Source organism: Stegodyphus dumicola, chromosome X2 (assembly GCF_044657685.1).
Source record: "Stegodyphus dumicola isolate Sdum_Otavi_A_Nest chromosome X2, ASM4465768v1".
NCBI classification, from domain to species: domain Eukaryota; kingdom Metazoa; phylum Arthropoda; class Arachnida; order Araneae; family Eresidae; genus Stegodyphus; species Stegodyphus dumicola.
Genome location: NC_140781.1, coordinates 111,680,806 through 111,969,163, shown reverse-complemented (window position 1 = coordinate 111,969,163; position 288,358 = coordinate 111,680,806). Strand labels below are relative to the sequence as shown.

The following is a 288,358-nucleotide window of genomic DNA, read 5'->3' as shown; positions in this document are numbered from 1 at the left end:
CAAGAAGAAAGCCTTGTCTGTCCCTGAAAATAGAAGTCATGAATTTGTGTTCAAATTGAAATTTTCAATTTCTTGGCTTTGGGGGAATTAGTATGATGCCATCACATTAACTGTCGCTTGGATTCTGATGTGTGATGGTAAACCCAAATTTCATTACCAGTAACAGCAGTGTCTTAATCTGAAAGCCTACTCATTTGATTAAAATCAGCTGTAGAGTACAAAGACCATAATCCGAACATCCATTATCCCAAATGATCTATAATCTGAACCTCAAAGCCACAAACTTTTTTTGTATGCTTTACGCATGCGCATAGGGAGGCTGTGTCTCCAGATATGTTAAAAAATGCTTGGCATAATTTATGACCAGCTACCATGTTTCATGGTGAGGACAATGAAGATGACAGCCACGAATTTGAAAGTTTTCGGACATCGCAAACTAAAGGTGAAATTTTCCAGTTATTTGATTTTGTAAAGAAATGTGGAGAAGTGGTAATAAATGAAGATGACATAACAGAAGTTTTTCATTGTGACGACAATGCCCCAATCGTCAATCAATTAACGGACGATAAATTCTGTAGTATGATTCTAGATCCAGAAAATACTGCTTCCGATATTGAAGAAAGTGACAGAGAGGTTATTGAAAACAAAAAAATTTCAATTCACTAGTCGGTATTCTCCACACAACAATTACAGGACTTGAACAGTGGAACTTTGTAACTGAACAAGAAATTATATCTGTTTATAGAATTAAAAAGGAAGCAAATTAAACAACTTACAATTGAAAGAAATGTTTAATAAAGTAAACAAATAAATATTAAGCTTTTTTTTGTAAATTTTGATACCCTTTAGATCATAATTCCTCTTTATTTCATAAATTATGGTTTCATATTTTTAATTGTATAATTTCTGCATGCCATCTTACCAGATTTAAATTGATGATCTATAATTCGGAAAAACCCTTAATCTGGAATCGCCAAAGTCCAGACGAGTTCGGATTACGAATATATAATAAATGGCCAATCAATTTTTATTCTGTGGCCCAACGGGACTGTAAGTCAGCTTTATTGTGTGACCTCTCATGATCTCAGTAAAAGTTAATGTGGTAAGAAATATTGAATATTTCTGATTATCTGCACCTCTTTAAAAGGTACTAATGAGGCAACATGTCATCAAAATAGGCAAGCCATGATATCACAAAATGCAGTGCTGCTCATTAGTGTTTGTTTTTGTTGCACTAATGAAGGTCATTAGTGTTTGTTTTTGCTGCACTGATGATAGTCATTAGTGTCTGTTCTTGTTGCATTAGATGTATTTTTTTCCCTTAGCAATGAATATCATGAGACAGTGGAATTTGCCAGTTGATGACAAAGAAAGTGCTGGGTTTCTTTGAAATACGGCATTTTGCTTAACAGCAGTGGAGAATGCATGAAGTTGTTCTTCGTAAACAATTAAATATATCAGCACTAATGACTATATATATATATACAATTAACACTACAGACACCTCTTGTATTTTTAATTTTGTTAAATGGCTGCTGTTTTATGTAATTCTTAGTGTGCTGCCATTTTTTAATGTGGCTGTTATCTTCTGCATCTTGATGGAAAATTAGTCTCGCAACTTTTCCGGAAGGGATACAGAGATAATCAGATAATATCAAATACTATAGTTTAGCCCAAATGTATTTTAATGTTAGTTGCCAAAACAACTTTTCCAAGTAATCACAAAAAGGCACAAAAAGAAATTTATTATTTTTTGTAAGTATATAAAGTCTAGCAGATGCCTCTACATTACTATTTATTTGCTTTCTGTAAAGTAGAACAATCACAGCTAGCTCACCCTTACTAAAAGTTCATGACTTTTCTCATACCCTTCTCTAAATTAAATCATATCGCATGATAGTCAATGAGCATTTCAAAATAAATTAATCACAATTTGGCTTCAAAGTTCAATACCACCAGAAAAATAAACACAGCAATAGATTTCATTTACACACTTTCACAACTATAACATGTGAGTGACTATTTGTTTGAAAGTACGATACTGACAGATAATCATGATTTTAATTCTTAATACACATGCATTAAGTGTTATTCACCAAATGGGCATATCTGCTTCCTAAATACTTTCAGTTTGGTTATTAAAACTGAATTGCAATATTTAATTCAGCAAATTATAAAATTATTATATGAATAATATATATATTATTATGAATCATATATATATTATTGAATGATATTATGAATCATATATATATTATTATGAATAAATATTAATTCAGCAATTTATTGTCACTTAGTAACTAATATGCTACTGCTTTCAGCAGTGAACCAGTTCTTATTTAACCCTACATGCACTGAATATTACAGAGATCATGTAAACTGCTTTGTATTACAAAACTTATAAACATAATATTCATAAAATATAATAATATATGACAACATGGTCAAACAAACAAAATTTATGACTTCATCATAAAACACACTATTCTAGGCAAGTACCTGTCTAAAACAATAAACAGGAATGCGAGAAAATTTATAAAAATAAATACGGCTTAAATGTATAAAACTTAATTCAAAGTAAACTTGCACAACATCACCAGAATCCTAAAGTTTTATTCAGATTCAAGATAAAAAATTTTTTAATTTAAAAAATATTTCTAAATTTTGGGTAAACTGTTGAGTTAAAAGGAAAGATTACAATGGAAATGAAAGTATAAAATCATTGAACTTGACAGATGATAATTATACAAGTTTGTAAAATCAATAAGTTTTCGTTCCGGGAATTTCAAATTTTATTAACAGCCCGACATATATGTAGCAAAACATACTATTCAGATACACAACTAGAGGAATTTTTATAAATATAATGTTCATAAAAACACTTGTTACCTTGAGTATGATTCAGAGTCAGAACTTATGTCAACATCTGAAATTGCCATTTTTCTTTCAATTTCTGTGATCTTCTCTTCTATTTTGGCACGCATTGTAGAGGCTCGCATAACATATTCTGATGAATTAAGAACCTTCATTTCATTTGAATAATCTTGTAAATCTGGTTTAATATTTGTTGAGGACTGTGAATTTAGCACATATTTCATTTTATCATCCAAAACTTTTGTTTTATCCTCAGAAAATTCAACATTTTTAGTTTCATAAATGTTAACATCTTGATCTTGAACATCTGCAGCAGAATGTAATTCATTATTCAAAATTTTAATTCCATCAGAATGTAACTGGATATTACTGCCTTCATCTAATTCTACAGTAGTATTTGAATGAAAATTGTTAATTCTTCCTTCAGCATAATTCAGGTTATTTTCAACAGCAGCATTCTGCATGTTTTGCATATTCAGCTACCAAATAAAAATGAAACATTATGAATTTTAAGCAATTTATAATACAGATTAAATCATATTTCTAAACTTATTTTATACAATAAACAATAACAGTAAGCTTCTAATGCAATTAATATGTATAATAGTGCATATTAAAATAAATCATAGCCCAGAATGGAAATGAAGTGAAAAAACATAATATCTGGTTGTAATGAAAGTTTTCCACCAAAAAACGTTCTTAATAAAGTTAGGGAAAAAACATGAAAGCAGTAGCATTAGTATGCACAGTAATCACCACCCAAGGCTATTATTTTCTGCCAATGTTTTGGAAATTTTCAAAGCCTTCGGGTCCAGAAACTTGGTGATCGCGAGTTGAGAAACAGATCAGTCTCATTTCAGACATCCTGTGCAGAATGCAAGATATAGATGCAGGTGTGAAAAAAGAAATCCGAAGGAGTGATCTCAGGGCTATATGGTGTGTATGGCAAAAGATCCCATTCGAGTCCATATAGAGTTCAGCCAGTGGATGCAGACACACGTGGGCTTGCATCATCCTGATGGAATAATGGCTTTTTGCACCGGATCTCAATTTGACACTTTTATTTGATGCTAGTCTGTAGTCAACACAGACTAGCATCTCGCTGCACACCTTACTGTCAAGGGTTTTTTTACCTTTTCCCAGCTAATCTTTGTGGATAATACCATAGCAATCCCACCAGATATAAAGCATGATCTTTTTGGTAGTCAAATTGCGCTTTATGACACTGCCGACGGGCTCACCGGTGCAGACCAACCCCCTCTCCAGCATGTGTTGTTGAAGTAAATCCACTTTTCATCAGAAGTGATGATCTGGAATTTTGTTCTTTGATATTCAAGCAGATTAATACAGGCCCAAACACATATGTCCTTATCTGCCTGAGTCAGCTCATGCGGCACCTAGACACTGAAATTCTATATCAAGTTTATGCGATGCATAGCGCAGTTAACGGACATGGCACTAACGTCTAACTCCTTAGCAAACTCTCGAGTGGTTGCATACTGATCTTCTTCCACAAGTTCTCGCAGGCAGGCCTCATCAACATCAGTAGAACGGCCAAAGTGCTCTTGAATTCACAGTCTCTGTTTTTTAACTTTCGGTACCATACCTTCACAGTGTCATATGATACAACATTAGTACCTAAAGTTGTACACCTGATTTGGCGACATTCTATAGCTGAATTTTTGCAGCAGAACTGGAAGGAAATGATGGTTCTAATCCGGTAGTATGATACTTCCATTTCAGATACCTATTATTTAATGATAACGATAATTTTTTACAAATTTTACATAACTGTGTTCTAAAGCAAGTCTCTTTCTTTCAATGCCAAAATTCCTTTTGACAAAATATGATTAAAGATGTCAACGCAAACTGTTTGTGCAGACGATATTTATGGTGGTGGGAAACTTTCATTTAAAAGACTCTTTCAGAACAATGGTTTACAAGGACATTCATACAGACTCATGAAAATTAGGACAATATACACCCATCTAAGCGAGAGAGAAACACAGCAGTGTTAAGTTTAAAATTAGGGGCAGGAAAAACTTAATATTGGCATAGATTTTAAACAAAGCTCCCAGTTTCAAGGACAATTAGCCATATAACCCTCTTTTTTGGGGAGCAAACTAGCATACATTTTTTGCTTAAGGAGAGGGGGCTTATGCCCAACTGCTCTGGAAAAAGATAGTTTTATTCAAAATATATACCAATCCAAAACTGCCGTTTTTGCTTAATTTTAACAGAAAACTACTAAAAAAACACAAAGGTTAAGTAGATTTATAAATTCCTGCATATAAACACTAGTATCAAAAAACATATTAAATACAGTAATAACATAGAACTGCAAATAAAGATATTTTTACGAAATGTTCAGCCAGGGTAGGATAGCTTCCCCAAAGCAGGTTTAGGGTTACCAAAAAATGGTAAGGGAAGGCAGGGTTGCCATATCTGGCCAGAATCTTGGCGACGAAATTGGCAATATGCCATAGACTGATGGAGGACCTTCTGGAATGAATTCTTACCAGTTAGGCCCAGAATGTTCTTGAACGCAAGCCAAAAGCTAGATAAACCTTGCTGGTACACAGTCAGTGCCTAGTCAATTCATTTAAAGGTCAGTGAGCGAGTGTCTCGTAATTTAGTGCCAAGTTGGTCACTGAGTGCATCAGGAGAGTCTCTTAGTGTATCATGAGTTAGTGCATTGTTGAGTTTTATCTTTGAGCGAGTTGAGCTCCGAGAATAACAGAACCGAGTCAGGAGCTGTACTCTAATGTATTGTGGAGTACATCGCGAGTTGTAATGTAAAGAGTACATAGAATTTTGAGAACGACTGAGCAGAGTTGGGAGCTGTACTCTGGTGCTTTGACGTGAAGCTGTCTTCACCCTTATAGCCTGAAGGCTGTATTGCTGATTGTTTCAGCGTGTTTATGCAATTCTTCGATGACTGCAAATATGATTTTGGAGCTGTCCTGAGTAATACTGGCAAATAAGTTGTGTTCCGATACTTCACAAAGTGTTGTTATTCACTCCAAATCCACAAACGCATACATAAAGACAAACGTAACAATATAACGCTTTCATAGGTAACAGAATGAATAAATAAAGCAACATTCCTTAGTTTATAACAGAGAAGATAAATAAAACATGAAAGAATGTGTTTTTCTGCTAATAATTAATTATTTTTAATACTTTTTAAGCTTCATGACTATTTTCTAATGTTTTGTCTTTTAAAACAAATATCTGAAAAAATTTCTGAGCATTAAGTTTACTTCACTTAGTTGTAATTTCACTTACATGTATATAACAGGATATTTAATACTAACTAAAGATATATTTTAGTATATGTGTACTGATTGATAAATTTTCTTCAAAGATTTAAAATGCACATCTTTATTCTTTTTAAAAGACGCTTTTCATTAAATTTAGGGTTCTAATTCAAAGTATAATAACATAAATGAATTTATATGCATATAAAATCTTTCAACAAATACTAAATGATCTTAATAAATAACATGAATACAAATTTCAAATCATAGAATTTTTCAATCATAGAATTCATTTTCAATCATAGAATAATTATTTGTTACGAGACATATACGTTTACCTAACATAGTGGCTGTTGGATGTATATTTAATATTTGCATTTCTTTTTTTCTTAGCCTTTGTCTTATTTATTTTCTCACTGTTTAATTTTATGTTGTGATTTACAATCATCTTGTTACTGGCAATATGCTTTATTTTACTATTGAGTTTGTGTGAATGGCAAAAGTTGTTCATGTTTATGTTTCACTAGAATATCATTGTTAGCCACACTGTGCTGCAGGCAAATTTTCTCTTAAATATTTCATGTTTAAGAACATCAATAAAGTTACAATTTAATATTTGCCTTGAACTAAAAAACATCAGCTATCAATAAAGCTGATGCTTTTTAGTTCAAGGCAAATATTTGGTTCCCCAGGTGAGTCATTTAATGATATCCAATATGTTGTAATTATATGCTTTAGAACTGTATTTCAGGAACTTTTAAGTACTAGTACTGCAAATCATCTGCAAGACATTAGAAAGATAAGCGGAAATATATTTTGCTGTTTAAGTATCTTGTTGAAGTTATTCGTGCTTATTAATGGTAATGACAGAATTAAGTGAAGCTGATCTTAAAAGATTAAGAGGACGAACGAAATCTAACGCGGCTTCACAATAGTTTCAGTAATCAATTAAGTTTAACAGAATTAAAAGCACAATTAGAATGAATTAAACAAATAGTTAAGGAATTTGATCAATATGACATCTTATTGAAGTTATTTGTGCTTATTAATCATTATTCATGGTAATAATGACAGAATTAAATGAAGCTGATCTTAAAAGATTAAGAGGACGAATGAAATCTACCCTAACAAGGCTTCACAATAGTTTCAGTAATCAGTTAAGTTTAACGGAATTAAAAGCGTGATTAGAAAGAATTGAACAAATATTTAAGGAATTTGATCAATATGATACCACTTTACCCGAAGAAGCTTCTGAAATTGCTGAATTCAAAGCTAAATATTTTGAAACGAAAGTAATATATCAATCCGCCATTGAATCGTTAACGGTCAGAAATGTTTTGATTTCAAATCCCACTGCAGTTGAGGCTAGCTTTAAACTTCCTCATTTGAACATTTCGAGTTTCAATGGTAACTATACTGATTGGCTTAATTTTAAAGATCTGTACATGACGACAGTTCATACCAGTCAGTCATTAGCAAAAATTCAGAAATTCCAATATTTGATAGGACTTTTAACAAACGAACCAGCTGCTATTATTAAGCACATTCCCATTTCCGAAACTACATATGATGAGGCTTGGGACAAACTGATGAATCGTTATGATAGAAAAAAATCAAATTGTCATGTCGCTAGTCAGAACATTTCTTGAGCAACCCAAAATTACTAGCGCTGATTCTGTTAATCTAAGAAAACTATCTGATGAAGTTATCTGTGGATTAAAATCTCTTTGCAAAAAGGCTTCGTCTAGAAATGTTTGACTAATTTATTTTTTGTTAGAAAAGGTCGATCCGGAAATGCCCCATTTATGGTCACTAAAAAATGGTGAAGAAGAATTTCCCATCTTAGCATGTTTTTTGGAATTCTTAAACTCAAGATGCGTTTCACTCTAAATGTTAAACACTCATAATACTGAAAAACGAGTATTGCATAAAAATCAGTGCTCTGTTTCTAAGAATGTTTCACATAATAATAAACATTCCGTTCTAAAAATGTCAGTACTGCAATGGTTCTCATACTTTATCAAAGTGTTATAAATTTAAAGGTGCAGATATTACGACTAGGAAAAATATCATCTGGAAGAATTTATTATGCTTCAATTGTTTTTGAAATCATCAAGTAAAATTTTGTTTATTGCAAACTTTATGTTCTATTTGTAAAGCAAAAAAGTAATAACGTAGTGGTGTCAAATTCATCTCCATCTGATGAACAAATTTCTAATTCAGATGAACAAAATAATATTTTGAGTTTTTCTATTCAGGGTCAGAACACTTCATTTTTACCAACAGTGGCAGTAATAATTTACGATTCTACTGGTCAAGGTCACAAATGTTTCATTATTTTTGACAGTGGAAGTGAAGCTTCTTTCATCAGTGGATCATTTATTCAACTATTATTAAATATACGCAGACAAAATGCCCATATTTGCATAAAGGGACTTGGTGATTCTGAAGCAGCTTTGACTCGTGGTTATGTAAATTGTTTCCAAAATCCGAGTTTAAAACAAATGGTGTTTTAATACAAGCATATATTCTTAAAAAATTAACTTCACATTTGCCCTCAGTAAAGATTGACAGCAAAGACCTTGATTATTTAAATTAAATTAATCTTGCAGATCCGAATTTCAGTATGCCCAAACAAATAAACATGATAATTGGAGCTGACTATTTCTTTTTTCTGCTTCAGCCAGGGCAGATTGTTGGCTATAAAAATGTAATTGTGCAAAATACTATTTTTTATTGGGTTGTATCGGGCAGAATAAAAACAGAAGGCAATAAATAGTCCACATCCGATTAGTATTAATCGCATTACTTTACATATTGAGGATAACGTTGATGCAACACTTAAGCTTTTTAGGGAGTTGGAAGAATTAACGTTCCAAAATCAGAAATCAACAGTTGAAGAAGAGTTTTGTGAGAATCATTTTAAAGAAAATTATCGAGTAAACGAAAACGGCAGATTTGTTGTCTGACTGCCCATTTTCAGTAAAACTGAAGAGTTAGGCGACTCCCAACCTTTGGCTGTTTCTCGTCTTCTATTCATGGAAAGAAAATTTGATTTAGATAAAGAACTTGGTAGGCAATACAAGGAGTTCATGCAAGAATACAAAACTTTAAATCATATGGGTCCAGTTGTTCAGACTGAAGAAAATAATCAAATATATTATCTACTGCATCATGCTATTGTTAAAACAAGTAGCTCTACTACTAAACTTCGTGTAGTACTTGACGGATCATGTAAACCTAAAAATTCAGTTTCTTTGAACTCTGTTTTAAGAGTAGGTGCAACACTACAACGAAATATATTTTCAATATTGCTCAACTTTCGTATACATAAAATAGCTTTTTCTGCTGACATAGAAAAAATGTACCACCAGATTTTAGTAGATAATGAGGATCAACATTTACAAAGAATTGTTTGGAGAGAATCTGTTAATTTAAAAATGCAGACATATAAATTATGTACAGTTACTTATGGCACTACACCTGCACCATTTTTAGCGACACACTGTTTGTGGCAAGTTGCTTTGGATGCAGAACAGAATCATCCTCATGTATCTTCCGTTCTTAAAAAACGATTTCTATGTAGATGAATGTTTATCTGGATCAAAAAGTTTACAGGAAGCAGTTGACCTATGTTCTAAGCTTTCACAGCTATTAGAGAAACGTGGATTCAATTTAAGGAAATGGAGATCAAACTGCTCTAAGCTTCTCTAAAATTTATCCATTGATAACCATGAAAAAGGTGACCTGGAAGTTCACTCAGATGAATGTGCCAAAACTTTAGGGCTATTTTGGAAATCTACAGAAGACGTATTTTTATTTAACATTTCTATGGATTTCGGGATTGTAATTACTAAAAGAAGGTTCATTTCTCAATCCTCTAAAATCTTTGATCCTCTTGGCTTGCTATCACCTTGTACAGTCAAGTTGAAAATGTTTTATCAGCCATTGTGGTTTTTAAAACTTGACTGGGATGTCCCACTGCCTGAAGAATGGGAAGAGAAATTGCAGTGACTTCAAGAAGATCTTAAGGTCCTCAGAAATGTTAAAATTTCGAGGTGGCTTCAAACTACGTCTAACTACATCTATCTGCATGTTTTTGTGATGTGTCAGAATCTACTTATGCCGCTGTCATCTATTGTGTTCAACCAACATCTCACAACAGAAATGAAGTCAATTTGGTGGTTGCTAAAACCAATGTTGCTCCCATTAAACAAGTGTCCACACCTAGACTGGAACTTCTAGGTGCATTGCTCCTAGAATTGCATTTATTTTTGAGTTGCATTTATTGTTGAGTTATGGTTTCATTTCATGCATTTTTCTTAACTGATATGTCATATATCAGGACATAGGTTGAGATTTTGCATCTATACGGCCCACGACGATGTCACGCGCAATTTAATCTACTGTGGCGTTTCTGTTTTTCTCCCGCCATTTTTCTCGAGTGCGGCGTTTACGCTGATGCGGCCTTTCTTCCGGAAATTACGGTAATAATACAATTAATAATATAATCAATTTATATATGTAATAATAATTTAACGCATATAATAAGTTATTGCAATAATGTATATAATAATTTAATTAAATGTATCTAATACGCCTTATTTATTTTGCACTTTTAGTCTGAATATTATGATTTATCTTTTCTGTCCTGAAATCCGCACAACCTCTGGTCCCAAGCTCTGCGGATTTCTGGACTTCTACTGTATAACATTTCCAGTCACTAAATTTGAATACATAAAAGGTACTTTTCCATTTTCCCGACACAAGCGATAAAGTCGCCAAAAATGGTACGACTGATACCAAACGAAATATCCTCGCTGGTAATCTTTTACGCCTCATTTTCAAAACAAGTCCCAGCCATTTCTTATCAGATTGATTGTTTCTTTCAATACTGGCATATAATTACATAGAATTTTTACCCAGATAGTTCAATTTTATATCGTAAGGGCATTTGCGGTAATTAAGTCAATTACGATGCAATCACACCAGTCACCCGAAGGGGAAAATATACAAAAGGTGAAGCCAAGGGTTCATCAATTCTAATGAGAATGCGGCTGATCTTTGGAATATGGTAAATGGTAGTTTGGCAACATTTTGGAGGCGATAAAGGTTACTACCTAGGACTTTGGTAATAATGTGAGAAGTACTCAGTTCTGATTACGCATTATGTTGTGCGAGGTAAATGAGAGATCATGAGATATGTCATGTGATATTAATGGACGAATTACAGTTCTTTAATCGGAAAAGGGGGGGAATTTGGAAAAATATCTGTAGCAGTCTATTATTTTGTATTAAGCTTCATTGTGTGTTGTGTGAAGTAGTGTTGATTAATTTTCAGATTGCATGGCGCTGTCTAAAGTGAATTCTAAATTTTTAATGCGTTTATCTGATAATTCAAAAGAATTGGTTGAATGGTAAGCTGATTTTTATTAATTTAATGCATGTGCTTATTTATATTTTAAGTAGTGTTTTTGAATTAAATGATAGTTATTTTATGAATTATATGTTTGTAGGAATTTAGTATACGTTTGAGTGGAAGTAAACGTGCATGGAAATAATTTAAATATTTGACACTAAGTATTTGTAACCATTTGTAATGTTTGCGGTATAAATTCGTTGGTGACGTTTATAATATAATAGATAATTTACAGGTAAAAGTTTTTGGATATTTATTTTATATGTGGAAAAGTTCATCTTTGGAAAGGATATATACTTTTTCGCGATCAGGTAATTTCATATATGTTCTTTTTACCGGATTTAAAGATTCAGAAAATTTTCATGCATTTTCGTGAAATTTTTCTAATTTATGAGAAAAAATCAGTGTACATGGATATAGCGAAGAGTGTGCGCAATGCCATTTTTGTGCAATTCTGGGATTTTGTTTAAGTAAAAATAAGTCGACATGTACATGGTTTAGTGATATTTTAATTAAATGATAGTTATTTTGTGAATTTTATGTTTGTAGAATTTGGTATACGTTTCAGTTGAAGTAAACGTGCATGGAAATAATTTAAATATTTGACACTAAGTATTTGTAACCATTTGTAATGTTTGCGGTATGAATTCGTTGGTGACGTTTATAATATAATAATTTAGAGGTAAAAGTTTTTGGATATTTTATTTATTTTATACGTGGAAATGTTAATCTTTGGAAAGGGTATATACTTTTTCGCGATCAGGTAATTTCATATATGTTCTTTTTACCGGATTTAAAGATTCACAAAATTTTCATGCATTTTCGTGAAATTTTTCTAATTCATGAGAAAAAAGCAGTGTACATGGATATAGCGAAGAGTGTGCGCAATGCCATTTTTGTGCAATTCTGGGATGTTTTTTTAAGTAAAAATAAGTCGACGTGTACATGGTTTAGTGATATTTTAATTAAATGATAGTTATTTTGTGAATTTTATGTTTGTAAGAATTTGGTATACGTTTCAGTTGAAGTAAACGTGTATGGAAATAATTTAAATATTTGACACTAAGTATTTGTAATTATTTTTAATGTTTGCGGTATGATTTCGTTGGTGACGTTTATAATATAATAGATAATTTAGAGGTAAAAGTTTTTGGATATTTTATTTATTTTATACGTGGAAATGTTCATCCTCGGAAAGGGTATATACTTTTTCGCGATCAGGTAATTTCATATATGTGATTTTTATCGAGTTTAAAGATTCACTGAATTTTTTTGCATTTTCGTGCAAATTTTTGTAATTTATGAGAAAATAGCAGTGTAGATGGATAAAGTTAAGAGTGTGTGCAATGCCATTTTTGTGCAATTCTAGGATGTTTTTTTAAGTAAAAATAAGTCGACGTGTAAATAGTTTATGTGTATGTGCTATTCTGAAAAACGTGCAAGGAGTTTGCGATTCTGCACTTTTTCCCAATTTTGCAGTTAATATTTGTCATGATTAAGCAGTTTTGTTACATAAAATTTCTAGCATAAGTTTAATTCGGCTAGTAGATTGTTGGAAAAAGTGTTCAGTAAATAAAAAGAAACATGTCTTTGTTGCTGTAGCAGAGTTGGTCGCCAAATTTTCGTCAAAAAATCACCAAGTTACCATAATCCAAAGATCAACCGAGAATGCACTAGTGAAGTAAAGCACTGTGATTTTACATAATTTCTGAGTTAGGTATTTGTACGAATTGAAATAATTCTTGCATTCAAACTTGTATTCCAAATTAAGATTTAACTTGAAATTAATGTAGATAATTACTGAGAGAATTAGATTTTTGTAGCATAGTTTATGTAAGATGAGATCAATTCGGGTCATGTGATAAGAAACTGCGAATCAGGATGTTGTACCATGAAAGCATAGTAAATTCTTAAATTAACGTCTTTACAAATTTATTGTCTTTTTACAAAATTTTAAACGATATTAAAATGTTCATGCCTTTGAAATAAAAATTTCTTAAAATAACATTTGTTAACATTTTTTTATGTGTATACTGTGTGTTGTCACCAATAAAGTCTGCTTGGCGAGATTTGCGCCAGCGAAACGGAAAAGTACCACAGAAAATGCACACATGACAGAATTTAAAGTCATTGCACTAACTCGCATTTCTTTTCTTAGCTGAGTTTACAATTTACATGCATTACAATAAATAAGAGTGTTAAGGCATATTCCTGTGTTCAGTTCACAAGAAAGTCACGTCACCTGCACAAAATTTGCAATACTAGAATTTCATCTCCAGGCAGAATTACCATATTTAGTACTTTGATTATTCTCAACCCCACTGAAATTGCATAAACTTTTAGCCAACTATGGATAGAAACATTTATTTGAATATCATTACATCTATTTTAATATGATGCATCCACAGCTGCTCATGTTTTTTTCATTCGTCTTTTTCCATGCAAGATATGTAGTACAAAATCCAAACATCCGTTATCCGGAATAATCTAAAATCTGGACTTCAAATCCACAAACATTTTTCTTTTTTTTGTATGCTTTACGCATAAGCATAATAAAACATGTGGAGATTTTCACCTAAAAATTTCAATTCTTAATTTCACTTATTCACTAAATAAAATACCTCGTTATGGAAAAACAATCACGTAAGCATAAATTTGTGAGATTAGTCCGAGTGACCTTATTTACAAATTTTCCATGTCTTCAGTCAAACAAAATTCCTTAACAGCATCCAAAAACTTTCTAAAATTATCTGAACTAGAATCTGTATACTGGTATCGCGACATAAATTCGCAAAAATAAGAGTAAAAAATATTCTCTGTAGAGCAGGTATCCTCCGACATATGACCATATGCATTTTCTTTCTACAAACAGGACACTTATAACAAAGATACTACGAAGTAAATTTTTCATTTACACACCAGCCAATTAATGCTTTTTTCCCCATTTTGTTCCAAATTGCAAAGAAACTTCAAATTAAACTAACAACATTCCTTCATTTTACCATGTAAACCACAAAACATCGTTCTTGTCCAAAATCCAACACAAACAAGCCTTTCCAAATCTTTACCTATCATTCAAATTCACCGCAATCATGCAACATAATAGGGTTTCCATAGCATTCAACTACTCAGGTTACTATAAATGAAACAACCTGCCTTCATGGAGGACATTCTAAGGAATAGTGACTTGTATACACGTCACACACACGGAAAACCAAGAAAAGAGCCGAGCTTCAAACCCAGACTGAACTACCAGTGTTCAGTGACTTTATCACTTGGCTGTTTGTCGGCTAGCCTTTTGAAAAGAAGGTGGGATCATTTCTTCATTTTATTCTTCATCCCTGCTACTTAAATGTTCATCTAATAAATAATTTCAATCAGTTCTTCAATTGCACGTGCTGATGTCATTACACTTGTATCACAATTTATATATTCCTTGATTGTAATGTGTAAGCCCAGTAGTTTCCGATCTTTTCATCCATAATCATTTTTACTTTCACCACTTTCACCTGACTCTGGATTCGAAAATCCCTCTTTAATGAAGCAATTTTTAACGCTTTTTGGTTTTATATGAATCCAAGTGAAATCATATTCACAGCCTCAAGAATGCTTCAATCTTTCCGTATATTTCCTGCAGTGATATTTTTAAGAACTATTTGAATTCTTACAGATATGTATACCTACTGTCATATACTTACTGACATATTCTTACTGATCTAAAGGTTTTACCACACCAGTACAATTTGCCAGAAAGATAACAACTTTTGCATTTTGCAAGAAATCTATCATTTGATGATGGGTGGTATACTGGTCCATAAAAAATAAAATTCTGCAGTTTTGTCTACTTTCTTGAGCCCTTCTGTAAAAATGTCCATAGTCATATACGCTTTTGTATTTGCTTTATATTTTCAGAGCCGATCCTAGATCGGTGGCCTCCACAAGTGCAAATTAAAATTGGCCACCCACAAATTGCTGCCAGAAATATAATATGTTTGATAATCACTTTACTACCCTTAAATTTAGCTGCCCAGAGGCTGTGCACCATCTTGCCCTTGCTAGGATCAGCCCTGTGTATTCTAATGGCAGAATTTTAACATGTTTAAGACACCTTGGTTTTTGTTAATTTTCTATAACTAAAGCAGTCATTTTGGTACTTCTGTATTATCACAATCACCTCAGTAGAAGTCGCCAAACTATAGCAGACATGTGCAACAATTCTTTAGGTAACCATATCCAATGCAAGTTCTAATCTGAAAATTCACTGAATCACATTTATTTTTGAAATATATTGCCAAACTGCCCCAAAGTGACTGCACTAAGTGACTTTTCCATACCATTAGCTTTGCACAAACTAAAACAGTCAGACAGTCTTTACTTTGCTTAGCTCTATAATACTGGTCACCTTTGTAATCTAGGATTCCTACAGTTTTCCCCATTAATGAAGAGTAGGTTTCAAAAATCCCCTGCACAGCAGCAGTTTCAAACACATTAAAAATGTCTTTTAATTCACACCTATTTAGTTTGATGGATAAATTCTCAAACCGCTTTTCAACAACTCAGCAGTAACACTTTTTGATTCTCACTTTCTAATATGTCATGAGATTTCATGTCACAGTTGAAATTTATACAGCCGTCCAGTTGAAAAGCAAGTTTCCTTCACATTCAATAAGAGCTTTCTTACTTCTAGATTAACATGGGGCCATTCACTGGAATACTCGATGCATGAAACTATATGAAAAATTTAGGAAAATGGCTTTGACCTCGGGACACTTTCAATTTTTAACACACAATTTTTTTGAAGCAGACCGTCCATAAATTTCTACTCTTTCTTCAACTTTTTTTCTATCATAAACAACAAATTTTAGTGTTGTCACAAGAATATCCAGTTTCTTCATCAAGTCAACTTTCATAAAACTAGTAATCTCATCAAATTCTTTTAAGATCTGAATTTTATCTTTTAATGAGAATGCCATTAGCTTTTGTGACATTTTGTATCATTTAATTCTATAAGTTATTTTCTCCCTCCTTTCTTCACACCTTCCAGGTGTAACTAGAAGCATACTCAATGCGTACTCGAAAACTCCAGGGTTCAAGTTCCAGTGAGGGCATTGGACATTTTTCACATCTACAGCTTAAAAAAAAAGAAACTAACCACTCTACAAGCGGCACCTAAATAAAAGCGACATTTAACCAAAGTTATACGATGCATAAAAGAAATATTGGCTAATTCTTTGGAATAATTTGGTAACAGGTAGTTTGGCGACATTTTGGTAAGGTGATAAAGGTTACTAGCTAGGACTTTAGCAGTGTACATGAATAAAGTCAAGAGTGTGCGCAATGCCATTTTTGTGCAATTCTGGGATGTTTTTTTAAGTGAAAACAGGTCAACGTGTACATGGATGATACCGTGTATGTGCAATTCTTAAAAACGCGGCAAGCAGTGGGCGATTCTGCACTTTCTCCCAATTTCGCACCTAATCTTCATCACGATTAAGCACTTTTGTTCCATAAAAGTTCTAGCATAAGCGTAATTCGGCTAGCAGATTGTTGGAAAAAAATGTTGAGCTAAAAAAAAAAATGTTTTTACTTCGTGAAAATAATATGGCGCCCACAAAAAAACCTAGCAGGTTGCTGTAGCAGGGTTGGTCGCCAAAAAACTGCCAAGTTACCATAATCCAAAGATTAATGGAAATATTTTATTATTAAAATAGACAGAACTGAATCAGAACCAACACAAAACAACATATGAACAAGAAATGCATAAACAGTGCTCGGTTAATCTTTGGATTATGGTAACTTGGTGATTTTTTGACGAAAATTTGGCAACCAACCCTGCTACAGCAACCTGCTAGTTTTGTTTTGGACGCCATTTTGTTTTCACGAAGTAAAGGCATTTTTTTTTTTTTTTTTTACTCAACATTTTTTCCAACAATCTGCTAGCCGAATTACGCTTATACTAGAACTTTTATGGAACAAAAATGCTTAATAATGACAAAGATTAGGTGCGAAATTGGGAGAAAGTGCAGAATCGCAAACTGCTTGCCGCGTTTTCAAGAATTGCACATACACGGTATCATCCATGTACACCTTGACCTATTTTCACTTAAAAAAACATCCCAGAATTGCACAAAAATGGCATTGTGCACACTCTTGACTTTATCCATGTACACTACTAAAGTCCTAGCTAGTAACTTTTATCGCCTTACCAAAATGTCGCCAAACTACCTGTTACCATATTCCAAAGATTAGCCCAGTGCTCAACTATATACATAAATGTCAGATTTTATAGAAACAATACTGAAACTATAAGACATCACCATAAGAAGTTTAATTATCCAACCTGCCTTAGGAACTAAAGGGTGATAGAATAAAACAATAAATTGAATTAATTCCAGAAAAAGACAGGAAACTGAAAGCTTTAAAACCGTTCATATACATGTAATCAGTACGTGTACACAAATTTTAATCAGTACGTGTGCATAAAATCGGGGAGGGAGGAAGTGAAAAATTAAACAATTGTATAAAAGTATGTCCATAAATATTTACCTTAGCTCAAGAAAAATTAACAATCTGACCGAGGATATTAGACGAAATGGTTTAAAAATAAAAATATCACTTCCATATGCAGAAAAATTATAGACACACATCGCTAGTAATTTTAATTTGAAATATTTTTAAATTAAACCACTTTAATTTAATATTACAAAGGTTTAGACATAAGCGTAAATTTATAAGGAAATTAATTTCTTCAGAAAAATGTTGATTATCACATTTTATTCGGCTCCCATCGCATTAATGAAATATTCCAGTCCTCTGTAAGTGCAAATACGTCACTTAACGCGGAATGTCAACAACCGTTTAAACCACTAATACACAACGCAAAAGAATCATTCACTTCGAACTCTCTGATAGTGTCAACAAATACACATGATTTTTTGTTTTTATATGACCGATATTTGTTTTTATAAACCGGAAAAGAAACGAAATATTTCGTAAACTTACATACAAGAAAGCCTCTTTTAGAATATAACAAGATTAAGACGATTCAAAACACCCACACGTCTCCATTGCCATTCACATTTTAAGAATGAGACTTACAATTTACGGCCTGCGTTAAGTAATGGATGCTTAACTCCGTTTTATGGCAACTTTGTCGTGCCATATTTGGCGGCGGTGTTTCTTGGTTGACGCCAACGACTTCATATAACAGTATATATCTCGTTGGTTGACGCCAAGATAACCAGGATGTTCAAAGCTTCGTGTAGCGTTATCGGTATGAGAAGAGTATGAAATAGTAATTTAAGAGAAATCATTAATTTTGTGAGGTAATGAAAATTATTTTGGTACCGATAATCTGTTTTTCGTTGTTTAACATCAGAAAACAAATAAGACTGCGAACTGCAATTAGAACTATAGCATATTAAAATGGAGCTTTCGTAATCGTATATCATGAAACTTGTGTTATTCAAATAATGCGATTTGTTTAAAACATTTAAATTGTTTAATAGCTTCAGAAAACATTAATGAAATAAAAATAATCAATGCCACTTTATCTGTCTCTAAAGCCTCATAGAGAAATTACACAACAATAATTTGTCCCATCTTTTCTTCCTGGCCTTCCGAACTCGTAATCTGAAATACAGACCTTTTTTTTTTTTTTTTTTTTTTTTTTTTTTTACATCTATTACATTTGGGATATTTATTTTAATTTTATTTTGTCCTATCTTTTTCTACTGTCCTTTCGGAACTCGTATTCTGAAATACGAAATTGCGCCCTATCTCAAGGATCAAGGAAGCGTTCAATTACGAGGCTCATAAGGCTTAAGGCCTTTATCCCTACATCATCAAAGATTAAATAATTATCATTAAAAAGAGGGTTCGGCAAAAAGGTAAAATTTAGTGTCGAATTCTCAGAATAACAAGAGGTAAACTGCCTTCCACAATGTAAAAAGTTAAAAACACTGAAGGACTTAATTAATAATTTTGATATCGAAAAAGGGACGGAATCAATTTTGAAGGGTTACGTCATGAATTTTGAAAAGATTCTATGGGGTCTAGTCTGGACACCGGTCGAGATCGTTATCGGAAAACCAGTCGGGATTCCCTTTCCACTCGACAGCAGAAGGGAGAGCGAGTCTGGCCCCTTCGGCGGCGGAAAGTGAAGTGGAAATTCCGTGCGGAAGTGACGTTTATTGCATAGCAACCAGTCTATCTCACCTCTACATTGCTCCAGGCTCAGGAGAAGGGGTAGTTTGTTGTCAAAGGGGCTGCTTCGCACGTGCTTATTACTGAGGATGGCGGTAGAAAAAAAAATCGAGTTCAAGTAAGTGGTGAAATTTTTCGAAAAATTACGCTGCTGGATTTAGTAAAGATTATGGAAAAAAGAAACGGGGAACGTTAATGGATATTTTAAACACAGAAAGAAATGACCTTTTCAAAACTTCAGGTATGTGGAGAAACGTAAACATAATTTTACGTATGATGTTTTGCAAAATGGAAATTTTCTAAAAGGTTACATGTTTGTAAACTATTTGTTAACAGGAAATTATGATTAAAATACATTATTTTGTCTGAAAAGGTTATGCAACAACGTCATAAGTCAAATCACTGAAATATAGTACCGCGTATGCGTGTTTAATATTCCTAATGAATTTGAATCAAAAAGAATTTTAATTTTTACCAATCCATGATTATATCAATAATTTTATTTATTCAGGAATTATACCTATCACGTAGCTACAAATATACTATGTATCGTAGATACCAATAAGCAGTGAGTAAAAATATAACAAACTTTTAACAAAAGCCATAGGAAGAAAAATATAAAAAAATTAAATAACTATAGATTAAATCATAAAACATATTATCTTGCACACACACACACACACATATATATATATATATATATATTAACATATGCAGTGAAAGGAAATTGCAATACATTTTCCTATTTATACCCTTTTTAAATCGATTCCACCAGTGACCGTGTGGTAAAATTGCTGAACACTGGTAGTTCCGTCCGAGGTCCAAATACTGCGAACGGGTTTGTTTCATTACCAACATATCTCTATCCAATATATCTGTTATTACCAGCATATTTCTCGTAATTTCCAAAAGTATAAAAAAATAAGGCATACAAAACCTCTTTTAAATAAATAACTATATGTATATATATGTATGTATTATAAATATATTAATATATGCAGTGAAAGGAAATTGCAGTACATATTCCTATTTATACCCTTTTTAAGTCGATCCCACTAGTGGCCGAGTGGTAAAAATCTCCGAACACTGGTAGTGCGGTCCGAGGTTCGAATCCCGCGAACGGGCTGGACGCATGGGCGTCATTACCAATATATAAATGTTGAATTTAGGACGTGCATAGTTGTGCATAGTGCATAGTTTGAATGTACTGCATATTCTTTAATGCACGTCTAATGTATTAAATTTTTATACACTACAAATTCAAATAAAAGTAGAGGGAAATACATTATAATTTAAAACATAAAATTTCAAAATTTATAAATTACTCATCAAAACATGAAATTAAGTACATTGTATATACATTAGTTTAAAAAATTACAATTTTAAATTAAAAGTATGCACTCCTTCTTTATATGTGAAATAGGAAAACACCAAATATATTATTTTCACTAAAATTTAATTAAGGAATTGCTACTGTAGAATACATAAGTAATCTGGAATCGTCAGCATCAAACGCGTTATTTCTATAGCGAAACATTCGAATTTTTCACAAATCTTAAGAAATTAAAATATCTATTACGTACACTTTCAAAAACAATCCGTACCCTCCGCCGTCCTCAGTTTAGCTCTAAAACGACAGTCAGAAACTTAAACGGCAGCTGTCCAGCTGACGGAAAAATCTCCGATGCGTCGACCTCTGTAATGATTGAGACGATGACACCAGACTCGCTCTCTGTCGAGTAGATCGCAAAAAGCGACCACTACTTCTATCTCGACGGTGTCCAGTAAGGCTCCTATATACCAGGCTGAATCATCAGGCATTCGCGCTCCCAAGTGGGAGATTTAATGGCGGCTGAGTGGTTAAGGTGCAACAATTTTTTGTGTTTTTTTTGTGTAAAATGGGCGGATGTACAGCTATTAATTGTTCAAATCATTCACGGAAAGGTCATACATTGGTAAAATTTCCTTAAAATGAAGAAAGAAGAAAAATATGGGTAAATAATTGCCGAAGAGACAATTGGAAACCTGGTCCAGGCGCTGAACTTTGCTTAGTAAGTATAATGTTAATTACGCTTTCATTTAGAGTTTATATCTTCTCTGATGTTTATAATGTGCAAGTAAAGTGAAATTCTTGTTTACAATAACCTGAGTATCTGCTAATTTCTGTAATAATAGCTATAATTAAATTAGTCTAGGGTTAATGTACCCGTCGCCAAACATCGCCAATGTAGATGTTTTGAATATGGAAAAGAAATTTCTCTTCTAATATAAAGCGCGAATTTTGTTTTCCTGTGCTAATTGTGGAATTTATACTAATGTAACATGAAAATCATTAGCATATTGAAATTTATTAAAAAATAAATAATAATTTGGAAAGTCAAGATAAAATCTGAATGTTTGCTGAAGATATATGTAACATTATACTATACTTGCAACATCGTTGGAATGATATATAATTTTTTCTTTATTTTATAATCACTATTGTTAAAAAGTTAGATGAGTTGTTTATGCACGGTGCCCACTATTGTTTCTTGGTTAAAATAACTTCCAGAATTTTGACATTGACATCTGAAGTCAATAGAATAAATTGAATAGTGTGAGACAAAATATATATAATCTGACTTCAATAATTGCAAGGATTGTGCAAGTTTATTTATAATCACAGTATTATACAATTTGGCAATGGAGTAAAGATTTAGAAATGAATGCAGAACATTCAAATTAGTATTTTCTTGTTTCTAATATATAGAAATATAGTATATTTTCCAGTATAAAAGTTTTACTTAAAAGTATGGGAAAGCAGATTTGTTTCATGCATGATCTTTATAATACTGGTATGAAATGAATGAATTTTAATCTGTAAACAATTTTTTGTTAATATTGAAATGCGTTTCTTTGGGTACATTTTTAGGCACTTGTGGATCATGTCAGACAACATGCAATAGAAAAAAGATGTCCGTGTGCATAAATTTTCCCATTGTGTTACTTCATTTTATCTAAATTTCAAGGATAATTCTTTTCATTTTTATATGGCATGTTATCAGTATAAAGGCTAGTGAAAATAAATTGGTATGTGTATCTGTTTTTGAAGTGTAATGCTTAAATAAAAAGATGGTGTGTGTTTCTTCATTTAAACAAAATTTCAAGGATAGTATTTTTCAGTGTTGTACGGTTTGTTATTTCTCAAAGTGTAACAAGGGAAAAAAAAACTGGTATGGTATATCTGTTTTTTAAGCATGATAATTTTATTTATTTCTTTAGTGATGCATATATATAGAGAGAAGGTGTTTGGTCCAACTGAAGTTATAATAAATCTAATTTTACTAGATCTCTCCCTTCCCTCAGGTGTAGAAAATTTTCAAGTGCAGAAAGTTTATTTGCAGAATTAATTCATTTCTGATAAACTTATTATCTTTAATTTTTTATATAACATGTTATTAAGTTACACATTTGACTACTGTGTAATAAAATTGTATTTAGGGCAAAAAATTAACTATAATTTTGCATCTGGTGACTAATATCATATGCTTCTAAGAATATTACTTTAACTTTTTCCATAATTTTTGTATTTCAGGAACATGAAACTGTTATTTTGATATACTTAAATAATAAAAGTGTGTATCTGAATCAATTAATGGATACAAATATTTTACAGTTATTTTTAGAAGATATTTGCCATATCGCTTTTAATAATTCATAAAGTATGTTAAAATATAGGTAAATAATTTGGTGCAGAATTCAAATTTAGGGTTTAAAATATAGTCAATCATAAGACTAAATGATTTTTATTGTCATGATTTGCCTGGGCTTAAGAATGTACTTTTCGCCCGGTAGAAATTGTCATCAAACTGTCCTGAACAGGCTTTTTGTTGATAATAACTTCCAGGCTTATCAGTACCTCCTTTTGAGTGGAGGGTATGCAAGTATAGTACCCAATTTAAATTACATTGTGATTGTAATAATATTGTGGTATGAAATAAGTGATTATAATTACAATTTAGGTAATTGCATTGTAATTATATTACATTGTATCTGTGAACTCTTAATTTCATTACTTTATGCAATTATGTTGTAAGTGCATAATCTAATTGCAATAATATAATCTATTCGCAATTACAAAATAATTATAAATGCAGTTACATCTTAAATAGAGGCCATTTTAATACTTTTAAATTTTCGCAAGATAACTTCCCATTAAGGTTCATTTGGAGGAAACTATGCAAATATTAAAAAAGAAGTTATGCTAAATTTACATATTTTGTACAGTACTTTCTTGTTATAATGCTGTTCAATATATCTTCAATACTTTTGTAAATTTAACGACATTCTTTGCAATCACTGTGGTGCTTTAAAAAGAAGTTTCTTAGTTATGCTTTCTAATAAGAATGGGTTTAAAATTAAGTATTATGTATAATAACTAGCAGTTAAAAAAACTTGACTGCATGAAAATGCTGTTGCTGTGTAAAATAAAAAATAAGCTTTCTTTTATCCTTTGAAATGAATTACATGTGGTTAAGTCGTCCTTTTACAATTTAAGAATGTGGTTAACACACATTCTTAAATTGGGCAGGTTTTATCTAAATTATTAGTATAAAATATATAAACTATGAATTATTTTGTAACATAACTCAAATTACAAAATTCATTCTATATACGTTCAAAGTTATTATCTTTTATGGAATAACTGTTTTTTTAATTTAGGTAAAAACTGGATTTTTAGAAGTATTACAAATACAATGCAACACAAAGGTGATCTGATTGAAGAGGAAGGACTTTTTATTACGGTTTCTAGTTCGTATTTATATTACATTTGATGAAAAGCATCCAAAACACAGAATGCTGTACTTTCTTCTTCCATATTATGTTATGAAATATTTCACACATTTAAAAGAAAGTGTTTCTTCAGAATCTTGCACAATTATTTCCATGTACCTCAGACTTAAATGACAACATATTCTTAAGTTATTTTTTTAGTATGAATTTACAGTGTTTTTATGGAAATTTTTGTTAAAATGTCATTAAGATAAATTTATTTGCACACTCTACGCTTTAACTATTTCCCCATTTGACACTATTGAAAGTTTTTATTCATATCTTATTTATTATAGTCTGCTAACGAAACTGAAACATCTAAAGAATAAGTTATTTTGAATATGTTTACAAAATATACGCGAAATTTTTATTTAAGTGAAAACGTCTATATACTATTCGAGAATTAATAAATTATCCGAAAAGTTTATATGCGCTGAATACCGCGCGTCTATAAAATAAATCTTTAAAAAAACAGCAGACATTCAGCCAGCGTGTGCGATAAACGCGCCAAAATTGGCAGCGCGTTCACTCCCTCGCCAAGAGAGAAACGTTGGTGATTCAGCCTGGTTTAGAGGAGCCTTAGTGTCCAGACTAAGGCCCTATGTTAACTTGATCAGTAGTTATATGGTATAATAACACGAGAAAGGAACCTCTTGTGAAAGATCATTCACGTCGCAAGTGATTCGGGTCTGGGGAGGGAAGGGAGCCGGGAAGCGTATTTTTACTTCCTCCCTAGTAAACGCAACCGGCGACTAAATTTGGCAATTTACGAGGTCTTGGCGAAATTGTGACACCAAGGGCATGCGCAGAGATGGACGAACTATCGTGATAATATGTCGTATTTTGTAGCTTAATACTTGATCGCCCATATTTCGTTATGGCGGGTTACATGTAATTGTGCATGTGTCAAACATAATTACTGAAGCAGCAAACTTCATGTGTGATTCGTGGGGGGGGGGGTTAAATAAAGAAAAATGGCGGCTCATTTTTCAACAGAGTGTACTTAATGTGCTTTTTTCTTATGGCTTGAGCTATTGGCAGTTACTAGCACTGCATATGGTTAGCGTGGCCGCATTACAGTAAAGATAAATATTAGGTATACACGGGGGAGGGAAGGGAAAAAAAGTCTTCAGCTGAGCATAAGCTCATATGATATGATAGCAATGCAGGTAGAAGTTTTTTTTTTTTTTTTTTTTTTTTTTTGGCTTATGGAATGCTGGTTATACGTAACATGTCTCAGCACCTGTGTTATTACATCTTTCCTATAAATTTGTGGGATTTAGTAAACCATGATATTTAAAAATGATTATATTTGGTTGAAAGGGAACAATAAAATAATAATAATTCTTTCTAATTTAATAATGACGATTCTTAGTTTAGCCTATATACTAGTTCAGTATTAATAACTCTGTAAATATAATATGTGTATATTTACCTATAAAATAATTCTGTTAAGATATGTATTGTTTCTTATAAAATATCAAGTGGATGTATAAAAGTTAATAATTTATTCATTTTAACAGTTTTTATTTAACTCATTTCATCTTCCTTTGCTTTCCCTGTCTAGTTTGTAACATATACAAACACTTACCAAGTGTGATATATTTTCCTTTATATATGTGGAGACATATCATGAGTGGCATTATATTCAAAATATGTATTTAAGTTTTAAAGGAAAATTCAATGTGAGAAATATTTTATCATGTAAGAAATGTTAATCAGAAGTAACATAGTTAGGTAATATATTTAGAAAGATAATTTTAAGTAATTATTACATTTATAAGAGTTAGGTTTATTTTAGATTTTAACATATACTTGAGTAATTGACTGTTACTATCCCTTTAATAATAAACTTATATAAATTATAAATATATCTTTTCTTACTTAGACATACGTTATTATCATTTCTGTAACTTTTTCTTCATTAAAAGACTGTTAGTTTTCACAAATTAACCTTTTCCCGGGGGCTGGGACATATATGTCCCGAGCAACGTGTACGGCAACTCAGGGCCCGAGACAGTTTTTCCTTGGTAGCAGGGGTAGGAATTTTAACGCTTGAGGCTTGACGACTATTTTACGGCACCTAACGAGTGCGTTCTTTTGAGAGATTCCGCTAATGGGTAGGGGTAATTGTCCGTAGTTTGAACCCACATGGCTAGTTTGCGAATTCGGTGTCTTCCGGGAAATATTTTCTCAAGAGGAGAAAATAAAAAGACTAATTTGTTACTTCGATTCTCGCGCGTTTGCGTTTTAAGATCTTTCTTCAATTTTTTTTTCTTTTTTAAATATCGTTATAAATTCTTTGACTTGATATTTATCATTTCTTCGAGTTCGGTATTAAATAAAGGCTAAATGTAAAGGAAATTTTCTTTGCTTCATTGTTTTCGTAATTGTTTATTTCAATTTATTCCAGTTTTTAATGTGCATGTAAAGGCAGTGTAATGAATATAAACGTTTCAGGTGATGAAAATTAATTTTAATGTTATTTCTAAATGACATACATTCCACGACTACTGTTTACTTGAGTGAAATTTTGGTTTGTTATGTTCTAAATTATAACTAGCGGTTGAGCAAATAAATTTTCTTTAACACTAATAATTCAACCCGGGTTCAAATTTCGAAGACCGGATTGACTGCATGAACCTTTCGTATTCGTTCATGTATATGAGCCAATTTCCTTCGAACGTCCTCCACGAAAGCCCCCTTCAATTAGGCGAATAATCTTTTCTTTAATCAGACGAATGAAAATAAAATTATATTCGAAATAAGAAAGCATGCATGAACCTTTCGTATTCGTTCATGTATATAAGCCAATTTCCTTCAAACGTCCTCCACGAAAGCCCCCTTCGATTAGGCGAATAATCTTTTCTTTAATCAGACGAATGAAAATAAAATTATATTTGAAATAAGAAAGCTATATTTATGACCGTCTCCTAACTACATTTAGAAACCCTTTATGAATAATTTTGGTGACAAAATGAATTTAGACTGTGCGTTAAATGAAACACGAATTTTTATTAAAGCAGTTCGTAAAGAACATTTTATAATTAAAAATTTTATAACTCATAATGATAGTGTTCCATTTAAAACCTGTTATTAGAAATGTAGGTACTATTTTTTCTGTTATATGGGGGTTGCAAAAAACAGTGTTAAAATATGTGATAACTTGCTGAAGATAGCAACAATGTGATCAGCTAAGTCATCTTGGTTTTATGAGTGAACAGAGCCAAATATTCATGTGTTATTATTTGCTTATTACATGTTCTTATTCTCATTAAATAAATATAATTTACATGCCGTACAGCTTGGGTTGTGCATTTTTCCAATACTAACCGTAGTCTTTGTGCATTGGACTGCAATATATAAAGCATTTGTAATGAAATGTAGAAAATGATCCTTTTGATGTCATTTCAAAACAAAAGATGTATTTTATTTCCCAGTTCTCTATGAAAGCATGCAGAACCTATTTATTGGGCCCTGTGTGACATTCTCATTCTGAGCATATGCCACATAAATTAAAAAAATTATGCACGATGTTCCATCGATTTAATTTAATGTCTGCTGGACTTGTTTTTAGCTGTGCTGAGCAGCATTTCCTAAACAACAAAATGTTGTTCAGGTCATGAACATTCTTGAAAAAGAAACTGTCACTGCAATTTTTTATATCCTGTATAGCTTGGCTTTATACTGACTGCTGTTAGAGAGATAGTACAAAGTCAAAGACCTAGAATATTCGTGACATTCGCAATTCCAGATTTGGGATTTTGCTGAATATTAGATCTTAAGTTTAAATCCAGTAAGATGTCAATTATAAAATTAAAAATATGAAACGGTGATTTATGAAATAACAAAGTATGTATGACCTAAAGGGAATCAAAATGTACAAAAAAGAAAAATTCAATATTTATTTGTTTGCTTTATTAAGTATTTATTTCAATGTAACTTGTTTAATTTTTTTTGCTAACACTTTCTCTTTAATTCTATATATAGAAATTCTTGTTCAATAGCAAAGTTGTCTGGGATTTACAAAAAAAAAATGAGGAGGGAGCAGTGAAATTATTGCAGAATAAAGGGATTCCTCATAGCTGAAAATTTTGTAAAAATAATCCTGAAATGACGCGTTTTACCAATTATGATACACCAAAATAACGTGTCAGTCTTAATCTTTCCCAGAAAAAAGTCTCAGATCTCGCACTTGGTTTGAAGGATCGCATCTAAATTTCCTAGAACTGTAAAATTTATGTATCATTGGTACCATGGACTGATCTCAGTTGAGTTTTGTAATATGCAATACAGTTGTTGATTGGGACAATTATATGCGGATATTGTTTTAACCAGTTTATATCTAGGTATCTCATGCTTGTTTCTGAAGTCTGCTAATAAATGTTATTTTATCAAATCTTAGTTGATTTCTCATTTAAACTTACAACAGTGCACAATCCTAAATGTTGGAAATTATTTCTTACAAATTTTAATTTTTATGAAAATTGTTAAAAAATATATAGAAGCATTTATCACGCCAGCAAATTGGAGTTAATGGCAATCGTATGGACATTGAACAGGTTAAGAGAATTCTTAATCGACATAAGATTTACAATATAGAAGTATTTACTGCAAGAGAAAAATTATTTCTAATGTGTTAGCTAAGTAATTTGACAATTATAGTGTTTAAATATTAATTACATTGGCAAAATGACAATTGTATGTGCTACCTCTCTTGCAAGAAACATATCTCATTTTAAAAGCATGAAAATATTTTGACTTGTTTTTAATATTTTTTTTCTTTATTTCAATGTAACTTGTTTAATTTTATATAAATGGGAAAAGGTTATCGGATTACAAAACAAATCTTTCAAATGATATTAAAAAGATTAAAACTACTGAAATATAAAATGATGCAATAAATATATAGTCTAATTAGTAATATCTTTATTATAAATTAGCCCTTAAAAATTTAAAAGGGCAGCAAGTGCATTATAATTACAGTTGTTTGAGTAAAGACTGTGTTTGGTATCCTGAGTTGTAAAAGATCCGATCTAAGAAAGAACAAGGATCATTTAGCAGTATTTTGAGTGTGTACTATTCCTATGATTTCTATGCCCGTTTGCTCATAGTACTGGCAATTCAAGTTTGTATTGTGTCAAGGTTTGCACAAAATATTAAAAATAACACATTCGATATACAAAAATTCGTTTTCATATATGATCAAAGCATTTAGAAAAAACTGCCTTAGATCAGTATGTTTCCTTGAAATTACGTCTTTCATTTTTGAAGTCATTACATTAAATAAAAATATTAAATAATAACTTCACTTTTTCATTCTAGAAAAATGAAAATCCATGCTTTCTTTTACAACCCTTAGTTCTTTCTGAGAGTAAATTTAAGACCTTTGTAAAAGAGAAGTGGCATAAAGGATTTAGTTATTATAGTCATATAATTTGGGAATAATAAATTTCCAAATATTAAAAATATTTATTAATCCTGAATATTTATTTTTGATATTTAGGGATTGAGTGGGCTTTCTACTAAAAATACAGAACTTGCAATTGTTCAGATATAATTTCATTTTTTCTTTCAAATTATTGAGGTCACATAAGAGATTTCTGAAGAATGGACAAAAAAAAATTGAGTACCACATATATTTTTCTTTTGATGCACTGTATTCATATGATAAATCTGTATTTATTTTGAGAAGTTTAGAATGAGAATTAAAGGGATGCAGGTTGGTGGTATTTTAATTTCTCTTCAATTTGTGTATATAGCAGAGCTTAAATTGCGACGGAGCCCGGCTCTGGTACTTTCCAGTTTTCGAGATAAATTATAATTTCAGCCGGAGCCCTAAATGAAACGGTTCAGGCACTTTTTTTATGCAAGTGAACCACAATTTTAACCCAGAAATTTTGTTTTAATAGTAAACATGTCTTAAAAATCCGATTCTAACTTCTGAATGCAAGCCTGTCTTTACATCGCATTCAAGCGTTGCACAGAGGTTGAGACTTTTGAGGAAAGAAAAGCCCCCAATTATGTGTCAAAGGCTTATTCTCCAGGATATGCAATGAATTTATGAGACCGGGTAAATTTTGAATTCCTCAAAGAACTAAAAGTGACACCCTGGTCGTGAACGTTCCATGCTAGTAACTTCCTTCTGCAGAGGCCCACCAGCGGCCGAGCGGTAAAGTCGCTGAACACCTGGTAGTTCGGGCCGAGGTTCGAATCCCGCAAACGGGCTGGCTGCATGGTCATTTTCGTGGTTTTCCCCATGCGTAACGTATATACGAGTCAGTTTCCCTTAGAAAGTCCTCCACGAAGGCATCCTCCCCTTAGGCAGATAGCCCTCGAGGCTTTGCCAGAATTACACAAACTAAAAACCTTCTGCAGAGCTGCAGACTTTCTGAATGATGTAACCCCGGGATTCCCAAAGTGGTCGATATCGACCCCTCGGTTTCCTAGGGGTCGACATAAACGAAAACTGATTTTGGGGGTCGACGAGGTCTAAAAATCGACTCCTATTAAATTAACACAAGTTCTTATTTAAAACTTTCAAGATAGGTAGGTACTGTATTGTTTATGTTGTGTTACGTGTACTAAGAATAATTAATATTTTTGTAGGAAACAGCATTGTTGTAGTAATGTAAAGACTCAAGTTCGTACAAGATGAAGAACTCGGCAAGTCTGTGTGGACAAGTTTGTGTAAGATAATGAATTCGAGCGTACGTCTTTTAGGCGCGTTTTGACTTGCTCTCTATTTGACGCTTACGCGATTTAACACGAACGAATTCATGATCAAGTCCAAACATGTTTCTGATATTTTACTATTTAACGAGCTTGCACTTAGGTTGAAAGTTCATTTGCGTTTTGAAATTCGTTGGAGCTTGAACGATAATAACTCATATAAGTACTCATTTATTTCAAGAGATTACAAAGTTATTACATAGCTAATTAAGTGAAGTAAAGTGGATGATTACTGAGAGTTTTATGATGGCGGACACGAAAAAAAAAAAATGCAGACAATACAGTTTGGACTACTTGAAGTTCGGATTTATTGCATCTCCATCAAATCAACACTTGCCGATGTGTTTCATATGTGAAAACGTATTCAGTAACGATGCCATGAAGCCTTCAAAAATGAAAAAAAATAGATCACCACTTATCAAGAGTACATGCTGACAAAAAAAGTAAGCCCTTGTCATTTTTTCAAGCACTTAAAGAAAAACTAGACAAAATGCCATCCATAAGATCGATGTTTGCGTCATCATCTATTAAAGACGATGATGGTTTACGAGCGTCCTATAATATATCTTTACTAATAGCGAAGTCGGGGAAACCCCACACAATTGGAGAGCAGCTTATCTTACCAGCCATTGCGGAGGTCCTTAACAATGTATTGCACAAACTCGCACATGATATTTTAAAGAGAATACCTTTGAGCAATAACACCATTCAGAGACGCATAGACGAGATGGGACGCGATGTGGAACACATTTTATGCAAGTTCTTACAGACCAACAGATTCTCTCTCCAGTTGGACGAGTCTACATTACCCGGCAATGAAACTCTGTTGTTAGGATATGTTCGATTTATCAAAGCTGAAAATATGTGCCAAGAACTGCTTTTTGCTACATATTTAGAGACTGATACCAGAGGAGAATCGATTTTTCAGGTCGTGGAACATTTTTTTACTGACAAAGCTATTCCATGGAAGATCATTGTTTCTGTTGCGACTGATGGTGCACCGTCTATGATTGGTCGTTATCGTGGTTTTTTAGCTCACTTAAAGCGACAACTGCCTGATGTACTGGTCATTCACTGCGTGATTCACAGGTAGCATTTAGTAGCAAAAATGCTGAGTCCTAGATTGCATAAGTCTTTACAATATGTAATAAATGCTATCAACAAGATTCGAAGCAATTCTTTGAACTCTCGGTTATTTGCTCAGCTATGTGAGGAAAACGACGAAGTCTTTACTCGATTATTTCTGCACACTGAAGTTCGCTGGCTATCAAGAGGCTCTTGCTTAGAAAGATTTGCAGCCATTTTTGAATCTGTGTTGGAGTTTTTACAAGAAAAAGATCCGCATTTGAAAGAAAATCTGAACAATTGTAAAACAAATATTTATTACTTGACTGATATCTTTGGAATGTTCAACAAAGTTAATTTGCAACTGCAGGGTGACGATCTTAACTTGATTAAAACAAAATCAATAATATTGGCCTTCGTGGTTAAACTAATCCTTTATAAACAAAATTTAGGCAGAAAAGAATATTCGCAGTTTCCGCATTTGTCAAAATTACCAGAAATGCTTCAAGATGATGACATTTTATTATATGTCACTCACTTGGATGCATTACACAAGGATTTTACGGAGAGGTTTGAGAATCTTTTAAATTTACAAATTCCTCAATGGATAATAAATCCGCACTATACCACAGCCATAGAAGAAGCCAATGTGATAATGCAAGAAGAGTTGATTACCATCAACACAGACGAAGAGCTTAAGCAGAAGTTCAACCAAGGCTATCAGAAGTTCTGGTTGCAACGCATCATTGAAACACAGTATCCTACATTGTGGAACATTGCTGAAAAATACCTTATCGCTTTTCCATCATCATACCTAGTTGAAAAAAGCTTCAGTGTGGTAACAAACATTTTGACGAAACAAAGAAACCGTTTTAAAATCAACCAAAGTGGAGATTTAAGGCTGCAACTCACCAATATTGAACCGGATGTAGCTAGATTGGTAGATAGTTACCAGGTTCATCCATCACACTGAATGTTTTATTTTCTCTTTGCGAATTAATACTTTTTTAAATATAATTTCCTACCTACTTAAGATTCTTTAAGTACTTAATTTGTAATAATCATTATAAATTAAACTTGATATTTACTGAATTGTATGTCTTTTTATTTTGTTAAATTTTGATGAGAAAATGAAGTCAACTTTACTCACTTAACCAAGTGCAAAGTTTTCCAATTGGTACCTTAGTACCTAGGTATTTTGTATCAATAGGAAAAAACTAAAGATAGGCCCCCTTATTCATAATTAGTCTGCTAACTTAAAGCATTGCTAATTCTCACTCTGTCTTCTTCTACTGACCTAAGTCAGAATGAAAAATAACACTCTGTAGCAGCTGTTTTAAGTTAGCGGACCATTATGAATAAGGGGGTTGATCTTAAAAGTAGGTAATTTGTCCATGGGGATCAGAGGTAACAGTTCATTTTGGAAAAGGGGTCACTTGTCCAAAATAGTTTGGGGATCCCTGATGTAACCAAACGGGGGGAACTACTGGTGCCACTTGTACCGAGAAGTCTTATATTTATTCTCACGTTGTATTCAGGAAAAAGTTCTGCTTGACGACTAGAGTTATATCGACAGGGCATCGTGATCAAGTAGTCTTGAACTCTCCCCTTTTTATTTTCAAAGCTGCACTTTTCAGTTAAATTTCTTTCCATACCCTCATACCGTTTCTAGAATTCTCACTATTCTCCTTAGTGGAGCTTTGATCATTTTATCTTTTCTTAGCATCTAAGTGGAATTGTAATTCCGGACGATGGCTCAAATAAGACGAGGTCCGATACTTTTTTTTTTTCCTATTTAACTATTCAAAATTAATTTAATAATTTATCAAATTTATCTTTATCTTTACATTTTTCTTAATTTAATTAATTAAATTAGTTAATTTAATCAAATTAATTAATATTAATTTAAATTTATTATTTAATTATTAGCTATTTTAATTATTTATTTATTTTTCCTTTCCTTCCTCACAGTCTTCCATAGGGCTCCAGCATAATATTATATTTAAAGAAACTAAATAATGAAGATTCTGCATGAATGTTTCTCGCATTTTCAAAAAACAACGGTACCTAGGGCCATCCAATTCTGAATAACGTAGTCCTCCAACCAAACATGAGCACTTGGAATCCCGAATTTGGAATTTGTTTTATTAGCTTTTTCCAATTTTGTAAAACTTTAACGAATTTTTTATTAACAAACTCATCGATTTAAAAGCATACAATGGGAACACTGTACGGAAAAAAAAATGTATCTCCAGCGACCGAAACTATGTATCGGAAATTCTTAAATTATGCTCTTTTTAAATATTTTGTGATATTGCTGTTGAACTGAATTTTATGGTTAAACGCGAAGAACATTATATTTAATAAATAAAGGTACCGCACAAAACGTTAAAAAACATCCTTTTGGGCGTAATATAAAATATGAAAAAGCTTTCAGATTTTCTTTATTCTCTCTCTTTTTTCCATCCAAATGTAAACTGTAATATAAACAAAACTGACGTGGGTTCCTTCTTACGAAAGGCGTTGAAAATTCATTGATTAAGGGGTAGAGGCTTTCTGCTTTGGAAAGAATGCTTTTAAGTAGCATTTTATAAAGGAATTCTCGTAATTACTTTGCGCACTTGAAAAGCACGTAAACTCTATGCACTTATATCTGTAACTTTGGATTACAGTGTCTAATCAACACCTTGAAAGAACGGTAGTGGTATTTACTGGATAAAATTGTATCTCCCATTAAGGCTTTTATTTATGGGATCGACATTCCACATCTATACTGCATATGATCTACAAGGCATAACGTCGACACACGTAGAATCGACACTGACATACGAACGATAGTTATCAGCATAAACGACATGGTAAAAAAGAAATTTTAATAATGGTATAATAATAAGTAAAAGAATTATTGCACATTTTTTGCGTGCACGGTATCCACAGGCATACAGTCGACACCACATATAGTTTGCCTATATAATCAGGGGTGGCCAAGCTCCTTGATAGTTCGAGTCATTTTTCAAAATTTGAAATTTTTTGCGTGCCGCAATTAAATACGTAAGGTATGCAAAAAAAAAGGTATAAAAATTTTTTTTACAGAAATTATATTTATTGAAAACATAATATAAAAGTACAAAATATGTGTATTGAATTTAAATATTAAAAATTAAACACATTTATTTTACTTCTCTTGATAATTCTTTAAAATTTGGTGAATAATTGGTGACAGCACTTCTCAGTAATTCTTTGAGATGCTGGTTAGTTAATACTGATCGGTGTTTGGATTTCACGAATTTTTAAAGTGAAATAAAATGATTCACATAAGTACGTTGTTCCGAATATTGAAATAATTCGACAAGCAACCTTTTTTAATTCAGGATACTTCGATTCTGGCACATATTTCCAAAATTCAGTAATCGGCGTCGATTTATATTTTAATTGTAGAGCTTGATCTTCTTGCATCTCTATTAATTATAATTCTCCAGATGCTTTTTGGGTAGTAATTATATTGGAAATGGCAAACTCATCTTGAATTATGTTAATTTCAAATGGACTGAGAAAAAAATCAAGAGACAATGGACGGAAATGAAATTTGTTACAACGTTGCACTTAGTCTTTCATATTTGGTGTCTGTAATTTAAAAGACATTTTGAAATACATATGGAACGATAATAATTTTTTAAAATATAATATCACAAAATTAAAAAGGGAACTGGGATACATTTATCGAGAGCCACAAGTAATCGTTCAAAGAGCCGCAGGTTGGCCACCCCTGCTATACATAATCGGCATTTTCATAATAGCCAACCGCGTGTAACCAAGTAAATAAGAATTTGATAAAATTAGCAATTTCCAGGGTAACTGCATAAGATCGACAACGATGCAAATCGAAACCTGTTATTGAGCTCTTGTTTCGATCGTACACATTACCGATCGTGGGTGTCATTTTCGTCCTTACGAAAGAAAGATTTGAAATATTAGAGGGAACTATTATGTGTCCACAAGAAATAACATTTTTCGTTTATTTACCAGTTGTAAATGTGGGCCACCTGTAACCGAGAGCTGAACTCTGGTAGTTCAGTCTGAATCAATCCCTGCGAATGAACTGGTTGTATAGATATTTTCAAGGTTTTGTCTTATGTGTAATGTGAATACAAGCCAGCTTCACTCAGAAAATCCCCCATGATGCAACCCTTTCCTAAAGCAGATCTCTCGCAATTTTCTAACAAACATACTAGTATAAAAGTTTTTTTTTAGTCCAAAGAGGTATTGTCCCTGAAGGACTTTTGTTTTCGTTTTGCGATTTTGCTTTGAATCACTATAAATGTCCATTTCACTTTTCAAACTGTTGCCACCAAATGTTAGAGTCCTGCATTGTATTTGAAGAAATTAAATAATGAAAAATCTGCATAAATGTATGTATATTTCTCGCATTGTGATAAAACAACGGTACATAGAGCCATCGAATTTTGAACGACGTAATCCTCCTGCGAATATGGGCATGTCGAAGACCAAATTTAAAATTTGGAATTTGTTTTATTATCGATTTCATATTTTGTAAAACTTTAACGAATTTTTGAGTAACAAACTCAACGATTTAAAAGGGAGCAATGGCAGCTCTCTACGGGGGGAAAAAAACACCTTTTTGTCTCCAGCGCGCGGAACTGTGTATCGGAAATTCTAAAGATATGCTGCGACATTGCTTTTGAACTGAATTTTATGGTTTAGTGCAAAGAAGATGATATTTAATAAAGGTAACACACAAAACGTTAAAAAATCGCCTCTTTGGCGTAATTTAAAATCTGAAGACTTTCAGATTTTTTCCCCCCCAATGGCGTGGTAAAATTAATCATTAAAAACGAAGCTGAGCTCCTTAATAACATTTTGCAGCTTTAGAATGATACCACTAATTTGATTATCCAAAACTCGAAATATTGAATAAATTTGAGTTAAATAAAATTCAAAATTAATGCGAAAGAATTTGTTTTAGTAAATTTCATATGTGTTTTCAGTTATAAACTATATATTTTCTTTCTGCGTTTGTTACGAGTGAAACAGTTTATGTTCTGCTGTAATTTTTAATTAGGATCGTAACAGAAATGTTTCTTGACGAAGAGGTGAAAACTGTTGAAAACAGTCAATTTTCTATTTATGAGAAAACTTTATTATGACTTTAGAGATTAAAAAGTACATATAAATATTATATTTCTCATTTTTCATGTTTTAAATAATTAGTAAGAAATATGGATTCGAATGCAGCAATTGTAGTTGTAATTCTAAATGACCTATTTATAATATTGTTATCAATGAAGCAACAATCGTATAATTAAAAAAGTGAATGCAAAATTCTATTCTTATTGTTTTGAGCTCAAGTTCTTTGTTTCAAGAGCTTTCAAGTCTGAATTAATTTATTTTCAAACTTAAAATTGCAGTATAACTTTTGTATTTAAAATTTCGTTAGCAGTTTCTTAGCACTTCTAAAACAAATATAATGCAGAATTTTAGCACTATTAGAAAAAGTCTAAAAAAAAAGCTGATAAGGAAACTTCCGCCTATCTCTTGGCTTTTTTAATTGTTGAAGTGTACGGAGTCAAAATTAAAGCTACTAACAACCAGTTTTTAAGGTTGTCACTAATTAATATATTCGTAATTTTTAATAAGCACCATGTTTATGAGGAAATGACAATTCAGATAATAACAGGGCCGGTGCCATAGCATACACGCTACAGTAACATATCATTGATAAAAGTATATCCCAGGAGAATATTCATATTATTATGTAATGTTCCCTTAAAAAGAATGTAATATTTAGCAATCATACTTAGTACTGCCGATTTTTCAAGAAACACAAAATTCACAAGGTTTTGCAGGCGAGTACACCATTCAATACTTTGAGTCACACTTGATCAAACAAACCATAAGCTTATACACAACCGTCCAGGAGTAATTTAGTCAAATATTTTTTTTTTAAATGTTAATATGCAAAATATAGAATTAGTACTAAATATGCATAAATTTTAGAATTGATGTTATTTTAATTATGTTATAAGTCAAGGACACTTATAACATAATATTCACGAGCCTTCTTGATGTGCTTTCGTGGTGTAGTGGTCTGCACGCTGGGCGCGTATTCCAGAGGTCCGAGGTTCCCTTCCCCGCGAGAGCGTTGCTCATTTTTCAATCCTGCTTCCATAATATATCGAATGTCCCTACAATGTAAGTAAATATTCGACATAACAGACATTTAACTTTTTCTTATAATATAAATTTTGAGAGGGAACAGTTTTACATTGAGCTGGAAATAAGTTTATGTATTCTGCAGTAAAAATTTACATTCATTCAATTAATTATTTCTGTGTACTGAAAATTGTTTTTTCATTTTATGTAAAGTTTATCTGCCGAAATTGAATTTAGAAATTTTCTGCATTCGCTATAGAAGTAGGAAAAGGAGAGTTCAGAGACAGGATCTCAAACTAGCAGGCGGATTGCGGATGAGGCGGATTGGGCGTCGGAGTACGCGGAGGCGCAGCGGATAAGAAGAAGGGTTTCAGGATTCTTCATTGAACTGATAATCTCTTATCAATGTGTGGCATTATCTTATCAGTTCAATGAAGAATCCTGAAACCGTCCTTCTTATCTGCTGCGCCTCCGCGTACTCAGACTTCCCAATCCGCCTCATCCGCAATCCGCCTGCGAGTTTGAGATCCTGTCGCTGAACTCTCCTTTTCTTACTACTGGCTGCAGAGATTGGTATATAAACGAGACATATTTTGTCGAATGCAGTTACAGCACTGCCGTAGCACAGTTTTCGTTTATTTATACGATGTTCCCATCATCGCATTTTTTGCGATCCTTTTGTGTTAATATATTAAAAAATTTAAAGGGCTATTACGTAAATTACAGCATTACATGTTACATGAAGGGGATTAAATTGAATCCAAATTCAAAATATTTACGTGTCTTTTCACTCATATTTCTAGCAATTTTATTTTCATAGGGAAAGTTACCAAACACTGATCATATAAAAAGATTGACAGTCATTTGTGTTCTATATTCTTAAGCAGAATACATATAATGCAGCTCATCAGCGCTCCAGCGGTCGCTTAACACTGATAGTTAGACAGGGGCTCAAATCCCAGCAAACAAGCTGGTTGCAAGGTAATTTAGTTATTTCTTCATGTGTAAGGTAAATACAATCAAGTTTCCCTTTCTGATACTTCGTGAAGTCCTCCACGAAGATATTCCTTCTCTTAGACAGACAGTTCACGTGCTTTGCCATGATTCAAATAACCAAAGAAGAAATGAGGTGAAAATGCAGTAGATACTAGCCATTCAAGGGATAGAACAATTAATAATAGATGTAGAAGAGCATTTTTGAAATCATTTCTTGAGTACCAATTCCGGGGAGTTCTAAATCACCGACAGTTCTTAAATGTTTAATAACTACAGTGCCTTTAATTGAGTCTGAAAATTGGATTGATGGAGTTGAATTTTTTGAATTTTAAAATTTGCAATTTGCTAGGAAAGACGAATCTTCTGCTCAAGTGCTTGCAACAATTTTGAAAATTCAAAATTTGCGAATCTATGGGCGACGTGCATGATTAATTACATCAAACGCTTCTACTAATTAACATAAAAACTCTAAAATTGCGGGGATTGTAAATAATCTAAAGATATTTAGAAATACAAGATTTGACAATTGCGAAAAATTTAAAACTACACTAATTATCATAAAGGATGAACAGAAAATAATTATAATGTAAGAAAGAAAATTTTGTCCTTTTTGTTTATTTTCATAATTAAAAAAAAATGATATAAATCTAAAATTTGGTTACTTAGGGAAACTGCTATAAATTAAGCATAAAAGAAATCAGTGCGAGAATGGTTTTGCATACGAAACTGAGACTGCAACACACTTCAACCAGTTTTAACGAGCTTCAGATGTAAAAAGTTCTTTAATAAAGATCTTCTAATTGTATATGCACAAAGTTTAAATCTTGGCATAAAATTAAATAACTTGGGCATTTAAAGCCCGAATATTGGAAATTATCATAATTAAGAATTTTTAAATTTTTGCAATAGCATACGTACAAAATAATGATCAACAATTGATTCAAGGCTTTCATACGAATACAATAATCCGAATGGAAAAGATTATTACAATTTTAATTTATATTGAAAGTTGTTACACGACCTTGAAAAATCAATATTATAATTTATAAGGCAGACATGTAGCTGAAATTATTAAATGCCACAAAAATGCAAATATAATGAAACTTTTCTAATGCGACCACTAACGGCGGCTTCAAGCGATTTAGGCCACTTATGTAGATGGTTGCATTAGAGGGGCAAATGTATAAAAACCTGTTTATTTATGTTATAGGAAACACTTTTAGAGTTCGCCCTCATGAGATTCTCTGTACTTATATGTAAAAAAAAAGTTACAAATAATGCGTCTTACTAAAACGATCTGACATATTTAAGCTTCTAAAATGATGTCAAAAATTTAAAAAGGGAAATCTAACCGAAAAAATCCTGATTTGGTTAATTTAAAGCAGTTAACAGAGTTTATGATAAGTAGAACATTAATTAAAGCATCACAGACTTAAGTATGAGAGTAGATTAGCATGATCATCAAATCAGATTACTTAGGTTATGGCAAAGTACCATAAGTTTATCTGCCGAAGGGGATATGGATGTCTTCATGGAGGACTGTTTATAGCGGGGAGTTGATACAAAAATTATTTCATACGTCTGATAGAAACTGACTCGTATTTATGTTACACATGGAGAAAACCACGAAAATTTCCTGGTAAGCAGCACATCCGCCGTGGTTTGAACGCAAGCAGAACTACCAATATTCAACGATTTTTACCTCTCGGCTGCTAGTGGTCGAAGGTCATCCAAGTTATTCTCTGAATTTCAAAGTCATCGGTCTATGCTTTATTACTCGATTATTCATGCTAAGATTTTTGGAAACTAGGGATAATTTAAAAATTGGAATTCTGGATAACCAAGTTAAATAATTAAATTTATTTAATTTTCCGTTTTGATACGTTTTAGGTTATGAATACGAAAAGCTCCCACGTATGATTTATTTGGAGCGCAATTTAGAGACTAGAATGAATAAGTTTCTTTAATTTGGTTTGGCTTACTTGATTATAACAAAGCGCAAGAAAGTTATCTGCCTAAGAGAAGGGTTGCCATCGGGGAGGGCTTCCGAAGGAAAACTAGCTGGTAACCACATTATATAGGGAAAAAACCACGAAAAGCTGCTTTGCTAGGAATCGAACCCAGATCTAACAACCAGTATTCAGCGGCCGCTCTTAAGTTTCCGTAAGCTTTACACGTAATTGTAATTAATATAACTACTAGTATGAGTAAAAATCCTTTCTAAGATAGGCCCACCAGCGGCCGAGCGGTAAAGACGCTGAACACTGGTAGGTCGGTCCGAGGTTCGAATCCCGCAAACGGACTGGCTGCATGGGCGTTTTTGTGTTTTTCCCCATGTGTAACATGTATACGAGCCAGTTTCCCTATTAGAAAGTCCACGAAGGTATCCCTCCCTTTAGGCAGATAGCCCTCGTGTGCTTTGCCATGATTGAATAATCCAATTCAATCCTTTCTAAGATATCCATTCATGTTTCAGCCCATCAGCGACCGAGCGGTAAAGACGCTGAACACCGGTAATTCGGTCCGAGGTTCGAATCTCGCCAACGGACTGGCCGCATTGGCATTTTCGTGGTTTTCCCCATGTGTAATGTGTATACGAGCCAGTTTCCCTTAGAAAGTTCTCCACGAAGGCATTCCTCCCTTTAGGTAGATAGCCCTCGTGCGCTTTGCCATAATTGAATAATCCTAATCCATCCATGTTTCTAGTTGATTTTTTGGTATTCTGTGGAGGTGATTACCCTAGAAAGATGATGTTCAGTGCAGGTGTTTGTTTATACCTATAGAAATGCTGGTCACTTTTGGAAGTGATCGTCTTAGGGAGATGTCGCCAATCGTTTATGGGCTACTAGATGGTCCAGCTCTGAGTGGATCCCGCATTCGTGCATTGTAAAATACATTAAATCCTCTCTAAGACGATCATCCACGTTTCTAATTATTTTGGTCTTTGGTGGAAGCGGTAGTCTTAAAGAGATAATGCTCGGCACAAGTGTTATTTCTACTCCGGGAAATTCTTTTGGAAGAGGTCGCCATAAGAGGGTTCATTGCATATTAAATGTTTAAATCCAGATCACGTGGTTACAGGATCCATTTTAATTAGATTTTAAAATTTTAGTAAAATAAAAAATTTGAAAGGTATCAGATTTTAAATTACATTCAAAGGTGCCTTTTTTAAACATTTTGTGCGTTACCTTTATTTATTAAATATCATGTTCTTCGCACTTAAATTATAAAATTCAGTTCAAGAGCAGTATTGCAAAATAATTTTTAATTGAGCATATTTTTAGAATTTCCGATTCACAGTCTCACGCGTTGGAGATAAAAATGTTTTTTTTTTTTCGTACAACGTTGCAATGTCTTACTTTGAAATTCTTGGGTTTGTTAATCAAAAATTCGTTAATGTTTTACAAAATATGAAATCGATAATAAAACTAATTCCAAATTTCAAATTTGGGCCCATATTCGCAGTAGGATTACGTCATTCGAAACTCGATGGTTCTAGGTACCGTTGTTTTATCACAATATTTGGTGGCAATAGTTTGAAAAGTGAAACGGACATTCAGAGTGATTCGACGCAAAATCGCAAAATGAAAACAATAGTTCCTCAGGGACAAAGCCCCTTTGGACTACAATTTTGAAATAAACCTCTTAATTTTAATAACTGTGATATTCTTGTTTTCAAATTTAAGTGCAAAATTAAACAATTGCAGATACGTTACTTTTAATTAAAATCAAATGAGAACAAAATTATGCGAAAATTAATTAGCTAAAAAATTTAGTACTATTCTTATCGCAAACCGTAACTTGAAATTGCATTTACAACTGTTTCAGATGAATTCGTTTTCTGTTATGCGTCAATCAATGTTTCACTAAACCGTAGCTTAAGGCTATAACTACATGCGGTGCGAGGAGAGTAATTTCTAAAGAGCTGACTATGACAGACGCTGGACAACCCACCTCTCCCCGCTGGCTCCCATCGCAAAAGCTTCCTCCTCTAAATACCCCTCTATTTTTAACCTTAACTCTTTGACGCGCGCGATATTATTTTTATAATTTTTTTAACTAAAAACTCTAGAAATTGAATATTATAATCCTAGAGACAAATAATATATGAATTAAAATAAATCTACTCCTGCCCATTGGTCTGTGGGTGGTGGTCGTACTGTGAAACCATCGCGCGTCTAGGACTTTGAAACTTGCTGATGTAGTAGGAAAAAAAAACTTACCATTTTCCGCGCGCGTTTCCAATAAACGACGAAATTTATGGATTTAAGAAAAAATGTATGTAAGAATTGCATTATATATAATTTTTTTACATTATTTTACAAAGTAAATCGTCAGAAAAAACTAAAAAATAAACATTTATGTAATTTTTCTATAGCAGTGAAAATATAAGTACCTACATATTAAGGACAATTGGATAAATGGATTAAAAAACTCAATAAAATAAAGATAAAAAAGAACTCAGTGTTTTTTTTAATTTCAAAGAAAAAAAAATTTTTGTGACACTGTTCAAAGCATGTTTTGTCTTTTTGGCACATGCATAGACCCACACTGCACGTTTCGCACATACATCTTGTTCTATGATGTTTCTTCCTTGTGCTACAAAATGTACACTGCCTGGATTTAAATTTCACTGGTATATGTCCAGCGTTATTTAGTTTCTTTTCATCTGGCACATGAAATTTGTGGTTTTTTATGTTAATGGGGGGGGGGTCTTTTTGGCTTTCTACGGATCGTTCATTTCCCATTCATACTTATTTTATTCGTATTTCGTCCCAAAATATTCAGAAAATATTTTTAATTTAAATAAAACTTTTACGCAATTTCTATTTTTAATTACAGCAAAGTATATTTACATTAAATTCAAACCACAGGAAATAATTTATAAAATCACAATACTAGCTTGGGAAGCAAGTGTGTTGATGTCAGAGAAAGGTATTTGGAAAAGAAAGACCTTTTTTTTACTGGGCAGGTGCATGCATTGTTTAGTAATAAAATAACTCTGTGGTTTCAAAGTCCTTTATCTATATCCGGGTAAAAATAAACATTCTTATTTGAAAAGCAAGCGAACGCCATTGAGAAGCAAACGCCAGTGGTTTCAAGACGCGACCACCGAGCCTCTAGAGGATTGTAAGCATTGTGACACAATGCTCTAGTGACGCAGTGGTCGCGCCCTGAAACCACATAGCAAATGCCATACATATAGAGGGTTTTTTATATATGCAGTTTAATTACTGCAATTTTTTATTGCTTATGATAGAAATCATGATGTGCGATGACTAACTTTTGAAATTTAAAGTTGTTTATATTAATAAAAGGAAGTTATTTTGTCTCATCGAAAACGAATTTTAAAAGGCATACGATCTGAAGTATTAATACCTAAAACATATACGATTCTACAGTCATTTTGTGTTATTTAGATGTAAAAGATCAGTAATCTATTCATTTTCATTCAAAAATTTCGGAAAAAAAAGGAGAAAAAAAATTCGGAAAATGGTGGTTTCAGGGCGCGTCAAAGGGTTAACGGAGAAACCAGCAGCTAACAAATCTTCTTTCTTCTACTCGCACACGTTTCCGGTAAGATAAAACTTTTATCACCCAGTTTGGCGATCTTTCTTAGAAAGATGCCTTATATTTCCCATTGCAAACGAAGAATGACATTTTTTCCGTTCCTTATTTTCCGGGGACATTCTTTCCGTTTCCCTTTTTCCGGGTGACATTTTTTCCTACAACCGTAATTACACCTCTGGGGGACTGCTTTACATACGGAACGGAAAAACAAGTTTTAAACATACGCATACAAAAGACGTACCTTTTCTCACAACATAAATAGCAGATGTGATAATTTGAACACATGCTTTCAATCAGTTGATTCCTCCTAACAAAGGTTCCTAGCAAAGTCTTATACTGTTTTAAATATGCTGTGTTCCAGCATTGCGAATGCTTCCATTCATTATTTTTAATTTGAAACAATATTAAGTTGTAATTACTGGTTAAAATGGCTTAAAATAAATTGATACATTATACGAAAGTTTGTAAAAATGAAAACTGGATTCACTTCCTTTCACATAATTTCTGTCTAGCTCTTCCAAAATATTTTAAAGCTTATTTACAACATACAAGACGCGAACGGGCTAGCTGCATGAGTGTTTTCGTGGTTTTCCTCATGTGTAACGTGTATACGAGCCAGTTTACCTTAGAAAGTCCTCCACGAATGCATCCCTCCCTTTAGGCAGATAGCCCTCGTGTGCTTTGCCATAACTGAATAATCCAATCCAACATACTAGAAAAGTCTACATTTTGGGAAATGCAATTGCTGTTTTTAGTTAGTAGTTTTAATTGTGGTTGTTATGTAAGAAGGCATTTAATCGTTGTTGCTGTGTTACAGTGCTTTTTTTATTATATAATATAAGTACTGTAAGGCAGTAATAACGCAAATACTGCTTTTCTTATTAATATTATAATGCATAGAGAAACTTTAAAAAAGAACAAAAATAATTTTCACCGTTATATAAGGGTTTCCAATGAAAGCATAGATAACTAAGTAGTTACATTAATAACTTTAAATCAATTAATTTACTAAAAAAATTTGATAAAAATTTTGAACTCGAAATCTGTCTTTAACTGAGTACTTTTCCCAGAAAGAAAAATATCCTAAAAAAATCTGTACTGTCAATACATTTTTTGATAACTTCCTGAGAGGAATTCATTGATAATAATAATAAATAGAATCCATTAGGTGCTTAAAGCCATGAAAGAGATAAACTTAACAACGCACTCGGCAGGATCATAGTCATGTTCGGTTCGGTTTTTTAAATATGGAAAAGCTATGAAGATCTACCTAAGAGGAGGAATGCCTTCGTGGAGGATATTCTGAAGAAAAGGTGGCGTATTACACATGAGGAAAACCACGAAAACCAACCATGCAGTCAGCCCGTTCGCCTGAGATCGAACTCAAACCAGGCCAAACTGTCAGTATTCAGAGGTCTTAATTATTCGACCATTGATGAGGCCTTGAACACAATCATGAATCTTCAAACTTATTCAGCTGGACATGCTGTTAATTCCATATATTCTCCTCTCTTGAAGACTGGAATTCGAATCATAGATCTTTCAGTCTATTAGTTGGATCTGCTACTACTTGCACCACCAGAGGGACGGAAGGCAAAAACGGGTAAGTCTTTATAAATGCACCCGCATTATATGATTTGTTGGACATCTTAACTTCGAAAATTATATGGAATGTATTTCCAAATGAATATTATGTTGTATTATTTTTTAACTTGTTGATTTTAAACTGATCGTCGCCTTTTCAATCTAAAAAATTTCGTATTATATCTAGATGCTATATAAATAATTTTATCTACATACACTAAGTTACGAAATTTAACTTCTGCATTAGTCTTACAGCAAGAAATTTCAAAATAGAAAGTGTTCTTCGACTGCAAAACAGTTGTATGAATATAATAAGTTTCAGAAACTGTATTTACTATGATTTAGGGTTTTAAAATTTCAATATTTATGACAAAGATTTCAGGAGGTGTCTTGGCATTGAAATAATGGAATACTAATCCTGAATTCCTAAAAAATCCTCCAACGAAGGCATCCCTCCTTTTAGGCAGATAGCCCTAGTATGCTTTACACTAGTCAAATAAGCCAAAGCATACTGTTGCTGTAAAAAAAAAACATTGTATTTTATTTTAAATAATTTCGACTGCAAACGTTATATTTGTTACTACGGAAAAAAATTATTTTTGTGTAAAATTCTGAATGCTTGAATTTTTATAATACACAGAAACAGAGACAACAAGAAACTAAACAAACATTCATAATTTACTAGGATATATAAACAATATAATCATTGTTAAATAGATTTTTAATAAGAATATTTTGGAAAAATAAATGATTAATGTATATTTCTGCGTCGTAATTCCTAAGCTTGTTTGATTTATTTGAAAACGATGAAACATTCTTGAATCATCTGACTAAGAAGTGGAATGCTTTCGTGGAAGATTCTGAAAGGTAACTTGGCTCGTAATTGTATTTTACACAGAGAAATCCTAAAAAGTTCCTATGTAGTTAAGCTGCACGCCATGATTCGAATCCGTATCGAAGGACCAGATTTTGTGGTTTTATCCAGTCGACCATCAGAAAACCCAGTTTCGTAGAAACCATTATCGAAGCAATTACTTAAAGAAACTGGAAATTTAAAGCATTTTACGTAGTTTCTCTTACTGATGTATATTGACTAACTTTCTGAACTAATTCAGAAGTCAAACAACAAAAATCAGCGTTAATTTACAAAATTTTCACAGGACTAGTTTCGATGGTTTTACCGAACCATCATCTTCAGCTGCAAAACCGCAAATGAACAAGATAGGAAATAATGTTTAGATAAGATAAAGCCTGGACAAGAATAAGCAAGTGGCGCCATCTGTTGGCGAAACCAGAACTAAAACATAATTTCTCTAAAAGCCGAAGGCAAATTTGGATTGGAATTAGGATCGTTAACTAGAACAGAAAGATTTTTATGAATGTGAAATGCCTCTAGAAAATCCAGTTCTCCAATGGAAGATGTTTTTTGAATAATTTTGGCAGCAGAAAAATTGAAAGTGTGATTTTCGGACCAACAATGTTGAGCAACAGAAGACTTCTGTGTTTCCTTTTTTCTAACATATACCTCATGTTCTTTGACGCGAAATTTTAAGGCTCTCTTAGTTTGGCCAATGTAAATTAAACCGCACTGGCAAGGAATCCTATAAATACCCCAGGAATTCATATCCGAAATGGGGTCCTTGAGTACAGAAGTTGGAATTTTATTGATGGGAGAGTAAACAACCCGAAAGTTAAATTTCTGCAAAATATGTGCAACTTTATAGCTAATTGATGGAAAGAAGGGAATGACAACAGAATTTTTATAATCTCCTAAAATAAGAGTGTGGCTTTTAGTGTGTTGAGATGAGAATTTTTTAACTGCTTGATTAATAATGTTGGGTGAAAAGCCCCTGTCAATAGCTATTGCTTTTAAATAATTTAGTTCTTCATCAAGGGCTAGTTTGGAGGAGCAAACTTGAAGAGCACGGAAAACATAGGAATAAAATGAAGCTAACTTTTGTTTAGTCGGATGACATGATTTAAAGTGTGGTGGAAGGCAAACCGATGAAGGTTTACGGTAAACTGTAGTACTGAAGTTGGATGTGTTACGTGTGACCAGAATGTCGAGAAACGGAAGAGAATTGCAAGTCTCAAGTTCAAAAATGAACTGAATAGCAGGATCAATAGAATTCATTGTTGAAAGAACTCTATATAAATCACCTTTATTACCTTCAAACAGGGTAAAAGTATCGTATATTGTCATTTCAAAGGCCGACAAAGGTGGCCAGATAGTCGTCATGGATAAGAACACTTACATCGATGGTGTCACTAAACTCTTAAACGAAGGACCATATAATCCGATCCCTAAAGATCCTTCACCTTCGGACTTATCCAAAATAAAAACTGCGATCAAATCTTCGCAAATCATTTCAAGCAACTTAAAACATTCGCTTATCCCATCTGTTGCGAATTGTGCCAGATTATATGCTCTTCCCAAAATTCATAAAATTGTATTCCTTTCCGCCCTATTGTATCAAATTTAGGTACTGCCTCGTATCCATTAGCTAAATATTTAGTTTCTAGATTTTCCACTCTATTAGACAATAACATTTACACCATAAAAAATTCAATAGAGTTTGTAAAAAAGGTTAAAAACATTTCTCCTCGTAATTTACTCATGGTTTCTTTTGATGTAAAATCATTATTCACCAATGTCCCAGTGGAGGGTGCATTAAGATGTCTAGAAACCAGACTTCGCGAATTTCATTTCTCTTGCATCGAAATTGATGAGCTAATTTCTCTCACTCAACTCTGTTTGAAACAAACACATTTTGTTTTCCAAAATAAATATTACAAGCAAACTGAGGGATTAGCCATGGGAAGCCCCCTCAGTCCCATCCTGGCTGATATCTACATGCATTATTATGAATCAAAATTATTTGAAACTTTAAACTTCCCGGCATGGTTCCGCTACGTAGACGATACTTTTACCCTGTTTGAAGGTAATAAAGATGATTTAAATAGAGTTCTTTCAACAATGAATTCTATTGATCCTGCTATTCAGTTCATTTTTGAACTTGAGACTTGCAATTCTCTTCCGTTTCTCGACATTCTGGTCACACGTAACACATCCAACTTCAGTACTACAGTTTACCGTAAACCTTCATCGGTTTGCCTTCCACCACACTTTAAATCATGTCATCCGACTAAACAAAAGTTAGCTTCATTTTACTCCTATGTTTTCCGTGCTCTTCAAGTTTGCTCCTCCAAACTAGCCCTTGATGAAGAACTAAATTATTTAAAAGCAATAGCTATTGACAGGGGCTTTTCACCCAACATTATTAATCAAGCAGTTAAAAAATTCTCATCTCAACACACTAAAAGCCACACTCTTATTTTAGGAGATTATAAAAATTCTGTTGTCATTCCCTTCTTTCCATCAATTAGCTATAAAGTTGCACATATTTTGCAGAAATTTAACTTTCGGGTTGTTTACTCTCCCATCAATAAAATTCCAACTTCTGTACTCAAGGACCCCATTTCGGATATGAATTCCTGGGGTATTTATAGGATTCCTTGCCAGTGCGGTTTAATTTACATTGGCCAAACTAAGAGAGCCTTAAAATTTCGCGTCAAAGAACATGAGGCATATGTTAGAAAAAAGGAAACACAGAAGTCTTCTGTTGCTCAACATTGTTGGTCCGAAAATCACACTTTCAATTTTTCTACTGCCAAAATTATTCAAAAAACATCTTCCATTGGAGAACTGGATTTTCTAGAGGCATTTCACATTCATAAAAATCTTTCTGTTCTAGTTAACGATCCTAATTCCAATCCAAATTTGCCTTCGGCTTTTAGAGAAATTATGTTTTAGTTCTGGTTTCGCCAACAGATGGCGCCACTTGCTTATTCTTGTCCAGGCTTTCTTATCTTATCTAAACATTATTTCCTATCTTGTTCATTTGCGGTTTTGCAGCTGAAGATGATGGTTCGGTAAAACCATCGAAACTAGTCCTGTGAAAATTTTGTAAATTAACGCTGATTTTTGTTGTTTGACTTCTGAATTAGTATTTATTCGGCGTGTTATTGTGTCTTAATTAACTTTCTGTATTCGTCACTTATCTTGATTAAAGTACGAGTAATATACAGCACATGTGTTAGTATGCAAATTATAAAGTAGCCAAATAGGAGATAAAATACCATTTTAGCAACCAGTCCTGCGATGAAGATACCATAGAGACTAAAACTAATTTCACTCGCTAAATTCAAATTTATTTACTAAATTAGCTTAATTATATCGACATCGTAAGGGAGGCCCGCTTTTGAAGTAGTTAGAGTAAAAACACTTGCCGTTTTTGCGACAGACGTGGTAAGTACACACGATTATTTTTTATGCCGTTTCCTGAAAAAGCTCTAACTCTCGGGGGGGGGTTAATACAAGTACATAAGAAGAAAGTTTAAACCAATTAATCATGAAATCAAAACTCTGAGTGAGTTAGATACTCAGATGTTTCAGCGTGACTTGAAATCAGAAGCGGAAGAATTTGAAACAGAAATTCTATCTTCTATCGAAAACGAAAAGAAAATTCAGTTATGGCAATTCAGAGCAAATAAAAAATTGAAAGAATTAAATAAAGTAAGAAATTCGAATAATGAAAACATTAATGAAACTAATTGAAAAAACAAAAGCAATAAATGTATGCGTCTTCCAAAATTAACCATCGCTAAATTCTATGGAGATTATACCCAGTGGACAAGTTTTTGGAACTCTTTCAAAGTAGATATCCACGATAATGAATCTTTAACAAAAAAAGAAAAAATTAATTATTTAAAAACCGTACTTATGCGGCAATGCTGCAAACACGATAGAAGGTTTTTGTATTTCGGAACCAAATTACGATGAAGCTATTAAAATACTTAAAAACAGGTTTGGAAGGAAAGATTTCATTATAAACTCACACATGGAAAAATTCCTGAATATCACCCCAGTAACCAAATCCAGTGACACTTTAAAACTTTGTGACACTATAGAAACTCAAATACGTAGCCTGAGATCACGTAGCCTTAGAAATCACACCGGATAAATACAGTTATATGTTGATCCCGGCAATAATGAAATCACTGCCATCTGATATAACCTTAGAGTTCAACCTTAAAACAGATTCGTCAGATTCGTTTTTTTAATGTTGACAAAATATTGCAATTTGTCCGCTCAGAACTGGAAAGTCGCGAGAGAAGCTATCTTTTGCTCTCCACTCATAAATCAGAAAACACTTCCTATGTTTATAAAGAGAAGGGAGGAAAGGGAAATATCACCTCCTTCACGTACCAGCTTTTGGCGCCAGTTAAAGAAAATAAAACTACTAGTTGGTCTCTGTTATGTAACACATCCAAACATGTTACTGAAGACTGTGAATCATTGACAGATGATGAGAAGAGAAATTTATTGTGTAAGCAAGCAAGATGTTTCTTATGCCTGAAATCTAATCACCGTATAAAGGAATGCAAAAGCGATGTCGTCTGCTCCAAGTGCAAAGGTTGACATAACCGTTTAATATACTTGGAAGTTGAGAAAGAACTAAAAGAAAAAAATAAAATTATACAAGATTAGAATGTTCTTTCTGCATTCTCATGGAGCGAAATTAAAACTATTTCGCTTCACACGTGTTGCGTAACACTTCGAACAAATACGCAGTCGGTTTTAATTAGCGCTCTACTGGATTCAGGTAGTATGCGTTCTTTCAGGTAGTATGAATTCAGGTAGTATGCGAAAAAAGAAATTGTGGATAAATTGAAGCTTCATATTTCTCGAAGAGAGTCTCATTCCTTATTTAAGCTTGGAAATAAAACACCCATTAGAAAAACATTTGACGTTGTTAAGATAAAATTATAGAACAAGGAAACATCGAATTCAAAAATCGAAATTGAAGCCCTCGTGACTGAACAGATTTCAAGTTCTTATTTACATCCTCCTAATCTGGACAGACACATTTTAGGCAAACATTTAGAAGGTTTATAATTAGCAGACTCTTGCGATTGTAAAGAAAAAATAACTCTTTTGATAGGAGCTGATTATTATTATGATATAATATCTGGGAAACTTAAGCTTTTAGACAAAAATTTAGTAGCTACCGAAACGTTATTCGCTTGGTTTCTGCTAGGTTACACTAAAGGTACAACACACACTTCCACAGCCTTTAATATCGTAGTTAAGGAAGATATAACATCTGATCAGATAAAGAAATTTTGGAAGCTTGAAATTTTAGGTATAAAAGCTGAAAATGAATCATCTGACCCATTACACGACACTATAATGGAAAAACTTGAATCGGAAATTTTATACGAAAATTCTCGTTACAAGGTTAGGCTGCCATGGAAGTCTGATAGAAAATATGAGTTACATGATAATAAAGTGATTGCGCTGAAACGATTTGAGAAACTTATAAAGCGATTTCAGAATAACCCCGAACTTTTTTATTCGTACCAAACAGTTCTACAGAATTATTTACAACAAAACATAATTGGACTAGTTCCAGACACTGTTGGTAGTGAAACTCAAATGACATTTTATTTGCCTCACAGAGAAATCGTTAGCAATGATCGAACTACTAGTAAACTACGTATCGTATTCGACATGTCTTCACATGGACCTGGTGAAATTTCGTTGAACGACTGCTTACATATTAGTCCAAAATTGTATCCTGACATTTTTGAACTTCTATTGGCCTTCATCCTGTAGCATTCACAAGTGACATAAAGCAGGCTTTTCTTCAGATAGAAGTAGATGAGAAAGACAGAGATGTAACGCGCTTTCTGTTTACTAAAAACCCATTCGATGATCCACAAAATTTCATAACTATCGATTCACTCGTGTGTTATTTTGCGTAAATAGCAGTCCGTTTTTATTGGCTGAAACTATTAAACACCACTTGAAACAATATGATAAAACCTACCCTGCCACTTGCGAAATGTTCACATTTATGTAGATGACATCATTAAAGGAGACCAAAACGTTGAGTTTGCTGTCAATAACAGTTTAGAATGCGTCAGCATTTTTAGAGATACTAGTATGATTCTACATAAATGGCACACCAATTCTCAGGAACTGTGCGAATTGTGGATTGAAGATAGTTTTGAATCCAAAGAATCTCCTCATGTTTCGGAAGCTAGAAATCCTCCATTGAAAGTGTTGGGAGTCGCTTGATGACTTAATTAACCATGATTACTTAATTTACTTTGATGTCAAAAATTTAAAAACATTTCTATTAAAACAAGTTTATACTAAACGTTTTCTCTTACAATCAATAGGACGAATTTTTTATCTTGTAGGTCTATTCTCACCGTTTGTACTTAGAGTCAAAATCATATTGCAACAAATTTGGACACTTGCTTTAGATTGGGATGATAAACTACCAGAAAATTTATGTTCTGTATGGAAAAAATGGCGCAAAGAAGTTTCCAATTTGGATGAAATCGGTATTCCTCGCTATTATTTTTCTGCAATTGGTAATAGTGATGTGGAAAGGATTGAGCTGCACTGTTTTTCTGACGCTAGCAAAGAGGCGTATTGTACAATAGCGTATCTGCGTATAATTTCTAGCAATGAACAAATATTTACAGTTTCTGTTGCTTCCAAGACTAGAGTAGCGCCTTTAAAAACGCTCACCTTACCTAGGTTGGAATCACTAAAGTTTTGAAGTTACAACATTCTTGTTTTTTCTGGACTGATTCGAAAATCACACTTTTCTGGATATCAAGACTGTGCAAAGAAATTTAAGCTTTTCGCTTAGAATCGTATTCAAGAAATACAAAATTTAACATCCCCAGAAGATTGGCATTGTTGCCGCGGTAAATGTAATCTCGCTGATTTGGCTTCGAGAGGAGCTAATTTTCATGAGTTGAAAAACAATCCTATCTGGCTTCAAGGACCATAATGGCTTAAAATCTCGTCTGATCTCTTTTTACACCGTGCTGATAAGGCTACCTTCGTGTATGGCCTCTAGTTACAGTTTTTTTCCCAACCTTTTTCACTTCACATGACCAATCAATATGACACAACAAACACAAATTTAACTAATAATAACAGAAACATGGAGAATTCACCTCCAAATTCAGAAAATCCTCACACGAGACATCTCAATGATGAACCCAACGTTCTCCAAATATTAAACACAAAATTACTTTATCTAATGGCGTTGAAACTACCAGATCCTTGGTGGGAGATATCCGTAACAACCTAAATGTGATTATGTCCGCTAGTGATAAAAAAAAAAAAGAACTAAACTTTCTCCTTGTAAAAGCAATTAATCAACTGCGTATGAAGGAAAACGAGATAGCCAATGCAAAAACAAACGAATTACAAGCCTCTAACGATAAACTCGCTAAACAGTTTGAAGAGATTAAAAAATTCTGAGACATACTTCAATCCACCAGCGGTTTCAAAAAACAGAGAAAAAGGAAAAGAATATTGCGTCATAGACAAACGGATTCAGACTCCTATGAAGAGCCTTCCCTCAAAACCAGCAAGCGATATAAATAATTAGAAAATCAAATAGACGACATGCATTTGGACAACGAAGATGAATCAGCCACCCAGTTCATTACCACCCCAAAAGACAAACCAAACAAGAGTGACACCATTCCCGCAAATGGAAAGCCAAACTCCAACCCCAAAAAACGAACAGAATTCATAAAGTGCTTATTATTGTCGTAGATGACGTCCCCAAAGCGGATGAGTTCTTAAAAAACTTAAACAAGCAAACAGAAAAAGAGATAACTGGCCCCTTAAAAGGACGCCGCTTCGAAACACAGCTTGCAGATTCTGACTCACATTGATTCATTCGTAAAATAGTAGAAGAAACAAAGCTTAAGGCCCACACCTACTTATTGCCCTAAGAGAAGGTTTTAAAAGTGATAATAAAAGGCTTACCAATCACCATAGTTCCCCAACCCTTAATAATTACTTGACAAAGAATTCAATGTTAACTTTATTATATTATTAAGAAACAGAAGAGAAAATAAGCCAATGCTACTATTCTTAGTACATATACCAAAATCAGAAGAAAGTAAGGAAGTATTCAAAATGAAAACGCATAAGTTATATGAACATATCAATAGAATCATTACGCAAAAAACCCGGCTTTCCACAATGTTATAGATGCCAGGGTTTTTTTCACAGTTCCTTGCTCTTTATAGGTTCCTTGCTATATATAGTATAGGAGTTACAAACTGGATCAAATACCCATAACTTCTGAATAACTCCATACAAAGAAACCCATGCATCAACAACAAAGAAGAATTAGAACAAGAAGTCTCGAAATTTACCAACTGCATCAATTCTGCTTAAAGGGAAGCTACCAATACGTTTTACGTGAACAAGCCTTTCCTCTCCCTGCCCGCCAATATAAGAAATACACTGACTACCAATAAGTATTCGGACACCTCTGATAGAAAAGAAAAACTAACTTTATTCAAAATCAATAGTTGGTAGAACCTCCACGAGAGGTAATTACAGCGTGGACCCTCCATACTTTCCACAAGTCTTTGTATGACAGCTAGTGGTATTTTCTTCCACTCGGCTTGGAGAAGATACAGAAGTTCCTTCCCCGATTTTGCACGGGTAGTGCACCCCTGAATTCGGCGATGCAACTCGTCCCAGAGGTTCTCGATAGGATTCAGGTCTGGACTCTGGGCAGGCCAGTCCATTCGATGAACTCCATTGGCACCATACCAAGCCTTGGTTAACATCGAAACATGACAACTGACATTGTCGTCTTGAAAGTAACAGGGGTCCAACCCGTAAAACTGCCACAACGTAGGAAGCACATTGTCATCCAATATAGTGCAGTAGGCATCGGAGTTGAGCTTACCATGAATGGGGACCAAGGGTCCCAGCCCATACCAGGAGAAACACCCCCAGATCATAATTCCACCTCCGCCGAACTTGACTGTTGGCACAATGCATTCTGGCAGGAGACGTTCTCCAGGTAGACGCCAGACCCAGACCCTGCCATCAGAACAGTAAATGTTGAACCTTGATTCATCACTCCAAAGAATCCATTTCCACTGATCTACGGTCCAATTTCGATGTGCTTTGCACCACATTAACCGAGCAGCGCGGTTGGACTTTGTGATCAAAGGCTTATGGGCAGCAGCACGACCATAAAAACCAAGCAGATGTGCTTCCTTACGGATGGAATTCATTTAAACAATACTCCCGGATGCCTGTTGAAACTCCTTGCGGATGAGGGCCATCGGTTGGGTGCTGTTCTTCCGAATTTCTCTGGACAGTACTCGTCGGTCTCTATCTCCCAGTTTCGTTGGTCTGCCGACTAGGGGCAGATTACGAAAATCACCGCTCACCTTCCACTTCTTAATCACATAGGCCACTGTCGATTTTGGGTACTTCAGTTCGCTAGATATGTCCCTTAAGGATCGGCCACATTTGTGATACCCGATAATTATACCTTAGATAATTAGAGCTCCGAACTGCGAGGCATCTTGCATGCGACTAAAGCCGATGCTGTTTCCTACACGATATATACCGGCGGAGTCCGTGACGTACCTTAGGACCGCAGATATCGTCATTTGCATATGTGTCCAAATACTTATTGGTAGTCAGTGTAGTATTAAAGAGAAAAACCGGAACCGTAAAAGATGGCAAACCACCAGGGATCCACAACTCAAACGCGAACTAAACTCTATGCAAAAAGAAAGCAACAGAAGAATCAAGAACTTCAAAAACCAAAAATAGACCAATTTCCTAAATAACCTAGCTATAGAGGATAATTTCCTATTTGACATTTCCCGCAAATTCAATAAACCTTATAAACCTGTCTCACCTATCCATGGACTTAGTGGAATTTCATATACAGAAGAAGATAAAGCTAAACCTTTTGCGGACTATATGGAAGATACATTCACTCTTAATCCCCCTCCGTACGACAATAACCATATTCAACGGGTCAGCCTGGTGGTCAATAACTTCCTTAATACCCCTGCCCCGTACAAGTTCACTTTCCTGACAACCCCAACAATCGTAGCCAACACCATCAGCTCCTCACAGACGAAGAAAGCCCCAGGGCACGACAGCATCTCGACCAAAGCACTAAAAGATCTTCCGATCAACGCTCTTACCTGGCTAACTAAGATAATTAACAACATTATCAAATTCGCTCATTTTCCTAGTCCATGGAAGCAAGCTATAATAATTGTTTTTGCTAACTCGCAACAAAATCGCACTTTCCCACAGAACTATGGCCCTAACAGTTTACTAAGCCATCTTTCTAAAGTTAATGAGAAAATTGTACTTTTCCACATCCAAAGAATTCATCCTTCCATGAATTTTCTCCCAGAAATACAATTCGGTTTTCGCAATCATCATAGCACTTGCCACCAACTTCTTAGAGTTAAAACATTATCACTGAAGGCTGCAACTGCAAGCTTCCGACCGGTGCCATATTCCTCGATATCGTGAAAGCTTTTTATAGGGTATGGAATCGAGGCCTTATTTACAAACTAATCACTCTCAATTTTCCAGATCATTTTATTCGCTTAATAGCCTCTTTTCTCAGCAACAGAACATTCAGAATCAAAATTGGTACTGCTTACTCAACCACCAGAGTAATGAAAGCTAGTGTCCCACAAGGGTCGGCACTTTCGCGGTATCTTTTTAATATATATATGCAAGACATCCCTAAAGACCCTTCTGTTCATCTTGCACTCTTTGCTGATGACATCGCCATACTTACTAAAGCCTGCAGAGCAATCGCCGTAAGAAACCAACTCCAAAACTATCTCATAAAACTGGAAAAATGGCTCACACTTTGGAATATTAAAATTAACACTGATAAAACCAAGGCAATAATTTTCCGTAAGGGAAACATAAACTACTATCCTGCACCTCTTGAAATATTTTACGAAGAAATAGACTGGATTAATAAAACCAAATACCTTGGAGTCACCCTAGATCAAAAACTTACCTTCAGAACCCACTTCCGCCTCGTAGCACAAAAATTTAAAATCACCTCAGCTACTATGCGACCTCTTCTTGGTAGAAGAAGCAACTTATCTACTACAAACAAATTAATTTTATATCGCTCCATACTTCGTCTAGCCCTCCTTTATGCATCTCCTATCTGGGGACATGCAGCTAAAACCATATTAAACGATTACCTATTCTGCAAAATAAAATTTTACGAGAAATTATCAATGCTCTTTGGTATATTCCGAACACCTACATTCACAGAGACCTTCAAATCAAACCTATTCAAGAGTATATTAAACGATTAGCGGTCAACTTCTTTCATTTAGTACAAACCCACAGTAATAGCCTTATTAGCACTCTCAGACACTCCCCGCATCCCGGTGAAAAACATCGGTACCCTTTGACATCCTACTCACATAAGAATTACAACCTTAATTGACTCATTCACGCTAAATTGATTCTGCGGTCTGTCACCCGCTGCTACATCTTGTTACGACACTGACCTCACCCCCCATTCGCCGCCGCTAGCGCGGACCTGACTCTCTTACCCCCTCCCACACTATTCTCTCTTTTCTTTCCAGATTATCAGAAGCCGAGTAAAAAGGTGTTTCTACATCTTGACACTCGAGAATGAAATACGATCTGTGTGTGTGCATGTCATCTGAGTTGTGGCATCGACAGAATGATGAAAAACCTATCGTTGAAGATCTAGAATACTTCAAGAACATAAATAATATTTATGAATTTGTATGCACGGCAGTTGAAGAACGGGTAATAGACATCTCAAAATATAGTAATTTAAGAAAATTGTTCAGAATAACTGGTTGGATGTAGCGATTCATTGGCAAAATTAGGAAAACAAACCATTTCACAGGCCCATTAATAACTGAAGAATTAGTAGATGCCGGAAATTATTGGATTCGATCTGAACAAGAACGCGTTTATTCCAAAGAAATCGAGTCTCTGAAGAAAGCGAATAAAGTCGAAAAGAAGTTATCTTTATATCTTTTCAACCCATTTTTAGACCAGAACGGGATACTGAGAGCAGGTAGAAGATTAGAACATTCTAGTTTGTCACATGATGAAAAACATCCGGCAGCTGTTCCAAGAGACTCCTGGCTAACGATAGTAGCAAGTGCACATGTTAAAATGATGCATGGAGGAGTAGTAACGACCAAAGATATTCACTGAAATCTGCTGACCAGACCACTTCTCAGCTTCCAGAAGATAAAATCAATGAGACAAAACCATTCTACGTGTCTGGCATCGATTTCGCTGGACCGATTTACGTACAAAACTTCGAAGGAAGTCAAAAAGCTTATGTAACATTATTTACTTGTGCCGTCACTAGAGCCATACATCTGGAACTTGCACCAAATCTCTCTACGGATTCTTTCTTGTTGGCATTCAAAAGATTCACATCTAGGAGAGGCAACTGTCGAGTAATTTATTCGGACAACGCAAAAACTTTTGGAAAAAGAAAAAGGGAACTCGAAAATTTCTCTAAACTATTGTCAAATGAGAAATGCCAAGATTTTATGTCGAATGAGAGAATCGATTGGAAATTTATAACAGAACAAGGGGCTTGGTGGAGAAGCTTCTATGAGAGATTAGTAATATCAGTAAAAGGATGCTTAAAAAAATTCTCGGTAAAGCTTTACTAACGTTTGAAGAATTGTCAACTGTTTTAGCACAAGTGGAAGATGTTTTCAATTCTCGCCCTTTGACTTAAGTATACAATGACCATAGGGAACTGCTGCCACTGAAGACAGTCAATTTTTTGATTTTCGGAAAAAAAGATTCTACACTACCTATCAACATTAACTCCATTGTTAAAGATGGCTCTACCAATTCTTCTCTGACCAAAAGAAAGATTTATCAAGATTTATTGGTTAGATAATTGTGGACCAAATGGAAAAAAAAAAAAAAATATTTAATGGATTTTCGAACAGCTCATCAATTAAAAATCCTAACTTTTATGATGATCTAAAAGTTGACGATCTTGTCTTAATAGAAGGCAACAACAAGTGCAAACTTTTGTGGAAGTGTGGCAGAATGATAAACGTTTTTCGTGGTCGTGACAACAAAGTTCGTTCTTGTGAATTAAAAACTGTTGATGGAACACTAATAAGACGACCATTTCAATTATTATATCCTTGAGAATTTTAAAAACAATTTTTTTACTGTTTAAGTACACGAATAACATTGAATATGTTTTATGCAATTGTTTATTTCTGCTAGTTTAGTTTCATATGATTATGAATAGTTTAGATTTGCTGAAGTAATGTCAAAATTACATTTTATGTTAACATATATTTTTTTAGAATTTAGTATAATGATTATAGCATGAATTTTCTATGCATTTAATATACTTATTAATTGTTTTATAATTATATGTTAAAACACTTAAATTTGATTGTTGTTACATTAATGTGAACTCTTCACAGGGTTTAGGTGAGGAGTGTGTGGAAATTATTTCGATAGTAGATAGCGCTAGCGTTGCGTGTGAAACGCTACGCGACGTGCCTTTTCACTCCATAGACTCTCCACCGGCAGCTCGGTAGATAGATGGACAGATGCTTCGCACACTAGCTGATTAGGAACACTTCTGTTCCTAATTAAAAGATTTCGATTTTCGATTGTGAAAGTATATAGATCTTGATTAATCAATGTTATACTTAACCACCGAATGCTGTAATTAATGATCTATACGTATATATTAAAAGTTACATTTTAAAAGCTATCTGATGTCGAATACTCTCAACCTTAGAATATTTTGAAACAGGCCTTATCATTTATTTATAGAGCAAGATTTCATTTTTGGTGGACAGGTCGCTTTTCCTAGCTAAAAAAGGCAGTAATTGGGATTTGACGCGTTCCCATTAGAAATTGCTTTGGTTACCAAGTTAATTTTGAATTAAGTATTACTCCTAGACACTTATAAGCTCAGCGAATTGGTTCTCCGAAGAATTGCAAGTTAGGTAAATTGGGGTTAGTTTTTCGGATAAATAAAGAGACAGCAGATTTTGCGACATTAATTTTGATCTTGTACAGTACGAACCAGAGCTCTAGGCTTGAAAGATAATTCTGCAGTGCAGAGATTACCGTGGTGGCGTTGGAATTTTGAGAGATGATGGCTGTATCATGTGCATATAAAGCTGGATTGACATTAGCTGGTTTAAGAATATCAATTACAAATATGTTGAACATTTGAGGTGAAAGTAAACTTTCCTGAGGGACGCCGGCATAGACTGGATGGAGAGTTGAGTATTCGTGGGTAACCTTGCACTCGAAAGGATCTACCTGTCAAGTACGAGTTAAGAAATTTAATGAGTTGTGCCGAGAAACCAAGCCACATGAACTAGTAAATAAGCCCGTCGGGCCAAGTCCGGTCAAAGGACATGGCAGTGTCAAGATAGACAATGCCAGTTTTTTCTCGTTTCCAAAAGCCCTCGTGAACGAGTTCTACTACACGGAGTAACCGGTGTACAGTGGGGTGTTCAGGCCGGAAGCCAAATTTTTCCGGGATTATTAAATTTCGATCACGGCAGAATTCATTCAAGCGTTTAAGTAAAACAAATTCATGAATTTTTGAGAGAGATGATAATAGGCTAATCGGCCTGTAATTGACGGGGAGATTTAAATTTTGATCCCGTTTTGGAATAAGAATGACTGCGGCAATTTTCAATAGTCAGGAAAGTAACATTTTTTAAGCATTAGATTAATCAGGACCGTAATTCAAACTATATATATACATCACGGGGAAGTTTTTGATCATACGATTCGAAATTGAATCTTCACTTGGTGCCTTCTTAGGTTTCATTTTATCAATGAATTCTAGAACCTCAATTGGGTCAGTAGGCCTGAGACCACGCCTGATAGATTGTATTAGAAAATCTTCAATATGTGAGTGTATGCGCCACAGTGTAACCGGGGGTTACAGTAGGCGTCGTTACTTGGAAGGAATTCTGTAGCAAGGCTATCAGCGATAGCTTCGGCCTTTCCAGTGTTAATAAAAGCCATCTGATTAGCACTAGCCGTTTCAAGGGGCGGAACGTGTTTAAATTGTTTGCGTAATCGGGAGGCAGCCTGCCAAACAGATTCGTCGTCAGTCGTTAAAGACCCAATTTAATGTTTCCACTCCACTTGTTTTTGCAAGCGGGTTTCAGACCTAATCTCGTTCTGTAGTCTGCGAAATTGAACACGGATACTGGGATCACGTGTTCTTTGCGAAAGTTTTCGTAGGTAGTTTCGCTGCTTAATTTTGGATTAAGTCTCAGGTGGGAGCCTAGCGTCTGGATGAGATCAATGCAAAAAGCTGTGTAATTTGCAGTACAGCAATAAAGAACAAATGAGCGATCATCTAATGAAAATGGAAACTATGGTGGATCAACTAGTAGCGCTAGATGAGCAAATTTCAGAACCTTTATTCGTTGCATCTATTTTAAGTAGCTTACCTGAAAATTATGCTACGTTAATAACAGCTTTAGAAACACGACCAGAAGCAGATTTAACTGTTGAATTAGATAAAAAAATTGTTAGAAGAGTATAGTCTGCTTTCTTCACTCTCCAAAGTATATGAATTTGCCTTACTTAATCGCCTGAATGAATTATGTCGAGATCAAAATTAAATCATCCCGGTATAATTCGGCTTCAGACCTAAACACTCCACTGTACACCAGTTATTACGTGTAGTGGAATTCATTCACGACGGCTTTCGTAAGATAAAGAAAACTGGAATAGTCTACATCGACATGGCCAAATCCTTTAACAGGGTTTGACACGATGGACTTATATACGAGCTCATGCGGCTTGGTGTTTCGGCTCACTTCATTAAAATTATTAATTCGTACTCGACCGGACGAAGTTTCCGCGTACGAATTAACCACGAATTCTTCTCTCCCCGCCCGATCTATGCTGGATGTGCCCCCAAGGCAGTCTTGTCTCACCTCTGCTCTTCAATATCTACATAAAAGACGTGACTAAGGCACCTAGTATCGATCTAGCTTTATATGAAGACGATACGGCCATCTTAACTCAACATACCAACACCACCACGGTAATCTCTACATTACAAAGTTACCTTTCAATTTTAGAATTCTGGCTCGGACTGTATAAAATCAAAATTAATGTCGCTAAATGTGCTGCCACTTAATTCAACCAAAGAAATATCCCACGTTTAGATTTTTAACCTCATATTCTTCGGTGAGCCTATTCTCTGGGTTAACTTCATACAAATACCTTGGTGTTTTACTAGACTCAAAATTAACACGGCAACTTCACATCCAAAAAAATCATTGCGAATGCGAAAGCTGCCAAAGTCAACCTGCACCCTTTTTTTCGCTAAAAATACCGACCTGTCACTTGACAACAAGATCTTGCTTTATAAATCAATAAAAAGGCCTAGTCTTACTTACGCGAATCCCATCTGGGGCTCAGCTGCTCTGGCTAACTGTAAACACGTCCAAATTTTTCAATCTAAAATTTATGGCAGATATTAAACGCTCCATGGATCGTAAGGAACAATGATATTCATAACAATTTCAAAATTATGCCCATTAATCGCTTTATACAGCGACTTTCGGAAAGATTTTTCAAAAACATCCATCTTGTTGGAAACACAGTATTACATACCTTGCCGGTATATGATCTTGCGGTTGCCTCTTCAAAAAAGCCACACAGAGCTATTTCACTACCTGATTATGCTCAATAGCCATTTAAACGGCGCCGGTAAGTACACACGGACACCCAAGTGGATGCCTATCTCACGTTTTTGAACCCCAACCGCCTCCGTGTTAACAATGCGTAAGGGCACTAACCGGAGGAACCCTGCTCTTTAACTCTTTAAAAACTCTTAACGTCTCTTTAACAAGGGACAACTTTATCTCTGCACTTTATTCTTAATTGCTTCTTAACTCTCTCGCTGCGCATCCCCGCGATTTCCCGCGGGGATGAATTTTTGCAGTCTATTTAACCGTGAAACCATCTCTTTCCCCGTTCAAGGTTTATTTAGATGTGGGCTAATAGATGGCGTTAGTCGTCCACATTTCTGCCAAATATACAAGACCACGTAATATAGCGCTTTTCAGAGCTCAAAGATGTCTGGCAGAAAGCGTTTCGCGAGTAATATGACCTATATTCCTGACGATGTTTCCGACACTGACAGTAGTTCTAACTCTGATTTCAAGTATATTGAAGATAGTTATAGCGAAACTGATGAGAATTTCTCGGATTCCTCTGCAGATAGTGATAAATCTGAAAATTTAGTTTCTACTGAAATCATTCGACAGTGGTGGAAAATATTACATTGCGCAAATATTTTCAATAGTATATATGTTTTACCTTTGTATTTTATAAAATAAATCATAATTTAATCAATACTAATTTTTAAAATTTTCCTTTTATATCATTATTCTTCAATTTCAGTATTCTGACAACCTTTTTCTATGATCTAATTCTATACTTGGGAAGGAGAAAAAAAAAAAAAAACTTTTACGAAAACAAAGAATTTTTCCATTACAACTTTCATGCAATTAATTTAATGATCTAAAAAATGATAGAAATGAACAAGTTGGAGACATTTAAAAATTTTTTAACAAATAACCAGGAAAAAATTACAATATACCCAAGATATCATTAGGACCCTGTTTTCTGACCAGGACAATCCCAATCAAACTGGGACATCTGGTAAGCCCATTTAAAATGATAAACATATAATTATAAAAAATATGTTTTTAAACTCACTTGTAGTTCTTTAACATTTTCACGTGGGCTCGAAAAATAGTTGTGCTCCTTCACTGAGGCTCTTTGCTCAGTGGTTAGGGAAAGGGGGGAAAATTTTCAGATCGAGTCTTAACGACGAGGTGATTAGTGCTCTTTTGTTGGCAGGCAGAGAAACAGTCAGCAGTTCTTTTTGGTCCAGTTCCAAAGCTCTAGGTGATAGAATGAAGGAAGTATTCTAATCACTTTCACACTGCAGATAGATGTATGCAATTTTCCCACGAAACGTAATTTATTGTTTTATTTTCAGACGAAATGTTTTATGCTACAACTAGACAATTTTGTTCATTTTTTGGTTAAAATAACTTTTAAACTTGCACATACGTTATGTACTGAAAAATAAGCAAAGTAATCAGAGTTACCTATATTCACTTGTCACAATATAGAGAATTTAGTGATTTAAAATATTCAAATATATCCTTCAAACAATATATAGATTTTCATTTTAAGTATTATATTTATCCTGATATTGAAGTGCAAATTAAATACAGTTTAATTATTACAAGTGTCATTTAGAAAGCATTTTCGAGTTCCCAAATGAGCGTTATTGGATTTACACTTCTGTAAAATTCCTTTCTGGAGAAAAAGAAATTGGTAACTGCATTTGTGCTGCATTGAATCATTATTGAACAATACTAACAAACGTGCACTAACAAAAATTTACCATTGCACGAGGTAAGAATTTTTTTAAATAAATTTTTCTTCCATGTGACGTTGCAAATAGCGTTCCCAGGCTTGATCTGCCTTCATATCAGGGATATAAGATCTTTAAGTATTTTAACCGCTTCACAGTTTTGGGTTTGGTAAAGAAATGCAGGAGAAAACGCTGGAGGTTGAGAAAACAATATTGAATTATTATTGAATAATTATTGAATACATTGAAACTTGTTGAGTTTCAATGTATTCAATAACAAAAATTTAGGTTTACCATTTAGAGATATTATATATTGCTTTCACCTTAGAATAGAAGGGAAATAGTTGTTCGTCGATTTATACTGTTGCTGCATATTTTCTTTAAAAGCAAAATTGCATATTCAGGAACCCATTAAATTAAAAAAAATAAAGATTTTTGTCGAATGGGGAAATATTCCTTCAGTTTTTATGATCTACATTTTCAGAATGCTAAAATCGCCTTTGAGGTATCAGATTGTTATGCGAAATTTTCAGATCTCAAGCTTTTTATTGTTGCTTTCTTTCGGAGTAATGAAGCTCGGAATGAAGATTCGTAGTGAGTTGATGAATATTAATAAAGAATCGTACTGAGTATTAAATTCAGGAACTAAAAAATAGTGCACATCTCAATTACTCTATACATCCTTAGTATCCTAATATATCGTTTGATTCCCTCCAAAATACAATTCTCATGTAAATATTAATTACTTTCTGAACACTATCTGTGACTGAGTAGTGAAGACTGCTGAATACTGGTGGTTCGACTTGGGTTCGAGGCCAGGCGATTGGGTTGGTTGCATGGTTGGTTTTCGTTGTTTGCCCCATAGAAAATGTGAATACGAGATAGTTTCCCTTAAAAGTTCTCCTCGAGGGCATCCTTTTCCTTAGAAAGGCAGTCTTCGTGTGTTTTCCCATGTTTAATTAATCTAAACTAACGTATCTACTTTCTGAAAGAATTGATACAGATATCATCTTATAGACGCAAACATATCACAACGGATCAATTAATAAGTTTTGAAACATTTTTGAATTATAAAATGTTCTTCACTATATGCTTTAATAAAAATTCGTGTTTCATTTGTCGCACGGTCGAAATTCCTTTTGTCATCAAAATTATTCATAAAAGGAAGGGTTTCTAAATATAGTTATGAGATACTCATGAATATAGCTTTCTTATTTCGAATATAATTTTATTTTCATTCGTCTGATAAAAGAAAAGATTATTTGCCTAATTGAAGGGGGCTTTCGTGGAGGACGTTAAAAGGAAATTGGCTCATATACATGAACGAATACGAAAGGTTCATGCAGTCAATCTGTTCTTCGAAATTTGAACATGGGTGGAATTATTAGTGTTAAAAAAATTTTATCCGCTCAGCCGCTAGTTATAATTTAGAACATAAAAAACCAAAATTTCACTCAAGTAAACAGCACTCGTGGAATGTATGTCATTTAGAAATAACATTAAAATTAATTTTCATCACCTGAAACATTTATATTCATAACACTGCCTTTACATGCACATTAAAAAAAGGAATAAATTGAAATAAACAATTATAAAAAGAATGAAACAAAGAAAATTTCCTGTACGTTTAGCCTTTATTTAATACCGAACTCGAAAAAACGATAAATATCAACTCAAAGAATTTATAACGGTATTTGCAAAAGAAAAAAAATTGAAGTAATATCTTAAAATGCAAACGCGCCAGAATCAAAGTAACAAATTAGTCTTTTTACTTTCTCCTCGAGAAAATATTTCTCGGAAGACAACGAATTCGCAAACAAGCCATGTGGGTTCAAATTATAGACAATTACCCCTACCATTAGCGGAATCCCGCAAAAGAACACACTCGTTAGGGTGTCGTAAAATAGTCGTAAAGCCTCAAACGTTAGAATTCCTACCTCTGCGACCAAAGAAAAACTGCCCCCAGTTGCCGTACACTTTGCTCGGGACATATATGTCACAGCCCCTAGGAAAAGGTTAAATGTAAGGAGAAAAATTAAACAACTTCCAAAACTGAAATCTTCTTTTTAATTGTGGTCAGACAGCAGTTGGTGCAGTGGCATAAGTATCAGGATCGCCACATTAGATTTTTTAGAAGAGAAAAAAATCCTGTCTTTCTAGTTTTAATACACAATATTCAAAACATGAAAATATAATTTAATGAGCAGAATATTTTCTTTTATCATGAATGACAAATTGTTCTTATATACACTTTAAGTCCATAATAATTGTTCAAGCTGTTTCAAATAAAACTTGATATTTCATTTTGGTTCCAGAGTGCACTAAGAACCTAATTTTGTAAAATTACGAGCAATTGAATGGCAATGAAACTTTCAACATATAGTATAACAATTCACGGCGCACAGTCCTAGTCCATACAGTCTCGAATTTGCACATACTACGCGTGTTCAAGTCTGGACTACAGTAACAAGGACACTGCAGAACTACAGCTGCGTAGTAAAAATAAAAGACTATGTTAAGCTTCATTGGCCAAATATATATGTAACCACAAAATTTTTAAAAATGCTTTCTGTAAAGCCCTTGATTTTACCACACAGAATCATATGATTCCATTAAACATCATTTGAAAAGCACTGTTTATGTAAAATCAAAGATAATTGAATAATTTATTCACATATAAGTAAAAATAAATTTTATTTTCTTAGTTTTAAAAGAAAACATTTAAAATTTTACAAAACAAAGTTCAAAAATTACATTAATTTATGCAAATCAGCAACTATGCAAAATAAAACCTCACATAAATATAATAAAGATTTATCATTCATCATCACAGATAAAACTAAACTCAGAATATTTTTCTTGCTTTCTGTTTCTTACAGTACCTTCCACTAATTCTAGCTCCCTGAAATTCAAAAATATTTATAATTCAAATAAGTCATATGTAAAATGTCCAAGACCTATACATTCATAAATAAGGAGCATGTAGCAAAAAAATAAACATATGCTTTTGAGGTAATAATTTGAAATTTATATAAATCAGAAACTGATATCTTTAATTTCTATTTTGATTCAACCTGTTATGGAAGTCAAGGCATAAATTTTAGAATTAGAAGTTTAGAGTTCTCTGGAAGGGCAAAATTAATGGTGAGCAAAAACTAAAAATTACAAATTACTCAAAATCAAACAAGTAAACATAAATAGAAATATTAATAAATAGTAAATATGTTAACGAAAAAATAATGTATGATAAAACCAAATATTAAACTGAAAGGTCAGTAAATTAATGGTAAAAATACATGGTACTGAGGATAAAAGAAATTCAAATACTTTTAGCAGCATTCACACATGCATAAAAATGTTTGCCTAATTCTGTAATCTACTTAAAAGATTTCTTGATCCCATGCATATGACCCTTAAATATTCCTGTTATTAAACAATTCATGCTTGATTCTCTTTATACTCTTTACTTTAAAAATCTTAAATTTGTATTTACTAATCAGGCATGCATCTAGTAGTTAATGTAGGCATACTATTATTGAAAGAAATGTAGCAGTAAAGCCAGTTTTCTACTAATAATGTTATTCAATTACAAAATAAATTACAAGAACTCAGTTTGTTTGGGGCTCCAGGTCACTCTAGTTGTAATTAAAGTTGTTCTCTAAAACTGAGAAGTACTGGAGCTAAACACTGTTATCAGTGTACCTCGTTGATGCAGCAAATGTAGATTTGATTATAATAAATGACAACAAGGTAATTTACAGTAATAAAGTACTTAGGGGCTACCTTAGAAGTTCTAGCTTTTTAATGAACTTTCTAAACTAGCTTGTGTTCAATTCACATATAAAGATCACAGAAATGCTTACAGAGCCAGTCTGCATAACCATTGAAAACTGAATTTAGATGAACTGTCAGCATTCAGCAGGTATTATCCAACTGGCCACTGTTGGTCTATAATAGACAATATGTATTAACATGCTTTTTTTCAGATATTTTTGATTCACATTATTATCAGAAAAGCAATGAATTTTTTTTTTAATTCATTAATTAATGATGTCAGTTTAAAAAAGTTTGAAGTCGAGTCAAATTTTTATGTTAGTGAAGGATGCGTGTCGTATAAAATGAAATTTATGCTAAGAAATAGCAATAACACTGTCATGTCATGACTGACTCACAGCTTTCCTCTCACTGTCGGTAGTAAAGAGGAAGAGCAAAAGGCACTAGCATGTGAATTGAGTGAACATGGGCTCAGCTTTGGTAGTTTTCAGAGGGTATTAACTGAATGCTTAAGTAGAAGAGTTTAAATCCTATGTACTTTTTAAATTGTATTAATTAAGTTACAAACACTGCTGTATGCAGAACATGTAAATATTGAATAAATATCTAAAACAGATTTCTCAAGTACCATTTAAATATCTCCCAGTACAAATTACTGCAGAAACAAAGTGAGAGCTTTCAAATAAAATTAACACAAAAATGAGGCTAGCTTAATTACAACTACATTGCAATTCGGTAACCCCTTTAGTAACAAACACAGACATTTTGTGAGCATCCAAATCACAATGAGAAATTTTTTTTTTACTTCAGAAAAGTATCGGAAAGTTTAAAGTATCTCACCACTGCAAAAACTCCTAAAAATTGGTTAGAAAAAGTTTTTCAAAACCATTAACAATGAGATTTGAAGAACATTTCCAGAATTTTAAAAATGTTTTTAATACACATTTATAAATTTTTGCATGTGTTACAAATAAAAAATTCTGCAATATTTCATTCAAAGAAAAGCATTTACTCCCAATTTAAAGTATACATGGAAGTATTTACCTGTACTTTCTCTGCAAATATATTACTTACTTCTAGCTTTCAAGCACCAGAAACTCTCTACAAATACTCTAGAATTTCAGAAACTCTAGTTTCTTAATACTACATCTTGAAATGTGGCCATCTTTCCTATACACAACCTGTTTTTAATTTGCTCATTTATGTCACCTATTACACAATGTAACATGTTTACATAAATGCATCAACTTTTTAACTTTCATGTTTTGCAGATGCAGATGGTGAAACATCTTACATTTCGAGGAATGTATTACATACTGATAGATCTAATGATCTTATGGACCACAGAATATCGCATTTTAATATAATGTGATTAAGACATACGTTTTACTGATATTTGTTTATAAAGTATAATTTTAAATTTTAATATTTTGGCAACATTGTTATTTTCTTAAATTGTAAAAGGATGAGTTAAAAATGTATTTGGCAATCTAGAGAGTTTACTATGGTTTTGTAGAATGCGGTAAGATTTGTTACAATTAATCTTATTTAATAAAGTTTTCTTTTTATATACTGTAAAGGCCCTTATTTTCGCGGGCCGTAATTTTCGTGAAAATGAATATATTAGTGATTTCGTGAGCTGAAAATTTCGTGAATTTTATATGAACAGAACTGAAAAAAGTTTTCTTTTTATATACTGTAAAGGCCCTTATTTTCGCGGGCCATAATTTTCGTGAAAATGAATATATCGGTGATTTCGCGAGCTGAAAATTTCGTGAATTTTATATGAACAGAACTGAAAGTTGAAAAATTCCAAAAGTATATCTTTTGCATAAAGCATTTTTAAGAAACTTCCTTTTGTCCGAAAAGTCTGTCCCCCCTCCCCCATCACTCTTAAAACAACCTACGGTGCTGATCAATTTTGACCTTGGCTCAACATGCACATTCTCCTCCCGCTTTTGCACTGAAAGTGTAATCACCCCACCACCTTCGCTTTTCTCGGAATCGGATCGTCCATGCCCAACACCTGCTGGAACAAGTTGTTTCTAGCAGGAGCTCCGCGACAGAGGAATACGTTGCCATGTTGGCTTTTGCCAAATGTTCTGACAAGATGAAAGATAGAAAATTGAGAAGAGAATGTGTTATTAGAGCCGTAAAAAAATGTGTAAATACTTGTACAAGTTGATGGACAAGGGAGAGAAAATTCTTATAGGAGCTCCAGCGCCATCAGGCCTTCTGGATGCAAGAATTGTTAAGTCGTTTGTTGAATCAAAAGAAATAACATCCGCTAATACTGAGTTTTCTACTGCTTTGAAAGCAAAACGTGGAATGAAATTTGGCAGTATGCAGTATATGACAAAGTGCTGAGGTCCAAAATGGGCCGATATGCTACTATGAACGGAAAATTCTGCAGCAGTGGTGCTGAGGTCCAAAATGGGCCGATATGCTACTGGAACTGAAAATTCTGTAGCAGTGAAACATTTCACCTCTGAACTGGGAAGGCTGGCGAGTGAATCAACCATTCGCAGCATAAACAAACAGTACATTCAAGCATCTAAACAAGCTAAAGTTGATGTAACAACTTTACCACACGGTAATCGCGGTCGCCCCTTAAAACATTCTGATTTCAATGCAAGCATTCAAACATATATACATAAATTGCGGATTGCTGGTGGAATAGTTAACTGCACTATTGTTAGTGCAGCTGCAAAAGGAATTGTGAAATCACATGATCCATCTCTACTAAATGCTTTCGATTTGAACCCAAGATGGGCCAGAAGCCTGCTGGAAAGAATGAACTTTGTCCGTAGAAAGGGAACAAAGGCTGCATGAAAACTGCCCCCAGACTTCCCAGTTATTTGCGACGAATTTGTTAAGCGTGTACCTACAGTGATTGACAAAAATGTTGTTCCACCCCGAGATATTCGTTAACTTTGATTAGACAAATGCAAAGTTTGTGCCTACATCTAATTACACATTGGAAGAATGTGGTTCAAAACAAGTGTTTGTAATCGGCATGGAAGATAAAAGACAGATAACTGTTTTGTTAGCAGTTCCCTTGCTGGAAACCTACTTCCACAATTGTTGTTCGCTGGAAAAACAACAAATTGTCATGCAAAGTTTACATTTCCCACGGAATGGGACGTGTGGCACACCAATTCGCACTGGAGTAATACTGACACAATGATTCGATACATCGACAATATTCTTGTACCTTATTACAACAAGCAGAGAGAGAGCTTGGGCTAGTTCCAGAAAAACCTGGTGTAGCATTGTTCGACGTTTTTAAGGCACACCAAGATCCTCTTTTTTGACTGAACCAGAGATGAGGAATATTATTCCAGTTTTTGTGCTCGCTTCCTGCACAGGAGAGCTCCAACCTTTGGACTTAACTGTAAATGGAGAGTTCAAGCGTTTGCTCAAGAATGAGTTTATTGAGTGGTATTCCAATGAGCTTCAATTTCTAGAGGAAAAAGAATCTGTAGACTTGTGACTATCATGACTAAAACTGATTCACGCTTCTTGGCTTGTGCGCGCATTTAACAGTATTGAAGCAAAACATGAGATAATTTTGAATGTCTTCAAAGAAGCTGGTATAAATAGTATTCTAAGTGAATGAGCAGCCTTCTATTAATTTTATTGTTTTATATTCAAGAAACATAGTTGTATATTATTAAAAAATAGTTATAAGAAAGAAAGTTGTCAAGAAAAAGCTTGTAACTGTGCAATAAATCATTCAATTTTGGGTAAGTGAAAAATTCGATTTTTTATTATTATTTGAGGTGGAAAGAAAAAGTATTTCGCGAGGCTTGAATTTTTGCAATTACGACAGGCTTGCAAAAATCGCGAAAATAAGGGTCTTTACAGTATTACTATAATGTGTTTTTTATTAGAAGTAGATAATTCTTAGAGAATATAATTTATATGCCAACTCCACACCAACATTTACAGCAACCCTGGGATTGGTTATCTAAGTCCAGTTATAATGAGGAGCTAAGTAACCTCACAATACTGCAAAAACTGAAGAAACCACTTTACACATCTTCCTAGGTACCTAGCCCTGTTTTGGAAATTGGATGCATATTTGTTACAATATAACTCCCTTCAGTGTCTGACTGCCATTCGATGTAGAATGGTTTGACTTATCCCTTTAAGATTACCTTCCAGATATTTGAACATGAATATATGCAATCCCCATGCCATTTTAATTCATTATTTTTAAACTCTGCTTTAGTTCAAAAAGAACAAAAAAAAAATCACAGATGACTGCTAACAGAACTTATCAATAAAAAGTGTTTTTGTTGTGACTTATCTCACTTGTCTGATAGTAACATCAGAACAAGCCCATGAAATTTATCATGGCAAGCAGAGTAAGATTGCATCTGTGATTGGCTAGAGCCTTGGGCGCTATACAGGTGACAGTATGATTTCGCTCGTTTCAGTCACAATTTTGATGGAGAGCACCGCAGGGGGGACAGGTCGGAGGATCTCTCACCCCTCTTCCCCTATGACTAACCTCTCGCAAGGACTTTCAGCTCGCCATATATTTAGAGTGCCTGTGTGCCGCAACGACACTACATATTTACAAACGTCCATGCCTTCTCCGAGATTCAAACCTGCTTCCTCCAATATCACAATAGGCTTCCCTAAACACTGTACCGTCTGGGCAGCTCAATGAAAAGTTCGAATACTAAATCATTTGAGTTGATATTAAATAAGAAACACAATTTATAGGTTTGCTGGAATGAATTAACTGCAAATTACATTAAAGTTCTTTCTGCTGACATCAAAACAAGAATTAATAAAGAAACTGTGTAAAACTAAACCACTAGATTTTCTCAATTAGTTAGATTTCACTTATTAGTGTTTTAAAGGATTTTCAATACTGAGCTTTCTTTTGCTAAAGTACATTGAGAGAATGTATTATTTGGCAAATCTATAATGCTTCTTCTGCCTCTCCATGCTAACAAAGTTAGGCTTGTTCTGGTTACAGATTGATTAGATTTCTTCGTAATTTGAGGTACGAAAAGCATAAAAAGTCACAAATGTGGGCATCAACATATTGGCTCCATTCAAGATATAGCATTTAAAACCTAAATATCTATAATAATGTTACAAGCTTTTCAATCGGGTTTAATATTCTTTTCTAAAGGAATAATAAAACATTGCTAAATTTAAAAAAAAATTATCTATTTAATTGCTCAACTTACTGTCCAATCACAGATTTATCACAATTTATTATTTTTTAAAGTGATTTGATTTAGGCTTATTTTAATTATGGCAAAAGACATACAGCTTATCAGCCTTAGGAAAAGTGGTGGTGTTTCAGGGCATATAACTTATTTGGTCATACACATGGTTAGAGCAGATGAAACTATAAAAGGTATGTCATGATAAGAGGAAGAACAAGTTGGAATTGAAAAATTCTAAAAAGTGCCATGAAGTCTAAAAGAATAATGCAGAGAAGAAAAATATCCTAGCAAAGTGATTAAAAATAAAACTTTCCCTTTACATTCAAAGCCTGTATCTTTTAAAAAGTGGAACATTAAAGTGAGGATCAATTCCAATTGATTAAAATAGAGATGGATTGAATGAGCCAAAATGTTCCCACCTAGGAGATTTAAAATTTGGACAATCAATTAAAATATGAATTACAGATAATGTAGTATTACAGTTTGCACAGATTGGAGTATTCTCTCCTTTCAACAGGTGCTAATGAATTATCTGGATGTGACCAATTTGTAAGCATGTCGGAAAGACTTTCAGTTTTTGCTCATGGCCTTATACTTGATTTAAGGTTTCTCACATTCTAGCTAGATACTTATTTGTAACTCTCAGTTTTCCTGTCATTTTTGAAAAATTTGCCTGCTTCACATGTTATGATGTCTGTATAAGGGGTACCGGGTACATAGACTGCATCAACACATTTGGCAGCAATTTTTGCTAGTTCATTACCTTTTATATCAACAAGGCCAAGAATGCAACAATATTGAATACAGTATTCCCATGTCTTAAAAGATCTAAATGTAGATTTATAGCCTTGATCAGTAGAGGACTATGACTGACTGACCTCCAGATCCTAACAATTTGAGAGTGCACTCAAATGAGTCAGAGTTAAGGATGAATTTCCTATTCCGTTATTTTGAAATAAATAGAACTGCTGGACCAACAATTTTTGGAAGGAAAAAAAAAAAAGCAAGCTTTGTGCAATCAGGTACCCTCAGTAACACTGCTACAAACATTTCCTGATCCAATATGATCATTTGACTTTGATCTGTCTGTAATTAAAAGAGTAACTGTAGTAAATATTTCTATACTCACAGATTTGTCTGCATACAATTTCACAAGTGTCACTCTTGTTGGAAGGTGGGAAAATAATAAGAATTTTTGCAGTTTTCCATGGAGGAATAATGAAACTCTTACTGATTTTAGGTTTCAAATCATTCAGTAAATATTTTTCAAGACATGAGCAAATTTGCAGACCGAGAGGTAAAATTTAAGACGGCTTTGCGTGGTATAAAGGAGGATAAAACTGTAGAGGGATGCGAGCAGGATGATATGGGCAAGACATGACTTTAAAATAATAGTTAACAGATAAATGATCATGGCCTAATTTCAATGGCAGCTCAACATATTCTGCATACAAGTTTTGCACTGGGAAAGTCCAGAAAGAACCTAAGCAGATCTGCAAAACTTAGTAGTGTACAGGGTCAAATCTTGCCAACAGACAGCCATGATGGATCACAGATGAGGGAGCCATAATCCACTTTAGATGTAATTACTTCCCTGTAAATATGGAGCATTCAACAGTGATCAGCATCTCAAGAATTGCTGGAATGAATTTTAAGTAGGACATGAAGTTTTAAACATTTCTTCTTTATAATGTGAGGTACGAAAGTTGGCTTCACATATGAGGCCAAGAAATTTTACTTTTGATAGTGCTGGGATCAAGCACCTCTCCAGACAAAGCTCTGAATCAGGATATAAGTACCTTTATTGATGAAAATGAGTGCAAACAGTCTTTTGGTTAGAAAATTTAAATCTTTCTCCATTTATGTATCTAAAAACTTGCTCAAGGCGATTTGGAATTGTCTTTCTATGTAATGTATATCAGCGCCTGGGCAGTTTATTTGGAGAACATCAATGCATAATGCTCTACTTACTGTTGAGGGGAGTTAATTTGAAATAGAATTAATTTTGAGGCTAAAAAGTGTAGCATTCAGCCCACATCCTCACTGCACAAACTGCTCTTAAATGAAATTATGAGACTTTGGAGTATCTAACTTTGAAAGGTCTGTTGCTCAGGAGTTCTGTATAAGAAGTGGTAGGGTGTCATGCAGATGATTATAAGTCTCACAGTATGCCGTACCTCCAGGTCTCATCATAAGCTCTTTTCACATAAAAAGTGGAAATTATGCAGTCCCATTTCATAAAAGCATTCCGAACAGTTATCTTCAAAAGCAAGATGTTAGCAATAGGTGATCAACTTCTTTGGAGGGATTCTTGGATCTTTACCTTGCTCTAGTATATGACTGACAAAAGCTTTTTTCCAGGCCATTGGGAAAATACCATGCATACTGGGCAAATGCTTAATCATTAGACAGTTAACATCACCAGGACAAGGACTAGTGTGCCTAAGGGAAGAAATACCTTCAAAGAGAAATTTTTGAAGGAAAATTTTTCATTTAATTTGATTCTGTTAAAATTTTCATTAACTACTTATGTCAAATAACAATGGTTACTTGGTTACTTTTTGTTAGTGGTGGCTACTTTTTTTCCACTAAATCTTAGCGTATTTCTTACTAAAACTTCAAACTATTTTAGCCTCTTTTTAACACATTCAGGACAGTCTCGTATATACACTGCAATAATTCCAGTCTTACCAGCCCAGCATCACTCATATGCGAAGAGCTTCGATGAATCTCTTCAGCCCAGCATCATGTATACATAACTTGAAAACGAAACGGTTTCCACATCAGTTAAGTCATGTAGCTTTTGACCTTCATGTATGAGCATCAGTTTTTATCCTGTGTTTCTGGTTTTGACAGATTTATTGGTGTAAACAAACTGGGTATTGCAGCTCTTTAAGTTAAAGGAACATCAGCGTGTTTATTTTGTTAGGATTTTTTTTTTTTTGTTGTCTTCATTTTTATTTTTTGCGTTTTTCGTTATTAGAGTATGGGGAAATGTATCAATGTTTCCTTTTTTTTCCTTTTTTTTGGTCAGGAGAATGTGGGAAAATGTATCCAGCTGACTATAATGGGTGTAAAATCACCAAACTTCCGTGATGGAAAAACTCCAACCAGTTGTCCTTTTTTATATTTATTTAAAACTAAACATACTTTCTTGGTTAATTAAAAAGTAACTTTACAGCATTATAACAGAAGGGGAAAGATATCAGCTTTTAAGATGAATGATGCGTCTTACTTGCTTGGTATATGCTTGGCGAAGAAAGCCACAATTTTCCTGTGATTTGATTCTCGTTTTGAATTATTCCACATACAGCAGAATTATTCAATTGGAATTCCGATAATTATTGCTTAATTTTTCTTTACATTTCACATTTGTAATTCTGTTTTCATGTGCATAGTATCTGTTTTCATGCTTATAGTTATAATTTTAGTATTTCGCATGTTTCATTTATTTCTACTAATGTGATATTCTTTATATTAATACACATTACTAATTAGTATATTAAGTATGTAACTTTAAAAATTGAGGTTATTATATTAAAATGATTTTATATGAATTTTTTGTAAAAGTAGGCTTAACTGCTGAAAATCCATAGTTTGGTGGCGATGTTCCATTTCCAGGGGTTCAGTCCTACGGCTACACTTCGTTCTCCGCACACTGGTCCTCAAGGGGTTTTAAGCTCTTGACTTCCTGTATTTCTTCAAAAAGTAGTAATTTATCTTTACTCAATGGATATAAAATGTACTGGTATAATATTAGTGTAAATATTTCTATTTTGCAACAATTTATTTGCTGTAATTTTAAACCAGCATATATTATTTTACATTTAATATAAATTTGTGCATACTTCCTTTATATTACTTTATTTAAATTTTTGTAAATTGCTGTACATTGGTGTGTATAATTGCTTTATGTTATAATTTCTGAATTATGTATAAATAACCTTGAAAGTGCATAAATAGCTACAGAAAAACAGAACAAATGATTTGAACATCAAATTTAAAAATTTGCCGGATTAGGTAACATTAGGTGAGTTTTGAAAGAGCAGAAGATTTTTCACGTGCATACAATCCAGTTGGGTTATCCTGAGCTCAATATTCAGTAAAAATTTTTTTGCAGAAAATTGAACTTGATTTGTTGCAAGGAAAATTAAAACTTTTCATAAAATGAGAAAATTGTTTATAGTCACTAAGGGAAAGAAATTGCCAGTCCAATGTATTTGAATTTCTAGCTAAGGTGAGGTAAGATTTACTTGTATAATGCTAAAAATGACATAATATTGAATGAACAATTGAAAATTCTCTTCTCAGATACTGAAATTTGACACATATAACTAATCATTATTACCCATAAGAAAATTGCATGTAAGAGACTTAAAATGTGGCTTTATAAGAAAAATATAGTTTAAAGAAAAATAAATCTTACTTGCACAACACATTAACTCCCTTATGAAAGTTGATGGTTTAAAATTTAAAATTGCCTTCCATAAAGCCATAATTTTATGTCACCACTGTTATGCCTATTTATGCCTTAATCTATGCTAGTCAATATTCAAAAAGCAGCTGGCACTGTTGTGATAGAGCCTATTAGCAAAAAAAATCTCAAAATAGTTTGCATGACTTCGTGAACTCAATTCAACATTGACTTTTTACTTAACTTGCAACTTTTATAAAATGCTAATGTGCAATTTTACAGCAGATATTAGGATCAAGTTATTTAGGCAAACATACATCCAAATGCGAAAACACAAACATGTGTTCTTTGATGCAGCTCTATTAACAAATTACACAGGGTTCTACTAAGTTAGTGTGCAGGTCATGGAAGAAGAGAGTCATCTTGAACAGCATGTCCAATCCATTGAGAATTGAGTTAGCTTTTCTTACTAAATAAACCAACCTTGATTAGAAGTTCAAACTCAGCTAAGCATTACAAATTCTCATGAAGATGTAGAGAGCCCCAGCTTGTTAAAAAGGAAGTCCTTACTGTCTTGTCATTGTGGCATTAGCAACTCTTTCAGCATGTCAAAATACACACCTATAATAGCTGATTATGAAAAGAATGTCTTCCTACAGTGGCTCAATCTACAATTACATGATAAAAATATCACCCATGCAAATTTCTGCATGTACTGATAAATGCATTTTAGTTACACTTGTTATAATTATTGTACAGTAAGACCCCGCTTAACGCTGTTTCGTTTAGCACTGTTTCGGTTTAGCGCTCTTTTATTTCAACCCCTGGATTCCACGAAATCGCTCGCAGCATACGGGGATTCCCCGAAATATTATGCAGCGGTAGGTTTCAAATACATATCCGAAAGAGTGTACTTGTATTTCTTGTTTGGTGTGGTATTGTACAGACATATTTTGAAGGGGTAAATGTGGAAGATGTCGAAGAAATAATTCAAGAAGCAGCGACTAGTCTTTCTAATGATGAGCTCAAGGAATTAACCGAACAAGAAGAAAAAAATGTTGACAGCAGTGATTCAGAAGAAGAGCAAAAAGAACTTTCGATGGCGTTTGTAAAAAAGAGTTTGTCTACCATAACTGAAATAATGGATCAATTCATTGAAAATGATCCGAATTTTGACAGGAGCTCAAAAGTAAGGCGTGGTGTTAGAGATGCTCTATCCGTTTATGAAGAACTTTTAAGAGAACAACGCAAAAGAAAAAGGCAAACAACATTAGATGCTTTTGTCACAAAAAGGCAGAATACTGAAAAAAAACGCAAAAGGCTAACTAAATATGACTGACTTAGAATTTTATTTGTTTTTTTAAGAATATTCGTTTTGTTATTTATATTTTGTTTTTATTTTTGCAAGAAATAATAATGTGGTATTAATTTGGGCTTTAAGAAATAAATGTTTGGTTTTATTTTTATTAAAAAAACATACTTTTTAAATTTAATATCTAACCAATTTCCTAGCCATCTTGCCCTAACCCTAATATTTACATGTAAAGATAGCCTCGTTTAGTGCTGTTTCGCATTACGCTCTACTTTGATGGAACGTATCCCCCGCGTTTAGCGGGGTCTTACTGTACAATAAAATTTTGAAATGCTAGAGGGAATTATAAACCACCACTTATTCTGATATCAGTACTAAGATGAAAGCGTTAAATCAGGTCAATAGAAATAAGCAGTAGTATATGAGAAGTTAACATGATTACACTGTTAATGTTGAAAAATCTACTTTGAATTAAACTCAAAGGAACTTCTTTTATCTCAAGATAATAAATGCTTTAATATCTTGCATTATTTATGCATTTGGGATAATTTCAAAATTAATGTTCTTTAGCTTAAGATATTAATCTAATGGTAATAATTCATGCAGAATTTAAATGCAATTAGAGTCAAAATCCTTACCTCAATTTCTGTCCTAAGTAGGGAAAGAGACACTAAAGATGAACTGGAACTACAGTCACTATCAAAATGTAAAATATTTTCTTCTTCAGACATTAATAAAGTTGCCACCTTCAATATTAAATATAAATTAATAAATAAGAACATACTGTGCCCTTAAAAGAGAACATCTTAGCATATGAATGACATGAAAATATTTTATGTAACAACACAGTTACATAAGATTAATTCCATATTGAGTAATCAGTTGAATAAAAAACAAGTTGTTTACATATACAAGAACACAGCTATTTAATATTCAATAATAATAATGTTTGTTATAAAGAAAAACATTAAGGACACACAAAATTGTAACAGTTCATTATTTTAGTATTAAAAAAAATCCTCTTAGAAGAAATGTCTATTTATAAGTCAAAATACCTTTATCAATATGTTTCAGACTTTTAAATTAGATAAAATTCCATTCCAGATAGGATACAATTTTTTTTTTCTTTAAAAATCTCAATGTGTTTTAATCTTTTCTGCTCCCAGCATTGAGAAAAAGATTTAGGACCCTTAACCCAGAGAAATGAACATACTCTTTGCCCAAGCTCTTTTATAAACACAGAAAATAAAAATCCTGTAACATCTGCTTTTTATGAGCTTATTTATACAGATAATATTCATTTTTAATATATATATACAGGGGATGCAAAAGTACGTATATAGTTATAGCATTTCTTCTTTTCTTTATTAGTAGTTATGTGTTATATAATGAGTGTATTATATCTAGACTGGTAGAGGAATTACAACTAAGTACAATCTTTGAGGTCCTCAAATTGCCAGTATGTTCCTGCAGTCAAGATTCTACACTCATTCACACTTTGGGCTAGAGGTTTTTATAGTTAATTCTTTCGCATATTTCTTGTACGATGTTACTTTGCAAAACAGTAATCGGCGATCTGAATTATGCTTTAATAATCCATGAAGTAATCTTGGCTGATACAGTTTCAAACTAAATGTTGAATCAGAGGCCCCCAAAGATCTATGGAACTACCATGAAGCTGTCTCCTCTTCCAGTTATAATACATATTATGCAAAAGTAGGGATGCAAAAGTAGGTATCCAGTTATAATATCCCCCTGTGAATTGCTTTACACAAATAAAAATATAGCAAAAAGGAAGTATTATTAATAATGTTTCTAACTCTCATTTCAAAATTATTTCTACACGTTAATGAAGCAAAAATTTTAGGAATCAAAAGGTCAGTGCAAAATTATACACAACTATCACATTTGTACACAAAAACGTGCTTTCAGGGTGAGAAACATTTCTAAGCCCTCAAGAATACATTGAACAACACTGGACATTTTACATTCATGGAGTAAAATAATAAATAATACTTCTAACTTGAGACATTCCATTAAATAAAGCTCTTCATGGCATTCTATCATCATTTGTTCACTTTTGAAATTTTAAATAAAGCATTTCATTATAGCATATCAAAGAACGATAATGTAGGCCACCAGAAACACCTCACTCCCATATCATATTTGATACAGTAAACCACACAAGGATTATCTGCCTAAATGAAGAAAGACCCTTATGGATAATTTTTTAAAGGAAAAACGTTTGTATTGCATTACGCCTTTGGACAGAAATGAAAATGCATTCATATATGATACGCTGGAAACAAAGACATTAACATGCGATTTGATATAAATCTCTATTAAAACATCATATTTTGCCAAAAACCATAAGTTATATTGGGTGATCTGGAAAAATCTGCAGTTTTTCAAAACAATGGGAGTTTTCTTCTAGTCATTTTGGTACTTCTGATAAAGAACGATACTGACTGAAGCAGATTTTTAAATATAATCTTTCCTGACCATGCTGCAAATCCTAGCATGGGCGCTGGCATAATTTTTGCTTCAGTGAACCAAGTAGAAGAGAGAACCTGAAAGTTCACTTTTGTCATGTTATGCCTTTTTATTTTACACAAGAAAGAAATGCAAGTAAGACTATTCGTAAAATTTCTGCTGTATATGGACAAAGAGCTGTTTCTGATTGCAGAGTTTAAATGTGGAAATTTCAGCCTTGAAGATGATATTTGGTTTGGTTTATTTAAGTATAGCAAAGCATGTTAGGGCTTTCTGCCTAAGGGTAGGGATGCCTTCGTGGAGGACTTCCTAAGGGAAACTGGCTCATATACACGTTACACATAGGGAAAACCATGAAAACATCCATGCAGGAAGCTCGTTCGCGGGATTCGAACCTCGGACCGAACTACCAGTGTTCAGCGACTTTACCGCTCGGCCGCTGGTAGGCTGAAGATGATATTTGTTCTGGATGACAAACATCTGCAAAGGCCTATTAAAAGAAGCTATCGCTGAAAATTCATGTTAGAGGGGTGAAGAAATATCAGACACTTTAAATATTCTAAAAAGCATGGGTCATTTGTCAATGATCATTTGGAGAAGACTGGATGACGGCATGGAGTTAACTTCTTTGCAGATTGTCAAAAAGATATTGCTTTAGCAAGTGGTACTGCAACCATGCAAGAGATGTGGAGTTGTGCATGGATGTAAAAGTTGGAGAGATTGCTTATTGATTCCACTTGACTACTATCTAAGCTTGGAATTATCTATGCCCTAGTCATCACTAGCTTTATCTCTGTCTGTAACATTCATTTCAGAAGGGGTGGAAACAATTGGTTGACCAGTCACAAGTGGCTAGATAGCTCTTTGAATTGCTTGGAATTGTTTCTGAATTCCAGAAATTACTGAATGATGAATGCCAAAGAACAGTGTAACATCTTTGACAGCTTACTTCAATGTGTCCATAATCCTCTAAGATGTATTACTTTAATAAGACTTATGAAACTCATAAAAATTTCTGTCAGAAGTAGATTCATAATCAAAATCATACATAATTTTGAGTATTATGCTTTTGATATTCAAGCTGATAAGAAAAGATGATTGGTTTTATAACTTTAGAACAGAAATTTTTTACATTAATTTGGCTTTTGTACTGTTTTAATTGCATTTTTTTATATGCTCAGCTACCCAGAATTTCTATGTGGCATTTGGTATTTCACAAGCTTTTCAGTTAGTCAGGCTTTTACATTCTACTTGTGCCTCTTCAATATTCCAGAATTCTTATACAGTACAAAGTCCGAAATCCAGGCATCCATTATCCAGAATAATCCAAAATCCCGACCTCAAAGCCACAAACTTTTTTTTTTGTATGCTTTACGCATTTGATGTTTCCTTCCATAATAAAAACGTGTGGAGATTTTCACTTAAATATTCCGATTCTTAATTTCACTTAGGCACTAAATAAAATACCTCGTTATGAAAAAACAATCATGTAAGCATAAATTTGTGAGATTAATAATTTGGCTTTGTAGCTCAGTATCTGCTTGGCAAACATCTCAAACCGAAACATTCACCTATTTTATATCCCTGACGCCAACCTGGCAAGTCCTTATTTATTATATTTCGCTTTCATCACTGCATGTTTATCAATACATGACAGCTTCAGTAATAACTCATGCAGTGATGTCGAAACTTTTTTTTAATTAGTAATTTAATAACAAGAGTAAGGCAGCCTTTTATATGCTAATATTACACTTGGTGATGATTATATATTTTTAAATGCTTAAAGTCAGGGTTTCTTAAACTGTGGGTCGGGACCTGAAACAAGGGGTCGCCAAAAATTTTAGCAGTTTTTATACTTTTTGAACTCATTATAATAATTCTACATAAATATTTTTACACAAATGTTTTTGAAAATAGATAAAGACAATGCAGACAAAGAAAAAACGAAAATGTTTCTGACACATTCCTTTTATAACATATGTTCATTTTCCTTGCTTTGCATCTGATGCTGTCATTTCATCTCTTATTTAAAATTTTCACATTGTTCTATGTCTTAACGTTATAAATTAAACTTAATGACCTAAAACCGTAATAGTATATTACAGTACAAGTGAAAAAAATTGACAATTTCACTCATGCGTGTGTCGGATTTGCACAATATTTATGGGGTCCCACAAAATTTTTGTAAGTATTATGGGGTCTGGTGGGTCGCGAAAAAATTTCAGTGATAAAAAGGGATCACGACTGAAAAAGGTTTAAGAAACCCTGCTCTAAGAAATATTCACAAAGAAAAATTCAACAAAAACTTCTTTTCATATGCTAAAAATAGATTTTGTTATTTACCATAAACCCAGCAGCAGCGGCAGAATGTGGCTGCACTGGACGGAAGAATTTAGAGAAGACAAAATTTTTGGAATATGGAGAAGCACCGAGCGGCAAAATTAAGAGATGAGAATTTTTTTTTATAATTAGGAGAAAGCACTGGGACCCAAAGTTTAGGTGCAGTGGAAATTTAGAACTTAGGAAGGCACTTTGTAGCAGAATTTAGGACCCGCAGAGATTGCACTGGGCCGTATCTAGTGCCGACCCTAGATAAAGCCTTAAGTATATGTTGGAGTTTATTAATTCAGGAATCAGATTAGTTTCAAGCATGTGCAAGAAAAAAACATAGGTACAGTAAGTAACTAATACGATTCAGGCTTAATTCAGTACACAATACGATTCAGGCTTAATTCAGTAAGCAATAGGAGCAAGAGAAAATTTAGCAGAACAACTTGGCTTTCGCCAATCTTGTGATACACAGACAATAATATATAACGGACGCTTAAGCTAGGCTAAAATTATGTTTACTGATTCTAAAGCATTTCAGTTAATGCAGCAGACTGCGCTGTTCCTTAATCTTCTAATCTGACCCAGCTTATTATTTTTTGCAGACTGTTATTATTACAGCAATTCTATAAAATTAAGCTTGAACTTTCGATTATGTCGAAAAGAGTTTCCAATTCTAAAGCTGCCAAAGGATGTACAAAGCAAAAGCATGTTTCAATGTCCATTAAACAAAAACTGGAATTGCTGCAAAAAAAAAAAAAAAAAAAAAAAAAGGATAAAGGCATATCCATCTCAAAATTATGCAAGGAGTATGGCATTGGAAAGTCAACTGTAGATGACATAAGAGAAAGGAACTTTTTGAATTTTTTTATGGAATCAGACACCCCACTTGCAACGAATAACAGAAAAAGTGTTTGTTATGCTAAAAGTGACGATCATGACAAAGTCATGATTGAATGGGTTGGACAGCGAGGACGTGCCATTGATGGGTCCGATGCTAATGGCTCAAGCCCAAATATTTCATGAAGAAATGAATTTAAATACCGAGTGCACATAATCGACAGGTTGGTTAACCAAAATTTAAAATTCGCCATGGTATAAGACAAAAATTTCAGATGAAAAAGCTTCAGCTGATACTGAAGTTGCTGAACAATTTGGAGATGAATTCATTGAACTCATTACTAGTGAACAATTATCACCAGAACAAATTTACAATGCTGATAAAACTGGTCTTTTCTGGCAATATGTACCGCGAAATACCTTGGCCACCTCTACAGAAAAGGCTCCAACTGGTGCCAAAGATTCCAAAGCGAGACTAACAATTTTAGCATGCGCAAATGCTGGAGGAACGCACCAATACAAACTTTTCGTAATCGGAAAACATGCACGACCTCGAGCATTTAAACGAGTATTAATTTTCCCTATTACATGTCATGCAAATAAAAGAACATGGATGACACAAGCATTTATGAATGATTGGTTGAAAATCATTTTATACCCGAGACTTGGCAACATTTGAATTCGGTTGGTTACCTGATGACTAAAAAATAGTCCTGATTGTAGACTAATACTTCACTTAAAGTTTTGGTGAAAAATAATGTATCCATATTATTCTTCCCTCCAAATCGTATGTCTGTCATTCAGCCTACGGATATTGGAATGTGCGTGTGCTGAAATGCAAATGTAAAGTAGCATTTTAAAAATCTATGTTAAACTTCTTGAACAATGGCAAGACTATTCAAGACTTTTTGAAATATTTTAGCATAAAATCTGCTGTGTAGAGCATCGCAAGATCGTGCGAGGAGGTGTTTCCAGATATGTTAAAAAATGCTTAGCATAATTTATGGCCAGCTACCATATTTCATGGTGAGGATGATAAAGATGATAGCCGTGAATTTGAAGGTTTTCGGATATCGTAAACTAAAGGTGAAATTTTCCAGCTAATGGATTTTGTGAAGAAATGTGGAAAAGCGGTAATAAATGAAGATGATATAACACAAATTTTTCATTGCGGTGACAATGCTCCAATCATCAATCAATTAACGGATGACAAAATCTGTTGTATGGTTCTAAATCCAGGAAATACCACTACCGATAGTGAAGAAAGTTACACAGAGGTTATTGAAAACTAAAAAATTTCGATTGACAAGTTAGTTGGTATTCTCGACACAGCAATTACAGGACTTGAGCAGTGGAACTTTGTAACTGAACAAGAAATTATGTCTGCTTATAGAATTAAAGAGAAAGTATCAGCACAAAAAATGAAGCAACTTAAACAACTTAAATTGAAAGAAATGTTTAACAAAATAAACAACTAAATATTAAGCTTTTTTTTTTGGTAAAATTTGATACCCTTTAGATTATAATTGCTGTTTATTTCATAAACTACAGTTTCATATTTTTAATTGTATAATTTCTGCATTCCATCTTACCAGATTTAAACTGATGGTCTATAATCTGGAAAAATAACAAATCGGGAAATCACCGAAGTCCCGATGAGTCCAGATTTTGGACGTTGTACTGTATTACAGTTCCTACTGCCACCCCTTATATATGTTTGTTTACGTCTGCATTTATATTTAAAGAGCATATTGGATCATATTGGATATGTTAGGCTTTATTTTCATTTAAAAAAGAAATTATATTGCTGCAAAATTTTTTTTTTCAATCAGATTCGAAAACCAAACGTTCCAAGTTCAAAACCCATCAAAGGCAAGTAGCCTAATTTTTTTTTTATTATTTTCTTTTGTACTAATTTGTTTCCTTTATTTTCAATGTAATAGAGAATTTTCTCCGTTTTTTCTCCAAATCCCAATTTTAGAATATTCCATCTCATTCATCAGGTGTATATAAGTGGTTACTCATTCAGTTTGAACAATAAAGTCTTGAGTTCAGGTTTGAGTACTTGCTTCTTCATTTGGTAGATCACTTCAGCTATGTGATCGTTTGGTGAAAGCACCAGGTTAATTAATTATTACAGCAGAGTTACGCTACAGCCTACATATTTTAGGACTCTGCCCCCGAGTTTGATGGGAAGGAAGCTGAGCAGTACCCCCTCAGTTCCAAGTAACATCGCACTAATACCGATCCTGCCTTACCAACTATCCAAAAGCCTGTGTCTTTCACTGGTGACAACGAACAAGATACCAACAGATGGCTCAAGGACATCCAATCGACATCTTTAATCACTAAGATGGTCAAATGTGTCTGGCTAACATTTTTCACCTCACCGGAAATGCTCAATAGTGGTTCGATAATAATGAAGACACATTTACTAGTTGGACTGTTTTCAGAAATGCTCTCAAAAACACATTTTGTCATGCAGGTGATGTAAAGTGCCAAGCGGAAAGACCATTACTCACTTGTGTGTAGCAAATCTATGAGATGTCTGAAGCTTACATTCAAGATATTCTTGCTCTGTGCCAAAGAGGAAAGCCCTCCATGCTTGAAGACGAAAAAGTGGCCCACCTAAAGGAAGGCATTGCTGAGGACCTAAAATAGGTCTCATCATCTCAGGACTATGACACCCTGGTTGCCTTTGTGAAACATGGTCATCATATAGACAGCCTTCAACAATGACATATTACCTGGCCATGATTCCAGAGGTTAGCTAATGTTGTGGTGGTGTCTGCCGATGCAGACATTGGTGACTTAAGGTCTATAGTGCGCACCGTTGTCACGGAAGAGCTTCAGAAGGTCATGGAAGAGCTTAAGGGCTACACGGAGGTACCTAAGTCGCCGAATGACATAGCATCTATGGTGCATGAGGAGGTTATGGAGACTAGCCCCACTCACAGGAGCACGAAGAAGCACTATAATGGGTCTAAAGTCAGGCTACTGGCCAATAGAGGTTGACAAAGACAGCCTTCATGATGCCAGATGGTCACTATGAATGCCCTTCAAATTATGCAATGCTCCAGCCACATTTGAATGGATGATGGACACGATGCTTAAAGACCTCAAATGGAATTCTGCCTCTGCTACCTCAATCACATAATTATGTGTTCACCTAATTAAGAACACCGAAAAAGCTCAAGGGAAGTTCTGAAATGTAACCAAAGAGCAGGACTGATGCTAAATTCCAAGAAATGTTCATTTGGCAGAAAGAAGCTGACTATACTGAGACAATCAGTCAATCAATATGGGATCTATCTTGATGCACAAAAAGTAGAGGCTGTAACAAGGTTCCCTGTACCAGGAAATGTTGCCCATATGCAAAGTTTTCATAGCTTGTGCTCCTGTTACTGATGATTTATCAAAAACTTTACAAATATTGCTAAACTCCTGCATGACATGGTGAAGAAATATGCAAAATTTTCTTGGAACACGTTGCAGAGGGAATCTTTTGCAATGGCCAAATGGTTACTGACCAGTGGTGTTGTTTTGGGACAGACACAGAAACAAGAATACATTCTGATGTTAATGGCTATGCCATCAGTGAAGTACCGATTCAGATCCAGGATAGCAAAGAAAGACCAACAGCCTATGTATCCAGGTACCTCACTGAAGCTGGCAAGAACTATTCTACAAATGAAAAGAAATGCCTTGCTGTCATTTGGCAATCAGTAAAATCAGACCATATCTCTATCAAAAACCCTTCATAGTAGTCAGGGATCACTTCTGTATGTTGGCTGGGCAATGTTAAGGATCCATCTAAAAGAATTGCATGGTGGGCTCTCAGGTTACAGAAGTACAACATAAATATCGTCTACAAGGGCAGTCATGAGCACTCTGCAGGAAGCCCTTGTCGAACCAATAATTGACAGCAATGACAACATCCCTTTCATCACAGCAATTGCAGATTATGGAAAAGAGAAGCAGAAGGATAAATAATTGAAGTCCATCACTACAACTCTCAAGAAAGGAGGTACATAACAAAATTATAAAATAAGAAATTGTATACTGTACAAAAGAAGCTATAATCCTATGAGAGAGCAACAGCTCTTGCTTAGTACCAAAGCAACTTTGTACTGATGTTCTAAGACGTTTTCATGATGTTCCAATCACTGGTCATCTTGGATTTGCCAAAATGTATTATTGAATAATGGCACATGATGGTACATATCACACTGTCCAGAATGCCAAAGATGGAGATCACCACCACAACTTCCACCAGGACAGCTTCATCCAATAAATCCCACTGACATACAATTTACTAAAATTGGAATAGATCTACTTGAAGGCTTTGCTATTACTTGAAATGGGAACAGATGAATTATAGTTTGCACAGATTACCTAACCAGATCTACAGTAAAAAAGGCAGTACCAACTGCTGAGGGCACCAAATTTGCCAAATTTATAGTTGAAAAAACTGCATTCAAGCACGGTGCCCCCAAAAAGATGATAATTAACTGAAGACACAACTTCTTATCCACTATTGTTAAAGAAATCCTTCAATTATGCCAGACATCTCATCTTCTGACTACTGCATACCATGCACAGACCAATAGTTTTACTGAAAGATTCAACAAGACACTGGCAGACATGTTGTCCATGTACGTAGATGTTGAACAAAGAAACTAGAATACTACCCTACCATTTGTGAATTTTGTCTACCATTCAGTAAAACAGCATAATGGGATTCAGCCCATTCTTTCTTCTAGTAATAGCAGATATATCCAGACTCCTCTCAATGTTATTTTTCAATCCAATACCGGAGATCTTGATGAGAGTTATGTGTAACATCTCTTCACTAGAGCTGAAGAAACTAGACAGCTTGCAAAACTCTATATCTTTAAAGTGCAGGCCACAGACAAGTGCTGAATATGATGAGAGACATCACCCTGTCAGCTACAATATCGAAGACTTTGTCTGGGTCTTCACTCCAGTACAAAAGGTTGGATTATCCGAAGCTCCCAAGACATTACTTTTTAGAGTACTATTATTTTTAGAGAATTTTCTCCAATTTCTAGAACATTCCAAGTCTAGAATGTTCCAGCTTGTTTATCAGCTGTATATAACTGGTTATTCATTCAGTTCGAAGAATAAAATCTTGAGTTCAGACTTGAGTACCTGCCTCTTTGTTTCTACAATTGTTTTATCTGCATTACAATATGATTTCCTGCAGATTAGATTTTTTTCATGGTATGTAATGTTTCATGTTAACCCAGTTATCTTAGTATTCTGGTTTTATATTTACATCTGCTTTCAGCAAATGCAAATAAGTTTAAGTCTAAATCACTGGTCAAACTTTTGGGGTGTCACAGAAACTCAAATCAGCTGTTGTGCTGCAAGAAGGATCAAGGGAGTTGAGCTGTATGCGAGAAAAACCAATGTTTTGTGTCCCACTCACTCTACCTTCCAAAGGGTTTAAACTGGTACCATCATCATGTCCAATGGAGCCAAGACAACTAGGCCCAATTATTGTTTACTGATGAGCCCAAATACAGTCTGAACAATAATTCTAGACATGTTTTGACCTGGCAAGAGGAAGGGACATGCAATTTGCTTTCTCTTGTCTATGAAATATCCCATTTCCACAATCATGGTTTAGTGGTTTAGTGGTCAATACAAATGTCTGCATCTAGCTGCAAATCTTTCAAGGAGCTTCTGTAACCACTGAGATATGTGGATGAGGTACTGCAACCCCAAGTTAGACTGTTTAGGAGTGCTGTTGGCCTAGAATTTTTGTCAATGGATGTCAATGCTCAGCCTCATCAAGCATATGTGGTGTCAGAATACTTGTAAACAGACAATATCACTCAAATGAATTGGTCACCTCACTCACCAGACATGAACCTGATTGAGAATATGTGGGATGCCTTAAAGTGCCGAATTTCAGTATGTCAAATTCCTCCCTGGATCCCCCAGTAGCTGAAAAGTGCACTTTTAGGAGAGCAACATGCAGTTCTACTAGACTTGATCAACACTTTGGTAAAGTCTATAAAATCAAGATGTAAGGTATGCATATCTGTCCAAGGTGAGCATACACCACATGAAAGAAAAATTTTTTTCCCCAAGGGGTGACTTAATTTTCCCATCATTTTCCAATTTTCATAAATTTGATTTTAATTTCAATATTTTGCAAATAATGAACTGCAAACATTGCAATTTATGTTAACTAATGCTTGTGTACAAATTTCTATTAATAATTTTTCATTAAGTATCAGTTACATTCTATTTGTCATTATTCTTTAATTTTGATGGCCAGAGTAAATGTACAATTTCTGAGTTTAAGTAGCTTAGAAACACTGGTTGATCATTATTCTGCTTACCTTCCTTACTCGTTGAATTTAATTGATTGGCTTATGCTTTGGCTAGCCATGTTTGCTTTGTGAACACTTAGGGATGACCCAAAGTCTAGCAGAGCATGTTAATTATGTATTTAGCATTTGACTGAATTGAATATGTGTTTTGAAATACATGTAATGGCGCTCCGTTTCTGGTAAACCTTACAATTTGTATAACTCCTGGGTTGATGCATTAATAAATAGCCCTTAAAGCTGTACTTTGGACTGTGATACCTTTTGTTAGAAAGGCAGATGAGAGGATAAATTTTCTGAGTGTTATTTGGTGCTTTAAAGTAATTGAAAAATTTAGTTTAAGAGAATTCAGAAACTTGACATATTTTATTTACTTTGAGTTGGTATTTTTATTAGAAAACTCGAATTGCTCCCTTTTTTCTACAATTTCTATATTTTTAGCACAAGTGATTAAATATTTCTACACTAGAATGAAAATTTGTTCACAAATTTATGAAATTTCCATAATTTATAGCATTATGCAAGATGAGAGTTCATAACACTTTTCAAATTACAATTCATTATTTTATATTCTTCTTTAATTAATTGAATCAAATTTCAAAGCTATAGGCTTCTCTGGCTTTGTTAACCTGAAAATATATTTCAATCTAATTTATTACCCACACATAATCAAGATAAGACATTTGTGTCAAATTATTTTCAAACAGTAGAGGAACCGTATGTTATTACCAAACATATGAAGGAAATGGAATATCAACTACTCTGTTATATTATGTGAGTAAACTATGGACCAATACACATATAATTTAAATACAAATTAATACATTCTTAAGTATATTATACTTCAGCTACAAGTATAACAGAACTCCAGTTAGCCAAACTGACAGTCTAACCAGCTATTCAAATATGCAAATATGTGGAATATCTTTTTATTTTTCCTGTAAGCCAAAAGTATATCTGAGTAAGTAAAGAAAATTATAATTTTATATTTTCATACATTGAATTGCTGCTCAAAAGAAAGACTCTACAGTTAAAATAATAATAATAATAACCAACCAAAGAAAACTACATTTTACGATGAAGGGAGTATGACTAAAAAGACAGCAACATGCACAAACAGGCTAACAAAGAGTAATTGAATCACAGTTATGCTACATAAACCTAAGGGGAAAAAGTCTTGAACGGAGAGGTACCTGACATAACATCACCACATTTGTTCAATCAGCCTTCAGAAAAACACTGCTAGCAGTGACTGGAAAATGAACAATGGATTTATATATAGTATGTAATTTCCTTTCTATCAATGCTTCTATTCTTTCTATTAAGCTGCATATTTGTTGAACACTGCAAGCCAGCCTACAAGCTACAGACAAGGTTGTTCAATAAGTTCGTGGAGCGCCATCTATTTGTCAATATTAGACCTAAAACTTCGACGCCATTTTCATATTTGTTCTTTCTTAGGAACACGTCAAACGTTTCATTTCGATCTGTTAATTTATTCATTGTTTAACTGCCCTTTATATTGAACGTGTTGTGCCTTTTTTCACGTATGGATAAAACTGAGCAACGTGCAGTTATCAAATTCTTTGTAAAGAAAGGTTTAAAGGCAATTGAAATTCATACCGAAATGGTGAATGTGTTGGGTGAATCTGCTCCTTCAAAAACAATGGTTTGTAAGTGGGCTAGTTTATTCAAAAGTGGTCGTACCAGCCTTGAAGACGATCCGCGAGAGGGACGTCCAAAAACTGCATCACCACCGGAAATCATCGGAAAAATACAAGATATGTTATTGGAAGACTGTTGATTGACTGAAAGAGATTTAACAGAGGCTCTAGGCATTTCATTGGGCACAGTGAGCAAAATTTTGAGTGTTAATTTGGGTTTCAAAAAACTCTGTGCAAAATGGGTGCTGCATTCTCTAACGATGGAGCAAAAACACATTCGAATGAGACTTTGCCAGCAACATTTGGAGCGTTTTAAGAAGAATAAAAGTGACTTTATCCGTCGATTTATCACAATGGATGAGACTTGGGTCTACCATCATGATCCTGAATCAAAACAGGAGGCTAAGGAGTGGTGTGAACCCGGCTCTTCGGCGCCGAAGCGAGTTCGTGTGCGAAAATCAGCCAAGAAGGTGTTAGCATCAGTTTTTTCGGATGCAAAAGGAATTTTGTTTACAGATTACCTTCAAACTGGCAAAACAAATAATTCGGATTATTATTGTAACCTTTTGAATCAATTAGACGAAAAAATTCGTGGAAGAAGACCCAGATTACAGAAGAAGAAAATCATTTTCCACCAAGATAACGCACCTGCGCACACAGCTCAAAAAACCATTGCTAAAATAACTGAATTAAAGTACGAATTGTACATCCAGCCTATTCGCCAGATTTAGCTCCCTCCAACTTCTGGCTCTTCCCACACCTCAAACAATATCTCCGTGGAAAACGATTTTCTTCAAATGAAGAGGTAATAGCTGCCGTAGAGGGATATTTTACAGAGCTGCCGAAAAACCACTACAGTCAAGGGATCCATAAATTAGAAGACCGTTGGAATAAGTGTACTGAAGTTGAGGGAAGCTACGTTGAAAAATAAAGTAATTTTTACAAACAAAAATTGGTTTCTTCATTTCCGTTCCGCGAACTTACTGAACAACCTGGTATATTCATCTAAATTAATAGCTGCTTAAAAATACGTATTGCATCATATTCTCCATATTATGTAAATGAATGAAAATATACAGTGTGTTTCAAAACTGCTGTTCAGAAATGCATGGTGGTCTAAAACACGATAACAGGCAATAATCACACAGGAATATAGGGTTGCACGTGCAAACCCAACACACACCCAAGAAGACAGATGCAGGAAAGGTTACAAATAATGAAGATTTACTAGATAACTGAGAGAACACTACAATATTGTGTAAATGACACTGTTAAAGCAAATGTTCAATGCTGAAGCCTACAATTGCAATATATACAACGATGGCACATGTTTGCAAGAATGCTGGGTTTATCAGAAAAAACATCATTTGCAGCAACAATGCATGCCACTAGATTCCCGTTCACTTTCAGAAGGGTTTCATACACTAAGCTTTTCATGTAGCCCTGGAAAAAGAAATCAGTATGGGACAGGTCTAGGGATCAAATTAACACTTTCTATAGCTTCATCCTATCCTAGCCAGACCTTCTCTCAAAGTTCAGCACCCTCTTGCACGTTGAGGTAATACATACCATTATGTTCTTACATGATTATTGCTTGTTATTATGTTTCAGATCTCCATGCACATTTCTGAACAATAGTTCTGAGACACCCTGTACATGAATTAAACTTAAAAACTTGAGTTAACTTGGCCTAGAAAGAAGTGATTCAAGTAACTGAAGTTCCACCATATTAAATTACAGTAGTACTTGCCACTCTGATCAAGACAGTGGTTAATGTTGCCGACTGCCATATCGCTGGGCTTGGGTTGAAATCCCAGATAAGACTTGGATGTTTGTAAGTGTACAGTGTTCTTGCAACATCTGGGAACTTAAAATACATGGTAAGCCCCTCCTCAGCAGTTGCTTGGTGGTAGGCAAGTAGGTAGGAGAACCTTGGGCCCATTCCCTGAGAGACACTTGCATGGCACTTCGCAAAGTTGCATTACAATACCCAAGGGCAATGAAAATATCAGATGCACTCTTAGCCATGATAAAATTCGTTAACATCAGATGAACTGAGATAAATCATAACAACAATACCTAGAGTATACCTAGAGTTACATTACCAAATGTAAGAGATTGACAGTAGAAAACAATATCTTACCAATTCCACCTTTTTCACCAATTTATATACATCATTTTCGTCAACAGATATATCTGTAGTTGGAGTAGATGATATTAATTCCCTTTCCTGAAATTGTGCACATTCACTACTGCTTGCACTATCTGATTAAAAAGAAAAAGCTAAGGTTAAAGAAGTGAAGCTTATAATAAAATTAAATTAAATTTCAAACAAAATGTTTATATTCTACATATATGTACAAATATATGAAAAACTTTATCAAAACAAGTTACATTCATCAATAGTGATATAAAATGACATAGTTAATACAGCATATAAAAATATGCCATAATCCATTTTCTCTGAAAGCAAATATCAGTTGTCCTGGCAAAAATAATACCCTAGATATGACATCACACAGGACAATACACACTAACCTAAATATAAAAAATTTGGAACATTGCCAAGCAAATCAATTCACACAGTGAAAATATAAAATTATAAATGATGAGATAAAAAGCAATATATATATATATATATTTCAGCTCTCAAAACATAAAAACATACAAAGATGATGAAAATTACTCAAACATAATGCTTGAAAAATTAGGCAAGAATGCAAGAAATTATGGAGATCAAGTATTTTACTACAGAAAGATGTATCATACTGTAGCAATTTTAGTGCCTTACAAATAGCACATACTTTATATGGTAATAAACATGGTGAGTACAAGTTAAATGTATAGTACCGATAGGGTACAAAAAAAAATTATCAAAGCAGGTACATTTTATAGCAAATGCTATCGGCCAAATGAATGAAATTAAAGCTTCAGGAACGCATTCCATTTATGGAATGTTGGCAATTCTATATACCCTGATGAACAGACCCACTCCATGGAAGTTTTGGGGTTCCCCCCTCATGTATAATATGAATACTACAAAGTTTCTTAAAACGAACCATATTTCTTTTCAGTTCTTTAGCAAATAGCAGAATTTTGGAGCTCATTCTCACAATAATAAAAATGCTCCAAACCTCCTGCCTAAGTTTACAAAAAAAATATTAATATATATATATACACACATAGGGTGTTTGTTTTCAAACTGACACTATTCAGCCATCTGTAGCTCAATCTGACAGCTGGAATGCCACCAAATTTGGTAGAGATGGGGAAAATAATTCTGTTAAACAAAATAGTTCTGAAAGTTGCCCATAAGAGGAAAATGTGGCACTGTTCTAGTCTACACACCTGAGAACTAGGCAAATCAATAACACAGAAGAAACATCATTGCAACATCACTTTAATTCAACAAATGAACTGCCCAAAAGGATTACAGAGATGATATTTATTATACCATGAGCACTTTCTTCAATAACAGTGCTTCCTCAATGAAGGAATAGACCTCTTAGAGTGTGACCACCTTCTCATGGATCACACACTACATCTTGTACACACACTTTTCTGACGGCCAAGTGTAAAATGTCACCAGGAACTGTGAGCATCGCTCATGATATATTGTCTTTTAAGGACTTCAAGGTTGGAACCCCATCAAGATACACCTTGAACTTCAAATAATCCCACATAAAAAGTCACATGATGTTAGATACGGGAACCAGAAACAAAGACCCTTTCTTCCACTTGCATGACCCTTTCTTCTGTAAAGTGATGGTGCAATAGCCATTGTACCAATAGACCAATACTGTGGTGTTCAATCCTGTGTAAAATTTATCAACTGACTCTGCATAAGTTGTGAAACAACAAAACTAGTCAGCATATAACCTTTGCATGGTAACAGTATAGGTCTGCGGTCCTGTTAGAATTATTATCCCAAAAAACTTGGAAGCTATTAACTGAAGCAGAATTAGGTGACAAAAAAATCTTCGCAGCTATTTTGTGAAATGAAGTATTTGGATACTTATAAAGAGAGTGAACGTTTCCTTGAAACTCTTTAGCTTCAAAGATTATCATTAGAAATGATGAGCATTTTATCAGCAAGTTGTGATGATTTATCAAAACTGGTGACAATAGCTGATAAAATGTGAGAAGTAAAATCAACATATCAGAATGCTGCTGTTGCATGCTTCAGTGATGACAATACTTTTGTTAAATTACAAGAGCAGATTTCAGAGTTATCATTGCATCTTAATAAGTTGAATAAAAGACAGTTCTCTGTCCTTCAACCTTGCTCTAGAAGCAATTCTATCAATAGGTGTGGTAATAGACAACACGGTACATTATCCTTTAAAGTTCGGCGACAGAACATTACTTTACAAATTCATTACAACTTTTTTTACAATTACAACTTTCAAATTCATTAAACCTTGCAATTGGCCTAATAAGACCAACCTTCAGCTGCAGAAAAACTAAATCCCCCCGCTCTCCCAGACAGCCGAGTGGAGGAGTTGTGTCATTATTTTATTCATGACAAAGAGACTACCACCCAACTTTTAACCGATACCAATACAGAAATTTCGTCGATTCCACTGTTATCTGAAGAAAAAAGATCTGTTGCCAAGCTGGAACTCTTTGCTGAAAATGGAACCAAAATTAAAACTTATAAAAAGTTTCTAAAATTAGATTTGGCACTGAGAAGAGCATTTGATTGTCCTTCTGTGATTGCAGATGACAATAAACCAATAACACGTATTGACCTTTTGTCTCATTTTTACCTTTAAAAAGAGTAAAAATCACAAATTAATTGATGGCATCACTTCCCTATTGGTATTCCCTGCTATTGTGTTGATACACCAACATTAAATTTAGTACAAAATAAGTATGGAGCTATTCTTAAATAATTTCCTGATATATTATGACCAACACAACACTTGTAAATAATAAAAGCAAGAATCACAATATTTAATATTATATAGAAACCAAAGAAGCTCCTGTTACTGCTAGGGCTAGGAAACTCTCATCTAAAAAGTTAAAAGCGGCAAAAGCAGAATTCGATTTTCTGTTACAACAAAGTCTTTGTATACCTTCAAAAAGTTGATGGTCCAGTCCCCTGCATCTTACCTTAAAGAAATCAGGTGACTGGAGACCATGTGGAGACTGCAGGTTCCTTAACGATATTAGCATCTCAGATCACAATCCTGTACCATTTCTAATTGACTGTGGTTCTTTTCTTCATGGAAAGAAAATTTTTTCATCCACATACAGCTTATCAACAAATTTCAGTGAATGAAGACGGCATTCCAAAAATGGCCATTATTTTAACTCCATTTGGCCTGTTTGAATTTCCTTTCATGATGCTTGGTTTATGCAATGTGGCACAGACATTTCAACAGTTCATAAATATGGTGCTTATCAGAATTAGATTTTGTTGTCCACTATTTAGACGACATACTGGTTGCTTCTGATGAAACGTCAGATAATGAGCACTTATATATAGTTTTTAAAATGTTAAATGACTGCAATTTATGTACCGATATTGCAGAAAGAGTTTTTAGTACTTCTAAAATTAAATATTTGGGTAATGAAATTTCAGCTGAAGGAATTGGACATCTTCCGACAAAAGTTGACAGCATACAAAGTGTACCTGAACCTACGTCAGCCAACAACTTACGCAAGTTCTTAGGAATCATGAGCTTTTATCACCATTTCATTCCAAACTGCAACAGCCTCTAATCTTATTACTTAACCAAAATAACAAAAAACAGCAAAATACCTCTAATATGGGCCGAAGATGCTCATAATGCATTCAGAAACGTTAAAAACACTTGCACTCATGCTAGTACGCTTTTCCATCCCTAAAATAAAATACTATATCTCTCACATGTGATGCTTCTGATACTGCCATAGGGGCTGTCATATATCAAAATGAACATGGAAAGATGTGTCCATTAAATTTCTTCTCATGTTCCTTAACTGATATGCAGAGAAGATACAGTGTGTATGACCGGGAACTTTTGACCATCTAATACTGCAATAAAGAATTTTAGGTACAGGTTAGAAAGAACTACTTTCATCATTTATAAGGACCATAAACCTATCCCATTTGCCTTTTCAATAAAATTTAGACAAAGCTTTCCTCAGATAAGCAAGACAACTGAGTTATATTGCTAATTTTTCAACAAATATTTGATACATCACGAGAGGGGGGGAAAATGGCTGTGGCTGATGTTGTTTCCAGAATTAATACCATTTCTATACCATCTCCAATTGATTATGGAAATACAGCTAAATTTCAAGGTAACGAAAATTTAACAATGTTAAAAAATAACCCAAGACTGATAATGGTTCAAATTCTTACTCCTGGCAATGAGAAATCAATCTATTATGATGTTTCCACCAATAACAACCACCCATACATTCCTTCAAATTTTTGTTGACAAATATTTTCATCTATTAATACCCTATTATATCAAGGAATTAGAAGCACCAAAAAACTAATGATGCAAAGATTTATTTGACCAAATATTAATAAAGATTGTCAATTATGGCATCTGGAATGCCAAGTATCTAATTCAGATATTTGCTAACAATGATTGATCATTTTCAAAAATGGGTTGAAGCACATCCTGTAACAGATCAGTTGTCATAAACAGTTGCAGAAGGTATGACTTCAACTTCTGGATACGTGGTTTCAAAACACTCTAAGTACTCTGTATTACTTCTAAGGACGACAATTTAAAAGTCAACTTTTCTCATCTTTGAGTAAATACTTTGGTTTTTACACCACTAAGACTGCAGCATACTATCCACAATTGAATGGATTAAATGAGCAGCAGCACAGAACTATGCAAGCTAGCCTGAAGTGCCATTCACAGCGAAATAAATCTTGAGTAGACGCTATACCATATATTCTTTGATTATGCACTGCTGTGAAAGAAGACAGAAGATACTAGTCAGCTGAGCTCCTTTATGGAAGTCTCCTCTGCTTATCTCGAAAATTTGTTACCAAGACTTTTAATGTTACGCATTCAGATTTTGTTCAGAGGCTAACAAGTATCATAAGTGGCATGAAACCTTTTGCAATGATTACTCATGGCAATAAAATCGTCTTCATTTCAAAGCAACTTTTGAACTGCTTGTACGATTTTGTGTTCAATAATGCAGCCAATTTACAACCAGTTTCTCTTGGTCCTTGTTATCAAACACCAAGCACCAAAATGCTTCCATGTAGAAATTAATGGAACTATCAAAAGAAAGACTAAAACCACATTTTATTCTAAATGACAACATACATCAGTTATTGGAAACTTCCATGTTCGAGGATGATGCAGGCTCACTTCCCCAGTGCAAACCCCCAGAGAGAATCTCGCCTATGAACAATCCCTATGTTACTACACGCAAAAAGATCATGTCTTCTAATTCACTGGGAGGGAAGTGTGTAGCACCTCCTATATTGTTTCTAAAAACTATCTTTTGTGAAGTGGCAACTCCATAATTTTTCAAATATTAAAAATCATAAAAACGAAAATGTTGTTTTTTCCTTTCTGTTATCAAGTTCTCTAATTTATTTAAATGGATGAAAGGTAGTTAGAAGTTTAAAAAAAGATTAACATTCCCTTCTGATCGAGCTACAGATGGGTGGGTCTAAGTAATGTCAGTTTTAAAAAAATTCGTCTTATGCTAAGCCAGAATTTTACCACCTTTTCCTTATAATCCCAACATACAGTATATAACTGATGCTTTTTTATTCATTATTCGTAGAAACATTGGAACTCACTTTTAAATACGTTACGTGATTTACTTTTAGAGTTAGTTTCGTTAACTAATTAGGTGAGGATCTCTTTGACAACTATAACTTTCCCTGAACTTTAATATTCTTTTAAACTCTCAGAAATAAGACTTGCTGACCAGAAGCTACGTAATAAAACTAGCGAAAATTGGTAGTTTGACCTAGGTTCAAATTCCAGCAATATGAGCAGATTTCATCGGAACTTTTGTGGTTTACTCATGTGTTATACTATAAATACAAGCCAATCTACCTTAAAAAAACCCTCTATAAAAACATTTCTCTATGCAGGAAGACAGCCTTTGTGCTTTATAATCTAAATCCAAATTCAGAAATTAGTTTAAAGTGCTCTAGCTTAAAGTTAGTCACTTTCATGCCTAGCTACAGAAACCTGAAATGGAATTCAAACCACATATGTATATACACTATCAAATAAAACAGTTTGAATTAAAGATCTAATAAAAGGTCTCAACATTTTTTTTTTTTTTTTTTTACTTTAGCAAGTAACGTGATTGCAAATTAAAATTAAGTTACTCGCAGTTTAAAAAAATAGAAATATTTAATAAAAAAGTGACAACAGTTGACTGATAACATAAATAAAATGCAAAAAATTTGGTTATAATTAACTACAAAGGACAGGCTGCAATATTTTTCAAGAAGAAATTTTACATGAGTATTTTTTAGTTCAAACATGTTTATTGAAATAAGCAAATTCTTAAATTGTAGCAAATTTTGAGACAAAATTTGTTTTAAGTGACTAAAAATAATTTTTAGTTTCTTTATTATTGTTTCATCTTTTTGAGTATGTAGACTCTACTGCAGACCCTCTCACTCTGAATCAGTTTAAAATGAAGTGCTGATTGCAATTTTTAAAAAAAAAAAAAAAAAAAAAAATCGGGAATTTATTTTTTAATTTTTTTTTTTTAAAAATAAAACACAGAAATTATTGGAATTATTAAAGCGATATAAAGAGAACTGCAAATACTTTGGTGATTTAGCAGTACATGATATTGAAAAACTTATTCGTCATGTATTATCATATTGTCATGTGCCCACTAGGCTTTGTTTCATGAGCCAGACACGTTGTGCCATGCACAATATCCTAGCCATACTGGTACGGATATGGATATCCCAAAATGGGTGATTTGGATGCTCTCTAGGTCTTGAAGTAAACACAGATTTGAACAAATCGATGAATTTTGCTTCCTGTTGTCTAGTGATGATATAAGAAATATAAGTATTGGTGCATCAAAGTATGCACTATTAGAATTATATAAGTACAGTACAAAGTCTGTAATCCGGACTCGTCGAGACTTCCGCGATTCTGGATTAGGGTTTTTTCCGAATTATAGATTAATCAATTTAAATTTGGTAAGATGGTATGCAGAAATTATATAATTGAAAATATGAAACCACAATTCATGAAATAAAGAGCAATTATGATCTAAAGGGTATCAAATTTTACAAAAAGAAAAAAGCTTAATATTTATTTGTTTATTTTATTAAAAACTTTACATTGTTTACTTTATTAGTTGCTTCATTTTATGTGCTCATACTTTCTCTTTAATTCTATACACAGATATAATTTCTTGTTCAGTTACAAAGTTCCGCTGTTCAAGTCCTGTAATTGCTGTGCCGAGAATACCGACTAACTTGTCATTCGAAATCTTTTCATTTTCACTAACCTCTCTGCCACTTTCTTCATGCCTTTATCCACTTTTTGCAGCAATTCCACTTTTTATTTGATGGACATCGAAAAATGCTTTCGCTTTATAGATCCTTTGCCAGCTCCAGAATCGGAAACTCTTTTTGACATAATCGAAAGTTCAAGCTTACTTTTTATAAAATTGCTCTAATAGTCTGCAAAAAATAATAAGCTGGATCCAATTAGAAGATTAAGGAACAACGCAATCTGCAACATTAACTGAAATACATAATTAGATAATTTTAGCCTAGTTTATACCGTCCGTTATACATAAAACGTGCATGCGCAGAAAGTTTGTAGCTTTGAGGGCCGGATTAAAGACTTTGTACTATACATATCATGTAAATGAAAAGTTCAAAGTATACAAGTAAAACTATGAAAAAAACAGGACAATATGGAATATAAAATTGGGGAAAAAAAGCAAATTTTGTTTGGTGCATATTTTGAAAACTACTGCTGTTAAGGGTAATTGGGTACAGGTTTCTCTTCCTTAGGAGTAAAGATTTTATTCAAAATTCACACCAAACAATGATTGCTTTTTTGGGGGTAAATGGTGTTGATTCGATGCTAGCAATGTTATTTGTACAACTCAACCTGCTTCTCCGAGGCCTACTATATGGCCCTTCTCAGAGTCCGACAACTGTTCGTATTGCCACTAGTTGTCTCAGAGCTATCTCTATTCACAACACCATCCAAGTCGAGAGATTTGTTTGAATAGTTATATGGTATGAGCAATCATGCTTTTAAACTCTCCAGCTGTGCATCTCACATGCACATAGCGCGGTTACCCTTGTCTCATTGGAGTCGAAATTTAAACCATTTGCATATCTCTTACCAGACTACATTCCTGCCAAGTTTTGTGATTGTGGTGAATGTAGTCTTTCTTCTGGGCGCATAAATGTTTTTGTGACAGAGTGTATATTTACATTACTTCAAAAGTTAAATAACTGAATACTGTTAGAATATAATATAAAAATCATCATTATACGACAGCTACAGGGCCATGTTTAATAATACTTTCATTCTGTTACTTAATTTGTGTGATTTAACACTACTTTGATTATTTCAAAAACTTACCTTTTGTAATACAACCGAATACTAAAAGTTTAAAAATTCTTTCTAAAGTGAAACTACAGTGAATCCTCTGTAGCATGACCACCGGTGGTTCGAGAGAATTTTTTCAGACAAAATGGCTAATGGTACTGATAATTAGCACTTTACATAATAAATTTAGCCTAATCAATGTTATTGTATTTGTTAAAAAATACTTAAGTGCATTACATTAGTTTATTAACACTGTTACCTCAGTAATATCAAAATATTAAAAAGATTAATGATACATTAAGTAACAAATTAACCAAGTAAATAGCAAATAATGCAGAAAATTTTCCAAAAAAATTATCCTATACATAATTTTCAGAAATACTGTAAATGAATAATGTTTTATTATGTGGAAAACAAATGCATTATAAATTTAAAAATAAATTTAGGAACATTTAGCATTTACTAAAATATCTGTCTAATACTAAGTAAAGTTGTATTAGATACTACCTCCATCTCTTCAATGAAATGTTCTATCTACATCATGACAAATTCCCAGCAGCATTTTCAGTTACTTTTAACTGTGTTAATTTAACGTTTTTAATTTTTGTTTTGCAGGCACCTAAATCTAAGATTATTGATACATTCTAATTTAATAAATTAAATTTATGAAATTAAAAACTAAAAACCACATTTATACATGCACTGATTGTTTAATATGAAGTAGCTGTGACAGACTGTAGTAAAGTTGAAATGAACTGTACTGTCTTGATACCACTGGAACATTAATTTGTAATGCATTACAAGCTATGCAGAAAGCAACAATGGGGCAAAAATAGGATAAACTACTTGGAAATACAATGAATCATTTAAAGCAAGCTATATCCTAACCACCAAATCAAGCTAGTATGGTAATTTACATAATGCTAAAAAAGTATAAAAATCATTCTGATATGACTAACAAGTATTTTCAATAAAAATATAACTTTGGTGTTATAGCAGGATCTGAAAAAAAATTTCCTTGATTTACTTAATACATAAAACATTTAAATTTAATACTGAAATTACACATTTTCACAACTGCATTAACATATCTTATAGTCCTGGTCGAATTATGAAGTGGTTGTCTTAATAATAATATCAATAGTGATATTTTTTGGTGCATTCTTAGAAATTCTGATCACCTTTAAGAGGTGATCATCTTTGGTCAGTGGGTCAGAGTTAACTATATTTTAAAATTTCATAAAAAATTGCATTTTGTATCTTATGCTTACAGGTAGTCTGATGCTCTGAGATTTACTATATTAGAAGACATTATTACACATAATAATATTTTCATTTTGGAGAGATCTAAATTTACCAAAATTCTTGTCTTCTTTGTTGGGAATTTTTTCACAGCTTTCAATACTTTTCTTGGAAATCTTCTTAGATAAAAACAGGCAATCACTGAAAATTTTTTCAAGATCATGCAGAGATAAACAGTTTGCTCCTAAGCTTGTTTTTATGCCAGCACTGAAATCAGACACAGAATTTTCTATACTCTTCAACTGTCCATCCATTCTTTGAGAATTGGTCTGAAAGAAATTATATAATAAAGTTTACAATTCATTTAAATTATTATAGCAGAGGAAATGAAGGCTAGTAACTATCTTCAATAAAGACTTTCTGAGGAAAACAGGTTGTATTCATGCACACACGAGTTATCACCAGTTTTCCCAAAGGTACATATCAGTACAAGCCAGGGTACCTCAATAAGTTCTCTATGAAAATATGCACTATTAGACTGATAATTCTTATGTGCTTTCAAAATAAACAAATGTGTAACAAAAATAGCTACCATCTGTAGCCAATCTATTCGCTAGCATCCGAACCTGGGTCAAACTTGATACAGTCAAATATTTTAACCTCTTAGTGAGTAGTAAATACTATGTCAAATATAAGCGCATCACCTGTGTGTGCAGCGTCTCCAGCAAGAAATAGCAAGAAAAACTATAAATATTATTTACAAAAAAGTTTTCAAAGTTTAAATTACGTCCAAAGGGCATTTCTTTAGCGTTTTGTGTGTTACCTTTATTTATGAACCCTCTGAGCATTATGACCGGCTTTATCCGGTCATCAGAACTTTTGCTACTTGGCATATATTAGCTTATAATTTAAGATATTTTGCTTTCTTGCTTTCTTTAATAATGCAAATATCATCTTAATGAATGTAAGTTTGTGAAAATACAGACTAAAATAAGTAATTAAGCAAACTCAATTAATAAATGCTGTTTAAATACCGGTCTTCATGACGGATCTAAAATCATGTAATGCTCAGAGGGTTAATATCATGTTCTCTGCACTTAACCCATAAAATTCAGTTCAACAGCAATGTTGCAGAATAATTTTAAAATGAGCATATCTTTAGAATTTCCTATACACAGTTTCGTGTGCTGGAGATAAAAAGGATTTTGCTCCCCCGTAGAGTGTTGCCACTACTCGCTTTTAAATCGTTGAGTTTGTCAATAAAAAATTCGTTAAAAGTTTTACAAAATATGAAATCGATAATAAAACAAATTTCAAATTTGGGCTTTCAGATGCCCATATTTGCAGTAGGATTATTTCATTCAAAATTGGATGGCTCTAGGTACTGTTGTTTTATCACAATGCGAGAAATATACATACATTAATGCAGATTCTTCATTATTTAATTTCTTCAAATATAATACAGAGCGATAACATTTGGTAGCAATGATTTAAAAAAAATACAGCCTTTTAAAGTTTGCCACGCAAAACGAAATCAGTCCTTCAGGATCAAAGCCCCTTTGGACTAATAATTATAATCACATTATTACAAGATGACTTGTGTTGTAACTCCTCAATAGAAGTAACACAGAAAAATTTTATAGTCATAAACTAAATATGTTATTTCATACTAAAGCACTTTTACAAACTTAGGCTTAGACATCCTTATTATCACAAGTTACTTGGAAAATATTTTCTCTGAATAAAAACATGTCTCGTTATGGATATGTAAAATAAAAACCCAATTCTAAATTCGAAAACAATGAACATTAACACGCAATATCCTCTCACCTTTTGTCTTGTATATCTAGATATCACAAGACAAATCTGATGTATTCCTTAAAAGATCGTAATAAAACACAGACATTTTAGTCAATGTTCGTAAAGGTAGGGTACTTATTAATTCAGTCTTTTAGGTTGTTTAACTGTTGTCCACTTCAAGTACGTATTATTTCAGGTGGAAGTAATTCTACCACTGCGAAATCAGCAAATGTAAAGTCTTTTGGGTTGTTTTACCCATCGTCTACTTCAAATACGTATTATTTCAGGAGGACGTAATTCTTTTACTGCATACTGTCAAGCCAGTTTGCAGGACGCAGTTTTGAATCATCATGACAGGGTAACGAATCTCCTTTCCTTTCCTTTGAAGGTGTAATCTGGTCCCTTTAATGAAAAAGCTCCCAACTTTGCCTTCAAGAGTTAAGTGTGACAATACAATCTCCAAGAAATATAACCACTGAAGGGGATAGATAATTTCTACATTTGCTGATTTCAGTCGAGCCACTCACTGTTTCTCATCTTGTCCTGTAAATAGCTCCATCACTCTAGCTAAAGGCCAGTTCATTGGAGCTATCAGATCCCATAAGCACATCATCTTCTACTTGAATACTACTACTTGCCTCAATGGTCGGATGCTTTACTAGCTCATATAGACATTCTTTTCAGAATCTCTTTTGAAAACAACCTCAAATACTTTGCAAGTATTGTATCCTTTCCTTCAAATGACTTCCATCGATTATTGCAAAATCAAGAGTATCACAATCTGTAAAATTTGGAATTTCCCATAGGAAATGTGATGTTAATGGTAATGGCGACTCTGGATTCTCCAACAAATAAATTAATGATCTCTTATTCTTTGTATTTTCACAATCACACAAATCTGTTGACATTTCCTCATAATTTAGACTAGATCTGCCAAGAATTCTTTTCAAAAGATCTTTCATACCTGCGTATCATATGCTCCCACCATCCATCCTACTGCACTGCACTTGGTGAACTTTGCCTTCTATCTTCTTTACTACACTTTCTTCTTGGGTGATATTCCAATCTATTGGTTGAAAAGCCTTTGATGTGATTATGATCGTTATCAGTGCAGATGGACCAGAACTCCTTCTTTGTAGCCATGAATCTTCACAATGACAGAATAAAAGCTCTCATGCTCAATCCAGTTATTAACTCTAAATGTACTGCATGATACACAGTGTGGGTGAATAGGATCATCCAGGCCTTTATCCCTCCCTGAAAGAAAATAGGACTAGTTAGATCTATATCTGCTACTTGAAAAGGGGCAACTCAGTGCAACCTTTTAGGTGGAAGTGGGCTGTTTGTGTAACTATGGATTCAGACAAATGTCTCCTGCATGGAATGCAACCAGATATAACCTCACAAATAATCCTCCACCCATGAGGTATCCAAGACCTTTCTGTCAGCTGCGATATGATTGTACTCCAGCATGGCTTAATGACTTGTGCATATACTCAGTTAACCTTTTCTGGAAGAGTGTCCCATACATGCATTCCCTACAAATGTCTCTCACAGCTGTAAGCTTAAGGGATAGGTGATGCATATGCGCATTTTAAGCTGAACCATTTTTTAAAGACCACTAGATGATGGTCTATGTCCATCACTTTTGAACTCAACACAGTTTTAGGATCTTGATCTTCAGTTTGATCACATTCTCCCAAACTTTGGTGTTAGCTGCTGCAGCGGAGAAGGGAAAGCGCATATACAAACAGCTCAGTTCCTTAACATATGATAAAAACATCCGTGCTTCCATTTTTTTTATTTTATTTATTTATTTTTTTTTTGTTACTATGCAAGGTCTTTTACAGTTAGAATGTGGGGTTTTGTTATGCTTTGCGTTGCTTTTATCGCTTATATTTCTAGTACTTCATTTTTTATTTTGGAAAGCCTTGAAGTTTATTATGGTAAGCAAGCATAGCCAAAGGATATACTCGCATGGTAAATAAGCCAATTAGTGATGCGGATGAGAGTGAGAATTCATTATCTAAACAGTTAGAAATATTTTTAGTGATTCTGATGGGGACATTTTGCCAGAAACTCAGCTCACTGCATACCTGCTTTCCACTTCCCATTAAAGATTTTGCTACTTCTTGTAAATAGACTTTCTTGTATTTTTAAAACTAATTTCAAAGATTTAAAATTAATTCAATAATGTATTTTCTCAATTAAAACTGCACAGTATAATTTAAATAGTGCTTCCAAAAATTACTTCTCAAAATAAGCAATTTTTTATATATTTTCATGTTAAGCAAAGAAAAATTATTATAAAATGCTAATTTTAATGTGTACAACAGCTAAAGTAATAATTTAAAATAATAACAAATATTATGACATTAGGACTTCACCATCCTATGGGACGATGCATATCGACTCCCATCTGTTCCAAAGGAATGCCTTAAACATGGAATGACTGGATGATCAAGTAGAACTACAGCACTTCTGTACTCATAGGAGAAAGTTACAGTTCCTTAACTAAATCTTTTTTCATGTATGACTGATGTATGATCATACAACAGAGCACGTAGCACAGCTTGGTTTTATTTACGGCAAACTAGAATCAAGTGATGTGAGCCATCATCCAACACACCACATACCAGAGCTTGGCTTCCTTTACGACAAACTTTAATCAAGATGGTCTTTAGACAGATTTTCCATAAAGAGGATTCTCGTGTAAACAATGTAGAGCAATTGTTTTGTGTAGAATTTGCTTGAAAAGTGAATTTGTTATACACTTTCTTCCAATCTGGACAAAGCAGAGCATAATGTCATCATCCGCATATTACACACTGAATGATACTTCTACATGTTTTTTAATGTGTCCTAGCTTAAGACAAACTAAACATCTTTTGCATATAACTTGATGCTTCTTCTCACTTAATGTCTCTTGGGAGCTTTCCTACAGTCTTACTAAAATGTGGACAATCACAAAAAATGTTTAGTTTTTTCATGCTTGAATGAAGTAAGAGCTCAAGCAGGAGGGGTATTATTTCTTGAAGTATCAACTTCCTTTTTAACAATGAATTCTGAAACCTCACTGAGTCAATTTATCATTTCCTTGCCATTAACATCCTCCCTTAAAAATTTCATGAGCTTTTCAAGAGATCGACTGTTTCCGCAACCTTGTTGCTACCATTAGGAAAGTAGGGAACTCAGTATCTTTCCCAAGCTCTCAAAAGATCTTCAGGAAGACAAGAAATCTGCATGTTTTTCTTTAGATCTTTTTAATACACCTAAAGCTCTTAAATGTTATTCGAGTTGATCGTATAAAATAATCAGATAATTAAATCTGTACATTTTCTTCCACTTACAGCATTTTTCATTAACATTATGGGTAATTTGCGAACATGCACTTGTGCTAACAAATCTTCTCTGCCTAATCTTTCCTTCAATAATTCAATCGCTTTGGGATAATTCTAAGCTACATGGGGAGAACTCTCTATTAACCTGACACCTTGCGACACAGGAGCAATTGCCTGAATCAAATAATGGAACTTATCTTCAGCCGACATTTATTCATCCTCATGAATACTGGAAAACTGACTGCGAAATCCCAAAAAGATTTAATATCTCCTTTAAATCTCTGAATTTTCAGTTTTGGCAACTGAATACTTTCAATTACATCGTGACTGAATTGATCTAACATCGGAATTCTTTTCCAAATTGTCAAGCTTTAACTTAAAAGTACCATTCACTATAATTTTCAACTTTGCAACATACTTCTTTTCTCGTTTTTTGTCACCCTTGACAAATTAATAAGTCAGAAATTGCATGTTGAATACTTTCCAATAGCAGGATTCATCAGGTAACTGAATTTAATTCATGAAGTCTGGAACCATCCACTTTCATTTTTGTTATTTTTCGCCAATAGTCCTTGTTGTATGTACAGTTTTACATTATAAAGCATCCACTATAAAATATCAAAGCTCATAAGAAATTAAAAGGCACAAATATTTAATGGCTAAATTCAAATTGCACCTTGCTTATTTTGTAGCTACTCTCCAGTTGCCAGACACCAGTGCATTTGTTATAAGTCCTCAAGAGAAGTAACATAGAAGATTCCTATAGTTCTAAACTAAATATTTTATTTTGTACCAAAACACTTTACTAACATAAAAAGCACATTTTTAATATCACAAGTTATTTACAAAACAGTTTCTCTATATAAAAACCTATTTCATTTTTACGGATACATGCAAAATAAAACCCAGTTCTAAAAATGACGACAATGAATATCAATATGCAACAACCTGCTTTAGTCCACAAGTCAGCATTTAAAATATACAGAAAGCATTATTAACATAGTTAATAACATTAGTTATCACACTACCGAAACAATGCAATAAATGTGGACTATTATTACTACTCTCAGTGATAAAGCAAACAATTTTTCAATCGTTAGAAAAGCACATTACAAGGAAATTAACAAAATTGGAAAATTAAATTACACTTATGGATCAACCAGCAGCAAAGAAAAACAAAATGTAATTAAACTTGCATACCTGCTATATATATATATATATATAAAACTAAAACCTAGTTACAACAAATTTCTCAATACATTTCCCAAGTTTCTTGAAATATCAGTCAGGTTCATATTTATTCCAAATGGAACTAACAATTAACATGTACTTATAATTTGAAAAAAATACCAAAAAATGTGAAATATCTTGTGGTATTTACATTTATGTTTTACAAACAACATGCTATTTAATTTACTTTTCATTTCTGCCTGTTTTTGCAATGAGATTTACTCCTTCTAGAATACATGTAGATTTTGAATGCCAAGCAGTTTTACTATAATGTGTAGCATTTCATGAACAGGAGAAAGAGTTAGGGCCTGCTTCTGCTTCCCTACCAATAGACTATTCATGCTGGGATTATTTTAGGCCAACGTCAGAGCCTGCTTGGTTAGTGTGTGTTCCAAATTCTTTCTGCACTCTATGCAATCTTGTAGTCTCTGCCTGGGTTAGGTTAATATTATTGAATTTGTTATCCATTTAGTTGAAAGGAAGCGTCAAGCTTTTACTCAAGTTTTCAGCTCAAACCAGGTCTAGGTTGGTAATCTTATGTTATATATTTTTATTTAATCACTCATGTGGTGAGGCAGAATAAAGAAATGTGCTAATATTGTGCCCGTTTGTTGTTGATTAGATATTCAGGTGCTGATAATTTACCCCACAGAACATAGATAATAACTTAATGAGATTACACTTGGACTAGCTAAAAAGCTGGAGCCAGCATATGTTTTAACAGTATTGCCAACATACTAACAAACAGTATCATATTTACTGAATTATTAACAGTAATAAAAAGTTACAAAACCCATTAAAAATCATTGTATCAGTAATATTAGCAGTTATGATTTGGAAACTTTTACACAACTCTTCCAATAAATGAAATTAAAAGCAGTCTCATTTCATCACAGTAACTTTTCTAAATTTCACATCACAGTAACTTTTCTGAACTTAACATCATCAATAACTTGGTTAAACAGGGAATTTACTTCTAACATGAGCTTTTGAACAATTTCACTGAACTTAAAAAATTAAAATCTGCCAGCAAATTAATGGGATACCTATAGATACATCTGTTACATTGCAATCTATTCTTTTTTGTATAAACATCTTTATGTATGCCCTGTTGTTTAACTTTTTTGAATTTAGAAAGTTTCAAATTGTTACAACTATTTACTTTCAATTTTTGGGCATTCCACCTATTTATTTCTTTTATTTTAGACTAAGGCTCACTTTCACACATTTTTTATTTATTATTGTTTTTAATACATTGTTAACAACACCATGGTCTTAAATTATAAAAAAAAAGACTAAATTATTATTTTTTTAAAAATTGATGTTCTGGTGAGTAGTTATTTATATTTAATTATGTTTTTACCCAATCTAAGCCGATTAATCCTTGATTTTTTTGTTTTGTTTTGAAAGTCCTAATTTCATAATGATCAACAGAAATTTCATTAAAATGTAATTTTGAATAACTAGACAATTCTAAAAGATGAAATATCCTGAAAGGCAGAAAAAATGAAACTATTACAACAAAGTACTTAAAGTCATCAGACAAAATCCATTTCAAAAGAATTCACTGGCAATAAGTGAACATCAACTAGAAGACTTAATAGCGTTAAAATACTAAGCAATATCAGAAAACCCCCATTAAAATTAGGAATCTCTTGTTTTATTACTTTAAAAGCTTAGTACGGTAGGCCTTAACTTTATTATGCTATGATCATAATGGACAAAGCCCATTCCAAAATTTAGATTTCTGTTCCTAAAAATACCTACAACTTGATTGTAGCCTGAATTGGTGACTCAACAGACTCACTGAAAATCTTTGATGATAATTCAGTTAGTTATAAGCAATAAACATTTACATATACCACGGTTTCTAACATATAACATGGCACGATAGTTACATAACTATATATAGCCATTTAGTTAACTTTTTTTTTTGCTTAGCTTCATAACAATTTACCTCTACTGAATGACTACACGTTAAAGGCAGAGAGCAAACTCTAAGAAACATAATGATTTACTTTTGTTTGGCTGTCCTGTGTTTATTTGGCCTAGTTTAAATCATTTGTTTAGAAACAAAACTATCACCAGGAAAAAAAAAACTGTCAAAAATGCAGTTTTAAATACAGTTAAAAGTCGTTAATCCGGACTCGTCGGGACCTCGGCGATTCCGGATTATAGATCATCAGTTTAAATCTGGTAAGATGGCATGCAGAAATTATAAAATTATAAATATGAAACCATAATTTTTGAAATAAAGAACAATCATGATCTAAAGGGTATCAAAATTTACAAAAAAAAAAAAAAAAAAAAAAAAAAAACTTAATATTTATTTGTTTACTTTATTAAACATTTCTTTCAATGTAAGTTGTTTAAGTTGCTTCGTTTTTTCTGTGTAATACATTCTCTTTAATTCTATAAACGGACATAATTTCTTGTTCAGTTACAAAGGTCTGCTCTTCAAGTCCTATAATTGCTGTGTCTACCGACTAATTTGTCAAATGAAATTTTTTCGTTTTCAATAACCTCTGTTACTTTCTTCGCTATCGGAAGCAAATTATAATGAAGAGGAATTTGATTTAAATCATATCAAAGACGGAGTACATCGAGATGAAATACTACATTTAGTAAGGAATTGTAAGCCAAATAAAATAAAAATATCTGCCCTGAAGATAAGGATAGTGCTGACAGATCAACTTCCAATTCATTGCGCGCTGCGGCCTTAAAGATAAACAAACGTTAAGGTTTAAATAAACAAAGGATATGCCTTTATCCATTTTTTGCAGCAATTCCACTTTTTGTTTAATGGACTTCGAAACATACTTTCGCTTTGTAGATCCTTTACATATTAGTAAATATATATCGGAAATTCTATTTGACATAATCGAAAGTTCAAGCTTACTTTCATAAAATTGCTCTAACAGTCTGCAGAAAATAATAAGCCGGATCCAACTCGAAGATTAAGAAACAACGCAATCTGCAACATTAACTGAAATAGATAATTAGGTAATTTTAGCTTAGCTTATACCGTCCGTTATACATTAAATGCGCATTCGTAAACGTATTTTGCGCACGCGCATGTTCGCAGCCGTAAAGGTCTTGCGACGCATGCGCAGAAAGTTTGTAGCTTTGAGGTCCGGATTATGAGTGTCCAAATTAACGACTTTTGACTGTATATCTCTAGCTCTAAGACATCAACATCAGATAACCTTAATTTGAAATTTTATATTTTTATGAGTATTTTGGTTTATTTCCAATGTGCCTTATGAAAATTCATAAGCTGCATCAAAAAAATAGAAAGCATGTCAATCGGAATTGACAGTACATTAGTGGGAAAAATTAAAGGAATAACTATAAAAATTCATGCAATTTAAATTATTTTGCTGCTCAGAACATAAAACTTACACAAGATCTTTATTTTGTCATACCTGATATATCTTCAAAATGCAAAAGCCTATTTCTGATTAAAAGGAAAAAACATTAATATAAATGTAATAAAGAGTGGGATAGAGAAGAAATAATGTTACAACATTTTAGAGAAACAAAAAAAAAAAAAAAAAACCAGATGTGTGGTCACCTCTGACCAAAATTTCAGGTTTTACTGCGGTTTTAAATGATGTGCCCGGGAGTTCCTGTAGTAACACAGTGTATTCATAATAAAGATCACTTCGGCTCTTGAAAAATGCTAAATGGAAACTGCAATGGTATAAGTCAATGTTCTAGTACATACTACCCATGTTTGAAGGTGTTTTGTTTGTTCAAGATTGTAACACATGTGTAATCACTATCCAAACAAAAATGAGACTCATCAGTAGAGTGAGCTTGTCACTATTCTGCACCAGCATTTTATTTTCAGCTTATTAATGCAGGGGTATAAAATGCAGTAGGTGAACAGTAAATTAAAATTTTTTTCCATATCTTATGTAAAGCAAGTAAGAGTTAACCGATTTGCCTACTGAGCAATAACTGAATAATGTGTTCCTTATTTAAAATGATACAATCCTCCATCATGTTAGCAATATGTAGCCTTCTATTTTGCTCAATCTCCCTAATCTTTCAGTTCTTGCAACTTTTCATTTCAGAATGTTTCTTTCACTTGGGAATCTATTCATTCAGCATCTTGAAATGAAACAATTCAACATTCCATATGTCAATGAAGGTCAAGACAGCACTGGCAACAAGCAATCATACATTATCTTTCTGAAAGATGCCATCGTGCAGGCCTCGAGCATAGACCACACCCATGAACCATGCAGAAATATCACAGCACATTATTGGCTATGGAAACAAGATGATCGAGATGTGCACTCAATGGCACCCCATATAGCATGTAAGATGCTTGGCCTGTATAACGATGATGAATACAAGCTGGTAATGTTCATTCTCCTTGGTGCCTCCACATACCACTACATCCATCATGATTCAGTATGCGGAAACAAGATTCATTTTAATAGACGATGTAGTGCAACAACTATGTCTAGCGTCATCATTTGTTGAACCACAGGTACAGCTGTCTTTGCTGCAACATCAAGAGAAGTCACAACAATGGTCACTGTGCTGACAGTTTGTGATATTGCAGATATTGTCACTTTATCTATGTGGACATTTCTTGTCCTGCACATGAGCCAAAATCTTGACTCGGAGTATGTGACATGGCTTAACAATCCCACAGGTCGGAGAGAATGACATGTCTGTCTTCTTAGGTATTAGTGGCATGGGGCTCCCGACATCCTGCATGGCATTCAATATGGTCATCCGGGACCCATCATTTCTCTCTTAGACTGACAGTCATGGGATGCTGACCAACATGAACAACAATTTCAGAGAACGATAAATCCCAGTCCTGACAGCTCACAATCCTGCCACTGTCAAATTCTGACATGTGCTGGTAGGAGACCCTCCTTCTTACATGAGGCATAATTTGGCCTTTATACAACCAACATTCAAATGCAATTTCCAAATCAGAAACCCACAGTATAATTTTGTCATTTATACAAAATGTAGATGTCATTACTCATACCTTCTTTCAGAACATGCACTGCAATGTTAACCACTTGAATATTCAAGCATGTAGTACTTTAGATGCAAATCTGATCTTTGTTGCATGTCGTCTTTATGGCAGCAGTTTTAATGCAAAATGCATATATGCCATAGTAAATCTCATGTCATAAAATTAAGTTGAGACTCTTAATGTATTTATTAATTTATTTTAGCATCACTTAAAGCATTTGTATACAAACAAAAATTATAATATTTAAAAACTTCATTTAAATTTTAGAATTCAAAATATGAGGTAATAAAGAATGCTAGTTATTGTTACTATGGAGGATTTTGGATACTTGTATCATTTTTGCAACAGAAAATTACAAAACATTTATTTAAAAAATATTAAATGTTTAATTATCAGGCATAGAAACAATGACATGAATGGTACAAAAATTTTCAGTAACTTTTGAAAATTTTAAGCACACAACAAAAGATAAGAACCATCAGTCTTCGGAAATTTGTTGATCAAGGGCAAATGTAATAACAGTATAGTATAAAGGATAAACTTCTTTAAACAATTTATTAATGAGAGAGCAAGCGTAAACAAATGATATTGCCACACACCCCCCCTTCCAATGATAGCATTATACCACATAGTCTTTCAGATATGCAGGAAATTTCACTCTTCAGTCATTCCTGTGTTTCTAGGGTCAGTGCCTTTAGAAGGATCATTGTTACTATACCTCATGGCAATCTAACCTGAGAACACATACAAGGTTAAATGACCTTTTCAACAGCTTGTGCACAAAACTGAACAGACTAAACTTAGAAAACTAACAACTGAATTACATGCCCACGAACGTTCAATTTCTCCAATTCAATGCACATTTGGCGACTTCTTTCCAAACTCAGCATATTTAAAATTAACAATATTTTTAAGCCATAAAGCCATTTAACTTGCTAGTTAATTGTAGGGTAAAATATAGGGCATGTAATTCATTTTCTTAATTTATATGCAATTTTTCACTATAATATAAATGTCACATATACGAATTTGATGAAACTGAAAAAACAAATTGTTACTTTAAACTTGAAACAATAGAGCTAACAATATATTCCTTGCAGTTTGGGTTAATTTTTTCCCTGCAGACTATTCACTTAATTAAAAGTAAAACATAAATTTAATAGATTCCATAGTAAGCTATTTTCTCAGAATTTGTAAAAATTTACACTATTTGTTGTTTCCAAAACAATGCATCAGAAGAAAATTTCGATTTTCATTTCCTAAAGACGTTACTTAGATTTTAATTTCCGATTGCTTAAAAAGCTCTAACTGATTTTAAACTAGACATTATAAAAATTATATCCTGTATTAACTGTCTTCTAAGATGCACTCTTCCAGTCATGCCCAAAGAATTACCCTCCTACAGTACATCCTGTCTTATTTTGTTTATTACTATTTAAAATAAAAAAGTAAGTAAATAAAAATATTGGGAACAGATTGCAGTCTGAGGGCTAAAGAGTTTACCATTAAAAACTTCAAAATATTAGAAAAACATTAAAAACTGTGACGAATGTAGCAAAAATGAAGGTATGGGACATCAGCACCTTCTGCAATTCATTAAATATCCCAATAAGAAGATCCAAAAAAAGTTTCTGCATTGTTGCTGCATGTCAGATGTTTTCCTATACATGAAAAGGACTACAGCCTAATTAAACTATACGACTACTTGTCACGTGGGTGGGTTGCTCCCCCCAAAAAAAGAGTTAGTTTAGGGTAAAGATTAACAATGCTCCTGAGGTCATTGTTTGCTACCTATGCATTACTGCTTTTACATTTTAGTTAGATAATTAAACTATTTGTGTTGCTCTCTTGTAGTATAATACAGATTGCCAAAACTGCTAATCTAAGTACATTATATAAAATTTTATTCGTTAAACAATAGTTTCAGTCAGCAACAATCACTGCACTAAATATGGATTTAGAAGTTCTGAGTGAACATTTAATATCTACCAGTAATCTAACAAAGGTGGATAAGTTACCATAGCATGGCCTTTCTTTATACTTTTTCAGTCTGGAAACACAATAATAGATTGTCAATCTTCCTTGCCTTTTGCACTGCTTTCATCACTGATGCTTTCTGAATTGCCAGTATTCTCTTCTTCCTTATCGGCTGAGCTCCAGTGCTGCTGCCAATATTATGACTGAGAAGCCAAGTTTGCCAAAAAAACATTCACAGAATAACAGTTTGGTGAAAGTACTGGTATATCCTCTGCAAATCGCTGGTCAGGATTTATTATCTGAGAGGGTACAGTTAGCATCATATAACATTATATTTTCTGGGGATACCTAGTTTCAAAAAGAAATAATTTATGCTAACCAAACTTGTGTTTACATGACCTATATTACATTGTTTTGCATAAACCTCAATTTTTCTGATTACACCCTTGACATATGACTTGACTCCCAACAAGAGAGTGAGGAACATACAAACAGGATATTTGTTTGTTGAGAGGGGGGGGACATAACAAAACAGGATCAAGGCACGATTGCAGCAGTTAAAGAACCTAATAATATACTGCATGGTATTCGCCGAAGAAAGTTCTTGCCGTCTTGGATACGCCAAAGTCTACAATGACACATGAAATGAATGACATCTCCAAGACGTCACTGTAAGTCAAGGGGTTAAAATTATCATAAAAATTTGCAAGTGGTATTTGTGAACATACATTAAATAGAACATTTTAAATCACATTTCTTGCTGATTAAAATCCTAATTTGTTTTCAGCGTTTCGATTTTTGTTTTAAATTACTAGAACAGTTGATTAGTTACGTTTCATGCAGTTTTTTCTGATTATGGCAATAACTAATTAAGGATATTTTGTCATGCAGAGTAATTTTAATACCTATATAAATATATTTAATTTTAAGAAATTATCCAAAGTCTACCTAATATAAATCATAATTTTTAATGATATCAAAACCTTATTTGCTATAATTAATAATTGAGGAAAATTTATTTTTATAACTGCTTTATTATGCCAATTGATGCTCACTATAACCACTTCTGGCATTCAACAGAAAAAGAACATTATAACAACTGGGCATTATAGCAAAAAGTGCTTTAATATGCGGTTGGGGGGTTTGTGCCAGTTATTGTAATGGAGTAATCATTACAATGAGTACCAATTAAGGTACTAATATTACAACCGAGATACACAAATATTGTTTAAACTTAAAATATTCATCACTTAACTATTTAGATAAACACCAAGTTTTCTAAAAAATTAAAAGGTTCATGATTAATATTTAATAGATTTAAATCTTTCCATATGTGTTATAGAAATTAGCATAGTTACTTCAAGTAATTTTCATGGATATTTAGGGAATTCTATTTAATAATTGACTGCATATTTAATATTAAGCTGAAATCAAAGTTTGGTTTTTTAATTTAATTAAAGATGTTCTCAGAGAGAAGTGTAAGTTCTAGTTAACAAAATATAAACTACAGTCAAAAGTCGTTAATCCGGACTCGTCGGGGCTTCGGCGATTCCGGATTATAGATCATCAGTTTAAATCTGGCATGCAGAAATTATAAAATTAAAAATATGAAACTGTAATTTATGAAGTAAAGAACAATTATGATCTAAAGGGTACCAAAATTTAAAAAAAAAAAAAAAAGCTTAATATTTATTTGTTTACTTTACTTTCTTCGCTATCAGAAGCGAATTATAATGACGAGGAATTTGATTTAAATCATACAAAGACGGAGTACATCGAGATGAAATACTACATTTAGTAAGGAATTATAAGCCAAATAAAATGAAAACATCTGCCCTGAAGATAAGGATAGCGCTGACAGATCAACTTCCAATTCATTGCGCGCCACGACGTCCCCCTGCCGCAGAGCAGCATGAAATTGATAAACAGATTTCGGAATGATTAGATAAACAAAAGATATGACTTTATCCATTTTTTGCAGCAATTCCACTTTTTGTTTAATGGACTTCGAAACATACTTTCGCTTTGTAGATCCTTTACATATTAGTAAATATATATCAGAAATTCTATTTGACATAATCGAAAGTTCAAGCTTACTTTTATAAAATTGCTCTAACAGTCTGCAAAAAATAATAAACTGGATCCAAGATTAAGGAACAACGCAATCTGCAACATTAACTGAATTAGATAATTTTAGCTTAGCTTATACCATCCATTATACATTAAACGTGCATGCGTAAACGTATTTTGAGCATGCGCACACACATATTCGCAGCCGTAAAGGTCTTACGCGCATTGGCAGAAAGTTTGTAGCTTTGATGTCCGGATTATAGATAATTCCAGATTATGGGTGTCCGAATTAACGACTTTTGACTGTACTTCATTCCTGTAATTTATGATCATAAAACTTTTCTAAAAGGTTAAAATTTGCCACATTTTTTGGGGGGGGGGGATAAATTTTGATCACTACTCAGATTTTTAAATTAGAAGCATCCTCAAACAGTAAAATAACTTCAGTGTTCTAAATACTGTAGAGAAATTCTGCATGTATTCTAAGAATATCATGTAGTGTCAAAATCAGGTAGCTTATCTATTTTCAAATTTTATATTTTGTTTACTTAATTTTTAATTAATATTAAGCACCTTTTAAAATTTAAAAATGCTTCCATCCATCATAACATTGTACCAACTATTGAGGAAAACTGCATGTTTTACAAGAAAATTCAAATTCTTATCAGGGTTCGTACACTTTTCTGCACATGGAAATTAAGTACTTTTAACGACCATTAATGAAAAAAAATTAAGGACCTAAGAGCAAATGGGAACTGAATAAATTTAATTAAAAATATTATTCTATGCTCGAATTTCACTTTTGTACCATCCTAAAAATAAAATAGATCCCTAAGTAGTATGCATTATTACTAAACATGAATTAATGAACATAATTATTAACAAGTTTGAGAATAAAATAAACTCCATGCAGTTTACCAAGTAGCATTAAATATTTTACATTTATAATGGGTTGGACATATTTGAAAGAAGATATGTGACATTTACGTTTTACTAATAGTTAGCTTCATGTTGATTTTTGAATGTCTCATTTTGTCACATACTTAGTCAGTCTAGAGGAGAGGTTCTCAACCAGTGGTACACAAGAAAAAATAGGTGGCACACAAACTAGCAAAGTATTTTGAGCTATTTATTTCAAAAATTAAAACCCCAACATCCTGATTGAGTTTTTTCTCTAACACTTGTAAATTTATGCGACCTGAGCTTTGTTCAAGATTGGTGGTGGTAACAGTACTTTGTAGTAGTGGTACTAATTTTTGTTTTCAATTTTTGTTTAGATTATACACATTAGTCAAAAGGTTGAGAACCCCTGTTCTACAGGTTTAGTAAATAGCAGGTAGATTTTATGTCAAATGGCATAGGTTAAAATGAGAAGCAAGATCATAATCAGCATCATTCATAACAAAAGATTGAATGTTATCACCCCTGCTGCTTGTCTAGATTCTATGCTGATTATGTCTAGATTCAAATGCTGATTAGAACAAACATGAAAGGCTTGATGTAGGCACGGTTGGCAAGTGTTGAAAGTTAGTCAGGCTCGCTCTGATGCAGTTAGTGTCATAGCTTTGTGTAGAGTTCCAGGGGTTGTAACCCAATTAATATACTTTCAGGTTCCAATAAGCCATTAAAGCACCAGGGGTGATAAGTTGTTTTGTATTAGTTTAAGTCTCACTAGATGCAAAGAATAAGTCATACTTCAATTTCTATATTTTTGTGTTTTATCTTGTGATCACAGTGAGTATTAATGAAAGGCAATAACTCGCTTTCATATGTAAAGATGTAAGCAGTTAGTTATAAATAATTAAATTAGGTAAATAGTTAACCTTAGTCATTACGGATTTACATTGCCACTATTAAATTTTTTTAACAGTATTTGTTAGAAAAGGCCTATTAAAATCAAAATCTAATAAAAATTCATAGTTTAAAATGCATGTAATTTATGACACTGATTCTTAAAGGATATTAGAATAATTACACAATGAAAGCTACAAAACATTTTTGTTTTGTAACAACAACACTCAAGAAAATATTTATCCGTCACTTTAAATTATTGAAGCCTTTCCAAACATTTTGGCTAGTTTATACCGATTTCCTTCTCTTTAAGCATCTTTTCTAACAATAATTAGAGATTTGTCTCAATATGCAAACCAATGCTCTCGCTAGTTTCTGCGTGCTTTATCTTCTAACTTGTCAACCTCTCCACAAAGTACCTATGAGGGTTTATTTGATCAGGTAAAAGTTAAAAGTCCAAAAGCCCTGATAGACGTGAAGCAAATTATCACTATGTCTGAAAGTAACTACAATATCAGACAAAGGTTTAAATAAGCCTCTTATTTAAAACGAACTTAGAACAAACATATAAAGGCATGTTCTGATGCTTCAATTACATTTCACGGTGACGTAATTAAACAAGAACAGTCAAATTCAAACTAAAAATATGGACTAGTGGTCAAAGATTATACAACTTAATTTTAATTTAATCTGACTCAGTAATTCTATCATATGAGGAAACAGAAATGGAAAATTATAGTAAAGGCTGAAATCATAAACAATTGTGTAATTTACATAATAATAACTGCATATATCTTTAAAGAATATTTTTCTTTATGTATTCAGTTCCTTTCTTCAGCATGTTTCCTTTTCATTTTAGAATTTTTGGATTTAATTAAGGATTTCTGATTCTGTTTTTCTAAAAAACACTAAATGCATTTAGAATGTATAGAAATAGTGACTAATTTAATTTCTTTAGTAATATGGATTTCAGAAGAAACATGAAATATATCTTGTAAAGGCCAGTTACAGAGCTGGTGTGGCAGAATTTTTAGAATTTAGTAACACACCAAACAACAAAATCTAGAAATGGCAAAACGTTTAGAATTTAGACAGGCATTGGAAGCAGAATTTAGAAAGGCAGTATGCAGTCGAATTTAGGATCCACAGAGACTGCATTACATGGGAAAATGCTTTGTGCCAGCTCTGTGTATGATGCATTAAGACATATTAGATGGATCTTTTAAATTGTAAGTTTTCAATTTCTTTATTAATAAAAAAAACCCTTTCTATAATGCCTATAATAGATAAGATTAGAAGCACTTTTGATATTTTCCATGCTTGTGTCTAGTGAAAAGTAGAGAAAATAAAGGGAAGATAAACATGTTGAGAAAAAGATTCTAGTATCAGGAGTAAAACATTCAAATATTATGTCTTCATTGTTCTTCCAGACGTTCTCCAAAAAGTAAGAAATTCATTGGAAACTTTCAGTAAAATACATCCATTACGCGTTGATACCATGGAGACATTTTTCATTTTGTCACATATTTATCGAATTTTCTAGAATTGTGTGTCTATAAATCTTGTCTTCAAATCTTTCTAAATTTTTCAAGCTGCAATGTCAAAAATACTACAGAAAAATTATCCCAACCAATTCTGTAAAAGCAAAAAGCCAGAAATATTTTGAAAAAAAAAAGGGGGGGAAGTGCATAAATAATTTTATAGAGAAAACTGATGCATATTCTGAGAATTTTGAATATTCTGAGACAATTACATGGGAAATACGCTTACTATGAAAAAATTAAAAACAAGATATTTTTAATTAATTACACAGTTAATTTTGTTTTTGCTCAGAGATGTTTTGTAAATTATGCTTTATAGCATTATACCTTTCCAAAATGAAACTTTATAAGATGAAAGCGAAAAAAAAATGTTTTATTTTAATGTTATTTTTTAAATATAATTCCAATGTATTAACATAAAATTTATCAAAGTTATGATGTTTTAAAAAAATCGTCGAAAAATTCTCAGATTTCGGAATTAAAAATTTTCTATAGAAACTGATCTTAAAATCGCCAAAATCTTGATAAGTCGCCAAATTTAGAACCGTTTAATAAAAGAATTCACATGCCCAAGAGCGAAAATTGTTTAAGAGCTCTTTATTACAAACAATGAATTTCGAAATGCTTATGTTTCACTTTTTGCTTACAAACTCAAGTATCCCATCATTTATATTAGAAATAGAAACAAATTAATACCCATGATCCCATTCAAAAGATAACCATATACGTCAGTGAATCACCAAACATATTCCTCTAAAATGCTAATTCACAATCAAAATGGCAGTCGTAAAAACAAACAGAAATTTCAGATGATTAAATTTAAGGACTTTCTACTGATTTTGGCCAAAATTAAGGACTTTTAAGGACCAAAAATCGATTCCAAAAAAATTACGGACTTTTAAGGACTCCTAAGGACCGTACGAACCCTGTCTTACATATATGCATTTTGTGGTGCTAATACAGTCAAAAGTCGTTAATTCGGACACCCATAATCCGGACCTCAAAGCTAAAAACTTTCTGCGCATGTGCCGCATTTACACATGCGCATAGGCATTTGTGCGTGTGCGTAAGTATAACGGATGGTATAAGCTAAAATTATCTAATTTTCTATTTCAGTTATTGTTGATGATTGCGTTGTTCCTTAATCTTTGAATTGGATCGGGCTTATTATTTTTTGCAGACTGTAAGAGCAATTTTATAAAAGTAAACTTGAACTCTCGATTATGTCAAATAGAATTTCTGATGCTAACTCCCAAACGATCTACAAAACGAAACTATGTTTCGATGTCCATCAAACAAAAAGTGGAATTGCTGCAAAAAATAGGTAATGACATGAAGAAGGTACGGAGAGGTTAGTGAAAATGAAAAAATTTCGATTGACAAGTTAGTCGGAATTCTCGGTACACCAATTACGGGACTTGAACAGTGGAACTTTGTAACTGAACAAGAAATTATGTCTGTTTATAAAATTAAAGAGAAAGTATTATCACATAAAACAAAGCAACTTAAAACAACTTCCATTGAAAGAAATGTTTAATAAAGTAAACAAATATTAAGCTTTTTTTTTGTAAATTTTGATACCCTTTAGATCATAATTGTTCTTTATTTCATAAATTATGGTTTCATATTTTTAATTTTAGAATTTCTGCATGCCATCTTACGAGATTTAAACTGATGATCTATAATCTGGAAAAATTGATAATCCGGAATCGCCGAAGGCCCTACGAGTCCGGATTAATGACTTTTGACTGTATATATTTAAAACAAATCTGAAATATTATGAATGATAAAGTTCTTATCACAAAAACAGTTGTATGTAATTTAAAATCATAAAAAATGAGCACATTCATAACACTCTGAAAACTTTTCATTTTTTACACAAACTCGTGTAGATAACGTATTTTTGTTATCTCATGAAATAATCCCATAGTCAAAATTTTCATGAGGCAAGGAAAATAGGCAGATGTGCAGTCGGCATAATCTTGGAAAGCCTAAATGAATTTCAGGAAATGTTAACAGCAAGGGACTATCATAAATTGTACTAAAAATTTAAGGCATCATAAATATATACACATAACAGAAGGTCTGAAAATCGAAATAATTGGAAGAAGTTCTGTGTTAGATGACAAGCAGAACTGCATTTGAAGAGCCCATTATGAAAAGCAAAAATCCTTTTCTATCTAGAATTCAGAAAAAGCACATTTGAATGATTTTTATCAGAATATTCTTCCCCAGAGAGGTGCTCCAGTCTTGGAAAACAGCTGATCTCAAATGTGTGTTTATTTTTAAAAGGTGAAAGGGTCTGTTCAGAAAAAAAAGAATTCTTTAGTCTCTGTGTTCTAAATCATAAATGAAAAAGTTATAAAGAAGGTATTCTAATTTTGTGAATGTTTTAGAAAAGTTATGGAACATTTCTTATGATTAATTAAAATATACTGAATCATATTAATTGGATATTTTACTCATGGGAGGCTACATAAAATGTCATTTTTTGCTACTTACAAAAGTCTCAATTATTCGCCAGAAGTTGTTTCTACAAAATTGTCTGCATTCTTTATCATTTTATATTTGATGCATGTGTTCAGACTCAATATTTGAGAAAATGACTCTGCAGAAACCTCTTTCAAGAACTTTTTTAATACATTACACAAAATAAATTTTTTCTCTTACAGTATCTTCTGACAAAACTCAAAGATTCACATTCAGCCTGCTTTCAAAGTCTGAACTTCCACAAGAGGACACTCTGAAAAAGTTTTTAAGAAAATTGGTTTTGAAGAATAAACATCAAAGCATTCAAATCCTTCTATTCCCAGGAATTGAAACCAAGGATGCAATTTAGAACTTTCAGTAAATTTTCTTACTCAGCCTTCAACTTCCGGCAAATGGGATGGCTTCTTGGAAGTTTTCACATTTTCTTCATATGTAATGTGGATTCGAGATTCCCCCACACAAGCATTCCTTGTCGTGGGCAGACTTTGTGTGAGTAACTCAAATAATCCAATACAGTGTTAGTTATTGGTTTCTATGCATGAAGTCAACTAGTGGGGTGAAAAATTAATTGAACAAGAAATGCATAAAATATTAGGTTATTTTAATATGACAAAGCACACAAGGGCTATACATCAAAAGGGAGCGATGGCCCCATGGCAGACTTTCTAAAGGAAATTGGCTCATATTTAAATTAGACATAAGGACACCATGAAAATCAACTATACAGCCACCATATTTGCCTGGGATTGAACACAGTCAAATGGTTACACATGATATTCAACGCCCTCTCTAAATGCATGAAAGTATTTAATTTGCTATATATTTAATTTCACTCAAGACTGTCACTCTTAGACACTGAAGTTCAGATAATTGCCAGAAGTCCAGGAAATTAATATATGATTTTACAGAAATGAAACTAGCAAATGTATATTAAAAAAAAAGAATTTATATTATTATTTTATATGGTGTACTTAGCATCAGTTTTATCACTTGCATTATTCAACCACAGTATCATCTTAATTACCAAAAGAAGGGCGAAAATTAGAGACCTAAGATAATTAAATGATGGAGAGGGGAAAACTTTAGCAAATACATCATTTATAAAATTTCTTACATAAATGTATGCTTTAAGGTTAGACAAATTTTTTACATTAAAGAGTGGCTCATATTCATTTATACTTTTTTTTTCAAATTTTTTACTAATTTAGTGATCTGCCTGCTAATCCGCAACTTGATTAGTCATTCACTCACTTCTTAAAAAATAGTAAATAATAATTACAAAAAAAACCCCATTAGATTAGTGCAAATTTCATATAACATTCATAAAAATTTCTATATAGAATCTTCTAATCTAGGGCTTCTCACTTTAACTCCACATTTTGGATGTTTCCTCCTTATTTCTATATTTCATGTGGCATGCTCCTTTTTTCTATAGATTTATTTATGTATCCATGATACATATCCGGTGAAAGGAAAATCTCATAAAAATTTTATCTTCCACCTCAGAACCCTATATGCAAGCTTATATTGCTTAATAATTAATCCAGAAGCAAGCAAAATCGTCATCAGTGAAAAGTTGATTTTTTTGAGGGAGGGGGGAAGGAGTGGATAGGATCACAGCTGTGTATTAACGCCATTGCTTTTACTGCAAATAAGTGTAACTTCTTGATTTGCAATCCATTGAATTTTTGAAAGCACCTAAAGAAAATACTCCATGAAATGCTATTTGATGACATTTACCTTGACTACTGTGGGGACATTTTCAAAGCATTTTATAGCTTTCCTCTCTTGAAAGGCCAAAACTCTCTTCACTTCATTTTCTTGCTTGCATATTTCCTAAAACAAATAAAATTGCTAAGCTTCCAACACTTAACAAATACATGGCTAAAGAATGATGAAGTTAAGTAAATACATGTTTAATGACAATGAAAACCTGCCCTACAACAGTTTTCATGTAAAATGCTTTTTGTAGCTTAAAAGCAGTTCAACTAAAATAGAAATATTTATTAATGTCAGCTTTATACTGACTGCCAACAGATAAGTTCATGCTATCCCTCTAATATCCTTATTGACACTATAAAATTTTTATAGCAAATTTAAATTATTAGGGACACTAAAAAAATTAAACACAAGAACACTATAATTTTTTTTACTAAATTAAATGCAATACCTTTTTGTTTTCTTCAAAACATATTTTTGCAAGGTTATCCATTTCTGCATGCTTATCATTTAACATGTTCTTCAAGTTCTCCATCTATGTAAAATACTTAATTTAAGAAAGAATACAAATGAGTTATAATCAGTTTCATCAATAAACAAATCTACTTAATATCATACATTTTGTGTCTGGTTTAACAAAGTTGTTTGGAAATCGTTTAGTGTTGCTGTGCTTTTCTGCTTCATTTTATCCAGCATAGATGGGATTTCACTGTGACACCTTAAAAAAAAAAAAACTCTGAATTACCCTTTTACACAAAAAATAACTGTTATGATAGATCTGATGGATCCAAAATATTTTATTCTGATATAAACCTAAATTACTACATTAAAGAAAGCAACAACAGAGTAAGTCATTAACTGGGAACAAAACACATGAAATATGCATATGAACTAGATCTAAAAATGGCAAATTTTCAAGATTTACCATGGTTCCCTAAAGCCACAATTAATACCAAAAATAACAGTAATAAAAATATAAATTTTTTTAAAATATATTTATTTCTGCAAAATGAAATATAAATAAGGTAAATTTTATTTGATAAATAGTAGAATATTATCAAAATTAAAGGGAAGAAAAAAGTTCATGTTGCATTGTTCAATTGTGTCTCTGGGATAAAAGTATGCAAAGTTCAAATCACATATTCTGCATGCTTGTCTTTGCAGTCAAGATTGCCATTCAAAAATATTAGTGGATGCATCTAGACTGCCTCATTTCATCATATTACAATTCATTTTTGTTTGGAGCATGTTTTGAAACTTAAAAGTTCTCTCTCTTTTACAATGACTTCATCACACTGAGTATCCATCCTTTAAAAATACTACAATAAATAGAGCAATATTGTCTCAGCTAATAACACAAACAAGCATTCACAAGTCATATCTTCATGGACCTTATCTACAGCTACTGTTGAACAAATTTCATTTCAAAAGTAAATTTTATGCAATAAAATGTCCAATCCTGAAATTTTTATAAAGGGCATATAAATTTTTTAAATCTGAATTAATAAATGTGGACTTAATACAATACATGTTTTTAATGAAATCACACAAGTTCGCACATTAATAAACATTACATGTTTTTGATACTTGCCTAAGTTGGCACATTAATATTTTAAAATATTTGACAGTATATAAAATAATGAAATATTTATAAAAAAATTTTAATTCCTGAGTTTTGAAGTTTGAATGTGAAAGTCAAAATTATACCAGCTGATTTTTATAAACCAGAAAATAAAATTCAAAAAATATAGTTAGTGTATAGATCATGTCTACAAAAGTCCATATGCAGCCTTTATTTTTGCAACTGTTCATCCTCAACATAGACTTTCACGTGCAAAAATGATGCAATTATTCATGTTTTTCACTTTTAAAAATTAATTTTCTAAAAATTATGAAACCTTAATTTTGATATCGTCTCCTAGTCCTCATAGTTAAAATGAAATTTTATTTTCACTATAAAAAATAAAAACAAAAATTTTCACTCCCACAGGACAAAAACTGACCAAGCTGTTTAATTTAAAACTTTGGATTTTGTAGTCTTATTGCAAGAGGTTTGATAAAAAGCTAATCAAAATAACTCAGTTAATTTTTTTTCTGTTAAATGTCTTTTATGCTTTAGCTTCCTTTCATTTATAATTGTTATATTTGGTATCACAAAAGAATTTTCACAAGTAATTTCTAAATTTTCTGATATTAAAAATATGTTGTAAATATTTTCATGCAGTTTTGTTATTTTAGGATCAATCTAATAATAATTACAAAAAGTTCATTAAACTAGGGATATTTTTCATTTTCAGGTTTAAAATTTCACAATTTGTTTTTATTAAGGGCCTATTATGGAACATTACAGGTGTTTTTAGTTATTAATAAACTGATGACACAGTCTCGATTGCTGAAATAAGTAAAGCTCTAAACTTGATCTAATGAGAGTGTTTACGACTTAAAACAGACAGTAACAGGCCACTTAAATTTTTAAATCCACTTTTAGTTCACATAATTGTTTTATCAGTGAGAGCATTTAATAAAAAATGCTACAAGAAAAGCCTTTCTTTAACACTGCAAATTGCTAATAAGCTAAGTTTCTTGTATTACATGGTTTAATATTACCCCTTAAGCTCTCATTTTTAAGCTTGTATTTCCTATACAAGCCTCTTAAAAAGAAGCAAGATTTTAAATTTCAAAGCATTTGTTTTGAATTGGGTTGAATTAGGTACATTTAAATATCTTTTGAATTAGGTTCCTTAAAAATTTAATTTAAGGAAAAAAAATTCATTTTTGAAATTCGTAAAAAAAAGCTATCCCATTTAATTTTACAGATTTAATACATATTTATGTGAAATTTTGAAAGGGCTCAAAGATAAAAATAAATCAACTTGAAATAAAAACACTATAAGGAGAGGGTTATAAATCTTTAACAACAGTTTGCAAATCCATAAAATTTAATTTTCCGTTTTCATATTTCAAAAGCACATGTTCAAACAAATATAAATTAATATTTTCACAAAATATAAGATTTTTCTTAAATGATGTGAAAAATCTTTCCCTATTTCAAGTTTATGTTTAAAAGTATGCCAAAGTATATAGCTTTATAATTATCTTGCAAGTACTTTTTCAGAAGTAGCACTCGGTATGTTGGCTGTGTAATGGCAATTAATAATTTAATTTCTATTTGAAAATATTCTTTTTTAATAAGTTTTTTTCTTCCACCCCCATTATCAAATTCTAGCTTAATCCGAAAACCAAGCATTTTTATTTATTTTATAAAATTTAAATTTTTGTATATTTTACATAATAAAAAAATTTTTTAATTATAACCTATAAAATTTGCTGATCATTAAAGCACATATTTTGGAAATCACACATTATCAAAATCTACTTTTTATCACACATTTCATATATCCATGCACAAGTACTGAAATTATGAGAACAAATAATTTTCTTTGAATTTCTCAAAAAATACTGAACCATACCTGCCAACCTCTAAAGATAAAAATTCAGAAGATTTCTCCAAAATTCAGAAGAACACGAAGAATTAATATCATGCTTTGATATTAAAAAAATAACAATTTATACAAATAGAAAAAAAAAATTGCACTTACATTAGTAAATCTCAATTAAGTAGTAACTAAAAAAATTATTAGCAAACATAAAACAAGAACTTAATGTTACACAAAAAAATTATTGCAATGAATTTAGAGTGCATTTTTTGGCTTTAGCCAAAAATTCTTTGGAAAATTTCCTGCCATAAGAATTAGTTTCCTCATAACATTTAGCAATTAAAATGTTTTCTAGAGTTTTTGCTGAAATTGAAGAATGAAACATAGTTTTGTTTTTCTTCACAACACTGAAGACTCTCTCGCACTCAGCGTTACTGTGTGGAATTACGAGAATAGCATATAAAACTCTTGCTAGTCTATCATATTTTGGTGTTCCATCAGCTCTTTTTATTCTTTTTAAGATACCAATGAGGACATCAAGTTAACTTCTCCAGAACTGGCAAAGTCTTCAAACTGTGCAGCAGAAAATTGGTTCTGTAGTTCATCTAAAGCATCATTATGGCATTCATTTTCTTTAACCCTCTGAGCGGCCAAGGGTTTCGCTAAGAAAGTACAAATTTCCCAAAACTACTATGAGAACAAATTCTTTTTTTTATTTTAATGTAAAAATTCTACTGGTATTTCATACATGGATTTGTTTTCTTTTGATATATTGCCTTAATTTCGTTGACATATTTTAATATACACGTATATATACGTTCTTACAGATATCACAATAAATATTCTAGGCCGTATATATACGGCCTTGCCGCTTAGAGGGTTAATTGTTAACAAAAATGGAAATTTATCAATAAAATAATGAATCTTTTCAAAAGATGAATTTTCAATTTGTTTCAAATTTGCCACTTCAGCATTTAAAAGAACTTCATTTTGCAAAGGAAACTTCCTTACAATGTAATCACAGGCTGAGGAAAAGTACTTTCTAACACATTGAAAAAATTCTTTTTTCTCATGATCTTTCAAAGAATTTAAAAGTTCCCTGGTTTGATTTCCAATTATAAGATCATTGTCATCCTTTTGATTTGCCAAACTATTATATGCAACACGAATCAACACACTGTTTTTCACAACGGACGGTTTTACAAACTTAGTATAAAGTTCTTTCAAAAGATCATTAAGAATTTGGATAAGCAGTGGAGATTTTGGCGAAGTTGATTGTAGAAGGGTATTTACACTTTCAAAAATCTTAATGCTACTTAACACAAAACTACAATATGCTTTGTTCAAATCCGACAAAAGAAGATAGAAAATCCTTTCCTCCCGGCTAATAGAGGACTGTTTCTTCTTCCCTTCAACTTCTTTAACAAAGTTGACCTTTGAGGAAACAAGTTCAGCGCATTGGATTGGCTGGTTAAGCGGCGAGTTGGGAGAAACCGCAGGTTACTGGATTCGAAGTAGTCGTAGTTGGCAGTAAAACACGATGCAATTGGTGAAAATCGCTGAATTGGCAAAAAATTCTAAAATTTCAACAAAAAGACTTGAAAAAGGAAAAAAATCGTAAAAAATGGATTACGATCGTAAAATCGTAAAAACAAAAGCATTTTCGTAAAAATTACGAAAAATTCGTAAATGTTGGCAGGTATGCTGAACCCAAACTGGACAGTATATAGTAAAGAAATGTAATGGCGGTGGTGTCCAATACACCATTGTAACTGCACATGTAGATGGCAGTGTATGTGTGGTAGGCTTAGGCATAAAAAATGGTCATTTGTTGCTCTGTTCTTCCTTCATTCATACACACGAGTAATAATCACAGTGATTGTGATAAAAATTTGTTTAATTCTATTAGCACTAAGGTGGAACAACTAATCACTAAAGCTTAGATGATAGAATCAAGTGCAGGATCATTGGCTGATGGGAAGTAGAACAATGCCAAGTTCTGGTTGAAAAAGAGCTTAGTATAATGTTCAGTGTCACCTGCAACACGAGGACAAAATTTCAGGAGATCAGAACAATATCCAAAAGGACTGCCAAGGACATTCAAGAGCTATGGTGACCAGTGAAGATCAGTATTTGCCATTTTCAACCATACAGATGACTGGCATACCCAAAAAACTCTCTTGTGAAATTTATGCTGCCATCGGAACATTAGTTTCAACGATCACCATTTTCCAAAGCTTTCTCTGTGTGATTGGTTCTATAATTAAAGATATCAAATAAGAAAGCCTTACCTCTGATATAAATCATCAATCAATCTGGGATTTATGAGCTGTTGTGTTTACTATGATAAAGTAATTAGAGCTGGTTCTTGAAATCTGTCTAGAAAATGGTATCCAATAATACACTTGAATCAAATGATCACGATTTATGTGCTACAGAACACCCAACTATTTTATTTATGAATATACATATGACTTAATCTACAACACTCATACACATATGTTTCCATGCATAGTGGCTGCCAAAGCACACCTGTCCAAAAGTTTTCTAGTTCTGTCCTAGGTGTCACCATTGTAGGCAGAAATTACGGCAGTTCTCAACAATATGAAATAGATTTTTTTTGGCCAAACGACTGAATGTTTGCATTCTGCAAACTCCCTCGCAAATAACAATGCATCTAGAATGGTATAAAAAACTTCAGCCTTGAAATCAACTTCATTGAGCCCAGTTGTCTTCATTGACAAGTTTATATTTATATTAGACACTGATTCTCAACATATCTTCACCTGACGAGAATCTGAGATAAGATACCTTTCCTCAAACATCAGGGAATGGGGACAATATGATGGTGGTGCCATGGATTTTGCATGTATCATGCTGGATGGCGGCAAACCACTCCATATACCTTGACAGATATTTCTAACTGCTCAAAGATACAGAGAAAAGTTCTTAAAACCCCATGAGTGAACTTTCTGGAACATACTTGGCTCTCAGCTCCTCTATACAGATAACAGTGCTTCTTTCCATATTGTCAGACAGTTACGTCTACACACTTGAACACATCTGAGCATGTCTAGGATGCATCTGAAAGAGTGACTGCAATTTTCTTTCAAGGTCTATCCAAAGGCTAAGAAATGTTTTGGCTGAGTGACTGCTGCTACCACAGAAATACATCAATTATCCTTTTAAGAATTATAACACTCTCAATTTAAGAGACTATTAGCCTTATTTTAGGCACCATTTTGCAGCATCAGTTTTGGACATTTCAGGTTTTGAGCATTACTCATAATTATTTGCAGGTACTTTCATTGTTGCATGGTAAAAACTGCTCTTATATCATTTTGTATCCATACCAAATTTCATTAAATTCTGTGAAGTATTTTTTGAGAGATTAAAAATCATGTTCATTCTCTTAATTTTGAGCTCCAGTATATAATCACTAAAAAAGTGAGCAAGATATTTAAATAAATATGATGTAAGTTTAACAGCAATGACAATGCTGAATCTAGAAACCACATGTTGTTTCACATTATTCACTTTAACTATAACAACATTCATTTCTCATATATTTCAACTTTTCCCTAACGTTAAAAATTTACAGAATTTAATGAAAAATAATCACTCTTCTTACAAAAGTAACGAAGCCACCTGAAAATCAGACAAAATTTGTTTTTCTGTCATGTTGTGGAAGAAAATCTCCTTTGCTTCAACAGAAAGGGAGAAACCTTTGTTATTGAAGACCCAGTTTCAGTGACGAAGCCAGCTCCTCAATAACAATGAAGTTAAATAGCTGGTACCATTTAAATAAAATCCTTGTTTCAATTTCCATGATGGTGTAATGGCTGGTTGCTTAGCAATAGAACTTAATACTAGTTTTGATTATAAAGTCTTAATGGGAATGCTACTTAAAACTACATATGAAACATAGTTAGATGAAATTTTTTGCTATAATTACCTTAAAAAACAATAATTCTTCAGTTTGGTTAGGTTCAGTATGGCAAAAGCACATGATGGCTATCTGCCTAAAGGGGAGGGATACCTTTGTGGATGATTTTCTAATGGAAATTGCCTTGTATCTATGTTACACATAGAGAAAACCATGAAAACCAAACATGCAGAATGCTCATTTGCATAAGCTGAAAGCTGGGTCGAACTACCAGTATTTAGCAGTCCTGAACATTCGACTACTTCTGGGACAATTCAACATGATAGCAGAGTTATAATATGGTACAATGTCCTAGATCGTGATTTTTAAAAACAAATTAATCATAAGAAATTTGAAACATTTTAGATATTTCTTAAATATTAACATTCATAATTAGAAAACTTATTTCCTATTTAGACACCAGTTCATAGTTTAGACACTAGTTAATGTTCATTAAAAGGTTTTTTTTTTTTATATATACTTTTTAAAAGAAGCGTATAATTTTGGATTCACCAGTTTCTCCCAAATGCTTCATAGTTATTGGGGGTAATAAAAGCAACGCTTGGAAGGTAGCCCTCATACATAACAAAATAAATTATGATATATTATTTTTGAATTCATCAAATTGTTAAGCCCTTTGGGAATGGGAATGAGTGAATAACCTTAATAGGTGCTTTTTTTCAACAAGATCGACTGAAGCTGTAGCAGTAGCCTTTGGTAATGAGTCCATATCCAAAGTAGTAATACACAGGCAAATACAAGCCCTTTATGTTATCATCAGATGATTAAAAACACAGCAGTCCGATAAACTCAAATAATACATATGCTGCTTACAGTTTAAACTAGATTTTTTTTAAAGCTTATTTGTGAAAAATAGCTAGACTTCTATGAGCACACTACTTTTAAAGTCCTAGTGCTATAACAAAGCAGATTCTGAGCAAGTCGGTGACCTTTACTTGTTAATCATATAATATATAGTTGTATTAATGTAGTTATTCAAATATAATAGTATATATGCATCATATATAATAGTATATATGCATAGCTACATCAATACAATTGCCTTATAAATAATAGAAGATTTTTTTTTTAATTTTAAAAATGACACTACTGTCATTTAAAATTAAATCACTCACAGATGTAAGTACTTAGAAACTTCTTCATACATTTGCTTCATTTTAAGCACGTCTGCATGCCTCTATAAAATAGAAAAGTAAATTTTAAGCAATGAATTCTTCATGATGGACTTTTTTTTTAAAATAAGCAAATTTTGAAGAAACTTACTTGATTCCACTTTTTTTCAAATAATTCATAATTTGAACTAAACAATTCTTTTACAGCAACTAAAGCATGCTTTATTTTCATAAATTCTTCACCAAAAGTCTAAAAATAAAAAGTTTAATATATTACTCATATACTCATGTTATATGGTAATGCAAACGTCTAAAATTCAAACACATGGATCTAACAAATAGCGGTTTATATACAAATGAACTGTAAACTTATTTTATGGTAGAAATATATATTTAATTAAAATTTTTTAAAAGCAGAAGGCACTACACTAGATTAGCAGAACAGACCACAGCCAGAATAGAACAATTTATTCAGAAGTAAGAAACTGTTTATACCATAACTATCTAGGCTAGCTGTCAGCAGAAGCTATTCATCTTCTTTATCAATGTTATTCTGTGATCATTGATAGAATACAGATACTCTATTGGCAAAAAGTTAAACGCAATATTTATCTCTTACCCAAAGTGTTATCTTTTCTCCACTGAATTTTCATGCTAACCATAATCCATTTTATCCATTCATTTGTTTTTCACAAATTTTTGAAATTTTCGGACTTTTGGACCACTCTGATTGTATTATAGAAACATTAAAAAGAATTTAGTATACAGATTTAATGTGTAAAACTTTCAGAATGCTAAATAACACAATACAGGTTTTAAAGTAAAAATGCAGGAAGATGCCAAAACACAGAATTATTGGAACAATTTTAACTCAATATAAACCTGGAGGCTGATAACTTTAGTCACACTGACGTTATCAGCGTCCGGGGAACATGTCTACACGGGTGATTTCTAATGAAAACTTGTTCATTTATATTATTTGCGAGATTAAGTATGAAACTTTCCTAAAGGTGGCCCATTAAACAATTAGAAATAGATACCAAAATTAATTTACCAGTGTTTCATTACTTCAGTCACTTAGCCAGTTGTTGGTCTTCTCTGACACAGAGTAGGATGTTATTGCTCCAGGATCCATATTCTGCTTCAGCAGAAAGCAGCCGCACATGAAGTTGGAGATAGGTGATCACTAACAGCTTTTTGCAATATGTTCTATAACTTTTTGGTGGGGCTAATAATGAGCACGATAGTGTATGACATAGGTGTCATGAATTAACTGGTATCTTTAAGTCAGCCTACTTCTAGCTGGTTGGCCCAAATAGCCACAAAAAATATAGCATGTTTCTACTTAAAAACAGAACATGGAACAAAACACATAATAAAAGCAAACAAAGGGTCAAAGTAATCTGTGGAACTGGAACTAGTGATAGAAGTCTTACGACACCAGTGCTCTGAGAATGAAGCAAATAAAAGGTGCTAAAGAAATTACAGTGCTGTTCCCAGTTTGGCATGCAAGATTTATTACTTGGTGAAATTTAAGCTGCATATGCTGCACTGCACCATATGATAAGAGAGAAATGTGATTTATCAAACCATATGACATTTCAAAAATGTCCATACTGCAGCTGCAATAGACCTGTGCAAACTGCATCCACATTCTAAGTATCACCTTGTTAATAATCGGGCACTATGTGGCTAATTAACTGCCAAAATTTAAGTCTACCATGCTCCGATGAACTCAGAACTTAAACTGTGCCAAAGCCTGGCTCTGGCACTTCTCAGTTTTTGAGATAGATCTAAATTCTAGCCAGAGCACAAAATAGTTCTTAAATAAGAGGGCTCCAGCACTTCTTTTAAGTAACTGAAGCACAGTTTCAGTAGAAAATACATTTGATCTCGAAAATCTTATTTTAATATTAAGCCTACTTTAAAAAGAGATTTTAACTGAATGTATGTCTGTCTTTGTCAGAGAAACATTCCCTTTGATTATCAAATTGAGAGACTAGAAAAGTTGCCACCCACAAGTCAAATGCTTTTTCTCTATGAAGTGCAATGTATTTACAAGAGTAGGTTTTTAATTCCTGAAAATACACTGGAGGGCAATTGCTTAGGACAGATAACAAATGGCTATATAGTGCATAAAAAAAGTAAATGGCTTGGATGCCAAGCAAAAAAAATAATGTCAGAATATTAGGACATAACAATAAAGATAATTTATTGTGGTTTGCAATCTAGAACTCTATGAAAAGTGTTCAAGAGACAAAATGGCCATTTTGTGCTGAATACGTAAAAGTGGAAAAAAAGCAATTACTGTCTGCAGATATTTTAGCCTAATGGCCCTATCACTTCTATGGACATGCGCGCTTACCCGGGACAATTTTGAGAAACGAGATTCTAGTAGCACGGCTTTAAGCATCAGGCTTCCGAGAAATGTTTCGTCTAGCTAGGAGGAACATGTCCCGGCTACGAGCAACATTTTAAAACTTTTCCGAAAATGTTCCGGCTGGAGACGTGTTCCTTGAATGTTCAACCAATCAGATGAAAGTTCTGCTTCTGAAGGATCACGGGTAACTTTCAATATGGCGGTGGCTCTCACTGTGAAGTCATGGACGATGGAAATAGAGGCCGATTTAATTATTGCTGTTTTGTTGTAATAATATAACTGCCTGCGTCATTTTAAAAATGTTTATATATTCATTAAATATACAGGGTGATTATAATTAAAATTTAAGTTTCAAAACGCTATAAAAAAAGAATCACTCATGAAAGTGACATCAAATTTGAAAGGAATGTTATTGAAGAAGGTGGAAAGCGTATGGCAGAAGAAAAAAAATTTAGTTTCAAAAGTTAGCAACAAATGGCGCTGCAAGCAGAAGAAGACGTAAATTAAAATGTTAGTTAAATTTCAGTGTTATAAAGCTGCCAGGTACCAGGCTGTTCCTCATTTCGCGTCTCGGATGTTCGCCATGTGTGTTTCACTGCAGGACCACGCTCTGCTGGTAAAGCTGTATTACAAGAATGATGATTGTGCAAGAGTAGCTCTGCAAAATTTCAGAACACTGAAGGGTATAAAAGAAGGCGTTGGTCCAATGAGTGTCATAGGTCTAAAGAAAATTATGCAAAAATTCGAAACGACAGGTTCGTTTGATGTGCACTCTGGTAGAGGGAGAAAACGAGTGCATTCGACAGTAGTTGAAGAAGTGGCCACAGCATTACAGGAGGGGTCGGCCGGTGGTGTGCAACCGTGCAATGCACGAGGAATTGCCCGAACATTGGACAGGCCTACGAACACAGCACTGAAAATTGTACGAAACATCCTGCAATGCCATCCGTACAAAATTGGCCATGTGCAGGAGTTGCTTCCGTCTGACCTGACAGCTAGGGAGACGTTTGCGTTAGAATTCCTGGCTCGCACGGAAGTGGATAATGAATGGCCGTGGAAAATTTTGTGGACAAATGAAGCCCATTTCCATCTGACAGGATACATGAATACCCAGAATTATCGAATATGAGCAACAGGAAATCCACTGTCAATGCACCCCGTACCACTTCATCCTGAAAAGGTCACGGTATGGCGTGGCTTTACAGCATCATTCATCCTACAACCATATTTTTTTGAGCAGACGGGTGTTTCCGGTCCTGTTACCGCAACCGTCACTGGTCAGAGATATGCGTCTCTTTTGCGCAACCACGTGATTCCAGCTCTGCAACAGCATGGATGAAATCATTTTTATGCAAGATGGCGCTCCTCCGCACATTGCACATCCCGTGAAGCAGCTGCTGAGGCGCCATTTCGGAAATGCTCGAATTATAAGCCGTCATTTCCCTACAGCCTGGCCGTCCCGATCCCCTGATCTTACTCTGTGTGATTTCTGGCTGTGGGGATATCTGAAGGATGTTGTCTTCCGTGCTCCAATTGGAAATTTAGCGGAATTAAAGGCACGCATTTCGCAACACATTCTGAACATCACCCCGGAGACACTGCGATCCGTTGTGGAACATGCTGTTTGTCGCTTTCAACTTGTTGCACACAACGGTGGACACCATATTGAACATGTTTTGCACCAGTTTTGCAACAGTTCCGAACTTCTTTGATGAATGGTTCTTATGCGGTATGTCGCAGCAAAACTCTTGAAACCGATTTGTCCCTTTCGATGTGATATGTCCAGTTATGCAAATAAAATTATTCAACAGTTCTAATTTGTCAATGCGTTTTAATGTGTAACTTCCACCTTAGCCGTTGTTTTACGAATCATTTCTCGTCGTGATTCTGCCGCTTACAGAGCCATCTGTTGCTAACTTTTGAAACTAAATTTTTTCTTCTGCCATACGCTTTCCGCCTTCTTCAATAACATTCCTTTCAAATTTCACATCATTTTCATCAGCGGTTCTTTTTTATAGCGTTTTGAAACTTAAACTTTAATTATAATCACCCTGTATAATCGCGGAAATTTTAGAGTTGACAGTATTTTACGACGTTCTTGCAGTTTGGATTTGTTTACAAATTGTTCATCGCCAAAAGTTCGCCAACTTTGTCGTATTTCGTGCTGATCGTGTATTATCACTTATATAATAGAATTTTATTTCTTAAATTTAAGTTGAATAATTTTTTTAAATCAGTTTGTATATGCGCGGCTTTTCTCCTAATTACTTATCTTTTAAATTGTTAATTGCATAATCAGTGACACATTTTAAACAGCATAAAAAAAGAAAAGCATAGCTTATGTAATAATGAGAATACTCCTTAAATTTGTCTATTATTTTCATGTTATTAATGAAATACTTTTTGGATTATAAATACATTAGAAACTATACTTTTATTGTAAATGCTACATATTGAAACATTGGAAATTTATGGATTTAATATTATTCATGATGAAAAACATTTGTATATACATTCATTAATATAAATCTTATTCATTACATTAATACTAATAAATATATATTCACAACTTCTAAACCATCGCATCTCTCTATCTGTACGTAAATATATGACTTATTAGATGTGTATGTATATGTATGTATGAATACAAAAATGAACATTGGGAAAAAGTTTACTTGAAGTTACTTTTAATTCATATAACGATCATGTAATTGGCAGCAACTGTAGTCATCAGTTCTTTGCAAATTATTATGGATATGTAATAATCAGTTGAAAACTAAATGAGCAGCATTTGAGTACTAAAGAGTGTACACATTTTGTTATTGGTTTAATTTATAATTATATCATATGTATGATCTACGTAATATAAACATGACTAATAAATAATAAGAAATGTAACAGCTGTGCATTTATAACATTTGACTGCATAAAACAGTGCACTGATTATCACTTCCATATCTGTTTACATAATGAATTGTACTTTCCAATTAAGTGCACGGGCCTATTAGTGGCCGAAATTTTCGTGGTTTTCCCCATGTGTAACGTGTATACGAGCCAGTTTCCCTTAGAAAGTCCTCCCCGAAGGCATCCCTTCCCTTAGGCAGATAGCCCTAGTGTGCTTTGCTGTAATCTCAATAAACCAAACCATAAAACAAACTCATGATGTGAACACCTAATTTCTAGAGTTGGTATAATTAATGTGTTTTAGGTATATTACCGAGTGTTCTATGGGACAGTAAACAACTCGCACATGTTTGATTGCTCATGTATTAATATGCTTTATTTGATCTTCATTTTGCTGAATAGTATCTGCTGGCTGTGAGGAGGTCAATATCAGCCATATAGATTTTTGTCATAGAACAGAAAATACACATAAGCGATGTGTGATATCCAGCACACGTTTTTAAACTATTCTTAGTGTATAAAGAATTTGGCTATTACTGATGTAATTGATTACTATAACCAGAAGTGTGTTTATCTGTTACTTGAAGTGCCAGAGTGGAGATCAAAGCGATTAAATTGATAGCAATCACCTTTCTATTATTTTCCATTACTAACAATAAAGTTTAAAACGAAAAGCGTGTGAGTGATACAAAACAACACGAAGAAGCGAATGTCACTTGAAAGGAAACGTCACTTTCGCCAATCTGAGCGATAACCGATTCTTGTTTGGCTTTCAGCCTCTTTACCAAGTGAAGATGGTAACCCTATCTCGCCAAAGGGCGTTTCTCAGAACTGTTGCTGCAAACGTTTTGTTCCGGCAACAAATATCGTATCTGATAAGGGTTTAAGATGTCAATATCGGATATGACCACCATCAAGGGCTATGCAAAATTCCTCACATTGCATTATGCTTTGCACAATATTATCCAGCAGCTGTTGGGGTACTTTATGCTCTTCTCCCTGTCAGTGAATGGACAAGGGTGTTCTTGTTTACTGGAGGGCATTGTCGACCAGCAAAACTTCTCCCCAAAGCATCCCAAACATTTTTAGTGGGATTCAGGTCTGCAGAATATGCTGGCCATTCACAGTACCAGGTGGAAGCACATAGAACGCATATCATCATTGATCAAGATCTCAGCCCATACCATGACAATATATGTAGGATATCAGTTCCTTTCTTGTATGTTTGCTGGACTATATACAGTACCACTCACACTGCCTTACTACCACTGTGGCTACAGTTCTCGGAAGATTCGCTTCTAGTAGCAGAAAGTAACTGATTTGCTACCTCAATAGCTGAGCTATTAATTATTATAAACAAAATGATTGTTGAAGGCAAATTTTTTTACAGAAATAATCTTCATAATATTCCCTACACTAAATCATCTACTGGTATAAAATATGTTAGGTAGTTATATTTATATACTCATTTATTTTGACTGTTGCGTCAACGGAACACCAGCGGCTAATGGGTTAAGTTGCTTTTTTTGGGCTAATACTTTGTTTAATTCAGTATACAGACATAATTTCTCGTTGAGTTACAAAGTTCTATTGTTCAAGTCCTGTAACTGCTGTGTTGAGAATTCCAACTAACATGTCACTCGAAAATTTTTCATTTTGAATCAGCAGCAGCATTTTCTGGATCTAGAACCATACTGCAGATATCGCTGTCCGTTAACTGACTAACGATTGGGGCATTGTCATCGCAATGAAAAACTTATGTTATATCATCTTCATTTATTATCGCTTCTCCACATTAAGTAAAGTATAATTTTAGCCTAGCTTAACAGCATCTGCTATACATTATTGTCTATGTATCATGCGACTGGTGTGGAAAGACAAGTTGTACCACTAAATTTTGTCTTGCTTCTATTGTGTACTGAGATAATTAAGTCCTAATTGTATTAGCTTAGTTATTTATTATACTTGCATCTATTTCTTGCACATGACTTAAGGTTACCTGAGTTCTGAATAAATTAATTTCAACATATACTTAAGGCTTATTGAAGGCTGGCGCTAGGTTATCTAACTGCCTGATGCAGTCTCTCCGGGTCCTAAATTCTACTACCAAGAGCCTCTCTAAATTCTAAATGTTTGCTGCCCCTAAATTTCGGATCCCAGTACTTTCCCTAAATTCCAAAAAAATTTTCGTCCCTTAATTTCACTGCTCGGTGCTTCTATAAATTAAAAAAATTTTGTCTTCCCTAAATTCTGCCACCTGGTGCAGCCATACGAGCTCTGGCAGCAGTTCTGTGTTTATGTGAATAACAATCAGTTAGTCTTAATTAAAGTAGGATTAAATGTAATCTTTTAGTCTATGAGTATCATTAATAAATCTATTTTTAGCAAATTAAAAGAAATTTTTGTCAAAATTTTTTCTCGTCAACATTGCTTAGCGCATTTAACTTAAATCTGTAATCATCGCCAAGTGTAATGTCACCATAAAAGGTTACCATCTAAATTACTAATATAAAAAAAATAGTTGGGGCATCACTGCATGAGTCATTACTCAAGTTGTCATGTGTTAATAAACATGCAGTGATGAAAGCAAAATGATTCACCAGGTTGGCATCAGTGGTATAAAATATTAGTATAGGTGTAAAATCAAAGATGTTTCTATGTGGAATGTTTCGGTCTGAGATGTATGCCAAGCAGATACGCAGCGAAATCATTGATCACACAAATTTATTATTATTGTTTAATTATTTAAATTATTGTTTCTTCAATAACAAGGTGTTTAGTGCCAAAGCGAAATTAAGAATCAGGACTCTCGACATGTTTTATTACGGGGGGAATCAAATTGCGCATGCATAAAGCATATCACACACACACACAAAAAAAAAAAAAAAAAAAAGAGGAGATTGTTGATGGTTTTGAGGTCCGGATTTTAGATTATTCCGGATATTGGACATCCGGATCTCGGACTTTGTATTTGTTTAGTAAAATAAACTTTTTTCCCTTTGTGTGTTAAAAAAATGTTACATTGCACTAACTAAATTCTTCGGTTTTCCCCTTCAGTATCTAAAATAACCATTCTTGCAATGTTGCCCCGCACATTGACATTAAAAAGACAGAAGATGCGAAATAAGTAATGCCTTGTTACTGCATGAAAGTAAGTATTGTTTTATTAAGTTTAACTTATGAAACCAATGTTATTATATTTATTTAATTATCATAAGGAGTAGATGCTTTTGTTCCTATTTATGGTTTAAAATTTGTACAATATGTAAATAAATATATATCTAAATTAAGATTAAAAAAGGCAAGGAAGAAATTTTAATTTAATGATTAATCAAAATTCATAAAAAATAGCTCAATAATAACTGTAACTGTATTAATATAAGCTAGTGATGTGAAAATAGAGGTAGGTGTTGGGAAATTTAAAGCGATAAGGAATAAAAGGACAGACAGAAAAATTCCCATCCTTTTCCCCTCTTCCAGAGAGCATAACAGTGGTCTTGTGGAAATTCTGCTGAACGCTGGTAGTTTGACATAAGTTTGATTCCAGGTGAACAGCATGGCTGCATAGGGGTTTTCATAATTTTCCACATATGTAATGTGTTTACAAGCCAATGCCACTTAGAATGTCATCCACAAAGCCAGCCATCCCATTAAACAGATAGCCTAGAATGCTTTTCCATAATCAAGTAAACGAAACTTATTTCTCTTCCCCCATCTGGCATGAGAACTAACAGGACTATAGAGGAAATTGTGAAAATATTCTACTCTGCAAGTGAAAAGGGAAAGGAAAATTAGGCAAAAAACCATTTTGGATAAAAGAGTGAAACAACAACATTTCCTTTCATACTTTGTTACAGTTTCTAGCATGCCTTCTACTTCACTTCTACTCTTACGGTGGTGCCTTAACCATTTTAACTTTTCTCATTGGTGTGCTGGAAAAGGGTCTTTTTTTCCATCAATCTTTGAAAAACTGTATTATAGTGTCTATTCAGGGTTTAAATTCAGCAGGAGATTTTAGTTTTTCATATGAAACTAATTCCAACTGCAGACCCAAATAAGATGGGTTCTGGTATTTCATTTTCTTATTTCACTATTCATCAGAAATTTTATAACTTATTAAACTTTTGTTTACCTTGTTATATTTGATTGAATTTTAATTATTTATTGATTATTTTAATTACTAATTTATTTATTTGAAACCTAACTGGGATAATTATTACTGACTGACTGCCATACCAATGGGCCCGGTTTTGAACCCTGGAGAAGGCATGGATGTTTGCAAATGTATAGTGCCTGCACGGCATGGAGGTACTCTAAACATGTGGCGAGCATTAGTCCTCTCGTGAGGTTGGTGGTACAGGAAGCAGGGTGGGATACCTTGAACCCATTCCACTGGGGTGCTCGCCTTCAAAACTGGAGGCAGAACTGAGGAAGGTCATACTGTCACCTGTATGGTACCGATGACTCTTGCCAATGACAAGTGCAATGTTGCCTCGTTGCCATGACTTTCGTGGGCCTCTTCTGGTATCAGACAAACGAGATCAGTCGCAACAATATTTATTTATTTTAGTTTCTGATGGCCTTCGGTAAGGCCTCATCACTTCTGATTTTAGAAATTAAGTCCTGGATGAACTGCATTTGAGCATATGCTTGTTGATGTTTCATTATAAAGCAATGTCATTTGCTATAAACTAGCTTCTGTACACAGTACTGCTGCTTTCACAGTGTGACCGTGGTCTACAAAATAATTTGTCATTTTGATTCAATTAACAGTTTCAGTGTACGTGAGCAAGCTCCACATGCATATATTGAGCTAAATATAGAAAATGATATTTACCTCTCTGAGATGATAATGAGAAACAGTGTTAGATCCCATCTGCACAAAACTCTTTTTCTCTTCTTCAAGAGCATGTAGTACTGAAGTCAGAGAATAAAAAATATCAGTCAGAAACTTCTTGAACTCTTTGCAAATACAGCAAATTTCAGTTTCCAAGGATCGGAGCTAAGAAAATTTTTTTTCTATATCAGGAACACAAAAAATTGCAGAAATTTAATATAATATCAATGAAGATTTTTCAAATAATTAGTTACCTACCATGGATTTCACTCTTGTTTGCACAACTTTCAAAAAGAATAACATTTCAGTCAGCATTTTAATGGAAGCATTGCAAGAAAGCTGAATTCTGTGTATTGAATTTGACATAATCTGTAGATTCTCATTCTGAAATCATACATACATTTAATGCATAATTAACAAAAACACCATGATTTCAATGTGTAACTTAACTGACAACTTACCTTTTTGCTTAAAATTATATCCAAAATTTCTCTCTGTGAAACATTAATCGGTTCAAGTTCAGAAAAAAACAGATGTTTTAAATTACAACTATCTTGAGTATAGTTATTAATAAAAGTAACCAAGCTGGAAGTTATGCTGTCAGTACACTGTTTCCACAAATTTGATGATTTATCTATAAAGAAATAAAATTACCACCATTAGTAACAATTTTTTATTTAACATGAAATCATTTCATTAAGGTACTCTACCTTTTCAACATAAACATCTTATTACAAATATTAATTTCATTTGAATCACAATAAAACTTTAAAGATTAAGTTTATTTAGCAGAAATTCTTTTGCTAAACTAACCTAAATTTACAGACAGATCTTGTACTTTTAACAATAAATCATGCTGCTGACAACCAGAAAGGGCCAGCGTTTGTTTCAAATGAAGCATGAGTTCTTCCAAAGATGCTTTAAATTCCATTTGCTCTTCTGTTATGATTTTACTGGATGGAAGCATTTTAACAAGATGCTGAATATTTAAAAGTGCTTTATGATAACTGTCTTGGACCTAAAAATAACGCATTTATACATTAATTTCTAAAGTAATTTCAAGCAAATGGGAAAAAACTAACTTTAAATATGTGACATAGTCAACTAGTTATTTCAAATAACACCATAATGTTGAAACTCAACTTAGAATATGATCAGTAGTTAGTTAACATCAAAATCAGTAAGAAGTTGTGCAAAAATACCATATTTCCTAGTGTGACTCAAAAAACATCGAGACATATAAAATACAACACAAACTCATAGACATTGAGGTTCTCATAAAATAAAATAATATTTCCATCATAAAATTGGAAATTTAAGATATAATTTTTTTTTAAATCTGAGATCATTCTGCATGCATACAAAAAAGGGTACAATTCATAAAATGTTCAACAAATTGAAAAACAGATGAAAGAACGCATGAAAAATACAATTAACTGATTAAAATTGCAATGCTTACTAAACAGAGTAGTTGGTATAATGTTATATCAGAAAACATATGAAAACGATTTTTCAACTTCATAACTTATTTCACAGCATTACTTATTAAAAAATTTATATAAAAACTGATCCACTAAGATGAGAAACTGACAGGCAAAAAGGAGTAAACTACATATTTAAGCAAAAACATTCAGGAATGTATAGAATAATCACCTAGTAGATCAGTTATGAGATATGCAGGACACTTGGTATGATGACTAAAATAATTTTTAGTCAATTTAAAAAAGAAGTAAACTACATATTTAAGCAAAAACACTCAGAAATGTATAGAATAATCACCTAGAAGATCAGTTATGAGATATGCAGGGCACTTGGTATGATGACTAAAATAATTTTCAAATGAAGATTCTTTGAATAATGCATGTGAGGCATTGATACAGTGAAGTGAAAAACTAATGACACATTTCATTTGTGCAACATGTCATTTCCTGTTAATTTAATAACACTGTATGCTGGTCTACATACATATAACGTGTCTCAGGAACATAACGTGAGAAAGACGCAATAACGACTTCTATGTGACAAAAACCTCATTTGCAAAGACATAATTAAGACGTCTTTGCAACGGTTGCAAAACAGTGGATGTTCGCGGACATCTAGGCATCTTAAAGACGAAATATTGCAACGTTTTTGCGACGACATCCGCAACGAGCTTGCAACGTTGTTATGACGTTGCTGTTCTACTTGGGGTTATTATTATACCAGCAACTAATGTTGCGAGCTGTGCAAAATTTTTTAGAGTTGCTTTTATGCAAAAATTCAATTTACTGAATGAAATTTGTAAATAAAGTTACAAAGCCAATTTTAATTAAAAGATTCAACTAGGAACCATGCCTTTAATAAAGAGTAAAGAAAAAATGATCCAGGAGGATGCTTTTAAAAATAATAAATTATGTATATTTATAGTGTCGTGCACATATGTTTTATTTGTTATAAGGGAATACCCATTTAAAAATAATACAGACTATGTCATCGTTACGAAATTGAATCAAAGAAAAGTTTCAATAATTGGGAGGCAAACTAAGGGAAGAAACATTAAAAGTCTGAAATACGGCTTGCAAGAACAAAAACTTTTTACTGAAAAAAAAATTTACTGAAGCAACAGTTCACGCAAGTTTTCTCTCTCGCGAACATTATTGCAAAATTATCAAAATCATTTACTGATGGCGAATTCCTTAAAGAATGTTTGATTAAGTCTGCTGAAAAGTGCTGATAAATAAAAAAAAATTAAGCAAAAATGAAAATGAAACTTATTAATGAAATTACTAGTAATTTTGAAAGAAAAATAATTTTGTTTTGCAGCATTCCCGGTAGTGACTCTTGAGAGTAATAACATTACACATATACTAACTTGAAAAAATAGCACAACCTGATAAAATTTGATTTGCAAGTAATGATGCAGTTCATCATTCATTCACTAAATGATGATACAGTACAAATTATAGTGCTCTTATTTGCACTACACCTTGCACTGTATCATTATTAGTTCAAAAGTTAACAGACAGATAATATTATGAAAGTAATAATTAAAACAGTAAACTTTATCCATAGATGAGCTCTAAATGATTGGAAATTTGCTGTATTGCTTTTAAAAATTGATGAATGGGTATGAAAAAATTATTCATGATGGCACAGTGAGACACTTAGATTGGAAAGTTATTTTTTTTTTATTATTTTTTTATTGCAAACTAATGTTTGTGAAAATTGTAACACCTTGAAGGAATTATGCAAATTGAACCAAACTTACAGGAAATGTAAAGTGAGGCAAGACGTACTAATAATTAGAATTGCAAAGCAATTGTGCATGCGACGAATGAGAACAGCCACTTGTTCCATGTACATAAAGGACTGTAAAGTTGCAATGAAATCTGTTTGTTGTCATCTGTCCGTGGTGAATGTTTAATTAGTGGTCAATATGCCTCGTCAACAGCGGAGGGTGCAATACCAACAACTAATAGTTTAAACGAGGCCGCATCGTCGGTATGCGTGAGAGTAGACTTTCATATCAAGCAATTGCAACCTACATGCAGCGTAATGCTACAACAGTGATCTGTGTTTGGAAGAAATAGACATTGTAGTAACTAACAAGGTAAAATCCTGGCAGTGGGGCACACAGTAGAACAACCACAATGGCACGGGACAACAGACACCTCACCTGCATAACTGTGACAGAACGTACAGTGTCCTCATGCGTGTTAGCACAACATTGGAGCATAGCTACAGGTGTTGCGTTCTCTAGCTCCATGGTTTGTCGTCATCTGTTGCAGCATTAACTGTGTGCAAAGCTTCCTCTATGCAGGATTTCCCTGTCATTGAATCACAGATGACTCCAATTTTGATGGGCATGGCAACACAGTGTGTGGTGTGTCCTATGGCAACAAGTTGCTTACTCCAATGAATCTTGCTACAGTCTGGAGTACAGTGATGGAAGAGTATGTGTCAGACGTTATAGAGAGGAACATATGCTCTGACACTGCGTTATCCAGCGTCATGCTGCACAAATGCCCGGCATCATGGTGTGTGGAGCTATTTGGAATAATTGCCGATCCCATCTAGTGCAGACTGTGGGCTACCTCAACAGTAATCGCTACACAATGGAAATTGTGGAGCCAAATGTCCTCACCATTCCTTGATGCATTCCAGGCATAGCAGCAAGATAATGCCCATGCTTCTCAGACTGTGCAAACCTCTTTTAGGGAACAACAGGTTTCGGTTATTCCATGGATATGCTGTTAATTGAATGTGTCTGGAATTTCGTTGGTTAGCAACTCGTACAGCTGTTGGAGCACACACTAAGACTGAACTCTGGCATCGAGTCGAAGCCGTATGGAATGCCATTCCACTGGATTTCATTCAGAACCTATATGATTCAATGGCTGGGTGTGTACATACTCTCTTTGCTCAATGTGATGGACACACAAAGTACCGTTTTCCGAATTTTTTGTTTTTTTATCTTGCAAATTTGATCATTTATTTGTACAACTATCAATAATGTGTGGAAAAAATTTAATTCATTTTCGACAATTCCTTCATGGTGTTGCATTTTTTACAAACATTAGTGTATATATTAAATCAAAATTTTCATGACCCAAAAAGCTAAAACCATCAGAGAGGTACATGATGATACAAGAATAACAGATTTAGCATTTCTTGTTGACTTAGCCAGACATTTTAATATTCTTAAAGCATTCCCTGTTATGTATGCTTTTAAAATGACATTGCAATTATGAGAAACACAAATGGAATATTAAAATGTCACACATTTCCTAAATTTTAAATACTGCTTTATTATTTCAAGTGAAAAATCTTAAAAGCATGCAAGATTTTGAAGAAAGTTTTTTTAGTGATTTGAAGTCCAATTTTAGATTATTTTCATTGCTATTAAAAATTCCCAAGTTCTTGAAACCTTGGGAAGGTTTTTATTTTTAGTTTAAATAAGTTAATTAGTGGTTAATTCAAAATACAGTTAAAACTTGGACCACAAATGCCTTGTTTCACAAACAGAACATAATATAATAATAAAATAAAAAATAAACAAAAAAAAATTTTTTTAAACAGCTGGATGACAAACAGTGTCTCAAGTTATGCATACAAGTCGGCAAACCACCTTTGAAATGAGATTTTCAAAGGTGGTTTGAGAAAACCTCTGATACAGAATCAAAACTCAGGAACTTCTGGAAACATTTTAATATTTTTCATTGCTTAGCTCTCTCTTTAACAAAATCTGGAGTCAAATGAATTATAAGAGCAAAAATTTGGCCTGGACAAGTTTATGGCTAGACTGGGCTGCAGGCAGAGACTTTCAGTGCTTTGAAACATAAAACTTTTTCTTCTTCCTTCTTTTTTTTTTTTTTTTTTTTTTTTTTTTTTTTTTTTTTGTTTGTTTATTATCTACGATACTGTGTTTCTAGCCAAAACCACAGACCGGAAATTAGCAATGAAATGTGGACAAGCTACTGGAGGAGCATCAGAATGAGCTCAACAAGAAGTAAATCTTCAGAAATGGGGGGGGGGAAGTGACTGAAGAAATGTTTTTGGAAGAAAAAAGAAAATTATCCTTTTCCTTTGACATGCAAAATAGGACGAGACGCAAAGTTTCACATCACAGTATCACACTAATAAAGCAGTAGTAAGGTAAATTACATTCGCATTTCCAATAGCAATGCCATGTCTCATTTTAAAAACATTAAAAAATGTATACAACAACAAAACACAAACAAATTTTGAGCGAAACAGAGCCACAGGGATTCTCAAGCAGAGTGAAAGGGCACTTAAAGGAGGAAAAAAAAATGTCTTCTAAACACATTTTTATAGAAGTTAAGGAAAGGAATATTGAATCCAAACACATTACATCCAAAGCACTTCCCATTTATCCTATTCACTCTTCTTTGCACGTACAGAGTAAAATTAAGTTTTCATCTTTTCTACCTGCTTAATATTGTGTTTTCTTTCTTGTTTTATATTTACTGATTTAGATTGGTTTTGGCTTATGAATCTGGGCACAATGTACTGCTTAAAGTTCAAATAAGCAATCATCTGTGATCCAGAAACAAATTAATCCTTTTCCCATTAATTTTTAATCAGAAAAATTGCTTTGGTTTACAAAATTTCAGTTTACAAACAACAGAACAGAATAAACTCATAAACCAAGGTTTCATTGTATTAGAATAATTCAAAACAACTATCAATCTGAAAATTTAATATTTAGCTATTGTCAATGAGTTTAAGTTACTAAGTGTAACAAAAAGATATATCTTGCAGGTACTAACTTTCAGATTTCAGATACAAAATAAAATATAAATTGGAACTTTTCCTTCACATTGTTGTTATAATGGTTTATGTATGGTTTCATAGATATTAAGTGAAATATAAAATTTAGTTTGAGAATTTTTTATATTTAATTTTGCACCAGAACATTATTTTGTTAAAGAATATTCTGGCCTATCAGCTGCTTTCAGATCATGCATTCAGCCAACATGCAATTTTAGAACATAAGTACATGATTATCACATAAAACAATTCTTCCCACTCAGTGCTAATCATTTTCATCTCGAATTTCCTTTCTTTACAGCCATATTGCTGTCATAAATTAAAAGTTTTACTGGAATTCTAATAGCCATGATACACTCTCACAATGCTTGTATATGAGCATCTAAACTTTGTTCCCTCCTGAAATATTATCTGTCTCAGTAGCTCAAACTAAATCACTCTAAAAATCCCTTAGACCCACATAACTTGCCATTCTAATACCCAATACAGTTCAAGAAGGTTCCAGAAATATCTGCCACTTTATATGTCGCCCTGTCAATCATAATTAGTGGCGTGTATATAAAACATTGCTATATATTTTACAAAATCGCATCTATACCAGTTTTGGGGATATTTCCGTGTGTACATATAAATACATATGACTATAAAAAAAATACCTTTAAGAGTTCATCTTTCTTATTCTGAGTAGATGTCATGTAATATCCTATCATACTTTTTGTTTCAATGCACTTTTGAGCTTCAGAGATAATATCCTAAAATAGAAAACAATTTAAGTCATAAAATTTGCCATTTTAAATTATTTTCGTAGTTATTTCTGCCAAACTTTGTGGGTAAAAAAGTTATTTAAGATACTTTAAGAAATTTTTAGCTAATTTAACATATTCATATCAAATTTACACTGTAACTTTAATAGCTTTTAAATAATTACAAAATTGTTGAAAAACGAGATGAAAACCACAGTTGTAACCAATCCCTTAACATAAACTGTTGGACTAACTGTGACAACAAGGCTACCCTCTGGTGAGTAGCCAGAGAAGTACTTCAGTAAAAGCCAAGCGTCTAACTTGATAGGTTGCATCAGACTCTTGTTCTGTAATTTTCTTAAAGTTAAATGTAATAGCCGTGTGTAACTTAAACTGGCTAATAAATACTTGTTACACTATACAGGACTCTTCTATGACCCTATCTAAAATAACCCCCTTCAAAAAGTGGTGCCCAACATTAATGTTTAGCTTTAAGAATTTTTCCCTGGCTTTTGCTCACTTTCTTTTTCAGAAACAGTACTTGCAGCCACACCCGCTGTATCTAAATCCTAAAACTTTACAAAGAAAGATACCTTGCCTGTCAGGTATGAACTTTTTTTGTGTGCGTGCCACTCCGAAGGACTATCCGCAACAAATAGTTGCCATTAATGATATGAGTTGTTTTGCATTTAAACACTAATGTTCTATAATGTGTTAACCCTTAATGATGAAAATACTTAAATATGAAAACGTAAAAATACTTTACTGTGTTCTTAAAGTATATATGTGTATCTTTTATGAATATTGTATCATTTTGAAGTGATTAAGAAATTCTTTCATTTTGTTTACACGAGTGCTCTAGAACTGCATAATCATAATATTCAGTTTTGTTTCAAAATGGTAAAAGTGTGATAAAACATAAAAAGGTGTAATATATTCAAAGCGAGGCCATTTTAAGAGTAAAATTCTGTATTAGAAATTGTTATTATAATATGCTGAATGTATTCAACCTTATAAACTTAGTTTCGATTTGAGCTTAACTTGACGAACCAGTGGCTCAATGACATGTTTATTACCCTGTTGCCCCCCATAACGGTTTTATTTATTGATATTTTTTCTTGCATTTCCATATTGCATTTTACATTGCTGAAAATTGTTTATATTTGATGATTTAAAGAAGCATAAGATTCTTCCTGGCAAGATGTTATTTTTTTTATAATGTTTGATATACGTTTCAGATGTGCGCAATTCTTTTAGTTTCTTAAGTGTATTGCTATCCCTGAATGCTTTATTTTGTCCTTTGAGAATAGAAATAATTAACAGAAAAGGATTTTATTGATGTTATTTAAACTGTACTATTTCTAAGCCCTGTAAAATGTTTTCTTTTAAGAAAGAGAGTGTTTTTATATATTATTTTGACACTGTGTTACTTTTGATACAACTAACTAGTGCTATTCTATAGTAAAATGAAAACAAATCTTTTCTGGGTAAGGTGACCTCATTACAACTTTCTAGTTAGTGCCATAATAAATTGTTTTTTCATCAAAGAATTTATTTTAAGTGAAACACATCGTTTTTTGCTAAAGGACGTAAACAAGATATGTGTGTTCTAGCAAATGAACTTGGTGTGAATGTTACGGAACAAATGACAATAGTTGATATTAAGGATGGCATTTTAATGAGTAAGGGATAAAATGAAGAGTTCACTAAATATCTATTTTTTAGCATTATTGCAGAACGAAAAGAAATAGAGGAACGTGAATTTAATGAAAGAAAACAGCATAAGGAACGTGAATATAATGAAAGGAAAGAGATAGGAGAACGCAAGCACGAGCTTGAGAAATTGAAAATACAAGTAGCTAGTTTGGGTACTAGTCATGATTGCATACCTGCTTTGAAACCCACCGACATGGATATCCCTAAGTTACAATTAGAAACTTTAATTCCTCACTTTAATCCAAAAAGTGATGAAATGAGCCTTTTTCTCACTTTATTTGAAAGGCAACTAACAATTCTGAACATACCTCAAGGGAAATGGGTAGTGTATCTCTTAAGTTTGTTACCTAATGACATTGCAAAACTGATTGCAAAGAAATCTGCTGGTGATGCACAAGATTATGACAACATTAAATAAATTATCTTAAAACATTTTAAATTGAGTGCTGAAAAGTTTCAACAGTTAATTTTGCAACATCGCAAAAGTCCTGATAGTACTTGGCAAGATTTTTACTTCGATTTGAGAAATTTCTTTGATGGCTGGATTGGCGAATTAAAAGTCAGTACTTTTGGAGAAGTTAAAGAATTTGATGATATCAGACCAAATTAAAAGACGGTCCGCTTCTGAGTATAGAGAACATTTTGTGGATCATTAGTCTGAGTGGACTGATCCACTTCAACTGGCTGATAAATTAGATTTATATGAAGAAGCTAAAAACATCAGAAGTAGAAATGTCAGTAATAACACTCCAAAGCCATCTCAAATTTTTATGACCACTACATTGATATAACCCTCAACTTGTTAAAAACTCAGCGACAAGGTATTCTGGCATGAGAGAAGATCGAACAACTGTTAGTTGTTATGGCTGTGGAAAATCAGGTGTCATTAAGGATAAGTGTCCAACCTGCTCTCCTTCTTTAAGTAAAGAATCAGCTGACTTCAAAGCAATAAACTTACATACAGTGTCTGTAGAGACACCTCACACGACTCTTTTAAGAGTAAAAATCAACAGATTTACGGGAATTGTCTGTGCTGATACTGGCGCTAATCACACTATAGCGGGAGAAACATATAATCTCTTGAAAGTACAAGGATCAGAATTTAAGAAAACTACTATGAAGGTCACTCTTGCCGACGGTATTCAAAGGGATGAAAAGGTCCACATGATCCAGGTAGACATTTACATTGAAGGAAGATCGTTTCGCATAACTTTATTTGCGATTCCCTCAGCAAAAGGTAACAGGACACTTTCAGGATCGGATTTTCTTAGAATTGTTTTAGATCAACAAAATCACTGGTGGTTTTACCATGATAATGCGCAACAAAAGTTTAAGTTTACTGATGATGATTCTAAACCCAATGATCAAACCAAATGTACGTCTGAAGTTGACACTGTACTGTTAAGAGAATGTGAAGGACAACATCTATCGGCTCATCAAAGATCACAATTAAATTAGCTATTGAGTCAATATTCAACTATCTTCCAAGCAGGGGGAGAAGCAACACCTTTTATAGAACATCGAATTAAAACTGGAAATCATCCCCCAGTAGCTGCACCACCATATGGAATCAGCCCTGCTAAAAAAGAAATCTTAACCCTTTGACGCGTGCGATATTATTTTTATAATTGTTTTTAAATAAAAACTCTAGAAATTTAATATTATGATCCTAGAGACAAATAATATATGAATTAAAAGAAATCTACTCTTGCCGATTGTTTTTATGGGTGGTGGTCGCACTGTGAAACCACCGCACGTCTAGAACTTTGAAACTTACTGAGGTAGTAGGGGGGGGGAACTTACCATTTTCCGCGCGTGTTTCCAATAAATGATGAAATTTACGGATTTTTCAAAAAATATATGTAAGATTTGCATTATATATATATTTTTTTACGTTATTTTACAAAGTATATCGTCAGAAAAAAATTTAAAAAAAAAACATTTATGTAATTTTTTACAGCATTGAAAATATAAGTACCTACATAGTAAGGACATTTGGATAAATTGATTAAAAAAACTCAATAAAATAAGGATTAAAAAAACTCAGTTTTTTTTTTTTTTTTTTTTTTTTAATTTCAAAGAACAAATTATTTTTTGTGACACTTCAAAGCATGTTTTGTCTTTTTGGTACATGCATAGACTCACATTGCACATTTTGCGCATGTATCTTGTTCTATGAGGTTTCTTCCTTGTGCTACAAAATGTACACTGCCTGGATTTAAATTTCACTGGTATATGTCCAGCGTTATTTAGTTTCTTTTCATCTGGCACATGAAATTTGTGGTTTTTTATGTTAATGGGGGGGGGGGTCTTTTTGGCTTTCTACGGATCGTTCGTTTCCCATTCATACTTATTTTATTCGTATTTCGTCCCAAAATATTCAGAAAATATTAATTTAACTAAAACTTTTACGTAATTTCTATTTTTAATTATAGCAAAATATATTTACATTAAATTTAAACCACAGGAAATAATTTATAAAATCACAATACTAGCTTGGGGAGCAAGTGTGTTGAGGTCAGAATTTAATTAATTAATTAATTTTTATTCTCTGGAAAAGAAAGGCCTCTTCACTGAGCAAGTGCATGTATTGTTTAGTAATAAAATATCGCTGTGGTTTCAAAGCCCCTTATCTATATCCAGGTAAAAATAAACATTATTAATTCAAAAGCAAGCAAACACCAGTGGTTTCAAGGTGCGACCACCGAGCCTCTAGAGGATTGTGAGCATTGTGACACAATGCTCTAGTGGCCCTGAAACCACATAACAACTGCCATAGGTATGGAGGGTTTTTTTTTATATATGCAGTTTAATTATTGCAATTTTTTATTGTTTATGATAGAAATCATGATGTGCGATGACCAACTTTTGAAATTTAAAGCTGTTTATATTAATACAAGGAATTTATTTTGTCTCATTGAAAACGAAGTTTAAAAGGCATCCGATTTGAAGTATTAATATCTAAAACATGTATGATTCTGCAGTCATTTTGTGTTATTTAGAGGTAAAAAATCAGTAATCAATTAATTTTCACTCACAATTTTGGAAAAAAGAGGAGAAAAAAATTAGAAAAATGGTGGTTTCAAGGCACGACCACAGCACGTCAAAGGGTTAAAAGCAAGAAATTGACAAGCTCTTATCTGAAGGAATAACTGAAGAATGTGAATCCCCTTATACATCCCCAGTTGTTTTAATACCGAAACCTAATGGAACAGTACACCTCTGCATAGATTACCGGAAACTGAACGCGATTACAGTTCCAGATTCCTACCCACTTCCGAGAATGGATGGCCTGTTACACGAGGCAAAACCTACTTTCATGTCGACCCTTGATCTTCGTGCAGGTTATCACCAAGTGAAGGTTCATACTGATGATCAAGACAAGACGGTATTTGTGTGTACCTTTGGAACATATCGTTTCTTAGAAATGCCCTTTGGTCTTCAGAATGCCCCAGCAACATTCCAGAGATTGATAGACCATTTTTGCAATGGACTTGAGGACATCCTAATCCTCACCTATCTGGACGACATTAGTCGTGTTGTCAGAATCATTCGAGAAACACCTTTTCGATCTCAAAGGTATTTTCGAAAAGCTTTTGCTCTTCAAACTGCACGCAAACAGAGAGAAGTGCCACTTCGCTTCTTCTCGTGTGAAATATTTGGGATTTTGGATCACACAAAAAGGAATCGAAGTTGATCCAAAAAAACGTTTCCTCTATTCAGAGAATTCCACCTCCCAAAAACATCAAGGAACTCCAATCCTTCCCTCAAACGTGTTCTTGGTTTAGATGATACATACAAAACTTCGCGGAAATATCACGACCTCTTGGTGATTTGACAAAGAAGAAAATCCACTGGGAATGGGGTTTCAACCAGCAAAAAGCATTTGAAACTCTAAAAAACTGCCTCATAACACCTCCTGTGTTCAAGCAAACAAATGGAACTTAACCGTATATTCTTCGAACAGCAATTATGGTCTTGGAGCCATTTTACTTCAAGGGGAGGGGTCTAAAGAGCACCCTATCGAATATGCCAGCCGACTGCTTTTTCCGGCTGAGCGAAACTATTCAACGACTGAACGAGAAGCCCTGGCTGTAGTCTGGGCCCTGAAGAAATTTCGTGGTTACGACGAAGGATCAGAAGTAACTATAGCATCCGATCATCAACCTTTAAAATGGCTTTTGAACCTCAAGTCTCCAACCGGAAGACTTGCTCGATGGGCGCTCGAAATTCAGTCTTTCAACCTGAAAGTACAATACATTCCTGGAAAGGCAAACGTCATTGCGGACATGCTGTCCCATCCAAGCTCCGAACATGAAGTTTCACCTTGCGAGATTTCAAATATATCTGTAGTGGACATGCCCACAAGAAGTCCAAAAGACATGCGGGAATCTCAACTTAAAGACGAAAACTTTAAAAAGATTATAGAAAGTTTCGAATCCACTCAGAAAACTGAAGAATGTGCCAACTAAACCGAACGGGGATTCTTAATGAATCAAGGTGTTGTCTACCGATATGTCCCTGACTCTGATTCAGAAGAGGTCCAGTTAGTAATTCTAACTGCTGAGCCTGAATCCATCATGCGAAAGCACAATGATGACCCAATGGCTGGACATTATGCAGAGGAAGGAAAATTCCAACGAATTGCCAGACGCTATTATTGGACTGTTATGAAAAAGTATATATCTGACTATATGTGAAAAGCTGTCCTGAATGCAACTGCTACATGACTACCAACTAAAAGCCAGCTGGACTGCTAAGAACCCCTTGTCTATTCTCAACGTTTTGAGATCATATCTACTGATTTGTTTGTTTGGACCACTGCCAAAAACTGACACTGGAAAACAATGGAGCTTCATTGTCGAAGACTGTGCTATACGATGGGTTGAACTATTTCCTCTTGTTCAAGCTACAGCACGCGACTGCGCTATAACCCTAATCAAAGAAGTATTCATGCGACATGGTATACCAACGAAGAATCATCAGTGATAATGGAACCCAGTTTATCAGTGCAGTCATGCAACAAGTTTGCTGCACATTAAATATCATACTTTCCGCAGCCAAAGCCTGTGGAATGGAAAAATAGAGACTTAAAACCTCATCTTGCAATCCTTGTAGGAGATGTGCATGACAACTGGCATTCAAAACTCCCAGTTATTCACTTCGCTATGAATACGGCCATCTGTGACACTACAGGCCATACAAAAGCATTCCTAATGTTTGGAAGAGCTGAGGACTGTCGACGACGTTGTTCATGATTTCAAAGCTGTGGTTGAAAATGATAACTTTGTTCCTGAAATCACCCCTTATCTTAAACGATTCGCAACTATTACAAAGGACATATGAGAGCGTATCAAAATAATGCAACAACGTAAAAAGCAATATGATAAAGGAAGGCGACAAGTGTTATTCACCAAGTGATAAAGTATGGGTCAATTTACATCCCGTTAGCAATGCAAAAAACAAAAAGACTTAAAAGTTCATACCAAAGCATGACGGTTCATACTTGGTAATGACTCAGAAATCACCTACTTCCTATGTCATTTCAAGCCTTCATAAACCATCAGAACCATCAGGAACATACCATACGTCTGCATTAACACCTTTCAAAGACTCGTCCACTTCATGGATTCTTCCGCTCGGGAAGCGAGGTAGACCGTCAAAAGTTTCTTTGCATTCCCGAAATAATCAAGAACTTGGGGTTCCGGACAGTAGCACAAAGAGAGGTCCCCTTGCCCAGGAAACCAAATAACTAAGACTAGAGACAATGTTACAAGAGCTCCCAAATCCTCCAGTTCTGTCTCCTTGCCAGGACATCGGGAGAGCCAGAAGGGGAGTTTGTAACCAATCCCTTAACATAAACTGTTGGACTAACTGTGACAACAAGGCTGCTGTCTGGTGAGTAGCCAGAGAAGTACTTCAGTAAAAGCCAAGCGTCTAACTTGATAGGTTGTATCAGACTCTTGTTCTGTAATTTTCTTAAAGTTAAATGTAATGTCCATGTGTAACTTAAACTTGTTAATAAATACTTGTTACACTATACAGGACTCTTCTATGACCCTATCTAAAACAACCCCCTTCACACAGTTTTAAAACTTAAGGTACAAGATTGAAATAAAAAATCATGAAAAAAATTTATTTTAAATATAGATATTTAAATTTGTTACACAGTTAAATCTAAACTGAAGTAATTATCAATTGCATGCTAATTGAAATTGAACTACTAAAACATGAGGCAAACTTAATAACATGGACCTTTCCTCATGCACACAAATAAGAACAGTTATTTGACATGGTTTTGAGTAAAAGTTTTGGAGTTGTTACAGAGGTACATCAAGTAATGTTCTTTGGCTGTCCATAAACCCCATTTGTTAGGTTTTACTTTTCCAATGGCAAGAGAAAATGATATTTCAGATGTAAAAATATAAAACACAAAATAAGAAAATAACAAAAAAATCAGTATTTCATTAGGGCATTTAAATATTTTACACCTTGTAGATCCCAAACATTACCAAGCATCTCAAGCGGATCTTTTTTCTATTTCTTTACCTTTCTCATGGAATAAGCTTATAAGTGCAATGTCAATATAGCACAGGATTCACCAGATAATCATACTTATCAGGAAGTCTCAATTTTGAAACAGTTTTTGAAAGAATGTTTACTACTGTTTTTAAAAATCTTTTCTCCATCTCTTAGAAAAGGTAAGATCGATATACTTTATATTTATATTTCCAAAATTTTACGTATTTTACTTTTTTATATTGCAATCAGCAGATTCTGTCTCTCTGAAAAGTTCTTTGATGCTTTCTTCCTAGCATTTTCCACACACCTTGCAAGCATGAACATTTTCAGGGTACATTTCATAAACATAAATAACATCACTACACACTATGAATGAAAATTTTTCAATTAACATGGTTAATTTCTTTTATTTAGTAGGGATTCAATCAAAAGCTTTCTTTCAACTATTTTTGCATCACAATACATAAACACATTAACTAGACATTCAATTCAGGCAAATCTTTTTATGCAGTCATAAGCACAAAATAAATGAAACAAATGAAATGAAAATACCTAATTTATGCATCATCAGTGATTGATATTTGACACACTTTTTGTATTACATTTATGAAGTAATGTCAAATTCTTTAGATCAAACATTTATTTCATAAAATTATGATGTGAAAATATTAAAGTAAAAACTGATTACACACAAACGAATTACTAATTGTATAAATATGCTAATAATGATTTAATGAGAAAAACATTTTAAGTATTAATTTAAATATCTGAAACTTTTGTGCAGAGGCACAGTTAATATATATATCACATTCTTATTTCAGTGAGATATTTGGGCTTTTTACAGTGATCTGCTCAATATTCAAAACAGCTACATTAATTCATGATCAAGACTTTTTCAATCATTATCTCTTTAAATTATTAGTGATCAGCACAGAAGAGAAACACTGCTCACAAATGTACATTTTGTGATCTGAAATTGTCAGGACTTCAGAGATCACAATTTTGGAAATTTTTGGATTTTAGATCATCAGTTTCAATCTAGTAAAATGGCATGCAGATGGTGGTCATAATAGGGCTTCACTAATTTATTTTTTTTTTTTTTTTTTTTTTTTTTTTTTTTTTTTGAGTCAGATAGAAAAACAGTAATCTCCCTCAACCACTATAGGGTAGAAAGGGTGATTCTGGCCAACATATATACATCAATCAGTGTAAAATGACCATAGCGAGATTCCCTAACAAGTAGGTGTTTGAAAATGACATGCAGGAATCTCACTCAAATTTAGGGCACATCTGTTTTTTTTTTTTTAGTATTATATTCACCATTCCTAGATTTTGTAAGGGGGACTTTTGAGGGTAGAACAGCAGTCTGGATATTCTATCATTCTGGATTTTGGATTTTGCATTATACATGAAAACGGTAAAATAATGCTTATAGCATTTTCATCAATAGATGGAAACTTCGCTTTTACAACTATCCAGAATTGAGATACAGTAAAATACCGAAAATCCGCCAATTCCTGAAATACGCATTGCCTCTCAGAATATAAACATTCAGTTTATAGGTTCCAGAAACTGCAACATTGAGTACGAAATATCGAAGAAAAAAATACTTACCGAATAATGACGTCATAATTAACGAATAACAATGAGTCAAAATGGAAATACCAAATTATTGATATAAAAAAGTTAAAAAAATTAAGATAAAATAAATAATATATTTTTTTTTCCCTCTAATCTGCATCGGGGTAAAAAATCAGATGATTCACTCAACACTTTGTTCAAGTTCACGATTCACGTTGTTGTATTTTCTGAGCTTTGTTATTTCATTTCACAAGATTGTTTAGTGCTGCCTTTTTTTTTATTCAGATATTTAGTGGATAAATTAAGAATATATTTTATTTCAGCCCTTTTTAATACAATGACCGATAAGAAACGCACTCATGATTTTACTGCTTGCAATGATGAAAAATGTAAACACGTTGCATCGATGGTAACGCATAAAGTGAAAATTCTGCAAAAGATGGAAGCAGGTGCTACTCTTCGATTTATAGCAGAATGGTACAGAATTGTGTATGATATACGGAAAAATAAAAAAAAGCTGTTGAAATTTTACAGCAACAGTGATTCTAACACCGGAATCCAAAACCGGAAATCTTCGCATGAGGCGAAATCGGCAAACCTCGATGCTGTGTACATATAATACAATGAATAATATAATCAATTTATATATGTAATAATAATTTAATGCATATAATAAATTATTGCAATAATGTGTATAATAATTTAATTAAATGTATCTAATACGCCTTATTCATTTTGCACTTTTAGTACGAATATTCTGCTTTATCTTTTCTGTCCTGAAATCTGCAAAATCCTAAAATCCGCACAACCTCTGGTCCCAAGCTCTGCACATTTCTGGAATTCTACTGTAATGGAATATCCATAAACTCAAGTTCAAGGGCATTATCACTTTTCAAGTTTAATGACTTTTTCATATAAATTGAATACCACGTAAGATGGTACACATTAGAGATGAAAATGGATTTCAAACTCAATCAAATTCCTCTATATTCGTTAATTCAGTGTACTGATGGAGCTTTATCACAAGCATGAACAGATGTTGATCTACAAATTCTAGTAGTTCCTTTCTATGACACCAATTAATCACCATATCTTTCCAGAATTAATTTTTTTTTTTTATCTGCTGATTTTATCACAGCAAGTTAATGTATTCTCAAACGTCGCTGCATTTTTTTATTAAGTTCATTTAGGTATTTAAATATGTGAAGATACTCTTTACAAAAAGTGCTTGTCTTCTAAGTTTGCTGAATATTGCGTCAACCCCCAAAAAATACCTTTAATTCTTCTTTCAACTCATGAACTCTGGACAAAACGCTCCCTCTCAACTGACAGCAAACTTCAGAACGCAACAAGAAAGATGAATGTTCCAATGCCATTTTATCTCGTAAAACTGAAAAGAGATTATTGAAGTGGGTACCACACCCACTTTTTGACCACACCATTTTTATAATATCATCAGATGTGAACTTTTAATTCTAGACATAAACTATTTGATATGAGAACTTTTGTATGAATAAAGCAGTACATTATTTGAACAACACGACTTTCAGATGGTACTTTAGATGCCATGCCCTCTGACCCTTTCTGTCATCGCAGACATACGATAAATTTACATAATTTTTTATAAAATTTTGTTTGTATCAAAGTATTTATCGATCCTTTTCAGCCAATTTTTCAGGTACTGTTGCCCCATAATCAAAATTTAGTGGTTAAATTTTTTGGTCGCTTAGTTCCAGTTCTTTCACAACACACTAAATGGAATGCACTGTTTTTAAGTATGATTCAAATGAGCTATTTGATTAGCAGCTGATCAATTTCTACCAAAATGAGCCTACAAAGTAAAGAATAACATGCAATAAACTGATCTGACTGTTTATGAGCCATAATCCATTAATTTGGCTAATATATTTGCAAGAAAAGTTGATTTATAGTTTTGGATATCAACAATATCTTTCTTTAAATTAGATTTATATGGTACAATTCAAATTTCCCAAATGCACTTCGATCTTTAATTAAACAAACATAATCAACCATTTTGAAGTCTCCAAAACAATATTTACTTTCATACAGTTATCTAGAAAAGTTTTAGTTCTCTTCAAATTTATGTTTACTAAACTTCATAGATCCAGAAAATATCCTGTAGAGATTGAATCTTCATTTTGATTTCTTCTGTCTCTTGGGGAAGCAGATTAAAAAATTGTAGAACCTGATTTTGTAAGTGTAACTTATTGCTTTCTTTAACTTCATTTCTTAAAAATAACAATTGCTTTAACTTTTCACAATAGGAGCCTTCTGGGTTACTTACCAAAGCATAATTCTTAGCCAAACTCATAAGATCTCTTCAGAAAAAACACGATTCAACCAGTGGGAACAACATTCCAGCACATTTATTGTTCCTTATAACAATTCACTGTAAAGCTCTTTGTTAGCTAATAAGATTCCAAGCTAATACAGAAGTCAAACAACAGTCATTGTGTCTATGTCATAAGTTATTGTGTCTTAAGATTCCAAGCTATTGTACAAAACTGCAATATCATTTTTCTCGTATTCTCAGTTGCATGTTTGAAAAATAGGGTTGGCAACCCACAAACATAAAATTCTATCAATAGTTCTTCCTTTCCAAACCTAGCCTTGAGCCATTCTATGACCTTTTCATAATTTTCCGATGTGACAAGAAAACGCTCTACAATGTCCCAAGCTCTGTTACCCTTTATCTTCACTTGAAATAAGTAATGAAATATTTTCTATTAATTTGTCTTCGTAAATCTTTCAATCTTTGGCAGTCTCCTTTTATTAACCCTCTGGCTGCTCATTCCGCAGGCATGTGTTTTCTTCCTTCATTGAGGAGCATGTCCCATTTTTTCCCCGTTTAACCACTGACATAAATTACATACAGTATTAGACGTTTAGTTTACGCTTTGGCCAACAGATATCATTAGTTGTCTACTAAATTGCGGCATTTGAAGGCACGTGTTATTACCACTCAAACTCCACTTTTTGCACTTTTTCTTACAGAAATGACTGCTAGAAAACATTCAGCGAATAACTTGATTATTTAACTAAATTATTGAATTACTAATTACATTTATTGATCACATTAATAATTAGATTCATTATTACTCAAAAATCTAATTAATAATGAATCTAATTATTATGAATCTAATTATTAATTAGATTTATTGAATCTGGTGCAAAGACTGTGAAGTTTGACTTTCCTTGAACCCTGTTTTGAACTCTATCATACTAAACTGCATTTCTAAGGTATTTTTTCCTCAGTGCTTTATATTTTCTAAAATTTTACGTATTTTACTTTTTTATATTATGCAATAAATAAAAATTAACTGTAATTCGACTGAAAGATATTTTTAAAAAATTTTCTTGGGTGATAACATCTGAAATTGGTTTTCCTGGCGACTTAGTTTCTCGTGATAAAAATCTACATTAAAAAAAAAAAAAATTTCTAGAAAGGAAAAATGCGTTTTTCAATTCTCCGATATATATAGATTTAAAATATGCAAAAAAATTGCACAATTTTTTAAGCGACTTCAGTCCACAAATTGAGCAGTCAGAGGGTTAAGATTTGGCAATGGATAGCTCAAAATGGGAGTATTGGCATAACTTGGTTACTGAAAAACTTCTGTGCTTTCACTTATGGCAAAATCATTTTTCTTCATACTTTTCAACATATGCATATTCTGCATCATATTCTTAATCTCCTTTAATTTTCTTACAATTCTAGAAACCATAGTGTACCTACTCACTCATCATTGGCCGTATCACATTAAATATTCTCACTGCATTAATCAAAACTTTAAGCAAACATAATGCACAATAAAAATTCATTTTTATTTCAGTACTAAATGTGCGAACTATCCCTTTCATTTTTATTTCAGGACTAAATGTGCGAACTATCCCTTGACAGCTAGTCTGTATATTCCATTGCGCTTCTCCGAAAAGCTTCTCCTTAAAGTTGTGTATGTATCAGCAGACATGCAGCCACAAGGCACCCTCCTTATTGCCATTACCACAGAGTTCCCCTTCCCCAGTTCCTTTGACAGCAGCTCAAAGGAACAATATCAGATTATGAATATTTCAGAGGATCTATACTTTTTCTTCTTAACAAAATTAGGATACAAAATTAGAAAAATCAAACTGTGATTCAATATATGACAAGGTAATATTGCACACATATAAAAATGGAATATTAATAGACATGACAAAGCAAATTTTAAAAAAATGCTTAAATTGTAATGTAAGAAGCCAGTTTCTTTAGGGAGTGAACATGGCTTCCTGCTCTTGTGATACTTGTCTTAGATAGTTCATTATCAGATTTATTCTGCTGAACTGTCTTAAGTCTCTGTCTGGTATCAGTTTAGGCAAATATGCTGGTTTCAAATGGTCTATAGACACAGTAGATTAAGGTAATTTATTTCAATTGTGAAAGTTTTGTCTTCTAGTTAAGGACTTTGTGCAGATCTGATATGGTTGGCACAGCTGTGGCCTTACGCTATCAATACATAGGTGTGTACACGATTTTAGGTTAGAACTTAACATAATGCTTATCTTGACAATGTGCAGAATGTCGCTGTTGGGTTTAGTTGTTGCACTCTATGTCGGAGATTAGGGATGAATTGAATGTCACTTGGAGATACCTTAGTTGACATTATATCACTAGGGAGACAGAGTTGTGCCGTACACCAGTTCTGCACAAAATGTCTGCAGACCTTCCTTTAATGGCTATTCGTATATGAAGAAGAACAACTGGGAGTGTTGAGTCTAGTTACTGGTCTCATGATACTTGACAAAGGATTATAAAATGCCCATGATCATTCTACATTGCCATTTGACATTGGATGATAGGATGTCGTTGTGATTTTATTTGCACCCAAAATGCGGGTAAACTCTGCAAACATTGTGGATCTCATTTCAGAACCTTAGTCTGTTAAAACAGATGAGCAGCCAAAGCAAGATACCCATGAGTTGAAAACAGCTCAGCAAATAATTTCCGTTTTCATATTGGGGATAGCTATGGCTTCAGGCCATCTGGAAAATATCTTTTTTAGAGTGAATAGGTCTTCTGATGTCAAAAGTGTTGTCTTATGATAGAGCTAACAGGCCTACAATACCCATGTAGATTTGTGGAAAACGTGCATCAAGAAGACAGAACTTGCCCAATAATGGTGGTTTAATGTGTCTGAATATTTTTTACCTCTAGCAAGATTCACAGGATTTCACCCAATTTTTTATATAACATTTCATATCGGGCCATTCATAACAAGAACAAATGAGTTTCATAGTAGCTGCAATTCCTAGATGTGATAGATTATGCAGATGATTAAAGAGTCTACAAAAGGAATTCGGAATAACTGGATGAGGAATGTCTGTAGAGACATCACAAAGTATATTACCATCATAGTATTAGCACGGTTTGAATTCCAGTTTCAAAGATGACATATGGTTTTGAGCAGGTTTTGTACCTCTGAATCATGCTGTTAAGCTTCAGAAAATTGTTTAAAATCCAGAAATGAAGATTTTTATTATGGAACCAATTTTGATTCTTGAAAAAGAGTCGGCAAAGTTTTTAGAACCTTGCACATGCCTAATATTAGTAGAGTAGTGAGAAATAAAATCTAAATGGCATAATTGCTGAGATGAACATTTGTGGGAGCTCTACTTAAAAGCATATACAGTACAAAGTCCGAGACCTGGATGTCCAATTATCCGAAATGATCCAAAATCCGGACCTCAAAGCCACTACACCACCTTTTTTTTTTTTTTTTTGTATGCTTTGCGCATTTGGTCCCCCCCATAATAAAACATGCAGAGAGTCCCGATTCTTAATCTCACTTCTGCACTAAATACAGTACATCATTATTGAAGAAATAATCATTCTACCATAAATTTGTGTGATTAAGAATTTGACTCGGTATCTGCTTGGCATACATCTCAAACCAAAACATTCCACATAGAAACATTTTTGATTTTACACCAACTAATATTTTCACCCTTGACACCAACCTGGCAAATCATTATTTAACAGATTTCTGTTCGCAACTGTTCGGCTCATACTTCACTTAAAGTTTTAGTGAAAGATAATGTATCCATATTATTCTTCCCTCCAAATCGTACGTCTGTCATTCAGCCTATGGATATTGGAATAGTGCGTGTGCTGAAACGCAAATATAAAGTAGCATTTTTTAAATCTATGTTAAATTTCTTGAACAATGACAAAACTATTAAAGATTTTTTGAAATATTTTAGCATAAAATCTGCTGCGTGGAGCATCGCAAGATTGTGCGAGGAGGTGTCTCCGGATATGTTAAAAAATGCTTGGCATCATTTATGGCCAGCTACCATATTTCATGGTAAAGATGATAGCCGCGAATTTGAAGGTTTTTGGATATCGCAAACTAAAGGTGAAATTTTCCAGCTAATGGATTTTGTAAAGAAATGCAGAGAAGCAGTAATAAATGATGATATAACAAATTTTTCATTGCGGTGTCAATGCTCCAATCATCAATCAATTTAAGGACGACGAAATCTGTAGTATGGTTCTAGATCCAGAAAATGCCGATAGTGAAGAAAGTGACACAAAGGTTATTGAAAACTAAAAAATTTTGATTGACAAGTTAGTCCATATTCTTGACACAGCAATTACAGGACTTGAACAGAGGAACTTTGTAACTGAACAAGGAATTATGTCTGTCTATAGAATTAAAGAGAAAGTATTAGCACAAAAAAAAAAAAAAAAAAAAAAAACGAAGCAACTTAAACAAGTTTGAAATAAATATTTAATAAAGTAAACAAATAAGTAAAGTTTTTTTTCCTAAATTTTGATACCCTTTAGATCATAAATGCTTCACTATTTCATAAATCATGATTTCATATGTTTATTTTTATAATTTCTGCATGCCATCTTACTAGATTTAGACTGGTGATCATATCCAGAAAAATCCCAAATCCAGGATCGCTGAAGTCCTGACGAGTTCAGATCTCAGACCTTGTACTGTATTAATGGATTTTGATCTGTATAAAGTTGAAAATTTCTGCCTTCTAACAGGAGTTGGAATTTCTTAATTGCAGAATAAATTGAAAATAATTCCCTATCATACATGGACCATTTCTGTCGTCTTTTATTGAGTTTCACAGAGGAAAATGCTATAGGTTTCTATGTCTGTTGAGACAACTGTGTAAGAGTCCCGCCTATTACGATGTCTGAAGCAACTACCCAGATGCTTAGCTGAGCTCCAGGAAAAGGGTGTCTCAAAAGGGTAGCCTGAGCAATGACATTTTCAGCAGCAATAAAGGCCTGTTCAGCATTTTCTTTCCAATTTAATGGTGAGAATGAATCTTGAACATGAGAACGAGATTTCTTTTTATTGATATGTCCTTCTAAGAACTTTATTAAAGGAGAAAGGATGTGTGCTACTTGAGGTATGAAACACCTGTAAAAGTTAAAACATGAATAAAAATCAGAGAAGTTGAATAAGGGTGTTAGGTTGAGGGAAATCTAAAATATATTTGACTTCACCAGAAAGAGGTTCAGTTCCGTTTCCACTAAGGTGAAAACTTAAGAAATCAAGAAATGTTTGAACAAAGATGGATTTTGCAACATTTATGCTAAGTCCATAGGCCTCAAATTTTGAAAACAAGGCTTTCAAATGGCTGCAATGTTCCTCGGAATCTTTACAGGCTATGAGCAAGTAGTCAGCAAAAGCATAAACACTTTCTAAATCAAACGTGACTTTGTCTATAAAACATTGAAAAGTCGTTAATACGTTACATAAGCCAAATTATGTAACGTATTAGTGCTTTTGCATAAATTTAATGGTGTACATATGGCGGTTTTGTATCTCATGATATGCCTTGATCAGGTCAACATGACTAAAAATTTTAGTACCATGCAATGTAGCAGTAAAATCAGCTAAGCACGGAATAGAGTATTTATCTTTTAATGTTTGGGTGTTCAATGCACATTCATCTCCTCAGGTCTCCATTCTAAATTTCCCTTTTTTGAAACCATGTAAAGTGGGATGAATAACTGCTTCTCAATGGTTTCAAATATTGCATCATAGTTTGAAATTCTTGTTTTGCTATTTTTAAGCGATCTGGAGCTAACCGACGATGTTTTGCAACCACTTTGGTTACGCTATGATGAACAGTATTGTGTTTAATAATTTGGTTAGGATCTGGTAATTTACTAATAAAAGGAAATTCTTTGAAAATTTTGTGATAACGTGTATCACTAAAGACAGTTTTTACTGAATAAACATCTGCATTTGTCACACAGCCTTATAGTCTGATACTTTGCTCCTAAATTTTTGAGACATTTGTTTCTATGATCAGGCACTAATTCAAAGAAAAGGAGGAAATCTGCTCCAAGAATGGGTGTACTAACATTTTCTATAAGAAAAGTCCAAGTAAACTGTCTTCTTAATTTGAAATCCAAAGACAGTGTTTTTCCGACCATAAACATAAATAGTTGAAGAATTAGCACTGAAAAGTGTTTGTTGAGGAGAATTTCATTTTTGTGAATTGTTTGCCAGAAGTAAGGACCCGCCAGAACCGGTACTGACCAAGAATGAAACGTTTGTTCTCCTGTCACGAAGGAACAGGTGACATGAAATTTGAGGCAAAAAATAGGTTGCCTCTATTCTTTGCTGGTTTTCTTTCCCTGCCATGAGTATGGTTTAGTACATTTGTCCTCGCTGCAATTGTTTCCAAAATACCTATGATACCAGCAAATAGAATAACTCTCCTTTTGGAACTTCATCTTTCTTTAATGCAATCTTTGCACTTTGGCAAGCAACCATGAAAAAAGGAAATAAGATCAATACATTTCAGACATCAAACAACAAAAATCAGCGTTATATTTACAAAATTTTCACAGGACTAGTTTCGATGGTTTTACCGAACCACCATCTTCAGCTGCAAAACCGCAAATGAACCAGATAGGAAATAATGATTAGATAAGATAAGAAAGCCTGGACAAGAATAAGCAAGTGGCGCCATCTGTTGGTGAAACCAGAACTAAAACATAATTTCTTTAAAGGCCGAAGGCAAATTTGGATTGGAATTAGGATCGTTAACTAGAACAGAAAGATTTTTATGATTGTGAAATGCCTCTAGAAAATCCAGTTCTCCAATGGAAGATGTTTTTTGAATTATTTTGGCAGCAGAAAAACTGAAAGTGTGGTTTTCGGACCAACAATGTTGAGCAACAGAAGACTTCTGTGTTTCCTTTTTTCTAACATATGCCTCATGTTCCTTGATGCGAAATTTTAAGGATCTCTTAGTTTGGCCAATGTAAATTAAACCACACTGGCAAGGAATCCTATAAATACCCCAGGAATTCATATCCGGAATGGGGTCCTTCAGTATGGAACTCGGTATTTTATTGATGGGAGAAAAAACAACCCGAAAGTTAAATTTCTGCAAAATATGTGCAACTTTAAAGCTAATTGATGGAAAGAAGGGAATGACAACAGAATTTTTATAATCTCCTAAAACAAGAGTGTGCCTTTTAGTGTGGAGATGAGAATTTTTTAACTGCTCACTAACATCTCAACACACTAAAAGGCACACTCTTGTTTTAGGAGATTATAAAAATTCTGTTGTCATTCCCTTCTTTCCATCAATTAGCTTTAAAGTTGCACATATTTTGCAGAAATTTAACTTTTGGGTTGTTTATTCTCCCATCAATAAAATACAGAGTTCCATACTGAAGGACCCCATTCCGGATATAAATTCCTGGGGTATTTATAGGATTCCTTGCCAGTGTGGTTTAATTTACATTGGCCAAACTAAGAGAGCCTTAAAATTTCACGTCAAGGAACATGAGGCATATGTTAGAAAAAAGGAAACACAGAAGTCTTCTGTTGCTCAACATTGTTGGTCCGAAAACCACACTTTCAGTTTTTCTGCTGCCAAAATAATTCAAAAAACATCTTCCATTGGAGAACTGGATTTTCTAGAGGCATTTCACATTCATAAAAATCTTTCTGTTCTAGTTAACGATCCTAATTCCAATCCAAATTTGCCTTCGGCCTTTAAAGAAAGTATGTTTTAGTTCTGGTTTCACCAACAGATGACGCCACTTGCTTATTCTTGTCCAGGCTTTCTTATCTTATCTAATCATTATTTCCTATCTGGTTCATTTGTGGTTTTGCAGCTGAAGATGGTGGTTCGGTAAAACCATCGAAACTAGTCCTGTGAAAATTTTGTAAATATAATGCTGATTTTTGTTGTTTGACTTCTGAATTAGTAATTATTCGGCGTGTTATTGTGTCTTAATCGATACATTTGTTTTAACTTTTCTATTTCTGTGATCGACTGTACGGGAAATAGCAAAAGTCCCTGGGATTGGGTTTACTTTTAAGATTCTGTTGGCAATTTCTGCAGATCTGTCTAAAGTTTAAACAAGATACTGCTGCCAAAATAGACTGAATTGTCAAAGACAAACGCTGAAGAAATACTTCTAACATTACATTATCAGGAACATTTAAGGATTCCACTTGATGTGTCATATTCCTGAGCAAATCGGAATGTTTTCAAAAGCCTAATTCCTCTCCAGATAATAATTGGTGAATTTCTTGCTGAGAAGATTCTCGCAATCAGTTCATTAACTCAGTTTTGAGCTTTTTATAAGGATCAGTAGGGTCTGGTTTCATAAGTAAATCCTGAACTAATGATGCAATACCTGGAGGAAGAGGAGCAATTACATAATTATATTTAGTAATTGATTCTGTTATAGGTTTGGGGTTGCAAAAGCAAACATACTTTCACACATAGTAAACCATAAGGCTGATTTTGATTGGTTATAAATAGGAATTTGAACAGCATGTACATCAGACACTGCAAGGTTTAAGTGAAAATAAAATTAAAAATGCAACTAAAGAAAATGAAACATGAATGATAAGTAGAAAAAATTATAAAATGATCTATAATTACTACTAATCTGTGATGTAGAGATAAAAATCCATGTAATCCATAGGTTCTGGTATGGAAGTGGCAAGTCCTCAAAAACTAAAGTACTTGCAAACTTTTCACAAGACCTGAATTAGGGAAGTCCAGATGTCACCGTTGTAGAAATTTTAGTTATTTACCTCACTGCCATTGTCCATGTTACATTAAATATTCTCCCTGCATTAATCAAAACTTTAAGCAAACATAATACACAATAAAAATTAATCTTCATTTCAGGACTAAATATGCGAAATATTCCTAAACAGCTGGCCCCTATATCCCTCTGCGCTTCTCCAAAAACTTCTCCTTAGGGTTGCCGTAGTTATCAGCAGACACCTGGACATAAAAACACCCTCATTGTCACTTACCACAAAATCTCATCCATTTCTACATATTCAGTGGAAATTGGCCTTCCAATATAAATATAGCCCATTTCGTTTCCATGATTTCAACATAGGGCATTTCTTTGCTTAATTCTGTAATTAAAACATTCAAACTTCTACAAAATGATGCCATAATAGGCCTACGTTTTCTCAATTATTTATTAATCGTTTTACAATTACTTAATTACTTTTAGTTTAAACTACAAGAAAGACTATTTTATTTATTTGACTCTAAACGATCACATCTAGGTAACCACAATGTCGCAGTGAGTTTCAAGAAATCAACTACCCGACAGTTTCTAACACTGAAATTTAATTGAAGTTCACAGTTAAGTAACTTGTTCGACATAACATCATTAATCTAAAGGAGATTTTAAGCATCCTCAGCTTACAAAACAAAATTCAAAACTTCAGTTCTTAAAATCAAAACAGCTTCTAAATTGTCAATCTGAGAATGCTAACATCAAAATTAAATTATTGATAGAGAAAACCAAAATACTATGTGGCTTAAGTAACATCATTCCTTCATGTTTATAATATAATCAAAATTTCTCACACTCCTCAGATTAACAGAATAAAACTTATTTTGCAATACAACAACAATAATATATATTTAACAGACATTCTCCATTCGTATAAAAAGCAAATTTAAAGTTAATTACAATTTAAATTTTAAATTATGAAATTTTAATTGCATACAAATAAATGATTAATTATTGCTGCGAAATAATTTACAACATCATTTAAATTCTGAGAGCATATGTAAATTAAGTGCAAGTATCTAAAACCATGAATAAATATATAATGCAAAAAATTAAGCCTAAAATTTTTTAAAAATTTCCAAAACTAAATTAATTTGCATTAGTGAATAATTGTTGAGCAGGCAGAAGACAGATCTGAGAGAGAATAAATCAAATTATTTAAATTTAACTTTACTATTTATTCTTATGAAACTTAATAATAATATATATGTGTGTGTGTGTGTGTGTGTGTAATTAGAAAGCAATATTACACATGTTTATATAACTAGGATGCAATATTTTTCTGACATATGAGTAAATCTGCATATCTCAACAAGTACATAAATTATTAGTTTATAGGAATGCAATATAGAACTTATTATTTTAAATTTAAAAATTAGATTAATGGCTACCTATACCTGATCTATGACTTTTTTCTCATTGTTTATCCTCTTCAACTCCGAATTCAAATTTGAGCAATTTTCTTTATTTCCCTGAATGATATTTTTTGCATGTAACAAATCCAGATGAAGTCTGTTCAGTTTTTCCTTTTTCTAAAAAAACATACCAAGTGAACATGTGTCTAGATTTTTTACAGGGTGCACCATTAATGTTAATCATGCAAAATATCTCAAATAATTCTTTAAAAGAAGGTTACATATAAAAAGGAATTGACATGCTATTCATAATGTATATATAGTGTAAGTTTGTATAAATTCTTCCTATACCAAAAAGAAAAGCTATATTAAGGTATACTTGGCATGATCTAAAATTTAAATCAAAATATCTGTGTAACACTATCATTATATATAATTCTACCCAAACATAAAAAAGTTAAGCTTTCAACTTTATAAATTTGAAAAAATATTAATATTTAACATTAACCGTTTGACTGCTAAGCAATTCTTGCAAGAACGCACGAAAACTGTGGCACATATTTTGACTTGATGTCAAATAAAACACTCTCATTTAAACAAATATCAATCAAATTTAATATTTCTTTTTGTATTATAAAACAACAAAGACACACTGAAACTCGGGTTTTTAAGACAAATGAATGCAGTGCTTTTGCGCCACGTAGCAGTCAAACGGTTAAGAAACAATTATTAAGATAAAATGCCACGTGATATAGAAGGTAAATTATAATTGCAGAATCAAAAGACAGTTCTTTGTTGAATATAATAATAGCTGCAAGATAAAACATCACATAACAAAAAGCAAAAAATAATAATAATAACATTTAAAAGTACCCATCTTATTCTATATTCTTGGTTAATTATTCACCCAAATAACACATAACAAATTATAAAATCAAGTACTATCTTTAAATTATAAACTTACACAATGGATATATTCTGATAAAGTTCTCCTCACATTCATCAGATCCTTTCCCTTCTCATTTTCTAGAGCTAAATTGTTTTCAAGACACCTGCAATTATTTTTTTAAGTTATACTTTACCAAGGAAAACACTTTCAAGTAAATCACATATACTGTTAAAACATTAATGTGAAAATCTGGAAAGAGTTAATGTATATGCAAATTAATTGAACAATTTAGTTTTGTTCTAACAGAAATATAATACTTCAAAATTATATTAGCACTATATTGACTACTCACATAATAACAATCATACACAATACATCAAGCAAAATATTCACCTGTAATTTTGCTGCTCTATTAATACTCCTTGCTTTTCTTTTAGAGATATTACATTTTTCTCCAGAGCTTGTATTTCTTCAGCATATTCCTACCAAGTAAAAAAATAATCACTTAGCCAAAAAAAAAAAAAAAAAAAAAAATTGTGAGAGATTTAGAAAGTTTTAAACAGAAAAAAATTCATGTTAATTTTCACTTACAAAAATATCCCATTTTAAATGCATCTATTGAGTAAGAAGAGAACGTAAAAAATCGGAAATAAGCGAAAAAGTGGCTCTGTTTAGCAGAATTATTATCATGGCTGAAAGCAGATCAATTTTGGATGAAAATTCTAGTTTTTGATTATATGAAGATAATGTCCTCTTGAATGAAAATGATACTCTTGAAATGAAGAAAATGTTCTATGTAATTTTTTCATTGAAATGAAGGACAGGTAGTAATTTAAGTTCAATAGATAATCGTTGCACATTTTACAGCATTAAGTTATATGTTAGTTTGGGGAAGATGTTGAGAGTTCTTGAGCACTGAGAAATTTGGTTCCCTACCAATGCAGTATACTTAACGAGTGTTAAACTTTAATAGGTACTTTCTTTGAACTTACGAAAACTGATGCACAGGATATGTCACATGTGAAAAAAAACATGAAACAGGAAGAAGATGGAAAACGGTTAGTAGGTGATTAACATTTGACTCGTATGTTGGCAGGTGGCTGCAACAATTCATGCAAATACGTTCTAGGACACTCTGCTAGATTCCTCTTCCCATTCTAGTCTTTGACAACTACTTTCCATGTCAGGATTCCATGCATTCAAATCGCCACACCACACTGGATAGAACGACGGCTACTTGCCATGCCGATAACCAAGTACGTTTCACACACCTCGATAGGCACATTGGGATGACACACAGTCTTCACACACACATTTCTATGCTTCTGCGAGGTTATATGTTCTTGCTTTTTCACTGCATAGCCACAAAGGGAAATGCAAATTTCCCAGCATTCTCCCTCACAAAGTTGAAAAGAGAATAAAAAAAGAAAAAGCATTCATTAGTTCAAAACCTAATAGATTGATACATTTTTTATGGTTGTTCCTGCAAAGATTCTTTGTTAAAATATCTGCAAGCATTTCTGCTGTAGACACACACTAAATATCAATTTCGTTCTTGTCATGTAAATTTATGTGTAATGAAAACAAGTATCAGTATGTTCTGTTCGAGAATGATGACCTGGATATTTCACTGATTTTTTTCACTTCGATTAGCTTGTAATGATACAGCTGGTTTTGCTATCTTCTCCGAAAAACCTAGCTCTCTGAAAAACACAAGTGCATCGCTTCTTTTGAAGCTTTAGTTACACTATGCTTTCTCTTCAGCAGTTGATAATGCTAAATTCTTTGCTTGTGTGATTCCTCAGAAATCGAGCTTCCTGCCAATATGAAACCATAACCATGGAATGATTTCTTGTCAAGAGTATTTTCAGCCCAGGCTGAGTCTACATTTTAAGACTCGTTTGTTTTGTGATAAGTTATCTTAACATTTAATGTAGATTTAAGGTATTGTAATTTGTATTTTTGCTTGAATCCAGTGAAAGTATTTCGAGTTACTGTTAAATAGACAAAGTCAACTAACAGAATTTGCAGTGCGAGGTCCTGTAGATACAGCTAAGTAAACAAAGGATCCGATTAAGGATTGACACTTATTTTTGTCTACAATTTTTAATGACATTTGATGATTCACAAAGTTTAATGCTAGGATATAATGATGCTGACAGAGGCTTACATTCTTGCATACCATATTTAGCCAAAAGTCCTTTTATGTACTAATCTGGTTAACTGATACTTTTTCATTTTGTTTGATGTTAATACCTAAACACTGCTTTGGTAAGTCCCTCATTTCAAAAGTTTTGCTAAGAGTTTTTTTAATATGTATCATGGAAGATTAACTTTCAGTTAGAATTATCAGATCATCTACATAAATAGCAGTTACGATGCAGTTATCTGTTCCTTTTTTAACATAAATACAGTTCTCTGACATTAACTTTTCAAATCTGATATTCCCCAAAGTTTAGTCTAATTTTAGGTTCTACATTCATCCCGCTTGATTAATCTGACTTTTTGAACTTGTAAACTTTGCCTTCAGGAGTTAAAAAACCTTCTAGTTACAACATGATCTCTTCATCAATTTTTCCATTCAAATAAATAAGCTGTTTGAACATCCATTTGATATATCTTCAGATCATATTTGGCAACTAAAGTGAGCAGTAGTCATATAAAGTTGTAGGGAACTACAGGTGAAAACGCTTCTATATAATCTATTCCACAGTTTTGTGAACATCCTAATGGCGACCAGTCTGGAACCTACTGACTGTGCTGTCGAACTTTCATTTAATTAGAAATACCCATTTGATTCAATGGCTTTTCTATAACTTGGCAAATCAGTTAATTTCCATGCATTGCTCCTTATTAAGGAACTGTATTCCTGCATAGCTCCTCTAGATTTATCTGCATATGGTCTGGGTAAAACTTCAACAGTGTTTGGATAGGCAAAGCCTTCCACCACATTAGCATGCAACCCCATTTAGTTTACCACATTAGCATGATTTTGCTTATTGATATTTTTTGGTCTGCCTTGTTTTCCTGTTTTCAGAAATAAAGGTCTTCCTGGTTCTCTTTCTGAACTTTGACGTTGAATTACATTTACTTCAACATCTGCGACTTCGGAATTTTCATTACAAATACATTTGATGAATTCCTGTGCATCAGCTGTTGAAGTTTCCGATCTTCCTTCTGTTTCTGGCACTTCTAAAAATCTAACATCACGACTTTGCATTTCTTAACATGTTCCATATTCCCATACATGATATGCATTTGCCTCAGAATATCCATTAAGAATGCATTCTTTACCTATCAGGAGAAATATGTTTTTCCTGTTTGAATTGGTTAATGCAAAAGCTTTGCTTCGTGTGATCCTGAAATGTGATACTGTAAGCTTTCTTTTAGATTATACTTCATCAGGCATTCTGATCTGCGTTTAATAGGGCATTGGTTACAGATGTAAGCAGCCATTGATACCAGTTCTGTCCACAATCCTTAAGGTAATTTGGATTTGAACTAGGGTATGAGTGACACATTCTGCAATTACATTCTGTTGCAGCCTATACTCGACTGAAAACTGGCATTTCCTCCTTTTCTAAGAATTGATTAAATTTGTGGCTTTTGGATTCTTTGGCATTATCGTGGCAAAGAATTTTCATTTGCTTCCCCATTTGTTTTTCAGCCTACCTTTTGAAATTTTGGTTATGTCCTGTTTACAATATAAAGGTCATTTTGCTTTTTGTCTTTAATCAACACATGGCTATTTCTAAAGTAGACAGTATATTTATGTTGCATTACTAAATTAACTGAAATTAAGTTCATTTTTACACTGGGAACACATAATACCGTGTTAAGTGTGCCACCCAGATGGGAAAATTGCTTGTGACTCTGACTGCCGTACCAGAGAGACAGGGTTTGAAACCTAGAGTAGGCATGAATGCAAATTGTCTGTCCCTCCTTAGAAGGTAATAGTGATGGCTTATTAGGTGCCTTCATAATAAAATAGCACAATGCTGAGAGAACAATTTTGTTTTTAAATGCTTTATTAGGATTTTTACTTTTATTTTTTCCTACATTCTAATACTTTGTGTCCTTTTCAATCGCAGTTACAGCAACTAAAGATTTTCACATTCTTTGAACTCACTTTTGCATTGCCATGACATTTAGTAATTGACATATCTTACAAATGGCAGCTTTCCTGGACTTTAAATTGGTGACTTTTAGAATCTCCCAGTAACTTAACTTTTAGCATATTTAAGTCACGCACTTTATCATGAGATTCTATCAGGAATCTAAAAGTTTTGAATTTTTCAGTTAAGCTACATAGTAGTGATATAGTTAGGAATTCTTCTTCTGTAAGTTACCTAATTTCGAAGAAAGAAGTTAGATAATCCTGGGTTTTTCATTAGCTTTCGCTTCATATGAAATTTGATATTTGTTAATGTGTACTATGTATGATAATTTCATGCTCATAGCAATAACTGCTATAGCTTTTTGATCTTTTGCTACCTATTTGTCAAGTTAGCTCCAGAAGTTTCAGGCTCGACTAACTTTCCACTTGTGACTTCCCAAAGATCTGATTGAATTAAAAGAATTTTGCCTTGGAAATGCCATAAGTTCCCATTATCCAAATTTTCAATTTGAATATTCAGGTTCGTCATTTTTATTAGTTTCATGCATTTTCGTTTAAGCCAAGGAAAATAGAAGCAATTTTGCTTACCTTGTTTTACACCAAAAACAAAGCCTTACTGCTTAGATGTACATCTCTAGTGGATTTCTTGGCAACTTTGGCCTATTAGATAACTGGGCCTATAGCCTGTTGAATTTTAATATGGGATGATGTTGAGTTTTGGCATAGGGTGAAACTTTTTCCTACCAACAGAGCATACTTGCTATAAGTTGAACATAAAATTTTAATAAGTGCTTTCCTTGAGCTTAACAAAACTGATGAACAAGATATATCAACCTATGAAATGTCAAGGGAAAACATAACATAAAGATAGAAGATGGCCAACACTTGTGTTTGAAATTAATCTATTTCTTGACTTGTTTAATAACTTCGGATGAATGGTAATATATTTAGCAGAGAAAACCTTTTTAATTAACAACGAACCATTTTATTTAGCATTCTAAACATTATAAAAAGAATAACATTCCATGCGTTATCAAGCTCAAAGCAATATATAAAACAACAATACTGTTGCCACAAAAATCTACACTATAACGAACATATTAAATTATTGTGCATTAACTGAGTTCGTGCACGTTCCTGAACATAATCCCACCTTGCAATTTTAGGAAATTGCAACATATTCTTAACTCAGCTCATCAGTTCCTAGTTCTGACTCTTCACAGAGAGACCATTTATTTGGCTGTTCTTTAAGCCTAATCCAGCCACTTCCACCATCTGCTCTGTAGCAACATTTTGGCATCGCACCCTCTAGAGGGAAGATCGCACCCTCTAGATGGATTGCTTGAGTTTGGTATATAATGCCAGTCGTCCGGATTTGTGTATCTCCTTATTTTAGCTACATGATTTGTCACCAAAACACTCCAGTGGGAGTCTTTTTTTTAATCCATGTTAGAACTTCAGACGAGTCACTTCAAAGGTACACTTGGCACTTTGTCAATTTAAGAACGTCAGTGACTTGACGATACAGCCGAGTAGCTATCAGTGCTCCAAGCAACTCTAATCTAGGAATAGTTACTTCTTTGGCAGGCGCTACTCTTGATTTACATAATACCAATTGTATCAAAAGTTTTGGAAGAATTTCTATTAAATTCGGCCCCTTTTCAAGGCAAGCATTCAAGGAATTCCCATTTTTATCCTTCAATGATGCATCCAATACAGGTCGCACTTTCATAGTCAGACTGGAATCCTTGATTACTGCTTGATGAGACAAATAGTGACCAGTATCACTATTATTCAGAGCTATTTCAATTATACCTTCCTCGTGCCAGCCTTTAATAAAACCATCATATTCTTTGAAAAATCCCATCTTCATTATTCCCATCATGTGCATATGCATGTACGCATGCCCATAATACGTTTACGCATGCGTGTTTAACGTATAACAGACGGTATAAGCTAAGCTAAAATTATCTAATTATCTATTTCAGTTAATGTTGCAGATTGCATTCTTCCTTAATCTTCTAACTGGATGCGGCTTATTGTGTTTTGCAGACTGTTAGAGCAATTTTATAAAGGTAAGCTTGAACTTTCGATTACGTCAAAAAGAATTTCCGATTCTTGAGCTGCCAAAGGATCTACAAAGCGAAAGCATGTTTTGATGTCCATTAAACAAAAAGTGGAATTCCTGCAAAAAATGGATAAAGGCATGAAGAAAGTGACAGAGAGGTGATTTGTTTCTCTAACCATTCCGAAATTTGTTTATCAATTTCACGCTGCTCTGGGGAAGGGGAAGGTCGCAGCGCGCAACAAACAGGAAGTTCATCTGTCAGCACTATCCTCATCTTCAAGGCAGATGTTTTTATTTTATTCGGCTTATAATTCCTTACTAAATGTAGTGTTTCATCTCGATGTACTCCGATATGATTTAAATCAATTTCCTCGTCATTATAAATACCACGAATAAAATCAAATAGTTTTCTGGCAATTTTCTAATTTCGACTATACGTAACATATGCTTTACGCATGCGGACATTGAAAGAAATGTTTAATAAAGTAAACAAATAAATATTAAGCTTTTTTTTTTTTTTTTTTTTTTGTAAATTTTGATACCCTTTAGATCATAATTGCTCTTTATTTCATAAATTACGGTTTCATATTTTTAATTTTATAATTTCTGCATGCCATCTGACCAGATTTAAACTGATGATTTATAATCCGGAATCGCTGAAGTCCCGACGAGTCCGGATTAAAGACTTTTGACTGTATAGCATGTGGACACCTGAGTGAAATGCAAGCTTTACAGAGATATAAAAAAAACAAAGTTGGCAAGAAGCTAATTTTATGTATATATGTAGATGATGTTCTGGTTGTATCGACATACCTACAGTAATCTGAAAAATTTGCCAGTGAATTAAACCTGAGATTCAGAATCACATCCAAACCAGTAATATACTTTGTTGGACTTAAAATTCAGCATTTTGGAGAAGGAAGCATCAAAATTAGTCACGAAGCTTATGCAAAAGTAGTTGTTCGGAAATTTCGAGTAGAAGATTGCAAGCCAGTGTCAATTACTACCATGAAGGAAAGTCCAACTGAAAAGACAAAGGATGGTAAGGAAAATGCAGAAATTTTCCCTTATAGAGAAGCTGTAATATCTATAATCTTATGTTAGGTACTAGACAAATTTAGCTTACTGTGTCAAAGTCTTTCACACTGCCTTGAAATTCTTTCGAATGAAACATGTACTCAGATATACAGCAAGTTTTCTTATTAAAGCACTTACATAAAAGAATAAATATACACCAGGAATACTGAGTATCATAGTGACAAAGATTTTAGAGGATGCCAAGAAACAGAAAAATCTAAAATTGAAGTAGTGATACTATATAGTGGTGGAACTATATTATGAATTAGCCAAAGACAGTCAATTGTTACAACTTCAACAACTGAAAAAGAGATTATTGCAGCTCATGAATGTGTTAAAGTTGTAGTCGCCAAACTTATGAAGCTCCTGAGATACTGTGCCGTTTTTAAATTGAACAATCAACATTTAAAAAAATCTTACACTTGTTTATTGCTTATAAACTTACATTTCAGGTTAACTGAAATCAATATTAATTAAACTGCATATGACAAAAAGAAACTGAAATCGAACTGCACATAAGAAAGAAATTCAAGTGCAGTAATAAATAACAAAGGTAATAACAGACTTTTTTATCAATCTTTTTCAAGAATGAAGCAACATCTGAAATTATTCAGCCAATACATTTATCCTTACCTTGAAGCTGCAAGTTAAGGATATCCAACTTTTCGGCAATGTATGCGAGAAAAGCAAAATCCTACAGCTGGAACTGGAGCAAGGAATGATTTGCCTCATTCTTTCAAAAATTTTAAGGCAGGAAACAACTCTTGAAAACATTGTAAAACTGCTTCCACTCAACTGACAAACTTCCGTATGAAGAACTAGATCACCATACTGGCAATCTAGTTCATAACTCAGTGCTCTTAGCAAACATCTCTGAGTTGCATGTGCTCTAACTTTGTTCACTATTTTTATGAGTTTTCATTAAATTACTCATACTTAAAAACATTAGACACAAGAAAGAAATTTCAGAAAGCTCTTGTCTTTACTACACAAAATTATGAATCCCTTCTCTGTGCCTACCATCGCAGGAGCTTCATGAGTTCCTAAGGCCACCAACACGTTTTCTTTCCTTAGAGCAGAATTCAACAGGGAATCTTTTCCAATCTCTGCGTGAATGGTTTTGAAGTGACGTTCGATGCTCCCTTTCTTTCCAACTGATAGACTTGAACAGCACAGTAAACACACACATTTCTTCTGTACCTGGTTAAGTAGTAATCGGTTTCCCATTCCAAATGAAAGTGATGAAGTTTTTGCTTGAACACGCCATCATTAGACCAGACCTAGCTTAGTACCAATGCATAAATCAAACTATCCACGTTAGCAAATGCCTAATATACACACAAAAACCATAATGTGCACAACCTCACACATATGCAATCAGCTATGAGGCTGACAATGGCAGCTGCGAGTTCTCAGCATTAGGTCAATGGAGGAATCAAGGTTAGCCAACTAGAGTGTTAACACGATCTACAGAAAATGTCCCAGCGAACTATTAGTAGCTCATGATCAGCATTTTGGGGATCACTGGTCTAGAGCAGTAACTTGGTTAAAGCGACTATTTAATAATGTTACCATCTCACATTAAGTTCCAGTAATTCAAGTAGATAACAGTGCTGCAGTGAGACTGTCATAAAATCTTGAATTTCATCAACATACATAAGACATTCAAGGTTCGTACACATTTCTGCACATGGGAATTAAGTACTTTTAAGGACCATTAATGAAAAAAATTAAGGACCTATCAGCAGATGGGAGCTGAATAAATTCAATTAAAATTCAGTCAACTTACGTCTGAACTCTGTTTTTGTAATAACCCTCTAAGAATAAGATAGAGCCATAAGTAGGATGCATTCTTATTAAACATAATTTAATAAACATAACTATAAAACAAATTTGAGAATAAAATATACTTAATAAAATTTATCAGGTAGCATTAAATATTTTACATAAAAAATAGTTGGACATATTTGAAAGAATATTAGGGACATTTTATTTATGTTTCACTAACAGCTAGCTTTATATTAATTCAGAAGTCAAACAACAAAAATCAGCATTATATTTTCAAAATTTTCACAGGTTAAATTTTGAAAATATAACGCTGATTTTTGTTGTTTGACTTCTGAATTAGTATTTATTCGGCTTGTTATTGCGTCTTAAGCTAGCTTTATGTTGATTTTTTCTTTTATGTCTCATTTTGCCACGTACTTAGTCTAGAGGTTTAGTAAATAGCAGGTAGATTTTATGTCGAATGGCATAGGTTAAAATGAGAAATAAAATCATAATCAGCATGATTCGTAACAGAAGATTGGCTGTTGCTAGTGCTGCTGCTTGCCTACAGAGAGATCTGTTGATCAGAACAAACCTGAAAGCTCTGATGTAATTTTGAAGTTGGCAAGTTTTAAAAGTTAGTTGAGCTCCATCTGTTTCTAATGCAGTTAGTGTTATAGCTTAATGCAGAGTCCCTGAGATTGTAACCTAGTTAATATATTTTAAGGTTCCAATAAGTCACTAATGCACCAGAGATAAGTTGTTTTGTATTATTTTAAGTCTCACTAGATTGCAAAGAATAAGTTTTACATTAATTTTTACATTTTTGTGCCATATCTTGTGACCACAGTAAGGATTAATGAAAAGTCAAAACTTGCTTTAATATGCAGAGATAACTTTTAAAGGTGAGCGGTTACTAACAAATAATAAAATTAGGTAGTTAAATACATTTAATCATTATAAATTTACATGACCACTATTAAATTTTATACATTTTTTAAAAACATTTGTAGAAAAAGCACTATTAAAGATCACAATCTAATAACATTTCACAGTTTAAAATGCATGTAATTTTAAATTGTCAGTTTCAAATCAATGTCATAACATTGGTTCTTAAACGGTATTACATAATTCCACTCTAAAACCTACAAAACATTTCTGTTTTCTAGCAACAACACATAAAATATTTATGCGTCTTTTTAATTTGAAGCCTTCCCAGACATTTGGCTTAATTTATATCACTTTTCTTCTCTTTAAACATCTTTCCTAAGAATTAAAAATCTGTTTCAATACATAAACCATTGTTCCCATTAGTTTCTGTGTGCTTCATCTCCTAATTTGCCAGTCGCTTAACAGTGTACATAATGAGGTTTTACTTTCTGGTAAAAGTTAAATAGTCCAAAACCTCTTATAGACATGAAGCATATTATCGCCATGTCTGAAAGTAACTACAAAGTCACATAAAGGTTTAAAAAGAACTTAGAACATACAGGCATGCTCCTATGTTGGCAAAAATCAACTACAGCTTGTTTTGATACAATTAAACAGGAACAGTCAAATTCAAACTAAAGATGTCAACTAAAAATCAAAGACCACACATTTTAATCTAAGCTAACTCCTCTACCGTCGTAACAAATTCAAATGTTAGCGACGATAACACAAAGATGAATAATTACATATTATCAGAGCTGGCAGAAATTAATGCAATATCCAAGTGGAGAGATAAAACACTGTCTTTCAGTCCCAAAACCTCAGTTTAGAAACTATCTGATTTGCATTATGGTGAGCAAACAGAAAGGGGAACTTTAGTAAAGGCTAAAATTATAAACTGGTTAATTTGCATAATAATAACTGTACACATCATCGAAGAATAATTTTCTTCCTCTTTATATATTGAGTTTCTTTCTTCAATTCGCTTTTTCTTCACTTTAGACTTTTTGGAATTAAAGATTTCTGTTATTCTAAAAAACCAAATGCATTTAGAATGTAAAGAAAAAGCTGATAAATATGAAATGATGTATAATAAGGGATGGTTTCCGGGCCGATAAGGCAGAATTTTTAGAATTTAGGACATGCAGTGGGAGCAGAATTTAGGATCCACGGAGAATGCATCAGGTGGAGAAATGCCTCGCGTCAGCTATCTATATGATCCATTGAGACATATAAGGTGAATCTTTTAAATTGTCAGTTTTCAATGTCTTTATTAATAGAAAAATTCTTTTTTATAAATGCCTGTCCATATAAAAAGATTAGAAACATTTTTGATATTTTCCATACTTGTGTCTAGTGAAAAGTTGAGAAAACAAAGGGAAGATAAACATGTTAAGAAAAAGACTTCTAGTATCAGAAGTACAACATTCAAACATTATGTTTTCATTGTCCTTCCAAAAATTCCCCAAAATGTAAGAAATTCATCACAAACTTTCTGTACAATACATCCATTATGTGTTAATACAATGAAGTCATTTTCATTTTGTCAATTTTTTCTGCAGCCTTCTAAAATTGTGGGTCTGTAAATCTTGCCTTCAAATCTTCTAAACTTGTTAACTAAGTTGCAATGTGTAAAAACTTAAAGAAAAATTAGCCCTACCAATTTTGCAAGAGAAAAAGAGCTAGAAATATTTTGAAAAAAAGAAAAAATCAGTGGAAAATTAATTTTACAGAGAAAACTGACACATATTCTGACAATTCTGAATATTCTGAGACAATTACATGGGAAAAATTCTTAACATGAAAAAATTAAAAGGAAAAAATTTTTAATTAATTATATAGTATTTTGCTTTTTCTATGAATTGTTTTGTAAACTGTGCTTTATAGCATTTATTACCTTGTTTTTTTTTTTTTTTTTTTTTTTTTTTAAGAGATTCAAAATACTATATAGAATAAGTCGCCAAAATGAAAAGTAATGCCACTTTATAATATGACAGCAAAATAAAATAATGTTTTATTTTAATGTTATTCCTTAAATGTAATTTAAATATATTACCATTATTTTAGTTAAATTTATCAATGTTATAATGTTTCCAAAAAAAATCGTTGAAAAATTACCAGATTTCCAAATTAAAAATTTTCTATAGAAATTAATCTTAAAATCGCCAAAATGTTGATAAATCGTCAAATTTAGAGCCGCTTAATAAAGGAATTCACATTTCCAAAAACAAAGTTTTTTAAATGCTCTTTAGGGAAAAAAAAAATGAAATAATTTTGAAATGCTTATGTTTGACTCCTTGCTCAGAAACTCCAGTATCCCAATTAGAAATAGGAACAAATTATAACACATGAACCGATCAAAAGATATTCATATTTGTCAGTGAATTGTCAAAAATATTCCTCCATAATGATAATTCACACTCAAAACAGCAGTCATAAAAACAAGACAGAAATTTCAGGATGATTAAAATTAAGGACCTTCTGCTAATTTTGGCTGAAATTAAGGACTTCTAAGAACCAAAAATAGATTCCAAAAAACCTAAGGACTTTTAAGGACCATACAAACCCTGACATTGATATGAAGCACTTTTTCATACGGGAGAAAATTCCAGAACAGCAAAGCACTGTGTAGCATATACCTACTGAGGAGCAAGTTACTGACATAATTACTAAACTTATTTTTGAACTGAGACTGTTAATTGTTTGTAATAAAATGGAACTTTTGAGACTTTCTCTTCTGGTTTATTATTATTATTTTTTTTCCCATTGACAAAGGGAATTGTTAAAGGTTAAAGTAAAAAAAAAAAAAAAAAAAAAAGGAAGCGAATAATGATAATAATATATAATTTTGTTAATAAGTTCTGGCAACAGTCAGCGTTTCTGTCACTAACAGATTGCATTTGACGATGCTGTTGTTCCCAAAATCTAGTTCTACTTAAGTTAGTAAATCCAATTAAAATTTCCTATTTCAATCAGACTGCCACAAAATCCAGAATTGCATCAACATATTAAATACATCAATCTATATCAAACACTTTTTCACATGTGAAATTTCTAGAAATTCAAATCATTGCACAGCAGATAACTACAGAAGAACAAGTTACTAACATAATAACTAGACCAATGTTTGCACCAAGACTGCTGATGCTTTGTGATAAAATGAAACATGAGGCTTTCAAGGCATGTGTGTTATTATGTATAATTTAATTTTAAGGTTCTGGTTACAGTATCTTTGCTACTGTTCCGAATTAACTTGCTCACAGTTCACAATGTTATAAAGTTCCAAAGATAACTTATTTTTCCCAATTCCAATTGTAACTATTTTTTTTTTCACCGTTCATTTTCGATTCAGTACTAAAACCACTTCTTTGTTGCTCTCTCCAAACTGTAACATGCCTGGAATGACTACATAAAACAAGACTTGACAGTAAAAAGAATTCAGATTAGTCTGTAATACCCCAATCACAATCCTTGCACTACTGCAGCCTAATGCATTTTGCTGCTTGAGTTAATGGGACACAAATCATGGGTGTCTTTGCATACAAACATCTTTTATGCACCTTGTCACTCCCAGTATATCTATATAGTCAAGTTTTATAGCTGCAGGAGACTGTTTTCAAGCTAGTTATCTGCATTCGTATACATCATTTTGATTTGTATTTTGTGTCCTCGATACATCATTTCAAGATTCTTGGCATACTTGTCCATGCTGTTTCCATTCTCCCAATTGCACAACATTTCTCACAATCCATTAAATACCTTCTCAGTGACATGCTTCGCTTTCCCTAACAGAAGATTTCATCCAAGACTTGTACAGTCTTTGAAATTAAAATTTGAAGAACTACACCTTGAACTCCTTTTCCCACGTGCCAAAAGAATAGGAGCCAATAGTTTGGATATTCCTATGTAGCAAAGTTGTATCTCATTCAACTATGTGACAACACTGATCTTGAATTACCAACCATCTTTCATTGGACTCCACTTACTTAACATAACGCACCTCTTTAGAGTTATTCATTTAATTTTTTCCACTAGTGCATAATGTCCTACAGTACAATCTGAAGACACGAATATTGTTCATGAGAAACATATATTTCTTGCATATTCCACATACAGACTGAACTGTCTTTGGTTGAGTTTATGAAACACTTAAGAGATCCAATCACTAGCTACCAGCCCACTGCTTGAATATTTTTCTTCGCTTTCAAGCTTTGCTTTAAGTATAACAAACTGAGACTAAAAAATTAACTCAGATTATGCACCATTACAGAAAATCAACATACATATTTTTTGAAGTCTTAAAATCTTCAGAAGGCTAAGATGGCCCAGTGATAAGCACTCAAATTTAAGAAAAAAGTGGCGTCTAGAGCTCTTTTCATTTCTGTTGTTTTATTTCCTCTTAAACATGTATTTGTAATTTGCAGTTTTAAATGAATAACAAAAAATGAATTTTAGATATTCTGATACTTTCTTGTTACAGCATATTTCTACTACACAGCCAACACTTTTATTTTGAAGCCAACACTTTTATTTTTATTGTGAAGTAAATCACCTTTTTTACTTACTTTCGCCCATTCTGAAGATCAGTACATTACTATAGTTGTCAAGCCATAGTGACAAGAAACCTCTACAACTCTTAAATCTATGGTTGCAACACCACTTTGTAAGACAATATCTGCCAGTACTATACATTGAAGATTTTAAATGAAGGGACTAGACACTTGAGTAACAAATATATGTGTTTCACTAAGCATCGAATCCAGAGAGGCAAGATTAAAGAGGTTTTGTAAGCATCTCAACTGGACTGTCTCAGATTGCTGCAACATCCTGTTCAAGTACGAAACCAAATTTCTCCTGGAATCAGATGACACATGTGTAAGGGCCTAGAGAGATCTAAGTACAATGAAATCAAGCCCCGAACATCATACATTTAGAGGTAGCAACATCATGGTAAGAGCTGCAATTTTTGTAGAATACTGCACTTAACTGCACATCTTTAGACAATTATGCAACAGCTGCACAGCAACAGGATGAAGTCTTGCACCCCATTGAGAGACTACATTGCAACAACTGATCTCAATTTCCTCTATATTGATAATGTTTCCATCATCTCAATGTGATTAATGAATACTTAGAAAGTAAGGGCATTTCTTGTATGGAATAGCCAGCATATTCCTATTCCCATGATTATAATTCCATTGAAAATCTTTGGGATGTTTTCAGACTTGCTGTCTCTGCATATTTACCTTCTCTAGCCAGTGTCAGACAGTTGGAAACTGCTCTAATTGAGGAATGGCCTTTGCAAGCATCTGTGATGGTATCTATCACCTGACTGCAAGCATAGGCAATCATTGTGAAGTTTGTATGAAGGTCCAGGATGGTCATGTACTTCAGTAATGCAAGGTTTGTTTGTTTCTAGCTTTAAACATCAATTTATTAATGATCCAAATGTGATATGATATAATTTATGAAAATTAAATATTGTTATCACTTTTGTACATAACGTTTCTTTTTGTTCATGCATAAACACATCTGTTACCTTCCTGTGCAATGAGGTGTTAATTAAAGCATTACTTTTTCATTTTGGTGGGTTATACTGTTGCATGTTTTACTTTTGGAAGCCAGTATATTTTTTGAGCAGTCTGTGATTCATTTCAACATAGTGTACTTTTGTTGCCAGGTATGATTAGTGGTGGAAAAGCTGGATGCATATGAGGGGCTCCTGCTGCTATCCTTCACAATTAATCTAAATAGCTAGCAGTTTCCTTCAGAAAAGCCTCCACAATGATGATGATATACCCACTCACATAGTTTTCATACAGGGTACATCATTAATTCATGCAAACTTCTAAAATTCATAATAAAAGAAATAACGATAGGGAAAACTTTTGGTTTGCACGAATATGACCAGAGGAAAGTTCGGCAGATTTTTTTTTTACATGCATAAAAAAATATTTCACACATAACCAAAAAAGGGCATGTGCATGTCACATCCGAAATGTTTTATGCAAACCAGTTAAACACAAAAGACAATGAAACAGATCACAATAACATGACACTGTGCATTTATTTTAAAGTATACGTTCAACATAACCACCAGCACAAGATATTTGGCAAGTGAGGTATGTCACTACTTTTATTATAGCTGAGTGTATCATGGCAGCACTGATGTCACCGACGGTCCATCAAATGGTATCTTTCAGTTCCTTCAGTGGTTGGGAAGCCTCAGTACACACAAGACTAAGTATCTCGAAAACCAAAATTCTGCAGGGTTGATCTGGTGATCATGCATGGCCACTTAAACTTACAACCTCAACTCAGTCTTCAGTGAAAATTCCAACAGGAGAGTCTTGACTTCATGTGTAACATGGGGGCGGGGCACCATACTGCATGAAGATAATGACATTTAACATATGTCTTTCCTGCAATGCAGGCATGGTCACACAAAAGTGTAACATACCGTTCTTCAGCGACTGTACAGGTTTTTCAGTCAGCTATAGGACAATGCTCTTTCAAAAAGAAAAGGGCCTAGAATGAAACCACAACAAGCAGTCATTTGAGGAGACAGCAGTAGCTTGGTCAAGTAGTCATGAGGGTTTGACATCACCCAAATGCAACTGTTTCGTGTATTGACGTAACCACACAATAAAACATGGGCTTCATCTGTTCACATGATGTTCAAAAATCATAGTAAGTCACATTTCATTTGTGCCAGAGCCCATGTAGCAATGTTTTGTACTGTCCCACTATAAATTTCAAATTTGGCCATATATATCAGTGATGTAGGGATATTGAATTCATATGATATGTAGTTTGTATTTTATACATACTTTCATCAAATTTTACTAACTTAATGTTGTTTAGCCACTAATAATTATTGTTAGTTTTGTTTTTAGGAAGTGGCAACAAACAATTTGCAGAATTGGCAAAAATATGTGCGTGTAGTAAGCAGACTTATTTAAAAGACTGCTTTGTTATTTAGATGAGTGATTTTAAGACAGAAACTTATTTTCAGCAATAATGAATACTGTTTATTAAGTCTCTAGAGTTTGTGATACGCTGGTAGTGTAATAGTTTATTTTGCTGCATAAATGAACAAGGGGTGAATGCAGCAGCTCAATAGATTTAAAAGTTTCTTCCATTTCATGCTGTTATCGTTCAAGTGCTTCACAACAGAAAATTGTTGTCTGCACTTTATGCATTTTAAATTGATGTATGATCAAATTTTAAAATTACAGAATTAAAATACATAAAGACATAAGATTGTAATATTTCAAAGAAAAACCAGTATAAGAACTGTAATAGAAAACTATACATTTTAATATATTTCATCCTCAATTTATACATATTTTAATACATAATACTTCACAAATACATTTTAATTACTTTTAAATATTTATTTTCAAGCTTTGAAAACTTTTACCTGTTAAATATGCTTTAATAAAACACATTTTTCTTAATATAATCAAGTGATCTATACATAAAATAAAACTATTTAATGAGAAGAGGTCGCATAAAAATTATTTATTTTAATTAGACATGCCATAACCCCCCTTTACATTTATTTTGGAGACACAGAATTAAGGTTCCTCCGAACTCAAACAGAATTCAGACCCCAAATTGACGCCAACAGTAAAATTTAATCGTTCACATAATTCTTTTATAAAACCATCTTTCCTCTGATATTCACTTTCTAAATCCTTCATGAAGCTTCTTCCAGCTGATCACCAAAACACCTTCAGTAGCTTCGTTCGTGAAACACAAATTTGACATGCTTATATCTGCAGCCATGATCCGACTTTGACGTAATTTTCTACTTCAGCCCATACGTAATATCACAGTGAAATGGCAGAACTGTATGGCAGTGTCCTTCAGTTATAGAATCAAATTTAAAAGTTTTAGCTTTAAAGCTCCCTTTTTAGCTTACTGTTTTAGTGAGAGTGGGAGAACTGTATGGATCTGTCCTTCGATTATAGAATCAAATGTAAAAGTTTTAGCTTTGGGAGCACTTTTTTTCACTAAATCCAGCAACTCCACTTTTTGCAAATTCGGACAAAAAGGAATGTTTTTTATCAGCCACTGTACTAAACATTCCTTTTTGGGAGAAAGCACTGGGAGCTTTATTAAGCTAAACTGAATGATAAGGTGCTTTATCAACGATTATCATGGCATTCAGTGGTATGTTCGGAATGAGCTTTTCGTTTGCCCATTTTTCAAATATAGAAGAATTCATTTGTCTGCAATAATAGCCAGTGCTAGAGTTCCCTTTATATATTAATCTAGTATTGGGAATGAAAACCATCTGACTACCAGCACATAAAATTATTATGTAACGAGGCATTCCCTGTTTCTAAAATTCCACCGATTTCATTTCATTACCAGCATTTTCTAAACGTTAAACTGATATCCACCCACACTTTGTGTATGCAGTTCCTCTGTAACATTTAATGTTTCACAAATATAGTGTTCTTAAGAAAACATCAGATCTTTGTAGTAAAATGCTTCTTTTATTTAAGTTTTCTTCCAGTTGAAACCAATTTTTCAGAGAATCTTTCTCAGGATTTTGCTTTGCCAAGGAAAACTGATTGTTTAATACAGGAAGCAGTTTGGCTATAGTTGGTACTTTCTTTTCTTTGACAAAAAAGTTTTGAAATGCTTGTCTCGGAACATCCAAATCAAAATTATCCAAACCTGTACTTATAACAGTTTTTCTCTTTTTGTTCTTTTTTTTAGTCAAAGAGAATTTAACATTTCTTTATACTTTAAGATTCTTTACCAACTCTGTTTATGTTGTCAATACAAACGCTAGTGATACTACTCGCTTTACATGTTGGCTGTGGAACTGGGTTGGTGAGACTTCATAACTGTGATTTTTCATCATAAACTTTAATCACATTATGCACCAATTGCTTAAAACTGCTGCAGATAGGCTTATTTCTGGAGCTCCCTGAAACACTATAATTCACAGTAAAAATTAAAATCGGAAAGCAATGCTCAACAGTTCTAGAAAAAACACTAAATGACTGCTCTGACTAAAATCTGATGAGAGGGAAAAATACCTGTGCTTTTCACCTACACCCTATTAATTAAAATGAACCCTCTTGGGACTCAGCTAAACTGCTCTCGCTAGTGTGGTTAAACAGTATTTCATCAGCATCTGCCGGTAATAATTGGTGAAGTGCCTGTATTTTGTATAAATACAGTTTCAAGATTCCATACAGAATACACTGAACTGGTGATTCTGGAATCCCCGTTATTCTCCCAGCTTCACAAGCACTGCTACTTTCTGCTGATGTCTTGGCTGCCAATTCTTTCATGGTACTTTGTACAACATGGACGTAGTCTGCACTCAAGGATGGTCTGCCACTTCATGGACAATCGTCAAAACTCCTTTTTTCCTCAACTAAATTTAATACCACAACAAATGAAATAGGGCTTTTTTGCACCTTCAGCCCTTTTTCCATGCAAAACTTTTGCAATGCAATACTTATAGATTCACCATTCTTGGAGGAAAGTTTAACCACTAAGAATCGGTCTGGTAATGATAGCCTGCTGCCCACATTAAACAACGGATCTATTTCCAGCCAAGGCTGCCCTCATTCAGTTACTTTTGGAATATATATATATATATATATATATATATATATATATGTACATGGAAAACATCCAATATCCCTCAATATTCTAGCAAACTGAAATTTTGTTAGCATTACTTCTTTTAGTATGAATTTTTGAAGTTGGCACGAATTTATGATGCACCCTATATATACTCTTTGTCTAGCAATTGCTACCTAATATCAGTAAATCATGTTCATTGTACATTGTCTGAAGCCGATTTTGTTCTCCCTAAATAAAAAAGTAACTTTTAAGAAAATATATAATTGTATGAGAAGCATGATTAAGTCTAAAAATAAGATTATGCTTAGAAATTAAAAATTTGAAAGTAACTCATGCCTTAAAATCCTTTAACAGTAGCAGCTTCCATACTTCCTGCATATATGTGTTTTACTGTTGCAAAATGTGCTATTATTTTTAATTTACGAGGCCAATACATTTCCAAAATTCCATATTTTATACAAATTTTGTTTTGATTTAATGATTCCCGTAATCACGTGCAAGTTTAATAAGTCAAGATTAACAACTATCTCAAATATTATTTAAAATAACTGAAAATTTTACCTTTATTGAATCCCTAATTATCAGCTTTTCATTTATCTCAGGCTTGTTATGAATTTCTTTTGCATAAGATGAGCACTCCAGAAAAACTAGTTCTGTTTCAGAATCAAGTGATGGGGTGACAGTAAAAATAATTTTTGATTTTGCATTTCCTCCAAAAGAATTTTTCAGAATCTTAAACAGCTTGGTTTCTCTGATGAGAAGAAAACTATACTAAGCCAAAAATGTAATAAAAATAAAATAAAACTATTTTATATTTAAATAAAAACTGATTCCCATACCTGTTCATTGAACAAGGATATACGCCCCATTTTTCATCTTCATTCATAAAATGATTTTCATTACCTATAAAAATACAAAATAATAAGCTTGTTTAGATAGTTGGAAAAAAATATTAAATCACAACTTCTATTCATAACGAGTTTCATAATCAAAAATAGTCTACGGCAAAACTGCATTTTCCAGTGATGACTAGCCTTATATTGCTTTTGTATTAAATGAACGATTTTTAATATCCAAATTTTTACTCTTTTCTAACTTTATTTCTTACTTTTTCAATTTTTTTATATTTAATATCATATACATTTTTTGGTTAATTTATACTAATTTCTGTGAGTATTATTATAACATATTGTACTCAAAAGTCTAAATTGACAACAAAATGAGCAATTAACAAGATGCAAGTGTCTAAATGATGAATCTATGCAAAAGAGGCTGTCCGGTAACGTCCCTCTCCGTCAATTCTCCTGTCTGTGAGAGTTCAGATATCCTCGGATTATCCAATTTTAATGACGCAAGTCTTTGTCATGGTGCTGAAAATTTTTCACATCATTATCAAATAAAAAGCAGCTTTTAATATGGCAAAATCTAAGTTATACTTGAAGAAGAAAATGACAAAGTTGTTCTATTATCTAGAAAGAACTGAATCCTCGTAAAAGACTTCAAAAATTTATAAAAACCAGAATGAACCAGTCGAATCTAATATGGATTGAATACAAATTATCAGGAGGAAAGGGAAATATTTACTTCAAATTTCCACTGAGAAATTTTACGCATTATTGGTAATAAACAAATAGACTAGCATGTAAAATATACTTGCTTAACCCATCATAAAACACAACAGGATACCTTCAGCAAATGAAACTACAGTAAGAATGCAGATAATCACTTATAGCAGAATGGAATGTATCTAGGAGACTGCTACCACCACCATAGAGTAGTGGCAGTAGGAAGTATTTAGAAAGACATGTTGTTCAGGAATATTCAAGGTTTTAAACCATTTCATTGAAAATCTACCGGTACCAAGGTCAAGTGTACAGTGTGATAGTAGTTCTTGACTCAATGTGTTGCTGAGAAACAAACAATGAAAACACGAATTTTATTCTGAACATGGTGTAGCATTTTGCAGTATTTAACTATAAAAATTTTAATTATTAATTAAAGTGATAATCTTGTACCAACATTACTAATTGAAAAAAAAAATTCTATGTTCATAAAATGACTATTTTTTATGCAGATGTTCTTGACTTACTAATGCCTGAGTTCATAACTACTAATGATAGGCATACAATAAAAATGCTAATTTCTAGAAAACATGGACATAAAATCTGGTATTTTTCACGCAAAAGAAAACAAATTAATTTACCTCAAACAGATCAAAAGTGCTTATCTTCAATTCTGAAACAGACCTTCAGATTTCCACTCCAATGTAACAGTTATTTCAGGCAATGAAGTGCCTAAAATTCAATTTTATGATGAAGAATGCAGCTCCCAATACCTGAACTACCATTTTACAATTTTTTCTTGTTTATGATTTTGCCATTTAAAAACTGAATTCATCTAAAAAGCATACATCTCCAGTTACATCAGGTTAACAAAGGTTATATATATACATCTGGTTATACATGATATTCATTCAGTTGCATGTGCATTATGTTATTCATAATGAAGATTTAATAAAATACAGAAATACATTAAAATATCAGGCCAAAGACATTTCAGAATGCAGTGTTCCTACATCAAATCATACATAAATCAAAATAGAAGAGAAACAAGGTAAAATGCAAAATTAACAAAGCAAACAGTCTTGTGTTTGGCTTAGATTTAGTCAAAAACTCTATCGATTTTGAGGGCAAAGAGGTACATCTCCCTCATCATCAGACGCGAAAACAATTTGCGACAAAGGACTTGGGTGCTGGTATTTAGGCTGGCATACAGATAAAAAATTAGCTCTTCCCTGCACCTCAAGGGTTCCCAGGAGGGGCATGACAAAATTGAACCTAAGAAAGGGTCACAATATAGAAGAAAATGAGGCAACATTATCCTGTGTGGAATGCAACATCTGGTAAGTTCTGGAGGTAGTGACATCTACTGGTCAGAGAGGTGACAATTTCTGAGCTGGTGAGAGAAAACATATCGAGGGCAGGATCTTTGGCTGGAGAATCAGAAAACTTGGACAGCACGTGATGCATCTTCGAATCTTAAGTCAGGATACCAAGAAGTTTTTAAAAATTCAGGATGAATTTCCAAAAGGTACAAAATGCATTTACAGTAATAAAATACATCAGCAAATGTACAAGAAACAAAATTCCACAATAAGGCAGTGTATAAATAACTTCATATCCAGGGCAGAATAAATAAGTCCATACTGGTTGAAAATCCAACACAAGCACTGCAGTAGGTCAGAGGCAGTTAAAAATATATAGAAAATCAAAATATACTACTAACAATATAAGAATAGATGCAAAAATTTGTCCAAATACTGTACAAGTAGAAAACAGTCTATTTCAGTAGAATAGCAGGAAAAATAATTTTTGAAAATCGTCCAAGATAGAACCCTCGGCATCCACGTCTGTGGTGAAAGTCCCATGACATAACTGCTTGGCTGTACATTCTCTAATGCAGCATCATAGAAATTCATTAAGCAGCATCATAGAAATTCATTAAGTCGAGTTACTGTAGCCAAATAGTAATTTTGGATTCTAAGCTTTTGAGCTGCAAAAGGCTAATAGGAAGCTTATTCATAAGAATCTCATAATTAAGGCACCGCAAGAAATTTGCTACAGGGCGGGCAGCAGATTTGCTGAAAAATGAGGCATTCAGTTTGTTAAGGTAATCTTGAATGTATTCAATTTTTAATTCCCTGTGCAAAGAATTTTTTCTGATAAAGTATGGGGCTCCAGTAATGATGCTTAGAAATTTATTTTGAATGTCTAATGTCATTAGCTGTGGCATGGGCTTAGGTGGGAGAAGCATAGGTAAGGATGAATGATGGACGTGTAAATTTTTTTTATTTGTAAACTGAGTCTAGAGGTGCTTGAAAGGAGGGAATTTAGCTTGATCAAGATTTGTAGCACATTTCCTTTAACCTGATATGGTTTGCCCATGTGAAGGCAGAGTTTAGTGCAACACCCAGATATTTGGAAGTGTGCACCATCGGGATGTCGGTATTGAAGAGAGTGATACAGGAGGTGATGGGGTCAAATCTTTTAAATTTCCTGATGAGGAGCACATCGGATTTGGCTGGATTTATGTTAACCTTCCACTTACAACACCATTCTTCAATCACAGAGATCTTATTCTGAAACCAGGAGATGGCACAATTAGGGAGCCTAGATTTGGCTAGAATTGCTGTACCATCGGTGTAACATGTAAGAAACGTATTGTGGTCATCTTTTAGACTGAGGAAGTCATTTTAGCATAGATATAATATATATAAAATAGGTCCTAAAATACTTCCTTGTGGAATTCTCACTGAGATTACCTTGGGAGAGGAATAGGAGTTGCCGTGTTGTATGATAAAAGTCTTGTTATCCAGGAAGGACTGAGTATCAGGATCAGCTCATATGGAAGATTCATTCTAATACACTTGTAGATGAGTCCCTCATGCAGATGCGGTTAAAAGCTTTGGCCACATTTAGCATTAGGACCACGAGACTAAGCTTGCTATGCAATCAAACACCCACAAATTCACAAATCCTGGTTAACTGCTTCGTAGTTGAAAGTCCCTTACGGAAGCCATATTGGACATCACTGGTGGCATGCAAGTATTGTTGAAGTCTGTGATGGATAATTCTTTCAAGAAGTTTTGCCAATGTATAAAGGAGATGGATGGGATGATAGCTAGAAGGAGAATTCTTAGACTTGAGAGGTTTAAGAATCATGAAAATGGATGCTTGCTTCCATGAAATGGGAAAGTAGCAGTTCCATATACAGGCACTGAAAATGCTGCATGATGTAATAAAGTACTTATGAGGAAGATGCTTAAACATTTGATTGGTGAAGCCATCTTGACCTGGAGCTTCACAGGAAGGAGAGTGCTTGATAATGTCCTTAATTTCGGCAAGAGAAGTAAACTTCATGATATTTTTGGGAGACGGAGAGGAGATGATCCATTCGTTGACAAATTTCATAATTCCTTGATCAGAGGCAGGATTTGTGAGAAAAATACCTGGTCTAAATTGATCTTGGAAAAAAGCAGCAACAACATTAGCTTTTTCATCACCAGTGTAGGCAGTGGAATGCTTGCTCCTGATTGGTTAAGAGTAGGGCCTGCTTGTTTTCAGCGTATGAACGTAATGCCAAAGTTGAGTTGGTCGATCTTATTCTGCCGGAGATTTGATCAATGTTCGCTGATGAGATATTTAATTTTGTGATAAAGTTGATTGATTTTGGCTTTCACATCTGGATTCCAGGTGCAATTAAAATTTTTATTCAGCCTGTTGCATTCTTTAATAATATTCCTGATGTGCAGTGGGAGCTGACCGTGATAATGATCCGCATAACAGGTGGTAGTAGAGTTTTCAAGAAAATTGTGAAGATTGCTAGTAATGTGATTAATTGCTTCATCAATATCTTCATTAGTACTGAGACTGGAAATGTTGAGGCAAGAGGCAAAAGCGAGATTTCAGAAAAGGTTCCAATCCATGGTTTTCTTCACAGGAGTGTCACTGGAGATGCTTACTCCTAATTAGGCGATCACGCAACAAAGGTTCCAAGTTCCGCTTACGCCGTGATTAGTATGCAATTTTGCATTGTGTGTCCAGCTGTTTAGAATTAGATGCTCCATTCAGTGCTTGAAGAGGTGAAATGTTTGAAACAGGCTGGGCAGGATTGCTGTAGTGAAGCAACAGAGAGGGAGAGCCATGCTTTCCTTTATACCCAACGGGGCTAAAGCGAACGAGAAGGTAGTGCCATCTGTCAGCAAAAATAGTAATGAAAATTAAAAAATTAATAGAATTTTAAAAGGGTTAAGAAGGACTGGATTAAAGTCATTAAATAAACAAGATAAATCTTTGTGAATGTGAAAAGCTAAAAGAAAATCCAATTCACCAATTAAAGAAGCTTTCTAGATAATTTCTGTAGACTCAAAGTCAAAATTATGATTACATTTCCAACGATGATTACCTGTCCAAGAAATGTTAATTTCACCTTTTCAGACATCAGATTCATGTTCTTTGATATGAAACTTTAATGCTCTTTTAGTTGGCCAATGAATCTTAAACCACACTGACATGATAAGCTATCCATTCATCATGGATTAAAGTCAGAAATGAAATCGTTAAGAATCGAACCATGGATTTTAGTGATAGGCAAGAAAATGACTTGAAACTTGAACTTCTGGAGAACCCATAGTTTTATAGCTGACAGAAGGATGAAATAAAAGCATGGCAAACAGTGGACTGTCTTTGATGGCAAGATGAAAATTTTTTACATGTTTTATTAATAACCATGGGAGAAAATCTTCGGTCAATGGCAACTTACTGAGAAACAAACTTTAAAATCACAAAATATTTTTTTTAAAAAAAGCCATTTTTTCCTTAGCCAGGTGACATTTTTTAGCATGGAGCAGGAAACAGACGGATAAGGGTTTCAGTAATGCTGAAATCAGATTCTACATGAATATCATGGAAAGAATGGGTATTGTCAGATTGTTTCAAATGTGAACTGGATAGCAGGATCGAATTAATTTATAATGGATTAAATCTGGGATCTTCTTTATTACCATCAAAAAGCGCAAAATTGTCATGTATGTAGATAACTGCATACACATATTTATGTTCATTTGGCACTTGCTTTTAAAGGAATAAAACTTCTTTTACATATACATATATGTGCAATAGATCATTCATTTAAATGCATTTATGTACCATATCATAAATCATTTCTTAGGGTAATTTAGTGTAAAAAATGTGCTTTCCACAGTATGCATGTAACTGGGAATGTTTAAGATTTTTAAAAGTTTGCACACACTATGAAAAATCTCTTAAATACACTGATAAATGCTTAATAATGCACTTACAAAAGCAGAACACTTCAATTTACACAAGAGTATAAAGGCTACAGATTGTCCCTTATCATGCCTTCTCTATTATGTTCTCTATTGGTGCATGAACTAATGGTTTTAGTCACTTCACCACAACCATAACAGATTCCTGTCTGTCTAACCACTGATGAAGGGAAAGTTTGGGCATAAATTTGGTAATTTTTTTCCCAAAATAGAACTGTTTTGGAGTGCTCATAAAAGAGTAACATATTTCTATGCGTCAAATGCAATTACGAATATCTTTAATGCAACATATATCAGAAATTGCCAGATTGAGGGAATAAAAAGTGAAATGAACCTAGAGTGCTAAAAGAAGTCTTTCTATCCCAGACCTGGCTAAGACACCACCATAGCTCTGACCTCTCATATATTTCAAATATAAGCCAAATGATATTGAATTATTTATAATGGCATTAGCCCAATCTCTTGGTAAACTACAAGTAAGAAAATAACAACATTTTCTATTAAAATATAGTTTTTTTCCCCAAGTTCTTCCAAATATTTCACACAAATAGACACTTGCTCTTGTGAAGAAATATCTATAGTTGTGTCAGCTGTAACCGAAAAGTAATTATTTGCATTTGCCTTTTTCAATGAGTTTGACAAAAATAATTTTTATTGGAAGCATTAATGATTTCATTTTTTATTTTTGGTAAAACAGATTAAATAATTGTTGCAAGATTCTAAATGATTCTTGTATGTCATCTACAGCATCTGTTTGAAATCTGCAGTTGTTGGCGAAAGTTTCTTGTTGCATTTCGATACTAAATGTTATTAGTTTTGTAATTGCGTTTTTATTTCGTATGTATCCATAATAATGAAACATTTTTATATAAAGAAAATGTTTTGTGAATAATTTGTGATAATAAGAATGTCTAAGCCTTCTAAGTTAGAAAAAGTTTCAGTACAAAATAAAACATTCAATATACGACTATAAGAATCTTCTGTGTTGCTTCTCTTGAGACTTCAACATTTCCTTCATTCTGATGAGATTGAATACCTTCATCAATTTGCCTGGAATTATGATGACTTCTTAAATGGAAGACTATTTTTCCAACAGAAGATCACCATTTTTTATTATAGAAATAAGTTTTAACTCCTTCAATTTTCTTTACATTTATGAACAATGGCAATATCAGTCGCAAAACTATAGATTGCTTGTGGCCGAGAAGTTTACATTTTAAAGTATCAGCTGATAATAAGGAATACTTATAATATTTTTTCGCTTGGTGGTCTCATGAATGTTTTTGTTAGATTTTCTTCAATAGTGAAAAGGCTTGTTCACTAATTGTCCTAAAGTTTGGCTCTTTGATTAGCCTGCATATTCCTTGGCAATTATGCACTATTTTCAATATACTCCATCTTTTATTTGAGAATAAACTAGTTGAGGGTATTCAAATAATAATATGCATTTAATTTTTTTATTTATACTTCCATTGCCAAATGATATGAAGTCCAAGTACTTTTTAAAAAAATGAAGTTTTTATTCTTCAGTTAATTTACAGTTTACAAAATTTAATACATCATATTTCTTACCTTGGAGAGGAATTTCAATTTCACAATGGCAAGGATGAAGAAAAGATGACATGAATGCAAACAACCACCTGATATTCAAAAATGTAAAAGGAATGGCAGGAAAGAAGGCTAAGAATTGTACAGCAACAATTTCTCTTCAATATTATGTAGAATTACAGAAGCGGAAGCATTGCTGAAGCAATACGCCTGGAGCTCTAAAGGAATTTAAGTGTCTGTTTTGTAATCCTTCGTTTTCAAGGACTATTTTGGAAAATGAGATTTCATATGGGACTTGAGGCTTGAGTCAGAGGTTAGCAGCAGTGCCTTATCTGACTCTCCATAGTCCTCCAATATACTTCATATCTAGATCAATTAATTGACACACCTTATCACTTCCTTGAGTGCACTTTTAACAATTGTGAATAATAAGTACTCACATTCAACCATCTTGCATCAATATCACTAGCCTGACCATTACAATACATGTCCATCTACTGGTTAGTGAATAACAGGGCTAAACAACAAATAAGCTATCAAAATAAGTATGCATGATCTCTTCTGATGAGAGAGAAATTAGAAGATGAAGTAATATAAAAAGACTACCTTCAATTAGAAAATCAGCAAATTAATGCCCCCTTTTGTTTTCATAAATTTTTAGCATAAGGAAATTTTTAGGGGGTGCATATTGCCCTTTGTTAATTTACATATTTTACATCAAAAACATTAAATCCTATTTATTAAAGCAGGCAAATTGCAATCTTGTATTCGGCGTACATTTTGTAAAATCCCAATTGATTTCGAGGGCAAAACGGGTCCCCCTTCATCAGGAGCAAAAAATTCCGCCTTCCTGCTTCTCCTGATGAAGGGGGATCCATTTCACCCTCAAAATCGATTAGGATTTTACAGAATCTATGCCGAATACAAGGTTGTTGATTTGCCTGCTTTATTTTCCATGTTGGCATTTCTCTCTTGCATCTTGATCCTACTTATTAGTTTTAAACTGCTTAGAATTGAATTTTACCCCATTTTGATATTCTTATGCTATAAGAAGACTTCACCCTAGGGGTTCTCATCGGGTAGGGGGGAATCCGTAGCTTCAGGGGGGAAATGCATTCAACACTTTACTCATCTGTATAAGTATTTAATTATAGTTTTTTACTTTTTTCTTTTATTCAAACTTTGGTATTTATCAACATTTTCAATACTTTTTGCTGTTTAGTTTATAATACAAGTTAAAAGTAATACAAATTTAAATGAATTTATACATGTATTTTTCGAATTTTTGAAAGGAAGGTGTTGAATGATCTTTTAGCAAGAATGAAAAGGGTACATGGGTCTAAAAAAGTTGAGAATCACTGCTGTAGAATGATTAGCTCTATAATGTACAAATGCCTTGTATATTACTTAGTATGCAACAAGGAAGTTCATCCAGACTTTATGAAAATTAATAAAACCTCATTATCATAATAAGTAGCAATCATAAATTTTAAGCATTAATTTAACCATTAATCACAAACTATCAATCATAAATTTAAATACCATTAAATTTCAATGATTCCCTCATGCTCTTATTTTGCACAAACAAGAGTATATATAATTTAGAAGGCAACAAAGATAAAACTTAAAGTTGTGCAAAATGCTATGAAATTAATGCAAATATAAAAGAGAATAAACTTATTAAAATATAATAAATAACAAATGCACTTGAATTAATTATTTAAGGAGAATAAACTTAGAATATCTATAAATTGTGATAAGCTACCTAACTGAGAAAGCTTACATGCTAGGTAATTAATCCTGGAAGTAAGTGTAAAAATTATGGAAAATTAGCACATTAATGAATCAAAAACAAGTTGATAATCCTTAATCTTTTTCAAAATGCAGTATTTCTTTCTATGGCCAACCGAAAAATTCAGCATTTCAATATTCAATAGTGTATTAGCTTGCCACCAGTTGGCAGGGAAGAGAAAGGTAGCAGAGAGGGCTATTCCTTATCAGTTTCAATGCAGTGTTTAGAAAGCACAGATGCAGTGTTTAAAAAGCACAGAGCCCTAGGCACAGATGTCTTTTAGGAGACCTTCAAGCTTACTTTTTTTATAAGAAATCAGGGTTGCAAGAACAAGTCATAGGGCAATTTTAGGGCTTCAGGGGACCCCAGAGTCATCTACAATAAAAATCATTGTACCTACGGTTCTAGGCAGTAATCAGGCTCTGTTAATGGATATCTACAGAAGCATGAAAACAGCAATTTGATGCATGCTTGCAAGAATATATAATAATGGAGGGCACCTTCAAGATTAATAGGGTATTTGAGATATATTTATGAACAGTATTGCTTAATTTTCTTGTTTACCTATATTACCTTTGATCATTAAAATGTGCCTAAGTCAACATATGTATGTAGAGAGAGATGCAGTACAAAGTCAGAAATCTGGAATTGCAAATTTCTAGATTTTAGGTCACTCATTTTAATTTAGCAAGATGATTTGTTGAAATAATAAACTTATAAATGTGAAAGTAGCTTTTTTGAAATAATGAAGCAATTTATGACATTATGGGAATTAAAATTTATAAAAAAAAAGTTCGTCAATACTTCTTTTGTTTAATGGAATATTTCTTTCAATACGCATTAAACAATTTGATTTTGTATGCATGAGTGTGTGTATTTGACTTACCCAAAGGGTATATGGTTACATGTTTGATTGCATCATGTGACAACAGTATTATGGCTAGAGAAAATGAGGCAGTGCATTTGCAAAATCAAGTCTTCAAACTCAAACACAGTACATAACAATACTAGCCAGACTCATTTTTTTCACTGCTTCAAAATGCCTGTTATTTTGAATGCTTACAATCTTTGCCAATGTTCCTGCATCAGTACTATTGTGAGCCCTTTCAGGATACTTTCTGTTTCAGATGTCTGATGTTATAAAGCAGTCATTTTCACTTTCTCATGGGCAAAAATGCAGCTTCAAAATCCTGTCTGGCCATATCACAACTTCACAATCATTATGGACAATGATCAGGTGCAACCACTGCAGTTGCAACATGAGTAACAACTGAAAATGGAAACAGCCATGGTGCAATCGTAAAATGCTGTTGAATGTTCAATACCATCTAGTGCATGCATGTCAAGAAGGATAACAAGAGCCCAATAAACGAGGTCTACACCTACATGGGCCAAAAAATTAAATTTTAATGGAAATGCAGTTTTGTTTCTAAAATATAAAAGATGAAGTATAATGCTAAAATTAATGTTTTCATCCTGATACTGAATATCTTTTCTACTCTGAGATCTTGTCCTCAGCAATTACTTTTAAAACTGACCAAGATGAATGTTAATAATTCTGGATCTGACAGGAGACTCATTCCCTTTGATAAACGTAAATAACTGCTTCTTGCCCTGATAACTACTTCTCAACATCGAGGCAATGTCTTATGCAAATTTTTTAATGTTATCAAACCTAAGTGCGAAAATATTTGTAGAATTCAGGCACTCCAATTTCAATAAATTTGCCCTTCAAGTGTGAATTGCACCAGATCTTGATTGTCTCCATTTGCATATAATTAGGTATTGATTGTATATTTATGAAAGAAATTGAAGAAAAGAAATTTGTTTTCCTGATTTCTTGTTTCTGCAAACCTGGTTTCAAATTCAGTTCCAAGTTCAGTTCTTAAAACTTTTTCTATTAATTTTTGATACAATGCAGTTTTACCTAATTTTACTTGTTGCAAATTGAAAAGTGCATTGTATCTCTATTTTTCAAATGCACTTCACAAAGAAATAGCTTACATCTGAATGCTTTAACTAGACCACATATGTCTGGAATGATCTCATCTTTTCACTGCAGTTTTAAATTTAAATCAGATAAGTATTTTGTCATATTGATCATGAAGAATAAATCTTGGAAACATATTGGATCAGAAAGCGAAATTGTGTCTTGATTTTTTATTATTAAAATCTGGCATATTTCTTCTTTGAAGTCACAGAACTACTTTAGAATCTTGCAGCAAAGTAGTCAACATACCTTGCATCGTACAACAAAGTGAAATATTCATTTTTTAATTCACGTAAGAGAGCAGAGAACTGTCACAACTTTAAACCTTGATATCTTATTAAATTGATAACATTTTATAGGTGTCAACTTATTTTCCATCCTTCTTATCTCTGTACATATTTCTTGATGTAATGTATATCATGAATGTTGGATCTGTCATAAATTTCACTTTTTTTTTTCACAGTAATGCCATGAAAACATTGCTTTTCCATTCACTAAAGGAGATGCATCTACTGCTACAGAAATCAATTTTGACAGAGGTAGACTTTATCTTTGCAAAAGTTCATAAACACAAATATATTTGGCCCTGCAGTAGTGCCATGCCTTCAATAATTCTTAAAAAATGTTGAAGTCTGTGTTAGAAGCACAAAGAAATACATCTAACTATGCCCCCAATGTCCATATGGTCATTAATTTGCTGGTCTACTCAGTAACTCTTACTGCAATGGTATTTCAAGATAAAAATTTCTTGAAAAGCTTTCACACTTCCAGGGCAAACAATTTCTGGCGATTTAATTACACAAGCCTTGATGAAATCACCTTCAGTAAAAGTTTTGAGTGTTTAGCTATCAACTCCAACAAGGCAGAACTTGGATGCACTGCTACTTAATTCTTTCGTGATACTTAAACATGAACTTCTGTTTTTTTCAGTCCCAGATTGAACTGTTTCAACTTTTTGGTCTTAATTCTTTGTAATTAACACATTTTCATTTATGTTGTTCATAGTCATGTGTAATATTACATAGCTTTGGCATATTAACAGCATTATTACATCTCAGGATTATTTTACCTTTTTATTTTACAGTAAAAATACTCCAATTTCCACCTTCCATTAAATTCTGATGTTCGTCAGCAAATTTTAGTTTATTTTTTCAACCATCTGGTTTTAATAGAAACATAATTAATGCAGAGGCCTAAAACAGATAAGTGATCATTAACAGATAATAATAAGAAGATTAAGAATTTGAACTCCCCACAAATGTCACGACATGCAGCAACAAATGAGCAAAACAGTATGCAATTGTGGTGACTCATGACATGAGAGGACAGAAATGACAATTAGAATGTTACAATATGAAATGAAATTCATTTATTGTTTCTAAAAGCAAAATAATTTTATATGAAATATAACAGACACAGGTAAAACAATGAGGTTTAAATTAATTTTAATGACAGCAGCAGTAAAAATCAAAGCAACTTGGTCTGTGAAATTTTTATTGGGAGTACTTGGGATAATACATATTTTTAAAGGCTGCTAAGACATTCACAGCTATTGGTGGGGAAAATAGTGCATCAATGCAATACAATTAATAACCAGTCTTTGGAAAATGTATTAATAATATATAATTAGAAATTTTAAAAATTAATCTAGGAACTATTAAAACTTATGCTACCTAGAGTTACATTACTGGGCTACAAGTTTGACATGCATAGTCTACAGAAGTTTCACAAACTTTTTTCATGACCTGGTTGATTTAATACTTTTCCTTCATGAACCAGTAAAAAATCCTATTGGCTTACTGGTGATTTAATAATTTTTAATATTTTCCCATTATTTTGAAAGAAGTAAAAATATAAAAAATATAAATGTTTAATGGAAAATGTGATGCTGTGTCTCGTTAATTGGAACTTTCAAGCCTACAGAATAACATAAATTTATTCTCATATCTGGTTTGACATCTGATTGGTTTCTGTATTTACTTTGGAAGGAAACAAGTGTTTAGAAGTCTCAAAACAAGTGTCTTCTTATTTATAAAGAAATCTATTGGCTTGTTACTATAGTTTGAATGTTTCAATTCTAAGTGCTGTTCCAACTTTGAATGTCTCAGGGACTTATCTGATAAAGCCATAAAACAAATGACATACAACGATTTCTCATCAGCACCTTTCACGAAACTAAATTTTATATAATCGTCAAAACACTGTCTAATCGAGAATGTTTTCTTCTTTTTTGTATTTGTAATGGACAACATCTCATACGACCATTTGTGTCATTCTTAATGTGATTGGCTGAACATCACTTAACGGCTTAGCATCATCAGCAATAACTGCTGCTGTCTGAACATCATTTGGCTATTCATCAGTTATAACCGAAGCACTTTGTGTTTTATTAATCATTTAGCTATGATAATTAGACTATATATTATAATTAACAGTAAATAAATACAAAAAATGTATGCTGTATCTGAACTAATAATTAACAATCATTGAGAGTGCATATAAAGTAGTGCCACCACCAAAAGTTGATTGGCATATGGCATTAGCACTAGCAACTTTTTCTACTGTAGTTTCCTGCTGTCACTGACATTAACACTTTTCTCCTGCTGTAATTTACTAGGCATTGCATCTTTCATATAAAAGCACTGCTTAAGCTTGCTGTGGTATTCGAGTCCAGCCTAATCAAGTTTTGGTGGTACTGCAGATAACATTAAAATAAGACCTGAAATAAGAAATAAACAGTACTTGCAAAAAACACCACTGACCATGAAACTGCCAACAAGCAGCACAATTTAGATCCAATTATGGATCAGTGTGACATAACAAACCAATATCTCTGCTTTCTTTTCATGCAACCCCAACTGGTTCTTGATAAGCTGTTTATTTTTATGAACAAAGATATAAAGTAGTTACTATTGGTGTATTTTTGTTCTTGTATTTTGAAAAATTAATTAAAATTTGGGACTCGCACTCTACAGAACAGCAAGCAGTGAATTATTTTCAAAGTTATTGGATCTGACTATCAAAAAATGTGCATATTAATGGGTATGGCATGGTCAGCTACATGTAGCCAACGAAAAAGTAACAGAATAGAATGACCATCTACAGGAAGTTTGTACTCGTATCATTCTAAATGGAGTTTCTGCTAAAACTGGAAGAGCTAAAAAATAGTAGAAATTGACGAAAGACTTTTTACGAAATGCAAAAACTAAGCAGGTCGAATACTGACTGTTTATTAAATACAGAGCCATCAGTTATCTTAGAACTCCACAGAAAGGATTCGCACAACTTTGGTGAAATCTTCGTAGCTTTTATAATTTAATGGTAGCAATTTTCACAGATGACAGGATGATATATAAGTACCAAATAAATATGAGATAAATTTCAGTATAATATGATATCTATGAAGACATTAAACTGCTAAATCTAGACATCTGCTATTGGCACACGATAATATAGTTTCATGTTACTGATATGCAAGGTTAGTAATTTCATTAAATTTATCTGCAATGCTGGCATTTTGATCTCATGACCCATCATTAGGGAAATGACGATCTTGAGTAATAATAAGCCTATGATTCTCATTTGAAATTTTAAATTTAATACGTATTTATCATTTACTTCAAACATGTAACCATATTTCTATGTCACTCTACATATTTCAGAAATAAATTCTAACTTAAACCGTTCATCCCTGAATAAGTAACAATATTGATATACAGTCAAAAGTCTTTAATCCGGACTCGTCGGGACTTCGGCAATTCCGGATTATCGGTTTTTCCGGATTATAGATCATCAATTTAAATCTGGTAAGATGACATGCAGAAATTATAAAATTAAAAATATGAAACCGTAGTTTATGAAATAAAGAGCAATTATGATCTAAAGGGTATCAAAATTTACAAAAAAAAGCTTAATATTTATTTGTTTACTTTATTAAACATTTCTTTCAACGTGCGCATACGTAAAGCATACATTATGCATAGTCGAAATTAGAAAATTGCAACCAGAAAATTATTTGATGTGTATTTGTGATATTTATAATGATGAGGAATTTGATTTAAATCATATCAAAGACGGAGTACATCGAGATGAAATACTACATTTAGTAAGCAATTATAAGCCGAATAAAATAAAAACATCTGCCCTGAAGATAAGGATAATGCTGACAGGTCAACTTCCAGTTCATTGCGCGCCACAACGTTCCCCCCCCCCCTTGCAGAGTAGCGTGAAATTGATAAACAGATTTCGGAATGGTTAGAAAAACAAAGGATATGCCTTTATCCACTTTTTGCAGCAATTCCACTTTTTGCAGCAATTCAACTTTTTGTTTGATGGACATCGAAACATGCTTTTGCTTTGTAGATAGATCCTTTGGCAGCTCCAGAATCGGAAATTCTATTTGACATAATCGAAAGTTCAAACTTACTTTTATAAAATTGCTCTCTGTGCAAAAAATAATAAGCCGGATCCAATTTGAAGATTAAGGAACAACGCAATCTGCAACACTAACTGAAATAGATAATTAGATAATTTTAGCTTAGCTTATACCGTCCATTATGTTGGCAGTGGTGATAAAGGCAAAGCATATTTTGCTTCCCTTAAATAAAGCTAAGACTAATCTAAATAAAATTCATGCTTTATTCCGTAAATAAAATAAAATAAGCTAACACTGTAGCCTTTACATTTAAAATCATTAAATGAAAGAAAAACTAGCATAATGCTAACTGATAATCACACAAGAGAACAAGACATTCGCCGATACCGGCGTACATATATATAATGCTCAGCCAACCCGCTGATCTTAACGTCATCAGCCAATCAGCGGCAACCACGTTAGCTTACCGCCGATTGACCTCTGATCAAAATTTGCATGTGGAAAACTAAAGCCAACAAACGACCCTCTTTTCCCCATACAAATACAAAAAAAAACTTACACAGAAGTTCATAGTCCAATTCTATTATACGAAAACATTTATTGTCTTTAAATACTGAAAACATCTAAACAAAACTTTCTTAAATTAACAGCAGTCGCTGCTTTTGTAAATAAGTCGGCAGTATTTAATTTACTGGTGATAAATTCAAGGTCAAACACTCCATCAATTTACTAGTCTTCTACCAAAGTGATATTTTCGTCTATGTGCTTAGTTTGGCGATTTTCTATCGGCGATCTAGAAAAATCAATGGCAGACTTGTTATCACAAAATAGTTTACACTCTCTTAAATTAAACTTTAAAATTTCATCTTGTAAGACATTTTTCGTCCACATTAATTCCTTCGCTGCTTCAGGTAAGGCGATATACTCCGCTTCCATGGTTAATAAACTTACACACTTTTGCTTAACAAATTTCCAGATTACCGGTACTTCATCTAAATATAATATAAATCCTCCCATGGACACGCGGTCATCTCTATTACTTGCATAATCAGCATCTGAATAACAATATAAATTTAGATGTTTAATCTTCGATAAGTTTAACTTATATAATTTAGTACTATTGAGATAACCAAGCAATTTCAACAATGCTTCCCAATGCCTAATTCCAGGATTCTGCTGAAATTGTGATAAGATATTCACTGCATATGTAATATCAGGCCTTGTCCTGTTAGCTACAAAAACTAAACATCCTAACAGATTTCTAAAGGGTAATGTATGCATTTCCGCAATTTCTGCACTTGTAGATGGACAATCTAATTTTGTAAGAATAGTGCCTTTAGCTATGGGAAGTGATGTTATTGGTATCTGGAAATGTTTAAATTTTTCAAAAATTTCTTCAATATATTTTTTCTGATGTATAAAAACCCCATTCTCATTCTCTAAGAATTCAATTCCAAGTAACATTTTAGTTTTGCCTAATACTTTAAGATAAAAAAACTTACTCAGCTGTGAAATTACTTTATCTATACTATATTGATCTTTACTAAAAATCACAATATCATCTACATATAACAAGAGAATTACATTTGAACTCTTATAAACACAATTACACCATTGTATTTTCTTAAAATATAGATTTTCTAAAGTACTTTCAAATTCACAAAATCATTCACGGCCGCTTTGATGTAGACCGTAAATGGCCTTGTGTAAATAAACACACATTATTTTCCTCTTCAATAAATCCCTCTGGTTGGGTCATATATATTTTCTCATTTAGGTTTGCATATAAATATGCGTTCTTTACATCCTGACAATTAGTCCATCCATATAAACATACCAGGATAGTGAAAAATATTCTTATGATTGAAAAATTTACTACAGGACTGTAAACGTCATCAAAATCTTCACCTCTTTTCTGCTTGAATCCCTGTGCTACTAAACGTGCTTTGTATCTAACCACTTGATTCTTTTCAGTTCTTTTTAGCGTATAGACCCATTTGTTTCCTATCATAGTTTTATTTTCTGGCTTTCTGAGTAATTCCCAAACCTTTCTTTTCTTCATTGTGTCAATTTTTTCTTTCATTGCCTTATCTCATTCTTCGGCATTTACTGATTTTCGTGCTTCTTTAAAATTTTGTGGGATAACAATTTCTACGGAATTTGCCTCTTCAGACACGGAGCTAGTCTCCTGTTCTACAAAATTAACTTTCCCCGAGTATTCGTTTTTCCACTAAAATTGAACTTATCTTTTTCAAATTTAATATTTCTTGCCTCGCAATACTTTTCAATATCATTATAGGATCTAAAACGGGTGTCTGTTCCCTCTACATAATAATATATGTCTGTACGTGTTCCATCTGGCCTTTTAACTGCTTTTCTTTGACAGTTTAAGCCTGATACTTCTTTCGGAGTAGATTTGTCATCTGACAACTTTATTTCTTCTCTAGAAATTTCCTGTTCGTTTGATTCTGCTAATAGCTCAGATTCCTCTAGTCTTTTAAATTTAGGTTTTGATTTCTGTTCCAGGATGCCATTTGCTGCATACAGTTTTTCATCGAACTTCACATTACAGGTTTCTATTAATCTGCGTTCTTCTGGCAGCCATATCCTATAACCCCTAGTTTCCTTCTCATATCCTACCATGATTCCTTCTTTGCACCTCATTTGTAATTTATTTCTAATCTGTTTTGGCACACCAACATAGGCTTTAAAACCAAATATTTTAAAATAAACAACACTGGGTTTCCTATTTAGGAACATTTCATAAGGGGTTCGGTTGCTTTTATGACATACTCTGTTCCACGCATGTACGAAACAGCCAAGAGCTTCTGCCCACCATTCTTTTCCCATTTTACCATCATTAAGCATAGCTTTAACTGCGTCTAATGCTGTTCGGTTAAAACGTTCACACACACCGTTCTCTTCTGGGGTGTATGCATTTGTGTGTTCGACACTAATTTCATTTTCGGCTAAGTACCCTTCGAATTGCCTATTACAGAATTCCCCACCGTTATTGGTGTGTATACTTATTAATTTTCTGTTCGTCAGTCTTTCCATTTGCCTATGATAATTCTTAAAGTTGTAGAACGATTCATTTTTATTTTTCATACAATACACTGTTACTAATCTACTATAGTCATCCACAGTAGCAAGGAAATATTTACTCCACCCTTAGATGGAACTGGTAGTGGGCTACAAACGTCTAAATAAACCAACTGCAATGGTTTATCCGATCTCTTCGGAACAGTTTTAAAAGTTATTCTACTAGATTTAGCAATAATACACGGTTCACACCTCTCTATTGGTTTCCAAATTCTGGTAACCCTTTCACGCTTTGATTCTTACTAGTTTTCTTAATATAATCAAAATTTGCGTGGCTAAATCTCCGATGCCACAGCATTGCATTGTCTACTTTATTTAACTTTCCAATTTCTGTACCGTAACCAGCTTCCCTTTTACCTAGTGCATATCTAAATGGTTTTACGTGATAAAGTCCGTCATATCGTTTAGCGTAGCATAATCTATCCCAATTATTAAAATATATCCACATCTTCCCTTTTGAAATCACAAAATGAGCCCCTGCCTTTTCTAACCTTGCTCCCGATAATAAATTTCTTAGATTTGGATTACATAACACATTATCTAACTCAATCCAATTTATTCAATTGCTTAGTTTTACTGCAAATTTGACGGTACCATTTCCTAATTCTTTACTTTCACAATTCTCTACAGCTAAAGACATAAGTATATTGTTTATTTCTTCAAAATTTGTCATTAAATTACTATTATTACAGAAATGAGTTGTAGCTGCAGTATCTACGACCCAATTAAATTTATCTGCGTTACCTCCTTTATCTGTAGTTGTTACATACTTTTTTACTAACATTAATTCTTTATCTTTAAACTGTCCAATTTTATCGTCTATTTTAAACTTCTGATTTTTACTTACATTTTCTTTACATTGAGTGATTAAGTGCCCAAATTTATGACATCTGAAACAAGGTCCTATTCTCATATTCCCCATCTTTTTCTGAGATTTAGTCTTATTTTCAACTCTATCTTTCCCCACGTTTAAACTAATAGTATTAAACACGCTTACCTTGCTGTGTTCTAAATCGGCATTTACCTGGCGAAGTCAGCTTTCTTCCCTTACCAGCTCTTCAGCAATTCTTTCCAGCATAAAATCTTCGTCCTTCCACCTATGGATCAACTGTACAATGCCGGAGTATTTCTGGGGTAATCTCCTTATTGCCTGGAATCCTTTAAAAAGATCTGCCAAGTTGTGACCAGCTTCAGCCAACTTCTTCACAGTCATTCTTATCCTCAAGATGAATAATCCTATTTCTTTATTTGGTGTATATCTAATACTAAAAAATTCATCCAGTAACTGAATTATCCTTGCTCTTGTTTCGAGTTCGAATTGCTTCTGTAGAACTTCCCATGCTTCTTTACCACTTGAACATTCTTGTATCAGCGGGCTGAATTCAGCTTTAATTCCATAATATAATGTAGTGAAGGCTCTGTTCTCTCTCAGTGTGAACTCCTGGTTTTCACGCCTTGTTGCACTTTTATCTAATTCTTCTTCTTTGTTTTCTATGAAGCTCCAACAATTTCTATCCAGTAACAGCATTTTCATATCGACTTTCCATCGATCCCAGTTGTCATGGTTTAACAGCTCAAAACCTTCATGTAGTAATCACATCTTCAATTCAGTGTGAGCACGACGACTTGAACAAACTTCTAAGACAGGTCAGCTTCTTTTCGTGGATAACGGCCCTCTTCACCTACATTCCTTCAATGCTGAGTTGAACTGGATCACCGATTAGCTGTTGGCGCTGGGCCCATAACCCTGTTGGCAGTGGTGATAAAGGCAAACCATATTTTGCTTTCCTTAAATAAAGCTAAGACTAATCTAAATAAAATTCATGCTGTATTTCGTAAATAAAATAAGCTAACACTGTAGCCTTTACATTTAAAATCATTAAGTGAAAGAAAAACTAGCATAATGCTAACTGATAATCACAAGAGAGACAAGACATTCGCCGATACCAGCGTACATATATATAATACTCGGCCAACCCGCCAATCTTAAATGTATTATGCGCATGTGCATACGTAAACGCCTATGCGCATGCGTGAATGCATTTTGTGTTGACGTATGCGCAGAAAGTTTGTAGTTTTGAGGTCCGGATTAACGACGTTTGACTGTATATAGCAATGATTGATATAACAATATATGTTGGTACATAATATTTCTAACATTAACCAAATAGTTAAATGGCTAAAAAATAATAATCAGAGGCTGATTCCACCCCCACCCCCTTACCCCAGCTAATGTCATTCAATGACATTCCTTTGTAATTACTAGTGCTTAACGTTCTTTAATTTAGTCTCTTGTTCCACGTGGTATGCCAAAAACATTTCAACACATGTAATTTGTAAGATTTCAAATGCTAAAAATACATTAATAAGATACCTAAGAAGTTTTACCATTTCAGGATCATAGTCTAACAGTCATGCAAAACAATTCATTAGAATATTCACTTGAAATACAATTTATTTAATTTATGCAAATAATGGAGCAAGTTCACTGTGTTCCAATACTTGAATGCCTACCATTATATTAATTCTGTAAATAACTTTGAATTAGATATCCATTTTGAAAAAAAAATTGCATTGATAAAACCTTTTCACAACAACCTGCATATCATATCACTATGACTACCACTAATTTATTAAGAACAGGAACCTTTATTCAAACTGATATTTTAATTACATACGAATTTCAGTATTTTGCTTGTCAATTTGTGTACAACACCCTGAATTTTCAGAAAATATGGCACCAAATTTTAAAATTAAATATCTGTCAATATATGCAAAACGTCAAACTTTTTGTGCTTTATTAAAAAAAAAAAGAATAAACTTTTACTAAACATAAGTGTAAGACCAAACACACAATATAAACAACTCGATATTTTTTAAATTTACAAAACTTATCTTTTAATGCAAAAACAAGGGTATTTGCCTTATTTAAAAAATCTTTATAGTTGGAAATATGTGTCTACAACCAAAAATTGCAAAATGAAGGCTCTGGAAGTACTTTTGAAGACACACCATGTACAAAAAATATGTGTGATTTCTCCATTGAAAAATGCTATTAAAGTACACAAACAAGCAAAATACCTGCACGAACTTTGCATGGATTTCCTCAAAGGTGAAAAATATGGTTGTTTTATATTAGCTGAGAAATATTTGGTGACAGAGGAGAATCTTGTCTAATAGCGCATGCACCACCAGAATCAGTGCTGAAATATAGTCTGTGAGAAACTTGATTTTTGTTGTAGATTCGGAGTTACAATTCATATGTTACGATGTAAGAAAGAAACCTAGCGCCAGAGTGTCGCTCTGGAAAATAAATGTATTGAAAGTTAGAGTGTGTTATTTCTGTAATGTGTGTGGTGTTATTTTATTGTAATACATAGCTATAGACAAGAAATAGAATAATTCAAGTTCCCCCCCCCGGTTAGGGTCGAAGCAGCTAATAAAGTTTTAGAGACTGTGATATTACTTTCGGTTTTGTGAAACGAAGGATTACATAGGATACTTCCAGATTGAAGTTCTGTAGAAACAAAAGGATAAGTACCCTCCCCCTTTTTTGAAGCTCATTGTACCTTTTTGAAGCTCTTTATTTGTGTATTGACTTTTGCTAATTAAAATGCCACTAAAGGAGATATTAGCAAAAAAAAAAAAAAAAAAAAAAAAAACTTACATTGAAAACACAGTTAACAAAGTTAAAACAAAAAGTTGCGGGCGAAAATGTTCAAAGAAGTGATTTGGAAGTACTGAGGAATAAGTTTAAAGTGCTTAAGACAGAGATAAATTCCAATTTCGATTCTTTGTTCAGGTTATGTACTGAAGTATTGATGCTTATGTAAAAGAGAAAGAAGAGATTGACGATATTCTCATAGATGTAGAAGTCTAATTAAATCATAAATTAGCTAAACTTTCTAAAGAAAATAAAACAGAGCCTTCGGTTTGTATGAATACTGAGAACAATGTTAAATTACCCAAAATTACTTTGCCAACGTTTTCGGGTAACTTGCATGAGTGGCTTTCATTTAAAGATATCTTTTTAGCCAGTGTTGATTCAAATCGTAATTTAACAGATGTGGTCAAATTACAGTACTTAACATCTGCGCTGAGAGGAGATGCTTATCGTATTGTGCAGTCAATATCCATAGTTGACTCTAATTATAAATTAGCCTTTTCGTTACTAGAAGAAAGGTTCTCTAATCACCGCGAACAAGTGTATGTTCATCTGAAATGATTTATGAATATGCATCCTATACAAAACGAGTCTGCGTCAGCAATATTAAACTTAATTGACATTACAAACGAACGCGCGAGATCATTAGAAGTTTTAAATCAGAGTGTTAAAGGGTTTTCTTACAATATATTTGCATACATTTTAGGGCAAAAACAGACTTTCTAAATGGCAAATAATTACTAAGTATACACAAAAAATTTGGAAATTATGGAAACATGATTAACTTAATAATTTACAAAACGTCACAAATGGAAATATTTAAAGGATGACGTTCAGTTGGGAACTCTTGTATTAATAAAAGATGAAAATTTGCCTTCAACCAAATGGTTAGTGGGGAGAACAGCTGAGGGTTTTCACGGTAATGATAACAAAGTAAGAGTAGTAATTGTAAGATTGCCTAATCAACATTTGTTAAAACGAAATGCTCAAGATATATGTATACTTCCTGTAGAATGATTGTTTATCACTATTACAAACAAGTATTTGTTGTAATGATTTGAATGTATATTCTTCAATATTGTGATTTGTTATTGTAAAGCATTTTATTGTAGTACCTTTATATTTACATTTATTGTAATAACAGTTTTGAAATTGTTAATTTTAATGCTGGGAGTGTTTTGTATTAGCTCAGAAATACTTGGCAACAGAGGAGAATCTTGTCTAATAGCGCATGCGCCACTAGAATCGGTGCTGAAATATAGTCTGCGAGAAACTTGATTCTTGTTGTACATTAAGTTGCGATTCATATGTTACGTTGTAAGAAAGAAACCTAACACCAGAGTGTCGCTATGGAAAATAAATATATTGAAAGTTAGATTGTGTTATTTCTGTAACGTGTTTGGTGTTATTTTATCGTGATATATGGCTATCAACGAGAAATAGAATAATTAAATTCAATGGGCTAGCATCCATTTTAAAATCTCCATGAAGACATCTCTCTTTAAAATGATCTCTTATAATAAGCAGAGGATGGATAATTTATGACAGAATTCCTAAAATGTTTTGCCATAATGCAATATCAAATCATTCTGCAATACTTCATTCTTCAAAACAGCTTATATTGCTTTTGTCATTTTTACCATTCCTTTTGTCATTATAAGAATTTTTACCTCTTGACAGCAATGCTTTCATTTCCAAGAAAATTCACAAAAACCAAGTAACTCATTGATAATATTGAATACATCATATTCAGATAAAATATAACATTAGTTCTTGAAAGCCGTCAAATTCTTGAGTTCTTACAAGCTGTTGCATTTCAAAAAGCAAATAAGATGTTTCATATTAAAACAAATACTGCAGGTAAAACAGTTCAAAAAAACAATCTCACCATTATGAATTGGTACACTTCTTGCTTTCAGCACATTCACACAGCTTCCTAAGTCAACCTACAAAAAAGTATAGGCAAAAAATAATATTTAATTTCCTATCCATCAATTTTCAGTAGAAAGTCTTCCAAAGAGTATAAAGTAAAATTTTTCCAGCATTTTATAGAATTATTTGTGTAGTAAAAAAACTAGAACTGAGAAGTAGTTTAAAAACAATTAAGTTGGTAACAGAAAATATGAATTCTAAAGTACTAATTGTGTAACATGTGAACAGTAGATGAAATAAATAAGACTTTTTAAAATTAAGAATGAATAAAAAAAGATGAAAAAAATTCTGCAAAACAATTTTGATATACATAAAATTACACAAAAATACCTAATAAGGTGGGGAAAAAATAATGCAATAATAAAACAATTCTTGCTATCAGTCGACTTAAAAACTGAAAATCAGCATCTAATACATAATTAGCAAAATAAGTTTTGTATTATATCAGATATAATTAATAAGTTTAAATACTCATTAAAACATTAAGTTACAACCACATAAAAACATATAATGTATATTTAAAATTATTTTAATTTATTCAATTACAATACAAATAAATTGGAAATGGTTTCCAGAATATTTGCAAATGAAAATGATGCAAAACTAGTTGGTAAAGCTTTCCTAAGTGAAAACTATATAAATATTTTTTCCTTAATCTGAAAGCAATTCAATGTATAACTTTTTATGTATCAACGTTTGGTATGTTTTCAAGAAAAAAATTCTTTTTCTTGTGAATATATAATTATTCATGCTTCATACAATACAAAGTCCGGACATCTAATATATAAACCATAAAAAAATTTTTGCAAAGTCTATGAATGGAAAATATAGTACTAAAATAAAAGAGTGGTGCCACAATAGCGATTTTCTCTGAGACTGGATGTTGCCTTCTCATACCTGCTGGTTAGGAAATGACAGCTTGGCCACTGACAGTACAATGATTGATATACTTGGCATGACCACATTTTTTACTCGAGTTGTTAGACATTTTTAAATCTCATTTAGGTAATAAGTGAAGCCCCAAAACATTTGTATGATATGGGATGTTGGACACACAAATTTTTTTTGATGGCATAGCAACAAGCATACTTGTCTACCTATGACACTCAAAAATCAGGAGTTTTTTTTTAAGAAATCAGAAGATTTTCACAATGTTAAAAAGCTTTTTAAATGGATAAAAATAGTTTTTAATAATGAATTAACTCTAAATAGTTACTAATTCTTAAATGCAAGCAACACAAAAATACCTTACACATAAAAAAACAAGAAAAGAAAAAAACTTTAATCAGTTTTCGTACAAATTTTATGAACAGTGGCAGATTTTGCTTTCGTTAAGAAAGAAACTTCATAATTTTGTTCATAGCAATTGCCACGTAGGCCTGATTTCGTTAATAAAAGTTTTTCTAATGTGTCATCACTAATATTAGATCTAAATTTAGTCCTTGTTTTCGCAACAACACTGAAAATCTCTCACACTCTGCATTACTATGGGGACTGTCAAGATGGCCAACATAATTCTAGACAGTTCACTATATTTTTTAAAATTCCATCATCACCTTTCAGTTTTCCAATTAAACCCCACTGGATGTCAATCCTTGATGATTTTATAACTTCCTTCAAGTTTTCTAATTGTAAACTGCAAAACTGTGACTGCAATATTATCAGTGGCAATATCAATATCATCAACTTTCATGATTAACTAAAGTAACACAGGAAATCTGTTCAAAAAGTACCTTATATCAGAAAATGATGCATTCGTTACAGCAGAAACATCAGCAACTTTAGCATACAAAATCACTTCATCATTGTCTGGAAATTTATGTAGTATGTAATCACATATTCGACAGAAGTAACTTCTAACATGAAGATAAAACTTATTTTTGTCTTCTTCTGAAAGTTCTTCCACTACCTTTATAGTTGCAGCTCCTATTACCACATCTTCATGTTTCTTCTGATTTTCTATTTCACCATAAATCACATCATATATAGAATTACAAGACAAAACACAGACTGGTTTTACAAACTTTGATAAAATGTCTTTAAACAGATCGTAAATCATTGATTGCAAAACATGAATTTACGGAATTCTGCTTTGTAGAAAGAACTGTGTTACATCAAATGATGGCAAAATGAATTGTAAAAAAAAGCAAAAAGCTTTGTTAAGGTCCGAAGAAAGAACGTAAATATTCGTTCTTCACAAGACAAACTTGCAGTAATCGGAAAAGTTTCGTGTGTTGAGCAATTTTTTTTATTTTGAGAGAAATTTATATCAGCTTTACACTTATATTTTGCAATATTATTTTGAGAACTGCCAGTTGAATTGCTGAATGGTGCAGAAATTACTTTATTTTTCTCAAACCTATTTTTAACAATGGAAGTAGTAACTACATCTCTATTTACTTTAGGTATTTTATAACTTTCAATAGAGCCTTTTATCTTAACTCTTGAAGCATTTACTTCTTCTTTAAAAAATGTAAGAAGTGGGTTCCATTGATTATGGAATCTAGATAAGCATTTCTTTAAAGACAGCCAGCATGTACACACGTTTCAAAATTTTTCTCATTTCAGTATTATGCAGCTGTTGGAACTGTTTCAATTTTCCCTTCCTTTTAGAACTTCTTTCAAGATAATAATAAATATCAACAATGTGTTCATCCACATTTACTGGTAAAGAAGCTGCCCCTTTTTCAGCTCCTAAATTTAAGAGGTGACAGGTGCACCTCATAATCTGTAAATCTGAATTTTCATTTCTTAAGATGCCTGTAACATCAGTCTTCAAGTCTACCATTACTGGTGCATTATCGGCACCAAAACAGCTAAGCAATTATCCAGATGGACTGCATTTTCTTTTAAAGTTTTAATAATTAGCTGTGCTATATTAAAGCCTGTCGAATGTTTTAGATGTTAGAATGTTTTAGTAATGACTTATATTACTAAAGTGGGGACAGAAAGTAAACTGCACTCAATTTCTGAAGACTCTGGATTAAAAAAAGAAACAACAATTGGATACAGTTTTGAATCGGTATTATTGCTTCCATCCATAGAGAGGCAGAACGAAGCTGTTTTAATGCAATCAAATAAATGAAAATTTATTTTTCAAACTCATTTCTTAACAATTGCACCTGTTTTAGTCCTTGCAGTTGAGTATTTCTTAGCGATTTCACTATCGGAAAACATTTTTCTAAGCTGTAGCATGATCTGATGCATTCAGTGGCAGGTTGTGCTCCAGTAAAAAAAGCAGAAAACAGACATTCTGCATTAATAACTTTTTGGTCCTTTGTTTCCGAAGAAAAATTTAATTTTCGTTTTTTTTTTTTTTTTTTCCAAAACAACTCATGTTGTCCTTGCGTTTTTGTGTACGTACATGTTCGAGAACATCCGCCCTTCCACCATGTGAAATCGAAAAATCACAACGACAGATGATACACATCGCAAATTTATTACATTTCCTTGAGGAAATAATGGAAGGAAAGTCAACTGCTTACGATTTCTGAAACGTACACGAGTATTTCAGACATAACAATTTCAGACCTTTCTCGCAGATATAACAAAAGATAATTTCTAAAACTATTTCCCGAAGGCACGTGTACTCACACAACTCAGGACAAGATAAACGAAATAACTAAAGAGCAAAAAACATCCAAATAACAGCCTTGAGCTTGCTTTGTGCTCGTTGGCTAATATATGCCAGATGACACGCAGTGGAGCTCAATGCCCATTGGAGAACTGGAGAAAGTTTCTGGATAAGTATGCTCTCACTCACAAAGCAAACCTGATTTCAATCAGAAATCAGAAATTTCATCTGATTAGCAAGGTTTTATTTTAGATATAATCTAGAGAAAATTGAATTGCTTTCAGACATCCAAAATCACTTTTTTTCTTTGTTCATATAACGAAGTATTAAGCCAAGTTCCGTCAAATTTGTGAGAAATTTGAAGAATAAGAAAAAGTCGGGAGAAACATATTGTAAATCGGGTTGGCGGGAGAATGGTCTAAAATCGGGAGTCTCCCGTCTAAATTGGGAATGTCGGCAACTCTGAACAAGAAAGAATTCTGAAGAATTTAAGTTCAGTTAACATAGCAAATTTTGATGTTTTTAACTTTCTAAGGTCCACCAGCAGCTTAGCAGTAAAGTCATTGAATACTGGTAGTTCGAATCCTGAAAAAGGACTGGCTATTTGTGCGTTTTCATGGTTTCCCCGTATATGCAAGAGAGAGTCCTCCACAGAAGTACAACTCTCCTTAGCCAGATAGCGCTAAAGTGTTTTGCCATAATCAAATAAACCAAACCTTTACTTTCTAATTCAATCCAGTTTATATTTTGCAGGTTATTATTACAAATATCTTATCAAAATTAAAGTTGGAATTTTCAATTATACCAAAAAGAGTTTTTAATTCTGGAGCTCCAGCATGATCTGCAAAAAAAAAAAAAAAAAAAAAAAAAAAAAAAAAAAAAAAAAAAAAGCCTATTTGGTACTTGCCTTTTATTGACCTTGGAGAAAAAAAAGGCACCGGCGCAGTTTGGACTTATATTACGGCAGAATATGTGATTTGAAAATTGTTCAAAATAACATCCCTTTTTAGCACAGATTTTGAATTCTCTAGAAGGCAAAATTAACAGCTGGAATTTCTGAAGAAATGATAATAAAAGAAAATGATAGAACAGAAGATTTTCATTGCAGTGATAATGCCTTAAATCTGCAATCAACTAACAGACAGCAAAATCTGTAGTATGGTTTTTAAATCCAGAAAACATCACTAGTGGTCGTGGGGAAAAGGACAGAGGTTTCCGAGAACTAATTTTTAACTGGAGATACAGTGGGATTTCTCGACATAGCAATTGCAGAATTTAAACACTTGAGCTTTGTAACTGAACAAGAAATTATATTTATAAAAATCAAAGAGAACGTATTAGCACAAAAAATGAAACAACTTACATTGACAGAAATGTTCAAAACAAAAACAAACAGCTTTTTTTTCCTCTGTAAATTTTGATTTTTTGAAGATCATAAATGCCCATTATTTCATAGATAACTATTTAATATTTTAAATTTTATAATTTTTACTTTTCATCTAACTTGATTTAAACTGATGATCTAAAATTCATAAATGTTCGAAATCTGGAATAGCCGAATTCCTGACAGTTTCTGATATTGGACTTTGTACTGTATAAAGATCTTGTTTCTTTCCCTTTTAGATATTATTTATACTGTCTTTCTGCTATTTTGTTATATTAATAATTGGCAAATCTAGCTTTTACTGAAAAAAATGGGGCTTCTACAAAGACTTATTGTACCCTGATTATGTGAAGACTATCTTTTATAACCTATGTTTTTCCTTTTCCTCTACTTTGAGCCAATTCTGTTTTCACGTTTTAAGATTTTACAAAGGACTTTGTAGTGTATGTAAAAAATTAGGTGCATAAATCACTAAATTTCTTCACAAGTGATGTTCCCAATCATCTTAAAAAGCATCTAACGTGGCAAATTATTCTTAAAGATTCTTTCACGAAAGAAATTTCTAGGGCAAAGTCCTTAATCAGATGCTATTCAGTGATAATCTCATAAACAAGTTGACTTTTGTTAACTTCTGACTCAAATAATATATAAATTTTAATGCTCCCTTCCATTATGTTTAAGAAATTAGAGAAACTTACCAAAAGAAAATTTCCATTTCTTATGGTTTCAAAACTATCACTATTTACATCTCTTAAAATGACAGTCGCAGACAAGATAATATGACTGCATTTGCTAGAAAACTTGGACTTATTACTTTTTGCAATGCCTTTTGATAACATTTCACGTATTTGAAGTTTGTCAATGATAGCCTTTTCTGTTACACCTTGTATTTCAGTATAGATCTATAAATAAAACATTAAATATTTTTAATTACTATTCAAACACTTTACACATGAAATTTTACTTATAAAAATGCAAAAAAGACGAAGAAAGCAAAAGTAAAATCTGGAAAAAAAAAAAAAAAAAAAACCCTGAATTACTTGAAAATAAACATTTTCTAATTAGAATATTAGTACACAATACTCTAGAACAATGTGGCACGAACAAATTTAGTGATCACACAGCTGTAAAAGACAAAATTTTAGTGACTTTTACATACATAATAACTAGGAAGTTTGGATACATTTCAGACTATTTATACAAAATTCTTCTTAAATTTGAACGGAAAAATATAAATTTTTAAAATTTGAACACAAGTTCTTCTCTTTCATATGTGAAAAATACCAACCAGTGCAATTACATTCCATTTCCATTATTTTCTACTGCAGTTGTATTAAAAAACCATTTTGCAAGTTTTATATAACAACAAAATTAGCTTGGCTGTGAAATACTTATAGAAATGTTACACTTTTACAACAATTTAGCCAATTTTTATAACATTTATATTATTCTTTAGGCAATATGACATAAGCATCAAAAGAATAGAATAGTACATATGATTTATGAACTGCATTAGAAATATTATGAATAATTTTTTAGATGCAATTAATTCGTGCACCATACAAAAAATGTCTTCATATACCCTACTTTAATAAATATAAATGTGAATATAATTTCCATCATACTTCTCATCATTTTAATGTTCTAAATAATGAAAAGATTTTCCCAAAAATGCAAAAATGATCATACAGTAGTATATCACTGCCATGGCAATGGAATCTTGATAGTCAAAACTCAAATTAATATTTGTACCTTATTTCAAGAAACTTGCAATTTAAAATTTATTCTTAATAACAAACTAGTTTGCAAAGTCAAAGTGTTCCTGTAATTTTCAGTTTATATTCAATTTTTCAATTACTACAAAAAGTTTAGTTTTATTACAACTCACATACTTTTTTGCTGATTTCAAACTCCATGCTTAGTTAGCTAAGTATTTAACATTGGTGCTTCATGTGGTATTGTACCAGAGTTATAACACACTGTTGTTTTTGAAGAATATCTATAAGTACCAGCATAACGATAAGTATCCAATGAATGATAAAGGACATTGAAGAGGAGTCTAACCAAAAATAAGATAATGATTCTAAAACTGTCAAGTTCAATAATGTGCTTTTAAATTATGTTTTGTACGAGACCAGAGAGAACTCCCCAAGCAAGGAATATATAGTCAAGATACTCATTGCAGATTACTGACTTATGAAGTAAATGCCATCAAATACAGACTGCTGATCAATGAAAAGGCTGCCATTCGGTCTGATAACTAGATTCTGCACTGTTTTCAATCTGTGGCTGATTTTTGCATCTATGGAGAAATTCTACTGTTTTAGATACTATGGAGAGAGCAATATAGGCTTTTATCTGTCTTTTGTCAGCAATGAAGCTAGACAGATTCTGTCAAGGTTTGGACAGCTACAGCATTGTAATTTACCAGTCGTATTATTATTTTGCAAAGCCATGTTGCTGCCAAGCACTGATTGACTAAGTTCTTCCTATGATGCAAGCATGGTTTTCTGTAGAAGATGCCATTTATCAAGATGAAAAGGCCCTGGTACACCCATATCCTGTATATCACTCATGGTTTGCTAAGCCTGCTAATATTCCACCATATTGAGGTTTTCCACCCTTCATGCCCCCTCAGTAAGCTTTGGAAAAAAGTTCAAGCAGTTTCTAACACTTTGCAACTTTTCAAATTTTGCAGAAGGAATGGTAAAGTATTCTATAATTCACTATCTCAAATATACATGTATCATACATATACTTTCCCAGCAGAATTCATGCAGTCTTAAATGCAAGAGGTAATCATATACTGCATTAATCCTTGGCATTCAAACCCTTCATACACCAATAAAAATTCAGAAAGTGGTCCTTTTTCTCTGCCTTTTCTTTCTTCTTTATTTTAAATCAAAGCAGTAGTTCATATATTCTGAAAAAACATATCAAACTACTTTAGTGCACGAAAATAATTTAGTTTGGTGCACCCATGTTAACTTGGTTCAGTAAATTAAGAGGTTGAAACACCTCAGTATACTAAGAATATACTGCAATAAATGATCAAAATATGTGATTTCAGCAGTAAATTTTTATATCAACAATTTCGTGTTTAGATAACTACAATCATGTATTCAGTCATTCTCTTATAGGAATTATGGCATTTTTATTGTGCATAGACTTGTATTGTGTAAGTTATAACCAGTTAGCTACTAAAAGATCAACATAACAGTCCCATTGAGTGCATACTTCATTTTCATGTTTTCATTCCAAAAGCTGAAGTCTCCACACTCTAGCCATGAAAAAATACATCAAAGAAAATATATTCACAATTTTAACAGCATATAAAATCCATCTGGAACATGATTTAACTAGAGTAATAATGTAGCTCATGAAAAAATACACATAATAAACTGAATCATTGCAAATTCTTAAAAATTTAAAGTTCAGTGATAGTACATCAGTAATCTTAAATACAATGTGCAATAAATTCATTTTTTACATATTATAACAATAATTCTCTAATTTACCTTCAGAAAGGTCGTGATATTTCAAATATATACAAAACATTATATGCATGGTTATATTTTTCATTAAATATGAACATCTTTTTCCTAACCTGTATAGCTTTTATTCCCTAGACTACAGTTAAATTGGCTATAAAACAAAACTTTGTTAAATAAACTAGAAACTAAATATTACAGAACAGACTGAAAAAAGACAATTTTGTTACTTCCCATTCATTGTAATCCATACATACAGGATGTCCCATCAAGACTGCCCAAATGTTGTACAGCCTGATTACTCTCTTAAAATACATAAAAGATGTTAAAGAAGTATACCTATATTACCCATAGCTTTTTAAATATATGTGAAAGAAAAGCGTGATGTCATATCCGGCACATGAAAAAGCTGAGAGCAGCTGAAAAAATGTCATTTACATGAAAGTACTTCTAAGTTTATTTCAAGTCTTGGATAAATGCTTTTTGTTTATAGGTATAGATAAGAATAAACATTAGTAACTTGGTCTGTGATACAGGGAACAAAATATTTCTTTATGATGGAGAAAGATGTATCAAATAGAATAACACAACAGCAGCATTTGTAATACTATCGACTACAAATATTGTACAGAAAACAGAAAGAAAAAGAGCGACAATGCCAAAAATTCTAGTAAGCAAAAATTCCAAAAAGAATGAAGTTTAATAGGTAACTTTACAAAAAGTGAAAATACTAATGCAGCAACAACATACATTATAAATTATTTATGATTCAGTAATAAAAATACTAAATTTTTTATACAACTAATATAGGAATTTAAATTTATTACAACAGAATTACTGGCTGGCTGTATCTATAAGGAAGCATTAAATTATGCGTTTGAACTAATTATGTAATTTTTATCTATCAAATACCAACATCTCTGAGCTCCTTAAGAGATAGAATTTAATGCATTACAAGTTCCTGGCAGTGAAAGGACCAAATAAAGTAAATTTATGAGTTACGTAGGCGACTGAAGAATTTACTTTAAAATGCAAATTAATACACAAGCGCAGAAACTTCAGTATTAGAAATACTGCTTAGTTTGCTTTGACTATAATAACCTTTCTCTTTATGTTTACATAGCAAGCCTTCAGTTTTGCTTTCCTTACAAACAAGAAATACCTTCAAATTATTTGCTAAGGTTTAGTTATGCGAATTTATATACAGTGCTATACATATCAAAAAGATATTGAAAAAATTATATCTACATGATCTGGACTATCAAAGACTTGCAAATCTCTCCAATCATCATCATCACTTAGAAGATCAAAGACTGCATTATCATTACAAACTTCAATAAAAGATACTTGTAGAGTAGCTTCCAGAGCTTCTTGTTTATTCACAGATAATAACAGATCAGTAAGTGATTGCACTGCCAGATATCCATCAAAACACTGAAATACATTAATTCTTAAGTAAAAAATTAAACAGCATATTAATAAAAAATTTCTACTGAAGTAGTAGAACATACCTCTGCATTCATCTTCAGTGGCTTTTCATCTAAAGTTGAGTTACATCTATATGTATGTAAAGAAAAATAAAAAAAAAACTGTTTTCAGTTGGATTACATCTACACACATTATAAAAACTTTTTTTTAAATCTTGAAGGTTTTAGATTTAAATAGTTGCTCAAAAAGGCCCTCTTAAAGATTAATATAGCTTATCAATAGAAATTACCTACAAAGATGGCCCAGATAAAACAGCAAAATATTTTTGTGGATACTAGCTGAATATATATTTCGACTAACATAAGCATGTTATATCTTCTGTGGAGTCATTTTGTCTCATCTCTCTCTCACTCGGACGCCAGAAGCCAAACGTGAAGGTTCTCCTTGCAGCTCTTGGATTTACCAAGACTACTTGATTTGCTCACGATCAGTTGCTAGCACACAAAAGGTTGCTCACCGGTCTTAAGTGACCACAGAGTGGTAAAAAGGCCTTCGTGCGATTCTACTGATTTTCAATTTTGCTTCTGCTTCCAGACGCAGTCACAGCAGGACATCTGATTTTTCATTTAACTAACGTGATTTTACTGAACTTCTCCTGCTATACATCACGGATTTTGAAATGGCAAATATCATGAAGGTAATGGCTGATTTCATAAATCATGCCATTAAGGAACTGGAATCAACATCGAGAAAGGCTGAGCTTTTCGACTCAGACATAGAACATCTGAATAACCTAAAGCTAATAAAAAATCTTTTCTCTGTCACCTTCCCGGACTTCAAACCCAACTCCCCTGCAGAAACCCAGCTCATTGAGCGGACTACTGCACCCAACACCACACCGACCGCATGTGGGAAACGGCCAAGAACTCCAGAACCAGAAACTTACAACAAATTTGCCATCCTTGAAGAAGTATCGGATGATCCCGATCAGCACCAGCAGGAAGAAAAATCATTGGAGCCCCCCCCCATCATCACAAAAAATTAAAAAGAAAACTAAAGCAAAGCCAACTACATCAACTAAGCCCAAATCACAGGATGCAGCTCCTGAAGAGCCCAAAACACAGGAAAGCATCCCAGCGCCAAATCTCCTGCCTGCAACCACCCCGGACATCACGCCTATGGACACGGTACTTCCGACCAATGACGAACCCACAAATGAAGTGCCCTGCGGTTCCGCAGACACCGAGGGATTCCAATATCCCAAAAGAAGCTCAAAGATTCCCCCGATCATCATACAAGACCCTGAATTTACATGGAAACAACTAAATGATCTTTTGGAGAAAGCCAAAATAGACTGCAAAGCCAAAATGAGAGGATTTCGATTTCGAACTCAAGGTCTTCGAATCAGATGTACATCGACAAATTACAAGTCTACTGGACTCTAAGAACATCAAATACTTCACACACATGCTACCCAACGATAAACATATCAAAGCCGTTATCCGCAGCATCCCTACTTACTATGATCCTGTGGAAATTGGAGAAGCACACACAGAGCTCGGATATCAGGTGATCAGAGTCTCGCAATTCACGCGTAAACGCGGCCCTGACATCCAGCACATGCCACTTTTCCTGGTTACACTGAACAGAAATGAACACTCAAGATCAATCTTTCACCTGCAGTACTTGATGCGACTGTGCATAAAAGTTGAAAGATACAGGGGCAGAAAAGGCCCCACACACAGTGCTACAAGTGCCATTCCACCATTCCCAAGCTCATTGCCACCTCCCTGCACGGTGTGTAAAGTGCGGTCAGGGACACGAGTCTCGCACTTGCTCAAAACCCCCGACTGAACCTGCTAACTGTGCAAACTGTGGACTAAATCACACAGCCTCTTTCAGAGGTTGTTCCTACCTCCCAAAAGAGAAGAACTCGGACAGAATTCTCTATTCTGAAAGAGTCATTACCAACAGTGCGCAGCCTCCCAGGGAGCAACACTCCCAGGAACTGCAGGAACTTTCAGCCAAACTTAAGGAGGCTAAAACCCTCATTTCCACCCTCACAGCGGTAATCTTCATGCTAAAAGACACCACTGCCCAATTTAACAGTGCATCCGCACAAACATCAGCCATGCAACCAGTCACCAATCATGAATAATCTACCCCAACCTTTTGTACCAATCTCAGTGGCGTTATGGAACGCACAAAACCTTACTACAAAGCTCCACGAGCTGCACGATTTCTTAGAAAAGCATGACATACAAACATGCATGATTACTGAAACACATGCACTTGCCAGGCATAGCCTAAAACTGGCAAACTACCATGCATACAGATGTGACAGAGTCAGACATCGCGGTGGCGGTGTAATTATCTATGTAAAACGATCCTTGAACTCTGGACTGATCTCCTCAGATAATTCTAAAGGACACGAGCTTGTCTGCGTCAACGTACACATTCCCAAATTCGGAAACACCAAATTCTGTGTTATTTACAACCCCCCTGATAACAAAATCGATACTGTGGATATTCAGGCCTATCTAGATGACCAAACTCCCACCATACTAGGAGGAGATTTTAACTCGAAACACACCGACTGGGGGTGCAATCACTCCAACCCAAACAGACTCATAATCCGAAACTTCGTTGAGAACCACCCCATTTTCATGTACACCCCAGATGAACCTACTTACAGACCTAATATTATCAACAGATGACCAGACATCTTGGACTTCTTCCTCACGAACTACAACTTCCCCATGGCTTTAGAAGTACTCATTGAGCTATCTTCCGACCACGTCCCGGTAATCGCCCGATTAGGCTACAACAAACCAAAGGAAACTCTCATCAAGAAAATTATTGACTGGGACCTACTTCATAATATCGCAATATCCACTTCCATACAATATGGAAGACTAAATACTCCAGAAAACATTGAAACTGCAGCCATAGCCTTCACTGAAACCATTCAAAACTTCCTCAACCAGGCTACTACAGAAAAGATTACTTCCTGTAATTACGGCACCCTTCCTCAGAGCATCCGTAACATCATTACTCAACGTAACAGACTCCTCAAGCTTTTCAACCACACATGGGACCCCTCAATTAAAACAGAAATTAACCACCTCACCAGAAAAATCAGCTATGAAATTAAGAAACACAGAACTGAACAATGGAACTTAAAAATCGAAAATCTTAACTTGGAAGATAGCTCCTTTTGGAACTTCATCAGAAACCTCAAAACATCCTCCCGGCCATCCCCACCAATCAAGACACAGTACGGTTTTGCTTACACCAACCAGGAAAAAGCAGATGCTTTTGCCAGTCACCTGACAGAACAATTTACTCCGAACGACACGCCCATCAACCCTACCATCGTGGCAGCCATTACTGCCCACAACGACAACTGGATTAACTCACCCCCCCTAATCATATCCTACTGACTAGCCCCCGTGAGATCAAAAATATCATAAAACACTCCAAAGTCAGAAAAGCTCCAGGAAAAGACCAAATTTCGAACAAACTCCTGAAAAAGCTCCCTAATAATGTATTATGCAAACTCGCAGGTATTTACAACACTTGCCTTACACATTCATACTTCCCCATCATCTGGAAACACGCAAGCATCTTTGTCTTACAAAAACCCAAAAAAAACCACCCGACAAACTCACAAGTTACAGGCCAATTAGTCTGCTCTCTTCACTTAAGAAGATCTTGGAAAAATTAATCCTAACAAGGCTCCAACCGCATCTGGGATTTCTACCAAATGAACAGTATGGTTTCCGGAGAGGACTCTCTACAGTTCACCAGCTGATCAGAATTAGAGAATTCATTGGCTCTGCTATCAAAAACAAACTCAGTGTCGCCTTCCTCATGTTGGACGTGGCCAAAGCTTTTGACCGCGTTTGGCATGAGGGACTTATTTACAAGCTCATCCAGCAGCAGATTCCTCGGGAGCTAATTCTTATCTTAAAATCTTTCCTTGATCACAGAACCTTCTCGGTCAAGCAAGCTGATTACACCTCTGACTCCTACCCCATGAGAGGAGGCATAGCACAAGGCAGCATCCTTGGTCCAATTCTTTACCTAATTTACTCATATGATTTCCCTAACTTCAATGCAGACCACAATTTTCTCCTTGCCTGTTATGCGGACGACACGGCACTAATCCAAAGATCCCGCCGCCCAAACCAGGCCATCGCCAAACTTCAAGAAAAAATGTCTGCAGTTAAAACATGGTGCACCAAATGGAGAATTAACATTAATCCTGAAAAATCTGAAATCTTACTGATACGAAAACACAAACAAAGACAAAATCACAAACTCTGTTTCCCTTTTCGGCCAACAAATCCCCATCGTAAATAAGGCTAAATACCTTGGCATTATTTTCAATAGAACCTTCACCTGGTCAAACCACATAAATGAAATCAAGAGAAAAACTTTCAGCATCATCAGAAAACTCAACTGTCTCCTATCAAACTCTTCCGGCCTCACTCTCGCAAGGAAAAGGAAAATCGACATTTCAATAATCCGGCCGATGCTCACGTACGCTTCACCGTACTAATACTCCAGAAATGAGTGAATGCTAAAAGTTCGGAGATCGATAAACTACAAATAGTTCAAAATAAATTTCTCCGATTAATTACCGGGGCTCCTTTGTTCATAAGAAACAAAAACCTTCACCACGATCTCCACATCGCATACATACGGGATTATATCAACAAGCTAAATGCAAATTTCTTTAGAAAAGCTACGGCTAACACCCATGCAAACTTCTCAAACATTCTTGAATATGAAATATTCAAAGAAGATTATTTCAATAGGCCATATGCTGCGCACATCATTAACATGCTCAATGCAGACATCTAACCGCACTCTTATTCACAGGAAATCACCCCTTCATTCACGAAAAGACTCCATTTCCCACCTATTTTACATGCAGAACACATAGCCCTGTGGTAAAGCATGCAGCTACTGTCTAGAAGATCCACAGTTCGATACCCAGCCGTAAAATATCTCATGATACCATCACAACTCCCTGGCACGCACATTAAAAGGACCTACATAAAATTAAAAAAAAAATTTTTATGTCCCTGAAAAAGCATTTAACTGCAATAATACATCAAGAAAAATTTTTTACATGCTTTGCACGTAACCCCGACTCTGTCACCACATCCACCGCCACCAGATGGCGACACATGCTGAATTTTCGCATCGCTCTTCTCTCGCCCTAGCATCCTCTCCAGATTTCCTGCTTCAGGATCCACTTGATTTACCATTACTGCCAGGTTCCCTCGAGATATCTCTCATGCTACTGGGAAGTACTGCCTCAGTGCAGTAGAAACCCAGTATCATACAAATTAAGTATCTAAGTATATCTTCTGTATATTTGAAAAGTGAAAAACATCTATGTAATTCTATAAAAATATTTAATTTTTTTAATTACATATATCATGAATTAAATACATTTTTATTAATCAGATTAAAAATTTAAAAATTGAGAACTTTGTCTACTGCTTTTAAATAGTTTCGTTTGTTAATAACAGATTAAATTTGAAGGATAAATATCATACATTTTGTCTATTGGAAATAGACTCGAATGAAAAATGAAAATCCAAGTTTTGGGACTTAGAATTTCCTAAAAATTCTAACAAAGAAGCTTTTGCGAAACACTTTCCTTTAACATATATACCACATATTTCAAAAAGTTGCAAGTTTTAATTTGGAATACTGAAACATTTAACTTACACAACAACAGAGCAGTTATATCCTGTCAGTACATCTCGTATCGAAGATCCGATAAAGGATTTGTAGAGATCAAGCTAGACATTAAAAAAAAAAAAAAAATTCTGAATAATACAGAAGACTGTGCAAAATATTAAAACTGTTTTAGCCACAGTTTATTGGTACAGGGTGGCGCAGGGAAACGGGAAATTTCGAAATGTCATTTCCACGAATAAAGTCATAAAACTAGTAATTTATTAATTAAGACACAATAACACGCCGTATAAATACTAATTCAGAAGTCAAACAACAAAAATCAGCTAATTTTGTAAATATAACGCTGATTTTTGTTGTTTGACTTCTGAATTAGTAATTTATTAACGAAAGTGCATGCATTCAGCATGCCATTTATGTTTTTACAATCAAAATGTCCAAAAGTGTCTTTTTACTTCTTAAAGATGACATCGAAAAGATGTGCTCCCATTCGGCATTCACACTCTAACAGCCTGTTATGAAAACTCTGGAATGCACGGTGTAGCAAATCTTGGGGAATGGCAGTGATTGCTTTTCCAATGTTCTCCATCAGTTCATGGATTGTTGCAGGATGTGTATGGTACACCTTGCCTTTAAGATATCCCCACAGGAAGAAGTTGCACACACTAAGATCAGGGGATCTCGCAGGCCATTCAATGTCACCGTTAGGTCAAATAATGCGTCTTTTAAACAACTGACGAAATGCTGCCATTGATTGTCGAGCAGTGTGTGACATGGCTTCGTCCTGCTGAAGATGCATGCTGTCGAACGGAGTGGCGAGGACTTCTTTCGATTGCAGCTCTAACAGCTTCAATGTTCTCTGGGGTACGTACCGTTGGAATGCCACCTGGAGGTTTCTTTCTCAAGGCAGATCCTGTTTCTTCACCCACGTTGTAATCGCATGCACAGATGTGACACATCCATGACATCCAAGCTGGTAATGCTGTCAAAATATTCTCTACGTGGCAGTCGCACTATCACCATTTTTATAAAATGCTCTCGCAGCTACTGCACGTTCCGCACCAGTCCAATAATCCACGATTACTAAATGGCTATGCACTCACAACAATTGTGCAAAGTTTCGAACAACTGCCGGCTCTACAATGCTGCCAAATGTAACGTTCAAAATTTCCAGTTTCCCTGTATAAATTAAAAAAACTAAAAAGCAGTGTTAATTTAGACTTGAAATTTAATTTTTTTTCCTTTTATGGGCAAAATAAGCTGAAATATCACTCATTAATATATCACTAAAATTTTAGTTACAGGCAATAAACCTTCAGGTACCTGAGGCAATACAGCCTAAATTATCATATACAAATAGTTATGCCTCACTATTCCATTTCTTGATTAAACAAATCATTTTTAAATAAACTTCCTACATATGAATTACAAATGTTCACCACAGTTCATCAGATTCCTATATCATAGCCACATCTCTGCTGTAAAACTGACAATAACAATCCGTACAGCTACATTGACACTGCTGGTAAGTGTACAAGGAAACAAGATGAAGGTTATACAAGTGACACACATGGGTAAACAAGACATGTATGAAACATACATGAAACAACATGTATACAAGACATGTATGAAACATATATGAAACAACATGTATACAAGACATGTATGAAACATATATGAAACAACATGTATACAAGACATGTATGAAACATATATGAAACAACATGTATGAAAAATAGAGGCTGACACAGTGGCTCTCAAACTACAGTGTGTACTCCGAGGGATACAGTGATTTCCTAGAGTACATCAAGCAAGCTCAGTAAATGCAATCTTAAAGAAATGCAACTAGCATGAATTTTCAAATAATTAACAGGAGGAGTTTTCTATTTTGATTATTTGAGAAACATATTCACCTCAGTTTCAAATTACATTTTCTCCATCAAAACACAATTACAGCTTAAGTTTTAATTATAATGTTTTTCTCTTAGCACTTTAAAATGCTGATATAACCATAACACACTTTTTATCAAAATACACAAGCACAGAAGATTTAATGCATTTTTTGTTCCTGCTTATATACTTCCTTGAAAAACAGTTTTCAGCCATTGCTGTCAGCTTAATGTTTTAAAACAGACTTGCGAGTTTACACAAAATTCCTTTTGACTTTTATTATCTCCCCCAACATACACCTAACAGAATTTGCTGCCTTTTTTAATCATTTATCATACTGGTTTAAATTGATAAATGGCTAATTAAATAATCTGAACACAGCTGTTAAAAGACGGATTAGAATACATGACAGACATCTGCTGAAGACTACTTTTTTTGTAATGCTTATTAAAAAAATTACACACATTGGTCAAAGTGCATAAATGGCTTTGAAATGATCCCACTGCAACTGTTATGAAGGGCCTTCAAAAACTTGCAAGCCTAATACCCAAAGACAAGACAAATGTCTATACTGCTTTCTCAGTTTTCCATGAAGCTTTTCTGAGCTTGCACTTACTACAACAAAGCATTTAGCATCAGATTCTAGCAGTGGGAAAAGACAATGCCTCTTTTAACCTTCCAGAATCTGAAAAGTACATTTTCAAAAGACTGGTAATGCAATTCCACAAAACTGTCATCAACAATTTCACAAATTCTACAAAATCAAGATGTGAAGTATGCGTTTCCATCAGATGTGACCATATTATTAAATAAAGGTTTATTTCAAAATATCATTTGCCAGTATGATGAGCTGTTTACATATATCACTGTTAAAAATGACATTTTAAAAATAGATAAATCATTCTTCCTAAGCCAGTATCTTCTATTTCTACATTCTCAGACTATTTAGACCACAATTACTCATTTAATTTGGAATTACACATATACATTGCAAACTGCATGCAGTGAATATGTACTGCCATAGGCATCACATAGCAGGGGTTTACAATGCAAGCATGTTTTCATCTTGGGTATGTTTGATAAAAAAAAGCACATTCATTAAAAACACAGAAAAAAGGCACCTTCAAAAAATCGATGTTATAATTCAAAGCTTAAACAGAGGGAATTCTATAGATTAAGCACTTACCAGTTTTGCCCAAACACCACTTAGGTGCTGCAAAAGGGGACTTCCCTGATTTACTCATATGGCTGGCAGTGTCAACAGTGTTTTCCCAAAAATATCACCTAATAAAAAAAATATGAACTAAAACGATTTTTCAGGGTACTCCTAATACAAGCCCTGCCTCTAAAATAAGCCCTAGTTAGGACCATCAGCCAGACGTGCACCTAATTACTAGGCAGCCAAACAGGCATCCAATTACCTGGCAGTGAGATGGGGCTAGATTGCCGAATGACTAAGTGCACGTGCACATCTGAAACAAATGGCTGTCATATTGCTAAATTAAAATTTTCAGTAATTCAATACATTGTGTTAGCAGCAGATGTTTAGCACTTGATTTGATAATAAATTTAAAGGATAATAAATTTTGATACTCAGATAAAATGCATGCAAAAAGAAAAAGCTGTTCTATTGAGTACAAGATAGGAATTGTGGAAAGTTCCAGGGATTAAACTCTTACAGCTTTTCTGCCAAGAGAAGTTGGATCTACGAACTGTCTCAAATTGGTGATCAGAGTACAATAACCTCAGTCAACACATCGATGAGGGAAATGTTAGAAAATGTAAGTATGGATCAGGTTGATAACCATTACTTGATGATTTGGAACATATCATCTGAGAATGGATTGCTGCCAGAAGAGTAAAGTGTTTGATTGTTCCCAAAGATGATGTTCAAGCATTCACCCTTGCACTAGAAATATCGCACTTGGTATCACATAAGAAATATCGCCAAATTCAAAGAACTACAACACTGGGTGGATGGCTTCCTTCAGCAATATGAACTGCCTCTAAGAAGATCAACAACACTGTTCAAATTAGAAGGTAAGTGAAGTTATTAAATGTGTACTTGTATTCACGTTGAAGGCATCAAACTCTCTAGGTACCAACTCTCAAACATGATTGCTATGGATGAAACTGCACTGTTTATAGGCCAAAGGTCTCTAACTACCGATCAACAAAGTGCCTCTCCAATATGTATTTTCTTCACTGATTACAAAAGTACAAACATTACATGTAGTTTGGCAATTCATTTCCATGGAAAATAAATCTCAAACCCCTCTAATCATCCCTAAGGGCAAGAAAAAGAAAATCTAATGTGTTTCAGGTATTTATGTTCTTGAGACTGAACAAGCTTGATGTACACAAACAGTAATAAGCGAGATGGTTGATTTATTTCTGCCATTTTTTTTTTTTTTTTTTTTTTTCAAATAATAAGGTGGTCAAAGAGGTCTGCTAGTGTGGAATTCTACTAGCTCTCACTGTGCTAAAACAACAAATTTCAAAATTCCAGAAGAAGTGATTAAATACTGATTAATGAAGGAATGACTGTGTATCTCTTAACTCTTGTTATAACAATAAAGTCCATTTAAATGCCATTTGCACATGGAAATCAATGACTACATTGATAACAGAATGGCGAGGAATCAATGAGAAATTTTGTGAAATCAAAGCTACAAGAAGTCTTTATTTGGGTGATGAATGCATGGAATAAAATAATAGACAGTGTTGCTTCTGAACATGATGTGTTTGTGGACAGCTCTATTGTTCAACATTAGAGGCTAGGGCCAATAGTCTTGGAATTAAGTCACAAAAGATACAGGCAAGAACTCAAGATATAGAGCTTTATGATGACATTCCAGAAGTAGAATAAATTATTCTATTCATTTTTTAATGTTTCTTGAATGTGAATAAATGAATTTCTTAAACTTTAAGAAATTTGTTTCTTGAACATGAATAAATACATGAAAAATAAGACATCCTCTGAAAATAAACCCTAGAATATTTTTTGTAGCAAAAATTAATATAAGACTAGGTCTTATTTTAGGAGGAAACACAGTATAAAAGAACAACCATTAATGGTATAGAATAAACAATGATCAACTACTCTTATTTACCACATTAATATTTATTTTCCACTTTTTAATAACATAAGTAGCATTACATAATGCAGCTAATAAAAAAATGTTAAAGCTTAATTACTCAATGATCGCTAGTGAATAACATTGAAGATATCTTTAATCATGAATGGAAATTATTTACAATTAAAATGAAACTTATTCTTGTTGGTAAGTGTGCTGCTTATTTTCAAGTAAAGTTGCATATTATAAATGCACAAGTTTAGACTATCTAATGTCTTAAATTAACTATGGAGGGTTTGAAATCACCAACCTACTTGTTTTGAAGGAAACATAAGTGAAATATGGAAGAAGTAAAAATAAAAACTTCAGATTTACATATTATAGTCAGATGATAATACTAAATAGCCAGAAACTAAAATAGATATTTTATAGCATGTTATTAGTGACAAAGTGCTACATAAATTCAAGACATTTCATTTAAATGAAGAATAAAAAAGGTGTTGACAAATTAACTGAAGGTTTCGAAAATTACTGTATATCAAAAGTAAATGAAAATGTCAATAAACATATTTTTTGCTTGAATGTAACATCCATTTCAGTGAATGTTAATTGTTTCATGATTACCTAATAAAGTTTAAAAAATTAAGCAATAATTGTAGATTTACAGAATTAAAAGATACTTTAATTACAGATAGCATAATAAGTGGAATTTTATTAGGACCAGTTAACATTGGAGAAATGCATTAAAATACAAAAAACTGCTAAATTCGCAAAGCTCCCGTTGAAGGTTTTAGCTGAAGAAAACAAAATTGGAGTGGTACGGCGAAATAAAATTCTGCCTTCAAAAAAAAAGTCAGTTGCGTAAGAAAAAATACCATATAATACAAAAACAACACAATATTAAATCATCTTCAAACTATCAAGAAAATAAGTTCAATAATCCAAAACCATGTAGAAAATGTGAAACTTTTCAGAAGATAAACAATTGTCCTGCTTATAAGATTTGCTTATACTGTAAAAAGGAAAATATTTTAGCTTAAATGTGCATTAATAAAAATATTAGCATTGAGCAGAATATTTTAGAAAATCAGCCGCATTATAATAATGAATGTATTCTAGGATTTGTAGAAAAACACAAAAGAACGGTTTCAAAAAGTAGTAGTAAACATATCTCAACACTTATAACGTTAAGCTGGATACTAGTGCTCAGTGAATGTATTGCCCTCACTTAAATTTAAACATTTAAGGTCTAGATGTTCATCTGAATCAAATGTCACTTTAAATAATTACAATGGTTCTAAAACTGATGTAGTTGGGAAACGTAAATTCTTATGTGAGACATCAAAAGCTGATAAAGATGAAGTAGAATTTCCAGTAGCAGCACATGATAAAACTGTTCCAGCTATTTTAGGTTTGCCTACATTACAAAAACTAAATCTAATATACAGGATATGTACAGTGAATTCTGAATCTACTGAAAAATTACAAGAATCTTCAAAGGGCTATCAAAACATACTTAATGGAACTGAGAATTTAACTAGTTATACTTATCATATTAAATGAAAACCAGAAGCTGTGGTAAAATACAGCCAAGTAGGAAAATTTTACTTAGTTCACTGAAACCATTAAAAAGGAATTGCAATGGTTGCTACATCACAAAACATTATTTGTCAGTCTAAGGATAACTCCTCGTTCCTATATTTTAAAGCAAATTATTTGTCATACTTATGATATTGATTTTCTTTAAATATCATTATTCCAATAATGTTTTTTCCACCATTGCCATTCGCAGCCTACATAAAGTTGCAGAAACAAAGATTATATATGGTTTCTACAGGTTACATTACTCCCATGCAAACAGTAGCGATACAAGCAGAAAAATAGCTAATATCACCTGAATACTTACACTGTAATAGGGTAAATAAATGCTATTTACAAAATACTTACAATCATTAAATCACCTTATTTGTTAGGTTTTGAGAATCATCTTCACCTCAAGTTAAGAAATAAGCTTGTTTTAACCCATCAATGGAAATATTGATGTGATTTCTTTTAATTCTCACTGTACAATACATGTCATTTCTGAAAATTGCAGGAAAAGGTCCTTCAGGAAGGGATTCTGATGATTTCTTGACACGGTCCACTCTGACAATAACACGAATTTGTATTTTATTTATTTTTTTTACATTGGCTTTTAGTTTTCTTTAATTTTCCAAATTTATTTTTGCAGTTAGCTAGTGAAAGTATCTGATTCTAGTTTGATTTTTGGTTCTTGAAAGAATTCTCCTGGTAGCTTCAGCAATTTACCATAAACCATTTCTGAAACAGAGCAGTTGGTATCATCATGCAGAGGTGTGCATATATCAAGAAGTACAGCTGATAAAGTTTGTCTTCACTTAACTGAACCGTGAGCTCAAATGACTGCTTTTAACATTCTGTGTGATTTTTTAAAATTTTTTTCTTCCTCCGTGGATGCCATGAAGTTTGCATTTTTGATTCCACCAAAAGTAAACTTCTAAAACATTCAGATCTGATTTCCTCTGTCTGTGATCACACTATATGGAATATAAAACTTAAAAATCCAATTTGCATAAGGCTTTGAGATTGTTTCTGTGATAATATTTTCTATCTGTATAACTTAACTTTCATCCAGCAAGTAAAATGATTGATGCATGTTAAGCAATATTTATTCTCTTTTGATGGTGGGTACAGTACAATTATATCAATATACACAAAGCCTAAATCTTTCATAAGATTTTTCAAATGAGTTGGATTAGGAATGTTTGTGCCGAATAATTTTATTTTTATGGCAACTAATGCAAGTTTCATCCCATTCTCTAATATATCTTTTCATATTCTTTCAAATGAATCTTGATGTTACTTGGTTCACTGATGATTTGATGTCAGGATGGTTCAAGGCCTGTATTTTGTGCAAAATATTCATTCGAAATGCTTGTAGTACAAATGGTCAAATATTTGGAGCTGAAACATCACACCAAATTATTTTCCCAGAGGGTAGCAAGTGCTCTTCAAAATTTAAATTTTTGCTATTATTTACTAATCATTTTAGCTCCTCATTATTTTGTTCATATGCACTTTAGTTAATAAATGTTTGAAACTGATTCAATTCTTGACATAAAGTGTGAAACAATATCATCTTTCCCAGCTATGCACTGTATATTTGTTGCAAATTTAGAAATATACTGGAGATGTCTTAATTGTTTTAGTGATGCTTTACTATTTTGCTGTTCAAATGCAAGAATAAGTAAGTGCCTTGTGATCTGTGAATATTGTAATGTCTCGTCCTTTTATCATATGTTTAAACTGTTTGATGGAAGGATAGATGCTTAAAAGTTCCCAATACTTACTCTCAGCCTTTAAGAAAATTATGTTTTAATTTTCTTGTTTCATCAACAGATGGTGCTAGTAGCTTGACTTCTTTTCATTCTTATCTTATCATCATATTCTATCTCGCTCATTTACATTCAAGCAGCTGAAGAAGGTTCTTCTGTATTTAAACCATCGAAACTAATCCTGCAAAATTTACAAACATCATACTGATTCTTGTTGTTTAACTTCTCCAATAACTGTTATTCGGTGTGTTATTTTAACCTGAATAAGCAAGATTGTTCAAGAAAATTCTAAAAGCTTTCATGTTGAATTACAATCTGGTTGGCTATCTGTAAGCAGCGATAATTTGAAGCAGGCAGTTGAGACCCCCACTTCACACAAACAGATCAAATGGCAAAGAGAAATGAAAACCAATGATGGAAAATGGGAAATGCAATGATAACTGGTTACCCTTCACTGCATCTGTCATGGAATTCTGCCACTGTTCAAAACCTTGTTCAGTATGATAAATGTTTAAACAGACAAAAAATTAAGTAGAAAATTTGTAATTTTTTGTAAACTGAGAATATATAATTTTTAATTTTTATAATGTACTTAAAAAATAATCTGCATTATATGTGTGTGTGTGTGAGAAATCCCAATGGGAGCTCACTAATCTACTACTCTATGTAGCCTATTTTTATTTATTAAAGAATTTACATTTCAAAAAGCTTTACAATAAAACGCTTTCATTTACTCTCATATTTACAGATACATAGATGATCTTATTACCTTTAATAATTTTAACAATATAGAAAATCTCAAATTTATCTAGTGTCTTACTCTCAGTAAAACAAATTTCATAAAATTTAGTCGACTAGCTTTATCATCAAATAGTAAACCACAAACAGATTCTACTCTTTGACAAAACACGCTAATTCAATTTAGTCCAAGTAACAAATTAATTACTTAATTCATCAAATACAATGCATTAAAAATATCTGTACAGATACAATAGCTATACAAAACAAAGTTTTCCTACTAATTTAAATTCTTAAAAATAATCTAGTGCAAAATAACTTTATTAATTTTTGTCTTAAAAGAGCAGGTGCTAAATACTCAATCTAAATCATTTGGCTGATAGGGTTATGATAATTTATTCCCAGACCTTGAAGAGACTGAATCTGTTGAATAACTATGTTAACCACTTGCGCTACGACTAAACTTCACGGTTGCGGTGCCGTGCGCTACAATATAACAAGCAGTAAAGTGTCTCATTTACGCCGCTCTGCGTCTTCGAATGCAATCCAGAGCTGTAACTCGAGAAATAAACAATCTCGTTGTGAGGCAACATGTACACCACGTTATTTTCATTTTTGCTATAAATGCTTATTGACATGGTGCTAACGTTGCTCGCGGTTTGAGACAAAAGCATTTCGACGTGCGTGGCACGTCTTTTTAGTGCAAGGGGTTAAAGAATTTGTAAATATTGTACATAAATTAGTGTAATTACTGTATATGATGTAATTTCTTTTATTCTCTTTCTTTTACCAACAAATGGGCCTAATTTAAATTTCTCAGTCTACTTTGTCGCCCTTGATTAGCGAAGAATACACATTCTTTTGCTCTTCTTTTTTAAATTAGATCATTAGCCAGAAATAAATTAATTTCTTTCATTTGGTCAGCTTAAAAACATATTTACCAGAAGACCCTTTTCACTCAACAACTCTGGCAGCCCAAACACAAATTCTTTTCCACCTTCCAAAAATAGTATCCAACAGGTCACAACTGAAGCTCTCTCTCCTCCTCGAAATTTTACGTAAGTTAATTCATTTCTAGCCTTTAATGAATTTTGTATATTTTCTTACTTTCATAATTTTTTTCTTATTTCTTATATACTGATGTTTCTTTTAAGTCTAATGAGAAGGTATTTTTGTACCTTAGTTCTATTCATTGTTTTACATGATCAATGGTGAAAGCGTCAGGAAGCATTTTCCTCAAGTAAAGATATTCAAGTTACTATAAACATATTCAACTTACTACAATTTTAAGCTCTGATTCTCAGATTGTATTTCAAGTAAAACAGAACTGATTCTCAACTAGCAAATTACATAATTTTAAACTCAGTCTTACTGAACAGCTTTACCGTATTGACTATTACTTGCAAAAAGCGACAAGAGATTTTTGCTTTTATTAATTATTGTTAATTGACTAATTTCCCATCAATGGCAATAATTACTTAGTTTGTTAATTGCACTTTTGTTTTTATAATTTTTAATTTTTCAATTTTTTTCTGCACTCTCATGTTCCCCCAATTAAGTTTTAAATACGCTAATGAGTAAATTTACTGTAATAGAATTAACCTTGCTACTTTGTTTTCCTGAGAGAATATATTCAATACCTTTCTAGCAAATAAATTAATATTTTATTACTTAGAAGCTTTAGCACAAGTACTAAGCAATTTAATAATATATACACCCACTATTTTAATTTGAACAATAATTAATAAATTTATACATCAATACATCTTGAAAAATCATATTATGCCAAGACAATGTTATCTATTTGAATAATTGATAAATGCCACACTGATGGTATAGTGCTTAGAGGAGCCAACTGCAATACTGAAGAGCCCAGGTTTGATTACCAGAGAAGGCATGGATGTAAATTGTTTGTCCCCTCATAAGAGGTAATGTTGGCCACCTATTAGGCATCTCCATTATAAAATGATCACTACTTCTGGCCTTAGTAGTGGTGAAAGCCTAAAAATGGCTAGTGCCTGCCATAAAAAAAACTGGCATGCTTTTATATGAGATAGTCCTTCCATTTAATCTTTTGCAGAAAGTCACGATGGATGTGTGGCAGACATTCATAATTATATTAAGTAGAACTACTTTCTCATTTACAATTCTCATCTGCAAACTACTGAAAAATATTGTAAAGTTTTCAGTTAAAGTACTTCAGGTTCAAATCATAATTCGCAACCATTCTTTTCATATATATAATACAACCTGAATGATTACACTTAGGGGTACTAATTACAAGTTCAGAAATAAGGCTACTGTATTTTAGTTGCAGCAAACAATACAGCACATTAAGTAATGCTAGTAGATAATGACAAAAGGAAACAAATTTTCAGAAGACTTATCCAATGCAGAGAGAAAAAAAAAAAAACTTGCTTACTTTCATATAACTTAAGATTTGAAATGATTTCTTTACATCAAAGATAAATAAAATATCCAAGTACACACTTCTCACCAAACTCATAAAATATATTCTATACATTTACAGATTTATGCAGGTTGCAATAGCAAATGGCCCAGCTTCCAAAGGGTTTCTCAAATCCTCAATTAATTATTGATTGATACATCTTGCAAAGTTATGAGGAGATGTAGTATTCATGATTTTTAACTTCAAATTAATCAAATGTCGGATGCTAAACAGCTAAAGATGTTATTGGATACTTAACTAGATATCCCTCTAAAGCAGAATTATTGTTTGAATTTGCTAATTTTTCACACTTTTTATTCCATTATTACCTAATTAGAGGTAAAATGCAGCTAACATTAAATTCCATATATTTATTTTTACAAGCTTCCACTTCATGATTACTAGCCAACAAGGAATTTCAAAGAAGTCAGATGAGCCCAAAATGACAAATAATTTTTAAATAAATTTAAAAAATAATATATAAGCTCATATATTGTCTGAACATTGATTTTCAAGAATGAAAAAGAAAAAATATTGACCCATATAATTTTTGCAGAAGCATTTCTCTTTTCTGTATTTAACCACAAAAAATATTTTTTGTATGCATGTACACTTGTACTTTTATGATGATTTACATAATGAAATTCGCTTTAGATAATATGTTTTAACCTATCTTTACCATTAAGGAAATTCAAAGCTGCATAGTATGTACAGAAATTTTAAATTTGTTATACAAAGCATTTAATTACTGGTGCCTGAGAACTTGTTTGGTTAATCTTCAGATTGTAGTAACTTGGCGATTTTGGGGGGAAAATTTGGCGACCAACCCTGCTACAGCATCCTGCTAGTTTTTTGTTTTTGGACGCCATTTTGTTTTCACGAAGTAAATGCATTTTTTTTTTAACTCAACATTTTTTTTCAACAATCTGCTAGCCGAATTACGCTTATGCTAGAACTTTTATGGAACAAAAGTGCTTAATCATGATGAAGATTAGGTACGAAATTGGGAGAAAGTGCAGAATCGCCCACTGCTTGCCGCATTTTTAAGAATTGCACATACACAGTATCCATGTACACGTCGACCTATTTTCACTTAAAAAAAATCCCAGAATTGCACAAAAATGGCATTGCACACACTCTTGACTTTATCCATGTACACTGCTGAAGTCCTAGCTAGTAACCTTTATTGCCTTACCAAAATGTCGCCAAACTACCTGTTACCATATTCCAAAGATTAGCCACTCGTTTATTCCACATATTTTGTCCTTGTTGCGAGTTTCCCAAGGATGTGAATGGCATTTGTAATGGCTGCGCCTAGAAACATGCATTCAAATTTTTGGATAATAAATACAGACATTAGATAAGCATATAGGGCTATTTAAATATTTCAAATTGAAAACACTGATAATTAACCTAGACTTATTTTAATTGTAAGTGAAGCAGACGAAAAATTAGGGATTTATATCTTTGATGCAGTTCACATTTTTTTCCATTAAACAATACACATGTGTGTGTAACTATTATTTATAAGCAACCTGAATTTATAGGGAATATAAAAGATGAAAAGAATTCACATTAAAAAATTCAATAATTTATAATACTTTATCGATTACTTTGAAAAATCAATATATAACGTATAATAATTTACTATATTTTGTAGAAATATCTTCTAACAAACAGTTTGTTGCTCACATGTTAAAAAAAATTATAATTCTGATGTCCGATTTAATATATTTACATGAACAGTTCGAAAGTACTGAAATTTTTAACTCAACATATACTTTTCTAAATTAACTCTTTCACATCGAGAGAGGACCAAATCTCCTTTCCTCAAACATCGAAAACCCCCGTGTATATGAAGTTCTGTTGGAATGCGTTTCTTTCCCCCATGACAAATTGAATACTACAACACTAACAATAAGCTACTCAAGTAAAGCAACTTCTTTCTTGGATGCTTTCACCCAAGAAAATTTTGGGCATCCATAAGCTTAACATTGACAGTAAACAAAGGAAAAAGAAGGTGCATTAAAATAACAGAACTACTATTAGTCACTTGAAAAGAATGACTGACGTGTCATTTAACAACTCCTGAAAGCAATGAGCAATGCTATAACGTGATAGGGGAAAGTACTAGGTAGGAAATTATTCAGGCATTCGGGTGACCTGCCGTTGTCTGAATGCTCGGGTGTTTGGGGCGACTTTGATGTGAAAGAGTTAAGCAGAATTAAAAAGCTTACTAAAATTCTTTGCTTTCATAAACCGGAATAAATGAAGTGCTTATTTAAAATTACTTAAAAGCTAAGCTTCAAATACAGCACAATTTTCAAATCAGCGATTGCTTAATCTATGAACCCCTGTAATCCATTAAAAAAAATTGATTATCAGAAAATTCAGCTTGGAGAATTAATAGTCTTCTTCACATGTTCTTTATCATTCCTTTTTTCTGTAAAAAAAGTACTGCATAGCATCTTGACTAAAGAAATTAATTTATTATTGAAGTTATTTACAGGGTTCATAGCCACATTTTAGTTAAAAAAATAAGCACCTATAAGCACTTTTCAAGCACATTTTAAGAAAAAAAATAAGCACCTGTCTAATTACATTATACACAACTGCATAACCTTAAAAATTAGACTCGTAATTTAAAATATGAGAAATGCAGTATTTATTAAGAGAGAATAAGCATTACTTCAACCATGGAAAATAATTACTTTTTTTTTTTTTTAATTTTAAATAACAGTTCAATTTACAGAACTAGTTTACAATGAGAGGGAAAAAATATGCAGAACTAAACTATATTACAAGATTTAATGATGAAATTTCAGTTCAAAATAGAGGAAATAAATAATAATAAAGCATATTTATTCTATTCGCTTGAAACTTAATAATAAATACAATTTATTTTTCCACTCATATTGATATTTAACTAATTTAAATCTAAATTCTGAACATTTTCTAAATTTTCATTGTATATCAATTTTCCTTCAACAGATATTGCAAGCAAAGTAATTTAAGTAAAAAAGAGGAACATTTCTGAAATCAGAAGACAGAAATTTGCTTCCTGCAGTCAGCCTTTAACAGTAAAAGCTTAACTACCCGCATACTTGAAAATTGGTGAATATTCGGACAGTCCAGCGTAACTTGAAAAAGAGGAGCGGAGGGGGGATAGACTGAAGCCGTTCTTTAGATTTTTCTGCTAAATAAATGCTTTTGACATTTCGATATGTGCATCATATTAAAACAAACCAATGGAACAGAAAAATATTCTGCTTTTCAAGCACAGTAAAACTCTTTTAAGTGTTCATAAACAAATCTCAGACCGAACATCAAAATTAATTATCTCTGCAAAATATCGCAAATGTTATTGCGCAATACGTGCGTGGTAATTCTTCCCTACATGATATTACGCAATCGGATTCAACAGTTGTCAGTATTGGGAGAATAAAGAATTAAATAAAGGAAAAGAAAGAGACTTACCAATCTGGGGTGTTTTTCATTCTAATTTTCAACAGACTGAGTTAAATTTCTGGAATAGAATCATTCTTTGCTTGGGTTGGTAGACCGCAAAACTTTTAGTCCTATTCAATCCAGATTGGAAAGCGACAAAAAAAAAAAAAAAAAAAAAAAATGCAGCAAACTGTAACAGTTTCAATATTTGAGATTTTGCGGAGAAAGGGGAGAACCTCCCAATCTTCGTACTGTATAATGCATTGGCCAAAAAAATGAAATTATTTTGACTATTTGATTACTTTCCCTTTATTTAAGCCATTCCGAATATTATTCCTTAGAAAGCTAATCTGTGTTAAAACACAACCATTTTTGGAAGTTTACTATACTTCAACTGTTACTGCAACTATGTTATTATAAACATTCATACATATACTCATAATATAAGCATAACGATCATAATAAACACGAATATGAACCGACCAAGTGGAACGAGAATGTAAATTATTAAGATCTTGATAGAAATTCAAACGTGTTTAGTATTTGGGTAGGAGGAAAAGAATGCCGAATCTACCGAAATTTTCTACTGCTTTCGAAATTCTTTGACCAACAGAATGACGGGCACCTGTCTGTACTTTCCGCGCACACCAAAGGTTATGTTAATGCAGAGAAAGGGGGAAAAGCTATTTCCAGGAGTATGATTCACCATCTGACATTCCATATTAGGAAGAAAAGTTGTTTATTTAGTTTCGGCTTTGGTACGGGGAAAAATTGTGCATTCATTTAAAAAAAAAAAGCACTAAAAGCACTAAAAACAAAACAAAAAAAAATGGGCTTTAAAGTAAAAGTAAACACCTATAAGGGCCTTTATATTTTATTTTCAAATATAAGGACTTATAAGCACTTATAAGGACCGCTACGAACCCTGTATTTAGCATTTTCTACACTTATCCCAGCACTGTATTTTCATATTTATAGCAAAGACAGATTCTGAATCGGACAAATTTTATTGAATAAAATTACTACTTCTGTCTTCCTAATCTTTAAAATTAATTTTATGTAGTTAACACACATAAAAAAGATATTTGTTTGTTAGCATTTCATACCACAAGTAAGCTTGTTTACATTGGCAGCAAATGGCAATACATACTCAAAATTATCATTCATAAAGAAGGTCTCCCAACCTTTTTCTACCAGTATTACTGAATATATATATATGTATTCACTCATTCAGAATATGTAAAAATAAAGGAATTAGCTGCTAATATTCTAAATATAAACAGTTAAAGTGCTGTTATTAAAAAAATAGATTAGATGTTACAGCACTACTAAGCTATTTTGAAAATATGAAAAGTCACCAAGTGATCACTTCTTGCAACAAAAATGCAAGATAATATTGGCTTAACTGTAACTTGAACTGGAACTGGAATACATACTTGCCAACCTACGACTCTTAAAAATCACAAGATTTTTCTTAAGAAATCAAGAAAATTTTTAAAGATTTTTTAAATAATAAAAATATACAGTGAGAAAATACTTTTAATGATGAAGCTTTAAATAGTAATTAATATCTGAAAATGCAGTTATTAATTCTTAAATGCAAATGCAAAAATACTTACATGTAAAAAAACAATTTTATTACTTGTACTTTTTAATAATAGAAAAATACTCTAACCAATTTCACTCATCATTAAATAATACTTCAACCAGATCACTAATCATTGATTACAAAGCAAGAATTAATGGAATTTTGTACTGTAGAACTGTGTTAATTTATTATTACTGGTTTATTGGTTCTCAACCAAGGGAATTCCTACATTCAGCTGAGACAACTGTTGAGTACGTAGTTTATGAATATTAAAAAAAAAAAAAAAAAAATAGTTTTATTCATCTTTTGGTATCTATCCGAATTTTCTATAATTTTTGTTATTTAATTTATAAAACACTTAAAAAAAATAACCTAAATCTAAATGAATGTGTATAAGTATTTTTCAAGGTTTGAAAAAGGAGGGAGATGATCTCCCAATGCTGAAAGGGGTGGAGGAGGCAAAACTGGATGAGAATCACTGATCTGTAATCCATAAAACTATCTAAACTGCATTATTCATGCTCTCAAGGTGTGCAAATTTTCAGAATTCAACTAATATAAAGATAAAAAAGGGAAATCTCAATATACAAAAAGGTGAAATTTATACAATTGTAATGAAATCTATTATAGCTCTTGAATTAATTATACTGTTAAAATCATAATACATAACTAAAATAAAATGTCACTAAAATTATAAATTTCACTTTTACCTTTGATGTTTCAGAGCTGAATATTTTATCAAAGACAAATATTTTGCTTTCAGATCCACCATTCTTCTGAGGCAATGTGATTTGGTAGCCATCTGTAGAAATTCTATTTTGCAAGCTTTGTTCACTCTCACTGGATGACCTAAAAATAAAAACTATAATTACTTCCTAACTTTGCCAGTTAAAGTATTTTACTATTCAAAACAGAAGTAACTTAACAGAAGCACCAAGTAAGTACTTTTTTTACAAAATACAGTTTGGTCATATAACTAAACATAGTCTATAAAAGAAAGAATTATTGGGAAGGAAAGGATAATATATGAATTAAATAGACAATTGATTGTCAAACAAAAAATTAAATGTTTCAGAATATTTTACACTAAATTATTGAAATATTTCATTTTGTATACCACTCCAAACAAATTAAAGAGTTTATTTTGCTTTGCTAAATGTAGTACAATTGTATATCTTTCATTCCTTACTCATATTGGTTTAACAATTAACTTCTTACAATATATTTCTAAATAAGCAAGTATATTTTAAGATTTTTGTATTAATTTAGAATTCAAACAACAAAAATCTGTTATATTTGCAAATTTTCACAAATTTTTGTATAGTGTTGAAGTTACAGCCTTTACAGAGTTTTATCAAACATTTAAGCAGTTTTCCAATAAAATGAAAATCAATTTAGTAGATTTTAGCCTCTTAAAAAGAAAGGTATAATATTTACTCTACAGTGCTGTAGAAGTAAAAAAAAGTAAAGAACATTTTTAGTCATCAAAGGAAAATTTATCTCAGCATCTGCTGTGAAAAATACATTCTATATAATCTTTAAAAAGTTTATATATATATTTATATATATATATGTATATATATATGAGAGAGATAATGTAATTGGGATATAAACTAAGCACAAATTTACTGCTGAAACTTATCAGTTAGGTATTTTGGGTTGATCTTTACAATATGGTAACTGGTAGTTTGGCGACATTTTGGGGGCGATAAAGGTTACTACCTGGGACTTTGGTAATAATGTGAGCAGTACTCAGTTCCGATTACGCATTACTTTGCGTGAGGGAAATGAGAGATCATGGGATATGTCATGTGATATTAATGGACGAATTACGGTTCTTTAATCGGAAAAGGGGGGGGAAATCGGGAAAAAATGTGGATATTTTGTATTTAGCTTCATTCTGTGTTGTGTGAAACAGTGTTGTTTAATTTTTGGATCCCATGGCCCTAAATAAAGTGAATTCGAAATGGGTATTTAGGCATTGTGATAGAGAGAAGTTTGCTTTTTATTTAGCGGAGGAAGTATGGAGGAAAAATTTGCACAAAAAATCTTTCAATAATTTTATTGAATGAATTAGAAAAGTGTATCCGCCACATAATCAAGATTCTGAAGAAGATTAGGTAAGTTAGTATTTTTAATTATTTGAGGATATTATTTTTATGCATTGTTCAAAATGTAAGGTGGAAAGGAATTTGGTATTATTGGGAAAATTGTTATTAGCAATGATTTAGTTTAAAGTAATTAGGATTGTAATATAATTTTTATTAATTTAATGTATGTGCTCATTTATATTTTAAGTAGTGTTTTTGAATTTAATTATATTTTAATGAAATGATAGTTATTTTGTGAATTTTATGTTTGTAGGAATTTGGTATACGTTTAAGTTGAAATAAACGTGCATGGAAATAATTTAAATATTTGACACTAAGTATTTGTAATGCTTGCTAATTTATGAGAAAAAAACAGTGTACATGGATATAGTGAAGAGTGTGCGCAATGCCATTTTTGTGCAATTCTGGGATGTTTTTTTAAGTAAAAATAAGTCGGCGTGTACATGGTTTATGTGTATGTGTTATTTTGAAAAACGCGTAAGGAGTATGGTATTGTGCACTTTTTCCCAATTTTGCTGTGAATATTTGTCATGATTAAGCAGTTTTGTTTGATAAAATTTCTAGCATAAGTGTAATTCGGCTAGTAGATTGTTGGAAGAAGTGTTCAGTAGATAAAAAGAAAAGAAGCATGTCTTTACTTCGTGGATACAAAATGGCGGCGGGGGAAAAAAAAAAATAGAGGGTTGCTGTAGGAGAGTTGGTTGCCAAATTTTCGCCAAAAAATCGCCAAGTTACCATAATGTAAAGATCAACCGTATTTTGTTTTACATTTAATCTCAGATTCATGGGGTACTAGTAACACTATATATAACAGATTTGTGTATTTTGAATTTTCTATTCATATTAATTTAGAAATTTTTGTATGTTATGTAATTCTAAATGAGCCCCCCCTCCCAATTTTTTTGTGCATTGCTGATTTCCACTAATATCAAAGTTTTACCATAACTACCATACTTTCATCAATATCATTCCTATTTTCAATATGCCCTTGATGGAAAAAAGCTGATACATCCAGAAATAAAATATGTATGTGAATTAATAAAATGGCGAAAAAAATGCAGACAACTCGCTTATTTAAATTCATACCCAGCAAAATTCATATCCAAACATCATGTTGGCTAAAATAATGTATCTGATGAATTACTAATTCAATTTGTGAATTGTGGCTATTAGAAAAACTTAAAATTCAATTTTCAGTTATGTTTACATAATCTGTTTATTTTAAATTGCTTACAGTATTATATTTAGTAATACAATAATTACAAATTTACATCAGACTGCAAATGTATATCTAGGTTAAATAAACTACATTGTGTAAATATTGAAAAAGTGCAGATTTGTGCTGATCACCATTTAGTTTTATGTTAGTTTATGGCTGACAGGGCCAGCACTTGTTATTTTACTGCCTTCTGTAGATCCTAAATTATTCCAACTGATGCCTCCACAAATTTTAAAAATTTTGCTTCCACTGAATTCTGGTACGCAATGCCTCTCCTAAAGTCTGAAAATTATTCTATTCCTAAATTTTACTGCTCAATGCTTCTCTAAATTGTGAAGTTTTTGCAACCACTAAATTCTGCTGCCAATACTGCCACGCTGGTCGCAATGGCTCTGATACACACTCCAATGGCTGTTGGTAACATTCAGTTTTCATTTCATGTGAATAACAGTCCTGTAAATTACCTTGCATTATTTGATGAATGAATGGCCAAAGTACTACAAATTCCGAAATATATATATTAAGAGAGCACCATAAGATATACCTCATCATGAAATCAAAATGAGAATTCAAATTTGAGTACATCAGCTTTGTACAAATTTATAAGTTTATACATAAGTAAAAAGTTCAACAATAATAAATACAATGAAATTAAATAATAGATTATGTTATACCATACAGGTTTCTTTTCCTATTAAATTTCTACAATACATGGAACTGAACTAATTTCTCAGTTTAAATTAATTTACAATTTTCAGTTATGTAAACAATTTTGCTAAAGTCATTGCAATTCGGGGCTTAAATATAATACACTCCATTCAGTTACAGATCGCACATATCTGAAGCATACATAAAAGAAAATTTATTAGAAAGTTCATGACTTACTGAAAGTAGAGAAACACTTTAATTCTCTGCATTTCATCGTCACTTTCAGATGCATTATCAAAACTCATATCCTAGTTACAATTCGTTTAAAAGTGAATCAGAACATGTAGAGAAATATTTCAATAATAAATATCATGAAAAGTAAGAACAAAACTATACACATAGATAGGAACAGGTGCTAAGTATATTAAAATAATACCATGTAATGAAAAGTAATAACAAAATTAACTACACACATAGATAGGAACAGGTGCCAAGTATATTAAAATAATACCAATCTATTCGAATTTTGAAACAAACTCATTATTAAATTTAAGCATCTTTGCAACATATGAGAACAAATCAGAACTTAATTTTTTCTTCAGTTATTTACGCCTCTGTACATAATTTTCTATTATATAAATAACGTGGACAAGCGTTATTTCAAATTTTAATTAAAAGAAAAAAAATTAAGTCATTCCTTGCTTTATGTATATATAAATTTACGAAAATATACTTAAACCCAACCTACAATATAAGAAAATGAACAATAATATAACAACCAATATCTACATTATTCTAAAGCAATAAAACAGTTCCTTCAAAATACCAAATTTCTGCCTTAGTCTTCAACTCAAGTTCTACCTTCTGATTACAAAACGTATTTTTCAACACACACCCTTTCACGATCGGCACTTACCACCACAGAATGTCTATGTTCCAAAGAACAATGCATATTCTTTGCTTACCGCAAGCTGTCAAATTGGCAAGACTTGAATTCCCGCTGCGCAGTGTCTGCTCTCTTTATGCTTGTGACGTTGCAATTGGCTACAACTCCCTATAGTGAAGCAAAGGCTTGCATTTAGCTGGATCAGTCGGACATCGCTGGTGGTTCTTGTTGGCATCAACCGCTAGGGATTTTGCCCTCTAGTTGGCTTTGTTCTCTAAAGCGTTTGGCTGGAAATAGAAGAATAAGCACTTTTTCGCAACTTAGATTCGTATCTAAGTTAAACAAACATGAAAATGTTATTTGCTGTATGAGAAAATGCAAAATAAAGTTGAAACATAGATGAAGTAGATTATATATCAAGAAATTATATTCTTGTGATGAGGACTTGAAAATTATTTGCAAAGTATATAAATGCGCTAACACTAGAATAATAAAATGCGTTGAGAGTAATAATATGGGTTGAAGTAAGGTACAAACAAAGTCCTATTCCTGCTTTGTCGGGAGCAAAGTCAATGTCTTTGCAAGATATGAAAGTTGAATATATAATAAATGAAACTCCAAAATGATGTAGAGAATTCAAAACAAAATGCCTTGGAATAAGGCTCTACATTAATTTGTATATCTGATGCAAAGGCTAACCCCTTACTTCTTATGGAACGGTCTTTGGTACACCTGGGTATCTAGGCTGACTCCTCACCCCAAACCGAACATAATTGAAAGTTTCAGAATATTATAGAAAGTAACGTATTTGGAATATAGTGTTTTTTTTTTATTATTATTTAAATTTTTAAAAGACTCACGCACTATAAATTCAAGCCTCAAAGCTGTCTAACTGAATCTATGTTATCAAGGTAATTTTGAATCAAATGTCTCAAGTCGTGAACAAATGCATACAATACACACAAGATATAAATATACATAAATAAAAACAAAAGAATACCGAATAACATAAAAAACGTGAATATAAAAATCGCACTTCCATGACTACAGTTGGATTGAGAATGAGCATTGGCTTTTTTATTATTATTATTGATATCGCTCATATAATCGTAATTATAAATTCTGAGTTCAGAATTACTTATAATGTAAACGAATGTGAAACTGTCTGGCCAAGTGGTAGTAAAACTCAATTGAATTATGCCTAGTTCCTCATGAATTGCATTGTTTCTAATATAGTACGATCAGTGGTGTAGCTAGGGTGGTGCAAGGGGAGACATCTGTCGCAGCATCGCAGCATTCAGAGGGCGTCAAATTGATGTTACGAAATTTTAGAATGAAATGTTTTCCTATCTTGGCAAAGAGAAAGGAGCGCAAAATCTTCAGTTGTCCCCGGGCGCTGAAAACCCTAGCTACGCCTCTGAGTACGGTGCGTTTGTAATTTGCCGCAGAACAACATTCTGGGCAGTTTGCAGTTTTTTAAGTAGAGTTTTACATGAATACGCTTGTCCAGACTGGACAAGCGTAACAAAGCATGGAACGCAGAATGGATTTATAAATGAGCGACTTATTATCTATAAAGAGAAGGTTGTTTAGGGCAATTAAGGGGTTCAGTTTAGCTTTACGAACACGAAACTTCTGAGTAACGGAATGTATATGTGGGGACCATGTGAAAGAATTTGTGAGGATCACTCCCAGATAAGTGACTTGCTTAGCTAGGGCAGTGAGATTCCATAAAACAGCAGATTTTGTTCAACTTTTCTCGTCTTAGTGAAGACTATGGCAATTGTTTTTTCAACGCTGACCGGAAGTTTCCGATTCAGTAGCGAGGCCTCTAGTGCATGTATGTGATTTGGAAGATGTATCACTGGGCTAAGAATTGCATTTTAAGCAAGAATTGCATTTTTTCAGCATACATTCCTAGTGTAGTGTTGGGGGTGGTGGGTATATCGTTCACATAAATATTGAAAGGCGACCCCTGGACGCCAGCTGAAGCCAGACATTTAGTGGAGTAATTGTATGTCTAAACCACCCCCGCATTAAGATAATTTTAGTCAAACTTTGCAAGAAAAGCGGAAAATGGACATTGCGGAAAGAATGATATCTTCACCAGAAAGATAAGAAGGAAGTTCGATTTCGTTGCGTTGTCCGAGATGAATCTTTGGGAAATTTCTTTCAGCAGAAAAAGAAAATATGAAATAAAGATTACGTAAAAGAGTTCGATTTCGCTGAGTTGGCTGAGAGGCAAAAAGAGGTTGAGTTGGCTGAGATAGAAAATATTACATATAGATTAGATAAAAGCATATATCTATATCTATATCTATATCTATATATATATATATATATATGATATATATAGATATATACATACATATATATGTGTGTAATGTGTGTGTGTGTAATATTACGTTTTGTTAAATAATGTATGATGATAAGACACCATACATTAATTAACCAGTAAGTTCGCCTTTATTTCTAGTGGTGCAAATATCTAATTAACTGGTCTATGGTGACCTACCTCGAAAAATAATTTGCTTGCAAACATTGCAATGAACTAATACAGATGTTACGGAATAGTGAATTACAGTTCTAAAATTATTAGAAAGTAAAGTGCATAATCTACTATAGGCAAAGCTATTGAACTGGTGAATTACATAGAACATATAATTTAAAAAAACATCTAACAGCATACAGAGTAGGATATAATTTCTTTTATTACTTGCATATGCTCATTTCTACTTGCTCATTTACTCACCTTACTCTTCACTATTTTTGGACTTACTTTATTACCGGAACTACCATTTACACTTATAGATCTGTTATTTATACGTTAGACTATTTATATTTATTTATCTGGGGTAGGGTTTCTACCCAGGAACTCATGTCTCGTGCCGTGCGGCCACTTAACTAATAGTCCCATACACCACACTTAGTTGCAGTGACCTCTCAATGTTGCATTTTCTTCACATTACATTTACGACCACGGTACAACGTCGCAGAATAAGTGTATACTCCCCATATGTGTTGATTAAATAAAGGAGTTTTTGTACTTTAACGCATAAACAGCCGAGTTTCATTCAGTTTACCGTATGAGCTACGAATAGTATTTAAGCATTGCTGTGAAGGTGTATAGTGTACACTGGTGTACAAAAATTAAGGACGAGACGGTTTTTTCAATATAACTTTGTACAAAAGCTTTCCAAATCAACACATTTAATACCGTAAGATCCCCAATACGTAAAGACACGAGTAATGTAAGCAACACTTACTAAAAGAGAAATCAGAGGGATAAAAAGAAGCTTTATTGAAAAAGTAGCATGGAGCGCAATGCGACTGAAGGCCGAAACATCCCTGTGATGGGTGTCCAGCAAGAAATATCCGGTCTTTAATAGGGGATATGATCTCCCCTGACTGCTAGGCAGGTTTCACAGCGTCTGCCCATGCTGAGAATGAGGGTGTCAATGAGTTGTTGAGGCATTGCTGCCCATTCGTCTTGCAGCGCCAATCGAAGCTCCGGAATCGTTACTGGTGGTAAGGTACGAGTTGCCAAGCGTCTGCCTAGAAAATCCCATACATGCTCAATGGGATTAAGATCCGGAGATCGTGCCGGCCAATCCATACGTTCAATATCCTCACTCTCTAAGAGCTGTTCGGCAGCTACTGTGCGGTGACATGGTGCATTGTCGTCCATGAAAAGGAACTGCGGACCCATAGCGCCTCTAAAAAGACGCACATATGGAAGAAGAATCTCGTTACAATAACGGGTCCCGTTGACTGAACCTGCGTCGAAGATGTGAAGGTGTGTACGACTACCAAGTATGATGCCTCCCCAAACGAGAACACCGCCACCTCCATACCTGTCCCTTTCAATGATGTTCGAGGGATGATTGCGGCTTCCCCGCTCTCTCCAGATGAGTATGCGATGAGAATCGCTACTCAGACTGAATCTGCTCTCATCTGTAAAGAGTACTCGTCCCCATTCATTGTCTCACCAATTCCGGTGTTCCCGGGACCACAGAGAACGCCTTCTCCGATGGGCAGGCGTTAGAGGTACACACCGTACAGGGCGTCGTGCAAACAGACCACCACCGTGCAGTCTTCTGGCCACGGTATAACGCGATATCGGTCGTCCAGTCGCCTGTGTCGTGTGTCTAGCGATTTCTCCCGCTGTCTGCCGCCTGTTTCTTCTGGCCTGTAAGGCAATATACCGGTCATCTGCGGGTGTGGTTCCTCGTGGACGACCACTACTAAACCCCAGGATAGCTGTTCCTGTAGTTTGAAATTGTCTCCAAAGTCGTGAAACGATGCTGTGAGCAATTCCGAACTCTGCAGCCACACTTGTCAAACTGCGGCCTTCCTCCAACTTCCCAATGATTCGACCTCGGGTAAAAGCATCCGTATGTCGTCTAACAGATTGATTATTCGCCATTTGTCGCTGAGGCAGCAACTCGGTGTGATTTTAACTGCTATACGGCGTGCAATCTCTTTGCCAGAAATACTTATCTTACACCGACAACATGCTTTATACTACTCAGACACTCCCTCATTACGTCTACCTGCCTATCTGCGCATGTGCTACCGTACATCACCTTACTTAATCTCCTGATTGGTCTTTCTGTTCGCTCTGCCTCTTCGTTCAGCTGATATGCTAATTTTTCGACTTTTTCCTTAATTTTTGCACGCCATTGTATATAGTGTATATTCTTAGAAGTGAGTAATACATATTTTCTGTAAGTCAGCTTTGGTAACAATAATTGTTTTGGGAACTGGAATAATTAATTCATGCAAACTTGTTATTTAAGCATTGCTGTGAAGGTGGATAGTGTATATAGTGTATATTCTCAGATGTGAGTAATACTTATTTTCCGTAAGTCAGCTTTTGTAGCAATAATTGTTTTGTGAACTGGAATAATTAATTCATGCAAATTTGTTATGCTTTTGCATAATACTCTATTTGTTAAGAGAGCAGAAAAATGCGTTTAGGAAATGCTGAAATATTTAAAACAAATGATTCGCATTAATCATCAAATGAAACAAATTACACGATATTTTTACCGTAATACAGTTATATAAATATACTGAAATTGTGCAGTGTAAGACAGTTATTTTAAATTTATAGCTTAAAAATCTCATAAAATTGTAATTTGTCAATGGAGTAACAATGGTGAAAGAGAATGCCCGTTTTGTATAACTAAGTATAAATATTTATTTCCTGTACTTTAGTTTCTATAACCACGTTTCCCAGCTACTAACTTTTGTACCCATAACTATTTTTTCAGTATTATACATTAAGCAACAAATCGCTGATTTGTAAACGAAGATTGTAGTTAATTAATTTGGAGTCTATGAGTGTGTTGATTTATAAAAGCTTTTAATTCAAAACGAAACATTTTGTTATATAACAAGATAATAAAATAGGTAAAAGTCCTACAAAATATAGTACTAAAACGGTTTTTCTTTCATCCAGTTATCAAAATAATTTAGCTCTTTTTCTGAAAGGTAAGCAATTAAATTAAGGAAAAAATAAATCGAGAGCAGAAAACAGTATTAAAAGTTAAACTGTTAAAAAAATATTCCAAGCCAAATAGAATTTTTTTACCGTACTTCTGTTTAGAATAAGGGGGGAAAGGTATTAAGAAATATATTATTATAAACATTTCAAGCCAAAGAATACTTTTTGAAATATTTCTATTTTGAAAGAGGGGGAAGAAGGTGTTAAATTAAGAAATAAAATTAAATTTTTAATAAATTATAATAAGAACTCAGATATTTTATACAATTTAGAAATTTTGGAAAAATATTAACTGTCTTATTAAATTCTAAGGAATGAAAGAAAAATTATGTAGCTTCTGGACAGCTTATACTCAAAAGTATTAGTAATTTAATACGGTTAGAAAATGACCGTAGATCACTTTTGCATCATATATATTGTAATACGTTCTGCATTTTCTGTACACTCTAGTTTACACAGATATGTAATAAACATAAATGGATTACACTTATATAACCTTAAAATGGTGAGATACAACCTCAGTAAGATGAGGAAATTTCAAATGATTATATTAGATTATTTTCAATTATTTAAATATTTCGAATATTATGGATGTATTTTAATACCTTAAAAAGTATAATATCTTACTGGATCATTAAAACATTGTTGTAGTTACCTGTTCTCTAAAATAAGAGTTCACCACTTCAATCATGTAGAAAGTAATCCAGTGTTGTGTGACATCCATTTACATCCTTAGTGACATTATACTCATAGCACTTTATTATGCTGCATTCATGCAACTCTGTGGCTTTATATCAAGTCGAAATGAGTTGTTACATGAATGTCGCCAGGAGCGTATCTAGAGGGGGGCAAGGGGGGACATCTGCCCCCGGGCGCAGAATCCAATCGGCGCCAAATTGATGTTACGACATTTTAGAATTAAATGTTTTCCATCCTTGGCAAGCAGTAGGGGGCGCGAAATCTTAAGTTGCCCCTGGGCGCTGAAAACCCTAGCTACGACTCTGAATGTCGCAGTGTGACTTCACAACAATATTACAGTGTAACTTCACAACAAAGTCGCAATGTGACTTCACAGAAATGTCACAATGTGACTTCACATTAACGTCGCAATGTGATGTCGAGAAAAGCGGACATTAAGCCATTCCTACAACGTTACTGCGATATTGAGGTCGTCAGAGTGCGACACGTTTGCAATGTTGCAGCGACGTGCCGTGCTGTTGGGGGTGTAGACATAAAAATAAGCGCGAGTTAATAGGGCATCTTACCAACTGTAAACAAATACACAAAATTCTTGAGAACAAATCAAAAATTTACTGTGTTCCAAAAAAAAAAAAAAAAAAGAAGGAAATAATACCCATATAGCACACTTAGTTGCTATAACGTTGCAGTGAAATCTCAATGTTACATTTTCTTCACATTACATTTGTGACCACGGTACAACGTCGCAGAAATGTCACATTCTGATGTGGATGTGAATGCCGCACGGATGTCACATACACGTCACAGCAAAAGTTTAATATGCCCACAAGAAATTTCTCTGTCTCCGCTACTCTGACCTTTCTTAACCTTACTCACGTAATTCTTCTGTAATGGGAGGTATTCTCCCGACTCATTGTTAAATGTTTCAATAAACCTCTTCTACGAATAAATTATTTTTTACGCTAATAGATTACGATTTTAGTTATTTCTTTTTTAATTAAAAATACTGATAGTTTATAGCGTGTTTTTACTTTGCGTGATACTAAGAAATCGTGGAACTATATTTTTTAATGGATGCATACACATTCTACCATGGCGAGTGTTGTCAAGAGTGGCTGACCAAAAAATTAGTATGGCGTTTTTTCGTGTCGAGAATTAAGTGTGAATTTTGAAAAACATGAATTCAGCCTTTTGGCAATAGATGGCGCTGACCGTTGCACTGGTTTTCTAATGTCAGAATAACGGGTTCCTACCTTTGGCAGGATTCTCGCCGAGGTGAAAATGGAATTTTTTATCAAAGAGTGTTGATGCTAGTGACTCGAGTAACCATAACAACACCATATGATTTAAATAACACAGTCTCTTAAGCTATGAAGACCATCTGGAATACTGGAGAAGGGAAAAAGACTTCATAGGGGATCTCCAAGTCCAAGTGCCGCTGATATGCCGCGAATATCATACTACTTGTATGACGTGTTCCGGCTCTTTGAAATAACTGCCCTGTGGGCCGCTTGACAGTAAAGTTTTCTTGGTGCTTGAAAGCGAGGTTTTCATGGTGAGAAGGGGAGACCGCAAGACAGGACAGGTCTGAGAAATAATAAAACAGCACGTCCTGGAGTGGGAATAATAAACTGATGGTAGGCAGTGACGTCATGTCCAGTCCGGAAAATACACGACAAATTCAGTTAGGTGGGAAAATTCTGATTTTCGACAAACACATGAGCTGCAAGAGGTCGGAGATATCCAGGACTTAGAAGAGAAGGGCTAGCTCATAGAGCTTTTCCCCCTGAAGCAGAAAGTGAGGAGTGATGATGTAGCCATGATGACACTGAGCGCGCCAATATAATTCACAGCTTGGAAATTAGTGTTTTTGAACCAGCGTTCAAAATGAGCTGTGTGTGAAAGATAGCTATAATTTGGAAGAGGCAATGTTACTGCTTTATGCATTTTAGACTGAACCATTAAAAAATTTAATAATGCTTACTCAATTTTAAAATAATAGATAAAATGTGCTACTCTTTTAACATAAAGTTCCGTGTTTTTTTTATTTTATTTTTATTTGCAGGTTTTTTTTATTTAATGCACGTTTTTTTCTAATCATTTCTTTATTTGCATGCTAACTGAGAGAATTTTTATACTGCTTCTAAGATAACTATAATAGCAGCTATTTAAATTTACTCAAAAAAAAAAACTTTACATTGACATAGGTTTAAACATATATGACATATGTGGCAACATTTCTGCTAACCTACGTTTGATTTTTTGCCTAATTGTAAATTTTACATTGTTATAATTCTCTTCCGATTCAATATAATAGATATTTTTTAAATAATTTTGTAATTTATACTTATATCTATATTACAACTAAATAAATGTATATAAGATTGTTACCTTAGTTTTGACAAAATAGCTTTATTCAGAGTACCTAAAACAGTTATTTAATTTTTCAAAAGTGTGAGTAAAGGAAGCAGGTCTTTTTATGCCAATTACTTTGATGTTTTATACTATTATATTTTATCTAGAAAGCTAATCTAGCACAAAATCTAATGAATAATTAGTTACAAAGGATACAATAAGAATAACTTTAACAAGTACTTAACAAAATTAGTTTGTTAAATACTTGTTATTCTTGTTGGTACTATTTTGGTACTATTCATAATACCGAAAATATTATCGATTAACTCATAGAAGACAGATGCTTTCTGATTTCCTGTGGGGTAGAGTATACCTTTTGCGGTACGTTTTGAAAATAATGTTTTCTCTGGAGCGACTTTTTGTCTCTCGTTTCCCTTGACCATTAAATAATTTGGTTTTAGTTTGTGACACAATTTGATTTCTTCTCAATCTCTATTTAAAACCTCTTTAATAATATCAAAATTTAAAACAGTTACATCTTCTAAAACAAATCCTCTATCTAAAACGCGGTTTATCAGTAATTTGAGGCAGAGCGCAAAATGAGACCTCTGATTAAAACAAACTGCACATTTTGAAAAGAACCAACTTAGTCCAGTTTAGAGTCATAGCAGAGTTTTCAATCTATATGCATTTCGTCGAAACTGAGAACGCATATTTTTTCTACAGAATACAAATGTTCGCCTCTTTCCTTCTTTAGAGTAAGAACATTACTTTGAATTCTTGGACTACACTAAAATTTAGAAAACACTAAAAAATAAAATAAACACCATTTCTTTAATTTGATAATACTAGCTAAAGATATCGCAATTTTTTTCTTAATTTTTTTTCTTTCCAAAAATCATTTAATACGATGCAACGTGAAATATTTTCACTAGTCCACTTGATTTTTTTCTTCTTTTTCAGTAATGCATTAATCTGCGTCTTTATAAAAATAGGCTTTAGACATTTTTCCAAATTCTCCGGTTTGTGCTCCCCCCCTGCAAATTTCGCTATTTGAGATTTTAATTTCTGTCTAGATGTCGTCCACCTTCTTTGTCGCTGAACAAACATTCTAAAATTTTTCTTTCCTCAATTTTTCAATACTTTAATACAATTTAATACAATTTTCTGAGGATATTATTTTGTTCTTCAAATTATCAATGCATTCTTGTTTATCCTTAAACATTCAGGATGATCTACATTTTCATTTGTGAGTTTTATTTCAAAATCATTAAAATTTGATTTATTATTGTCATCATCAATTTCGATTTATTATTGTCATCATAATTTACTTTCGGCACAGCATTCCATTTCAACAGTTTCTTTTTGTGGCTATCCAAACAAGCGATTTTTCATATCATCTTCATAAACACTGCATAGAAAATGTTCGCTTCAGATTTTTCCGCTCTTCACATTAATAGAATCTTCTCTTTGACATTTGTGTATCCATTCTTTCGTCAAAAGCAAACTCTCATTTGGATCCTTTGGTCCTATGAAATAAAATATCTCATCCTTTCATACTTCTGTAAGTGCTACGGCACGTTACTGCAGCGCAAAAAGCCATATTACGTAAACGATACTTTACAATATAGAATTTAAAATAAAAACTGACTAAAATTACATATATATAAATTATTTTAAATATATACATTATTAGAAAACAGATATATATATTATTAAAATTAATTTGGGATATGTAACCTCTAGAAAAACGTCTCGCAGCTCAATGAAACTACTGTTTTAAACGCGGGAAATCAGGACAGGTGGCATCACAGTGACGTCAGATTATTGCCTGTTACGTCCCCCCATTAGGCTCGAGTCGGCGAAGAGTCGAACAAAGAAATGAGCTAGCCCTTTTATTTATCCCTGGGAGATATCTATCCTCATTCAGTACATAATGGAAATACAAAATAAGTAAGGAAATCGCATTGTTTGGCAGAGTTGAAGAATTTCCTATTTGTTAAAAGGAGATAGTCTTTTACATATTCAATTTTCAGATCCTGATGAAGTTGTTCGTTTCTCACAAATTAGTGCGCATTTGTCATGCATCTGAGGATTTTAGACTGTAGAATTTGAAGCTGGTAAATGTTTGCTTCCGTTGTAGCGGCCCAGACAGGGGAGGAATAAGTCATTATTGGTCTTATGAGTGAGAAATAGATATACCTTTTCTGGCCCAAGTCCAATCTTGAGTATTTACCTAGTAGTGGGAGAAGGCAGTGGAAAACATAATTAGCTTTCTTCTTGACATGTTGAATGTGATTTCCCCAGGTGAGGTTGTCATTAATTATGATTCCGAGATATTTTGCTTGTTTGACTGTCGGGACCGGCTCGTTAAAGATGAGAAGTTGTTTCCTCGTAGGTCGGGACTTTTTCTTTCGTCTAATGATTAATATTTGGGACTTTTGTGCGTTGATGGAAACTTTCCCTCTCCGGCACCAGTTTTCAATTTGAGGGATGAAATCCTGAAGTTTGCGAATATCGTGGTTGGTGTTTGCCGACTTAACCGCAATTGTAGTATCATCCGCGTAGCAAGCAAGCATCGAATTTGAATTTGTAGGAGTTGGGAAGTCGGCAACGTAAAAGAGATATAAATATGGGACGAGGATACTGCCTTGGGCTACTTCTCCGAAGATAGGTGTTTTTTCGGAAGTGTGCGTACCCACAGATACACAGAAACATATTCGGCAAAGCTAGAACATTTGCCTCCCGGGGCGGACCCTGAGAGTGTCCGCCTAGGCAATCTTTGAATTTGTCTCTCCTCCTGGTATAAGTAAATGACTGAATGTAAAAATGACATAGAGAAAAATAAATTAAAAATCTTCCTTTACTTCTGAAAAAAGGTTTGAATTGCATTATTTTAAAATTGTATTATTATTATATTTTTTTGCAAAGCCACCTACAGAGTACTTATGCTGATAGTACAGAACTATTTCTGAAATGCAAAATTAATCATTTGTAGTTCTAAAATGATTTTTATTTAAAAAATTCTTATCAGAACTAGAAACACAGTAACTGTGAAAAAAATTCTCAGCAGTAAAACGTTACATTATCTGAAGATCCTTGTTTTAGAACAAATAGCAAAATGTCAACAGGGCCCACTTTCCACATTCCTGTTTCGTATTCTTTAGCAATAATAACGCAAATAAAACTTTGAAACACTTCCCTCTAACTGAAGGAATTCTTTATTAAATTTTTGATGGTCTTCTACGAGCTCAGCTCATACTCCAGTTTACGCACTGCAGTGGGGGCAAACTAACGCAGCTCGTATTACATATTTATGTCTAACAGATATCTCTCGTATTTGGAAAGAAAGAATTGCTTAATCTAGCTATCTCGCGTAGGTTTAATAAACCGAGATCACTGTTTAGCTGATATTCGTAATTTTCAAGTTTTGAATGAATAAAAATGGTATAAGAGTGCGTAGGTGTTGAAATCTCGTGGTGATACCTTTGGATACTGATCTACAGAAAAATTTATTTTTCTTCTTAAATTAATTCCATACGGTAATTCAGAATCGTATTGTTCTTTATTTGTTTGAAAGATCTACAGGACTAACCTCCATCAAATATTATTTCACATGAAATTGGCGCCTTCAAATTATGTCGTCGGAGGCGGAATAGCCGTCTGTAGCTACGCTGTGTCTGACATCATATGAATTAAGAAATGAAATTGAAATTTTGGTATATAATTAAGAGCCTTAATTAACTTTATAAGAAAAATACAAAGAAAATGGAAGCAAATTATCTAAATAAAAGTGTATGTCTATAAATTATAAGACATGTGAATACATTGTAAATTTAAGTTCTGATTTCTGCATTTTAATTCTTTCTTAGCATTTGGAAGTAGTTCTTACAATTTTTAGTCGAATGGGAAAATTAAAACTCAGTTCTTTTTAAACTAGGAAACGTTGCTAAGCCACGTGCTATAATACCTATGATAAGGAACTCGCTAACCAATTGTCTATTGATATGCAGTATACATCAGCTTAGTAGCAATGTTGCAAATCATGCATTAGCTTTAAATTTTTATCAGTATTAAAACTATTGTTAAGATCCATCAGCGGCCGACGGTAATATTGCTGAAAATAGTTGGATCAACTCCAGTTCATATCCCGACGAAGGAGCTGTCTGTATGGGAGTTTTTTGTGATTCCTCCCCCAAGGAAAGATGTATACTTTTATAGCTTATAACGTGTAAAAATACAACCAAAATCACCTGTAGCGAAGCTGGTAACATTAGCAGAATTGGACTGGTTTTATGGATGAAAAAAAGGGGGGGGATTAAAAAAAGGTATGGCATAATGTTTCGTATATGACGCTTTTTGGAAGTATAAATGATAAAACTCGTTTGCAAAATTGTCATGAAATTTCCCCAGGTGTCTAGAATTTTTAGATTTCCAACGTTTTAGTAAACAACTTCAGTTATTGCCTCGACGTCTCCAGAATTAGATAAATCTCCGATTTCGGTACATGAAACAATTTTTTTCATGATCGACTTTGCGCATGTTTGTTTTTTACATACCCTCTCGCATAGCGTTGAGTGTGCGTGCGTGGATATGCATGGATAATCCTCAAACCGAATGATGCGCCCCCGGATAATCAAGAGAATACTGTATATATTTTTAAAAAATTTTCGTTGAATCTTGAATGCGATTTGAAAGCTAGTTTTTTATTAATCTGTGCGACCATTTGGCTAGAGAAACAAAATCTAATTAACCTTAAAAAAGGAATTAAGAATTTTTAATCCTGCATACAGCCAATGCACAATAGTCTTTTAGTAATATAAGCTATCTAAGATTTCCTTTGTTTAATATGTTATATAGAATAATTTAACAGACTTGAAAAATGAAGTACTGGAAAAGACACTGAAAATTACCGCTGAATACTGGGAGTTCAATCCCAGGCAAATGGGTTAGCTGCATGGTTGGTTTTCATGGTTTCCCCCTTATATTAGGTGAATATGAGCCGCTTTCCCTTGGAAAGCCCTCCACAAAGGCATCTCTCTTACTACGCAGATAGCCCTTGTGCGCTTTTCTATATCTGTATAACCTAACCTGAAAACTAGCAACAAAAGATAATAAAGTATACTCCTTATACAGATATCTCATTCTTTTATAATCGTTCGGAAGTACCATACAAAACATTCTATGCCAATAAAATTATTAGAATGTATTCTTAATTAATACTAACAAAAGTGACGGTTGAAAATGATTCGGCATTTCGAAATGGAGCACTTTTGAAAATAACTCTTTACCTATACAAGCAGATGATTTTTAATCCTGTGTTCAATCGAAAACTTGTTGAAACTGCATTGTATAGGACCCTAACAAAAGTCAGTAAACGTATGCAACCACTTGTGGCCCCCAACAAAAGTTCGTTTATTCATTCATATCCCCCTTTTCCAAATTTGTCTCCATGAGACTGATTTCTCTTTCAAAAATTAAAACTATCTGTTGAAGGAGTTTTTATTTTGATAATGAACAGATTCAAAGAACTGAAACATTTGTGTTTAGAAAAAACGTATCTGTGAAAATCTTTCCGTTCGTTATCTAATCACGAATTTCCACGCAAAAGCTTTGTATTTCGAATAATATTCATCAGTGTCATTTCTCAATATTGATGCTTTCCTTGTTAATTGCTCCGGATTAATTTCTATGTTATGTGATTTTCTATTTTAATTGCCAAATTTTTACTCAAAGTGACATCATTAAAGATAATTACTTGCTCCCCACCGGCCGAGCGGTAAAGTCGCTGAACACTGGTAGTTCGATCCGAGGCTCGAATCCCGCGAACGGGCTGGCTGCATGGGTGTTTTCGTGGTTTTCCCAATGTGTAACGTGTATACGAGCCAGTTTCCCTTGTAAGGATCTTAAGTTTTACTAACGTTTATTTTATTTTAAATCTTTACTATCACTTCTTATTTTCTACTTCCGGCCAGAATTAAAAGCGTTAACTTATTTATGCAAAATTTGTCTGGCGAACGCCAAGTACTTAAGTTGTGGCTTTTTGCCAAGCGAGAGAGAGGAAGGAGTTAGTCGAAGCAGGCCGCTTACCTTAGAAGTTTTACTCAGTTGCTAGTTGCCTTCCAGGCCAGAGGTTTAATCCTCGTGATAATTTTAAACGTATTGTAGTGTTAACAGTTCTCTGTACTACATACGGCGTCCTGTTAATATCCGGCCAATCTTACACGTAGGCCCTTGTTGATTATTCCAAATTTAAGTTAGAGTTTAGTTATATTTTTATATTCTTACGTTCAGACCACAAGTAGTTGGTCTCTGTATTCCGAAGTACGGAAATTATTGTAAAGAGTGAAAAATAAAAGGTTTTGTATACCCTTCCTGTGTATCTTGTCTACTTCCCACAGTTATTGAACATAGCTTTAGTAAGCTCCCTGTTCCGAGTCAGGTCTGTGCATGTTCTCAAAGAAAGTAAGACGGAACATTGAACCTGATAGTGGCGCCCAACGAAGAAGAATAACCATGGCCGAGTTTCAAGAAGAACCTGTGCTGCCTGCAGAAGCGGCTCAGAATCCAGAAATGCCAGCTGCCGCCCTGGAAGGATTTGGTTACATCGTCCAGACCATGCGCGCTTCGATGAAACCAGAAGCAACATTTAATGGAAACTCACCGGTAACCAGTTTTTTGGAAAAATTGGATGACCACTTCATGCTCTACCCCGTGCACGAGTTTCAAAAAGTTACCTTAGCTACCAGCGCTTTGAGGGTCCAAGCGCTTAACTGGTAAAATGTATAGGCAGAAGTCTCTTGGGTCAAGCAGGAAGTCCCACCTATACTTACGAGAATTTCAAGACTGCCCTAGTAAAAGCCTTCCCTGTCGTAAGGGATCGTGCGAAATTAGAAACGGAACTTTTCAGCATATATCAGCAAAGAATCGAAAATATCTCAAGCTTTATTTTAAGAAAAATGCACGTCTTCAAACTCTTGTATGGAAACCGTCCGGATCCTGAGATAATACAAGTGATTTTGCCGAGGTTACTTCCCCAAGTGCAATACTTTATTGAATTAAGGAATCCGACTACACTGGAAAAGTTATTTGAGCTAGCAATCCAGTTTGAAAGTAGAAGAACCGCGGACATTGAAAGAAGATGCCAATATCAACAACGAAACCAATTTGGTGCGCCAAGACCACAGCAAAGTCAAGCACACGGCTACGGAAGCAAAGCGAATCAGTGGGCAAGGAAACCCGAGCATTCAAAAACAGCCGGCGAACGTCGACAGTTCAATAGCAATCCAGGAAAAAAGTCTCAAGGCCAGTGGAAAAAGAAGGAAAGCATGGAAATGAAAAATGATTTAAACTAAAACGGATTTCTGCTGACGGGACGGTGCGGAAATCCGAAGGCCAAGAAAACCCCTCTTCCTTCAAGTTAAATACAGTAATGGTGAAAAATTTGACTCTTCCGAAAATTGAAGTGTTGGTGAATAATATCCCAGCCACCGCACTCCTGGATACAGGCGCGCAGTGTTCCTGTGTGGCAGAAGATTTTTTTAGGAAGTATTTTCGTAAATATCGCATATATAATTCGCATAATACGACAGTGTTAGCGGCGCAAGGAGAAAGATGTAAGTGCATAGGTAAATTACCGCTATACATCCGTATCAAGGACGAACAAGTAAAGGTTATGTTTTTCATAGTAAAGAATCTGCAAGCACATATTATCTTAGGAATAGATTTTCTTTCAGAGGCACAAGCAACGCTGGATTTTAATGAAGCGTCCCTTAAGCTGATGATGAAACCAGTTCGAGAAGAAAAGGCTGAACCGCCGATGTTAAACCTTGACCACCTGCATAATGAAGAGCAACGAAGAATCCGACAAGTGGTAAGTGAATTTGCTTCGTTATTTAGTGATATTCCAGGATTTACTCAGGTTACTAACCATAGTATTGACACCGGAGATTCAATGCCAGTTCGCCACAAAGCATACCGGTATGATAAGAATAAGGAAAAAATTATAGAATGGCATATCACCGACATGCTGCGTAAAAAGATCATAACGCCCATCTCAAGTAGTTATGCTAGCCCGGTGGTTTTATGTAAGAAAAATAATGACTATCCATTGACACATCCAAAAAGGTGGCGATTCGCAATTGACTACCGTAAATTAAACTCCATAACTAAATATCCGGTATATCCGTTACCTATTATTGAAGAAATTCTAAGGAACATAACATCCACCAAATATATGACGACTTTAGACTTAACGATTGGTTATTTTCAAATAGGGGTTAGGCCTGAGGACGTGCCTAAGACTGCTTTTATAACCAAGTCTGGCACTTATCCATTTCTGCGTATGCCGTTTGGCATTTCAGGGGCACCGGCAACATTTCAGCGATGTATGGACATTGTGTTAAGGCCTGTTCTTGGAAAGTCCACATTTATCTATTTAGATGATATCATTATTACTAGTGATAATCTCGACCAACATGTGCAGGATTTAAGACAGGTGTTTTCTTTATTAAATGAGGCCGGTCTAAAAGTTAATGTCGAAAAGTGCAAATTTGCAGCCCCTGAATTAAAATATTTAGGTTACAAAATATCTCAGAAAGGAATCGAGACAGACGAATCAAAAATAATTGCTGTACAAAAGTATCCGACTCCAAACACGGCGAAGAAGCTCTCTTCTTTTCAAGGACTTTGTTCATATTATAGGTCCTTTATAAAAGATTTTGAAGCTATTGCTGAACCATTGTTAAAATTAAAAAGGAAAAAGGCAAGATTCTCGTGGACGGCCGAAGCCAATAGTGCGTTCGAAAAATTAAAGCAAGCATTAACGCAAGCCCCTGTGTTGAAATTTCCTGAAAAGGATGAGAATTTAGAAATTTCAGCGGATGCTTCGGATTATGCGGTAGGAGCGGTACTTTCACAAAATCAGCAGCCCGTGGCATTTTTTAGCCGAACTTTAAAACAAACACAAAAAAACTATTCCGCGACCGAGAGAGAGGCACTTGCAGTTCTGTTAGCAGTGCAAAAGTTCCGAGTCTATTTTGGAAAGGCGCCAATAACAGTGTACTCTGATCATGCGGCCGTAACTAGATTGTACTCAGGGAAAAACTTATCCCCAAGGTTAATAAGATGGGCACTCAAGCTACAAGAATATAATCTGGTAATCAAGCATACCCCCGGAAAGGAAAATATCGTAGCAGATGCCCTATCCAGAATTAAAATAGATGAAGAAGGTAATACTGTAAAGGTGGCAATGCTCACAGCATGTACAATAAATTCCCGAGAAACTGTAATAATCGAACTGGGTAAGGATCCTGAGTTTGGAAGCATTTATGAGTATTTAAAGGATCCTGAAAATTTTAGCCACCAAGATATTGTGGCGATAAGAAATAGGGCGGCCCATTACGAACTAATAGATGGTCTATTATTTTATACAAAAACTACGAATTCCAACAACGAATTTCGACCTGTTATCCCAGCTAGTCTTAGATTAAATATCCTGCAGGAGTTGCATGACAGCCCTTTAGCTTCTCATGCTGATATTCGAAAAACTACACAACGCGTACGCGAGGCAGTCTATTTTCCTGAACTGCAAAAGTTAACAAGGGCGTATGTCCAGTCCTGCCCAACATGTCAAGCAGTTAATTATTTTAATTTCCGCCCAGCCGGGTTTCTAAATAGTATTAAATCCGAATTTCCAAATGAAATAATTGGCATCAATTTATTGGGCCCTTTCCCAAAAAGTCAGTTAAATAAAAGTCGCTATCTCCTTGTTATGGTTGATCATTTTAGTAAGTGGACCGAAATTGTTCCCTTAAAACGAGCCTCCGCGAAATTAGTTACTGATTCTATTTTAAATAAATATATTTTAAAATACGGGGCGCCCCTAAAAGTTATATCGGATAATGGTCCTCAATTTGTAAGTAATGTATTTGAAGACATGTGCCAAAAACTGGGCATACGTCATTTAAAAATGGTCCCGTATCGGCCGCAATCAAATATAGCGGAACGGGTCAATAGAAATATAGTGAAAATTATCCGTAGTTATGTTAAAAATTTTCATAAAAGCTGGGATAACTATGTCAATGAATTTGCTTTCGCCCTTAGGACCGCAAAACATGATACAATGGGCAAAACTCCTGCTGAGTTATTTTTAGGCAGAAAGATTATAACGCCGTTAGATAAATTATTTTATGTGCAACAAAGAGCCCCAGAATTTAAAAGGGGTGATATAGAAAAATTAATTAAAGAAGCAAAAAAGAATACTGAAGTAGCACAGAGAAAACAGAAGCTTTATTATGATATGAAATGACGGGGAGTAACTTATAAAGTAGGGGATGAAGTGTTAAAAATTAAGCATTCACTTTCTTCAGCACCAGAAGATAAAACTGCCAATTTTTTTCCACGATTTGAAGGACCATATGTCATAGAAAAAATAACTCACCCTGTAGTGGTGTTAAAAGCCAGAAATGGTGAAACATGCTCCGCAAACATTGATCAAATAAAACCCTACTATGATCGTAATAAAATGCAAATTTTCAAAGATCTTTTGCAGGATCCGGCACGGCAGACACGGCAGGCACAAGCTCCAGAGGTGGAAAAACGTCAAGCACAAGGACAAGCCATTAGGAGGCAGGAGCAATTGAAAAGAAAGTTCCCCCTTGGAAAATTGAAGGTAACAAGAAAAAGAAGCCATTCCACCGTCCAGAAAAGAGAGCTCACGAACACCCCCAGAATGAAGAAGGGAGAAGTACGACGAATGCAAAGAAGGCCAGGAGAAATAACGGCAACTATAACCCGGCTCCCAAACGGAAGATCAACTCATCGGACAGGACTCTCCGCAGCAAATGTCGCCGAACTGCGGAAGGGCCACGAGCGGCGGAGGAAAAGTTACAAGGAAAATTTGAACGGCCAGCAACGAGGTCCAAGCAGGAACGCGAAAGAAGTGTCCCGGTTCCGCCAAGACCACAGGCAGAGGCGAAAAAGAAGGTATTCAAGGGTGACCGAACTGGAGGAAAAAGAAAGCTTCTAGAGGAAGGACCTGAAGAGCGAGCCCGCACAAGAAGGAGGATAAATCAAACCAGAATCTGCGCTACCTTCCAGGACTGGGCTCAGAAAAGAATGTCCGAATATCACAAAGATAAGTAAAATTTTATGTTACTTTGCAAACTTAAGTTAATCTTTCATTCTTACTGCAAGTGGCAGATTTCAAGAAGTTTTACCTCATGTGAGGTCTACCTTTATCGCCAAAAAGGCGAGAAATGAGTTGTTACCGATTTTGCTTTTATGTTTTTCAATTACTCGAGCGTAAAACTAAAGTTGATGTATAATAGGAATGTGTAAATACTTAAATATTGTAAAAGTTATTGTATAAATTTTATTTAAGACATTCTGGTAAGAAAGAAGTTTTAGTCTGAAAGACTTTTTGAATTGTAGTATTTCAATGTAGAAGAATTGGCACTTGCTTGGAAAAGAATAGAAGTTAACAATGTACTACTAATGTATGTTTTAAAATGCGTAAAATTAACGGCATGTTAATATGTTCTTATATACAATGTGAACTGTTATTTTAAATGTTAAGAAATACTGTGATATGGTAAAAGTGAAAGTAATGCCAAAAATTTTTAAACTTATTCGTGTGACTGTAAAAAGACCAAATTATGGTGAATATGTGTTAAAGGTTGAATGAATGTAGTTAGGCTCTCTGACGCTACACTTCAGAGTTAGCCACTTTCAGAATAGTACCTCAGGGTTTAGAGTTGAAGATAGGGTGTGTTACGAGGTCTGGTTATGTTGAATTTTAACACGTTAGTGTTTTGATTGTAGGAGGCAGTGTTGAACACGTATACATAAACACATTCGTGTTTGGTGTTCTTTTACAACACATGTCAGAGAGCACGGGGAGAGATAATTAAAATAGTCATGAATGAAATAAGAATGTTAAGAGAAATATAAATATGCATGTTACTTGCCATTTCATTGTGTAACGTTTCATTAAACTAGTTTTCCTTCCAGATCTCTGGAAGGAACCAGATTTGAATAAAAGCTCTTGTTTAGATGCAGTACAGATGAAAAATTGGGTGTCCATGGAGATGCTATTGTAAAAACATTTTTTTTTTTTTAATTTCTAGTTTCTAGTGAGAAATGTTTGTAAAAGATTGGCCTCGCGTTAGATTCTAGAGCTAAAAGTTTTCAACAAGGTCGTTTTAGACCTCAGTTTCAAACTAATTAACTCTGGCGGGAAGTATGTAAGGATCTTAAGTTTTACTAACGTTTATTTTATTTTAAATCTTTACTATCACTTCTTATTTTCTACTTCCGGCCAGAATTAAAAGCGTTAACTTATTTATGCAAAATTTGTCTGGCGAACGCCAAGTACTTAAGTTGTGGCTTTTTGCCAAGCGAGAGAGAGGAAGGAGTTAGTCGAAGCAGGCCGCTTACCTTAGAAGTTTTACTCAGTTGCTAGTTGCCTTCCAGGCCAGAGGTTTAATCCTCGTGATAATTTTAAACGTATTGTAGTGTTAACAGTTCTCTGTACTACATACGGCTTCCTGTTAATATCCGGCCAATCTTACACGTAGGCCCTTGTTGATTATTCCAAATTTAAGTTAGAGTTTAGTTATATTTTTATATTCTTACGTTCAGACCACAAGTAGTTGGTCTCTGTATTCCGAAGTACGGAAATTATTGTAAAGAGTGAAAAATAAAGGGTTTTGTATACCCTTCCTGTGTATCTTGTCTACTTCCCACAGTTATTGAACATAGCTTTAGTAAGCTCCCTGCTCCGAGTCAAGTCTGTGCATGTTCCCAAAGAAAGTAAGACGGAACATTGAACCTGATACCCTTAGAAAGTCCTCCACAAATGAATCCCTCCCCTTAGGCAGATAGCCCTCGAGGCTTTGCCGTAATTAAATATCCTAACCTAAAGATAATTACTTCTAAAAGAATTCTTGACCAACTTATCAATCGCTTTCTATCTTTCATCACAATCATTTCGATATCATAAAGAACTTGAACATATTTTAAAAACAGTTTGTGTTTTCAACTTAAAATTGCGGTGATACTAATCTCTTTAAGCTGTATTTCAACTATTAGGAGTAACTATTTAAAATTTTATACCAGAGTCTATCAAACGAAACAGCATCATCTAGTGCATCCACTTTGGTTTAGCACGCAGTGCAATTCCTGCCGTCAGTTGCTGTCAATAGAAAGCTCAGAAAGATTTATCCTTAGTTTCAAAGTGCACCTCTTTTCCTGGATATCTTCGGCCGGGTATAGTAATGATGCCTTATTTTCAAAATTGTTAATAAATTTAAATCCATAACCCATGCTTGGTCGAGTAGTGAAATCATGGGGCACTGGTAGTTCAACTGAAGTTCGAATTCCAGTGAAGGGTTGGCTTTTCGTGATTCTCTCTATTTATAATGTTCATATAAGTCAGCTTTCTATAGAAAACTGTGTGTAAAGATTTCTTTCTTCCACTAATCAAACTTGTCACATGCTTTCCCAAATTCGACTAAAGAAATAAATTTCCATATCGTTATTTCCATATCGCATTCCCCTTAGGTCTTATTAATTATTAAGACACGTTCTATTCACTTGTTGTTAGAAGGACATACTCCATACTCACAAATTCACATTCACAGCATATGCTGATGACGTTATAATCAGTACCCAGAATGCACATTCAGTTCAGTGAAACTACTTCTACAACTTCACATACATACACTAGAATTATAAACCAAATAAATGTGTAATTTAAATTAACTTTAATGGGTTGGAAGGCTTTTTATTCATCTATAAAACGAATATCTGTACCTTTATCAAACTGAGTATGTAGCTGAGTTATTATAAAATGGAAGGAAATAATTCTTTTAATACTTATCATATTTTTTCCCCTTAATTTCTCAACAATACATATTCTAAAAACTCTTTTTTTTACTGCTTCTTTAAGTACGCATCTCATAGAATTTTCTTTATAATACCTTTTAACAGATTGCTTTCCAGTACGAACATTCTTTCTTAAATAGCTTTATAAACGTATTTGTCAACACAATTTCAATTTATGCTTAGAATTAAATGTTAAGTTTATATAGTTATATTATGTTATATTGTTAAGTTTATTATAGACTTAGATAATATTTATAATCGCTATAAATTTAGATGTATTTAATAACTAGATTTCTTCACAGTAAGTTTTACAGGAGTTTATGAATGAATAAATCCTTAATTTCCAAATACATTTATAAATCATTTAATGGATATTTATGTATTTTGTTAAAGGCATACGATACATGCTTTTTGCAAGCATATGCATAAACACCCATATATATAATATTTTTCATTTTCGTCGTGGGCAAATCTTTAATTTCTGTGCATTCACAATCTTTTTTGACTAAAGTAATTCCCAATAATTTAGCATATACCAGAGATTTTTACATAATAAATATTATAAACATAATTTGAATGAAAATTGCATGCATTATTTTTAATACCCACTAAAAGTGAATTTTCCTTCAAAATTCCTCCACGTTGGCATCTCTCCCTTTAGACAGACAGCCTTTGCATGCCTTACCCTATTTAATAAAAACTGACCTATATCGCTGATTTATGTTACTGACATATGTGCTTAATTACAAATAGTTTAACATGCATAATTTTATATTTACATCTAGCCATCAAGTTTCAAATTTTTTACATTAAAAAATACATTCATTATCAAATTCAAATTTTCTAGTAAATACATTTTGGCAGAACATTCAATACCTCTTTGAGATTTTACCAGTTTAAAATTCGATTTGTATGGAACTGTCGTGTGTGGAAATACTATCAAAGCGCTGTTAAAGAAGCTCTAGTTGTAAACAAAAAATCTGGTGACCAAAGCCTGGGGCCCACCAGCGGCCGAGCGGTAAAGTCGCTGAACACTGATAGTTCGGTCCGAGGTTCGAATCCCGCGAACGGGCTGGCTGCATGGGTGTTTTCGTGGTTTTCCCCATGTGTAACGTGTATACGAGCCAGTTTTTCTTAGAAAGTCCTCCACGAAAGGAATCCCTTCTCTTAGGCAGATAGCCCTAGTGTGCTTTGCCATAATTAAATACACCACACCAAAGCCTGGGAGCAGTGCTTCACTCGCAGTGCGGGGCTGCCCTATTCTTTCATTCTTACCTCCTACGTGGCGTTTAGAGATAAGCAAAAATGCTTTCGCTTGCGAAAAAAAGCTGCTTTGTTTGCCCTTTTCTCCTCTTTCAAAAGGAGTAATACTGAGTTCAACTGATATACTTTTTACAGCTGTGTAAGGTGTGTTAAACGATAGAGAGGAAAGTATTTTCTTCCATGAAATAAGAACTGACCTACAAAAAGCGCTTTTATACAATTCTTTTCATTTTGCGCGCATACTAGATGGGAAGCAAATTATAAAATTACACTTGACAGAAACTTTTATTATTGAACTGTCGACGTTCTCCGGTTGTTTTTGAATACAGTCAAAAGTGGTTAATCCAGACTCTTCGGGACTTCGGCGATTTCGGATTATCGATTTTTCCGGATTATAGATCATCAGTTTAAATCTCGTAAGATGGCATGCAGAAATTCTAAAATTAAAAATATGAAACCGTAATTTATGAAATAAAGAACAATTATGATCTAAAGGGTATCAAAATTTACCAAAAAAAAAGCTTAATATTTATTTGTTTACTTTATTAAACATTTCTTTCAATGTAAGTTGTTTAATTTGCTTTGTTTTATGTGATAATACTTTCTCTTTAATTCTATAAACAGACATAATTTCTTGTTCAGTAACAAAGTTCCGCTGTTCAAGTCCCGTTAATTGCTGTGCTGAGAATACCGACTAACTTGTCAATCGAAATTTTTTCGTTTTCACTAACCTCTCTGCCACATTCTTCATGTCTTTATCCATTTTTTGCAGCAATTCCACTTTTTGTTTGATGGACATCGAAACATACTTTCGTTTTGTACGATCCTTTGGGAGCTCCAGAATCGGAAATTCTAGTTGACATAATCGAAAATTCAAGTTTACTTTTATAGTATTGCTCTTACAGTCTGCAAAAAATAATAAGCCGGATCCAATTCGAAAATTAAGGAACAACGCAATCATCAACATTAACTGAAATAGATAATTAGATAATTTTAGCTTATACCGTCCGTTATACATAAAACGCGCACGCGAAAACGTATTCTGCGCTTGCGCACACGCGTATGCGCTGTCGTAAAAGGTCTTACGCGCACGCATAAACGCCTATGCGCAGGTGTCAACGCGGCGCATGCGCAGAAAGTTTTTAGCTTTGAGGTCCGGATTATAGATTATTCCGGATTATGAGTGTCCGAATTAACGACTTTTGACTGTATTGAGGTTTCTTTGACCACTGATTTGACTTACTTCCGTAGCCGTGATCATGCCTCTGCGGTGGCCTTTATGCACCAAATTGGCTTCGTTGCTAGTACTGGCGTCTTCTTTCAATGTCCGTCGTTCTTCTACTTTCAAACTGGACTGCGAGCTCAAATAACTTTTCCAAAGTAATCTGATTCCTTAATTCGATGAAGTCTTGTACTTCGGGAAGTAACCTAGGCAAAATTACTTGGGTTATTTCAGGATCCAAGCGGCTTCCATAAAAAAGCTTAATTTTAATAATACCAGAACTTCCAAACAAACTACTTGCATACAAAAGCTTTTTTATTTTTCGTAAAATAAAACTTGAGAGGTCTTCAACTCTTTTGCTGGTATGTGCTGAAGAGTTCCGCTTCTAATTTCGCGCGATTCCTTACGACAGGGAGGGCCTTTACTAAGGCAGTCTTGAAGCTTTCGTAAGTTTAGGTAGAACTTCCCAGTCGGCCCTAGAGATTTTTTCCGATGCACTTGAACCAATTAAGCACTTGACCCCTCAAAGCGCTGGTAGCTAAAGTCACTTTTTGGAACTCATGGACTGGATACAACATGAAGCGGTCATCTAAGTTTTCCGAAAATTTATTCACCGGTGAGTTTCTCTCAAAGCTTGCTGCTGGTTTCATCGATGCCCGCATAGTCTGGACGAGGTATCCGAATCCTTCCAGGGTGGCAGCTGGCAATTCTGCATTCTGGGCCGACGCTGTAGGCACCTCAGACTCTTGTTGAAACTCGGCCATGGGTATTATTCTTCGGGCGCCACTATCAGGACTTTCTCATGATTTGCTTTGGAAACATGTGTCTTGAATATGAACAGGGAGCTTACTCAAGCTATGTTCAAATATGTTAGGAATGGACAACACCTGCAGGAAGGGTTGACTTTACCCTCTATTCTCTATAAGAATATAAGTGCTCCCGCACTTCGGGATACAGAGACCAACCACTTGTGATCTGAACGTAAAAATGTAAAACTACTAACTAAAATTTTAAATAAGACCTAACTTTGAATTAGTTTACAAATGCCTAACACTAAGACTGTCCTTTTAAATTATTACATATGTAGTATGCAGGGTTACAGCCGAAAACATCGCGGCAAAAACATCGCGGACGAAAACGTCGCAGAGAAAACAACGCAAGGCGAAAACGTCGTGCTACAAAACATCGTGGGAGAAAACATCGCAAAGAGAAAACATCGCAGTTCTAAAACATCGTCGTACAAAATATAGTCGTCGAAAATAAAGCGGTTCAAAAACTTCGCAGTTTAAAAACATCGTCATCGAAAATATCGTGGTAAAAAATAAAGTATATACAAATCATCGCATGACGATAACATCGCAGATATGCTTTTTTCAGGCTTTAATAACTGTAAATGGATATTCTCGTAATGATTTGTGAGCGCAAGATGGAAAGAAGGATAATTTTTACTTTCATATTTTTTATTAACTAATAAATTTTAGCTGAAAAAGTAAGAAGGAGACTTAAGCATAGAAAATTAATGCAACTTATAGCACTTAATAGAATTTTAAACCGACATAGTTAATTAGCAATGGTCATTAATAAATCATTTTTATAAAGTTTTTACTGGTAATTTCTTTATGAAAAGGATTATCTAAAAAAGATTAGAAAAAGGAAGGTAAGTAACTGCATGACCTTATTTATAAAAAAATTGCTAAGTTAATTTTGAGATTATTTTCTTCACTTTTGTTAGTCTAATACTCTTATAGCGAAAATTATTTCTTGTTTTGTTTCAGTTTATTCTTAAAATGTCATTAAAATTTCCATGCACAGCGTGCAGTCAGTTACTTGAATGACGAGTTGTTAGTTATGAAGAAAGTCAGCTATGCATAATATTTCAGTAGGATTTGGATTTATTAGGTTATGTCAAAGCACACTACGGCTATCTGCTTAAGGGGGTGGGATTCCTTTGTGGAGTACATTCTCAGGAACCGGTTCACATGCGCATTATACTTTAGGAAAATCACGAAAAGTATAGTGTTTTTGAGAATAATAAACATTGGTTTTTAATCATTACGCAAGTTCACCACATTCACTCAAGATTAAAAAGATATGGAATTTTGAGTAGTCGCTTTAAATAGGATCGCTTACATTTACTTTTAGATTTAGACATTTCTTATTTAGCACTTTAAAAGTATTATTTAATTTTTCATACACATTTTATTCGAAAATTTTGTAGTTACTTGTTGAACTTACAGTGGTCAACTTTCTAAGACAATTTTGAATGTTTTCTTCGGTATTTCTTAATTTTCAGAATATCTTAAATTATGCTCGCCAAAAATCTGTAGCGAAATTAAAATTAATATTTCTGAGTGAGATTCTATTTTGTAGCGATTCTTTGCCTAGCAACTTTGAAGCGATTCTTTGCCTAGCAACTTTGAAGCGACTAATTTTTCTTGTAGATTTTTAATTAAAGATAAAATTTAGTGAAATAAAAACTAAATCGAATTTCCTTTATATAGATTTCAAGGATAAAAATTGTACATATTTTATATTGTCTTTTCTTTTCACTGACTGAAACGTTTCAAGTACAATTTCTTTTTGTATTTATATGACAAATTTTTTGGAATAAGAAAATATAACATTTTTATGAATCATATATGCTTTAGAAACATATGATTTTGAATATCAATCATAATTAAATTTTAAAATCCGGGTTCGCTTCGTGCATGATTATTTTTTAATTAAAGTATCCAGAAAGAAATTGTTTCAAAAAAATGAAAGTATTTAGTGCGTCTAGGCATTAAACTATTGGAAAAAGATATCTTGAAAGAAGGCATGTTAATTTCCATGGTTTACGTTTTAAATCAAACAAAATTATCTTTTTGTTTTAATAATTTTACAAATCTTATTGTTTTTTTCATCTGTAATTAACTGTAGTTTTAGTTTCTCAGTTCACAATAATAAGCAAAGATATATTGTGAAATAGCTAAGTCAATGAGCATACGTGTGTTATTAGGTAAATGTAGAATTCAGTTTATGTACACCACTGTAAACAACAAATATACTAATTGCTTATCTGGATTTCTTTACCTCAACGTTAAACATTTTCTTCCTCTTACACTTGTTACTTGGGAGGGAAAAAAGCTTCTCTATCTCTTTTCCCAGCCATAAAAACTCTACTACGATGTTTATTATTGCATCTGCATGTAACAAAAAGAAAAAAATGTTGCATATAAGTTTATAACTTCATAGAGTTAGCCATTTTTTATACTTCGATATGTGTTCTTTTTAATATTCACGTAAGGCTTAATTAGCATGTTGGCTATGATTCATACTATATACTTGTATAAAATCGAATCACATGCTTTTTTGAGTGCTGGATTGCTCAAAAAAACTTTTTTTTCGTTTTATTGTTAAAATATGACTAATTTTTATATAAAGTGTAGTGGTGATGGTGCGTGTTAAGAGGACTAGATATAGTCCTTATTCGCTTTGTATATTGTCCGTATTTACTAGTCCTTATTATATTACATATTATAGTAATGCATTTTAGTAATATTTACGAATTCGCATTGATACTGTGACACAATCATTTTGCTTCTTAAAGGGAACTTTTGCAATAAACTTCGAATGTTTCAGTTTCATCATAAAATGAATTATTTTTT

General features: G+C 33.3%; 2 protein-coding genes and 1 pseudogene across 13 annotated transcripts in view; 1 reads left to right on the top strand and 2 right to left on the bottom strand.

Moving 5' to 3' along the window:
• Nucleotides 1–18,714, bottom strand: part of LOC118190062 (guanine nucleotide exchange factor for Rab-3A-like) — a 107,623-nt gene extending 88,909 nt beyond the window's left edge. For 2 of the 3 annotated variants that reach the window (XM_035360753.2, XM_035360755.2), the window contains exons 1-2: nt 18,556–18,714; nt 2,890–3,353 (exon numbers count right to left, since the gene is read on the bottom strand). In XM_035360753.2, the coding sequence (XP_035216644.1) occupies nt 2,890–3,347 (458 nt within the window). In that variant the 5' untranslated portion in view covers nt 3,348–3,353; nt 18,556–18,714. The remainder of the gene's footprint in view (nt 1–2,889; nt 3,354–18,555) is intronic. The other variant, XM_035360754.2, reaches the window with a different exon arrangement.
• A 12,834-nt stretch (nt 18,715–31,548) lies between these two features.
• Nucleotides 31,549–32,395, top strand: LOC118206126 (zinc finger MYM-type protein 6-like; annotated as a pseudogene).
• Nucleotides 32,396–68,706: 36,311 nt separating this feature from the next.
• Nucleotides 68,707–260,004, bottom strand: LOC118189241 (kinesin-like protein KIF11). 10 transcript variants are annotated; one of them, XR_015038916.1, is made up of 27 exons: nt 259,807–259,924; nt 259,128–259,198; nt 255,623–255,761; nt 238,401–238,474; nt 232,736–232,781; nt 232,473–232,658; nt 228,432–228,635; nt 222,732–222,789; nt 198,365–198,428; nt 198,087–198,276; nt 178,342–178,430; nt 178,024–178,111; nt 177,102–177,236; nt 154,689–154,784; nt 148,576–148,780; nt 148,224–148,396; nt 148,021–148,146; nt 147,763–147,927; nt 137,793–137,891; nt 137,645–137,706; nt 129,765–129,864; nt 129,598–129,681; nt 129,168–129,263; nt 106,295–106,508; nt 96,552–96,673; nt 81,360–81,417; nt 68,707–68,931 (listed from the first exon to the last, which is right to left on the bottom strand). XR_015038916.1 is itself a non-coding variant. In XM_085809126.1 (27 exons), exons 2-27 carry the CDS (start codon nt 259,193–259,195, stop codon nt 68,875–68,877), a joined length of 3,048 nt encoding a protein of 1,015 aa, XP_085665252.1. In that variant the 5' UTR covers nt 259,196–259,198; nt 259,856–259,938; the 3' UTR covers nt 68,707–68,874. The 10 variants fall into 10 exon arrangements, 9 of the variants coding, with proteins under 9 accessions (XP_085665252.1, XP_085665253.1, XP_085665251.1 ...); XM_085809126.1 differs by having other exon boundaries at nt 81,360–81,467; nt 259,856–259,938; XM_085809127.1 differs by having other exon boundaries at nt 81,360–81,467; nt 255,623–255,774; nt 259,807–259,922.
• Between the last annotated feature and the right edge of the window lie 28,354 nt (nt 260,005–288,358).

What these genes read in the sequence shown, in the direction of transcription:
- LOC118189241 (XM_085809125.1), bottom strand. Translation starts at nt 259,842, where the DNA reads ATGCATTGTTCTTTGGAACATAGACATTCTGTGGTG. An exon ending in TATCCTTGTTCAATGAACAG is followed by an intron (nt 198,277 to 198,364) that starts GTATGGGAATCA and finishes TCTTCTCATCAG; the next exon opens with AGAAACCAAGCTGTTTAAGA. An exon ending in AGATCTGTCTGTAAATTTAG is followed by an intron (nt 148,397 to 148,575) that starts GTTAGTTTAGCA and finishes ATTTCTTTATAG; the next exon opens with ATAAATCATCAAATTTGTGG.